A 288,358-nucleotide genomic window follows, 5' to 3' on the forward strand; every position below is an offset into this window, starting at 1 on the left:
CTAGGGAAACCTCTCTAACTTTAACGCTATATGACTTAAACCCAAGACTGGGCACTTCAGATAGCGGCTGTGGTATTAACCTAAACGGCTGTAGGATATGAGTGGGATTTTCCCTCTCATGCCAAAACAAGCCTTGTCAGCCAAACCATTTCTTTTGGCTTGTATTTGAATACTGGCAGATACCAAAAGATAGAGGATTTAGACCAAATTTAAGATACGCTCTCACAATTGAGCTCTCACTAATATCCACTTTTTCTCCTCTATAACTCTGAATCTGAAGTCTATACTCAGTCTTGAAAGAGGGATATCTTGCTCTCTAAGCAAAACCATACAGGTTTCTACATTAAGTTAGAAGAGATTAGACAACAGACTGGGATCTGCTTTGGATCCGCACCCCAGCTGATGTTTATCCTTATCTCCCTATGCTCTAAGAGAATTTGAAAGTGCATATTCACTATCGGACTAACATCACCTTGACACTGAATCCATTTTTCTTCAAAAAATAAGCTTAATCAGACCGAACTCTTTAATATCTGCTCTTCATATTAAAATACGAATTCTCCTGAAGGGCCACTCACATGCAGTGGCGAAACGCGTAGAGCTGAATCGTATACTGTAAAGAGAGCTGAACCGTATACTGTACAAGATCTGTACACTGTATAATTGATCACTAGTACATTCAAGTGAATCACCAATGAGCTTGTTCCCTGCAGAGATTTGTTCCATTAAGATCCATCGCTTGGAATTAATATACTCACCTTAGTTATTAACCGCTGTATCTCTTGGAACAAATTCTCTGGAGAGTCTCATTAGCCAATATACTATTGTCACACTCTATGACTGCATAATCGGTCATTGGAGAACTAAAATACCCCCATTCAATGTCCCACCGGTACGGGTAATACCTACAGGACAAGACCCAACTAATTATGACAAGACTGACCGCTCAGAGGGTCTTGATATGAAAGTAGGGGTCCAAAGTACATAGGCCGCAAACCAGCTCCTATCAGAGTCATCTCTCAAGCCAGAATAGTCATCTTACTAAATATACTACTGGCCTTACCTAAGTCCATTATTGGGCCTACCCTGTAATTGACATACCACCAAGAACTCTAACTGGTGGGGTCTGAAGCTATTTGTGATTGTTCGTCCTAGTCTAGTCGGTGCGCCGCCTTTTTGACTGGGCGACACTAATCTTTTTGTTATATGTTGTGCCCTGAGTGTAGTTTTTAATGGACCTTTAATAAAATTTATTCTTTTAACTTCAGTCTTTCCTGTGATAGGGCTTTATTTTCTTTTGTAAAGACTTGCTGCCCTTCTGTGAATTGGTGTTCTTGTTTAATTAGTTTTTTTTTTTAAACAGATGAAAGTTTGTAAAGTTGACAAGTAACCTAATTTGCAATAGGGGTTAAATAACTTTGATTGCAACTGTATGTAATTACTATGGTTTATAATTCCTAATATGTATATTTCCACAAGTGCATGTATTCCTTTTATAGGCTCCAGGAGACTCTCACTAGCAAACAGATGTGTCATACTTTACGAGATCCCATACATGTGAAAGTTTAAAACTGAAAATTCTGCACTCTACTTGCATTTAGAAGCATTAAAGCTAAAAGCAGATTTCCAAAGGCTTTTGCTAACTTCTGTTAAGAACCTACTATAATCAGCATCTGTTTTTATCAATGTGTTAGTAGCCGACATATGCTTATTTTTCGGGACTAGTATTTATCAATTCAAGTTTTCTGAATTGTAATAGCAAATATTTATACAGACAAGATAGCCAGTAAGGAAACTGCTTACTGGTCCGAGTGTGCTTGGGGAGGGGGGAGGGGGGGCCAAGAGGGTGAGCGGTGATCTTTCTCACTCTCCCCCCCGCCGCCCGCCCTCCACGCCCTCCCCCGAGCACACTCAGACTAGTAAGCAGTTACTCGAGAAGAGCGATGCTCGCTCGAGTAACTGCTGTATCCTAGCGTGCTCGCTCATCCCTAGAAATGATGCATCTCTCTAATTCAAGTCTAAAAGTTTACGAACCATAGTAATGTAGGTAGATTACTTTTGTGAAATTGGACTCTTTTTCTGAATACAATAATGGACAAACTATGATATCATCTCGAAAGTCACTTTATCATTTTGCTTTGCCTTGATTGCATGTGTTCTCAGACTTTTATTATGATATCTTGTTGTCAGTATATGAGTTTACTGCATTTAGATAAATCTAATATATTTAATACAAAATATACTTGAAGTTAACAATTCAACTGTGAAGCAGTCAAAACACTGTTTGATAAGAAAATTAGATTAGACCCAGGGTGAAAAGTGTAAAAGCTTGCTCAAACCAGACACATTGGACCTTATAGTCTGAGTACAGAATCTTGAGGTTCAAGATCAAATAGCATTATATTAGCAGAAGGAGAGTAGGAAAGACAAAATATCTGATCAGACAAGTAGTAAAGAATCGAGTGATACTGTGAGTCTTTGAGTTAATAAAAGTGTCAAAGTCTATTAAGAGGAGTACAAAATACAGGCTCTTAAATTTTGTTAGATTTCTGCATTTGGGAGGAGAACCTTCAGTGATAAAAGTTTGACTAAAGTCAAAATGGACAGTAGGGTAATTTTAGAGGAAATCAGACAGCTGGTTAATTCTCAGAGACTTTGTTGTTCAAGGGACAACCGCCTGGTTTTAGAGGCAGGGAAAATTCTTGAACATATTGTCTGTAATGGGGGGAAATGAAAATATGTAGTGTTAGATTTTAAAAAAAAAATAATGAAAATTAAAATTAAGGAAGATGCTGAATGAGATAAAAAAGAATGAGACTATGTAAAAATGTTAAAGAGTGAAACAGAGGGCTCAGTCACATGGGCGCATCCGGGCGCCGATGCGCCCGTCTTACTGCATGATAAGATGGCCGCACTGCAGGTGCGGACGACTCTCCGCACCGCCAGCAGAAAGAACACATGACCGGCTCCATTGACGGTCATGTGTTCTTTCTTCTGGCGCTGCGGAGAGTCATCCACACCTGCAGTGCGGCCGTCTTCCTCGTGCAGGAAGACGGGTGCATCGGCGCCCAGATGCGCCCATGTGACTGAGCCCTGAGAATGTATATTGAGACTACTTTTGATGTAGTCATTTTGTTTATTATGGATAATTGTCAGGCGGGCACATCTATCTATCTTGCTACACAGTGGTTTCACTTCCGGCCCTCTGTGGAGGTAGCACTTGGTGAATCCTTGACCCCTCTAAGCAGTATATGGTCTTTGCTATGGGAAGCCCAAGCTGTTACTCTGACATATAGTCCTGTTAGAGTGGCTGCTGAAGCTGCACGGGACTGAGGTGTGGTACTTGAAGTTCTGAACAGAAGTGTAGCAGGAAGACAGGCTGTAGTCAGGGCTGGCAGCACAGGTGCAATAAAAAGGTCCATGCTGTTGGTTAGAGCAAGTTGTAGACAATAATGACATCAAGAGTACAGAGCCAGAGCAGAAAAGTTAGATTAGTCAATAAGTCAGGCAAGGGTGATAACCTGAATAAATTTGCCTTAAAATAGCAGGAAGTGGATGGTAGTTGATTTTAAAAGATGGACAGGAGCATGCACGTTTCTTACCAGCAGATAACCAAATGTTGCCAGAGGAAATATGGCATGGAATGGGCAGAGCACATCATGCAGGACACAGACAATGATGAAGCCTGACCATGGCCCCAGTAAAAGGTATGCTGTGACAATAACGGTACTCAATAAATGTTTGAAAGAAAATGAAGGAGGAAGAGTATAATTGGCAGAAAAAAAGAACTCCGTAACACTAGGTTACATCAATCATTAAGGTGCCCATACACATTAGATTAAAGTTGATAAAAAAGGATTACATCAACCAAAGTGATTGTTTATCAAATGGAATTTAACAATGCAAAGTCATTTTTGCTGACAGATGACAGAGACTCATTGTCTGGAAAGCAGTCGGTCATGTTTGAAATTTCTTGCTGAAAGATGAATGAAAGATCATTCTCTGAAAGAACATTCACAGAAAGATTTTTAATCTGTTGCCCAGTGGCATTGAATATGTATGGCCAGTTTGAAGGACTGTGATGGGCAATATGGACCAAAATGTTCAACCATCAACCTATTTCTATCTAATATATATGGCCATCCTAAATCATTATCTGAGTAGGCTTTCCACATTTGTCATTGTTTACTAGATTGACCTCAACACTAAGAAATGTTGGTGAGCGGGTGACTGAATATCCTGTTGAATCATAATGTGGTATTGCAGTAGGCAGTGATGTAGTTAATAAAAAACAATGTACATGGGATTTTGGAATGTAACACCAGAAACAACAGGAAGTACTTTTCTTATTTTGATAACATTTTATTTATTCCTCCTTTGCTCTTTTAGTAAACAGATGCTGATTAATAGAAGTCTTAAAATGTAGGAAAAGCTCTTCAAAATCTACTTTCAATTTTAAGCTGCAACAAAATAGGACAACTTTCCTCTTCTCAGATTTATTTTATTCCTGATCCTGTGAACACATCTGTTATTTGCAAGTCTAGCTCCATTGGATAAAACTTCTACTCACATTTTTACACCTTCACACATACAAGCATTAAACATTAAATTATTACAAAATGTTATCATCATAAAAGGAAACACAAAACGTGCTTGAGAAATTAAAAGACCTGCTTTATCATTAGAAGCAACATCTCGGGTAACTATATTTTATATTGGTGTTACAATAGAAAATAAAATACTTAACATTTTCTCTAATTTCATTATATTTAGAACTCCAGAAATTTAATAATCTTCTACCCAAGCCATATATGTTTACACAGAAATAGATACCACTGTCAGATCCTGCTCAATGTCAAAAAACTAAAAAAATTGTTTTACTAATAGAAATGAGCGAACACCAAAATGTTCGGGTGTTCGTTATTCGAAACGAACTTCCTGCGATGTTCGAGGGTTCGTTTCGAATAACGAACCCCATTGAAGTCAATGGGCGACCAGAACATTTTTGTATTTCGCCGATGCTCGCTAAGGTTTTAATGTGTGAAAATCTGGGCAATTCAAGCAAGTGATGGGAACGACACAGCAACGGATAGGGCAGGCGAGGGGCTACATGTTGGGCTGCATCTCAAGTTCACAGGTCCCACTATTAAGCCAGAATACCGGCAAGAGTGGGCCCCCCCCCCCTCCCAACAACTTTTACTTCTGAAAAGCCCTCATTAGCATGGCATACCTTTGCTAAGCACCACACTACCTCCAACAAAGCACAATCACCGCCTGCATGACACTCCACTGCCACTTCTACTGGGTTACATGCTGCCCAACCGCCCCCCCTCCCCCCTACAGCGCACACCAAAGTGTCCCTGCGCAGCCTTCAGCTGCCCTCATGCCACACCACCCTCATGTCTATTTAGAAGTGCGTCTGCCATGACGAGGGACCGCAGGCACACACTGCACAGGGTTAGCACGGCTAGGCAGCGACCCTCTTTAAAAGGGGCGGGGCGATAGCCCACAATGCTGTACAGAAGCAATGAGAAATAGAATCCTGTGCCACCGCCATCAGGAGCTGCACACGTGGGCATAGCAATGGGGAACCTATGTGCCACACACTATTCATTCTGTCAAGGTGTCTGCATGCCCCAGTTAGACCGGGCTTTTTAATTCATAGACACAGGCAGGTACAACTCCCTATTGTGAAGTCCCTGTCGACCGACAGCATGGGTGGCTCCCTGGAACCCACCGGCGGTACACAAAAATATCCCATTGCATTGCCCAACACAGCTGAGGTAGTAATGTCGTGCGTAATACAGGTGGGCTTCGGCCCACACTGCATGCCCCAGTCTGACTGGGGTTCTTTAGAAGTGGACACATGTAGGTTAAACTCCCTGTGGACCCACAGCATGGGTGGGTGCCAGGAAGCCACCGGCGGTACATAGAAATATCCCATTGCATTGCCCAACACAGCTGAGGTAGTAATGTCGTGCGTAATACAGGTGGGCTTCGGCCCACACTGCATGCCTCAGTCAGACTGGGGTTCTTTACAAGTGGACACATGTAGGTTACACTCCGTGTGCACCTACAGCATGGGTGGCTCCCTGGAACCCACCGGCGGTACACAGAAATATCCCATTGCATTGCCCAACACAGCTGAGGTAGTAATGTCGTGCGTAATACAGGTGGGCTTCGGCCCACACTGCATGCCCCAGTCAGACTGGGGTTCTTTACAAGTGGAAACAGATGCATTTATAATTCCCTGTGGACCCACTGCCTGGGTGGGTGCCAGGAAGCCACCGGCGGTACATAGAAATATCCCATTGCATTGCCCAACACAGCTGAGGTAGTAATGTCGTGCGTAATACAGGTGGGCTTCGGCCCACACTGCATGCCCCAGTCTGACTGGGGTTCTTTAGAAGTGGACACATGTAGGTTAAACTCCCTGTGGACCCACAGCATGGGTGGGTGCCAGGAAGCCACCGGCGGTACATAGAAATATCCCATTGCATTGCCCAACACAGCTGAGGTAGTAATGTCGTGCGTAATACAGGTGGGCTTCGGCCCACACTGCATGCCCCAGTCTGACTGGGGTTCTTTAGAAGTGGACACATGTAGGTTAAACTCCCTGTGGACCCACAGCATGGGTGGGTGCCAGGAAGCCACCGGCGGTACATAGAAATATCCCATTGCATTGCCCAACACAGCTGAGGTAGTAATGTCGTGCGTAATACAGGTGTGCTTCGGCCCACACTGCATGCCCCAGTCTGACTGGGGTTCTTTAGAAGTGGACACATGTAGGTTAAACTCCCTGTGGACCCACAGCATGGGTGGGTGCCAGGAAGCCACCGGCGGTACATAAATATATCCCATTGCATTGCCCAACACAGCTGAGGTAGTAATGTCGTGCGTAATACAGGTGGGCTTCGGCCCACACTGCATGCCCCAGTCAGACTGGGGTTCTTTACAAGTGGACACATGTAGGTTACACTCCGTGTGCACCTACAGCATGGGTGGCTCCCTGGAACCCACCGGCGGTACACAGAAATATCCCATTGCATTGCCCAACACAGCTGAGGTAGTAATGTCGTGCTTAATGCAGGTGGGCTAAAAATTTATTTGATTACACTGTAGGCGAGGGCCCACAAAAATTGCTGTATCAACAGTACTAATGTACATCCCAAAAATTGGCCATGGCCAGCCAAGAGGGCAGGTGAAACCCATTAATCGCTTTGGTTAATGTGGCTTAAGTGGTAACTAGGCCTGGAGGCAGCCCAGTGTAACGAAAAATTGGTTCAAGTTACAGTTCCAACGCTTTTAAGCGCATTGAAACTTTTAAAAATTGTTTAGAAAAATTATTTGAGTGAGCCTTGTGGCCCTAAGAAAAATTGCCCGTTCAGCGTGATTACGTGAGGTTTCAGGAGGAGTAGCAGGAGGAGGAGGAGGAGGAATATTAGACACAGATTGATGAAGCAGAAATGTCCCCGTTTTGGATGGTGAGAGAGAACGTAGCTTCCATCCGCGGGTGCAGCCTACGTATTGCTTACATATCGCTGCTGTCCGCTGGTGGAGAAGAGAAGTCTGGGGAAATCCAGGCTTTGTTCATCTTGATGAGTGTTAGCCTGTCGCCACTGTCGGTTGACAGGCGGGTACGCTTATCTGTGATGATTCCCCCAGCCGCACTAAACACCCTCTCCGACAAGACGCTAGCCGCAGGACAAGCAAGCACCTCCAGGGCATACAGCGCTAGTTCAGGCCATGTGTCCAGCTTCGACACCCAGTAGTTGTAGGTGGCAGAGGCGTCACGGAGGACGGTCGTGCGATCGGCTACGTACTCCCTCACCATCCTTTTACAGTGCTCCCGCCGACTCAGCCTTGACTGGGGAGCGGTGACACAGTCTTGGTGGGGAGCCATAAAGCTGTCCAGGCCCTTAAAGACTGTTGCACTGCCTGGGATGTACATGCTGCTCAATCTCCGCACCTCCCCTGCTACCTTGCCCTCGGTACTGCGCCTTCTGCCACTAGCGCTGTCGGCTGGGAATTTTACCATCAGCTTGTCCGCAAGGGTCCTGTGGTATGGCAACACTCTCGAACCCCTTTCCTCTTCGGGAATGAGAGTGGGCAGGTTCTCCTTATAGCGTGGGTCGAGCAGTGTGTACACCCAGTAATCCGTTGTGGCCAGAATGCGTGCAATGCGAGGGTCACGAGAAAGGCATCCTAACATGAAGTCAGCCATGTGTGCCAGGGTACCAGTACGCAACACATGGCTGTCTTCACTAGGAAGATCACTTTCAGGATCCTCCTCCTCCTCCTCCTCCTCAGGCCATACACGCTGAAAGGATGACAGGCAATCAGCCGGTGTACCGTCAGCAGCGGGCCAAGCTGTCTCTTCCCCCTCCTCCTCATCCTCCTCATGCTCCTCCTCCTCCTGTACGCGCTGAGAAATAGACAGGAGGGTGCCCTGACTATCCAGCGGCATACTGTCTTCCACCGCCCCCGTTTCCGAGCGCAAAGCAGCTGCCTTTATGGTTTGCAGGGAATTTCTCAAGATGCATAGCAGAGGAATGGTGACGCTAATGATTGTAGCATCGCCGCTCACCACCTGGGTAGACTCCTCAAAATTACCAAGGACATGGCAGATGTCTGCCAACCAGGCCCACTCTTCTGAAAGGAATTGAGGAGGCTGACTCCCACTGCGCCGCCCATGTTGGAGTTGGTATTCGACTATAGCTCTACGCTGTTCATAGAGCCTGGCCAACATGTGGAGCGTAGAGTTCCACCGTGTGGGCACGTCGCACAGCAGTCGGTGCACTGGCAGCTTAAAGTGATGTTGCAGGGTGCGCAGGGTGGCAGCGTCCGTGTGGGACTTGCGGAAATGTGCGCAGAGCCGGCGCGCCTTTACGAGCAGGTCTGACAAGCGTGGGTAGCTTTTCAGAAAGCGCTGAACCACCAAATTAAAGACGTGGGCCAGGCATGGCACGTGCGTGAGGCTGCCGAGCTGCAGAGCCGCCACCAGGTTACGGCCGTTGTCACACACGACCATGCCCGGTTGGAGGCTCAGCGGCGCAAGCCAGCGGTCGGTCTGCTGTGTCAGACCCTGCAGCAGTTCGTGGGCCGTGTGCCTCTTATCGCCTAAGCTGAGTAGTTTCAGCACGGCCTGCTGACGCTTGCCCACCGCTGTGCTGCCACACCGCGTGACACCGACTGCTGGCGACATGCTGCTGCTAACACATCTTGATTGCGAGACAGAGGAGGAGGAGGAGGAGGAGGGTGCTTTAGTGGAGGAAGCATACATCTCCGCACATACCAGCACCGAGCTGGGGCCCGCAATTCTGGGGGTGGGTAGGACGTGAGCGGTCCCAGGCTCTGACTCTGTCCCAGCCTCCACTAAATTCACCCAATGTGCCGTCAGGGAGATGTAGTGGCCCTGCCCGCCTGTGCTTGTCCACGTGTCCGTTGTTAAGTGGACCGTGGCAGTAACCGCGTTGGTGAGGGCGCGTACAATGTTGCGGGAGACGTGGTCGTGCAGGGCTGGTACGAAACATCAGGAAAAGTAGTGGCAACTGGGAACCGAGTAGCGCGGGGCCGCCGCCGCCATCATGCTTTTGAAAGCCTCCGTTTCCACAAGCCTATACGGCAGCATCTCCAGGCTGATCAATTTGGCAATGTGCACGTTTAACGCTTGAGCGTGCGGGTGCGTGGCGGCGTACTTGCGCTTGCGCTCAAACACTTGCGCTAGCGACGTCTGGACGCTGCGCTGAGAGACATTGCTGGATGGGGCCGAGGACAGCGGAGGTGAGGGTGTGGGTGCAGGCCGTTAGGCACTCGTGCCTGTGTCCTCAGAGGAGGGTTGGATCTCAGTGGCAGGTTGGGGCACAGGGGGAGAGGCAGTGGTGCAAACCGGAGGCGGTGAACGGCCTTCGTCCCACCTTGTGGGGTGCTTGGCCATCATATGCCTGCGTATGCTGGTGGTGGTGGCTCCCCAGCTGATCTGGGCGACAAGGCTCTGACTCTGTCCCAGCCTCCACTAAATTCATCCAATGTGCCGTCAGGGAGATGTAGTGGCCCTGCCCGCCTGTGCTTGTCCACGTGTCCGTTGTTAAGTGGACCGTGGCAGTAACCGCGTTGGTGAGGGCGCGTACAATGTTGCGGGAGACGTGGTCGTGCAGGGCTGGTACGAAACATCGGGAAAAGTAGTGGCGACTGGGAACTGAGTAGCGCGGGGCCGCCGCCTCCATGATACTTTTGAAGGACTCAGTTTCCACAACCCTATACGGCAGCATCTCAAGGCTGATGAATTTTGCTATGCGGACGGTTAACGTTTGAGCGTGCGGGTGCGTGGCGGCGTACTTGCGCTTGCGCTCCAACAGTTGCGCAAGCGACGGCTGGACGGTGCGCTGAACTACACTGCTGGATGGGGCCGAGGACAGCGGAGATGAGGGTGTGGGTGCAGGCCATGAGGCGGTAGTGCCTGTGTCCTGAGAGGGGGGTTGCATCTCAGTGGCAGGTTGGGCCACAGGGGGAGAGGCAGGGGTGCAAACCGGAGGCGCTGAACGGCCTTCGTCCCACCTTGTGGGGTGCTTGGCCATCATATGTCTGCGCATGGTGGTGGTGGTGGTGAGGCTGTTGGTGTTGGCTCCCCGGCTTTGCGCGACAAAGGTTGCACACCACTGTTCGTCGGTCGTCAGGCGTCTCTGTGAAAAACTGCCAGACCTTAGAGCACCTCGGCCTCTGCAGGGTGGCATGGCGCGAGGGGGCGCTTTGGGAAACACTTGGTGGATTATTCGGTCTGGCCCTGCCTCTACCCCTGGCCACCGCACTGCCTCTTGCAACCTGCCCTGCTGATGCCCTTGACTCCCCCTCTGAAGACCTGTCCTCCTGAGTAAGCGTTGCACACCAGGTGGGGTCAGTCACCTCATCGTCCTGCTTCTCTTCCTCCGAATCCTCTGTGCGCTGCTCCCTCGGACTTACTGCCCTTACTACTACCTCACTGCAAGACAACTGTGTCTGATCGTCATCGTCCTCCTCACCCACAGAAAGTTGTTGAGACAGTTGGCGGAAGTCCCCAGCCTCTTCCCCCTCCCCCGGGAACTTTCGAATGGTTGGGCATCAGTGACGATAAACTCCTCTGGTGGGAGAGGAACCGCTGCTGCCCAATCTAAGCAGGGGCCCGAGAACAGTTCCTGGGAGTGTTCCCGCTCCTGAGCAGGTGTCATTGTAGTGGAGTGAGGAGGCTGGGAGGAAGGAGGAGCAGCAGACAGAGGATTCGGATTTGCAGCAGTGGACGGCGCAGAACTGCGTGTTGACGATAGGTTGCTCGAAGCACTTTCTGCCATCCAGGACAGGACCTGCTCACACTGCTCATTTTCTAATAACCGTCTCCCGCGTGGACCCATTAATTGGGCGATGAATGTGGGGACGCCAGAAACGTGCCTCTCTCCTAATCGCGCAGCAGTCGGCTGCGACACACCTGGATCAGGAGCTCGGCCTGTGCCCACACCCTGACTTGGCCCTCCGCGTCCTCGGCCGCGTCCACGTCCTCTAGGCCTACCCCTACCCCTCAGCATGCTGTATTACCAGTGATTTGATTTCACAGGCAGCAAATAAATTGGCGCAAGACTGCAGGCCAAATATAATTTTTTCCCTTTTTTGAAAACGAAAGGCCCCACTGCCTCTAGTGAATGAATAATCTAAGTTTAATAACTGTGCTGTGGCCCTGCTAATGTGTCACAGAACGTGAGGGTAGCAGAGTTATTATAACTCTGGCAGAGCAGGTATTTTTTTCCCAATTAAGGAAAGCAAATGGCGAAGCCAGCAGTAAAACGTAGCTGGGTGCGTCTGATTTTTAAACGTTGCACACGCAGCCGACACGTGTCCACCGCCCTTAGGACGGACAGAGGCAGGACAAATAGAAATTTTTTCAGTTTTTTTCCACCAAAAGGCAGCACTGCGTATATTCAATGAACATGAGAAGTTTAATAACTGTGCTGTGGCCCTGCTAATGTGGCACAGAACTTGAGGGTAGCAGAGTTATTATAACTCTGGCAGAGCAGGTATTTTTTTTCCAAATTAAGGAAAGCAAATGGCGAAGCCAGCAGTAAAACGTAGCTGGGTGCGTCTGATTTTTAAACGTTGCACACGCAGCCGACACGTGTCCACAGCCCTTAGGACGGACAGAGGCAGGTCAAATAGAATTTTTTTCACTTGTTTTACAAGCAAAAGGCCGCACTGCGTATATTCAATGAATAATAACTGTGTTGTGGCCCTGCCTACACAATTCTTTCCCTGCAGTATCAATGGAGGGTGCAATGCTCTGCAGAGGCGATTTTGAGAAGAAAAAAAATATGCAGCACAGCTAACAGCAGCCAGCACAGTACTGCACACGGTTAAATATGGCCCTAGAAAGGACCGTTGAGGTTCTTGAAGGCTACACTCACTCCTAACACTCTCCCTGCCTATGCAACACTTCTGTCCCTAATGCCGGGTGCAACGCTCTGCAGAGGCGATTTTGAGAAAAAAAAAAATTTGCCACTGCTAACAGCAGCCAACACACAGCTATCAGTGGCCCTAATAAGGACCTTTGGGGGTCTTGAAGCCTACACTAACTACCAATTCTTTCCCTACAGCAGCTCCGGTACAAACAGCACTGTCCCTCATCTAACTCACAAGGCATCTGAGGCGAGCCGCGGGAGGGGCCGACTTTTATATTAGGCGGACACCTGATCTCGCCAGCCACTCACAGCAGGGGGGTGGTATAGGGCTTAAACGTTGCAGGGGGAAGTTGTAATGCCTTCCCTGTCTTTCAATTGGCCAGAAAAGCGCGCAAACGTCTCAGGGAAGGAAGTGAAAGTAACCCGAACACCGCATGGTGTTCGTTACGAATAACGAACATCCCGAACACCCTAATATCCGCACGGATATCAAGTTCGGACGAACACGTTCGCTCATCTCTATTTACTAAATAATACAGCATACCATATATAACATTATTTAACAAGTTCATTTACTGTAGTTACCAACTGGAATTTACTATCCAAAATTTGCAACCTTGTAAATGTAAATAAATTGAACTAGTAGTGGCAGATAGGTAAGCCATGCTCCATATATCCTTCAAAAAATCATTGATTGGTAAAACAAAGGTCACCACAACATAAATTAGTAGCAGTGGGAGGTTGTTGCTGCCTATACTTGAAAGCATAAGAGAGGTAAGCCTTTTCATGCAATATCAGTGTGAGTATAATCTGCTATGTTGCATATTAACCCCTCAGTGACCAAGGTTATTTTCATTTTCCCATTTTCGTTTTTTCCTTCCCCCTTTAAAAATAATTGTAACTTCTTTATTTATCCATTGATATAGCTGTATGAAGGCTTGTTTTTTGCGGGTTGTATTTTTCACTTGTATTCTTTAATGTACCATATAATGTACTGAAATTTTTTTAAAATTCTCAGTGGAGAGAAATAGAAAAATAAAGAAATTCTGCCATTTTTCGTTGCGTCTTGTTCCTACGGCGCACAAGCTGCAACAAAAATGACATGATAACTTTATTCTATGGGTTAGTATTATTACTGCAATACCAAACATATATCATGTTTTTTTACTGTACTACTTTTATTTTTTATTTTTTTTTCAAAGATATTTAATTTTTAAAAATTATTTTCTGCCTCCATCTTTCGCGTGCAATAGATTTTTTATTTTTCCATCAACATAGTTGTGCGAGGGCGCAGGACATCCTGTCGTTTCAGTTGGTACCATTTTGGAATACATACGACTTTTTGATCGCTTTTTATTGCCTTTTTTCTTGGAGACAGGGTGAGCAAATAAGCTAATTTCTGGCGTTCTTTTTTTCTGACGAGGTTCAACGTACGCGGTAAATAATGCGTTACTTTGATAGATTGGGCTTTTACAGGCTTAATATGTATTTTTGTTTTATTATTTAGATTCTTTTATTGTAAATATGGTAAAATGTTTTTTTTTTTTACTTTTATAACTGTTTATTTTTAATGATTAGTAAAACGTTATTGTTCTTATTTTTTAGTACTGTACTTTTTTTTTAGTCCCCAGGGGGGACAACAACTTGTAATGCTTTGATTGCTCCTGCAGTATGATGTAATGCCAAAGCATTACATTATACTGTGATCTGGCAAGCAGTCTATCAAGCCACAGCTGGGATTGACAGGCACTCTGCCATGACAGCCTTGGGGCCTTTCAAAAAGCCCCTGGCTGCCATGACACCCGCACATCTCCCTGCGATCCCATTACGGGGGATTGACTATCAAAAGTAAGTGAGTGGCAGCATAAATGGTGCGAAAAGTAATCCTTATATGAAATGGACATTTTATTGTTTCATCGTTAGACAGAAAGGCAACGTTTCAACCACATTTTGGTCTTTCTCAAGCCGCTAACTGGTGAAAACAGAACAGTAGGTCCATGCTCTGGGGGATTGTATGGGGCTCTCGAACCTCGTTTGGGGGATTTAAATGCTGGTGTCAGAATTTACAGCGGCATTTAAAGGGTTAACAGCGATCTCTCTTCTTACATAGACCGCCAATACAGGCCGTTAAAAGGTGTATCAGCGGTCGTTAAGTGGTTAATAGCCCCAAATTTCTGGGTAACTACATAAAAATAAAAGTGGTGTAAGATTTGATAATTCTACTTATCCATTTCCATTTAACTTCAAAAATTGCTTTAAAATTAGTTTAGTGAAGTAATGATCTTCTGGTCACTCGTGTTGATTAGAGATGAGCGAACGTACTCGTCCGAGCTTGATGCTCGGGCGAATATTAGCGTGTTTGGGATGCTCGTTACTCGTAACGAGTACCACGCGATGTTCGGGTTACTTTCACTTTAATCTCTGAGACGTTAGCGCGCTTTTCTGCCCAATTGAAAGACAGGGAAGGCATTACAACTTCCCCCTGTGATGTTCCAGCCCTATACCACCCCCCTGCAGTGAGTGGCTGGGGAGATCAGATGTCACCCGAGTATAAAAGTCGGCCCCTCCCGCGGCTCGCCACAGATGCCTTGTGAGATAGCTGAGGGACAGTGCTGTTGGTGCCGGAGCTGCTATAGGGAGAGCGTTAGGAGTTAGTGTAGGCTCCAAGAACCCCAACGGTCTTTCTTAGGGCCACATTTAACAGTGTGCAGTACTGTGGACGCTGCTGTTAGCAGTGTTGCACATTTTTTTTTTTTTTCCAAATCGGCCGTGCAGAGCATTGCGCCCTGCAGTAATACTCCAGGGACAGAATTGTGTAGGCAGGGCCAGAAGACATATTTTATTGATTGAATATACGCAGTGGGCCTTTCCTTTAAAAAAAAAGGGCAAAAATTCTATTTGGCCTGCAGGCTTGCGCCAATTTATTTCCTGCCTGGGAAATCACCGCTCTGCTGTAGTTAATAACTCTGCAACACTGCAGTTCTGTGACACATTGCAGGGCCACAACACATTTATTATTGATTGAATATAGTCAGTGGGCCTTTCCTTTAAAAAAAAGGGAAAAAATTCTATTTGGCCTGCCTCTGACAGTCCTCAGCGTTCTGGGTACGTCTGTTCTGGGTGGAGAACGTAAAAAAAATCATACGCAGCCAGCTAAGTTTAACAGCAGGCTTGCGCCAATTTATTTCCTGCCTGGGAAATCACCGCTCTGCTGTAGTTAATAACTCTGCAACACTGCAGTTCTGTGACACATTGCAGGGCCACAACACATTTATTATTGATTGAATATACACAGTGGGCCTTTCCTTTAAAAAAAAGGGAAAAAATTCTATTTGGCCTGCCTCTGACAGTCCTCAGCGTTCTGGGTATGTGTGTGCTGGGTGGAGAACGTAAAAAAAATCATACGCAGCCAGCTAAGTTTAACAGTAGGCTTGCGCCAATTTATTTCCTGCCTGGGAAATCACCGCTCTGCTGTAGTTAATAACTCTGCAACACTGCAGTTCTGTGACACATTTGCAGGGCCACAACACATTTATTATTGATTGAATATACGCAGTGGGCCTTTCCTTTAAAAAAAGGAGAAAAAATTCTATTTCGCCTGCAGGCTTGCGCCAATTTATTTCCTGCCTGGGAAATCACCGCTCTGCTGTAGTTAATAACTCTGCAACACTGCAGTTCTGTGACACATTGCAGGGCCACAACACATTTATTATTGATTGAATATACGCAGTGGGCCTTTCCTTTAAAAAAAGGGAAAAAATTCTATTTGGCCTGCAGGCTTGCGCCAATTCATTTCCTGCCTGGGAAATCACTGCTGTGCTGTAGTTAATAACTCTGCAACACTGCAGTTCTGTGACACATTGCAGGGCCACAACACATTTATTATTGATTGAATATACGCAGTGGGCCTTTCCTTTAAAAAAAAGGGAAAAAATTCTATTTGGCCAGCCTCTGACAGTCCTCAGCATTCTGGGTACGTGTGTGCTGGGTGGAGAACGTAAAAAAAATCATACGCAGCCAGCTAAGTTTAACAGCAGGCTTGCGCCAATTTATTTCCTGGCTGGGAAATCAAATCACTGGTAATACAGCATGCTGAGGGGTAGGGGTAGGCCTAGAGGACGTGGACGCGGCCGAGGTCGCGGAGGGCCAAGTGAGGGTGTGGGCACAGGCCGAACTCCTGATCCAGGTGTATCGCAGCCGACTGCTGCGCGATTAGGAGAGAGGCACGTTTCTGGCGTCCCCACATTCATCGCACAATTAATGGGTCCACGCGGAGACCTTTATTAGAAAATGAGCAGTGTGAGCAGGTCCTGTCGTGGATGGCAGAAAGTGCTTCGAGCAACCTATCGTCCACCCACAGTTCTGCGCCGTCCACTGCTGCAAATCCGAATCCTCTGTCTGCTGCTCCTCCTTCCTCCCAGCCTCCTCACTCCACTACAATGACACATGCTCAGGAGCGGGAAGACTCCCAGGAACTGTTCTCGGGCCCCTGCTCAGATTGGGCAGCAGTGGTTCCTCTCCCACCAGAGGAGTTTATCGTCACTGATGCCCAACCATTGGAAAGTTCCCGGAGTCCGGGGGATGAGGCTGGGGACTTCCGGCAACTGTCTCAAGACCTTTCAGTGGGTGAGGAGGACGATGACGATGAGACACAGTTGTCTATCGGTGAGGTAGTAGTAAGGGCAGTAAGTCCGAGGGAGGAGCGCACAGAGGATTCGGAGGAAGAGCAGCAGGACGATGAGGTGACTGACCCCACCTGGTTTGCAATGCCTACTCAGGACAGGTCTTCAGAGGGGGAGGCAAGGGCAGCAGCAGGGCAGGTTGCAAGAGGCAGTGCGGTGGCCAGGGGTAGAGGGAGGGCCAGACCGAATAATCCACCAACTGTTTCCCAAAGCGCACCCTCGCGCCATGCCACCCTGCAGAGGCCAAGGTGCTCTAAGGTCTGGCAGTTTTTCACCGAGACGCATGACGACCGACGAACAGTGGTGTGCAACCTTTGTCGCGCCAAGATCAGCCGGGGAGCCACCACCAACAGCCTCACCAGCATGCGCAGACATATGATGGCCAAGCACCCCACAAGGTGGGACGAAGGCCGTTCACCGCCTCCGGTTTGCACCGCTGCCTCTCCCCCTGTGCCCCAACCTGCCACTGAGATCCAACCCCGCTCTGAGGACACAGGCACTACCGTCTCCTGGCCTGCACCCACACCCTCACCTCCGCTGTCCTCGGCCCAATCCACCAATGTCTCGCACCGCACTGTCCAGCCGTCGCTAGCGCAAGTGTTTGAGCGCAAGCGCAAGTACGCCGCCACGCACCCGCACGCTCAAGCGTTAACCGTCCACATAGCCAAATTTATCAGCCTTGAGATGCTGCCGTATAGGGTTGTGGAAACGGAGTCCTTCAAAAGTATAATGGTGGCGGCGGCCCCGCGCTACTCAGTTCCCAGTCGCCACTACTTTTCCCGATGTGCCGTCCCAGCCATGCATGACCACATCTCCCGCAACATTGTACGCGCCCTCACCAACGCGGTTACTGCCAAGGTCCACTTAACAACGGACACGTGGACAAGCACAGGCGGGCAGGGCCACTACATCTCCCTGACGGCACATTGGGTGAATTTAGTGGAGGCTGGGACAGAGTCAGAGCCTGGGACCGCTCACGTCCTACCCACCCCCAGAATTGCGGGCCCCAGCTCGGTGGTGGTATCTGCGGCGGTGTATGCTTCCTCCACTAAAGCACCCTCCTCCTCCTCCAACGCAACCTCTGTCTCGCAATCAAGATGTGTCAGCAGCAGCAGCACGTCGCCAGCAGTCGGTGTCGCGCGGCGTGGCAGCACAGCGGTGGGCAAGCGTCAGCAGGCCGTGCTGAAACTACTCAGCTTAGGAGATAAGAGGCAGACAGCCCACGAACTGCTGCAGGGTCTGACAGAGCAGACCGACCGCTGGCTTGCGCCGCTGAGCCTCCAACCGGGCATGGTCGTGTGTGACAACGGGCGTAACCTGGTGGCGGCTCTGCAGCTCGGCAGCCTCACGCACGTGCCATGCCCGGCCCACGTCTTTAATTTGGTGGTTCAGCGCTTTCTGAAAAGCTACCCACGCTTGTCAGACCTGCTCGTAAAGGTGCGCCGGCTCTGCGCACATTTCCGCAAGTCCCACACGGACGCTGCCACCCTGCGCACCCTGCAACATCGGTTTAATCTGCCAGTGCACCGACTGCTGTGCGACGTGCCCACACGGTGGAACTCTACGCTCCACATGTTGGCCAGGCTCTATGAGCAGCGTAGAGCTATAGTGGAATACCAACTCCAACATGGGCGGCGCAGTGGGAGTCAGCCTCCTCAATTATTTTTAGAAGAGTGGGCCTGGTTGGCAGACATCTGCCAGGTCCTTGGAAACTTTGAGGAGTCTACCCAGATGGTGAGCGGCGATGCTGCAATCATTAGCGTCACCATTCCTCTGCTATGCCTCTTGAGAAGTTCCCTGCAAAGCATAAAGGCAGATGCTTTGCGCCAGGAAACGGAGCCGGGGGAAGGCAGTATGTCGCTGGATAGTCAGAGCACCCTCCTGTCTATATCTCAGCGCGTTCAGGAGGAGGAGGAGCATGAGCAGGATGAGGAGGAGGGCGAAGAGACAGCTTGGCCCACTGCTGACGGTACCCATGCTGCTTGCCTGTCATCCTTTCAGCGTGTATGGCCTGAGGAGGAGGAGGAGGAGGATCCTGAAAGTGATCTTCCTAGTGAAGACAGCCATGTGTTGCGTACAGGTACCCTGGCACACATGGCTGACTTCATGTTAGGATGCCTTTCTCGTGACCCTCGCGTTACACGCATTCTGGCCACTACGGATTACTGGGTGTACACACTGCTCGACCCACGGTATAAGGAGAACCTTTCCACTCTCATTCCCGAAGAGGAAATGGGTTCGAGAGTGTTGCTATACCACAGGACCCTGGTGGACAAGCTGATGGTAAAATTCCCATCCGACAGCGCTAGTGGCAGAAGGCGCAGTTCCGAGGGCCAGGTAGCAGGGGAGGTGCGGAGATCGAGCAGCATGTACAGCACAGGCAGTGCAACAGTCTTTAAGGCCCTGGACAGCTTTATGGCTCCCCAGCAAGACTGTGTCACCGCTCCCCAGTCAAGGCTGAGTCGGCGGGAGCACTGTAAAAGGATGGTGAGGGAGTACGTAGCCGATCGCACGACCGTCCTCCGTGACGCCTCTGCCCCCTACAACTACTGGGTGTCGAAACTGGACACGTGGCCTGAACTCGCGCTGTATGCCCTGGAGGTGCTTGCTTGTCCTGCGGCTAGTGCAGCTGGGGGAATCATCACAGATAAGCGTACCCACCTGTCAACCGACAGTGCCGACAGGCTAACACTCATCAAGATGAACAAAGCCTGGATTTCCCCAGACTTCTCTTCTCCACCAGCGGACAGCAGCAATACCTAAGCAATACGTAGGCTGCACCCGCGGATGGAAGCATCGTTCTCTCTCACCATCCAAAACGGGGACATTTCTGCTTCATCAATCTGTGTATAATATTCCTCCTCCTCCTCCTGAAACCTCACGTAATCACGCAGAACGGGCAATTTTTCTTAGGGCCACAAGGCTCACTCATATAATTTTTCAAAACAATTTTTATACGTTTCAATGCTCTTAAAAGCGTTGAAACTTTAACTTGAACCAATTTTTCGTTAAACTGGGCTGCCTCCAGGCCTAGTTACCACTTAAGCCACATTAACCAAAGCGATTAATGGGTTTCACCTGCCATCTTGGTTGGGCATGGCCAATTTTTTCTGAGGTACATTACTACTGTTGGTACACCAATTTTTTTGGGCCCTCACCTGCAGTGTAATCATAGTAATTTCTATGTTCTTCGCCTGCACTCATGGTACAGAAAGGTGTGTGGGGTTGGCCTACACTTTAGCTACATAAATGTAACTGGGGCCTTGTCTATACTGCAGCTACTGAAATGTGAAAGAGACTGTTATCTCCCTAAACTACTGCAATGGGAATGTTACTGGGGCCTGTCTTGAGTGCTACTATTACTGAAATGGAACTAAGACTGCGCTCCCCCTATACTGCTGCTAGTGATATGTTAGTGGGGCCTGTCCCTAATGCTACCGCTGAAATGTTAATAATTCTGGGCTCTGCCTATACCGCTGCTAATGGTATGTCACTGGGGTGTGGAAACAGAGGCTTCACAAAGACATGATGGCGGCGAGGCCATTTCCCACCAACGCTGTTACTGTTAAGGTGCATATAACCACGGACACGTGTAGAGGACACATAGTGCCTCCAAAACATCCCCCTCCTCCTCCAACAATGAAAACATTCTTGGCAAATACCTTTGCATTGGTCCGTCTGGTGGCAGTCCAAGAATTTCACCTTTAACGACACAACAAGAGAGCACCACCACCATCCCCCCGCCACGGCCCACTTAATCCTGGCCACATTCCGAAAACCAACTGCATAAAACCGCGCTAACAGGTCCGCAGTCACCACCACATTACCACCAACGAGGTTACTGTTAAGGTACATATTACCAGTCTGACTGAGGCATGCTGTGTGGGCCGAAGCCCACCTGCATTAAGCGCGACATTACTACCTCAGCTGTGTTGGGCAATGCAATGGGATATTTTTATGTACCGCCGGTGGCTTCCTGGCACCCACCCATGCTGTGGGTCCACAGGGAGTTGTTACTACATCTGTCCACTTGTAAAGAACCCCAGTCTGACTGGGGCATGCAGTGTGGGCCGAAGCCCACCTGCATTAACCACGACATTACCTCAGCTGTGATGGGCAATGCAATGGGATATTTTTATGTACCGCTGGTGGGTTCCAGGGAGCCACCCATGCTGTAGGTGCACATGGAGTTTAACCTACATCTGTCCACTTGTAAAGAACCCCAGTCAGACTGGGGCATGCAGTGTGGGCCGAAGCCCACCTGTATTAAGCACGACATTACTACCTCAGCTGTGTTGGGCAATGCAATGGGATATTTTTATGTACCGCCGGTGGCTTCCTGGCACCCACCCATGCTGTGGGTCCACAGGGAGTTGTTACTACATCTGTCCACTTGTAAAGAACCCCAGTCTGACTGGGGCATGCAGTGTGGGCCGAAGCCCACCTGTATTAAGCACGACATTACTACCTCAGCTGTGTTGGGCAATGCAATGGGATATTTTTATGTACCGCCGGTGGCTTCCTGGCACCCACCCATGCTGTGGGTCCACACGGAGTTGTAACTGCATGTGTCCACTTCTAAAGAACCCCAGTCTGACTGGGGCATGCAGTGTGGGCCGAAGCCCACCTGCATTTAATCTGACGTTACCTCAGCTGTGATGGGCACTGCAATGGGATATATTTATATACCGCCGGTGGGTTCCAGGGAGCCACCCATGCCGTGGGTGCACACGGAATTCCCATTGCGGAGTTGTACCTGCCTGTGACTATTTATAAAAAAACGCGGTCTGACTGGGGCATGCAGGCACCTTGACAGAATGAATAGTGTGTGGCACATAGATTCCCCATTGCTATGCCCACGTGTGCAGCTCCAGATGGAGGTGGCACAGGATTGGATTTCTCATTGCTTCTGTACAGCATTGTGGACTATCGGCCCGCCCCTTTTATGGGGGGGTCGCTGCCTAGCCATGTCAACCCTCTGCAGTGTGTGCCTGCTTTTGCTGTGGCAGACGCACTTATAAATAGACATGAGGGTGCGTGGCATGAGGGCAGCTGAAGGCTGGGCAGGGACAATTTGGTGTACGCTGTGGACACTGTCATGCGGGGGGGGAGGGGGGGGTTGGGCAGCATGTAACCCAGGAGAAGTGGCAGCGGAGTGTCATGCAGGCAGTGATTGTGCTTTGTTGGAGGTAGTGTGGTGCTTAGCTAAGGTATGCCATGCTAATGAGGGCTTTTCAGAAGTAAAAGTTGTTGGGAGGGGGGGGGGGGCCACTCTTGCCGGTATTGTGGCTTAATAGTGGGACCTGGGAACTTGAGATGCAGCCCAACATGTAGCCCCTCGCCTGCCCTATCCGTTGCTGTGTCGTTCCCATCACTTTCTTGAATTGCCCAGATTTTCACACATGAAAACCTTAGCGAGCATCGGCGAAATACAAAAATGCTCGGGTCGCCCATTGACTTCAATGGGGTTCGTTACTCGAAACGAACCCCCGAGCATCGCGATAATTTCGTCCCTAGTAACGAGCACCCGAGCATTTTGGTGCTCGCTCATCTCTAGTGTTGATTAAATTGGAGCAAAGACATTTAATGATGATGCCAATTTGGTAATATAACAATATACTATTACCAGCTGGTCAAAAAATGCATAAAATGCAAAAGGCATAAAATTAACAGATAATAATGGGATAATAAAATGTATAAGGCCCTTACTGTATATAAAACTATTTAAAATATTTTTATCTATTTCGTTTCTTTTTGGATATTTTATTAATTTTACTATCATACATTGATTGTATTTTCTCTCTCTCTCTCTTTTTATACAATCTTTGTTTCCCTTACATGTTTGTAATGCTATTTTTTCACATGTTGTCAATTTCCTAACCCTGAGGTGGAAATTATTTTTCCTGTGTCACTAATCAAGTGACTGACAGAAACAGTTCATAATAGGAATACCTCCTTATATGATCGCAAGGGAGTTTGAATTATCTGGAAAAGTGACCTCAGAACAGTTATAAGCTTTATTTGTAGCCAAGCATTCTTTCCATTTAGTCGATAATTATATTGTAACTTTAGACTTGTAGGTAATAATAATTTTGAAAATCTTTATATCAATTGCACCCTTAAAATTTATATGATTAAGATTTTAAAACTATCAGGTCATACTTCAGTCACCTCATTTAAGTTTAACTGAAGAAATGATGGCATAATTAACATTTGCAATATTCAGCTGGGATGCTAGATAAAACATTAGTAGTCAGTGATCACAAATTTTCATTTAGTTTTGCAGAAACGGTACCTGGTTTTTGACTACATAATAGTTATCTGAATTGCAATGTACAACAGTATAAAACACATATAAATGTTGTATTAAACAATAATTTTCTGCTTTATACATTTAAATACTTTTTTCCCACCCTTTTTTTGGAAATTTAATCTACAAAGCAAGTAAAATGTATATTCTGAAAATTTCTTTTAATTATCACAAAAGGCAGCACAAAACAAAATGCGTTTTCCTGCAGTTCTAAGAGCATTTAAAAGCAACAAATACATTGGTTACTCACTAGAGATGAGCGAGTATAATCGCTAAGGCACATTACTCGAGCAAGTAGTGCCTTAGCCGAGTATCTCCCCGCTCGTCTCTAAAGATTCGGGGGCCAGCGGGTGGCGGGGAGCGGCGGGGGAGAGCGGAGAGGAACGGAGGGGATATCTCTCTCTCCCTCTCCCCCCCCCCCCCGCCGCAACTCACCTGTCACCGGCGCCGGCCCCCGAATCTTTAGAGATGAGCGGGGAGATACACGGCTAAGGCACTACTCGCTCGAGTAGTGTGCCTTAGCGAGCATACTCGCTCATCTCTATTACTCATCAATCAGACGGCATCTTGACACACACACACACATATATGCTTAAAACCATTGTGAAATAAATAGCCAAAAAATACTGCAAGGAATATGTGCTGCGTTCAGCCTATGGCTTTATGCACACAAAGGTGTCAGGATGTGCTGCTGGGATCTGTTGTACTATGTACTCCTAGCAGCACAGCTACAGGTGGTTGAGGGTTAATTGAGCTGGCTGGGTATGGTACTTCCTGCTAGCCAATCTCCTGGGTCTGTGCTCACATATAAACCAAGCTTCTGGTCAGTCTGGCTGGGTCCCAAGGTGAGCAGTCATGTAACTTCTGTGTTCTGTAACTTGTTATCAGTCATGTTCAGCTTGTCCCCATTCTGATCTGTGTTTGCAAGTGGATGTGTGTGGTTTGCACTATATGGTAGAGTCCGTGTCCTGGTTGTCTGTCCTGTTGCAAGCTTGCAATGTAATCTGTGTCTTGCTGGTTCATGTCCGTTTGTACGTTTAAATTCTGTCAGTTTTGTGTCAGTTCGCTGCGTGACCTGCTATCTGTGTCCTGTCCAGTTGCAGCCTTCTGTGTGAACTCTGTCCGGTTCTGCTGGACTCCTGGTTATTGTAGGGACTAGCGGTATAACCAGGAGCTGTGAAGTGGCCCGCTAGCTTCCATGTTTTGTACAAAATGTCAACTAATACCTGGTATTTATATTCAGCTTATCATCTGTTACTAGTGGTTGCATTGTGGCTGCTGTATGCTGTGTATTCTGGCTCTGTGTATCCTGTGGTTCTGTCTCTGTCATGTAGTATGTGTATGTCTCCTGTTCTGTGGCGTGGCTCCTAGGTTCAGCTAGGGCCCAGATCCGAAGACTGCTGGGCCGCCCTTTATTGGAGCCATGCCTCCTCCCTCGTAAAACAGGGTCAGTTGCCTGAAACCTGTGTGAATCCCATGTGACCCCGGTGCTACCTGTGTGCACCCATCCCATCGATTCTATCCCTTTTAGGGTATGATCGTGTGGGCTCCCATGCTTAGGTTGCCCACACGATCGTAACATAAACCACCTGTAGCTGTGCTGCTAGGAGTACATAGTACAACAGATCCTAGCAGCACATCCTGACAAAAGGCATCCCGAGGATTTATGCTAAGCGAAGGTTTTCCAGGTTGCAATGTATTTTTTTGCTAAAAACGATGCTCCTGGTCATGTGACTGGACAAGAAACCGCTAATTATCTCTGGCCGTGATCATGAATGCGTCCATTCATGCAAATCTATGGTGCAAACGAGAATACGTAAAAATGCATATGGTCATGTGAAAGAGCCCTAAAATACAGTCTATAATTCAACATTAATTGTGTAAACTGACTTAATTGCTCCTTGCCTTGGTAGAAAGTGGGTCAAGAGCGGTGTCGTCTGTCCTCTTGACCCACATCACAGGACTCTCACCAGCCAAGCCAGAAACCTACTGCACACTGATGAGGGGCAAATACCCTGAAACAGCTGTCTGTATATGGATTCTGGCTTGATTTCCTATTCCAGATCATTGTTTTACAGGCTTATTAAAAAGTTGTACATTGATTTGAAGGAATGCTGCCATCCAATAAGTGGCGCTGCAGAGGTATTGTTCCATCTTCCTAATTTGGTAGAAAGTGATGCATTTCATAGAACAGCATATCTGTTTGCTAGTTTATCCTTGGTTAACCTATGCTGCACTTTTACAACGAGATTCAACATACTTAAAGAGTAATTATAAAGTTTCACATATCCATTCATGAAGATGAACAAGTTCGTACAGCTTGGCCTTGTTTAGAGCATTACTGACTTATTTAAGTTTGTCTGTCACTTTTCCCGGATACTTATATGTATAAATTATATCTTTACCCAAATGCTTTCTCTAAGTGCTTCTTGGTTTTCAAGTTATACTTGAAAATAGAGATTGAAAGGATAAATAGGGAATTATTTTAGAATAATACCCATCAAAAGGGTTTCTCTTTTGACAAATATGTTACTAATATATTTATGAACTAGCGTACCCGTCGCGCGTTGCTGCGAAGACAGACATACATACATACTACGTTTTTATATATCTAGATGACGGCAGCAGCGACCACTGAGGTTTACCGCTGGGGTATGTCACTCTTATTACTAATGGGGGGAGTGCCACTATTATTACTGCTGTGGGATGTCACTATTATCGCTGGGGTGAAGGTGTCACTATTACCGCTGGGGTATGTGTACATGTGGCAGAAATGGGCAGGGCTCTTTCAGAATAGACCGGGTGCAGATTTTGACTGCTTTTTAGATGCGGAAATGCTGCAGAATTTTCCACAGAAATCTCCGCTGAGGACATTCTGCAGTATTTCCGCGTCCAAAAAGCAGTCAGAATCTGCACCCGGTCTATTCTGAAACAGCCTTGTCCTTTTTAGAACGACGGGGGTAAAATCATACGTTGTGATAAGCCCCGCCCCCTGACGTGTTGGCACTTTGCGATACATAAGTGGGTTTTGGGTTGTAGTTTGGGCACTTGGTCCCTAAAAGGTTCGCCATCACTGGCCTAGTACATGTTTGCCCACTTCCAACTCCAATGGAGACTGACTGTAAATGGCTGGCGTGCTCTAGTATTTATGGTTCCAAGCTGTACGTGTCATTGCATACAGTCTATCTATCTCCTATCTATCTATCTATCTATCTATCTATCTATCAGGGTTATTGCCTACAGTCTATCTATCTATCTATCTATCTATCTATCTATCTATCTATCTATCTATCTATCTATGACATCAGGAAATGAGAGAATTAGATTTTGTAGGCCGCTGCTTCCCCCTTGCGGGCTGAATAAAATAGCCGTTGGGTGGAACATACAATTTATCCGGCTGCTGTGGCTTCTTAGGAAGATATCCTAGTACTTGTTTACCCACTTCCAACTCCAATGGTAATTGGCTGGCGTGCTCTAGTGGTTCCAAGCTGTACGTGTCATAATAGAGCCTTAATGACATCACAATGCAGCTTTATAGAACATGTTGGGGCATGTTCAAGGGCGTCCGATGTTGATGACATCAGTGATGACATCACAATAGCAGGTGGCTTACTTATTCGATCTACGTGGGGGGGGGGCGTAACTTTCGACGACGCTCGCGCGCCATTTATCGTAGGATATTTGTACTATGCCTATAATCTTCCCAGGAGTGTACTTAACAACTTCCCAAAGTTTCATGGCGATCGGATGAATGGTGTAGTAGCGCATAAAGGACAAACAGACACGCACGCAGACACGCAGACACGCACGCACGCAGACAGACATACATTCAATTTTATATATATAGATTATACAGAGATGTGTATTGGTAACCTCTTCTGGCAGAAGCAATATGTACCAGATTAATTCTGCCAGCAGTTTCTTATCATGTGCTGACCTCTGGATTAGGAAGCAGGAGTTATATGCAAGGATTGCCTTAGGGCTGTATCAGCCACTCATGCTGATGGAGGCACCACAGATAGCTTGGCATCTAAGGCTTGTGCCACCACTATTTGTAATATTAATTGTATTGCAGTATTACTTAGACACTGTACAACATTGTTATTAGATTACTTTGTGTATGTAACCCTGTTTGGACACTGGTGGTTGGTATTGTATTCTTTGAGAACTGTATGGTGGTATTTTTATATACTGTGTAATGACATTCTATAACAGTGTTATTTAGGCTGTTGCATATGGCCAGTTTATGACACTAATATGTGGGCACCATACTACAGGACACTTATAATTAACCATTGTATGATTGTTTGTACACTGTGCCGCAAAGTAAGGGATAGGCAGCACCAGGGATCCAATCAGTCAAATAGCCTCAGGTCGTAAACACCTCCAAAACTTTATTAAGAATAAACGAAGTACAGCATATCCAAACTTCGTTTTTTCTTATTAAATTTTTCGAAGTTTTTATGACCTGAGTAGAGATGAGCGAACCTAGTCATTTTGAGTAATTACTCGATCGAGCACCACGATTTTCGAGTACTTCCGTACTTGGGTAAAGAGATTCGGGGGGCGCCGGGGGGCGGGGGGAGGCGTTGCGGAGCGGGGGTAGCAGCAGGGAACAGGGGGGAGCCCTCTCTCCCTCTCCCCCCCACTCCCCGCTGCAACCCCCTACTCACCCACGGCGCCCCCCCGAATCTTTTCGCCCGAGTACGGAAGTACTCAAAAATCGCGGCGAAAATGGGGCGTGGCCGAGTAGGTTCGCTCATCTCTAGACCTGAGGCTATTTGACTGATTGGATCCCTGGTGCTGCCTATCCCTTACTTTTTTGGACTCTGTATTTGGGTCTTAAGTGTCCGGATCCGGATTGAGGCGTGCACGGCAAGTATTTCTACACCAGATTGGTATATGGACAGTGTGGTGCTGCTGATTCTCTGCAATATTGATTGTACACTGTGCAGCAGTGCATCATATGGGGTTAACAGTGGGGGGGCGCATCTCCCATGCCCCCCGCTGGTGCAGCGGGACGCCTGCTATGATCTCGCACTATCCCCATGATGTAAGGGTACGTCATTTTGCAGAAAGTACCCCGCTCCCATGACGTACCCTTACATCATGGGGCAGGAAGGGGATAAAGGGGAGGTATCACCCAAAAATATTTGTATAAATTAAAACCAGATAGTGAAACATTTTCCATATTTCTAATCTTCTATTTTCTGATTGTAGAGTTTTTTATTCTGCTGTCTATACATGACTATGAGTGGCCATCTTTTCTGAACTACAGTTAACAGCATTAAGAGCATTTTGAAGGTATGCTTTATAGCTGCTTCATGGGCCATTTACACATTGGGCAGGAGGGTACCCATTGACTTTGTATGGGAGACTGTTCTAGGCATGCTCTGTGACAAGTGAAAAGGTCATTTTGTAGGGAAGGAGACTATATGGTCTCAGCTGATAACCTATTATGAATGGTGGATCCTGTATTATCTACTTAGAGGTGTTTACCTTTCAATATAATCATGCCTGTGGTGTTAGTATGAGAACTGCAGAACAGCTTTCTCTACAGAACAGGAGGTATCAGACTTTTATTACGCTCTGTGGTCAGTGTGAAAAATTCTGGATTTTATGATGTCTTAAAAAATATAGATTGTGACCGAGAATTTAAAAAAATCCCCCAAAATGGTTAAAAATTATGCGTAAGACAAAAATGTGATTTATGTAAAAGCTCGTTTTCTGACATATCCTCTTTAAAGAATATTCAAAGTTGTCTTAAGTTCAATGACCTATAGTAAAATACTCAAAAATGTTTGAGAAAAACCCCATAACTTCTAAATTCACACCAGACGACAGGTTACAGGATTTCTAATCAAAATGTAAAAATATATATACTAAAAAAATCAGACACTAAAGCAACAGTTAAACTAGTTTTCCTGGCAGTGCCCACTGCCAGTGCCGGCATACAGGGCGGTCGGAGCGAAAGCTGCTACTCTGACTCCTGTGTAATGGTGGTGCTTGTGATTGCAGGCACAGTGCCCATTGATTTAATTGAGAGCTGCACCTACAATTACAAGAGTCAGCTACTACACAGGGATTGGTGCAGTGGCTTCCGCTTCAACCCCTGTGTATCAAGGCACTGACAGCGGGCACTAGCCTTTAAAGTTTATGAATTACATTTCCTTTACTTAGAGATGGCTAGGCCAAATTTCAGTATTAGAAAGACACTGCCATCTTTTCCATTTAATAGCAGCATGTATTTTTGCTTATTTTTGTGACATTAGAATTCAGCCGTATTGATTTTCACTTTTGAATTAGCTTCTCAGAAAATGATGACCAATTGCCATACTGTTAACATTTTCAGTTAATAACAAAGATATTGATTTACATTTTAGCAATATGCTACATTAAATGTGACAACGAATATGTCTACAATCTCTATTATCATTTTAGCAATAATAGCCACACTAGCTGAATAAGAAAATGCCAGTAGATAAAAAGAAACACTGAGGAGAACTTATGTAGTACAGCATTTTATATGCCTGTCTAAGTAAAGACCACAATGAAGTAATGTACACTGATTTTATTAAGAGGTGCATACCTCTTAATAAACCTGGCACATGTCTGAACAGTTCATGCTCTAGACTGAAATCTACACTAGCCATCAGCTGGTGTAGATTTCAGCTATACTATACAACAGATTTCAGGCATAAATTATAGTAAACCTGACAGTGTCGGTAGGCCATGTCCCCATTTTGCTAAGCTCTGCCCACTTTCAGAAAAGTAGTGAACAGGTTTCAAAACAGCTGAAAATTTGTGATTGTGTCACAAGTGGGATAAAAATATTATCTAATAACTAAAAACTAATGCAGCATAGGTTTTAAAAATATCTACCTTACACACTATAAATATATAACTGTATATTATTCATAGAACTCATTCACAAAGACTAAAGGGCCATTTAATATTCATTCATTATGTAGCTATTCCCTAAGTATATACAAGTGGGCTAGTTTTATCTTGGTTAATTATTTAATTATGTCTGTATCTCCCAGCCCCTTTTTCCTCAGATGGTCATGTGATCTTAGTTCCGATCAGATCTACTTGGGGTTATGGATTCAATTTCTAGTCAATTTCTCAGTCTGTGTGATGCTATCACATGGATCTACTATTAAAACAGCTTAAAGGGGGATACAGAATGTTCTGTCATGGTTACTAATGATGATCACACAGTTCCTGTCACACAGTTATAATAGAGGATATCAAAGCTCATCTTCCTGACTGTATACTAATAGTCTGTAGCTTATTTAGGGGAATATAGAAGATAATGATAATTTGACTATTGCCACATGCAGGCAAAAATGAAATAGCCTTAACTAATGCTGGGCTGATGCATCATAGAATTGACTGAAAGTGAAAGTAAAAAATCTCACCATCGGATAAGAGGCTGGTATGGAAGTGGCTGTAGTGCAAAGAGAAGACCTTGACGGTGTGACAAGCAATCAAATGAGGGGGCAGGCATGGAAAAATGGATTTTTGCTGGAATGGCCCTTCAATGTGTTCTCTGCCCTGGTATAGATTTAAAACATTACGGAATAATATGACTTGTTTAAGCTGTCATTTTACAGCATAAGAATAAATAACTTGTATCTTTACTAGAGATGAGCGAGCACCAAAATGCTCGAGTGTTCGTTACTTGAGTCGAACTTTCAGTGATGCTCGAGAGTTCGTTTCGAGTAACAAACCCCATTGAAGTCAATGGGCAACTCGAGCATTTTTGTATATCGCCGATGCTCGCTAAGGTTTTCATTTGTGAAAACCTGGGAAATTCAAGAAAGTGATGGGAACGACACAAAAACGGATAGGGCAGGCGAGGGGCTACATGTTGGGCTGCATCTTAAGTTCCCAGGTCCCACTATTAAGCCGCAATAGTGACAAGAGTGAGACCCCCCCGCCGCACTGTCAGCGTAAAGATCGTTCTCCTCTGCCACAGCTGTAACAGCTGTGGCAGAGAAGAACGATGTTAGCCAATTGAATTCAATGGAGCCGGCAATACAGACGGCTCCATAGAAAGCAATGGGCTGCCGGCGATCGCGGGATGAATTGTCGGGAAGGGCTTAAATATATAAGCCCTTCCCTGCAATTCATCCAGAAATGTGTAAAAATAAAAAAAATATATACTCACCTTGTCCCGGCAGAACGATGTTAGCCCATTGAATTCAATGGAGCCGGCAATACAGCCAGCTCCATTGAAAGCAATGGTCTGCCGGCGATCGCGGGATGAATTGTCGGGAAGGGCTTAAATATATAAGCCCTTCCCTGCAATTCATCCAGAAATGTGTAAAAAGAAAAAAATATATACTCACCTTGTCCCGGAAGAACGATGTTAGCCCATTGAATTCAATGGAGTCGGCAATACAGCCAGCTCCATTGAAAGCAATGGGCTGCCGGCGAACGCGGGATGAATTGTCGGGAAGGGCTTAAATATATAAGCCCTTCCCTGCAATTCATCCAGAAATGTGTAAAATGACATTCAGCTGAGAGCTGCCCCTGAGCCAATCAGAGGCAGCACTCACTCACCCATTCATGAATTCATGAATGGGTGTGAGTGAGATCTGCCTCTGATTGGTCAGGCTGTGACCAATCAAAGGCAGCTCATTCAGCAAGGGGGGATTTTAAATCCCTGGCTGCTGAACACTACTCACAGCTGTTCAGAGCAGTTCAGGAGGACTGCAGCCGGCCGCGCTGGACTCCGTCTGCCGGGACCAGGTGAGTATATATATTTTTTTTATTTTTACACATTTCTGGATGAATTGCAGGGAAGGGCTTATATATTTAAGCCCTTCCCGACAATTCATCCCGCGATCGCTGGCAGCCCATTGCTTTCAATGGAGCCGGCTATATTTCCGGCTCCATTGAATTCAATGGGCTAACATCGTTCTGCCGGGACAAGGTGAGTATATATTTTTTTTATTTTTACACATTTCTGGATGAATTGCAGGGAAGGGCTTATATTTTTAAGCCCTTCCCGAAAATTCATCCCGCGATCGCCAGCAGCCCATTGCTTTCTATGGAGCCGGCTGTATTGCCGGCTCCATTGAATTCAATGGTCAGTGCTAGTTTAATCGAGACGAGTACCGCGTGGTGCTCGTCTCGAGTAACGAGCATCTCGAGCACCCTAATACTCGAACGAGTATCAAGCTCGGACGAGTATGCTCACTCATCTCTAATCTTTACCCAAAGGGTGTCTATAAGTCATTTATACATTACACTATGCAGCTGCATAAGGCCTTGTGTTTTGTGGAATTAATTTGAGTTTTTTTCTACTTACCATTTTGGGATTATTGCACATTATCATTTAAGATATAAAATGGGGGAAATGCAGAAATGCAAGTCTACCATTATTTTTTTATATATATAACATTTACCAATTCTTGTAATAATGTTGTTTAACTGAGTTCCTATTACTGGAAGCTCCTAAGGTAATGTTAAGCACACTCAAAATATAGCCAGACAGCCATAATAAGGATTCAGTGCTGCCTGTACATGTAATTAAACCCTAGTAATCCCATCACCAGGATTTTCTCTAAGGTATAAAATGGCACATTTCTCTGATCTCTGCAGTAAATGTTGAAATGTGCTTGTAATTGACATTGACATTCTGTCTTGTCACACGGGCACAAGCAGTCTATTCCTGCACCTTCCAATTGAAGGGGTTCAAAAGTGCTCCAAGACAAAAAAAAGGATATATTTTACTGCTCAGTACTTGCAGACGATATTTATTACTTGAAGGCTTGCTTCACCATTTTTGTGGCAATTTTTCGGGGCATGTACAAAACATTTTGAAATCCATGTTTTTTTAAGTTTGTATTTTTGGCTACACATTTTTGACATTTTTTTTCTGCTATTTGTTTTCTTATAGGCAAGTCTATGTGAAAGCCCCAAATAAAAAACACCATACCTAGAGCATGACATGCTTTAAAAAAATGCTACAAAGCATGCACTAAAACACTTAACTAATGACAGCTGACAGCTTAGAAGGAACTCATTCTGTGAAACTAGGAGATTGGGTGGTTACCAAAAGACAAAGCTCTAGAACCCAGACTTGATGGTCCATACCAAGTGTCCCTGACCACAGCTACAGATGTTAAGCTGGAAGGACAAATCCAATTGGATCCATGCATCTCAATGCAAGAGAGTCTTCCAACCATGATGAACATATGCTTTCTCCTAGGTTGTTCAATCCCTGTTATCTTACTCACAGCTATGGTTCCAGAACTAAGGCTCTGAAGGGTCCAACTAGCCTCTTTAAAGAACTAGCAGCAAATTCTTGCATCTCCGACCTCTTTTGATGATGGCTGGACTGATACTTTCAGCAGGTAGAGCCAACAGATTTCATCTTTTGCTAGAACTTTAGTGACAATTCTTACTGACATTGCTATTATTGACTGCATTATTTTGTGCCTTCAAGGAATTTTTCGAAAGCCTCTTGACAAAGCTGTCCTTGTTATATATGATGATGCTTTGCCTTTGTCTACTGAACCTGAAGCTGAATCTGCTTTTGATCAACCCTCCCTTCTTGCAGTGCCTTCCTATGACACTTTTTGTAGGAATACTGGCATTTGTAAGTACCTGACATAGACTTCGCCTGACTGTTATAAGAAACAAAAAGGAGGGACTGTGTAGTAATAATAATATAAATGTTTCTTCAATCAGCCAATGCAAACATATATATTCATTAGTTGTCGGGAAAAAAATGCTACAAATAGAGATGAGCGAACGTACTCGTCCGAGCTTGATACTCGTTCGAGTATTAGCGTGTTCGAGATGCTCGTTACTAGAGGCGAGCACCACGCGATGTTCGAGTTACTTTCACTTTCATCTCTGAGACGTTAGTGCGCTTTTCTGGCCAATAGAAAGACAGGGAAAGCATTACAACTTCCTCCTGTGATGTTCCAGCCCTATACCACCCCCCTACAGTGAGTGGCTGGCGAGATCAGATGTCACCCGAGTATATAAATCGGCCCCTCCTGCGGCTCGCCACAGATGCATTCTGACATAGCTCAGGGAAAGTGCTGCTGATGCTGGAGCTGCTATAGGGAGAGTGTTAGGAGTGATTTTAGGCTTCAAGAACCCCAACGGTCCTTCTTAGGGCCACATCTGACCGTGTGCAGTACTGTTGAGGCTGCTTTTTGCAGTGTTGCACATTTTTTTTTTTGTATATCGGCCGTGCAGAGCATTGCGTCCTCAGTCTGCAGTAATTTTACATAGTATAGGGCCAGTAGTGCTGAGGCAGGGACAGTGAAAAAGGTGAAAGACATATACTGTCTATATAGGCAGTGGGCTTTTCCAAAAAAATTTGGGACAAAAAAATCTATTTGGGCTGCCTGTGACCGTCCTGAGTGTACTGCGTCTCTGCTGGGGGTAGTAGTCCTCCAAATTCATACGCAGCCAGCTAAGTGTTACAGCAGGCTTGCGCAAAATTCTTTCCTGGCTCTGCTGTGCGTTCCGTAAGCAAAGTCAGCCTCCAACCACAGGCCAATAAGCGGCACATTTAATTACAGCGTTCTGTTTCTGCATTACTGGTAATACAGCATGCTGAGGGGTAGGGGTAGGCCTAGAGGACGTGGACACAGGCGAGGATGCGGAGGCCCAAGTCAGGGTGTGGGCACAGGCCGAGCTCCTGATCCAGGTGTATCGCAGCCGACTGCTGCGGGATTAGGAGAAAGGCACGTTTCTGGCGTCCCCACATTCATCTCACAATTAATGGGTCCATGCGGTAGACCTTTATTAGAAAATGAGCAGTGTGAGCAGGTCCTGTCGTGGATGGCAGAAAGTGCATCCAGCAATCTATCGTCCACCCACAGTTCTGCGCCGTCCACTGCTGCAACTCAGAATCCTCTGGCTGCTGCTCCTCCTTCCTCCCAGCCTCCTCACTCCATTACAATGACACATTCTGAGGAGCAGGCAGACTCCCAGGAACTGTTCTCGAGCCCCTGCCCAGAATGGGCAGCAATGGTTCCTCTCCCACCGGAGGAGTTTGTCATGACCGATGCCCAACCTTTGGAAAGTTCCCGGGGTCCGGGGGATGAGGCTGGGGACTTCCGGCAACTGTCTCAAGACCTTTCAGTGGGTGAGGAGGACGATGACGATGAGACACAGTTGTCTATCACTCAGGTAGTAGTAATTGGAGTAAGTCCGAGGGAGGAGCGCACAGCGGATTCGGAGGAAGAGCAGCAGGACGATGAGGTGACTGACCCCACCTGGTTTGCTAAGCCTACTCAGGACAGGTCTTCAGAGGGGGAGGCAAGTGCAGACGACCGACGAACAGTGGTGTGCAACCTTTGTCGCGCCAAGATCAGCCGGGGAGCCACCACCACCAGCCTCACCACCACCAGCATGCGCAGACATATGATGGCCAAGCACCCCACAAGGTGGGACGAAGGCCGTTCACCGCCTCCGGTTTGCACCACTGCCTCTACCCCTGTGCCCCAACCTGCCACTGAGATCCAACCCCCCTCTCAGGACACAGGCACTACCGTCTCCTGGCCTGCACCCACACCCTCACCTCCGCTGTCCTCGGCCCCATCCACCAATGTCTCTCAGCGCACCGTCCAGCCGTCGCTAGCGCAAGAGTTGGAGCGCAAGCACAAGTACGCCGCCACGCACCCGCACACTCAAGCGTTAAACGTGCACATAGCCAAATTGATCAGCCTGGAGATGCTGCCGTATAGGGTTGTGGAAACGGAGGCTTTGAAAAGCATGATGGCGGCGGCGGCCCCGCGCTACTCGGTTCCCAGTCGCCACTACTTTTCCCGATGTGCCGTCCCAGCCCTGCATGACCACGTCTCCCGCAACATTGTACGCGCCCTCACCAACGCGGTTACTGGCAAGGTCCACTTAGCAACGGATACATGGACAAGCACAGGCTGGCAGGGCCACTATATCTCCCTGACGGCACATTGGGTGAATTTAGTGGAGGCTCGGACAGAGTCAGAGCCTGGGACCGCTCACGTCCTATCTACCCCCAGAATTGCGGGCCCCAGCTCGGTGGTGGTATCTGCGGTGGTGTATGCTTCCTCCACTAAACCACCCTCCTCCTCCTACGCAACCTCTGTCTCGCAATCAAGATGTGTCAGCAGCAGCACGTCGCAGCAGTCAGTGTCGCACGGCGTGGCAGCACAGCGGTGGGCAAGCGTCAGCAGGCCGTGCTGAGACTACTCAGCTTAGGAGATAAGAGGCACCTGGCCCACGAACTGCTGCAGGGTCTGACAGAGCAGACCGACCGCTGGCTTGCGCCGCTGAGCCTCCAACCGGGCATGGTCGTGTGTGACAACGGCTGTAACCTGGTGGCGGCTCTGCAGCTCGGCAGCCTCACGCACGTGCCATGCCTGGCCCACGTCTTTAATTTGGTGGTTCAGCGCTTTCTGAAAAGCTACCCACGCTTGTCAGACCTGCTTGGAAAGGTGCGCCGGCTCTGCGCACATTTCCGCAAGTCCCACACGGACGCTGCCACCCTGCGCACCCTGCAACATCGGTTTAATCTGCCAGTGCACTGACTGCTGTGCGACGTGCCCACACGGTGGAACTCTACGCTCCACATGTTGGCCAGGCTCTATGAGCAGCGTAGAGCTATAGTGGAATACCAACTCCAACATGGGCGGCGCAGTGGGAGTCAGCCTCCTCAATTCTTTACAGAAGAGTGGGCCTTGTTGGCAGACATCTGCCAGGTCCTTGGAAACTTTGAGGAGTCTACCCAGATGGTGAGCGGCGATGCTGCAATCATTAGCATCACCATTCCTCTGCTATGCCTCTTGAGAAGTTCCCTGCAAAGCATAAAGGCAGACGCTTTGCGCTCGGAAACGGAGGAGGGGGAAGACAGTATGTCGCTGGATAGTCAGAGCACCATCCCGTCTATATCTCAGCGCGTTGAGGAGGAGGAGGTGGAGGAGCATGAGGAGGAGGGGGAAGAGACAGCTTGGCCCACTGCTGGGGGTACCCATGCTGCTTGCCTGTCATCCTTTCAGCGTGTATGGCCTGAGGAGGAGGAGGATCCTGAAAGTGATCTTCCTAGTGAGGACAGCCATGTGTTGCGTACAGGTACCCTAGCACACATGGCTGACTTCATGTTAGGATGCCTTTCTCGTGACCCTCGCGTTACACGCATTCTGGCCACTACGGATTACTGGGTGTACACACTGCTCGACCCACGGTATAAGGAGAACCTTTCCACTCTCATACCCGAAGAGGAAAGGGGTTCGAGAGTGATGCTATACCACAGGACCCTGACGGACAAGCTGATGGTAAAATTCCCATCCGACAGCGCTAGTGGCAGAAGGCGCAGTTCCGAGGGCCAGGTAGCAGGGGAAGCGCGGAGATCAGGCAGAATGTACAGCAGAGGCAGGGGAACACTCTCTAAGGCCTTTGACAGCTTTCTGGCTCCTCAGCAAGACTGTGTCACCGCTCCCCAGTCAAGGCTGAGTCGGCGGGAGCACTGTAAAAGGATGGTGAGGGAGTACGTAGCCGATCGCACGACCGTCCTCCGTGACGCCTCTGCCCCTTACAACTACTGGGTGTCGAAGCTGGACACGTGGCCTGAACTCGCGCTGTATGCCCTGGAGGTGCTTGCTTGTCCTGCGGCTAGCGTCTTGTCAGAGAGGGTGTTTAGTGCGGCTGGGGGAATCGTCACGGATAAGCATACCCGCCTTTCAACCGACAGTGCCGACAGGCTTACACTAATAAAGATGAACAAAGCCTGGATGTCCCAGACTTTTCTTCTCCACCAGCGGACAGCAGCGATACCTAAACAATACGTAGGCTGCACCCGCGGATGGAAGCATCGTTCTCTATCACCATAAAAAACGGGGACCTTTTAGCTTCATCAATCTGTGTATTATATTCATCCTCCTCCTCCTGCTCCTCCTCCTGAAACCTCACGTAATCACGCCGAACGGGCAATTTTTCTTAGGCCCACAAGGCTCAGTCATATAATTTTTGTAAACAAATTTTATACGTTTCAATGCTCATTAAAGCGTTGAAACTTGCACCTGAACCAATTTTTATTTTAACTGGGCTGCCTCCAGGCCTAGTTACAAATTAAGCCACATTAACCAAAGCGATTAATGGGTTTCACCTGCCCTCTTGGTTGGGCATGGGCAATTTTTCTGAGGTACATTAGTACTGTTGGTACACCAATTTTTTGGGGCCCTCGCCTACAGTGTAATCCAATTAATTTTTTGCCCACCTGCATTAAAGCTGATGTTACATCAGCTTTGCTGGGCACTGCAATGGGATATATTTATGTACCGCCGGTGGCTTCCTGGCACCCACCCATGCTGTCGGTCCACACGGAGTTGTAACAGCATGTGTCCACTTCTAAAGAACCCCAGTCTGACTGGGGCATGCAGTGTGGGCCAAAGCCCACCTGCACTTAACATGATATTACCTCAGCTGTGATGGGCAATGCAATGGGATATATTTATGTACCGCCGGTGGGTTCCAGGGAGCCACCCATGCTGTCGGTCCACACGGAGTTGTAACTGCATGTGTCCACTTCTAAAGAAACCCAGTCTGACTGGGGCATGCAGTGTGGGCCGAAGCCCACCTGTAGTAAACCTGATATTACCTCAGCTGTGCTGGGCACTGCAACGGGATATATTTATGTGCCGCCGGTGGCTTCCTGGCACCCACCCATGCTGTCGGTCCACACGGAGTTGTAACTGCATGTGTCCACTTCTAAAGAACCCCAGTCTGACTGGGGCATACAGTGTGGGCCGAAGCCCAGCTGCATTTAACATGACATTACCTCAGCTGTGATGGGCAATGCAATGGGATATATTTATGTACCGCCGGTGGCTTCCTGGCACCCACCCATGCTATCGGTCGACACGGAGTTGTAACTGCATGTGTCCACTTCTAAAGAACCCCAGTCTGACTGGGGCATGCAGTGTGGACCGAAGCCCACCTGCATTAAACATGACATTACCTCAGCTGTGCTGGGCACTGCAATGGGATATATTTATGTACCGCCGGTGGGTTCCAGGGAGCCACCCATGCTGTGGGTCCACAGGGACTTCACAATAGGGAGTTGTACCTGCCTGTGTCTATGAATTAAAAACCCCGGTCAGGTTGAGGCATGCAGTGTGGGCCGAAGTCCACCTGCATTTAATCTGACATTAGCTCTGCTGTCCAGGGCACTGCAATGGGATACATTTATGTACAGCCGGTGGGTTCCAGGGAGCCACCCATGCTGTGGGTGCACACGGAATTCCCATTGCGGAGTTGTACCTGCCTGTGACTATTTATAAAAAAACGCGGTCTGACTGGGGCATGCAGACACCTTGACAGAATGAATAGTGTGTGGCACATAGGTTCCCCATTGCTATGCCCACGTGTGCAGCTCCAGATGGAGGTGGCACAGGATTGGATTTCTCATTGCTTCTGTACAGCATTGTGGGCTATCGCCCCGCCCCTTTTAAAGAGGGTCGCTGCCTAGCCATGCCAACCCTCTGCAGTGTGTGCCTGCGGTTCCTCCTCATGGCAGACGCACTTATAAATAGACATGAGGGTGCGTGGCATGAGGGCAGCTGAAGGCTGCGCAGGGACAATTTGGTGTGCGCTGTGGACACTGGGTCATGCAGGGGGGGGGGGCAGCATGTAACCTAGGAGAAGTGGCAGCGGAGTGTAATGCAGGCAGTGATTGTGCTTTGTTGGAGGTAGTGTGGTGCTTAGCTAAGGTATGCATTGCTAATGAGGGCTTTTCAGAAGTAAAAATTGTTGGGAGGGGGCGCTCTTGCCGCTATTGTGGCTTAATAGTGGGACCTGGGAACTTGAGATGCAGCCCAACATGTAGCACCTCGCCTGCCCTATCCGTTTCTGTGTCGTTCCCATCACTTTCTTGAATTGCCTAGATTTTCACAAATGGAAACTTTAGCGAGCATCGGCAATATACAAAAATGCTCGGGTCGCCAATTGACTTCAATGGGGTTTGTTACTCGAAACGAACCCTCGAGCATCGCGAAAATTTCGTCCCGAGTAACGAGCACCCGAGCATTTTGGTGCTCGCTCATCTCTAGCTACAAAAATAACTAACAATGCTTTGTATGAAACCACCCAAAATGATCTGTTTGAAAATATTAACTGTGGTTGATGAGGATAAAGTGAGTGTAAATGACACTGAAAAGTGTATAGAACATCTTGATTTCCAATTAGAGGATGCTGAAAAATCCTTCCAGTAGAGTTAATATTCGCATATGTGGATTTCTGAAAACCACTACCACTCTAAAGGATACAGCACCTAATCTCTTTTGAGTCTCAAGCTGACCCTATACTGTTCTGCATTGATCATATACACAGGGCTCTAGATAAACCCAGAAGCCATGATATTCCACTGTATGCTGCTCACAAGCTGCACTATCCTGAGGCATGCAGAGAGGTCCTGTCCTAGATACTTCGATAGCTAATATTCTACTAGTTATCATTCTAAGAGTAGAGGTATCACTATACTACTTAGGAATTCCCTACCACTTCAGGTTAATGAGGTCATTAAAATCCACAGGGCCATTGTCCCTTTCTTTTAGGTTCCTTTTAGGATAGAACTATGTACATTGTCTATTGATATTCTAAAATTACAATGCTATTACATTTTTTTGTCATATAGCTGATATCCTAGAGTCATTTTAGTTCCAGTCACTAATATGTTGTGGTGACTTTCTTCCAAATCAAAAAAATAATGTATGTGATACATTTGGTTCCCTTCAAAATGCTGACCATTGGTGGGAATCTAATGGGCCACCCATGTATACACATATAATTTTGACCCTGCATCAGCATTACATAAGAATTAATTGGATCTTAACAACCAACCCTTTGTTGTCTTCTATATTATAGAGTCATCATATGGTTTGCCCTTGGTCCGATTGTGACATTGTTCATAAAAATATGAAGAGCACTATAGACACTATAATTTTCTGTGACATTTTTCTTTGCTTTCGGTGCATATTTTAAGCCCCGAGTTTTTAATCCAAATGCAGCATGCTCTAGATGTGGAATTTTTTCCAGGTGTTTTTTTACAAGCCCCCCCCCCCCCCCCCTTCACCTACCATACCCCCAGAAAAGGCCACAAAGTCTGCATTTGTAAGAAGCCTAATAATGACAAAAATATTAGAAAATGAAAATCTGATTGACACCAAAATTGCTGGTTGATGCCATGATGGACTACATGCATTACACATTTTTTTATATATTGGTATTTTGTAAGCAGATCTAATGTTTTCCACTAAGGCTGGGCTTACCCAACTGGGTCGGATTTCACATGTGGGAGGCCCACAGCAGATTCTGGCTGTGAGCTCGGCTAGTGACCCAGCATATGTCGCATAACTGTATTGCGTATGACCCTGGAGGCACGCAGGTGGTCATGCGCAGTGTAGTTTTTTTTCTTGTTTGTATTTCCCGTGACGTTGCTTAGTGATGATGCGAATGATGATGATGATGATGAGAGTACCTGCACGCCATACGCAATGTAGGTATATTTGCAACCATAGCACACAATGGGCTCTATGGTCGCGGATTCCACAGTAAAATAGAGCATGCTGCGATTTTCCTTCCACTCGCAGAATACGTAATTCGTACCCACAGGTATGAAGGAAGATTCGAAACTACATGCCTTTCAATTCCCACGTGTTACCATACATTGTTCGCATGGACGGCAATCGCGGAATCCGAAATTCAAATCCAGAAGTGTAAGACCGGTGTAACATACATTTCTATGAACTTGCTGAATGGGATGCTTGACATAAAACCATTAAACTTATACTAACTTACAGCAAATGTATTTCAAAGCGGATCTTGGTTTCTGCAGCAGCTGTTTATAGTTTTACTGTTAGAACTAAAAAGTAAACACAAGCAGAAGTTTTTGCACCTGGTGCTAAAAAGAAATAGACATTACTCTGATTACAATCAGAATTTGTTTTTAGTCTTTTTTCTGTAAATGTTAAATAAAATAGTGACATATGTTATTCTGCACAGAGAGACGGTTTCTTTCAATATTTATTATTGGAATTTTGAATTACCATATTATTTGTTTCACCTAAAGATAACATGCAGCTCTTAAAACATATTTCTGATATTTCTATATTTTGATCATTAATGTCAGAAATGTTCCTAGAACACATTTACAAGTTTAATAAAAATAAATGATAGTATTATAGTATAGTAAATTATAATATTATATAAATGTTAACCCCTTAAGGACATACCCTTTTTTGGCAATTTTTGGGGGATTTTCATCTCCACTTTTCAAAAGCCATAACTTTTTTATGTTTCTGTCGACACGGCTGTATGAGGGCTTGTTTTTTGTGTGCCGAACTGTAGTTTTTATTGCTGCCATTTTGGATGCATCTAATGTATTGTAAAACTTTTATTTTATGATAGCATGGAGAGAAAACAGATCAATTCTGCCATTGTTTTATGTGGGGTTTTTTGACAGCATTAATCTTGTAACATAAATCCCACAATACATTATTTCTGCAGGTCAGTACGATTACAACGCTAACAAAATTCTTATATCTTTTTTATGTTTTTCCCCTTTTCCACAATAAAAACCTTTTCTTTGGAAAGTATTTGTTTTTTATAAATCGCTACGTTCAAAGTCCAATAACTTTTTTATTTTTCCATGGACTGAGCTCTGTGAGGGCTTGTTTTTTGCATAACAAGCGGTACTTTTCATTTGTACCATTTTGGGGTACATACAGCTTTTTTGATTACTTTTATTGCTTTTTTTGAAAGTCAAAATAAAAAAATAAACATTTTGCCTTGTTTTTTTTAGGGTTTTTTTTAACACTTTTAGCCATGCAGGTTAAAAAGTGTGTTCAATTTGTTGTGTAAGTCGTTATGGATATGACGATACCAAATATGTGGGACTTTAATTAAAAAAACGTTTTTGTATATGCTCAGTCAGACGAGTGTTTTTTTTCCGGATGTATACGTCCATGAAAACCAAACACAAAACGCATATATAAAAATACTTGATCGAAGCATCAGATGCGTTCTTATTCGCGCTTGTTGTGCAGTCACACGATCCTAAAATTCGCACATATAGTGCGGCCCTATTGAAAGCAATGTGAGAGGATTGCTATCCCCTGTTGTGGCTGTGATAGTTGCTGCAGAGGATTCCTTGCATGTGAAACCTCTGGATGCTGTCACATCCAGGGGCTTCAGCTTGCTGTCAATGGGGCCTGCGGCGGTAATGATGGCTCTTTGAAAACATGGGTGGAAGATCATGGTCCTCTGCCATTACTGTGACAGCTGTGGCAGGGGATTCCTTCATCTGCGCAGGGAGTCCCCTCATCACTGTACACTGTAGCCCACAGGGAGAAAAGAATCACCTGCCATAGCTATGACAGCTGTGGCAGAGGAACGTGATGCTATCCCATTGCTTTTTGGTTTTCAATTTATATTGCGGTCTCTTTCAGGGCTTAGTCACATGGGTGCCGATGCACCCATGTGACTGAACCCTTACTGCAGGAAGAAGACGGCAGTACTTCAGGATGAACGACTCCCCGCAGCGCTGAAGAAACAACACATGACCGGCAATGAAGCCAGTCACATGTTCTTTCTTCTGGCGCTGCAGAGAGATGTCCATCCTGAAGTGCGTCCGTCTTCTTCCTGCATTAAAATGGGTGCCGATGCGCCCGTGTGACTAAGCTCTCATGCAGTGCAGCCTCTTGTCTGATGCATATCAGTCACTATTTTGATGTTGCTTTACTAAGTTCTATCCTATGAATCCCATGATGCATCTGCACAACATCACATGAGCAGCTGCAGGCTATACCATTAGAAATGAGTGAGCACCAAAATGCTCGGGTGCTCGCTACTCGAGCTGAGCTTTTTGTAATGCTCGAGAGCTTGTTTCGAGTAATAAACCCCATTGAAGTCAATGGGACACTTGAGCATTTTTCAGGGTGACCGATGCTCGGTAGCTGCCTAACTTGTTTTCAATGGAACCGCGGCTGCATACTCACCTTCCTTCAGCTGCCGGGGCTCAGCCGCGTCTTCTCCTGGCTGTCCCCGGCTTTGTTAATCTCATCTATTAGCAGGTAAGGATTTAAAATTCCCGCCTGCTGGTAGCTCTGATTGTGATTGGCTGAGCGCTTCTGTCAATCACAATCAGAGCTACCAGCAGTCAGGGATTTTAAATCCCTGCATGCTGATAGCTGAGATCTACAGAGCCGGGGACAGCGACAGAAGTCGCCGCTGAGCCCCAGCAGCCGTCAATGTCTTTTCAGGGAAGGGCTTCATAAATTCTGATAGCTCAGAAATACAAAGCCGGGGACAGCAGCAGAAGCCGCAGCTGAGCCCCGGCAGGTGAGTATTTTTTTTTACACTATTTTAAATGGCTTTTCCGGGAAGAGCTTATGAAGCCCTTCCCTGAAAGGCCATTGACGGCTGCCAGGGCTCAGCGGCAACTTCTGACGCTGTCCCTGCTCTGTAAATTTCAGCTTTCAGCATGCGGGGATTTAAAAACCCTGCCTGCTGGTAGCTCTGATTGTGATTGGCTGAAGCGCTCACAATCAAAGCTACCAGCAGGCGGGGATTTAAAATCCCCGCCTGCTGATAGCTGAGATCTACAGAGTCAGGGACAGCCAGGAGAAGACGTGGCTGAGCCCGGCAGCTGAAGGGAGGTATGTATTTTTTGGGTGGTTTTTTAACACTTTTCTTTGTTTTTCAGGGAAGGGCTTATATTTAAAGCCCTTCCCTGAAAAACATTTAACGGGTGCCAGCAGGAGGATCCTCCACTGCAGCTGTCATGTGTGACAGCTGTGCTAGGGAATCCTTTATTACCCGCAGGGATTTGGAATTCCAATGCTGCATCTGTCACAGATGTGGCAGGTGCAGCAGGGAATTCTTTTACCTTGCGGGGATACAGGAAACATCTACTGCATGCGACAGATGTGTTCTGCATCCCCGCGGGACATGGCAGCGGTGAAGAGGTAAGTTTTTTTTTTTCCCTTTTTTTTTTATACTAAAATCTTTATTTTTCAGGGAAGGGCTTATATGTAAAGCCTTTCCCTGAAAAAGAATGCAGGGGTGCCGGCAGACCATTGTTTTTAACGGAGCCACAGGCAGTAGCCGCGGCTCCATTGAAAACATGTGGGGAATTTTTTATCAAGCACCCCGTGGTACTCATCTCGAGTAACGAGTATCTCGAGTAAGCTAATGCTTGAACGAGCTTCAAGCTCGGATGAGCATGCGCGCTCATCTCTATATACCATCCTTGCCTGCTGAGAGAACAGTGTTAATATCATTAACATCTACATTTACATAATAAGCTAAACACCATATGTATACAGTTAGGAGGATAAACTATGATCTTTTTCATTATAACTGTGTGAAAGGAGCCTCTATTCATGATCACGGGATAGTAACTACTATCTTCCATGAGAACAGCATGCACGGTACAGTCAATGCAATTTCATCACAGAGGAAGTTCTAGTAGTGACCCACACAGAGAACATAGAGGTAAGAAACCGGAGAGAATTTTACAAAGAATAAGGCTGCCTGTCCACTGTCGAGGCAGAATATCGCTAGCAATATTCCGCCACGTAGGAGCAGGGAGGAGAAACGACAGGTCTCCGTGGTGAGCCTATCTGATAGATAGGCTCACCGCAGAGAATCGCGGCAAATCACAGCATACCGCGATTTGAATCCTGCAAGCAGAGAATCGCTATGATTCTCTGCTCATGGACGTCGGGCTGCGCTTTCCATAATTAAGTCTATGGAAAGTGTTCACTGCGTTACCCACGGTCGGATTATCGCCGCGGATAATGCAGTGACATATTGCCCGTGGACAGGAGGCCTTACTAAACAGGATAGGACTAGCTGATTTATATATACTGGGGGTCTGGTTACATAATGAATGAAAATAAATGTCATGGTAGTGCTTCTAAGGCTGTGTAAAATTGCAACTGTTTTTTTCTATTGCCTCAATGCATCTAAAAAGAAAAATACAATAGATGTTCTATCATTTTGAGACTAAAGCTGTATGCAGACTAAGGCATCACTATGGTAATAGACAACAAAAAGAATGCTGAATAGGGGGGCGTGGCTTGACGGCAGAGGAGAGCAGACGCATGTACCAGTGCTCCTCCACAGCCAGCGACTAAAGAGGCTGTTTAAAAGTGCTGCAGAGGCACAAAAGACCCAAAAACCCAGAGGTTCACCTCCCCCTGACGAGAGGAACATTTTGAGCCGGCACTCGTCCAGATCCGCGACAACAAGATTTTCAGCCTGCAGGCGGGCCTGAAGCCGCGGGCTCGAGTGCGGGAGACGCCACGACCGGAAATGAGGAGAAGGGCTCATGAGGCGCCTCCGCTAAACAGATCCCACCTGACTGAGCCCTGGGGCTCAGAGGGAGACAAGCAACCCCGCTCACGAAGCGGAGAGGAGAAGGAAGGAACTTGGCGGAGGCGGAAAAGGAGCCACTTGCTGCCATAAAGAAAGAGCCAGTAAGCAAGACCACCCGGCAGGCGGGAAATGCGGGAAAAGACCCGGCGGTGGGGGAAAAAAGAGACTAAGTCAGCGGAGGCAATAGAGGAGAAGAGGCCCCCCTTCACCTCCCCCCCCCCCCCCCGCTTCCACCACCACACGGCAGCGCTAGAGCCCAATAACAGGAGCTCCCAAGACCAATAATAACACCCAGCAGGAGAGAAAGACCCATCCCCTCCCCCACCACATATCATAAGAGGAAGTGAAGCTGCAGCGGACGCAGCTCAGCAGCCCAGAGGTAGGACACCACAGGGAGGGGGGAGATCAATACCCCGTGCAGCAGGGACAGTCTGGGACAACTGCGGGAGACCCCTGGTGCAAGTACAGGCCACAAGCGGCCCCAGACACCCCAGCTTTGCCCACTAAATACCTCAGGAGTTCCCCTGAGCCACAGCAGAGTCAAAGCTCCCAATAGACCCAGAAGAGCTGAGCTGGGACATAATCAGCAGCCAGGGCCACAGAAAGACTCTCACCCCCCCTCTCTGTCACGTTTTTTGCAAGAACTGTTCACATAAGGGGAAAACAGACCCCGAGGGGCTCCTGATACGGGCCACAACAGAGTAAAGGAGAACCCTGAAACAAAAGCAAGCACATATAGCCCGACCAAACAACAGCATACACTCCTGTGACATAAGGGACATCTAACAGCCCACAGAGGTAAAACTTCAAAAACAGGAGCTGATAAAGTCGAGGCCATCTACCCCAACCGTGAGCAGAACTGGGGACCACCCCACTAGTAAACAAAGCCAAACAGAAAATCTTAAGCCACCCAAAGCATTACAGAAGCATTATACGCCCTAATGCACTTCAGTAGTCTCCTATACGAAACAAAATGGACCCCGACTCCCCGTCAGGACAATAACCCCCACTCAGCGCTTAAGCAGAGCTAGTAGTTTCGGGTAATGAAACCCTAGCTTCTGCTCCATCGTGACATTCGCACTATGCTATAAGATAAACAGATCAAGACTCATTAGCACCCTTTGTTGACCCCAAGCAGCCATTAAAAAGCATGACTAAAACCAAAGGTAAAACAACGAAGACCCCTTCCAAAGGCACGCTTTTGAACATGTTTGCATCTCAATCCCAAGCGGACCCCCCTCCCCCACAGCGTCCAGAAGCCCTTCAGAGATCGATGCAGAAGAGGAAAACATGGAAACAAGGCACGACACCACAGACCACTCCAGTCTGCTAGCTAAAATGGAAAAAAATTTCAAAACGGCACTCTCTGCTGCAGTGAAGGACTTCACTGAACAGATACGGGATCTGGGGCAGAGAACTGAAGAACTAGAGAGAAAAACAGAGGACATAATCGAAGTTATAGAAACAGACCGAGGCTATGTGGCAGACCTAGAATCTAAAGTGGGCCAGCTGGAGGCCAAATTCGAGGATCTGGAAAACAGATCACGGCGATCCAACATTAGAATACGGGGCCTCCCGGAAACGATCATAGCCCTGAAAGAAACAGCAATCAACCTCTTCTCAGCACTCCTGCCCCAGATCGATCAGGCATCACTCAGAATCTATCGAATCCAAAGGGCGCTTGCGAAGCCCCCAAATCCAGAGATGCCTAGAGATGTGGTGCTTAAGTTACACTACAGCAAAGTGAGAGATCAACTCCTGGCGGCAGCCAGAAACCTCACCCCACTACCGGGGATGTCCCCCACTGTTCAACTTTATGCAGATATAGCCCCATCAACACTGACGAAAAGGAGATCTTTCAGGTCAATTACACAAGCCTTAATAGCGGCCAACATTAGCTACAAGTGGGCATTTCCGTTTGCGCTCCTCTTTCAAAATCAAGGCAGAGCATACACAGTAAAAACCCTGGAGAAGGCCTATGAAGCCCTAGAGAGAGCACAGATACAAGTAGAAAGACCACCGGAAGCACACCACACCCGATACAGAACAGACCCGGACCACGAGATTGAAGCGCAACAAATAACGGGCCCAACAGGGGCTAAAGATGGCATAAACGAACTGTGATGGGCGCTGTAGCTCCGCTTCGTCACTCTCCCATGTTCTTAGGTGAGAAAGAGGGGGAAGAAATGGGAGTGGACCAGGGGGGAGAGGGAGGGGAGAAGGGAGAGAAGACAAATAAATAAACAAAAAATTCCACACTGAATATATCAGTGGAGGGGTGAGGGAACGCCCACAGGGGGAGACCCCGTGGGGGCGACCTCCCACAGAAATGATGCAAATTAATCGCATAGCTCATACCTTAGAACAAGGTGCCTAGTCCCATGATGGTACACAAGTTGCTGAGTTCTTCAGAGACGGATGGGTCACCGAAAGGTGACACCATTCCAATCTCTGGCCTTAAGGGTCCTAGGACCCTAGTTAATTACAAGTTGCTAAATGTTACACCGGACCCCCATACACAAAGGGGAAAGGTGGCTATTAGAGATGAGCGAACGTACTCGTCCGAGCTTGATACTCGTTCGAGTATTAGCGTGTTCGAGATGCTCGTTACTCATAACGAGCACCACGCGATGTTCGGGTTACTTTCACTTTCATCTCTGAGATGTTAGCGCGCTTTTCTGGCCAATTGAAAGACAGGGAAGGCATTACAACTTCCCCCTGCGATGTTCAAGCCCTATACCACCCCCCTGCAGTGAGTGGCTGGTGAGATCAGGTGTCACCCGAGTATAAAAATCGGCCCCTCCCGCGGCTCGCCTCAGATGCGTTGTGAGTTAGCTGAGGGACAGTGGTATCGTGCTGGAGCTGCTGTAGGGAGAGTGTTAGGAGTTAGTGTAGGCTTCAAGAACCCCAACGGTCCTTCTTAGGGCCACATCTAACCGTGTGCAGTACTGTGGAGGCTGCTTTTTTGCAGTGTTGCACAATTATTTTTTTTTTGGTATATCAGCCGTGCAGAGCATTGCGCCCTGCAGTAATACTACAGGGACAGAAGTGGTGGTTAGGCAGGGAGAGTGTTAGGAGTGATTGTAGGCTTCAAGAACCCCAACGGTCCTTCTTAGGGCCACATCTAACCGTGTGCAGTACTGTGGAGGCTGCTTTTTGCAGTGTTGCACATTTTTTTTTTTTGGTATATCGGCCGTGCAGAGCATTGCGCCCTGCAGTAATACTCCAGGGACAGAAGTGTGGAGGCAGGGACAGAAGACATATATTATTGATTGAATATACGCTGTGGTCCTTTTCAAAAAAATATTGGGCAAAAAATCTATTTGGCCTGCCTGTCACTGTGCTCAGTGTTCTGGGTCCGTGTGTGCTGGGGGTAGTAGTTCTACAAATAAATACACAGCTAGCTAAGTGTTACAGCAGGCTTGCGCCAAATTATTTCCTGGCTGTGAAATCACCGCTCTGTTGCAGTTAATAACAGTGCAACACTCTGCAGTTCTGTGACACACTCCAGGGACAGAATTGTGTAGGCAGGGCCAGAAGACATATATTATTGATTGAATATACGCTGTGGTCCTTTTCAAAAAAATATTGGGCAAAAAATCTATTTGGCCTGCCTGTCACTGTGCTCAGTGTTCTGGTCCGTGTGTGCTGGGGGCAGTAGTTCTACAAATAAATACGCAGGCAGCTAAGTGTCACAGCAGGCGTGCGCCAAATTATTTCCTGGCATTCCGTAAACGAAGTCAGCCTCCAACCAATAGGAGCACATTTAATTACAGCGTTCTGTTTCTGCACTACTGCTAATACACCATGCTGAGGGGTAGGGGTAGGCCTATAGGACGTGGACGCGGGCGAGGACGCGGAGGCCCAAGTCAGGGTGTGTACACAGGCCGAGCCAGTGCGGTGGCCAGGGGGAGAGGCAGGGCCAGACCGAATAATCCACCAACTGGTTCCCAAAGCGCCCCCTCGCGCCATGCCACCCTGCAGAGGTCAAGGTGCTCTACGGTGTGGCAGTTTTTCACAGAGACGCCTAACGACCGACGAACAGTGGTGTGCAACCTTTGTCGCGCCAAGATCAGCTGGGGAGGCACCACCACCAGCATGCGCAGGCATATGATGGCCAAGCACCCCACAAGGTGGGACGATGCCCGTTCACCGCCTCCGGTTTGCACCACTGCCTCTCCCCCTGTGCCCCAACCTGCCACTGAGATCCAACCCCCCTCTGAGGACACAGGCAGTACCGTCTCCTGGCCTGCACCCACACCCTCACCTCCGCTGTCCTCGGCCCCATCCAGCAATGTCTCTCAGCGTAGCATCCAGACGTCGCTAGTGCCACTGTTTGAGCGCAAGCGCAAGTACGACGCCACGCACCCGCACGCTCAAGCGTTAAACGTGCACATTGCAAAATTCATCAGCCTAGAGATGCTGCCGTATAGGCTTGTGGAAATGGAGGCTTTCAAAAGCATGATGGCGGCGGCGGCCCCGCGCTACTCGGTTCCCAGTCAGCACTACGTTTCCCGATGTGCCGTCCCAGGCCTGCACGACCACGTCTCCCGCAACATTGTACGCGCACTCACCAACGCGGTTACTGCCAAGGTCCACTTAACAACAGACACGTGGACAAGCACAGGCGGGCAGGGCCACTATATCTCCCTGACGGCACATTGGGTGAATTTAGTGGAGGCTGGGACAGAGTCAGAGCCTGGGACCGCTCACGTCCTACCCACCCCCAGAATTGCATGCCCCAGCTCGGTGGTGGTATCTGCGGGGGTGTATGCTTCCTCCACTAAACCACCCTCCTCCTCCTCCTACGCAACCTCTGTCTCGCAATCAAGATGTGTCAGCAGCAGCAGCACGTCGCCAGCAGTCGGTGTCACGCGGCGTGGCAGCACAGCGGTGGGCAAGCGTCAGCAGGCCGTGCTGAAACTAATCAGCTTAGGAGAGAAGAGCCACACGGCCCACGAACTGCTGCAGGGTCTGACAGAGCAGACCGACCGCTGGCTTGCGCCGCTGAGCCTCCAACCGGGCATGGTCGTGTGTGACAACGGCCGTAACCTGGTGGCGGCTCTGCAGCTCGGCAGCCTCACGCACGTGCCATGCCTGGCCCATGTCTTTAATTTGGTGGTTCAGCGCTTTCTGAAAAGCTACCCCCACTTGTCATACCTGCTCGGAAAGGTGCGCCAGCTCTGCGCACATTTCCGCAAATCCCATACGCACGCTGCCACCCTGCGGACACTGCAACATCGGTTTAATCTGCCAGTGTACCGACTGCTGTGCGACGTGCCCACACAGTGGAACTCTACGCTCCACATGTTGGCCAGACTCTATGAGCAGCGTAGAGCTATAGTGGAATACCAACTCCAACATGGGCGGCGCAGTGGGAGTCAGTCTCCTCAATTATTTACAGAAGAGTGGGCCTGGTTGGCAGCCATCTGCCAGGTCCTTGGAAACTTTGAGGAGTCTACCCAGATGGTGAGCGGGGATGCTGCAATCATTAGCGTCACCATTCCTCTGCTATGCCTCTTTAGAAGTTCCCTGCAAAGCATAAAGGCAGACGCTTTGGAATCAGAAACGGAGGCGGGGGAAGACAGTATGTCGCTGGATAGTCAGAGCAACCTCATGTCTATATCTCAGCGCGTTGAGGAGGAGGGGGAGGAGCATGAGGAGGAGGGGGAAAAAGATGGCCCACTGCTGAGGGTACAGATGCTGCTTGCCTGTCATCCTTTCAGCATGTATGGCCGGAGGAGGAGGAGGATTCTGAAAGTGATCTTCCTAGTGAGGACAGCCATGTGTTGCGTACAGGTACCCTGGCACACATGGCTGACTTCATGTTAGGATGCCTTTCTCGTGACCCTCGCGTTACACGCATTCTGGCCACTACGGATTACTGGGTGTACACACTGCTCGACCCACGGTATAAGGAGAGCCTTTCCACTCTCATTCCCGAAGAGGAAAGGGGTTCGAGAATGATGCTATACCACAGGGCGCTGGTGGACAAACTGATGGTAAACTTCCCATCCGACAGCGCTAGTGGCCGAAGGCGCATCTCCGCGGCCCAGGTAGCAGGGGAGGCGCGGAGATCAGGCAGCATGTACAGCACAGGCAGGGCAACACTCTCTAAGGCCCTTGACAGCTTTATGGCTCCCCAGCAAGACTGTGTCACCGCTCCCCAGTCATGGCTGAGTTGGCGGGAGCACTGTAAAAGGATGGTGAGGGAGTACGTAGCCGATTGCATGACCGTCCTCGGTGACGCCTCTGCCCCCTACAACTACTGGGTGTTGAAGCTGGACACGTGGCCTGAACTCGCGCTGCATGCCCTGGAGGTGCTTGCTTGTCCTGCGGCTAGCGTCTTGTCAGAGAGTGTGTTTAGTGTGGCTGGGGGAATCATCACGGATAAGCGTACCCACCTGTCAACCGACAGTGCCGACAGGCTTACACTCATCAAGATGAACAAAGCCTGGATTTCCCCAGACTTCTCTTCTCCACCAGCGGACAGCAGCGATACATAAACAATACGTAGGCTGCACCCGCGGATGGAAGCATCGTTCTCTATCACCATCCAAAACGGGGACCTTTTTGCTTCATCAATCTGTGTATAATATTCATCCTCCTCCTCCTGCTCCTCCTCCTGAAACCTGACGTAATCACGCCGAACGTGCAATTTTTCTTAGGCCCACAAGGCTCAGTCATATAATTTTTCTAAACAATTTTTATACGTTTCAATGCTCATTAAAGCGTTGAAACTTTCACCTCAACCAATTTTTATTTTAACTGGGCTGCCTCCAGGCCTAGTTAGTTACCAATTAAGCCACATAAACCAAAGCGATTAATGGGTTTCACCTGCCCTCTCGGTTGGGCATGGGCAATTTTTCTCAGGTACATTAGTACTGTTGGTACACCAATTTTTGTGGGCCCTCGCCTACAGTGTAATCCAATTAATTTTTTGCCCACCTGCATTACAGCTGACATAACATCAGCTGTGATGGGCAATGCAATGGGATATTTTTATGTACCGCCGGTGGGTTCCAGGGAGCCACCCATGCTGTGGGTCCACAGGGAGTTGTAAATGCATCTGTGTCCACTTCTAAAGAACCCCAGTCTGACTGGGGCATGCAGTGTGGGCCGAAGCCCACCTGCATTAAACATGACATTATTACCTCAGCTGTGATGGGCAATGCAATGGGATATTTTTATGTACCGCCGGTGGGTTCCAGGGAGCCACCCATGCTGTGGGTCCACACGGATTTGTAAATGCATCTGTGTCCACTTCTAAAGAACCCCAGTCTGACTGGGGCATGCAGTGTGGGCCGAAGCCCACCTGCATTTCATCTGACGTTAGCTCTGCTGTCCAGGGCACTGCAATGGGATACATTTATGTACAGCAGGTGGGTTCCAGGGAGCCACCCATGCTGTGGGTGCACACGGAATTCCCATTGCGGAGTTGGGGATTCCCAGTTGTACCTGCCTGTGACTATTTATAAAAAACCGCCATCTGACTGGGGCATGCAGACACCTTGACAGAATGAATAGTGTGTGGCACATAGGTTCCCCATTGCTATGCCCACGTGTGCAGCTCCTGATGGCGGTGGCACAGGATTATATTTCTCATTGCTTCTGTACAGCATTGTGGGCTATCGCCCCGCCCCTTTTAAAGAGGGTCGCTGCCTAGCCGTGCCAACCCTCTGCAGTGTGTGCCTGCGGTTCCTCTGGCAGACGCACTTATAAATGGACATGAGTGTGGCGTGGCATGAGGGCAGCTGAAGGCTGTGCAGGGACAATTTGGTGTGCGCTGTGGACACTGGGTCATGCAGGGGGGTGTTGGGCAGCATGTAACCCAGGAGAAGTGGCAGCGGAGTGTCATGCAGGCAGTGATTGTGCTTTGTTGGAGGTAGTGTGGTGCTTAGCTAAGGTATGCATTGCTAATGAGGGCTTTTCAGAAGTAAAAGTTGTTGGGGGGGGGCCCACTCTTGCCGCTATTGTGGCTTAATAGTGGGACCTGAGAACTTGAGATGCAGCCCAACATGTAGCCCCTCGCCTGCCCTATCCGTTGCTGTGTCGTTCCCATCACTTTCTTGAATTGCCCCGATTTTCACAAATGAAAACCTTAGCGAGCATCGGCGATATACAAAAATGCTCGGGTCGCCCATTGACTTCAATGGGGTTCGTTAGTGGAAACGAACCCTCGAGCATCGCGAAAAGTTCGTCTCGAGTAATGAGCACCCGAGCATTTTGGTGCTCGCTCATCTCTAGTGGCTATGTTTGAAAGTTTGTTTGTAACTGTTTTTGAATTGAGATCACAGGTCGTCTCTCAAAAAAGGGGTCAGACTGGAGGACAACAGAAAAATGAACATAGGTCTCTCGGTAAGGACACCACAGCAAGCCTAGACCAGGCCATCAAATGGTATGTCTAATTTCCCATAATGTGAGAGGATTTAATTCACCGAACAAAAGGAGAAAAGCCCTCATGACATATGCTAAACACAAGCCAGACATAATCTGCATCCAGGAGACACATTTCTCCCACAGCTCAGCCCCCAGATACATTAATCGCAACTACACAAGAAGCTTTACATCCACAGCAAGCAAGAAACACAGGGGGGTTCTGACACTATTACACAACTCATTCCCTCTCCAGAAGATCCACTCAGAGAGCGACCAAGAGGGAAGATACTGCCTTACTTGGGGTACAATACATGACCAACCACTGCTAATAGTCAACATGTATGCCCCCTCGGAAAACCCCTGGCCCACGATGCGAAAAGTAGCGAACCAACTAGCCAGATTCCCACATCACAAGATCCTATGGGCAGGGGACTTCAATTTCCCCTTCCACGAGTCACTAGACAGATCAAGTAATACCCCGGATAGATTTTCGGCTAAGCAGAGAAAAGAATGGGAAGCCAAACTAGAATATTACAGACTAGCTGACTGCTGGAGAGAGGTCCGCGGAAAGGATAGAGGATATGCTTTTTTCTCAGCACCAAATCAGACATACTCTAGACTCGACTACGTACTAATCTCAGCACAGCTCGTACCCCAGCTCGTGACCACCAGGCACTACCCAAATGCATGGTCGGATCACGATTTGGTACTCTGCAAGATAGAGTTAGAAAACACCACGAGAAATATCTTCAGGTGGAGGCTGAATGAGGCGCTTCTGAAAGACCCAATTAGCTCAAACAAAATCTCGAGCCAAATCGTAGAATTCTTTGAATTTAATAATGGGCCAGAAAACAAACCGCAATGGGTCTGGCTTTCCCATAAAGCGTACATCCGGGGCAGATTAATTCAATTATCCTCCCCCCAAAAAAAGGAAAGATCTTAAGCTTTCCAAGCACTAGAGAGGAGACTATTTCTCCTGGAAAACCTGAACTAGCGTAATCCGACGCGAGCAACCATGAAAGAAATCAGGGACATTAAACTACAACTAAACATCATATTATCAGAAAAAGTAGAACGGGCGCTACAGTGGACCAAATATAAATATTATAAATTTGCAAACAAGCCAGATAAATTGTTAGCCGCAAAGCTGCGAGAAACACAGAGACTCAACTCGGTATTCAAACTACACACCCCACATAATACCACAACTACCAATCCGACTAAAATCTACGACACATTCGCTGATTTCTATACTTCCCTGTATCAGGAACATAGAGGGGGAGGGGAAACCCAAAGAAAAGAATTCATGGAATCACTGCCACTGCCCACCATCAGCCAAGAGCAAAGAGACTCATTAAAGGGGTTGTCCCGCGGCAGCAAGTGGGTCTATACACTTCTGTATGGCCATATTAATGCACTTTGTAATGTACATTGTGCATTAATTATGAGCCATACAGAAGTTATAAGAAGTTTTTCACTTACCTGCTCCGTTGCTAGCGTCCTCGTCTCCATGGTTGCCGTCTAATTTTCGCCGTCTAATGGCCAAATTAGACGCGCTTGCGCAGTCCGGGTCTTCTTATCTTCTCAATGGGGCTCCGTGTAGCTCCGTGTAGCTCCGCCCCGTCACGTGCCGATTCCAGCCAATCAGGAGACTGGAATCGGCAATGGACCGCACAGAAGAGCTGCGGTCCACGGAGGGAGAAGATGCCGGCGGCCATCTTCAGCCGGTAAGTAAGAAGTCACCGGAGCGCGGGGATTCAGGTAAGCGCTGTGCGGATTTTTCTTTAGGTCCCTGCATCGGGGTTGTCTCGCGCCGAACGGGGAGGGGGTTGAAAAAAAAAAAAACCCGTTTCGGCGCGGGACAACCCCTTTAAATGCTGCTATCACTGAGGAGGAGATAGCGGAGGTAATAGACAACTTAAAAAGAGGAAAGGCCCCAGGCCCGGATGGCCTTACAGCTATATATTATAAGAAATACAAGGACTCTCTGGTTGGACCCCTCAGAGAGATATACCGAACCATAATGGATGGTTAACTCAAATCTAACGGTGATAACGAAAGCAAATAAAGACCCACACTCTCCGAAAAATTATAGGCCAATATTGCTTCTAAACATAGATTACAAAATTTTTACAAGTATCCTAGCAAGGCGACTGAACCTCTTTCTTACAAAATTAGTGCATAAAGATCAAGTAGGCTTTATCCCGCAGAGGCAAGCGCCGGACAATATTAGGAAATTATTAAATATTATTGACCAGGTACAGAAGAACAATAGTCCTCTGACCCTGCTCGCTTTAGATATTAAAAAGGCGTTTGACTCTATATCATGGGACTACCTGTTCGCCTTGCTGGGACACATGGGCTTTAAAGGTGAATTTCTACAGGCAATAAAATCCCTATACTCCCAACCCTCAACCCTATTAAAACTACCAACAACCAAAGAAAGACTAATCCCAATAAAGCAAGGCACCCGGCAGGGATGCCCCCTCTCCCCAGCGCTCTTTGCCCTAGCCATAGAACCGTTAGCGATAGCTATAAGAGAGAACCCAAACATAAAGGGAGTCACCCTGGGGGATAGGGAATATAAAATAAATCTGTTTGCGGACGATATGCTACTAACTATCACCCAACCCCTAACAACTTTACCAAACTTAATGAACCTCCTGGAAAGGTGGGCAGCCATAACGGGACTGAAAGTAAATGCGGACAAAAGCGACATAGCACATATAAATACCCCAACCTTCTAACAAAATTAATAGACATAAATTTCGGCTTTAAACAACAGTCACAATACATACCATACCTGGGAATTAATCTAACTCCTTCTCTATCCACCTTATATAAATGGAACTACCCGCCGCTGATTAAGAAACTGACCTCAGAGCTAGTAAAGTGGGACGACCCAATGCTTTCATGGATGGGAAGGATAAATGCGGTGAAGATGAATACTTTACCCCGGATATTATATCTGTTCCAAACCCTACCCATCCCTATTCCGAATGACGTCTGGATGATTTTCAGAAACTCATCTTCAAGGTTATATGGGCCGGAAAACGGGCAAGGATTAAAAACAGGGCCATGTATTACCACAAGAAATTAGGAGGCCTCTCGGTTCCTAACTTGAAAAAATATTATCTAGCAGCGAGACTTGCGCAATGGATCGAGACCCTGGGGGGTTCAAAAGCACCACTTTGGGTCAACATGGAGACACACAAGTTAGCTCCACATACCCCCGCAGAATTGACCTGGTCGGCAGGTCCAATAAAGACAAACCTTCTAGACAAGAGCCCCCTTTTATACCACTCAATACGCATATGGAGGGAATCTAGATACAAATATAAACTAGCAAACAATCCATCCAGACTATTGCCTATGATACCAAACGAAAAGTTCCCCTCAAGTAGGGACCTGGTACATTTCCAATGGTGGAAAAACAATGAGCTCACAAGTATACACAATATGATAGAAAACTCCAGAATACTTACCATAAGCCAATTTAAAACCAAATTCTATCCTCCCACATCTGAGAACTTTAGGATCAACCAAGTCTACCATTTCTTGGGCTCACTCAGGCTCCCACGAACCCTCCCGGACTTAACCACGTTCGAGAGACTATGCCTGAGAGACCCTATGAAAAAGGGCTGCTTATCCCTGATCTACAACGTATTGAACAAACCGGGGGGAGAGGGGAAACTTCCATATATGGAAAAATGGGAGAAGGACCTAAATATAAGTTTGTCACTAGAAAAATGGAGACAATGCTGTGAGAAAGTGGCGAAGGGGAGCCATCAGTTGACCTTGACGGAGACATCCATAAAGATTCTCCATCGAACCCACCTGGTGCCATATAGACTGCATCAAATATACCAATCTACCTCACCCCTCTGTTTCAGAGGATGTGCTGAAATAGGCACACAAGCTCATATCTGGTGCACATGCCCGGTAGTAGCAAGACTCTGGACACAAGTTCATAGGCTTCTACAGAGGCTATTCATAGGAACCCTACATAAAACTCCAGCAGTGCTCCTCTTAGGAGACCGTCAACCAGGGATCAGATATCGAGCCCACAAGCTGATCCAGGTGATCTGTATGGCAGCAAGAATTCATATTGCATCTAAGTGGAAGCAAAGAAACCTCTCCTTCCGGGAAGTGCTAGACAGAGTCTCTTGTATTGCATTTTACGAGAGACTGCACGCAATAGGAGCAGACGCTCTAGAAAAATTCGGTGAGATATGGGATCCCTGGGTGAGCATGGTAGACATACCAGGAATAAGACACATCCTACAGTCGACCTAAAAACGATACCCCCAAGACAAAAAAAAAGAAAAAAAAAGAAAAATGAGAGTGTTCAGATAAGGAACGAGAGACGACCACAGTTGATCTTTGTTAAAACCTTGTTAAAATTTTATTGTTTGAACTGATAAAGTTAGTAATCACAACTATTTTATGATATAGATCCTCCAGTGAATACTGGAGATAGCGAATTAAATGAGTAATAGGAAATGGAAAAAAAAAGTATAGGCAAGAGAATAGTACATTCATTTTAAGAACAAGATTTACGCTGTATGACTTGCTTTGCCCCCTGCGAGGGGAAATTTACTCTTGAATATTCGGAAAAGCTGTACTTAACGTGATTGCTTCTTGAATAAAGTATTTTGAAACTAAGAATGCTGAATAATTTGATACCTTCTTCCATGTCTTCCCAACTTTTTGCTAATTTATAGGGCATTTAGTAGGTTACCATGAAGTATGGACATGACGGAGGAAGGTGTGACTGCAGGGTTTGTTTGTTGTCTGTTTGAGATATATAGCTTCAGGGTGCCTTCACACTTGCAATCACAATATTGCTGCATTTTTTAACGCATATGTCAATCGGACTTTCTAATGTTAAAAACGCATCACACAAAAAGTTTGTGCTTTGCGATTTTTGTGCGATGCGTTTTTAACATTAGAAAGTAATATTGACATATGCGTTAAAAAACGCAGTGATATCACGAACGCAATTGTGAAGGAACCCTCATATATAAACAAAATGATAGGAAATTTGTAATCAAGACCTTATGCCAAGTTACTACATTTTTCATTTTAGATGTATTGCTACAATTAAAGAAACATGGTTGCTACTCCCTCAGAAATGCAACTTGATTGGCAATTTTACATTTTATTACATTAATGTTTGTTTTTAATAATCATATAAAACAACTATATAATATAATTCTATCTAATTACAAGTATGCATCCTATTCATTTATGAGAAACTCTGACTTATTAGCATTAGTATTATTTTTAATCTATGAGACTGCATACAAGAGAAAGCTGTTGCTAGCTGAACATTTTCAGTTTAATGTTAGTTTTGTGTGTTAATAAAGCCAATTAAAATGTGATTAATTAAAATGCTCAGAAAATATCTGAAATCTCAGGAAACAGAAATAAGTTTTGAGGGAACAGATATTAGACTATATCCTGATGTATTCAGCTGCACCGTTTCAATAAGGAGAGTATTAGGCCCACTTCTTACCAGGATCAAAGAGGTTAGTGCCACTAATAGGTGGGGTCATCCTTTCCACCCAATAGTGAGAAAAGAGAGCACTACCTACTAAATTTGGAAGCCTGATTAGCAGGAGGCCCCTTTTAAATTAGCTTATGGCAAATAGTCCACCTTCAAAGCCACAAAGTCCCCAAGAGGAGACTGACAGAATTCAAGTTGATCGATCAACCGAATCATTATGTTCTCCGATGTGGACTTCTGAGTAGGTTTTCCAATGGAAACTTTATTATGCATCTGTACAGGGAAATGTTAAGTTCTCCTTTCCTTCTTTTATCTTTTATCTACTTGAAGAGGACACAGTGACTTAGTGAGTACACAACTGCATCTCTGTTCTTTCTGAAATAATATATCATTCTGATTTTATACATGGTCATGACTAGTTGGCTGCATGATGTTACTAGTTTGTATGTTGTTTGCTATGCTTCTTATGGGTGCCATGGACTATGAAGTATGATCTTGTTTGATGCAACCTTAAATCGGGAAGTTAGTCCCTAAAGGTGGTGTGCTCTCTTTTACACATCAGAATATAGCTGTTCAAGAATCACACACTTAAATGGGTCTCATGGCCTATGACTCCTCCGCTTGGAATAATCTATATTCCAGATAGTTGGTGCATTTTTTCTTACATTTCTCAGTTAATGAAATGCTTAACTTTCGGCAAGGAAATTAACAATGTACCGTCTGTGGGAGTAGACCACTAGAGGAATACTACTGGGATAGTTAATATTCTTTCATCTGTGGGAAATGTTGAGTTTACAATATGTCATGAGCTCTTCTGGGTCTCTTGGCACTGCTCAGCTGCTAAAGATGAACATAATGGGGGAAAGAAAACCCCATTGAAGCCTAAGTCCCCTGTCTTCCTCCTCTGACCCCCCCTTTATCCCCCTTACTTCCCCTCTCAAGACCTTCTACAAAGAAAAGGTGTAGAGCTAAAGCTGTTTCTTGGGTTTTAGAAAATAGTTTCGGAGGAATGAAGAGAAGGAAGAAATATAGAGTAAGCAGGAGAAGTAGAGTAGCAACAACAACACTGTTATATAGTGACATATTTTTCATTTGGGGGGGGAGCAAGAGGAGGAAACATGTGGAAGTAGGAAAAGGAGAGAAGCACAAGAACCACCATTACCACCACCAGCAGTAACAGCACCTTGAGGGCACAGTGTGGTCTTTGGTATAAATCTATGCTCAGTCATATGTAATTAAAAATTGCCAGTGTGCTAACTAATCAGTGAATCTGTATCTACTGCCTCTGGACCTATATTATCCTCCTCCTGCTATTCCTTATTTATACTTCTGCCATGGGTTAAGAAACATGTTTCAGGAGATGCCACCTTTTCTTGCCCAAAGCCACCCTCCTTGCGATGCTGAGTAATGATGAACTGGCTGAAACATTGGGATATTGGTATTGCAATGTGTGATAAATGGGAAGAGGCCTGCACTCTCAGAGCAGTTTCTAAGGGGTGGCTGAGGAGCTGTGTCACAGTGGCAATGAATGCAGTGTGCTCTATGTAATCTTGCCCACAGATGAAGTTAGACAACAGGATATGAATGACTAATGGAATTAGGTGAACATGACACCAGAGCCTGACTTAAAAGGTTTTGGTAGAGAAATAAGACTAACACACGTATTTGAGTAAATTGCAGCCACACTATTTATTGTTGAACTTGGCAGTCTGCAAGAATATTAAACAGTATAACTTGCATATAAACAGTTTAAGCATTGATACATGGATAAACAAGCCATGGGGAGGCAGCACCTGAGATAAGTGAAAGCTATAGAGAGACTGACAAGGACTGAAAACCCATATCAACTGAACTAACAGTGAATTACCAACCTGAAAGATGAGCTAAAATTCTCCAGTACTCACTCCGTGGGACCATCTGGATAAAGTCTCGTCTCTGCAGCTTGCAATGCTGTGCCTGAGTTGGCTGTTTGGTGGAAGCAGGAAAAGAAGGCACTTCTTGGAAGGATTTCAGGTCTTGAAGACAAGCTCAGGCTTCTCTCAGCGTAGTTGGTGATTGATCAGCTGTACACAGTGTTTCTTGAAGTTGTAAATAAGCTTCTCTAGTTACAGGACAGTGTGGAAAGCCAGTAACCTGGCTGCCAATATTCTGCCCTCCTTCTGCCTCTCTGTCCCACTCTTTTTCCACACTTTTTGTTCCCCGCCTCTCAACACTTTTATAATAATCTAGTGTGACACATATCAGAGGAACAGAAAATTCTACAGCCTAGTCCACTCAGGTAACTTGTTTCAGCTCAGCTGCAGTTGGCTCTGCCCCTCGACCAATCAGGGAGCTTCTTTCTTCTGCTTGGGCCTGTGATCCCCAGGTCTTTTCTGCTACATTCAGAAAGTTTTCCACAGGTCCTTCATCCATTGTTTTATAGTGAAACGACTAAACTAAATTAACTATTTAGTTCCTTATTCTGGCCGCATATTCTTATTAAATAAAATCCAGCATCACTACCCTTTGCTAAATGAGCTGTAGTTAGGACGGTTGCTCTTGACTTGCAGTTAAGTACTTTTATACCGTAGTGCCATGCTCGAGGTCAATATAGTATTACTTCCTCCTCTTTGTACCCCTGTGGCAACAACACATCAATTTCCCTAAGGTCCTGTAGTGTCTGTTCCACAGGCATCAAGTGACTGATTTCCATACAGTGCCTGCTAATGGCATACACCATCTGGTACTCAGTGATTGCTCTCTGCTGCTGGCTTAGCTTCTGTAACAAATGCAATGTGGAATTCCACCATGTAGACACATCACAGATGAGGCGGTTGGGTGGTACACTGAACTGTTGTGCATTTCCATCAGACAAGAGGTGAACATTGAAATTTCAAGCACAATTTTACTGACCTTTTCCAGCAGTGGATGTAAACCTGGGTAATTGTATAGGAAGTACTGCACTACCAAATCTATCACATGGACCAGGCAAGGTTTGTGTGTGAGATTTCTGAGGCAAAGGGCTGCCAGAGGGTTGGTCTCATTGTCACATATGATCTTGCTTGGCTTCAGATTGTGCATGGGCAACCATGTGTCAACATGGGGCTGCTGAGCTGCCAACAGCTCTTCAACGATGTCTCTGCACTCCCCTAGGCATATGAGTTTTAGACCAGCATGTTGGTGTTTATCACGCTCAACACTGTATAGAGGCCAGGTTTTGTCATATACAGATACCTGTAACAATGTAGAGGGTGTTGAGAGGGGGTCTGAAGAGGTAGAGAAGGAAGAGTGGGGTGAGAAGGAGACAGATACTAATGATTTTTCCACAAGTCATGGGGGTACCATGAAATGTGGACCTGAGCCAGTTTGCTATAAAGTATATGTTACAGCCTTGGACATGCTTGCTGAACCACATCTGTGTTCAGGTGCACCCTGCCACTGACAGCATTCTGCAACACTAGTCTCAAATCCAATAGGTGGTGCTGCATCTCTTTCCATGTGCAGGTTGAAGGAGAGATAAGACACATCATAAAACTGTTACATTCCTGAGCTCAGTGGACTGATTAAGTATTTATGTCCCAGCTCAGTTTTTCTGTTGTTTTAAGTTTTGAGTGCAAAACAGCCTCAAATTTCTGCATGTGAACATTTGTATTTCAATCAAGAGGGGTGTCCTCTCTGCATTTGTATATTATATATGTGCCCCATCCAAACCAGTTCCATTCTAGCCTGATGAAAGATGGATAGAAGATCCGAAAGCTGGCTGTTAGCCTACTTTTGTTAGCCATTAAAAGGTATCATATCTACAAGATTACTTGGTTTCTCTCACTGAGAACAATCACACTCTGCAACACAGGGACACATTATGTCTCACATGACGGTGCAAGGCAAGGGCAGCTTTTTGGGCAAATAAATGGCTGTTGGTAATCTGGTACTGTGGGTTAGCATGGGACATCATATTATGGAATATATCTGTGTACACAAGACAGAAGGGCAGCATTTCCATTGCAAGCAGCTGTGCAATACTTGAGTTCAGGTTCTGTGCTTGTGAATGATTGTGGTAGTATTTTTTTTTCACTTTCCCATAGCTGGGGAATGGAGGTCTGGCTGCTGATCGGGGACATGCTGGAATATTTGGTAGATTTGGTAGCCTGCAGCCTGGACATCAATAGGCTTCTTCTTTTCAGAAGGTATGCTACTGCCCCTGGAAAAAAATGCCTCTCTGTGCTCAGAGGCTACTGCATGAACAGGGAGAGAGATTGAGGAAGAGGCAGCTTCAGCAGTTGAAGAAGGCTGGCTCTTTGCCCTCTAGACCATATGGACTTTCCAAGGTAGTGGGTGGTGGGAGTTTATGCGGCTGTACATGCACTTTGTGTTGAGGTCGTTTACATTCTTGCCGCATTCTAAATGCTTACCTCAGATCTTACAGATGACCACTCATCACTAGAGATGAGTGAGCGTACTCGGTAATGACAGATATTCGAGTGAGTATCGTCCTTACAGAGTATCTGCCTGCTCGCACGCAAAGATTCGGGTGCCGGCAGGGGGCGGGGGAGAGCAGGGGGGGAACGGGAGGGAGATCTCTCTTTCTCTCTCTCCCCCCTGCTCACTCCTGCAACACAGCGCTCACCCCCACCGACACCCGAATCTTTGCCGGCGAGCAGGCAGGTGCTCGGTAGGGACGATACTCGCTCGAGTATCTGTCCTTACCGAGTACGCTCGCTCATCTCTACACATCACCTGTGTTTTCAAAGAATGTCCTTTCTGCACAAGTCCTGTGATCTGACCTAGCTGTGAACCTGATGTTGCTGCTGCTATGTCTAGTAGTAGCTGATGGTACAGCCCTTATGGTTTTCTGCAACACCCTACGCCCGGTTTGCTGCCCTGCCATTTCCGTCTCTACCTTCTCCTCCTCTGAGCTTCTCTTATGACTTTCACTTTCTGTCTACATTGAGTAAAGTAACTCATCCCCATCCTCTTTATCTTCTTTGTTCTTGTCCACCTGATTGTGCTCGATTGGTACACATTGCCTGTGGAGAATTGACAGCACACACTGATCAACCTCAAATTCCTTTTCAGAGGAAAAAAATAGTTTGCCTTCTTCCTCTAGTTTTTGGACTGCCCCGTTGACATTTATGACATTTCCATAGGTGTGTCTGCAGAAAAAAATGTATGTGTAAATTAAAAGAAAAAGCACTACCAAAAAGCCTGTGAAACACCTGTGAAAAATGCAAGCATCATTCAAAAGAATGCTTGCTATTTTTCTGGTGATTTTTTCACCTGAAAAACACCAAAAAAGAGACTACATCTTTGGATACCCTAAGGCTGCTTTCACACAATGTGCTTTTAGGAAATATACTATGTAGTATTTTTTGAGCATTTTTTATAGTGTTTTTTTGGCACACCCTTTTTACAAAAAGGCTGTAAATCAATAAATTATTAAATGCAGTTCAGTCTATTTGTATGTGTATGTGTTTTTTTTTTTAAATGCTTGTGTATTGATTGTTTTTACTTTTTTTAAACGTAACATGTTCTAGGTATTATTTTTTCAGCTGTTTCGTCAGTTCCTTCTTTTTTGTAAGAAAAATTTTAGAAAAAACACATGTCAAAAATGTGTTAAATAAAAAAGTGACACAAAAAATGCATGAAATTCATGGTGTTTTTTTTACAAGCCCCAAATAGTGCCACAACAAAATGCATAGAAAGATTTATCTTAGCTATACAGGACTTTAAATAATATTCAGATAAAAAATAAATAAAATCTCTTGTAAAATATTTTTATTTAATAGATTACTATGCAAATGCTCAATATATTTCATTTTTAGTGATAAACATTTCAGTGGGCTTAGACCTCAGAAGAGGGATGATTTGGTATTGAATCCCAGTTCAGGTTTTCTCTTACCAGAATTTATAGGATCATATACACATAAATGCCAGTGCTCAGCTTGATCTATGTGTAAGTGGAGAGTAATTCTGAAATTCAGAGGATTTTGTTTTTATTCTGTTGCCTTTCAGAACACTTATAAAACTGATGCTTATCACAGATGGTCTTAAAAGCACTCTGTAAAAGAAGCTGTTGAAAATTAGTTTTTGTGAAAAAAAAAACCTGCAAGGTGTGAAAATAATGTTATTTCATGTATTTTGAACATTCAGTTTTAGTTATTGGCTCCTTTTCTAATAACTTTGTGTGAGACCTGACAGTAACCTCAATATTACAAGGTCATTGAAAATTAATTAGAGACATATTTTTTGCCTGCTTTCTTTTCAAAGGTAAATGTTCCCAGTAAATACCAAGATAGCTAATTCATATTAGTAACACAATATCATTTTACCTGAGGGAAGAGGGTTACCTGATATATGTCTTGCACATGACAAATTTCTGTTCTTGTTAAAATGTTTGTATTCAAAAGACAGAAAAAGATAATTATATTCAGAATTTTCATTAAAAAGTGCCTTACTCTCTTAGGCTTACAGTCTGTGATCAGCCTATGCCTTAGAATGTTTTATTTACTGCAGCAGATTTGTGAATTCTAATAAAAATATTTTTTTGCATAAAAACTGAAACATTAAATGTAGCTCTACATTAAAGGGACACTCTGTTGATTTTTTTCCATCTATTATGCAGCTATCACCCCAGTGTGTGTGTATATATATATATATATATATATATATATATATATATATATATATATATATATGAATGATGGCTAGTGTTACTCAGCTTAGTTATTCCTTTCTATCACAAACTCCTAGCCTCTTTCTCAGCAGGTGATCATGTGATTTCAATTCTGACCAGCTTAAATATGCATCGGGTTTTGCTTTTTGAAACTAGTCATTTCTTCAGTCTTTGTAATGCTGATACATAGACATTACCACAGAAACTGCCTAGAGGGGGACATGGACACTTCTGTCACAGTTACTGATAGAGGAGATCACAGCTCATCCTTCTGACTGTATACTTATAGTCTGTAGCTTATTTACATGAATATAGAAGGTAATTATAATTAAACTGTCCCCCAGCAGGCAGAAATGGTATAGACCCTAGCTAATGCTTTACTGTAGCATCATGGGATTGATGTGAAAGTGAAACAAAAAAAATCTCACTATCCAGATGGAGCCTGAAAAGCATCAGACAGGAGGCTGCACTGCATAGAAGTAGATGAGACCTCCAGAATGTGACAGGCAATCACGTGAGGGGTGCTGGGATGAAAACATGTGCTTTTGTAGGAGTAGCCCTTCAACAGATACTACTGGCAAAGTTTGCAAACCATCACAACCAACATATAGTTAGCCATTTGTAGTATATTTTCCACCCCCTTCCTTGTTGATCTACAGGAAGGCAAAAAAAACCAATGAGGCAGAAGTCAATTTAGCCCATTAGGGGAAAAAAATTCCTTCCCGACTCCATAATGGCAAGCAGAATAATACCTGGATCAAAGTTTTGAAAGTTTCTTCCTGACTCCAAGACCCAGATCAACAACCCCGCTGGTTATTTAATGTCTATATCTTGTAATATCATAGCACTTTAGCAAGGCATCTAGTCCCCTCTTAAACTCCTTTATCGATTTTGCCATTACCACGTTCTCAGGTAGAGCGTTCTACAGTCTCACTGCTCTTACAGTAAAGAACCACCTTCTATGTTGGTGATGAAACCTTCTTTCCTCTAGGTGTAGAGGATGCCCTTTTGTTACCGTCGCACTACTTTCCACCTCAGAGTGAATATATCAATTTCTTAATCAATTCTACGGTTTGCTATAGCACTATCAACATAAAGCGCCCACATTGGTTAATCTGCACTTGTACCACTAACACCTACCAAAGTAACATAGTATGTTAGGCTGAAAAAGACTTGTGTCCAAGCAGTTCAGCCTATTATTTAGGGTTAGACTGTTGACATCTAGTAGAATGTTACTCTATCATACTCTGCATTTTACCTGACATCTCATTTTCCAAAGTGTATACATTGGCAAAAAAAACCCACTATTTAAAAGATTTTTTTCTCCTCATCACCCTCTATAATTTTTCCTACATTATTTTTTAAAGGGCCAACACTTTCAGTATTAATCTTTTTACGATTTATATAGTTGAAGAACAATGTAGGTTTAGTTTTACTCTCTGTATGGCAATGAGTCTCTTTTTTTCCATTTTTGTTGCTTTTATTTGCTTTTCACATACTTTTTTCCCTTGAAGGTTTTTAGTGCTTATTCACTGCCTTCTTTTTAATCAGTCTAAATGCTTTCCTTTTGTTGCTTATTGTGCCCTTTTAGATCTTTATTGAGCCATATTGGGTTTTTACTATTTCTAGTCTTTTTATTTCTGTAAGGTATAAACTGCTCACCATGAATATAAAAATTAAACATTTTGAAATTACTGTCTGTCCTCTTATTTTTGAGGACATTGTTAAGGTTAAGGGCATTTCAAGGCTAATTGAACTTTGCCTTCCTAAAGCTTAGTATTTTTGTAGTTCCCTGATAAAACTGTTTGAAAGACAATAGGAAGTGTTTTCTATTATGGTTACTATTTTCCAGGTGTCCTCCAACCTGCACCCTTGTTATTTTTTCTGGTCCGTCGGCTTTTTATTTAGGCCCTACACAAATTGGGAAACGTAATTGTTAGAGATGAGCGAGCACCAAAATGCTCGGGTGCTCGTTACTCGAGTTGAACTTCCCGCGATGCTCGGGGGTTCGTTTCGAGTAACGAACCCCATTGAAGTCAATGGGCGACCCGAGCATTTTTGTATGGGACCTATGCTCCGCTAAGGTTTTCATTTGTAAAAATCTGGGAAATTCAAGAAAGTGATGGGAACGACACAGAAACGGATAGGGCAGGCGAGGGGGCTACATGTTGGGCTGCATCTCAAGTTCCCAGGTCCCACTATTAAGCCACAATAGCGGCAAGAGTGGGCCCCCCCCCCAACAATTTTTACTTCCGAAAAACCCTCATTAGCAAGGCATACCTTAGCTAAGCACCACACTACCTCCAACAAAGCACAATCACTGCCTGCATGACACTCCGCTGCCACTTCTCCTGGGTAACATGCTGCCCAACCGCCCATTTCAGTAATAGTAGCAGTCAAGACAGGCCCCGGTAACAATTCCGAAGCAGCAGTATAGGGGGAGCACAGTATTAATTCCATTTCAGTAGTAGTAGCAGTCTAGACAGGCCCCAGTAACATATATGGATTTCCCTGTTGGAGGATGACTGTGGTTATTGAAAGCACAGTGCAGCCAGAAAAAATTATGTGCAAGGCTGCAGTAACACCTAGCTGGGTAATAGTGAGCGACTACTACCCCCAGCAGACACGCAGTAAACTGAACACGGTCACAGGCAGCCCAAAGATTTTTTTTTTCCAATTTTTTTGAAAAAGCCCACTGCCTATATAGCCAGTATATCTCTTTCCCTGTACCACTGTCCCTGCCTCACCAGTACTGCCCCTATACTCAGTAAAATGACTGCAGACTGAGAACGCTATGGTCTGCACACCCGATATACAAAAAAAAAAATGTGCAAAACTGCTAAAAGCAGCCTCAACAGTACTGCACACGGTCAGATGTGGCCCTAAGAAGGACCGTTGGGGTTCTTGAAGACGAAGATAACAGCTTAACACTCTCCCTATAGCAGCTACAGCAGGACGGCACTTTCCCTAATGTCTCTCAGCGTGCATCTGTGGCGAGCCGCGGCCGGCCCCAGTTTATATACTCGGGTGTCACCTGATCTCCCCAGCCACTCACTGCAGGGGGGTGGGATAGGGCTGCAACTTCACAGGAGGAAGTTGTAATGCCTTTCCTTTGTTTCTATTGGCCAGAAAACGGCGCAAACTTTTCTGGGAAGAAAATGGAAGTGACTTGAACACCGCGTGGTGCTCGTCTCAAGTAACGAGCATCTCGAGTACCCTAATACTCGAACGAGCATAAAGCTCGGACGAGTACGCTCGCTCATCTCTAGTAATTATTTTTAGTTATTGACAGAAACTGTTATCTGATTGAGATCCTCAGGTTTCACCTTCCCAGTTTATATTCGGATAATTAAAGTCTCCCATAATAATGTTAAGGTGGTTCTGGGATTAGTTCCTTTCTAGTAATCTGGTTCAGATCTTGTATTTATTTTCATCTTCTGGCTCTAGCAGGAGTGGTTTTAGGTGAGACTTACTTATTGTCACATGTAGGTAATTTGGGAGGACTATTTAACCTGGTCTTGCGCTTAGCTCAATGCTGATTAATTCAGTCTCTGTGATTAATTCATTGACTGTGGTGAAAGGCAGAAGTTACTGCTGAATCTCCTGCTTTCCTGATTCTTCACAAAGCTAAATACTGAGGTTTCTATTGTTGATATCTTGTTCTCTGTGGTTTTCTCCTCTCCCATATAGGGTCTGCTGGTGTCCTAGGTAAGTGGTCAGGTTCGCCCTTGTTAGGTCAGGTTACCTGCGTATAGGCAGGTCCCTTTAGTGGGTAAAGGGTTTATAGGAACAGTGTTTTCCTGATGTCTATGTTCTTTATTGTTTACCACTGTTTTCTGTGCAGTTGCGGTCTGTTTGTTCACTGCCTGTGAGTCTTTCAGATTTTGGGATCCAGCACGTTCAGATTGGACGTGACAAATAATATCCCCATTGCAATTTGCCTCTTCATCTATTTGCCTAACTTTTACTGGCTTCTGTTATATTTTTAGTGGCTTCTGTTATATTTGGTGGCTTATCGAAAACCTTTATGAGGCTTTTATTATTGCTTTTCCTTTCATGTCTGCCTACCCATAGAAACTCCACATGTTCATCTTCTTCACATATGTCTTCCCATAGTGTGGGCTTTAAACAAGATTTTACATAAAGACAAACCCCTTTCTCTTTCCGGTTTCTACCATGTCTACTGAGCAGACTGTAACCATATAATTTAACCGCACAGTCATAGCTTTCGTCTAACCAAGTCTCAGTTATTTTCACTATGTCATAGTTTTCTTCAGACCTTATTACTTCCAGTTCGTCAACCTTATTGGTCACAATTCTAGCATTAGTCACCATACAGTTTAAAGGTTTTTGGTTGTTTTTTAAGTTAAAGGGGTTGTCCTGTGAAAGCAAGTGGGGTTAAGCACTTCTGTATGGCCATATTAATGCACTTTGTAATATACATCGTGCATTAAATATTGACCATACAGAAGTTATACACTTACCCCCTCCGGTGTTGGCGTCCCCGTCTCCATGGCGCCGACCGAAGCCCTCTTCTCCCTCGATTAGATGCGCTTGCGCAGTCTGCTCTTCTGTTCTGTTGAACGGGGCCGCTCCGGCGTGCTCGCGCCGCACAGGTCTTCTGCGCATGCTAGCCATGTGTACACTTTCATGTGAAAGTATTATTCTTAAAACGATTAAACCTTACTGAGCTCCCAGGACCAAACAGAGATCACTTCTATCCTGACATCCACCAACACATTTAATTAATTCCCTATATCGTTAATTAGCTATAAATGTATTTTGTTAATGGTGTACAAATACTTTTATACAGCTACTGTATGATATACCAGAAATTAAAATGTAGACTGTTATGTTAAATTCAAATTAGCATCATTACTTCATTTCTTAACAGAGCTGCCATATGACTGAAACCATTAATCAATTAAACTGATTCTAACAAGTCCAGATGATGTAATTGTTAATATTTTGAATTGAATTTTATGGGCAATGGGTAGAAATGAGAGGAAAGGTGGATTAGCTGAGCAACAGTGTTTAAGATGAATTGGGGAGTGGGGGCAGATTAGAATGTTGCAGTAGTGGGAAATGATGAGGGTATACACGAGCATTTTTATATGAGGAAATATATCTGAGAGATGTTTTTTAAGTGGTGGCAGAAGGCGGCAAAGGCTTGTATATATGGATTTAAAGACAAGGCAGAATAAAACATAATCCCAAGGAAGTAGACTTGTGGAACTGTGGAAAGTGTATAGCTGTTAACAGTGATAAATTTGATGGGGGGTTTGAGTGAGATGAGGGAGAGATGATGAACTCTTTTTCCATGTTGAGTTTTGGAAAGTGGGAAGCAAAGGAGGAGGATACCGTATAGCTGATAGACACTCTGGAATTCTGGATAGCAGAGAAGCAACATCTGAGCCAGACAAAGGTGAACCTCACTGCTGCCTAAGGCAAACAGAAAATGGTGCCCCTCCCCCCAAAAATATATCAAACACTACTTTAATTATCAAAAAGATAGATAGATAGATAGATAGATAGATAGATAGATAGATAGATAGATAGATAAATCGATAGATAGATATTCCATGACACTAAGTTTGTAATACTAATTTGACTCCTGAAGCTTCTTCAAACAGGTGAACCAGGGTGGCCTATCCTAAAAACAGGCCATCAATAAAAAAAATCTGGAAACCCCTTTAACATCAGAGATTTTTAGTTACCGCTTATCCTCTCTATTGCTCAGCATTGCTGTCCCCTGCAGTCTGGAAGGGGCAACACCTGAAAAGATGTACTCAACTTGCCTCATAGACAGTGTTCCCGTGGTGGTAGAGAGGTAGGTTTGAGTGCCATCAGAATAGAGCTTGCACTGAAATCAACAGTATTATATGAGTTGTCTCAGGTCAAAGGTATAGACGGAGACAGATTGAGGTCCCAAGACCGTTAAGGGACACTAACAAAGTGAAGGTAAGGGGAGGACGTGGTATGTGAGAGGTAAACAATTAATGTTTGGTCAGTGAGGTATAAGGTGACTGAATAATAATGTGGTCCATCCGGTTTCTGTATCAGTTGTAGTGTTTATAAAGAAATAATAGTACTGCAGATGACACAATTATTGAAGTAATAAACAGCAGCACCCTGACAAAATGTAAAAAACACAGATGTAAATTTAGCCTTAGTGGGGTTATTGCCCTCTTGGAATGCTATGCATATGTCGTAACTAGAGATGAGCGAACGTACTCGTCCGAGCTTGATACTCGTTCGAGTATTAGCGTGTTCGAGATGCTCGTTACTCGAGACGAGTACCACGCGATGTTCGAGTTACTTTCACTTTCATCTCTGAGACGTTAGCACGCTTTTCTGGCCAATAGAAAGACAGGGAAGGCATTACAACTTCCCCCTGCGACGTTCAAGCCCTATACCACCCCCCTGCAGTGAGTGGCTGGCGAGATCAGGTGTCACCCGAGTATATAAATCGGCCCCTCCCGCGGCTCGCCACAGATGCGTTCTGACAGAGATCGGGGAAAGTGCTGTCTTGCTGGAGTTGCTATAGGGAGAGCGTTAGGAGTTATTTTAGGCTTCAAGAACCCCAACGGTCCTTCTTAGGGCCACATCTAACCGTGTGCAGTAGTGTGGAGGCTGTTTTTTGCAGTGTTGCACTTTTTTTTTTTTTTTGTATATCGGCCGTGCAGAGCATTGCGTCCTGCAGTAATTTTACATTGTCCAGGGCCAGTAGTGGTGAGGCAGGGACAGAAGACATATTTAGTGTATATAGGCAGTGGGCCTTTCCAAAAACATTTGGGAAAAAAAATCTATTTGGGCTGCCTGTGACCGTCCTCAGTGTACTGGGTCTGTGCTGGGGGTAGTTGTCCTAATTCATACGCAGCCAGCTAAGTGTTACAGCAGGCTTGCGCAAAATTCTTTCCTGGCTCTGCTGTGCGTTCCGTAAGCGAAGTCAGCCTCCAACCACAGGCCAATAAGCAGCACATTTAATTACAGCGTTCTGTTTCTGCACTACTGGTAATACAGCATGCTGAGGGGTAGGGGTAGGCCTAGAGGACGTGGACACGGGCGAGGACGCGGAGGCCCAAGTCAGGGTGTGGGCACAGGCCGAACCAGTGCGGTGGCCAGGGGTAGAGGCAGGGCCAGACCGAATAATCCACCAACTGTTTCCCAAGGCGCCCCCTCGCGCCATGCCACCCTGCAGAGGTCAAGGTGCTCTAAGCTGCGGCAGTTTTTCACAGAGACGCCTGACGACCGACGAACAGTGGTGTGCAACCTTTTTCGCGCCAAGATCAGCTGGGGAGCCACCACCACCAGCATGCGCAGACATATGATGGCCAAGCACCCCACAAGGTGGGACGAAGGCCGTTCACCGCCTCCGGTTTGCACCACTGCCTCTCCCCCTGTGCCCCAACCTGCCACTGAGATCCAACCCCCCTCTGAGGACACAGGCACGAGTGCCTACCGGCCTGCACCCACACCCTCACCTCCGCTGTCCTCGGCCCCATCCAGCAATGTCTCTCAGCGCAGCGTCCAGACGTCGCTAGCGCAAGTGTTTGAGCGCAAGCGCAAGTACGCCGCCACGCACCCGCACGCTCAAGCGTTAAACGTGCACATAGCCAAATTGATCCGCCTGGAGATGCTGCCGTATAGGCTTGTGGAAACGGAGGCTTTCAAAAGCATGATGGCGGCGACGGCCCCGCGCTACTCGGTTCCCAGTCGCCACTACTTTTCCCGATGTGCCGTCCCAGCCCTGCACGACCACGTCTCCCGCAACATTGTACGCGCCCTCACCAACGCAGTTACTGCCAAGGTCCACTTAACAACGGACACGTGGACAAGCACAGGCGGGCAGGGCCACTATATCTCCCTGACGGCACATTGGGTGAATTTAGTGGAGGCTGGGACAGAGTCAGAGCCTGGGACCGCTCACGTCCTACCCACCCCCAGAATTGCGGGCCCCAGCTCGGTGCTGGTATCTGCGGCGGTGTATGCTTCCTCCACTAAATCACCCTCCTCCTCCAACGCAACCTCTGTCTCGCAATCAAGATGTGTCAGCAGCAGCAGCACGTCGCCAGCAGTCGGTGTCGCGCGGCGTGGCAGCACAGCGGTGGGCAAGCGTCAACAGGCCGTGCTGAAACTACTCAGCTTAGGAGAGAAGAGGCACACGGCCCACGAACTGCTGCAGGGTCTGACACAGCAGACCGACCGCTGGCTTGCGCCGCTGAGTCTCCAACCGGGCATGGTCGTGTGTGACAACGGCCGTAACCTGGTGGCGGCTCTGCAGCTCGGCAGCCTCACGCACGTGCCATGCCTGGCCCATGTCTTTAATTTGGTGGTTCAGCGCTTTCTGAAAAGCTACCCACACTTGTCATACCTGCTCGGAAAGGTGCGCCGGGTCAGCGCACATTTCCGCAAGTCCAAGACGGACGCTGCCACCCTGCGGACCCTGCAACATCGGTTTAATCTGCCAGTGCACCGACTGCTGTGCGACGTGCCCACACGGTGGAACTCTACGCTCCACATGTTGGCCGGACTCTATGAGTAGCGTAGAGCTATACTGGAATACCAACTCCAACTTGGGCGGCGTAGTGGGAGTCAGCCTCCTCAATTCTTTACAGAAGAGTGGGCCTGGTTGGCAGCCATCTGCCAGGTCCTTGGAAACTTTGAGGAGTCTACCCAGATGGTGAGCGGGGATGCTGCAATCATTAGCGTCACCATTCCTCTGCTATGCCTCTTGAGAAGTTCCCTGCAAAGCATAAAGGCAGACGCTTTTCACTCGGAAACGGAGGAGGGGGGAAGACAGTATGTCGCTGGATAGTCAGAGCACCCTCATATCTATATCTCAGCGCGTTGAGGAGGACGGGGAGGAGCATGAGGAGGAGGGGGAAGAGACAGCTTGGCCCACTGCTGAGGGTACCCATGCTGCTTGCCTGTCATCCTTTCAGCCTGAGGAGGAGGAGGAGGCGGAGGAGGATCCTGAAAGTGATCTTCCTAGTGAGGACAGCCATGTGTTGCGTACAGGTACCCTGGCACACATGGCTGACTTCATGTTAGGATGCCTTTCTCGAGACCCTCGCGATACACGCATTCTGGCCACTACGGATTACTGGGTGTACACACTGCTTGACCCACGCTATAAGGAGAACCTTTCCACTCTCATACCTGAAGAGGAAAGGGGTTCGAGAGTGATGCTATACCACAGGACCCTGGCGGACAAACTGATGGTAACATTCCCATCCGACAGCGCTAGTGGCAGAAGGTGCAGTTCCGAGGGCCAGGTAGCAGGGGAGGCGCAGAGATCAGGCAGCATGTACAGCGCAGGCAGGGGAACATTCTCCAAGGCCTTTGCCAGCTTTATGGCTCCCCAGCAAGACTGTGTCACCGCTCCCCAGTCAAGGCTGAGTCGGCGGGAGCACTATAAAAGGATGGTGAGGGAGTACGTAGCCGATCGCACGACCGTCCTCGGTGACGCCTCTGCCCCCTACAACTACTGGGTGTCGAAGCTGGACACGTGGCCTGAACTCGCGCTGTATGCCCTGGAGGTGCTTGCTTGTCCTGCGGCTAGCGTCTTGTCAGAGAGGGTGTTTAGTGCGGCTGGGGGAATCATCACGGATAAGCGTACCCGTCTGTCAACCGACAGTGCCGACAGGCTTACACTCATCAAGATGAACAAAGCCTGGATTTCCCCAGACTTCTCTTCTCCACCAGCGGACAGCAGCGATACCTAAGCAATACGTAGGCTGCACCAGCGGATGGAAGCATCGTTCTCTATCACCATCAAAAACGGGGACCTTTTTGCTTCATCAATCTGTGTATTCTATTCATCCTCCTCCTCCTGCTCCTCCTCCTGAAACCTCACGTAATCACGCCGAACGGGCAATTTTTCTTAGGCCCACAAGGCTCAGTCATATAATTTTTGTAAACAATTTTTATACGTTTCAATGCTCATTAAAGCGTTGAAACTTTCACCTGAACCAATTTTTATTTTAACTGGGCTGCCTCCAGGCCTAGTTACCAATTAAGCCACATTAACCAAAGCGATTAATGGGTTTCACCTGCCCTCTTGGTTGGGCATGGGCAATTTTTCTGAGGTACATTAGTACTGTTGGTACACCAATTTTTTTGGGCCCTCGCCTACAGTGTAATCCAATTAATTTTTTGCCCACCTGCATTAAAGCTGACGTTACATCAGCTGTGCTGGACACTGCAATGGGATATATTTATGTACCGCCAGTGGCTTCCTGGGACCCACCCATGCTGTCGGTCCACATGGACTTCCCATTAGGGAGATGTACGTGCCTGTGTATACTTATAAAAAACTCGAGCCTGACTGGGGCATGCAGTTTGGGCCGAAGCCCACCTGCATTTAATCTGACGTTAGCTCTGCTGTCCAGGGCACTGCAATAGGATACATTTATTTACAGCGGGTGGGTTCCAGGGAGCCACCCATGCTGTGGGTGCACATGGAATTCCCATTGCGGAGTTGTACCTGCCTGTGACTATTTATAAAAAACCGCGGTCTGACTGGGGCATGCAGACACCTTGACAGAATGAATAGTGTGTGGCACATAGGTTCCCTATTGCTATGCCCACGTGTGCAGTTCCTGATGGCGGTGGCACAGGATTATATTTCTCATTGCTTCTGTACAGCATTGTGGGCTATCGCCCCACCCCTTTTAAAGAGGGTCGCTGCCTAGCCGTGCCAACCCTCTGCAGTGTGTGCTTGCGGTTCCTCCTCATGGCAGACGCACTTATAAATAGACATGAGGGTGGTGTGGCATGAGGGCAGCTGAAGGCTGCGCAGGGACACTTTGGTGTGCGCTGTGGACACTGCGTCATGGGGGGGGGGGGGTTGGCAGCATGTAACCCAGGAGAAGTGGCAGCGGAGTGTCATGCAGGCAGTGATTGTGCTTTTTTGGAGGTAGTGTGGTGCTTAGCTAAGGTATGCATTGCTAATGAGGGCTTTTCAGAAGTAAAAATTGTTGGGAGGGGGGGGGGGGGGGCACTCTTGCCGCTATTGTGGCTTACTAGTGGGACCTGGGAACTTGAGATGCAGCCCAACATGTAGCCCCTCGCCTGCCCTATCCGTTGCTGTGTCGTTCCCATCACTTTCTTGAATTGCCCAGATTTTCACAAATGGAAACCTTAGCGAGCATCGGCGATATACAAAAATGCTCGAGTCGCCCATTGACTTCAATGGGGTTCGTTACTCGAAACGAACCCTCGAGCATCGCGATAATTTCGTCCCGAGTAACGAGCACCCGAGCATTTTGGTGCTCGCTCAACTCTAGTCGTAACATTGTGTTGCTCAGTGGGCTGACACCTAAGGTCCTCCCTTTCCTTCTGTATCAGTACTCAGTTCTTCAGTTCACCTGGTGTGCAGGAATCTGAAACACAGCTCCCTTCAATTTAACTAGCTGTCAAGGACTGAAAGCAGATTTGGAATCCAATCTGTGAAACAAACTGGATGATGTTGTTAATGAAGCAAGCATAGTCCAGCAATAATCCTGGTTTGGTACACAGATAAACAGCAACAGATTGTAATGTGAGGCAGGGATTTATTGTAGTTAGAAGAAATCCAGGTTCCAGACACAGATAGGCTTGTGGAATAAGGTAGCAAAAGATTACCAGGCCATTGCCACACACAAAACAAGGCTCTTAAATGACGGTTGATTTAGAATAAACAATTTATGTTCTTAATTGCAAAGAAATACTTATAAATAGCCTTGTGGTTTAAGGATTGATGCAGTATCAACTAGCTGCACATCAGCTGCCATTTAGAACACTGGGAAATTTGAACTGACATCCTCACCCCTTGTCTCTTCCCTCCCTCACAACTATTAAGCCTTTAATGGCCATGTGGCCTTAGGAGGTGCTTTGTTCAGATGACTATAAAGTTAAGCCAGTGAAAGGAGGATGGTAATTACCCCCCTGCCAGGGGGCTGGGACACCTCGGATGGTTCCCACAAACTCCCTGGCTCCAAGATTTTTATTAAGGGGAAATCTCCTAATAAGGTTTTTTAGTTGTGTGAAGGTCCTAGCCCAATATGAATTATATTTTTTAAATCGGGCGGGCCAGCTGAATGAAACGCATCTACACATGTTGCAGTGCAGAACTTGTATCACCCCCAAATGGCGTATACGCATACCTGGTTTAAATTTACATGTCATCATTGAAATCACTGAATAGATAAAATCATGATCAGAAATATGGCGAGCATATATTCCCGATCGAAGTATCTCCTGCGTAGATATGGCGAAAATGGATAATTATTAGAGATGAGCGAGCACCAAAATGCTCGGGTGCTCGTTACTCGGGACGAACTTTTCGCGATGCTCGAGGGTTCGTTTCGAGTAACGAACCCCATTGAAGTCAATGGGCGACCCGAGCATTTTTGTATTTCGCCGATGCTCGCTAAGGTTTCCTTGTGTGAAAATCTGGGCAATTCAAGAAAGTGATGGGAACGACACAGCAACGGATAGGGCAGGCGAGGGGCTACATGTTGGGCTGCATCTCAAGTTCACAGGTCCCACTATTAAGCCACAATAGCGGCAAGAGTGGGGCCCCCCCCTCCCAAAAACTTTTACTTCTGAAAAGCCCTCATTAGCATGGCATACCTTAGCTAAGCACCACACTACCTCCAACAAAGCACAATCACTGCCTGCATGACACTCCACTGCCACTTCTCCTGGGTTACATGCTGCCCAACCGCCCCCCCTCCCCCCCACAGCGCACACCAAAGTGTCCCTGCGCAGCCTTCAGCTGCCGTAATGCCTCACCACCCTCATGTCTATTTAGAAGTGCGTCTGCCATGAGGAGGAACCGCAGGCACACACTGCAGAGGTTGGCACGGCTAGGCAGCGACCCTCTTTAAAAGTGGCGGGGCGATAGCCCACAATGCTGTACAGAAGCAATGAGAAATAGAATCCTGTGCCACCGCCATCAGGAGCTGCACACGTGGGCATAGCAATGGGGAACCTATGTGTCACACACTATTCATTCTGTCAAGGTGTCTCTGCATGCCCCAGTCAGACTGGTAATATGTACCTTAACAGTAACCGCGTTGGTGGTAATGTGGTGGTGACTGCGGACCTAGTAGCGCGGTTTTATTTTGTTGGTTTTCGGAATGTGGCCAGGATTAAGTGGGCCGTGGCGGGGGGATGGTGGGGGGTCTCTCTTGTAGTGTCGGTAAAGGTGAAATTCTTGGACTGCCACCAGACGAACCAATGCAAAGGCATTTGCCAAGAATGTTTGTTTTCCCTGTTGGAGGAGGAGGGGGATGTTTTTGAGGCACTACGTGTCCTCTACACGTGTCCGTGGTTATATGCACCTTTACAGTAACCGCGTTGGTGGGAAATGGCCTCGCCGCCATCATGTCTTTGGGAAGCCTCTGTTTCCACACCCCAGAGACATACCATTAGCAGCGGTATAGGCAGAGCCCAGAATTCGTAACATTTCAGCCGTAGCATTAGGACAGGCCCCACTAACATATCACTAGCAGCATTATAGCGGGAGCGCAGTCTTCGTTCCATGTCAGCAATAGTAGCACTCAAGACAGGCCCCACTAACATATCACTAGCAGCATTATAGCGGGAGCGCAGTCTTCGTTCCAGGTCAGCAATAGTAGCACTCAAGACAGGCCCCACTAACATATCACTAGCAGCATTATAGCGGGAGCGCAGTCTTCGTTCCATGTCAGCAATAGTAGCACTCAAGACAGGCCCCAGTAACACTTCCAAAGCAGCAGTATAGTGGGAGCGCAGTCTTCGTTCCATTTCAGTAGCTGCAGTATAGCCAAGGCCCAAGTTACATTTATGTAGCTAAAGTGTAGGCCAACCCCACACACACTTCTGTACCATGAGTGCAGGTGAAGAACATACAAATTGCTATGATTACACTGTAGGTGAGGGCCCCAAAAAATTGGTGTACCAACAGTACTAATGTACCTCAGTAAAAATTGGCCATGCCCAACCAAGATGGCAGGTGAAACCCATTAATCGCTTTGGTTAATGTGGCTTAAGTGGTAACTAGGCCTGGAGGCAGCCCAGTTTAACGAAAAATTGGTTCAAGTTAAAGTTTCAACGCTTTTAAGAGCATTGAAACATATAAAAATTGTTTCGAAAAATTAGATGAGTGAGCCTTGTGGCCCTAAGAAAAATTGCCCGTTCAGCGTGATTACCTGAGGTTTCAGGAGGAGGAGCAGGAGGAGGAGGAGGAATATTAGACACAGATTGATGAAGCAGAAATGTCCCCGTTTTGGATGGTGAGAGAGAACGTAGCTTCCATCCGCGGGTGCATAATACGTATTGCTTACGTATCGCTGCTGTCCGCTGGTGGAGAAGAGAAGTCTGGGGAAATCCAGGCTTTGTTCATCTTGATGAGTGTTAGCCTGTCGGCACTGTCGGTTGACAGGCGGGTACGCTTATCTGTGATGATTCCCCCAGCCGCACTAAACACCCTCTCCGACAAGACGCTAGCCGCAGGACAAGCAAGCACCTCCAGGGCATACAGCGCTAGTTCAGGCCACGTGTCCAGCTTCGACACCCAGTAGTTGTAGGGGGCAGAGGCGTCACCGAGGATGGTCGTGCGATCGGCTACGTACTCCCTCACCATCCTTTTACAGTGCTCCCGCTGACTCAGCCTTGACTGGGGAGCGGTGACACAGTCTTGCTGGGGAGCCATAAAGCTGGCCAGGCCCTTAAAGACTGTTGCACTGTCTGGGCTGTACATGCTGCTCGATCTACGCACCTCCCCTGCTACCTGGCCCTCGGAACTGCGCCTTCTGCCACTAGCGCTGTCGGATGGGAATTTTACCATCAGCTTGTCCGCCAGGGTCCTGTGGTATAGCAACACTCTCGAACCCCTTTCCTCTTCGGGAATGAGACTGGGAAGGTTCTCCTTATAGCGTGGGTCGAGCAGTGTGTACACCCAGTAATCCGTAGTGGCCAGAATGCGTTGAATGCGAGGGTCACGAGAAAGGCATCCTAACATGAAGTCAGCCATGTGTGCCAGGGTACCTGTACGCAACACATGGCTGTCCGCACTAGGAAGATCACTTTCAGGATCCTCCTCCTCCTCCTCCTCCTCCTCAGGCCATACACGCTGAAATGATGACAGCCCAGCAGCATGTGTACCGTCAGCAGTGGGCCAAGCTGTCTCTTCCCCCTCCTCCTCATCCTCCTCCTCCTCCTCCTGAACGCACTGAGATATAGACAGGAGGGTGCTCTGACTATCCAGCGACATACTGTCTTCCCCCGGCTCTGTTTCCGAGCGCAAAGCGGCTGCCTTTATGGTTTGCAGGGAAGTTCTCAAGATGCATAGCAGAGGAATGGTGACGCTAATGATTGCAGCATCGCCGCTCACCACCTGGGTAGACTGATCAAAGTTTCGAAGGACCTGGCAGATGTCTGCCAACCAGGGCCACTCTTCTGAAAAGAATTGAGGAGGCTGACTCCCACTGCGCCGCCCATGTTGGAGTTGGTATTCCACTATAGCTCTACGCTGCTCATAGAGCCTAGCCAACATGTGGAGCGTAGAGTTCCACCGTGTGGGCACGTCGCACAGCAGTCGGTGCACTGGCAGATTAAAGCGATGTTGCAGGGTGCGCAGGGTGGCAGCGTCCGTGTGGGACTTGCGGAAATGTGCGCAGAGCCGGCGCACCTTTACGAGCAGGTCTGACAAGCGTGGGTAGCTTTTCAGAAAGCGCTGAACCACCAAATTAAAGACGTGGGCCAGGCATGGCACGTGCGTGAGGCTGCCGAGCTGCAGAGCCGCCACCAGGTTACGGCCGTTGTCACACACGACCATGCCCGGTTGGAGGCTCAGCGGCGCAAGCCAACGGTCCGTCTGCTCTGTCAGACCCTGCAGCAATTCGTGGGCCATGTGCCTCCTATCTCCTAAGCTGAGTAGTTTCAGCACGGCCTGCTGACGCTTGCCCACCGCTGTGCTGCCACGCCGCGCGACACCGACTGCTGGCGACGTCCTGCTGCTGCTGACACATCTAGATTGCGAGACAGAGGTTGAGGAGGAGGAGGAGGGTGCTTTAGTGGAAGAAGCATACACCGCCGCAGATACCACCACCGAGCTGTGGCCCGCAATTCTGGGGGTGGGTAGGACGTGAGCGGTCCCAGGCTCTGACTCTGTCCCAGCCTCCACTAAATTCACCCAATGTGCCGTCAGGGAGATGTAGTGGCCCTGCCCGCCTGTGCTTGTCCACGTGTCCGTAGTTAAGTGGACCTTGCCACTAACCGCATTGGTTAGGGCGCGTACAATGTTGCGGGAGACGTGGTCGTGCAGGGCTGGGACAGCACATCGGGAAAAGTAGTGGCGACTGGGAACTGAGTAGCGCGGGGCCGCCGCCGCCATCATAGCTTTGAAGGACTCCGTTTCCACAACCCTATACGGCAGCATCTCAAGGCTGATAAATTTGGCTATGTGGACGGTTAACGATTGAGCGTGCGGGTGCGTGGTGGCGTACTTGCGCTTGCGCTCCAACACTTGCGCTAGCGACGGCTGGACTGTGCGGTGCGAGACATTGCTGGATGGGGCCGAGGACAGCGGAGGTGAGGGTGTGGGTGCAGGCCATGAGACGGTTGTGCCTGTGTCCTGAGAGGGAGGTTGGATCTCAGTGGCAGGTTGGGGCACAGGGGGAGAGGCAGCGGTGCAAACCGGAGGCGGTGAACGGCCTTCGTCCCACCTTGTGGGGTGCTTGGCCATCATATGTCTGCGCATGCTGGTGGTGGTGAGGCTGTTGGTGGTGGCTCCCCGGCTGATCTTGGCGCGACAAAGGTTGCACACCACTGTTCGTCGGTCGTCAGGCGTCTCTGTGAAAAACTGCCAGACCTTAGAGCACCTCGGCCTCTGCAGGGTGGCATGGCGCGAGGGTGTGCTTTGGGAAACACTTGGTGGATTATTCGGTCTGGCCCTGCCTCTGCCCCTGGCCACCGCACTGCCTCTTGCAACCTGCCCTGCTGATGCCCTTGCCTCCCCCTCTGAAGACCTGTCCTGAGTAGGCGTTGCACACCAGGTGGGGTCAGTCACCTCATCGTCCTGCTGCTCTTCCTCCGAATCCTCTGTGCGCTGCTCCCTTGGACTTACTGCCCTTACTACTACCTCACTGCAAGACAACTGTGTCTCATCGTCATCGTCCTCCTCACCCACAGAAAGTTCTTGAGACAGTTGGCGGAAGTCCCCAGCCTCTTCCCCCGGACCCCGGGAACTTTCGAATGGTTGGGCATCAGTGACGATAAACTCCTCTGGTGGGAGAGGAACCACTGCTGCCCAATCTGAGCAGGGGCCCGAGAACAGTTCCTGGGAGTGTTCCCGCTCCTGAGCAGGTGTCATTGTAGTGGAGTGAGGAGGCTGGGAGGAAGGAGGAGCAGCAGACAGAGGATTCGGATTTGCAGCAGTGGACGGCGCAGAACTGTGACTGGACGATAGGTTGCTCGAAGCACTTTCTGCCATCCAGGACAGGACCTGCTCACACTGCTCATTTTCTAATAAAGGTCTCCCGCGTGGACCCATTAATTGGGCGATGAATGTGGGAACGCCAGAAACGTGCCTCTCTCCTAATCGCGCAGCAGTCGGCTGCGACACACCTGGATCAGGAGCTCGGCCTGTGCCCACACCCTCACTTGGGCCTACGCGTCCTCGGCCACGTCCACGTCCTCTAGGCTTACCCCTACCCCTCAGCATGCTGTATTACCAGTGATTTGATTTCCCAGGCAGGAAATAAATTGGCGCAAGCCTGCAGTAAACCGTAGCTGGTTGCGTCTGATTTTTGTACGTTGTCCACGCAGCACACACGTACACGGAGACCTTAGGACTGACACAGGCTGGCCAAATATAATTTTTTGTCCTTTTTAGCAAAGGGAAGGACCCACTGCGTATATTCAATGAACAATAACTTTTAGAACTGTAGTGTGGCCCTGAAAAAGTGACACACAACTTTAGTGTAGCAGAGTTATTAACTCTAGCAGAGCAGGTATTTGCCAGTCAGGAAAGACAATGGCGCAAGCCTGCAGTAAACCGTAGCTGGTTGCGTCTGATTTTTGTACGTTGTCCACGCAGCACACACGTACACGGAGACCTTAGGACTGACACAGGCAGGCCAAATATAATTTCTTTTCCTTTTTTGCAAAGGGAAGCACCCACTGCGTATATTCAATGAACAAGAAGTTTAATATCTGTGGTGTGGCCCTCAAAAAGTGTCACACAACTATAGTGTAGCAGAGTTATTAACTCTAGCAGAGCAGGTATTTGCCAGTCAGGAAAGACAATGGCGCAAGGCTGCACTCAACCGTAGCTGGTTGCGTCTGATTTTTGTACGTTGTCCACGCAGCACACACGTACACGGAGACCTTAGGACTGACACAGGCTGGCCAAATATAATTTTTTGTCCTTTTTAGCAAAGGGAAGGACCCACTGCGTATATTCAATGAACAACAACTTTTAGAACTGTAGTGTGGCCCTGAAAAAGTGACACACAACTTTAGTGTAGCAGAGTTATTAACTCTAGCAGAGCAGGTATTTGCCAGTCAGGAAAGACAATGGCGCAAGCCTGCAGTAAACCGTAGCTGGTTGCGTCTGATTTTTGTACGTTGTCCACGCAGCACACACGCACACGGAGACCTTAGGACTGACACAGGCAGGCCAAATATAATTTCTTTTCCTTTTTTGCAAAGGGAAGCACCCACTGCGTATATTCAATGAACAAGAAGTTTAATATCTGTGGTGTGGCCCTCAAAAAGTGTCACACAACTATAGTGTAGCAGAGTTATTAACTCTAGCAGAGCAGGTATTTGCCAGTCAGGAAAGACAATGGCGCAAGGCTGCACTCAACCGTAGCTGGTTGCGTCTGATTTTTGTACGTTGTCCACGCAGCACACACGTACACGGAGACCTTAGGACTGACACAGGCTGGCCAAATATAATTTTTTGTCCTTTTTAGCAAAGGGAAGGACCCACTGCGTATATTCAATGAACAATAACTTTTAGAACTGTAGTGTGGCCCTGAAAAAGTGACACACAACTTTAGTGTAGCAGAGTTATTAACTCTAGCAGAGCAGGTATTTGCCAGTCAGGAAAGACAATGGCGCAAGCCTGCAGTAAACCGTAGCTGGTTGCGTCTGATTTTTGTACGTTCTCCACGCAGCACACACGTACATGGAGACCTTAGGACTGACACAGGCTGGCCAAATATAATTTTTTGTCCTTTTTAGCAAAGGGAAGGACCCACTGCGTATATTCAATGAACAATAACTGTGTTGTGGCCCTGCCTACACAATTCTGTCCCTGTAGTATCAATGGAGGGTGCAATGCTCTGCACAGACGATTTTTAGAAAAAAAAAATATGCAACACTGCTAACAGCAGCCAGCACAGTACTGCACACGGTTAAATTTGGCCCTAGAAAGGACCGTTGAGGTTCTTGAAGGCTACACTCACTCCTAACACTCTCCCTGCCTATACACCACTTCTGTCCCTAATGCCGGGTGCAATGCTCTGCACTGCCGATTTTGAGAAAAAAAAAAAAAAAAAACACTGCTAGCAGCAGCCTGCACACAGGTAGATGTGGCCCTGAGAAGGACCGTTGGGGTTCTTGAAGCCTACACTGACTCCTAACGCTCTCCCTACAGCAGCACCAGCACGATAGTACTTTCCCTCAGCTAACTCGCAAGGCATGTGTGGCGAGCCGCGGGAGGGGCCGACTTTTATACTCGGGTGACATCTGATCGCCCCAGCCACTCACAGCAGGGGGGTGGTATAGGGCTTGAACGTCACAGGGGGAAGTTGTAATGCCTTCCCTGTCTTTCAATTGGCCAGAAAAGCGCGCTAACGTCTCAGAGAGGAAACTGAAAGTAACCGGAACACCGCGTGGTACTCGTTACGAGTAACGAGCATCCCGAACACCCTAATATTCGCACGAATATCAAGCTCGGACGAGTACGTTGGCTCATCTCTAATAATTATCTTTTTTCCAGGTAACTAAGCCTCTACCCCCACCCCTCCCTAAATGACCTCAGAGAGGAGAGGGGGTTCTGGGGAAACCTTTAAGAACTAGACGCTCACATAGACCCAGTTGTCAGGCTTTGGAGATACCTTATGGCTTAAGTCTTACCCATTTGCTTAAGTGACTGCACGAACAGAACCTTGGGACAAATATTCCAAATCTGGTATCTTTCTTTATTTTTTCCTTGCTTTATTTTAAATTACTGTCTGTTGTGTATGCATGTAAACCTTTGCTCCATTGCAACATCTTTTTCTGTGTATTTTTGTATACTTATAAATATTTAGCACTGCTAGTTTTTTTTTTTTTGCAACATTTTTTATTAAATTTTGAAATTTTGACAAGGAAGTATTTATCAGGTACAACATAATGTGATTGCTTTATAATCAAACAGTAAACCAAATTAAGTAAATGACAATTCCATATATGTTGTTCTGAATTATAAAAACTCTTAGATTATGTATGCACTTCTTCATCCAAGAAATCACTAAATCAAAGATGGCTTGGCCCAAACCAGCCTACTTAGAGAGATGAAGCGGAAGGGAGAGTAGTCGGGATAGAGGGAAGGGGAGGGGATCCTATCACGTGGGGTCAGTGTCTGGAGGAGGAGTACACTGCTATTTGGTTATGTTTATAAATGAAAATTTATATGGTGTTTGGGGGCCATTATTTTAGGAAGGGAGGGTGTAGTTTGTCCATGGAGTCCAAATTTTCAGAAACCTTTCATGTCTATCTTCGACTATTGATGTTTTTCATTAATTAAATACCAATCCATGCTACGTTTTACTGCTAAAAAATCTAGTGAAGCCTGTTTCCACAATTGGGCGATGATTTATTTTTTATTATATGATTTTGGGTATATACAGATGTAAAGGGATTAGTTAATTTTATGCCCAGGTAGTCGAATGACCCCGTAAGCCATTGAAAGGGAAAATAAGATTGAAGTTGAGAGACCAGATTTGGGGGTAGGGTGAGATTAAAGGCTTTAGATTTTGCATTATTTATTGCCAATCCAGAGATAGACCCGAACCTAGACAGTTATGCCAGTAGATTAGGGGAGAAGATACCATCATTAGAATATCATCCGCAAACATGCAGATCTTGTGAGGAACAGATGCAATCTCAATTCCCGTAATATTGAGGTTATTGCGAAAGCACTGCTAGTCTTTTTTAGCATAAATCTGCAATTATTAGTCAAGCCTTGTCCATTTTAAAATGAGCCATAACTTCGAACATTGTGTTCATAATTCATAGTCCAGGTTCCAAGTGATAAAAGCTGGTGGTGGCAGCGAGTGTGTTACGTGTGCTGCTGGGATCTGTGGTACTATGTACTCCTAGCAGCACAGTCAGGTGGTCGAGGGTTAATTGAGCTGGCTGGGTGTGGTACTTCCTGCTAGCCAACCTCCTGGATCTGTTCTCACATATAAACCCAGCTCCTGTCAGTCTCTGGCTGGGTCCCCTAGGGTGAGTACTCATGTAGTTCTGTGTCCTGTAACTTGTTATCAGTCATGGTCTGTCCTGTTCCCACTCTGATCTGTGTTTGCAAGTAAGTCTATTGTGTGGCTCTGCTTCCCCAAGATTGTCTGGACACCTGTTGTCCTAGTCTGCAGTACATGCAGCTCCCTTTTCCTTCCCCCTGTTCAGGTGCAGCCTCCAGAAGTCTTATGTCTTACTCCGGGTGTCAGTTGGTGTAACTGGACACTCTCTTATGTCAGCTTGTGTAGCTGCCTGTCTATTCCCCCCGGTATGAGGACACATAGACTTGCTGTGTGTACATGTGAGTTTTGAGTGGAGTCTGTCTTGCTGTGTTCCCTGTTCTCTGTCCCGTTCCTGATGCAGCTGGCGGTGTGTCCAGTGCTCTGTTCTGTCCTGTTGCAAGCTTCGCTGAGTGATTTCTGTCTTGCTGGTTCATGTCCATTTGTACGTTTAAATTCTGTCAGTTTCTTGTCAGTTTGCTGTGTGACCTGCTATCTGTGTCCTGTCCTGTTTTAGCTTTCTGTGTGAACTCTGTCCGGTTCTGTTGGACTCCTGGTTAGTGTAGGGACTAGCGGTATAACCAGGAGCCGTGAAGTGGCCCGCTAGCTTCAAACATCTTGTACAACATGTCAACTAATACTTGGTATTTACGTTCAGCTTATCTGTTTCTAGTGGTTGCATGTTGTGTGCTGTGTATCCTGTTCTGTCTTTGTCATGTGGCATGTGTATGCCTCCTGTTCTGTGGCGTGGTTCCTAGGATCAGCTAGGGCCGAGTTCTGAAGACCGCTGGGCTGCCCTTATTAGGACAATGTCCCCGCTTAGGTAGGGCCATGCCGTCCTCCTGCATAGTACAGGGTCACTTGCCTGAAACCTGTGTGAATCCTGTGTGACCCTGGTGCTACCTGTGTGCGTCCATTCCATCCATTCCATTTCCCATTTTTGGGTGCGATCGTGTGGGCTCCCGTGCTTAGGTTGCCCACACGATCGTAACAGAGTGTGTTTAGATATTGTAGAGTGCTGGAGATGTTGAAGCAACCAGGGGGTGATTTGAGCTTTCAGTCTGCATTTGTGAAGGAGCCTGGGAAAGATGGGTACAAATCCACTTGTATTCTAACAACTCGATGCTTGCAATACCACTAGAATGATCGATTGAGACTCTGCCGTGACAATTGGTAGCAGAGGGAGCGCTTGAAGTAGTTGATCCATGACAAATTGACAACTTGGTGGCAGTGGTGGAATATTTAAAATTAATTCTCATACAAAAAAAGTTGGCAGGCTCTTTGCGAAGATCGTCACAAAACTTTTACAAGGTTTTGACTAATATATAGCTTTTCTTGGAGTATGGATACTGTGCTTACCCTCAGATAGTTCAACCCCCCATTTTTTTTTTGGTTTCTATACTATTATTTGTTTGGCAAGCAACTGTAGAGATGGCAGCTGCTTATCAGAAGCAGAACAAGGAGGCACTGATAGCCTGCTGTTCTGAGAGAGGGCTGGAAGGGACCCAAAAGATGAAGGAACCTATGATGCGCCCGCTGTGGAGCAGGCCAGGGATGAAGTCTCAAGAGACCCAGGCAGCAGCAGCTTTCAGCAGGACTTGGACTTGTTTACCCAGAGGGCCCTACAGCAGTTGCACAGAATGAGATAGAGGCTACAGAGCGCCTGGCTGAGCACTAGGTTGCAGAACGTCACTACCAGGCTGAATGTGATCACCAACTGAAAGTGTCCCGAAACAAAAGCCAGGCATCCACCCAACAGGCCTGTGGATGCAGTGACATTTATAGGACCAACTGGGATGCCAACATTGATAGGCTACGAGTTTGCATGGTCTATAGGCTCATTTACAGCAAATGTGGACCAATACGCCACAGGATACCATTCAGAATCTGTATGTCTCCATGCCAACCCATATCACATCTTGCATCCAAGCTAGAGGTGGCCTAACAGGGTACTAGAGACTCTCTTTAAGGGTTCAGTTTTCCGCAATAAATTATCATTTTGCACTGATATTGTAATCACTTACTTATATCAACATTACAATCACACATATCAAATTGTATTCAATTTCAACAACTCCTTCTAGGTGCTTGATTATTTTTGACAATATGTGTGTGCATGTTGTAGCAGGGCAGGGGGAAACACACCAGGACATGACCAAATGCTGAGCGTCTTGTCTTTATTCAGACTTGAAGAACATAACATAAAGTACTGGCATTCTATACTGGCTATATATATATATATATATATATATATATACACTACCGTTCAAAAGTTTGGGGTCACCCAAACAATTTTGTGTTTTCCATGAAAAGTCACACTTATTCACCACCATGCGTTGTGAAATGAATAGAAAATAGAGTCAAGACATTGACAAGGTTAGAAATAATGATTTGTATTTGAAATAACATTGTTTTTACATCAAACTTTGCTTTCGTCAAAGAATCCTCCTTTTGCAGCAATTACAGCATTGCACACCTTTGACATTCTAGCTGTTAATTTGTTGAGGTAAGCTTGTGAAATTGCACCCCACGCTTCTAGAAGCATCTCCCACAAGTTGGATTGGTTGGATGGGCACTTCTGGCGTACCATACGGTCAAGCTGCTCCCACAACAGCTCAATGGGGTTCAGATCTGGTGACTGCGCTGGCCACTCCATTACCGATAGAATACCAGCTGCCTGCTTCTGCTGTAAATAGTTCTTGCACAATTTGGAGGTGTGTTTAGGGTCATTGTCCTGTTGTAGGATGAAATTGGTTCCAATCAAGCGCTGTCCACTGGGTATGGCATGGCGTTGCAAAATGGAGTGATAGCCTTCCTTATTCAGAATCCCTTTTACCCTGTACAAATCTCCCACCTTACCAGCACCAAAGCAACCCCAGACCATCACATTACCTCCACCATGCTTAACAGATGGCGTCAGGCATTCTTCCAGCATCTTTTCATTTGTTCTACGTCTCACAAACGTTCTTCTTTGTGATCCAAACACCTCAAACTTGGATTCATCCGTCCACAACACTTTTTTCCAGTCTTCCTCTGTCCAATGTCTGTGTTCTTTTGCCCATCTTAATCTTTTTCTTTTATTGGCCAGTCTCAGATATGGCTTTTTCTTTGCCACTCTGCCCTGAAGCCCAAAATCCCGCAGCCGCCTCTTCACTGTAGATGTTGACACTGGTGTTTTGCGGGTACTATTTAATGAAGATGCCAGTTGGATACCTGTGAGGCGTCTGTTTCTCAAACTAGAGACTCTAATGTGCTTATCTTCTTGCTTAGTTGTGCAACACGGCCTCCCACTTCTTTTTCTACTCTGGTTAGAGCCTGTTTGTGCTGTCCTCTGAAGGGAGTAGTACACACCGTTGTAGGAAATCTTCAATTTCTTAGCAATTTCTCGCATGGAATAGCCTTCATTTCTAAGAACAAGAATAGACTGTCGAGTTTCAGATGAAAGTTCTCTTTTTCTGGCCATTTTGAGCGTTTAATTGACCCCACAAATGTGATGCTCCAGAAACTCAATCTGCTCACAGGAAGGTCAGTTTTGTAGCTTCTGTAACGAGCTAGACTGTTTTCAGATGTGTGAACATGATTGCACAAGGGTTTTCTAATCATCAATTAGCCTTCTGAGCCAATGAGCAAACACATTGTACCATTAGAACACTGGAGTGATAGTTGCTGGAAATGGGCCTCTATTCACCTTTGTAGATTTTGCACAAAAAAACAGGCATTTGCAGCTAGAATAGTCATTTACCACATTAGCAATGTATAGAGTGCATTTGTTTAAAGTTAGGACTAGTTTAAAGTTATCTTCATTGAAAAGTACAGTGCTTTTCCTTCAAAAATAAGGACATTTCAATGTGACCCCAAACTTTTGAACGGTAGTGTATGTATATATATATATATATATATATATATATATATATATATATATATATCTTATTCAACTAATTCAAATGTGGATTTTTAGGATTTTATGAGACCAGCGCATTATATAATGGTAGCTTAAAAAAAGGTTTTCTTTCTGGAACTAAGAACAGATGCATTAATTGCATTTAAACCTTACTGTGAAATATAAAAAAAACTATTGGCATTGAAAATATGAAAACAGAATGTAATAGAAAACAAGAAACTGTTTCTATTGCTGGATTAAACACCCAGACTCCTACTTAAAGACAGAAGTTCCGTCCTTAGCATATCCCTCCTGAATTTACAACCTTAGAGCACTCATAAATGCCAAACCTTAACTTGATCTATGAAGCAGGAAGAGCTTCTCTGGGTGTTTCAGACTATTTCTTCATTCTGTGCATCAGTCCAGTGCTCATAAAACTGTTTCTGATCAGCATTGTAGGACTTTTAATATCTGCATTAAAAAAAACCATTTAGAGGTTAAAGTACTTGTAAATGAGATGGATTTTGCCCTTTAAAAGTTATGTTTAATTCGCTGTCTGAATGCCCATCCTCATCCTATTCTTGCATTATTGTTTATTACGAGATAGAGTCTTTATTTGGTGTTACTCATTATTTCATAGCTACAGTACTCATAAATCATGTGCACTTATGAATAACATGGGCAATAATTTAGAACTAAAGCTAATAATGTGTCAAGTGATATATTGTGAAATTAGGCTTTTGTGAATTAATGAGATTAAATATTTTTTGTTTGTTTAGAATGAGTTTTTATGAGCAATATCAGTGAAAATGACATTTAACATTTAGTGGTTCATGAATGTAATCAATTATTCTTTATAATAATGATGTACAAATAAAATATACTGTATACATATTTATAATATAAGGGCTACTATGACCCTGTATAATAAGACAACTGGTTTACCTTCCTGAATATATGGCAGTTGGTGGATTAGTAATAATACTCCATTTAGAATTCTACTATAAATATATATTGAATGTGATAGAAATTTGTAGCAAAACCTTAGGCTACACAGTTAATCCAATTAATGTGCTTTGACTATATATTTTTCCAGTTTTAAAGGTTTTATAATATATAGAACAAAAACAAGAAATACAGGCAGTGCAATTGAGAAACAACCCAAAGGTATTGCAAAACAAAAGCTGCCTGAGTGTCAATAGGCTGAGAATGAAAAAGTATACAAAATTAGAGTCCATGTAGGAAACTTTGCAGAGAGAGAGGAGGAAAACATAAAGTAAAATAATCAGAGGAAATCATAAAATAAAATTAATTGATTAGACCAGTACAGGAAACATGAGGATAATATTAGAAGATAATCCATAGATCATCTTGTAGTTAAACAAAATAAATAACCTTTAAAGCTTTGAAAGTTTTGTAGTAAAATGAGATAGTTTGGAGGCTTCCAGGTGCAAGCCAATTTACAATCTAACCTGTGATGTCTCCTAGTAGGAAAAAACTTATAGGCACCAAGAAGGAAAAGAGGAGAGGGAAGATGAAGATAAGAAAGGGAGGAGACTAGAGATGAGCGAGCGTACTCGCTAAGGCAAACTACTCGAGCGAGTAGTGCCTTATGCGAGTTCCTGCCCGCTCGTCTCTAAAGATTCGGGTGCTGGCAAGGTGAGTGGTGAGTTGCGGGAGTGAGCAGGGAGGAGCCGGGGGAAGAGTGTAAGAGAGAGATCTCCCCCCTCGTTCCTCCCCGCTCTCCCCCGCCGCTCCCCTCCGGCACCCTAATCTTTAGAGACGAGTGGGCAGGTACTCGCATAAGGCACTACTCGCTTGAGTAGTTTGCCTTAGCGAGTACGCTCGCTCATCTCTAGAGGAGACCATATAGGATATAGCAAGGCTAGCTACATCTCCCATTTTTCAGCACTTTTAAATATAAAAACTGTCCTTATTGTTTATCTTTTGACAATATTTTGAAACACTATAGAATACATTGCATATAAAATGATATACCAGTTTACACCAATGAATTTCTTGCCCTGGCTGCTGTGCAAAACAAAGGCAAGCAATGAACAACCATAAACTGAAGACCCCAAAAGATGGCACATGAATACTCTCTTTGATAAATGAAAATTCACTCCATGATTACACTCTTTGTTTGGTCTAGAGTCTGAATTAATTTTAGGGATCTAGTCCAGAGTCTGAATTCATGGGGAGTCTATTGATGTCTGAAATAATTTTTACAGTTTCAATCCATTTTAGGAACCTGTTTTGGGATTTAAATTAGTTAAAAGAAATCTGTCATGTCTCTAATAGTGCTCGGGTTGCCCTTAGGGGATCTGATCTAGGGTCTGAGTAAGTTAAAGGGCCTTGGATATCCATTGGGATCTGATCTAGGGTCTGAGTAAGTTAAAGGGCCTGAGTAAGTTAAAGGGCCTTGATTATTTTTGACAATATGTGTGTGCGTGTTGTAGCAGTTTTGTGTATGTTGTGCATTGTAGGGCAGTTAAAGGGATATTCCTGTCAAAAACATTTATGGCATTTGCAAAGTATCTTCGTGTCAGATTATTTGTCTTGGTCGCAAAGATGCTTATTTATTCTTTTTACAACCCAAATTCTAAAAAGTTGGAATGCTGTGTAAAATGTAAATGGATGTAAAGAAAAAAAGAATGCAATGGTTTGGAAATCCAGACAGATTCCTCCACTTATGGGTTTGCTGTACTGCACATGATTCTCACGGTGCGCCATCGGACATGTGCAGTACAGTTTTTTTTTTTTTTTCAGATCACCATTAAGCCTGCAGATAATGGTGGTGCTATAGTCCTCATGAATCCATCAGACTACACGAAAGAAGCAGGCAGACAACTGACAGACACCGGACACTACACCAGAATGGATCAAGACCCGATTCAGAAATATGTGAGGAAATTGAAAAGTGTCATCAGAAGCCTGTCTGTGGACTCCACAAACTTTTTGGGCTTGATACCGGAATACCCCAGAGTTGGAACATTCTACATGCTTCCCAAACTACACAAAACTGGCAACCCAGGGAGGCCAACTATCTCAGGTATGTGAACCCTCACTGAAAAAATCTCAGGATGGGTGGAAAGTGTCCTCAAATCACTGGTAAGGAACACAACTAGCTACTGGCAGGACACCACAGACCTACTGAACAAACTATCAACCATAGGTCCCCTCCCAGATGGCACAATCCTGGCCACAAGGGATGGGGAGTCCTTATACTCCAACATCCTACACGAAGATTGACTGGCCACCTGCTAGGCACACCTTGAGGCCAATGGGGTGGCCTCTGAATCCGTGTTACAACTCACAAGGTTCATCTTCACACACAATTATTTCTCCTTCGGCAAAAAAGATATTCCTGCAACTCACCGGAACTGCCATGGGCAGTAAAATGGCACCACAATATGCCAACCTTTCATGGCAAAACTGGAGAGTAACTTTCTGGCCTCCTGCTCCAGCAAACCACTGGCCTACTTCCGCTACATTGATGACATCATAATCATTTGGACCAACAATGAACAAGAACTAATACAATTTCATAAGAGATTCAATGCATTCTACCCCACCATAAACCTGACATTGAGCTACTTGTATACAGAAATAAACTTTTTGGACACCACCATAAAAATTTCAAACAACTCAATACAGACATCCCTATACTGTAAAGCAATTGATCGACCCACATACCTCATATGGGACAGTTACCATCCTATGCTCATCAAAAAATCCATTGTCTACAGCCAGGCCATCAGATATAACCGGATCTGCTCCAACCCAACAGACAGAGAGGAACATTTACACAATCTCGAAAATACATTTTTAAATCAGGGCTACCATCCCACCTCAATTGATGATCAAATCACCGGAGCCTCCAGGATACCCAGAAATCAACTACTCCAATACAAGTAGAAAGAAAAAAAATGGATGTGTGCCTCTAATAGTGACTTACAATTCACAGCTAGAGTTACTAAGGAAGACTGCAAAGAAACTCCATCATACCCTACACACAGATGACCGTCTGAAAACCATATTCCCGGACTCTCCCCCCTATGTTACAGACAGCCTCCTAATTTGAGGAACTTTATAATCAGGAGTGCATTGCCCTCTGACACACAAAAAGGAACTTATCCCTGTAATGTGAAGAACTGCAGGACTTGCTCACGTATACTTACCGCAGACAGGATACAGATCTCCAACACACAGCACAATTATAAGATCCCTGGGACATTCACATGTTCCACGTCTAATGTTGTGTACTTGATCCTGTGCAGTAAGTGTCCTGTTGGGGGGGCTTTATATCGGGGAAACAGGCCAAAAACTGAAAGCCAGAATGAGATATCATTGACTCTCAATTGGAGTGGAAAAAACTGAATTACCCATGGCAAAACATTTTTGTGGTCATGGACATGGCAAAGAGCAAATGAGAGTTATCATACTGAAGGGCAAGTCACAGCGTCACAGAAGAATTTGGGAGTATAAGTTTATGACCATGTTTGACACCCTCAAGAATGGAATGAACCTCAGCCCGCATTTTTTTTTGCATAAGTGGGAAATATGAAGTCTGAAGGAGATCAAGACAGGTGTCCTCGTCCCAATCATTTTTTGTTTCTCTCATAAGAATTCAGAAATTGATTGTAAGAATGTTTCCATCCAATAGGTGGTGCTGTTGAGGTAGTATTTCTATCTTCTTATGTGTGCATTAGTGATAACAGACATCATAAAACTGTCGCATTCCTCAGCTTAGTGAACTGATTTAGTGCTTGTCTCTCTGCTCAGACTGTCTTGTGTTTTTTTAAGTCTCAAATTTCTGTGTGTGAACATTTATTTAGATCAAGAGGAGTGTGTCCCCCTCCCCTCTGCATCTTTATGTTATGTGCCATCCAAACTAGTTTCATTCATTAGCCTGACGAAAAGGGCAAGATATCCTCGAAAGCCTGCTGTAACATCATGTATTTTTCTTAGCCATTAAAAGGTATCATATCTACAGTTTACTTGGTTTCTCTCACTGAGAACAATAACACTTTACTCTTATGGCTAACACGGTACCAAACCTTTTTTCATATTATGTATGTACATGCTTATTTGTATACATTCACATAAACACGCATGCAGCATAAGAAAATGGATGAATAATACCTTAAAATAAATAAAATAAAAATGTATATATATATATATATAAAAGAAAAAATCCATATAATGGAGCAAATACGAAGTATAAAATTAAAGTTAAAATTACAAGTTTAAATTAAACCAGATATATCCATGCATTCTAAATTCCATGATATTTGCTGTCACGGGTAATGTAAAGCGGTGTATAGACGTTGATGCTAAAAGTAGTTCAAAAACTCACATAAAAATTCATGTAAAAAAGGCCATCAGAAAAAAAGTATTATCTGAGGAATAGTACAGTATACAAACTTCAGGAGTGCAAGGTAGCGGACGAATAGACTTACCAATCCGCTATGGACAGAATATTTGATTGTGTCTATTGGCCGACATAATAGAATACCTAGGGCAGTGTTTTCCAACTCTGGTCCTCAAGGCACCCCAACAGGTCATGTTTTCAGTATATCCTATAGTAAGAACACACGTGGCAATGTCTGAGGCACTGACAATAATTACATCACCTGTGCAATACTGAGGAAATCCTGAAAACATGACCTGTTGGGGTGCCTTGAGGACTGGAGTTGGGAATCACTGACCTAGGGGGACAATATTAAGGTCTGAGACTGAAGTATATACATTAATAATGTATAATGATATGCAGTTCAGAATTGTTGGATAATCAACAGTACAATAATATTAGACTATATTTATGTATTTATATATCATATATACTCGAGTATAATCCGAGTTTTTCAGCACAAAAAAATGTGCTGAAGGACCCCCCTCGGCTTATACTCCAGTGAGGTGGAAAAAAAACAACAAAAAAGAAAAACGCAATACTTACCTCTCAGCCGCCATCTGTGTCCCCGGTGTGCTGCTGTCCCTGTTGCGATGCTCTCCCCAGTGGTGCAGCAAGCTGCTTCAGACTTCTCTCCGCTGTCATCTCCCTGGCTCGGTTTTCAATTCACCCGCTGTCTGTGCTGTGTAACTAAGCGCTGTGATTGAATCGAGCGCCGGCCAATTACAGCCAGCTCTAGATCATTCACAGCCATTCAGTGAATGACATCACTGAATAGCTGTGATTGGTTTATCATGCGCCAGCTGTGATTGGCCAGCGTTCAATCCATTAGTTACACTGCATTGACGGCGGGGGAATTGAAAACCAAGCCAGGGAGATGACAGCGGGGAGAAGTCTGAAGCAGCTTGCCGCACCCCCAGGGAGAGCATCGCGCCGTGGACACAGACGCTGGCTGAGAGGTGAGTATTGCATTTTTTTTTTACCTAGTATATACTCGAGTATAGCTAGGCTTATACTTGAGTCACTAAGTTTTACCAGTTTTTGTGGTAAAACTTATTGACTCGGTTTATACTCAAGTCAGCTAATAGTTCAGAATAGTAGATGCTGATAACTCCTGCAATGCCTGGCCATGGAGCTTACTATACTTTTTTATAACCATTGTTGGTGGGAAGCGGCATAGGTTAGGCCTCAGGACTGGCGGCACATGCGCAGAGGTGACAGTGGTATCCACTCAAACTACGCATGTGCCCGCAGTAGCAGTACTGGGCTCCTCAGAAGCATCTCAAACTCAGTTAGCCAAACCTGTGTTAGGCAGTATTAAGCATTGGCTCAACACAATGCAATAAATGTTTTCAAATGAATTATGAAAAATCAGGAGACTGAAGTTTATAGGATCTGAATGGAGTGTACCTAAAGAGAGGAATGTGATGCATATAAACATTTATATATGAATGGGTGATTGATAGGACTGTAGTGTATGGAATACTCAAAGGAGGATTGTAATGATATGGAATGTGAGCATTTGGGACAAAAAGTGGATAAGGAAATGAAATAAAAATTGAATGCAGTATGCATGAAAATGAAATGAACTCTTGTGGGGGCTGTATATGAATATTTGTGAAAGAAAAAAGGACAAAGCAAAACAAAACAAAAATATAAACCAAGTGTTCTGAGGAAACTAAGTGATGTGATAGGCAAACCACTATCTCTTATATTTAGGGACACTATCAAGACTGGGGTTGTACCACTGAATTGGCGTATTGCCAATGTGGTTCCAACATACAAAAAGTGGTCATGAAGTGAGCCTGGTTACTACAGGCTGGTAAGTCTCACTTCAATAATTGGAAAAATATTTGAGGGGTTTCTGGGAGATGCCATCCTGGAATACCTCAAGGAAATCAACGGTGTAACTCCTCATCAGCATGGGTCGATCATGCTAGACCAATTTGATCAGTTTCTACAATTAAGTAAGTCCTAGGCTAGATCTGGGAGAGTCTATTGATCTCGCGTATCTGGATTTTTCTAAAGCATTTCTCAATACATGCATCACATACATTAAAACTACTTATTGTCAGCATATATCAGGCTCTAATCCTTCCTCAAGTGATTTGAAACGTTTCCCATCTACGGCATTCAGGCATTTTTTTGGAGTTCTAAAAAAAAGAAGAAGTTATATCCTTATTTAAAGTCACTGGCAAAGAAAGGATGTTCTGCCCAGCAAGAGGTGGAAATTAGTTTAAAAAAATACTTTCAACAGAGAATTATTGGATTATTTGGTTAAAACTAGAGATGAGCGAGCACCAAAATGCTCGGGTGCTCGTTACTCGGGACGAAATTATCGCGATGCTCGAGGGTTCGTTTCGAGTAACGAACCCCATTGAAGTCAATGGGCGACCCGAGCATTTTTGTATATCGCCGATGCTCGCTAAGGTTTTCATTTGTGAAAATCTGGGCAATTCAAGAAAGTGATGGGAATGACAGCAACGGATAGGGCAGGCGAGGGGCTACATGTTGGGCTGCATCTCAAGTTTCCAGGTCCCACTATTAAGCCACAATAGCGGCAAGAGTGCCCCCCCCCCTCCCAACAACTTTTACTTCTGAAAAGCCCTCATTAGCAATGCATACCTTAGCTAAGCACCACACTACCTCCAACAAAGCACAATCACTGCCTGCATGACACTCCGCCGCCACTTCTCCTGGGTTACATGCTGCCCCCCCCCCCCCGCACGACGCAGTGTCCACAGCACACACCAAAGTGTCCCTGCGCAGCCTTCAGCTGCACTCATGCCACACCACCCTCATGTCTATTTATAAGTGCGTCTGCCATGAGGAGGAACCGCAGGCACACACTGCAGAGGGTTGGCACGGCTAGGCAGCGACCCTCTTTAAAAGGGGTGGGGCGATAGCCCACAATGCTGTACAGAGGCAATGAGAAATATAATCCTATGCCACCGCCATCAGGAGCTGCACACGTGGGCATAGCAATGGGGAACCTATGTGCCACACACTATTCATTCTGTCAAGGTGTCTGCATGCCCCAGTCAGACCGCAGTTTTTTATAAATAGTCACAGGCAGGTACAACTCCGTAATGGGAATTCAGTGTGCACCCACAGCATGGGTGGCTCCCTGGAACCCACCGGCTGTACATAAATGTATCCCATTGCAGTGCCCATCACAGCTGAGGTAACGTCCGATTAAATGCAGGTGGTCTTCGGCCCACACTGCATGCCCCAGTCAGACTGGGGTTCTTTAGAAGTGTACACATGGAGTTACAACTCCGTGTGGACCGACAGCATGGGTGGGTGCCAGGAACCCACCGGCGGTACATAAATATATCCCATTGCATTGCCCATCACAGCTGAGGTAATGTCATGTTTAATGCAGGTGGGCTTCGGCCCACACTGCATGCCCCAGTCAGACTGGGGTTCTTTAGAAGTAGACACATGCAGTTACAACTCCCTGTGGACCCACAGCATGGGTGGGTGCCAGGAAGCCACCGGCGGTACATAAATATATCCCATTGCATTGCCCATCACAGCTGATGTAACGTCAGCTTTAATGCAGGTGGGCAAAAAATTAATTGGATTACACTGTAGGCGAGGGCCCCAAAAAATTGGTGTACCAACAGTACTAATGTACCTCAGAAAAATTGCCCATGCCCAACCAAGAGGGCAGGTGAAACCCATTAATCGCTTTGGTTAATGTGGCTTAATTGGTAACTAGGCCTGGAGGCAGCCCAGTTAAAATAAAAATCGGTTCAGGTGAAAGTTTCAACGCTTTAATGAGCATTGAAACGTATAAAAATAGTTTACAAAAATTACATGACTGAGCCTTGTGGGCCTAAGAAAAATTGCCCGTTCGGCGTGATTACGTGAGGTTTCAGGAGGAGAAGCAGGAGGAGGAGGATGAATAGAATACACAGATTGATGAAGCAAAAAGGTCCCCGTTTTTGATGGTGATAGAGAACAATGCTTCCATCCGCGGGTGCAGCCTACGTATTGCTTAGGTATCGCTGCTGTCCACTGGTGGAGAAGAGAAGTCTGGGGAAATCCAGGCTTTGTTCATCTTGATGAGTGTAAGCCTGTCGGCACTGTCGGTTGACAGGCGGGTACGCTTATCCGTGATGATTCCCCCAGCCGCACTAAACACCCTCTCTGACAAGACGCTAGCCGCAGGACAAGCAAGCACCTCCAGGGCATACAGCGCGAGTTCAGGCCACGTGTCCAGCTTCGACACCCAGTAGTTGTAGGGGGCAGAGGCGTCACCGAGGACGGTCGTGCGATCGGCTATGTACTCCCTCACCATCCTTTTACAGTGCTCCCGCCAACTCAGCCTTGACTGGGGAGCGGTGACACAGTCTTGCTGGGGAGCCATAAAGCTGGCAAAGGCCTTGGAGAATGTTCCCCTACCTGCGCTGTACATGCTGCCTGATCTCTGCGCCTCCCCTGCTACCTGGCCCTCGGAACTGCACCTTCTGCCACTAGCGCTGTCGGATGGGAATGTTACCATCAGTTTGTCCGCCAGGGTCCTGTGGTATAGCATCACTCTCGAACCCCTTTCCTCTTCGGGTATGAGAGTGGAAAGGTTCTCCTTATACCGTGGGTCGAGCAGTGTGTACACCCAGTAATCCATAGTGGCCAGAATGCGTGTAATGCGAGGGTCTCGAGAAAGGCATTCTAACATGAAGTCAGCCATGTCTGCCAGGGTACCTGTACGCAACACATGGCTGTCCTCACTAGGAAGATCACTTTCAGGATCCTCCTCCTCCTCCTCCGGCCATACACGCTGAAAGGATGACAGGCAAGCAGCATGGGTACCCTCAGCAGTGGGCCAAGCTGTCTCTTCCCCCTCCTCCTCATGCTCCTCCCCCTCCTCCTCAACACGCGGAGATATAGACATGAGGGTGCTCTGACTATCCAGCGACATACTGCCTTCCCCCGCCTCTGTTTCCAAGCGCAAAGCGTCTGCCTTTATGCTTTGCAGGGAACTTCTCAAGAGGCATAGCAGAGGAATGGTGACGCTAATGATTGCAGCATCCCCGCTCACCATCTGGGTAGACTCCTCAAAGTTTCCAAGGACCTGGCAGATGGCTGCCAACCAGGCCCACTCTTCTGTAAAGAATTGAGGAGGCTGACTCCCACTACGCCGCCCATGTTGGAGTTGGTATTCCACTATAGCTCTACGCTGCTCATAGAGTCTGGCCAACATGTGGAGCGTAGAGTTCCACCGTGTGGGCATGTCGCACAGCAGTCGGTGCACTGGCAGATTAAACCGATGTTGCAGGGTCCGCAGGGTGGCAGCGTCCGTCTTCGACTTGCGGAAATGTGCGCTCACCCGGCGCACCTTTCCGAGCAGGTATGACAAGTGTGGGTAGCTTTTCAGAAAGCGCTGAACCACCAAATTAAAGACATGGGCCAGGCATGGCACGTGCGTGAGGCTGCCGAGCTGCAGAGCCACCACCAGCTTACGGCCGTTGTCACACACGACCATGCCCGGTTGGAGGCTCAGCGGCGAAAGCCAGCGGTCGGTCTGCTCTGTCAGACCCTGCAGCAGTTCGTGGGCCGTGTGCCTCTTCTCTCCTAAGCTGAGTAGTTTCAGCACGGCCTGCTGACGCTTGCCCACCGCTGTGCTGCCACGCCGCACGACACCGACTGCTGGCGACGTGCTGCTGCTACTGACACATCTTGATTGCGAGACAGAGGTTGCGTTGGAGGAGGAGGAGGAGGAGGAGGAGGAGGGTGGTTTAGTGGAGGGAGCATACACCGCCGCAGATACCACCACCGAGCTGTGGCCTGCAATTCTGGGGGTGGGTAGGACGTGAGCGGTCCCAGGCTCTGACTCTGTCCCAGCCTCCACTAAATTCACCCAATGTGCCGTCAGGGAGCTATAGTGGCCCTGCCCGCCTGTGCTTGTCCACGTGTCCGTTGTTAAGTGGACCTTGGCAGTAACCGCGTTGGTGAGGGCGCGTACAATGTTGCGGGAGACATGGTCGTGCAGGGCTGGGACGGCACATCAGGAAAAGTAGTGGCGACTGGGAACCGAGTAGCGCGGGGCCGCCATCATGCTTTTGAAAGCCTCCGTTTCCACAAGCCTATACGGCAGCATCTCCAGGCTGATCAATTTGGCTATGTGCACGTTTAACGCTTGAGCGTGCGGGTGCGTGGCGGCGTACTTGTGCTTGCGCTCAAACAGTTGTGCTAGCGACGTCTGGACGCTGTGCTGAGAGACATTGCTGGATGGGGCCGAGGACAGCGGAGGTGAGGGTGTGGGTGCAGGCCGGTAGGCACTCGTGCCTGTGTCCTCAGAGGGGGGTTGGATCTCAGTGGCAGGTTGGGGCACAGGGGGAGAGGCAGTGGTGCAAACCGGAGGCGGTGAACGGCCTTCGTCCCACCTTGTGGGGTGCTTGGCCATCATATGCCTGCGCATGCTGGTGGTGGTGGCTCCCCAGCTGATCTTGGCGCAACAAAGGTTGCACACCACTGTTCGTCGGTTGTCAGGCGTCTCTGTGAAAAACTGCCACACCTTAGAGCATCTTGGCCTCTGCAAGGTGGCATGGCGCGAGGGGGCGCTTTGGGAAACAGTTGGTGGATTATTCGGTCTGGCCCTGCCTCTACCCCTGGCCACCGCACTGGCTCGGCCTGTGCCCACACCCTGACTTGGGCCTCCGCGTCCTCGCCCGCGTCCACGTCCTCTAAGCCTACCCCTACCCCTCAGCATGCTGTATTACCAGTAGTGCAGAAACAGAACGCTGTAATGTGCTGCTTATTGGCCTGTGGTTGGAGGCTGACTTCGCTTATGGAAGGCACAGCAGAGGCAGGAAAGAATTTTGCGCAAGCCTGCTGTAACACTTAGCTGGCTGCGTATGAATTAGGACAACTACCCCCAGCAGAGACCCAGTACACTGAGGACGGTCACAGGCAGCCCAAATAGATTTTTTTTCCCAAATGTTTTTGGAAAGGCCCACTGCCCATATACACTAAATATGTCTTCTGTCCCTGCCTCACCACTACTGGCCCTGGACAATGTAAAATTACTGCAGGACGCAATGCTCTGCACGGCCGATATACAAAAAAAAAAAAAAAGTGCAACACTGCAAAAATCAGCCTCCACACTACTGCACACGGTTAGATGTGGCCCTAAGAAGGACCGTTGGGGTTCTTGAAGCCTAAAATAACTCCTAACGCTCTCCCTATAGCAGCTCCGGCACCAGCAGCACTGTCCCTGATCTCTGTCAGAATGCATCTGTGGCGAGCCACGGGAGGGGCCGATTTATATACTCGGGTGACACCTGATCTCGCCAGCCACTCACTGCAGGGGGGTGGTATAGGGCTTGAACGTCGCAGGGGGAAGTTGTAATGCCTTCCCTGTCTTTCTATTAGCCAGAAAAGCGCGCTAACGTCTCAGAGATGAAAGTGAAAGTAACTTGAACATCGCGTGGTACTCGTCTCGAGTAACGAGCATCTCGAACACGCTAATACTCGAACGAGTATCAAGCTCGGACGAGTACGTTCGCAAAATCTCTAGTTAAAACCAAATTTCCACATGGTCTTAACCTAAAGGCCCATTTACACAGGACGAGTGTTGGACAAACGATGCCCGACACTCGTCCCTGTGTCTGCGCGCTCCCGTGCTCCTGCATGGGAACTAGCAGTGCTTGTTGGCACATGGTGCGGCCAGAAGGGGGCAGGGCAGTGCAGGAGATTTCTCTCCTCTCGTTTGCCTGACACTCGTCCTGTGTAAATAGGCCTTAAGATCTGATCTTATGTTTATATACTAGTATTTTGTATTGTTTTTGATTGTTACATTTCCTCATTACCTATTTATTAGTAGGAGTGGTTACGTTTTTGTTATGTCCTATTATATTACCTTTAAATTACTTGCTTCTTGTACAGGCTATATGCTATGATTAAGGTTTAGTTTTTATTCTGAAACGCATAGGTCTCTGTTCACACATGTGAATGTTTTTACCTTTTTATGGATATATTCTAAGAAAGATTCATTGTTTATGAGACATGCTGGAGCTATATACATAATTTTTTCCACGTTGTATTCCTGAGAAACTGACCTGGCATTGTTCCCCTTATTGGAGGTTGGCTGTTTGGCATAACGCTGTGGATCAAGATTGGTGGTGAGCTGTATTTTACTGTTTTACATATGTCTGCTTGTAGACCTTCAAATTCAGAGTTCACACCATGCTGCACAATATATAGAGAGCAAATGGCATAATATATGTAGCACAAATAGGCACACATTGCTTCTTTAAATGTACAGTGCAACTTATAAATATAAGTGAAATATATAAAGCTGACAAAATATATATTTCATAATGCTCTAATAGTTGTAATCTTATATTAAAATCTAAAAATCACTTTTCATTTGCAAAGCTATTTCTACAGACTGCTAGCAACAAATCCTGCTGAGTAAAAGCCATATCGACCAAATAAAATTTTACAGTGATACTTCTAAGACAACATCTAATAGGAATTGCTCAGCAGCCTCAAAAATTGTGTGCTCTAAAACAGAGGTTTGACACATTGATTTTTTTAACTAAAGGTTTTCATAAACTTAGAAGCCTAGTCTAAGACCTAGATTGAAAATATGAAAAGGGACAAAAGCATGGCATGGGAATTTACAGTAAATATACAGTATAAAATTATTTATGACCTAGGTTGTAAAGCTTTTATGACTTTTGTAGATTTCTTACATATTAACATGATGCTTTGGAGGTGGTTTGATTATAATCTACGGTTTCCTGAACAAGGAAACCTCAATAATGCTGCTGGAAATATACAGGCATGCCTGCCATAAAACTCCAATATCAGGTCCCGACAGAGGGCCTCAGTTATACTGCTGAAGCTCTATTTTGATTGAGAAGTAGTAATGTGATTTTTATATTGAAGCAATACCACATGACTGCACTAGCCAATCACTACACAGATTGCTAGTGACCAATCAGTTGGGAATCAAGATGGAATTCATCAGGTAAGTTTATAGTTGAATGTTTTTTTCATTCTAGATTAATTTATAAACCTCTTTAAATAGAATATATCACTTTTTAGTAATTAAAATCAGATATCACATATCCTTTTTTATTATCTGTGTTCCCAGTTTCAAGAAAAGTAAGAGAACCCTTTACAGTTACCTGGATTTCTGCATTAAACACTTCTAAAATGTGATCTGGTTGTATCTAAGTTACATTTATAGACAAATGTAATCTAACTACACAAATACCACACAGCTGTATGATTCAAGACTTTTATTGAGCACATTTAGTAAACCTCCACTGCAGCAAGAAAAAGTTGATGAACCCACAATTTTAATAACCTGTAGATCTCCCTTTAGTAGCAATCACCTCCAGAAAACATTTCCTGCAGCTGCAAATAAGATTTGCAAAATGTTCAGTTCATAAATATTTTTGGGAAGCCTAGCATGCAAAGCCCTCTTCAGGTCTGCTACAGTATTTCAATATATTATAATATTGCAAATTTTCTTCTTTTTCAGACATTTTTTAGTTAATTTACTTGTATGGCTATGGTCTTCATCTTGATGCATCACCCAATGTCTCTTCAGCTTAAGGTCATGGACTGCTGCCCTAATGTTCTTTGTAAAATGTTTTGATATATATTAGATTTTATTGCTCCCTCAGTGATCAAAAGGCATCCAAGCGATGAGATAGCAAAGTAGCCTTAAACCATAATGTTTCCTCCTCTGTACTTTGCAGTTGGGATGAGATTTTAGTATTGGTGTGTAGTGTTCTCTTTCTTTCACAATTAGTTCTGTGAATTTGTGCCTAAAAGTTCCACTTTTGTCTTATCTGTCCATAGAACATTTTCCCAGAAGCACTGTGGATCATTTAATGTTTAATTGTTGACTGATGTACATCCAGGCTTATAGGCATGCTTTTGTAGCTTCATGCATCTCTACAACACATCTGGGAAGAACAGATTTAGCAGCAACCAGGGTTTGTATGCCTTTATTTAATGGTCAAATGACCTGTGAAGCCTAAAGGATTATGCACTAGTGAAGCTTTGCCACTAAGCCTCACTCATACCACCTCCTTGTTCCGTTCTGCCAGCTCTTCCAGTCATAACATGGCTGCATATGGAGAGGCATGTAAACATACACATTATTTAGCATCCTACAAGTTAATACACAGCACACAGGCAAAGTAGAGGAGGCTGAGAAATCTATTCCATAATTATTTCATCTTATCTGTCAACATTCTGGAAAGTTCAAATTTGGATGCAGCATTCTACCACAATAAGCCAATGAATCTATTGTTTGTGTTACCATGCGGCGGGTTGCTGGTCCTCCTGGGGCTCTGGTGTGCGGGGTCCAGCGGTCGGGGCGCATCCCCCCGGCTTGTTGTTAAGCTGCTGGGGATGTTTGTGCCTGGCCGGCGTCGTGTTGGTGTCGCGCGCGCACCTGTGAGTGCAGCTACCATGCACGAGCTCCCTTTTATTTTGGATTGTTGGGAGTTGGCTGTCTCCCTCTCTCTGCTCTTGGACGGAGGCTTTTCTTTAAAGGTCAAATAGAGACTTGCAATCACTGACAGTTATTGGTTTCCCTCAGTGTGCTAGTTAGTCTGCCTCTGTTGGTCGCCTGCTTCTGTCAGCTTGTCTGCTATACCTTGCTATTTTTTGCCAGGTTTTTCCATCTGTCTCAGTTCTTCTTAGTATTGTTCATAATGGTTATTTACATGTGCCTTTTCTGTCGGTATTCTACCCTTTCCATCTTGGTACGCCAGTGTCCCTTTTTCGGTCCCTAGTTAGAGTAGGGACCGCCGCCCAGTTGCCCACCTGGGGTTAGCCAGGAGTGGAGGCAAGCAGGCAGGGACAGGGGTTACGGGTGAGATCTAGAGCACCCGGGCTGGTGTATCATGGGTAGTATACCGTAGCATAATAACTGGCCCTTAAAATTGCTCTCCAATGGAGGCCATGAGTACCCTCACAAGTCAGTTGCAGGTTTTAGTGGTCGCGATCCAAGACCTGTCCGGTCGTATGGTGGCCCAGGAGCAGCGGGATTTAGTGCATGTTTCTACCGCCCCTTCTATTCCCGAGCCCAAGTGTCCTCTTCCTGAGGTATTTTCAGGGGAGAGGACAAGTTTTTCGTTTTTCAGCAGACATGTAGATTGTATTACCGGGCTTTGAATAAAATTACAGTGAAGAACCAGTGTTCCTTGCCCCTGATTCCTGATTTATTGAATCAGGTGGTAGGGGCCCACTGGTTTTCCAAATTGGACTTAAGGGGGGCTTACAATTTAATTCGCATCCGAAAGGGAGATGAGTGGAAGACTGCATTCAACACTTCAATCAGACATTTTGAATGTTTGGTCATGCCCTTCGGACTTTGCAATGCCCCGCGGTGTTCCAGGGATTTATGAACGCAGTCTTCCACAACTTCCCGGGGGTATTTTTGGTCATATATCTCGGTGACATTCTGGTGTACTCCCCAGACCGGGATTCACATGTGTGGCACCTGAGGCTGGTTCTGACCCGTTTGCGTGAGTACCAACTTTTTGTTCAGTTGGAGAAATGCATTTTTGGTACTAAAGAAAAGTGTCCTTCCTTGGTTATGTGATTTCACCCACGGAAATTCAAATGGAGTCTGATAAAGTGGCGGCAATCTCCCAATAGGTCAGACCAGATAACCTGAAAGCTCTCCAGCAGTTTTTAGGTTTCGCAAATTTTTACCATAAATTCATTAAGAATTATTCAGTTATTGCTCAACTCCTGACCGTTCTTACCAAGAAGGGTGCCGACTTGGTAAGATGGTCGCCAGAGGCCCTAGAGGCTTTTAGTCATCTCAAAAGGACGTCTACTGCTGCCTCGGTGCTAGTACAGCCTGAAGTGCGACGATCATTCTTCATTGAGGTGGTTGCATCTGAGGCGGGGGCTGTATTGTCTCAGGAAGTCAACGGGAGATCTGGGTATAGTCCATGTACGCTCTTCTTGCGGAAGTTCAGTTCGGCGGAACGTAACTATGATGTGGGTAATCATGAGCTATTGGCGGTTAAGTGGTCTCTAGAAGAGTGGTGTCACTATCTTGAGGGGGCAAGGCATCCCATTACCGTTTATACTGATCATGAAAACTTGGTATATCTCGCCAATGTTAAGAGACTCACAGCTCGTCAGGCCAGGTGGGCGTTGTTTTTTGCCAGGTTTAACCTCGTCGTTACATATATTCCAGGGGAGATGAACGTGAAGGCAGACACTCTCTCCCGGAGTCTCGGTTCGCCGGAAAGTGAGACAGTGGCTCCCAAGAATATCCTGGCACCTGGGGTGGTGGTGGCAGCTGTAGAATCTGATCTCATTCCTCATCTACAAAATTGTCAGCTAGACTCTACCTCGGTGGTGCCGAGGGGCAGATGGTTTGTGCCAGAGACCTTGCGTCTTAGAGTCATTGAAGAGTCTCATTCATCTGTTCTCGCAGGCCATCCGGGGGTTTAGGGGACTCTGGATCTTTGTACTAGACACTACTGGTGGCCAGGCATGTCTCAGGAGATCCGCGACTTTGTTAAGGGATGCTCTGTCTGTGCACGCTGTAAAAGTCGTCATCTTCGTCCGGAGGGGCCTCTGAGACCATTATCGGTGCCTTTTCATCCGTGGTCGCATTTATCCATAGATTTTATCACCAATCTACCTGAGTCTCAGAAGTTCACCACTATCCTAGTTGTTGTAGACCGTTTCTCAAAAATGGCACATTTCGTGGGGTTAAAGAAACTACCTTCTGCCAAAGAATTTTCTAAGATTTTTGTAAAAGAAATCAATCGTCTACATGGGGTTCCTGAGAACATCCTATCTGATCGCGGTGCTCAGTTTGTTGCGCAATTCTGGCAAGCCTTCTGTAGGAACCTGGGAACGTCGCTTTCCTTCTCATCAGCATTCCACCCGCAAACTAATGGTCAGACAGAGCGGAAGAAACAGAATTTAGTGCAATAGTTACGGTTGTTTGCTGGTGGAAAGACTTTGGTCCTGAAGAGGGGTGGCTGCTCATAAAGTTCATGCTCCAGTGTTGGTGCGGCGTTTCCACCGTCTGTTTCCGGATAAGCCTGGACATGGTGGCGGGGTCCCGGAGGTCCCCCGTCAGAGGGATGGGGGGGGTAATGTTACCATGCGGCGGTTGCTGGTCCTCCCGGGGGGTGCGGGGTCCCATGGTTGGGACGTGTCCCCCGGGCTTGTTGTTTGGCTGCCGGGGCGCGGGTGCCTGGCCGGTGTGGTGCTGGTGGCGCGCGGTGAAGGGCGCACACGCACCTGTGAGTAGCAGTTTGTTACTCACACAGTAACTAATATTTGAGATAATCATAGCTCATTGGGGTCCTATAAAAAATGTCAACAAAATAGCCATCCCTTTGTTTGCTGAAATGGACTGTCAGCCATCCAACCTGTGCTAGATGATCATCAATCACACGTTTATGGCTTGTGCACTTGAGAAGGTATAAGAGTTAATACTAGGAAATACCCTTTAAATGGCAGTTATGGCTTATATTTATTTGCTTTCAGTCTATACTCATCTGTCCTTGACCCCACTGTAGCACCACATCTCCATGCAGCATTGACGCATGTGTTTGGCTGTAGCTATTTGGGACATTTGATATACAGACTGACTGCAACTTGTAAACAGACCTAGCAGGGAGAAAGGGAGATGCAGTACAGTACTGGAGCGATGCGGGTCTGGGACAGTTGAGTATAGGCTTTTGCATTAATTTTCAGGACTGTCAGCAGTTTAAAAAGTGAATTGGTAAACCCATTTATGACTCTTCATATAACTAGAGATGAGCGAGCGTACTCGGCCACGCCCCTTTTTCGCCTGAGTACCGCGATTTTCGAGTACTTCTGTACTTGGGCAAAAAGATTCGGGGGGCGCCGTGGGTGAGTGGGGGGTTGCACTGGGGAGTGGGGGGGAGAGGGAGAGAGAGAGGGCTCCCCCTGTTCCCCGCTGCTACCCCCCGCGCCGCCATGCCTCCCCCCCGCCCCCCGGCGCCCCCCGAATCTTTTCACCCGAGTACTGAAGTACTCGAAAATTGTGGTGCTCGATCGAGTAATTACTCGAAATGAGTACGTTCGCTCATCTCTACATATAACCAATAGGGCAGAAAAAACTTTTATGATTCAATGGTTGATTATTCTTTCTAAGAACAACAGAAGAACTTTGTAATTCTTCATCTCCAAACCTCAGGTTTATCAAATTGTAGCACAGTGTGTGTTGTGACTTTATCAATGGGGAGGAATAACTTCCACTTACATACAAGAAACAAGTTCTGGGGGTGAAAATTTGCACCATGGGATGCAGAATTTTCTGATTGCACTCCTAATGCAAAACACAAACCCATGTAGTGTGAAAGAAAATGTTTTACATTCAATTTAATATTGCAATCATTTATCATTTCAGTTTAGAAACTGCAACAAATGACCTTTAGAAAGATTTCTTCATTCTAGTTTAAATTTGGAAACTACTGTTACAATAAATAAAATGTGCTCCACTACTGGCCTACTCATTTTGCACATCATTTGTAGAAATTGTTGTTTTTTTCCCATTTCAACAAAAGCCATAGAAATGAAGCCTCAACTGATTCACAGATGCTCATCATATGACAGAAAATGACAGATGCAGCATATGCTATTATAAGACAGTGATTGGTCACATATGCAAACACTTCATTGCTATGCTTAGAAATTAATGCCTTCTCTCCGTGTAGGAGAAGTCTGTTTTGTGAAAGTGTCTACCAAGAAGAAAACATTGGTTTGCCAATGAAAAATTGTACAAAGCTCAGCCTCCATTCAGTTATGAGCGATCCCTCCATGGGACAATGACTAGAGAACTGATTTATGCTCATCATTTGTCTGCACTTCTCTTTACTGGTGAGAATATGATAACTTGTCTTTGCATAAAAATAGTAGGAAGTTATGTTTATAATTTCAGAAATGAAACTGATTCATCCCTGCACATGAAAAAAATCTGTTCATTAGGCATGCAGTGACAGCTTGTACCCGTGGGAGCCTGGGATGATGCCGTTCTTTTTGAACTTCACTTCTTTTTTTTCTGTAAAGAAAACGCTTTCAAAATAAAGGTATTTTATTTTGGAAATAACAAAGAACAGAAGATTTTCAAAAATTGTTTAAAGGTACTAGACATAGAATAAACAAGATGGCATGTACATATGTTTTTGAAGTTTTTCGTTCAAAAGAATGAAAATTATTTTGCATATGCTACTGTATCTGTATTAATAAGTACATTTTTTACTGATTATACATAATAATTATTCTACAAACTATGTCTTACTGTTATACAGCACGGCATTGATTACTAACTGCTTTCATTCTCATAATATCGACATAAGGCCGGTCTCACACAGCCGGATTTGAATTGCGGATTCCAAGATTGGCGTCCGGGTACCCGCATGATCGCTAGGCAACGGTGCGGGAAATTCAAGCAAAAAATCCCTAAACCTGTACTGTGCATGAGTGCCTGCAAGCCTCCAGGGTCATGCGCAATACAGTAAAGTGTCATACGCAGGGTCAACTGAAGTCCAAAGCGGGCCTCCCGCATGCGGAATCCAACTCGCCCATGTGAGACTGGCTTTAGGAATGCAAAACCTAGCTTCAAGTTTTACATAGTAACAAGGTAAGGTTAACAAAAGACAAAGGTCTATGCAGTTCAACCAATTATGCTGCAGTGTCTACAGAGAGGCAGACATTTATTTTAAGGAAAAGGTGCTTCCTGACTTCAACTATAGCAAATACAAACACCTTGATCACACATGTATTTCCATTAATCTATTCCAGATAACTTTTAAAATTATGGCTTTATAGAAATAAATTGACACTCTTTTCTTTTTTATGTCAGACGCATAAAAAATCTCCTAGGCCAAAATGGAAATTCTCTATTACTTTCACATACGTCTTTTTGGAAAAATGTTGTAGTCTTTGTGACAGTTTTTCATACAGTTTTTAAGCTGTAGCCAGGAGTGGATTAAAAAGTTATGAGAAATATAAAGGATGTACTTATACTACTTCTTGCTGGATCCACTTTTCGTTTTGGCTAAAAAAAACTGCATAAATTACTGAAGCAGCCATTTACAATAAAAAAGAACTGCTAAATTACCCTAACAGAGCCCCCAACATATGCCATTAATAATATTGGTCTCTTATATGGCACTTTAGGGGGTCTTGTAATCACCCACAAGCCAGTGTCAGGGTATTTAGATACAGAGCTAGGATGGCAGTCTGAGTCTTTGACGTAGAGTCTAGAATTTACTATCCAACAACATCCCAAAGTCTGGAGCACCAAGCCTTTTTTAAGTCACATAACACAATACTGACAAACATATAAATAGCCACCTCTCACCAATCACCAAATATCAATTAACATAATTAAAACCCACCTGCAAATAGGGTGGTTTACAGGAATATCCAGGCCAATAGCAGACGTGCCATTTGTCTATGTGTTATCCTCTCTGCTTCTCGATGGTATGCGCATCATGGCGTACCCTATCGCCAAGTGTGCATGCACAAGAAATGTCAGATATTGCGCGATGATATACTGAGCGGAGACCATTCATCCTACTGGGCTTCGCCATCTTGGCGTAGTTAGTCACAACATGCCTCGAGGGTATTTCATCATGTAAAAAAACATTGCATGGTGACGTTAACCCCCCAGAATACCACACAGCAAGCGAACATCACACCGGTGGCTACATAATGGGCAAATACTGAGGCCACACTATAAATAATAACAAGGGAATATGGGAGTGTTATAAAGAAATAACACCTCACTCATCAATAGATTTGTTTTCTATATGGACTTGATTAAAGGAGCATCCTCTGGACATGAAGATGTGAATATTGCACCTGCTTGCTGCTCATGTCTCGCTTATGGACTTATCTGGCTTACTGATCCGTGGTCAGAATCTATACATTGAGCGTGCAACTACACCCTGCTTCCCACAGGAATTGTGGTATGTGTGTGAGCTGCTGTCTATACCTGCTATTCTAACATCCCTAAGTCTGTTTGCATGACAGTTTTAAGCAGTTTTAGTTTTCATTGTCCTTACATGAAGTCTAAAGTTCAAATAAACACACAGGGGGAAATGTGCTTAGACTGGCATTTTATATGCTGATCTAAGTAAAAAGTGCCCAAGAGGCAATTGCAACAAATGTGTGTGTGACAATCCAGGTGATTGCAGAAGTGATAACTGCAGGGAAGAACCTCATTAAAAGTAATATTTAAACATGAAGGCAAGTTTAAGGGGGTCACAAAGGGGGTACCATTACTGTAGGAACCCCAAAGAGGGACTATTTCTGTAGGGGCTACAAATGAGCACTATTGTTGTAGGAGCCACAAAGAGGGCAGTATTGCAGTCAGAGCCACAAAGATGGGGAAATATTACTATAGTGGCCACAAAGGGGACTCTATTACTATAAAGGCCAAAAAGGGGCCACAAAGGGAGCTTATTACTCTGTGGGAACAAAGAAGATAGTATTTTATGGTGGGAACAGTGATGAAATTATTACTGTGTAGGGCACAAAGGGGTACAAGTGTGCGGGTATATGTATAGATTGCCATATGTTTTTTATGCTTTTATACCTGTATGCAAGTTCTATTCAAAGTTAAAATGAGAAAAACTTAATCTGTCGCCTTACATCAGATATTCCAAAGGCCTTGCAAGGCGAAGACAAAATGTATCTTAAACACTGCAAGGAAGAACCGGGCGCGAAGGCCGTGTGCTTGGCTGTTTTCCCAGAAGCGCCATATCTAGATAATGACTGTTCAACTACGTATATAACTTTCACTGTCTCAGCCGGAAATCCGGACTTTACATATATGGTTATGCGGTGAATTTGAGCCAATGAGACCATTACCCATTCCTAGTGATGTGACCAAAGGTTATAAGACCCCATGTAATCTGTAATAAAGTGCGCAGTCATGTCCCTGTGTGAGGAACTATACCAGACCTCCGTGTGTGGTGTCTCTTAATTTACCGCCGGCAGCGGGGCATTGGGTGGGCCTGATTGGTGCTGTACGCAGAAATTTCCCTGACAAATGGCGCCGAACAAGGTGGGGCGGTAAAACCGGAGCCGTGCAGCCCTGTCCACCCGGATCCATGCCACGGGGAAGCCGTCCTGCTGCAAACCGAGCCTGATCAACTCACAGAACTCCAGGTAAGACCGGCATATATTTATGTTGTGTTTTACACTGAGAGTCTTGCAGCAGGAGGGACTATCTGTGTTTTGTGACCGGACGGGTTGGGTTATGAGTTCTACATGGTAACTCGTGGGCTTCGGCTTTGCCGTCACGGACCATTGACCGTGATAAGCGCACCAATCACTCACCCAGGAACTAGTCCGTAGTCTATTTGTACTTTGAAGTCCGTAGCGTTTTAGCAATAGTGGAGATTGTTTGTTGTATCTGCAGAATTTTTTTTCTCTCTCTTTTCATTTTGTCTCACAGAAGAAGGGACCCTCGGTTTTAGTTTAGTTAGTTGTTGATGGTTTAGCAGAGAGGGATGCACTCTGTGATATAGGTCCCATAGAAGAAGGAACCCTCCGTTTTAGTTTAGTTAGTTGTTGATGGTTTAGCTGAGAGGGATGCACTCTATGGGACTGGTTCCATAGAAGGAGATGCCTTCGGTTGTTTTGCCGTATATAAGGGGCTAACAATTCGGGTCAGAAGGATGCACTCCATGGAGCGTGTTATTATTATATTGTTGTTGTTGTTCTAATATGCGTAAGACCTTATTAAAGAAGACGGAGCCCCTCAAGGGCCGCCGCCGTGCGGATGAATTGGTGGAGGAGAGACAAGGGTCCCAATCTGTAAAATGTAAGAAAACTCTTATGAAAATGTGTAACACGGACCCGCATGGTAGATTACAGTATGGTGACTGGGAGGAGGTCTTTAGGACCAAGAAGGGCGCCTGGAAAGACCAAGGTTTACTGGAAAGTGCTAAAATGAGGAGCAGAGAGACAGTCAGAGAAAGTTAAGTATGTACACGTATTAAGAAAGTATCTGTAAGTGAAATGTTGGAAAGTACAGTAAGTGATCAAGAGGGTGTCGGGAGAGTGTCTACTGAAGGTTACATTGGCAGTTAGGTATGGAGTGAAGTATGGGGAACAAGCAAAGTCGAGAGGAAAGTTACATAGCATGTGATTTATTGGCAGAGAGAGAGAGGAAAATGTGTATAATACTAGGTGGATATATATATATATATATATATATATATATATATATATATATGTATGTATGTATGTGTGTGTATATATGTATATATGTACAAATGGTTAACTGAGCTTGCTTTTAGTGGGAGAAGGATTGTTTACTTGAAGCTGCAGCCTGTGTCTAGGTTCCAAGGTCAAGAGATAACAGAGCGAGAGAAAATGCAATACTAACCCTGGAAAGTAGCCTTGTTTGCTTGAATAGAATGAAAGCTTGAAATTAATCTAATGAATTATAGTCTTAGAATTTAGGAAATATAGCAATTTCTAAGGTATATTCTTACTGGGTTCTGAGGTCACAAATGGACACATCTTGGTCTCTTTCATACAGGTGTAAGAAAGTTATACCCCACTCACATCCTCTGGGGGCTTTTAAGAATACAGGGGTTGAAAGTGTAGAACATGTTGCACTGTCAGAAGGTCTCAGCATATGTGTTATTTATGAGTTCAAATGCAGGGAATAGTTAAACTAAAACAACTCTGTTCAGCCGGTGAATGCATATTCGGAGAGAGATAACAGTTATTTTGCAAAGGTGGGGGCTTTTAGTTCAGAGTCACAGACAGAGAAGGAAAGGAAGGGGGGCTGAAAGATACCCACAGATTCTAAAATACTTCAGCGTTTAATATAGCATATAATAGCTTCAGTAAATAAGAAAGAGAGAATGTCTCAGTCACTCAGCAAATTTTTTTCACATAATTTGTCAAAAATAGCGCTCATTCACAATCTTATCTCAATAGAATCATGTACTTTATAACGTTATAGCACTCACCTCAATGTTTTTCAACTGATGTATGTATGTTTGTCACACTTTTTGACTGTGCATCTGTATGTACTGGTACACCTTCAATGGGGGGTGACGGGGCAGACTTGAGCGCATGGATGGATGAGAGTTAATGCCCAGTGTTCTGGCTGTGATGAATGTAAAATGTGTAATGCAGATATTGACTGGGGATAAAAGTTCCCCCCCCCCCCCATGCATAAGACTTTACTTGTTTGAGATGTGGATGCGCAGACTGTGGAGCTTAAATGAAGCTGTGAAAAAAGACGCAAGCAGCCAGTATCGAGGGGGTGGAGCTAGATGATGTAAAAGTCTTGTCCACAAAGGAGGGGGTAAGAATCTTGAGCAGCTAGTAAAAGTTTTTTTTTTTTTCCTCCTGTCTAAAATTTGATAAGACATTGCAGGCAGGATCAGATTAATAATGAATTTGCTTAAAGGATATCACATTTCAAATATTAATAGAAGTTTGCAGATTATTCTGCCCCGATGTAACTCATGTCTCTGTTATTGGTGCTAACATCTTACAGGCCTTATCTGCATGCATCAAATCTTTTTACAATGTTGTACTACCTTGAACCAGGCCACTCTTCTTACAATTGAGTACCCTGGTTCAAAGGGGGGGGGGGGAGGAGAAGGCATAGGTGATCTAGGTATTGCAAATCAGCCATTTTTTAATTTTTTTGCAACAAGGTTCTGATCTTTTTGAAATAGAATATCAGCCTGATTATCTAGCAGTGATGCAACACTGCATATTTTGAGTTGTTTTTTATAGATGGTGCCAGGGGTGATTGACAACTCCACACTGGATATGCAGTGGTCACACAACAAGATGTCCTAAAAGCAGAATGCCTCCGCATGTTTCAGCACAAGAAGCGGAACTAAAGGCCCTCACTGAGGCGAGTAGAGTGGCAGAAGGTAAGACGGCAACCATTTACACTGATTCCCGGTATGCATTTGGCATTGCTCATGATTACGGCCCAACATTGAAGGCCAGACAGTTTTTTACCTCAGCAGGACAACCAATTAAGAATGATGCAGCGGTGCAGAGTCTCATGGAGGCCCTACTACTACCTGGCAGTGGAAAGCTCACACCAATTCCTACACCAGAGAAGCAAGAGGCAACGCCATCACAGACCACACAGCAAAGGCAGCGGCCATCAAGCCGTGGAAGAAAAGAAGAATTTGACAAAAACTTTGGACTTTGATAAAAACTTTGGACTTTGATATGCTAAATACTTTACAGTTACAAGCCAGCAAGGAAGAAAAAGACAAATGGACTAAATATGGGAACAGCAGAAACAGGACAGCATATGGGGAACAGTCAACAGCACTTGCCTACCACAGTCCCTGTGCCCCATGATGGCCCAGCTGATGCACGGAAAGACGCACCTCTCAAAGCAGCAATGGTGTCGACGCTTGAACGAGGACGGGTGGCTCCTGGGTTTTCTGTAGCTGCTGCATCATTTGTCCAATTTTGCATGATCTTTGCTGTAAGCAACAGGGCAGAAGTAAAATTTGCCGGGGTCACTCTACCCATTTCAGGGATTGCAAATTGGCTACACTCAGCTCCCACTTGTTGGGAAGTATGAATATGTGCTTGTTGTTGTTGATGATGTTTTTCAGGTTGGAGACCTACTCTGTTGCCAAAGTAAATAAGCAGGTAACCGCTCAGAAGCTCATGAACGAGGTAATCTGCAGATGCGGGGTACTGGAAGTGATTGAATCAACAAAGGTACACACTTCACAGGTGAAATGATGCAACACATCATGTCTGCTTTGGGTATATTTTAGGCTTTTCACACACCCTACCATCCACAGAGTAGTGGGAAAGTAGATACTAAGGCAATGAAGAAAACGGGCAAATCTTGGATTGAGTGCCTTCCATTAGTTTTTTTTTCAGGTGGATACATGCCACAGTAGCAGAGTCTGGGGAATGATTTTCTTGTTAATTTTGTTATAGGCCTCTCCAAGGAATTTTCAGTAACATATTCTGCAGTCTCTGCTTTTCTCCCAGGTCCTACAGATGAGTGTCACAATCTGAAACCAGGTGACAGGATCTATGTAAAAAAGTTTGAGAGATAAACCCAGTTTGAAGGTCCCTACCAGATGTTGCTCACCACCCCAACTGCAGTCAAGCTCGAAGGAAAGCCGACTTGGATCCACACCTCGCACTGCAAAGAGGCCCTGGGTCCCGGAGGACAGAACTCATGATCCTGCATATCCTTTACATGCTATAATGTGGTACAATTCCTCTAACACACATCTTTGACTACTGTACACTAGCCCCCTGTTTCAGGGATCAGAACAAATTGATACAATCAAATGTGCAATATGAAGACTACACTGAGGGTGAGAATCCAACACCGCATCGTGCTAAGAGAGAAGTTGATGCTACAGGTGGTAACTTTAATCCACATGTATACATAGATGCAAGAGGAGTGCCAAGGGGGGTGCCAGACTAATTTAATTCTAGAGATCAGGTTAAAGCCGGTTTTGAGTCCTTATTTGCTATTGTCACTGTTAATAATAATGTAGATTGGATGAATTATATCTATTACAATCAGCAGGTGTAAACTACACCAGAGATGCTTCGCAAGGGTTAGCTGACCAGTTAGGGCCCACTGCATCCGTGGCGTTCCAAAATAGAGTGGTCCTGGATATGATTTTAGTAGAAAGAGGTGGGGTATGTAACTTCCTGTACGTGTATTATCCCTTTGATCAAAAAGAGTATGACTAAGGGACTGGACAATGTGACACCAACATTTCCCTTGTTTGAAAAAGATGAAGAGCCAGTTCCGATAGTGCCAACCACGTACGTTACCAGAAGAATGGAGAGATGTACTAGTACTGCACCTGTCCCGATCTCCTAAGATGGATTGTCAGTGGAATTCCCATTTGCCTAGGGATAGTGCAGAAGACCTTAGGTTCCGGCAAGGGTGCACCCTGAGGGATGTTAACTTGTACAGATGGAGGGTATGGATGCCCGGAAATGAGCCCAGGGAATCCATGGCCTCCTTCTGAGGTGAGGTAGGGACCCCACCCCCCTCCTAGGAGTAGGGCCTTACGGGCAGTGGGGAAACCCTGATGCAAGGGAGAGGGGACCGAGGAAGAGTGCAAGGCCTGGTGCTTGATCTCCATATTAAGTTTTTAGGGGGGTTTGTGAGGGTATATGTATAGATTGCCATATGTTTTTTATGCTTTTATACCTGTATGCAAGTTCTATTCAAAGTTAAAATGAGAAAGACTTAATCTGTCGCCTTACATCAGATATTCCAAAGGCCTTGCAAGGCGAAGACAAAATGTACCTTAAACACCACAAGGAAGAACCGGACGCGGAGGCCGTGTGCTTGGCTGTTTTCCCAGAAGCGCCGTATCTAGATAACGACTGTTCAACTACGTATATAACTTTCACTGTCTCAGCCGGAAATCCGGACTTTACATATATGGTTATGCGGTGAATTTGAGCCAATGAGACCATTACCCATTCCTAGTGATGTGACCAAAGGTTATAAGACCCCATGTTATCTGTAATAAAGTGCGCAGTCATGTCCCCGTGTGAGGAACTATATCAGATCTCCGTGTGTGGTGTCTCTTCTTTACCGCCGGCAGCGGGGCATTGGGTGGGCCTGATTGGTGCTGTACGCAGAACTTTCCCTGACACAAGTACTTGTATATCGCACTGAGTATTAGAAATAATGGCAGGATAGGGAGAATGTGCAGAAATGAGTTATGGATGGAAGATGTTCTCATTTGTCTGGATGCAAAAGAAATAGGAAAGTAAAAAACTCCAATCAGAAAAAATGTCACCTTTGATCACCGCACTATGTAGAACTGATATCTGACAATTATTGATTACTGCATTATTTAGAGGTTTACTAGAACTGAGCCTGTCATGTTATACAGTGCCTGAGTCTATCATGTCAAAAAAGTTGTCTTACGCGATAACAAATTGGACAAGCCACAGCTTCAGCTATAAAGACAAGCTGGGCATGAAGAAGAGGGGTAATAGAACTTTTGCACAAGGCCCATGAGCCTTTAGCTACACCCCAATGAGAAGATAACAACAATCTGTGATCTGTGAGTATGCCAGGTGCCTGTTACAACACTATGTTACCGATGAAAACTGATTGCTATGGCATTTGTCTAGAAGGTACAGATCATGGCATGTAAAACAGAGGGTGGGGCCTGTTCAAAAGGGCATGATCTGTGCCCCAAAAGTTTACAATGCACATAACAACCCATTCTACTGATTCTCCTTGAGGGCAATTTCTAAAAGGCATTAACAGTGTCATAGTAACATAACAACATAGTATATTAGGGCAAAAAATGACATATGTCCATCCTGTTCAGCCTATCTCCTCCCCCCTAATGTTGGTCCAGAGGAAAGCAAAAAGATTTAAGGGAAAAAATATCTCCCCAGCTCCAATGTAGCAATCAGAATAATTAATTGATCAACAACCTTTTTGAAGTAATCAGTGATTATAACATGTATTATTTGTAATGCTCAATAAAGGCATTCAGGCACCTCTTAAATGATTTTATCAAGCTTGCCATTACTACGTCTTCAGGCAGAGAGTTCCATAGTTTCACTGTTCTTACAGAAAAGCTCAAGCTGAGTACCGCTGCCCAAAACTGCACACAATATTCCATGTGTGGTCTAACCAGCGATTTATTAAGAGGAAGTGTAATGTTCTTGTCATGTGCCCCTAGACCTCTTTTGTTGCACCCCTTGATCCTATTCGCCTTGGCAGCAGCTGTCTGACACTGCTTTCTCAGTTAAGCTTACAGTTAACTAAAATCCCTAAGTCTTTTGACATGCCAGTGTTTCCCAGTGATTTCCCATTAGTGTGTAATGGTGACATGTATTTCCTCTGCTCATGTGCATAACCTTACATTTATCAGTGTTAAACCTCATTAACCACTTTTCTGGCCAAGCCCCCAACTTTTCCAGGTCCATTTGCAATCGCATTCTGTCCTCTCTCATTTTAATTACTTTACATAGTTTTGTATCATCTGCAAATATTGATATTTTACTGTATGATCCTTCTACCAGATCATTAATAAATACATAAAGAATAAGGCCCAGTACTGACCCCTATGGTACCCCACTAGTAACAGTGACCTATTAATAAACACCCTCTGCTTTCTACATTGAGTTACTTACACACGTGCACACTTTCTCGCCTAGACCAAGCATTCTCATTTTACGTACCAACCATTTATGCAGCACAGTATCAAACGCTTTGGAAAGTCCAGATACACAAGATCCAATGACTCTCCCTGGTCGAGTCTAGAACTTACCTCCTCATAGTAACTAATGAAATCTGTTTGACAGGAGTGATCCCTCATAAACCCGTGGTGATATGGAGTTATACAGCTATTTTCCTTGAGGCACTCCAGGAAAGCATCTCTTAGAAACCCTTTATAATGGACTCTACAGAGGTACTGAGTGCAAATGTGATTCCAGAGACAGTAAATAATTAACAGTTAGCTGCTGCAAAATGTCTTATAATTAGAGATGAACGAGCACCGAAATGCTCGGGTGCTTGGTACTCGAGTTGAACTTTTCGTAATGCTCGAGAGCTCGTTTGCTACTCCAAATGAGTTGAAATTTAGACAACGGCCACTACAAACAATGCACTTGCTGGGGGGCTGTAGCTATGTAAATCACAAATCATGCTACAATTCAGCCCCCTTGGTCTTTAACAACACTCTTCATTTGGAAAACCATGATCTTCACTGATGAACGTAGTGAATCAGCTTTAATTGCTACAACATGCTGATGAATGCTGTCCTTTAAGATCTGACACTGATGCAGGTATGTTATGGTAGACCTAGTCTACTGTAGCCCTATGTATCAGCGACTTTTTTTTTTTCATTAATGGTGAGCACATGATCTGAAAAACAACACAAAGATCCTTAACCACTTAACTACTGTAAAGTTTATCATTCTTTCTTTACCAGGGCTATTTTGTCCAATTTTTTTCATTCTTGTGTCACTACATTTCAAGAGTAGAGATGAGCGAGCACCAAAATGCTCGGGTGCTTGTTGCTCGAGTCGAACTTTTCGTAATGCTCGAGAGCTCGTTTCGAGTAACGAACCCCATTGAAGTCAATGGGCGACTCGAGCATTTTTGTATGGGACCGATGCTCTGCATAGGTGATGACTGGTGAAACACCAGAAAACATCAGAAAGTCATGGAAACACCACAGAAACGGATAGGAAAGGGCAGAGGCAGCATGCATGGCTGCATCTAAGGCTACCAGGTCCCACTATTAAGCCGAAATGGGGGCAAGAGTGTGGCGTCAACCCCCTAACAATTTACTTGGGACAAACCCTCATTAGCAAGGCACACGCGCTGGCACATCTTAGCTAAGCACCACACTACCTGCAACCAAGGACAATCACTGTCTGCGAGTGACACCGCTGTCTCTTTTCCTGGGTTACATGCTGGCATTGCTGTCCCACCCTCCGCATGACCCTGCGTCCACAGAGTACACAAAATTTTCCCTGCGCAGCGTTCAGCTGGCCTCATGCCACATGCTTGCTTCATAACCACACCACCCTCATGTCTATTTATAAGTGCGTACTGGATGAGGAGGAACCAGAGGGACACACTGCAGAGGGTTGGCAGGGCTCGGCAGCAACCTTCTTTGAAAGTGTGGGTGATAGCTCACAATGCTGTTGAGAATTGATGATAAATTGATGTACGATCATCATTCCAATCCCGTGCCACCTCCGTCACAAAATTGTCAGGAGCCGCAATCATGGGCATAAAGGGGACTCAGGTGCCAGCACTTCTACACATCTCCACAATGCAGCAATACTCTGTGTGGAAAGCACGTGAGCAGGCCCAGGGTCAGGCTCGGTCCCAGCCTCCACCTTGTGTGATCCAAGGTGCCGCGAGTTACATAGCAATGGGAAATCCATGTGTCACCACACAATTTATTCTGTGTAGGTGTCAGATAGCTCAACACTGCAATGGGAAGCCTATGCTGTCGGTGCACAAAGCTGGTAATACACAGGAAGAAATCAGAGTGCCCAAAAATGGCAGAGTTTCTCCCCGCCAAGGACCTTGGCCTCGGCCCACATTTCTGCCCTAGTCAGTCAGTGTATTTGTGCCAGACAGGTAAAACACCAAGAGTGTAGGCGAAGGCCAGAAAAATTAGTTAGATAACAGTATAGGCAAGGGCCTGAAAAATTGGTGTACCAAGAGTACAAGTGTACCCCTGAAAAATTGCTCAACCGTGGACAGGTAAAACCCATAAACATTTTTTAAAGATACAGCTCGCTGTTGCTTAATTTGTAACATAGCCTGGAAGCAGCCCTGTGAAAAAAAAACTTGGTTTCTGTTAAAGTATAAATACTTTTGAAACTTTGAAAAATTGTAAAAAACTTTTACACAGAGCCTTTGGGCCGCAGAAAAATTGGCAGTTCAGCGTGAGGACCTGTTGTTTTAGGAGGAGGAGTTGGAGGAGGAGTAATAATATCAGAGAGTGATTGACAAAGCTAATTCCCCCATTTTTTGTGGTGCTAGAGGACGCATTTTTCTCCTGTTCAGCGAGAAGAATCATTAGGTTCTGCTGCTTTCCGCCTGTGGAGAAGAGAGTGTAACACTTTATGAGTGTAAGCATATCAGCACTGGCAGTTGACAGGCAGGTACGCTTATCCGTGATGATTCCCCCAGCCACACTAAACACCCTCTCTGACAAGACGCTAGCGGCAGGGCAGGCCAGCAACTCCAGGGCGTACAACGCAAGTTCGTGCCACGTGTCCAGCTTTGACACCCAATAGTTGTATGGAGCAGAGGCATCATGGAGGACGGTGAAACAATCGGCTACGTACTCCCTCGCCATCTTTTTACAGTGCTCCCTTCGACTCAGCCTTAACTGGGGAGTGGTGACACAGTCTTGCTGGGGAGCCATAAAGCTGGCAAAGGCCTTGGAGAGTGTTCCCCTGCCTGCACTGGACATGCTGTTTGATCCCCGCGCCTCCCCTGCTACTTGGCCCTCGGAACTGCGTCTTCTGCCACTAGCGCTGTCAGATGGGAACTTCAGCATCACTTTTTCCACCAGGGCCCTGTGGTATTGCATCACTCTCGGACCCCTTTCTTCTTCGGGAATGAAAGTGGAAAGGTTCTCCTTATACCGTGGGTCTAGAAGGGTGTACACCCAGTAATCCATGTTGGCCAGAATGCGTCTAACGTGAGGGTCATGGGAAAGGCAGCCTAACAGGAAGTCAGCGATGTGTGCCAGGGTGCCAGTACGCAACACATCGCTGTCCTCACTAGGAAGATGACTTTCAGGATCCTCCTCCTCAGCCCTTCTGAGGTGAGGTAGGGACCCCACCCCCCTCCTAGGAGTAGGGCCTTACGGGCAGGGTGTGGGTGCAGGCCGGGAGGAGCTCGTACCTGCATCCTGGGAGGGGGATTGGATCTGTGTTCCAGGTTGTGGCACAGAAGAAGAGGCAGTGGTGTGACCTGGAGGCGGTGAATGGCCTTCGTCCCACCTTGTGGGGTGCTTGGCCATTATATGCCTGCGTATGATGGTGGTGGTGTGGCTGGTAGTGGTGGCTCCCCGGTTGCACACCACTGTTCGTCGGTCATCCGCGCTCTCACTGAAAAACATCCACACCTTTGAACACCTAGCCCTCTGCACGGAGGCTTGCCTCGAGGGGGTGCTTTGGGAAACAGTTAGGGGATTCTTGGCTCTGGCCCTGCCTCTACCCCTGGCCACTCCACTGTCTCTTCCAACCTGTCCTGCTGCTGCACTTGCCTCCCCCTCTGAAGCCCTATCCTCAGTAGGCTTAGCAAACCAGGTGGGGTCAGTCACCTCATTGTCCAGCAGCTCTTCCTCTGAATCCTCTGTGCGCTCCTCCCTCGGACTTACTGCCCTTACTACTACCTCACTGACAGACAACTGTGTCTCATCATCCTCATCCACAAAAAGCTCTTGAGACAGTTGCCAGAAGTCCCCAGCCTCATCACCCGGACTCCGAGAACTTTCCAAAGGTTGGGCCTCGGTCATGACAAACTCCTCAGGTGAGAGAGGAACCGTTTTTTCCCAGAACAGTTCCTGGGAGTCTGCCTGCTCAGAATATGTCATTTTCATGGAGTGAGGAGGCTGGGAGGAAGGAGGAGCAGCCAGAGGATTCAGAGTTGCAGTCCCTAGGCTGGGAATAGTGGACTGCGTAGAAGACTGGGTGGTCGATACATTGCTGGATGCGTTTTCTGCCATCCACTACAGGACCTGCTCGCATTGCTCTGTTTGTAATAAAGGTCTACCACGCGGACCCGCAAATTGTGATATGAAGCTTTGGAGCCCAGAAACTTGCCTCTCCCCTAATCCCTCAGCAGCCGGCTGTGATTCAAGACGCTCAAGAATTCTGCCTGTGCCCACACCTTCACTTGGACACCCGCGTTCGTGTCCACTTTCTCGCCCCTTACCCCTACTCCTTATCATGGCGGATTAAGAATAGAGCAGGGCCCAAATAAATTACCCCACTGTACAACACTGACAACTGTGGCTAATTCACCGCACACAGAGACTTGTAGATAACGAAGGCTCTATGCTGTGACTTGAAAAAATAAATCGGCTGTCTTGCGCTTATACCTAGGGGTAATTTACCACTCACAGACTTGTAGATAAGAGAGGCTGGTTGAAGTGGGAGAAGACTCTAAAGCCAGTGGATAGTGCTGGTAACTGCGGCTATCTCAAACCCTCCCCCCCCCCCAAGGAAACGGTATTGTGAGACGCTCTGCACAGTGACAGAGCTGAAATTCTTTGCAGTGTCTCCGGTAATATTACAATACTGTTTAGCGGTGAGACCTCTGTCTAATGCACTGCAGACATAGAACAGTGTAACTGAAAGGCCTTGTAGTGGCCTAAGACATTTTAGAGTACTGTTTCGTGGTGAGACCTCTGTCTAATGCACTACAGACATAGAATGATATAACTGAAATAGTTTGCAGTGGCCCAGGAAATATTAGAGTGCAGTTTCACGGTGAGAGCTGGTTGTACGGCACTGCAGGCTGAGAACGCTATTACTGAAAGGCTGGGAACAGGCCTTGATGCGTAATACAAAAATTGGTGCACTACTGCTCCCAGTCAGCCACAATTGTAAAGCACACGGTCAGATGTAGCCCTAAGATCGACCGTTGGGGTTCTTGTGCGGAGGATCAGGACTGTAAAACTTTCCCTATAGAAGCAGCTCTGTCCCTAAACTTTGCGTTATGCACTGCACACAGAACGGTATAACTGAACTACTTTGCAATAGGCTAGGAAATTTTAGAGTGCAGTTTCACGGTGAGAGCTGGTTGTAAGGCACTGCAGGCTGAGAACGCTATAACTGCAAGGCTGGGAACAGGCCCAGATGCGTAATACAAAAGTTGGTGCACTACTGCTCCCAGCCAGCCACAACTATAATGCACACCGTCAAATGTAGCCCTAAGAAGGACCGTTGGGGTTCTTGCACAGAGAATCAGGAGTCCTGTAAAACTTTTCCTATATAGGCAGCTCTGTCCCTAAACTCTGCGTAACACACTGCAGACTGAGAACGCTATAGTTGAAATGGCCTGCACAGCCTGAGATGCTTAAAAAAATAAATTGATGGACTACTGCTCCCAGCCAGCCACAACTGTAATGCACACTATGAGGATTAGCCCTAAGAAGGACCGTTGGGGTTCTTGAAGACAGGATCCTACGCTAACACTACTCCCTGTATAAGCAGCAGCCCCTTCCCTAACCTCTGCAGCATGAGTCTGAGGCGAGCCGTGGACATGACCAGTTTAAGTACTCGGCGGCCACCTGATCGGTCCAGCCACTCACTGCTGTGGGGGGGGGGGGGGGCTGGCAAGTCACAGCAGGAAGTGGTAAGGCCTTCCCCGCATGCTTATTTGCTAGAAAATGACGCTAAACATGCGGGGAAGGAAATGCAATTGTCGAGTAACGAGCATCTCGAGTACCCTAATACTCGAACGTGCATCAAGTTCGGACGAGTGTGCTCGCTCATCTCTACTTATAATCTCTCTCCTCCTTCCTCCCCCACCTCCATCCCTTTCCTCTAGATAGATTTTTCTGGGCAAAATGATTAATAGCCCTACTTTATTTCTTCTTTTACTAGCCTTTTTAGGACATGGCCTATTTTGGGTTTAAGGTCGCAAAAACTTTTGGGGTATTTTCAAAAGCTATAATTTTTTTATTTTTCATGTCGACATGGCCATATGAGGGCTTTTGTCATTGGTACTATTTTTTGTGTACTTAAAATGCATTATATAGCTTTTGGAAGAGGGAGAAAAAACACTTCAATTCTGCATAAATAACATGATAAATTTATTAAAAAATGTTATCCATTTTTCCATTTTTGAACATGAAAACTCCTTTATTTTTAGAAATATTTTTTTGGGCATCACTGCATTCAAATTCCCATAACTTTTTTATTTTTCTATTGACCGATCTCTATGAGGGCTTGCTTTTGGGTGATGAGCTGTAGTTTTTATTGGTACCATTTTGGGGTACATACGACTAACTGATCCCCGCTGGTGCAGCGGGAGGCTGGCTGTCAGTTACAGCCAGATCACACTGCAGATGGTACGGGCTCAGCTTCTGAGCCCATGCCATGCACAGTACATAAGTTTACATCCAATTGACTTAAATACCAGGCAGCCAAGATGTAAACTTACATCTTGTGTTATTAAGGGGCTAGAGAGGGACTTCACTTGACAACAGGCAGTGTACAGCAAATTAGATGTAAAATAGACCCCTAATGGCTAGCATATTAGAGGAATTTTTGAGCAAAAAGAACATCATTTTACAGTAGATATGGTAAATGAAGTGATTTGCTGCCCTCAGGCAATCTGTCACTAGTTTATGCTACCCTCAGAGCAGCATGAAAATGGTGAAAGATTCACTTTAACTGAAATAGAGCATCTGCCTTTATAAGTTTTACAGGATACTTGTAAATTCAGTACTAATATTTTCTAAGCTAGTATGCACATATATTTAATAACATACTGGCTTTGCACATTTTATGGGTTTCTGTTATACTGTGTACCCTTTTTTGCATGTCATTAACAACTACAGTTATTTAGTTATACACTAGAATTTGCTCTTTTTGCGATGCTCAATATGCTCACTTTCTATATGAATCAAAATTTCTCAGAAGCTCAGTCCTAATTTTAATTCAGGTACCATATGTACTGGTAAAGTACGATAAGTTGTACAAAATATTGTTTCAGTTCCTGTGAAAATGCTAATATTTATATGATATTAGTTTCAGATTAATGATGTCAAGTACATCACTAATAGTGGGCATCATGCCCAAACTACTGGGGGTCCAAATTGCCAAATCAGTTTGCCCATACAGTTGAAACCTGTATGGTAGAGCAGTGAGCCACAGGATCACTATCTTAACATCCTCTGATTTATAGGTCGCAGGCCACTTTGGGCCTGCAGCTCTCCTGGATGTCAGTGTCACTGCATTGAGCAACCTGGGCCAGGCCAGTAACTAAAGAGCTGTTGCCAGAAGAAATGTCACTGCACTTTTTAGGAGACTGGTATTAGGTGAGTATACTTTTTTATGTGGCATTCAATCTCCAAGGAACAGTTGAATAAAAAATTATCAAAACGTTTTATGTATCCCAAAATAGTACAAATAGAAAGCTTGACCCACAATAAACAAGCCCTGCTATTGCTCTGTCAATGGAAAAAAAAAGGTAATGGGGATCAAAGTATGGTAAAAAAAATGCAATTTATTTATTTTTAAAGGTTTTGTTTAAAGGGGTTGTCCCGCGCCGAAACGGTTTTTTTTTTTTTTTAACCCCCCCCCCCCCCGTTCGGCGCGAGACAACCCCGATGCAGGGGTTAAAAAAACAACCTGCACAGCGCTTACCTGAATCCCGGCGGTCCGGCGTCTTCATACTTACCTGCTGAAGATGGCCGCCGGGATCCTCTGTCTCCGTGGACCGCAGGGCTTCTGTGCGGTCCATTGCCGATTCCAGCCTCCTGATTGGCTGGAATCGGCACGTGACGGGGCGGAGCTACACGGAGCCGGCATTCTACACGAGCGGCCCCATAGAAGACAGGAGAAGACCCGGACTGCGCAAGCGCGGCTAATTTGGCCATCGGAGGCCGAAAATTAGTCGGCACCATGGAGACGAGGACGCCAGCAACGGAGCAGGTAAGTATAAAACTTTTTATAACTTCTGTATGGCTCATAATTAATGCACAATGTACATTACAAAGTGCATTATTATGGCCATACAGAAGTGTATAGACCCACTTGCTGCCGCGGGACAACCCCTTTAAGGAGTATTAAACAAAAGCTAAATCAATTTGTACTGCTTTACTTATAAAGTAAAGATAACATGTCATTTCTACAGCACCACAAACTCCATTAAAAAAAAAAACCTAAAAAATAGCAAGATTGCAGTTTTTGTTTTTTTGAATTTCACCTAAGTAAAATTTTCAAAGGTTTTTCAACACATATTATGGTACACTAAATGGTGTTACTGAAAATACAACTTGTCCTGCAGAAAAAAACCTGATGTGGCTATGTCACTGGTAAAATAAAAAACATAACTTTTTGAAAGTTGGGAGAAAAAAATGAAAATGAAAAAGTGGTTAAGACCCTGGCATTGCCCCCAATATAAATATAGGTACCATAAATGTAACATTTAACACATGTTGTATGCATTATATTCATAAAAATATAATTCTAATGGACATTTCACTCAGGATTGTTGCATATAACTGACACTCATGTTTCCTTTCTAGTAATATAATCTAAAAAAATCTGTAAAATGGAGTATTCTGCATGGTTTCGAGAAAAAATAATGATACTACTTCATGAATTTGTCTGACCATTCATTATATTATTTTATTGAATACTGAAAAGCGTAAAAGTCCCGACAGACACCCAGCAAAGAAATGTTAAAATGGTGCAGACTCCTGTGGAAGTCAAGCAGAAGTTATGAAGTTGTCATTCAATCAAATTCTCTTTATTTTGGCTCATTAAAAACAATGCATTTAATAGCATTAAAGACCCTTTTAAGCTACATTGCTACATTTGGCAATAATCAGCATTTAAATAAATAGAAAAGGTGTCAAAGTCAAAGCCCCACCCAGTAGGAGGTCCAGAATGATGAAAGCAGAGAAACAAGTCTACAAATACATATGAATAAATGGCTCACTGACTGAGTCATGGGAAGCAGCTAATCACAAAGGAACCCCAGTCTCCATGGCAACCATATATTTCACTAGTTCATACTGTTTGTTTTAATCACTTTCTCTGCAAATAGATTTATTTATCTAGTACACTAGTGTTTCTTTGCTTCACTCCCCTGCTGTATGTGTAACTTTTATCAAGTTTTAGATACTTTACTTTTTGATCTCAGCTTTCCCATTTACATTTGTAGAAATTATATCACAGATTTTATTTTTTTGTTGCATTCAGAGCAATAATTGCTTATACTGACTTTGTGTCTTAGTCTCTGTTCACACTTTCAAACACAGATTCCATCTTCCTGTTCTGTCTTGGGAGCAAGAAAACTAAATCCTTGTTGGGAATAGATCCATCCTATGATGGAATCGAATGGTGTGTGGTGGACTCCGTTAACTATAATGGAGTCTGTCTGGCTTCTGGCACCCTCTCAAGCATTTTCCTAGGTGAAATAATGCAGCATGTGGTGGTATTTCATTAGGAATTTTTGGATGGATCTCGAAAGCAGCCTCTAATGCAGATGTGAACAGAGCCTTAGTAAATTAAGTTTTTATGCATTTATATACTTCTTTGTATTCATCATTTTCCCATTTCCCAATGAGTATGATTTCAAATTTGGCAGCACACCTATTCTTTAAGATGACTTTTCAGAATAAGCTGCAGTGTGTGTACATGAGGGATAACACCATTTTTGACCATTATATGACTTTTATATGGACCTTGTAACCAGTTTTCCACTTTTCATCTGCACATTGCATCTCTAATAGAGATGAGTGAGCACCAAAATGCTCGGGTGCTCGTTACTCGGGACGAAATTATCGCGATGCTCGAGGGTTCGTTTCGAGTAACGAACCCCATTGAAGTCAATGGGCGACCCGAGCATTTTTGTATATCGCCGATGCTCGCTAAGGTTTTCATTTGTGAAAATCTGGGCAATTCAAGAAAGTGATGGGAACGACACAGCAACGGATAGGGCAGGCGAGGGGCTACATGTTGGGCTGCATCTCAAGTTCACAGGTCCCACTATTAAGCCACAATAGCGGCAAGAGTGGGCCCCCCCTCCCAACAACTTTTACTTCTGAAAAGCCCTCATTAGCAGTGCATACCTTAGCTAAGCACCACACTACCTCCAACAAAGCACAATCACTGCCTGCATGACACTCCGCTGCCACTTCTCCTGGGTTACATGCTGCCCAACCCCCCCCCCCGCACGACGCAGTGTCCACAGCGCACACCAAAATGTCCCTGCGCAGCTTTCAGCTGCACTCATGCCACACCACCCTCATGTCTATTTATAAGTGCGTCTGCCATAAGGAGGAACCGCAGGCACACACTGCAGAGGGTTGGCACGGCTAGGCAGCGACCCTCTTTAAAAGGGGCGGGGCGATAGCCCACAATGCTGTACAGAAGCAATGAGAAATATAATTTTGTGCCACCGCCATCAGGAGCTGCACACGTGGGCATAGCAATGGGGAACCTATGTGCCACACACTATTCATTCTGTCAAGGTGTCTGCATGCCCCAGTCAGACCGCATTTTTTTATAAATAGTCACAGGCAGGTACAACTCCGCAATGGGAATTCCGTGTGCACCCACAGCATGGGTGGCTCCCTGGAACCCACCGGCTGTACATAAATGTATCCCATTGCAGTGCCCTGGACAGCAGAGCTAACGTCAGATTAAATGCAGGTGGGCTTCGGCCCACACTGCATGCCCCAAGCTGACAGGGGTTTTTAATTCATAGACACAGGCAGGTACAACTCCCTGTGGACCCACAGCATGGGTGGGTGCCAGGAAGCCACCGGCGGTACATAAATATATCCCATTGCATTGCCCATCACAGCTGAGGTAATGTCATGTCTAATGCAGGTGGGCTTTGGCCCACACTGCATGCCCCAGTCAGACTGGGGTTCTTTAGAAATAGACACATGCAGTTACAACTCCCTGTGGACCCACAGCATGGGTGGCTCCTTGGAACCCACCGGCGGTACATAAATATATCCCATTGCAGTGCCCAGCACAGCTGATATAACGTCAGCTTTAATGCAGGTGGGCAAAAAATTAATTGGATTACACTGTAGGCGAGGGCCCACAAAAATTGGTGTACCAACAGTACTAATGTACGTCAGAAAAATTGCCCATGCCCAACCAAGAGGGCAGGTGAAACCCATTAATCGCTTTGGTTAATGTGGCTTAATTTGTAACTAGGCCTGGAGGCAGCCCAGTTAAAATAAAAATTGGTTGAGGTGAAAGTTTCAACGCTTTAATGAGCATTGAAACGTATAAAAATTGTTTACAAAAATTATATGACTGAGCCTTGTGGGCCTAAGAAAAATTGCCCGTTCGGCGTGATTACGTCAGGTTTCAGGAGGAGGAGCAGGAGGAGGAGGATGAATATTATACACAGATTGATGAAGCTAAAAGGTCCACGTTTTTGATGGTGATAGAGAACAATGCTTCCATCCGCGGGTGCAGCCTACGTATTGTTTAGGTATCGCTGCTGTCTGCTGGTGGAGAAGAGAAGTCTGGGGAAATCCAGGCTTTGTTCATCTTGATGAGTGTAAGCCTGTCGGCACTGTCGGTTGACAGGCGGGTACGCTTATCCGTGATGATTCCCCCAGCCGCACTAAACACCCTCTCTGACAAGACGCTAGCCGCAGGACAAGCAAGCACCTCCAGGGCATACAGCGCGAGTTCAGGCCACGTGTCCAGCTTCGACACCCAGTAGTTGTAGGGGGCAGAGGCGTCACGGAGGACGGTCGTGCGATCGGCTACGTACTCCCTCACCATCCTTTTACAGTGCTCCCGCCGACTCAGCCTTGACTGGGGAGTGGTGACACAGTCTTGCTGGGGAGCCAGAAAGCTGTCAAAGGCCTTAGAGAGTGTTCCCCTGCCTGTGCTGTACATGCTGCCTGATCTCTGCGCCTCCCCTGCTACCTGGCCCTCGCAACTGCGCCTTCGGCCACTAGCGCTGTCGGATGGGAATTTTACCATCAGCTTGTCCGCCAGGGTCCTGTGGTATAACATCACTCTCGAACCCCTTTCCTCTTCAGGTATGAGAGTGGAAAGGTTCCCCTTATACCGTGGGTCGAGCAGTGTGTACACCCAGTAATCCGTAGTGGCCAGAATGCGTGTAACGCGAGGGTCACAAAAAGGCATCCTAACATGAAGTCAGCCATGTGTGCCAGGGTACCTGTACGCAACACATGGCTGTCCGCACTAGGAAGATCACTTTCAGGATCCTCCTCCTCAGGCCATACACGCTGAAAGGATGACAGGCAAGCAGCATGGGTACCCTCAGCATTGGGCCAAGCTGTCTCTTCCCCCTCCTCCTCATCCTCCTCATGGTCCTCCCCCTCACGCGCTGAGATATAGACAGGAGGGTGCTCTGACTATCCAGCGACATACTGTCTTCCCCCGGCTCTGTTTCCGAGCGCAAAGCATCTGCCTTTATGCTTTGCAGGGAACTTCTCAAGAGGCATAGCAGAGGAATGCTGACGCTAATGATTGCAGCATCGCCGCTCACCATCTGGGTAGACTCCTCAAAGTTTCCAAGGACCTGGCAGATGTCTGCCAACCAGGCCCACTCCCACTGCGCCGCCCATGTTGGAGTTGGTATTCCACTATAGCTCTACGCTGCTCATAGAAACTGGCCAACATGTGGAGCGTAGAGTTCCACCGTGTGGGCACGTCGCACAGCAGTCGGTGCACTGGCAGATGAAACCGATGTTGCAGTGTCCGCAGGGTGGCAGCGTCCATGTGGGACTTGCGGAAATGTGCGCAGAGCCGGTGCACCTTTCCGAGCAGGTCTGACAAGCATGGGTAGCTTTTCAGAAAGCGCTGAACCACCAAATTAAAGACGTGGGCCAGGCATGGCACGTGCGTGAGGCTGCCGAGCCGCCACCAGGTTACGGCCGTTGTCACACACGACCATGCCCGGTTGGAGGCTCAGCGGCGCAAGCCAGCAGTTGGTCTGCTCTGTCAGACCCTGCAGCAGTTCGTGAGTTGTGTGCCTCTTCTCTCCTAAGCTGAGTAGTTTCAGCACGGCCTGCTGACGCTTTCCCACCGCTGTGCTGCCACGCCGCGTGACACCGACTGCTGGCGACGTGCTGCTGCTGACCCATCTTGATTGTGAGACAGAGGTTGTGTAGGAGGAGGAGGAAGGTTTAGTGGAGGAAGCATACACCGCCGCAGATACCACCACCGAGCTGGGGCCCGCAATTCTGGGGGTGGGTAGGACGTGAGCGGTCCCAGGCTCTGACTCTGTCCCAGCCTCCACTAAATTCACCCAATGAGCCGTCAGGGAGATATAGTGGCCCTGCCCGCCTGTGCTTGTCCACGTGTCCGTTGTTAAGTGGACCTTGGCAGTAACCGCGTTGGTGAAGGCGCATACAATGTTGCGGGAGACGTGGTCGTGCAGGGCTGGGACGGCACATCGGAAAAAGTAGTGGCAACTGGGAACTGAGTAGCGCGGGGCCGCCGCCGCCATCATAACTTTGAAAGCCTCCGTTTCCACAACCCTATACGGCAGCATCTCCAGGCTGATAAATTTGGCTATGTGCACGTTTAACGCTTGAGCGTGCGGGTGCGTGGCGGCGTACTTGCGCTTGCGCTCCAACACTTGCGCTAGCGACGGCTGGACGGTGCGCTGAGAGACATTGCTGAATGGGTCCGAGCACAGCGGAGGTGAGGGTGTGGGTGCAGGCCCGGAGACGGTAGTGCCTGTGTCCTGAGAGGGGGGTTGGATCTCAGTGGCAGGTTGGGGCACAGGGGGAGAGGCAGCGGTGCAAACCGGAGGCGGTGAACGGCCTTCGTTCCACCTTGTGGGGTGCTTGGCCATCATATGTCTGCGCATGCTGGTGGTGGTGAGGCTGGTGGTGGTGGCTCCCCGGCTGATCTTGGCGCGACAAAGGTTGCAACTGTGTCTCATCGTCATCGTCCTCCTCACCCACTGAAAGCTCTTGAGACAGTTGCCGGAAGTCCCCAGCCTCATCCCCCGGACCCCAGGAACTTTCCAAAGGTTGGGCATCGGTCACGACAAACTCCTCCGGTGGGAGAGGAACCATTGCTGGCCATTCTGGGCAGGGGCCCGGGAACAGTTCCTGGGAGTCTTCCTGCTCCTCAGAATGTGTCATTGTAATGGAGTGAGGAGGCTGGGAGGAAGGAGGAGCAGTAGCCAGAGGATTCAGAGTTGCAGCAGTGGACGGCGCAGAACTCTGGGTGGTCGATAGATTGCTGGATGCACTTTCTGCCATCCACGACAGGACCTGCTCACACTGCTCATTTTCTAATAAAGGTCTACCGCGTGGACCTATTAATTGTGAGATGAATGTGGGGACGCCAGAAACGTGCCTCTCTCCTAATCCCGCAGCAGTCGGCTGCGATACACCTGGATCAGGAGCTCGGCCTGTGCCCTTACCCTCACTTGGGCCTCCGCGTCCTCGCCCGCGTCCACGTCCTCTAGGCCTACCCCTCAGCATGGTGTATTACCAGTAGTGCAGAAACAGAACGCTGTAATTAAATGTGCCGCTTATTGGCCTGTGGTTGGAGGCTGACTTCGCTTACGGAACGCACAGCAGAGGCAGGAAATAATTTTGCGCAAGCCTGCTGTAACACTTAGCTGGCTGCGTATGAATTAGGACAACTACCCCCAGCAGAGACCCAGTACACAGAGGACGGTCACAGGCAGCCCAAATAGATTTTTTTTCCCAAATGTTTTTGGAAAGGCCCACTGCCTATATACACTAAATATGTCTTCTGTCCCTGCCTCACCACTACTGGCCCTGGACAATGTAAAATTACTGCAGACTGTTTCACTGTGGACAGGAATACAGCGGTGATGTAAGAGGCAACACAGAGGCAGGAAAGAATTTTGCGCAAGCCTGCTGTAACACTTAGCTGGCTGCGTATAAATTAGGACAACTACCCCCAGCAGAGACCCAGTACACTTGTGGACAGGAATACAGCGGTGATGTAAGAGGCAACACAGAGGCAGGAAAGAATTTTGCGCAAGCCTGCTGTAACACTTAGCTGGCTGCGTATGAATTAGGACAACTACCCCCAGCAGAGACCCAGTACACTTGTGGACAGGAATACAGCGGTGATGTAAGAGGCAACACAGAGGCAGGAAAAAATTTTGCGCAAGCCTGCTGTAACACTTAGCTGGCTGCGTATGAATTAGGACAACTACCCCCAGCAGAGACCCAGTACACTTGTGGACAGGAATACAGCGGTGATGTAAGAGGCAACACAGAGGCAGGAAAGAATTTTGCGCAAGCCTGCTGTAACACTTAGCTGGCTGCGTATGAATTAGGACAACTACCCCCAGCAGAGACCCAGTACACTGAGGACGGTCACAGGCAGCCCAAATAGATTTTTTTTCCAAAATGTTTTTGGAAAGGCCCACTGCCTATATTCACTAAATATGTCTTCTGTCCCTGCCTCCCCACTACTGGCCCTGGACAATGTAAAATTACTGCAGGACGCAATGCTCTGCACGGCCGATATACAAAAAAAAAAATGTGCAACACTGCAAAAAGCAGCCTCCACACTACTGCACACGGTTAGATGTGGCCCTAAGAAGGACCGTTGGGGTTCTTGAAGCCTAAAATAACTCCTAACGCTCTCCCTATAGCAGCTCCGGCACCACCAGCACTTTCCCTAATCTCTGTCAGAACAAATCTGTGGCGAGCCGCGGAAGGGGCCGATTTATATACTCGGGTGACACCTGATCTCGCCAGCCACTCACTGCAGGGGGGTGGTATAGGGCTTGAACGTCGCAGGGGGAAGTTGTAACGCCTTCCCTGTCTTTCTGTTGGCCAGAAAAGCGCGCTAACGTCTCAGAGATGAAAGTGAAAGTAACTCGAACATCGCGTGGTACTCGTCTCGAGTAACGAGCATCTCGAACACGCTACTACTCGAACGAGTATCAAGCTCGGACGAGTACGTTCGCTCATCTCTAATCTCTAACTTTCAGTTCTGTTTGAGTTAGTGGCAGGAGACTGCTGCTATGGTGTTTTTTTAAACACCGCACATGGAGAAAACAGCAAATTCTAATCCTTAACTTTCTGTAGCACACACAGAGAAGTAATAGCAACATGGAAGACATTATATGCAGTACTGAGCAGTGTAGATTTGATTGCAATAGTTGTAAATCACTAGTCAGTTAGCTGGGCAGCGTCTGTATATGTCTTAGCTTCTGTCTTACTCCTTCTCTTCTTTCTCTCTATTTTCTAAGGGCAGCATGATTCAACATATTTCTTCCCTTCCTATAACCTATCTTATCTCTGTTAATAGAAATGGACACCACTTGATAACAACTGATGAACAACAAGTTAGAAAGAAGGGAGACCCTAGTGGCTAGCACAATCATCACATAACCATTATTTTAGGTAAACAAAGTGATTTGCATCTTTACTATTTATCACAATAGCTATCATATTAACACAAGGTGTCTCAAAGTGCAGTGACAAATGTATCAGAAGCTTTTTTTATACAGAGCCTCGTGTTGCGCAGAGTGTTAAGGTAGCAGAAATGCAATCCTAAGCTCTTGCTCATGACCTGAAGGTTACGGGTTTAATGCCCGCTTGGTTCAGGTAGCCAGCTCAAGGTTGACTCAAACTTCCATCCTTCCAAGGTCGGCAAATGAGTACCTAGCTTGTTGGGGGGGTAATAAATAAAAATTACCTGAAAGCGCTGTGGAATAAGTTAGCACTATACAAATAACAAGATTTATGTATCTTAAAAAGGGCTTTTCACACCCCTGAAATGAATTGCTTTTTATTAAACCGTATGCCATATAAAAGGTGAGTTTTTCCTTCTCTTTAGAGGGGAAACTAAATTCAATGCTTAAAACTAGTATTGTGCCTTAATAACAGCATAATCTATCTGGGTGAGCAAATTTCAATATGCCCGCTTTATATATATATATATATATATATTTGTACTAAGAAACAGAAATTATTGATATTATTTAAAAATAAAATAAAGTATTCACAAAAATGTTTTGAACAGAAGAAGAACATGAACAATATCAAAGCCATCACATATAGATGAACTGGGAACAACACCACATTTCAACTGATAGGCTTTTTTGAAAAGTTATTTTTGTTTTCACAAACACTACAAATATTAGAATGTCACAAAAATCTGGAGAGCATCCATCAAGACAAGCTGAATCTTCTGGAACACTTGTTAATTTACACAATGTGCTCTGTGAAAACTGAGTATTTTGGCTGATTTCCAGACTATGTGAAGTGAAGAAATGATAAAACACAGTAAAATAGATGTGGAGGGTAACTGCTGTATTAAGTTTCTCTTTTCATTGTAGTTCAGAATTGTATTTTATTACATTACTTTCCTCATTGCTGTGCTTCAATAAAGGTAATCTTATATGTGCGTGTTTTGTTTCTTGTATTTCTGTGGAAGATTTTATTTAGTTACAGTAAGGGTGGCTTCACACGAGCGTGTGCATGTGCGTACATAGGTGCGCACCCCTGTATGTGCAAAAATACACGTGTATGAACGTTCGTGCATTGCCTTCAATGGAGCCGCGGCTGCTGCTGGCGGCTCTATTGAAGGCAATGGTCTTCCAGCACCCTGTAATTGTTTTTCAGGAAAGAGCTTTACATAAAAGCTGTTTCCTGAAAAACAAGAATTTTAGCGTAAAAAAAAATACTTACCTGTCCGGCGTTGCCGTGTCCCCGCGGGGATGAAGAACACATCTGACGCATGTGGCAGATGTTTCCTTCATCCCAGCAGGGAGCAAAGAATTCCCTGCTGCACCTGTTACAGAATTCTACATCCTCACGGGGAATAAAGAATTCCCTACCGCAGCTGTCACAGATGACAGCTGCGTTAGGGGATCCAGCTGCCGGCACCCAGTAATTGTTTTTCAAAGAAGGGCTTTAATTATAAGCCCTTCTCTGAAAAACAAGGCAAAGTAGTGTAAAAATTAATAAACACCACATACTCACCTACCTTTAGCTGCCGGGGCTCAGCCACATCCTCTGTGCGCTGTCCCCGACTCTCCAATGCAGTTCTTTCAGCAGGGGGGGATTTTAAATCCCCGCCTGCTAATAGAGCTGTTTCTGATTGGCTGAGGCGCTCAACCAATCACAGGCAGCTCTCGCCTGTTATTCATTCAATCCCTGCCTGCTGAAATAACTGCATTGGAGAGCCGGGGACAGCGCAGAGAGGACGCGGCTGAGCCCCGGCAGCTGTTGAAAGGTGAGTATGTGGAGTTTATTATTTTTTACAACACTTTGCCTTGTTTTTTAGCGAAGGGCTTATATTTAAAGCCCTTCCCTGAAAAACAATTACGGGGTGCTGGCATACCATTGTCTTTAATGGAGCTGCCGGCAGCAGCCGCGGCTCTATTGCAGACAATGCGTGCATTCCCTATGGTGCACGCATGTCCTAGCTTTGCAGGCACATGCCTGTAAAGCACGGACATGTGAACACACCATAGGAAATGCATTGGTTCTAATAGAAGCGTGTTTTTGTGCGCGCGCATGCACACACAAAAACACGCTCGTTTGAAGCCAGCCTAAGTGTTACATATTGTTATTATTACAAGCATATTTGCATGAAAAACATCATGAAAATATCCAGAGCAAAAGCAGATCCAGGAATTAGTTTTATAGGGGCAGAAAAGTTGTCTATAATCAGGAACAAGTGGTAAAATATGGACCTGTGTAAACAGCAACAATAATGGAATTTTATGAGGGTGAATGTAGGTACCTTGTATGTAAATGCAATCACTATTATAAAAGATGGCACAAAAGTATAACATACCTGAAAAAATGTATTATGAAATCTTAAATTGAAATAAAAAACACAGCTATACATATAAAGTTATAAAATGCTTCTTCATTTCAGGTCAATGCTGTGTTGTCTGCAAGATTTACAATGTGAGAGTTAAATCTGAGTCAAGCCACTTCAATGTAATTAACAGCATTACCATAAGGTTTACTGCATGTGATTGGTATACACTAGAGATGAGCGAGCACCAAAATGCTCGGGTGCTCGTTGCTCGAGTCGAACTTTCCGCGATGTCCGAGGGTTCGTTTCGAGTAACGAACCCCATTGAAGTCAATGGGCGACTCGAGCATTTTTGTATTTCGCCAATGCTCGGTAAGGTTTTCATTGGTGAAAATCTGCAAAACCCAAGAAAGTGATGGAAACGACACAGAAACGGATAGGGCAGGCGAGGGGCAACATGCTGGGCTGCATTTCAGGTTCCCAGGTCCCACTATTAAGCCACAATAGCGGCAAGAGTGGCCCCCCCCCTAACAATTTTTACTTCTGAAAAACCCTCATTAGTAAGCCACACCTTAGCTAAGCACCACACTACCTCTAACTAAGCACAAGCACTGCCTGCGGGACACACCCCTGCCTCTTCTCCTGGGTTACATGCTGCCCAACCTCCCCGCACGACCCAGTGTCCACAGCGCACACCAAAGTGTCCCTGCGCAGCCTTCAGCTGCCCTCATGCCACACGCTGGCCTCACAGCCACACCACCCTCATGTCTATTTATAAGTGCGTCAGCCATGAGGAGGAACCGGAGGCACACACTACAGAGGGTTGGCAGGGCCAGGCAGCGACCCTCTTTAAAAGGGGCGGGGCGATAGCCCACAATGCTGTACAGAAGAAATGAGACATCCAATCCTGTGCCACCTCTGTCAGGAGCTGCAAACATGGGCATAGCAATAGGGAATCCATGTGCCACACAGTATTCATTCTGTCAAGGTGTCGCATAGCTCAATCCACACTGCAAGGGGAAAGCCGTCAGCGCTCTGCCCTCTACTCAAGTCAGTCAGTGTCTTTGTGCCAGACATGTCAAACACCACGATGGGAACTAAGTTTGCACCAACAGCATAGGTGGGTCCTAGGAAGCCCAAGACATGAACAAAAAATTGATCTGAGCGACCAAACATGGCAGACTTGCACCGCGCCCATGACATAGGCCTCGGCCCACAGCTTCAGCAATCCTAGGCAGGAAGCGGACTTTCACTGCACCCAGGACATAGGCCTCTGCACAAACCCAAATCACAGAAGATCCCTTAAAAAGTAATATTTTAATTTTAATATCCTAAAAAACATATACACAATGGGCTTAATCATCAACCGAGGAAAAGACAAAGACAATACAACGGATAGAAACACACACATATGTGCTCATGTAGGGCTGGATGCAACCGTCCGTGGGAGATTTCAGAATGCAATCATATTTATATGGGGTATGGTTGCATGAATCTCCGATTGCAAACAGTGGATGTTTTTACGCATATATGACTGGGGCAACTTAGGTGTGGTTATTTAGAATAACGTCTCACCACTCTATCCCATACCAGTTTCTTCGTTTAGTTATTCGAGCACCATCGATATTATTTTTATTTTATTGGTTCAACTTGATGACATAATTAGTCGATCAACGAGTGAATCAATTAAAGATTCAAGATGAATAAAGGGTTCGATGCATTTCTGTCGGACCTTCGACTTATCAAGAACCGTTAGGTCGATAATATTGTTATGTCTGTCTGTATGTCCACCTAACAGACATATATTAGACAGAAGAAAATTAGTGTACGAGGTTGATCTTAGTGTGAACCACAACACTAACTAGCATCGCTTGATTTAATACTCGTAGATAATCGGAATATCCGAGATAATATACGATGCTAGGTAGTAATTGTAACTCCCTTACTTAATGAACAAATTGTCCATTATTTAGCTCGTCTCCTAATAAAAGGAGATCAGTAAGGCAAATTGTAAGTTGTTTGGCTCATCTCCTAATATAAGAAGGTAAGTAGGCAGATTGTAGGAATTGCCACTTACAAAAGATGGCTCGTGTATCTAAATTGCGTTAGTAATAAAGCCTAATGCTTACAAGATTCAGCCTAAAATAGAGAATAATATCCCTTCATCTAGGTCTCCATTTAAATAAATACTCCTGCCTAGATGCCCATATTTGGGGTATAGAAGCTGAATGGAGAGCGTTTCTGCTTTAGGCTAGAGATAGGGAAGAAAGAGAGTTATATAGCCTCCTGCCCTGATGGTGGGTAGGTGGCCATCTGAATACATCTGCGGCTGTCTCACTTTATATAGTCTGTAGTCCTACCCACGTCATGTGACGGCCGCCAATCACGGCTTCATGCATAATTAGCCATGTGCTTTAATAATACCACCCCTTTGTTTATTCTTTCTCAAAATACAGATATATGCTCCCAGATCGTTCTTTATTAGGGCTCCAAATGAGTTACCCTGCATAGACCGGAGGTATAAAGTGCGCGATTAGATAGTGACTAAGGTAAAGGTTAGTATCAGTTAAGTAACTATGTAAAGCAGAAACTCATTTGGAGCCCTAATAAAGAATGATCTGGGAGCATATATCTGTCTTTTGAGAAAGAATAAACAAAGGGGTGGTATTATTAACCCCTTAATGACATGGCCTATTTTGAGCTTAAGGACCAAGCCTTATTTTTCAAATCTGACATCTGTCACTTTCTGTGCTAATAACTTTTGAATGCTTTTACTTATCAAGGTGATTCTGAGATTGTTTTTTCGTGACATATTGTACTTTATGTTAGTGTAAAAATTTCATCAACAAATTTTGTCCTTATTAGGAAAAAAAATCCAAATTTACTGAAAATTTGGAAAAATTCACAATTTTCAAACTTTGAATTGTTTTCTTTGTAAGATAGAAAGTCAAACACCACAACATAGTTATTAATTAACATTTCCCATAGGCCTACTTTACACAGCAATCATTTTTTAAGTGTTATTTTACTTTTTGCAGACTCCACAAAGTATATAAATTTAGCAGTAATTTTTCACATTTACTAGCAAATTTCAAAATCTAAATTTTTTAAGGACCAATGCAGTTCAGACATAGTTTTGCTGAGCCTGTATATCAGAATCCCCCATGAATTGCCCAATTTTAAAATCAGCACCCTTCAAAGTATTCAAAATGGCATTTAAAAAGTTTATTAACCCTTTAGATGTTTTACAGGAATTAAAGGAAAGTGCATCAAAAATTAGAACAGTTCCTTTTTTCTACTGATTTTCAATATAAAACCTTTTTTTTTTATATAAAACAGTAGGAGTTAGCAAAGAAACAAAACTTGGAATGTATTACCCAGATTCCGCAGTTTTTAGAAATGCCCCATATGTGGACGTAGCCTGTTGTATGGGCACATGGTAGGTCTCAGAAGGAAAGGAGCGCTTCTTGTCTTTTTGAATGCAGATTTGGCAGGAATAATTTTCAGACCCCATGTAGTGTTTGCAGTGCCCCTGAGGTAGCAGTACATTTGAAACCCCCAATAACTGACCCCATTTTGGAAACTACACCCCTCAGGGAATTTATTAAGGGGTGTAGTGAGCGGTTTGAACCCACAGATGTTTGAGGAATTTTTTTTAACAGTTTGAGTTCAATACGAAAAAATCCAATTTTTCACATAATGTTTAGCTTTAGGCCCAGATTTTCATTTTTCACCAGTGGCAGAAGGAAAAACGTACCCCATGATGCGTTACCCAGTTGCTCTCGAACACAGAAATGCCCCATATGTGGACGTAGCCTGTTGTATGGGCACATGGCAGGACTCAGAAGGATAGGAGCGCTTCTTGGCTTTTTGAATGCAGGTTTTGCTAGAATAATTTTCAGACCCCATGTAGTGTTTGCAGTGCCCCTGAGGTACCAGTGCATTTGAAACCCCCAACAACTGACCCCATTTTGGAAACTACACCCCTCAGGGAATTTTTTAAGGGGTGTAGTGAGCGGTTTGAACCCACAGGTATTTGAGGAATTTTTTTAACAGTTTGAGTTCAATACAAAAAAAATCACATTTTTCACATAATGTTCAGCTTTAGGCCCAGATTTATATTTTTTACCAGTGGCAGAAGGAAAAAACATACCCCATGATGCGTTACCCAGTTGCTCTCGAACACGGAAATGCCCCATATGTGGATGTAGCCTGTTGTATGGGCACATGGCAGGACTCAGAAGGATAGGAGCGCTTCTTGGCTTTTTGAATGCAGATTTTGCTGGAATAATTTTCAGACCCCATGTAGTGTTTACAGCGCCCCTGAGGTACCAGTGCATTTGAAACCCCCAACAACTGACCCCATTTTGGAAACTACACCCCTCAGGGAATTTTTTAAGGGGTGTAGTGAGCGGTTTGAACCCACAGGTATTTGAGGAATTTTTTTAACAGTTTGAGTTCAATACAAAAAAAATCACATTTTTCACATAATGTTCAGCTTTAGGCCCAGATTTATATTTTTTACCAGTGGCAGAAGGAAAAAACGTACCCCATGATGCGTTACCCAGTTGCTCTCGAACACGGAAATGCCCCATATGTGGATGTAAACTGTTGTTTGGGCACATGGCAGGGCTCAGAAAGAAAGGAGCGCTTTTTTTGAATGCAGATTTTGCTGGAATAATTTTCAGACACCGTGTAGTGTTTGCAGTGCCCCTGAGGTACCAGTGCATTTGAGACCCCCAACAACTGACCCCATTTTGGAAACTAGACCCCTCAGGGAATTTTTTAAGGGGTGTAGTGAGCGGTTTGAACCCACAGGTATTTGAGGAATTTTTTTTAACAATTTGAGTTGAGAACGAAAAATTCACATTTTTCCAATAATGTTCAGCTTTAGGCCCAGATTTTCATTTTTCATCAGGGGCAGAAGGAGAAAACATAGTCCATAATGCATTACCCAATTACTCTCGAGCACGGAAATGCCCCATATGTGGATGTAAACTGTTGTTTGGGCACATGGCAGGGCTCAGAAAGAAAGGAGCGCTTTTTTTGAATGCAGATTTTGCTGGAATAATTTTCAGACACCGTGTAGTGTTTGCAGTGCCCCTGAGGTACCAGTGCATTTGAGACCCCCAACAACTGACCCCATTTTGGAAACTACACCCCTCAGGGAATTTTTTAAGGGGTGTAGTGAGCGGTTTGAACCCACAGGTATTTGAGGAATTTTTTTTAACAATTTGAGTTGAGAACGAAAAATTCACATTTTTCACATAATGTTCAGCTTTAGGCCCAGATTTATATTTTTTACCAGTGGCAGAAGGAAAAAACGTACCCCATGATGCGTTACCCAGTTGCTCTCAAACACGGAAATGCCCCATATGTGGACGTAGCCTGTTGTATGGGCACATGGCAGGACTCAGAAGGATAGGAGCGCTTCTTGGCTTTTTGAATGCAGATTTTGCGGGAATAATTTTCAGACCCCATGTAGTGTTTACAGTGCCCCTGAGGTACCAGTGCGTTTGAAACCCCCAACAACTGACCCCATTTTGGAAACTAGACCCCTCAGGGAATTTTTTAAGGGGTGTAGTGAGCGGTTTGAACCCACAGGTATTTGAGGAATTTTTTTAACAGTTTGAGTTCAATACAAAAAAAATCACATTTTTCACATAATGTTCAGCTTTAGGCCCAGATTTATATTTTTTACCAGTGGCAGAAGGAAAAAATGTACCCCATGATGCGTTACCCAGTTGCTCTCGAACACGGAAATGCCCCATATGTTGACGTAGCCTGTTGTATGGGCACATGGCAGGACTCAGAAGGATAGGAGCGCTTCTTGGCTTTTTGAATGCAGATTTTGCTGGAATAATTTTCAGACCCCATGTAGTGTTTACAGTGCCCCTGAGGTACCAGTGCATTTGAAACCCCCAACAACTGACCCCATTTTGGAAACTACACCCCTCAGGGAATTTTTTAAGGGGTGTAGTGAGCGGTTTGAACCCACAGGTATTTGAGGAATTTTTTTTAACAATTTGAGTTGAGAACGAAAAATTCACATTTTTCCAATAATGTTCAGCTTTAGGCCCAGATTTTCATTTTTCACCAGGGGCAGAAGGAGAAAACATAGTCCATAATGCATTACCCAATTACTCTCGAGCACGGAAATGCCCCATATGTGGATGTAAACTGTTATTTGGGCACATGGCAGGGCTCAGAAAGAAAGGAGCGCTTTTTTTGAATGCAGATTTTGCTGGAATAATTTTCAGACACCGTGTAGTGTTTGCAGTGCCCCTGAGGTACCAGTGCATTTGAGACCCCCAACAACTGACCCCATTTTGGAAACTACACCCCTCAGGGAATTTTTTAAGGGGTGTAGTGAGCGGTTTGAACCCACAGGTATTTGAGGAATATTTTTTAACAATTTGAGTTGAGAACGAAAAATTCACATTTTTCCAATAATGCTCAGTTTAGGCCCAGATTTTTATTTTTTACCAGGGGCAGAAGGAGAAAACGTAACCCATGATGTTACCCAACAGGGAAATGCCCCATATGTGAATCTAAACTGTTTTTAGGGCGCAGGGCTCAGAAGGGAAGGACTTAGCATGTGGCTTTATGTACAAGCTGTGCGAAGTACATCAGGTTAAAACGTCAGGGCAATAAAAAAATTAAAATTTCAGGGACGTGTGGTAGATCTTAAAACACTCATTTATACAGAGGCCGGGTTGTGTGGGGCACGTTTCACACTGGTATATGGTGTCTTTTCTTATCCCCTGTTTGTAGCACACTCTGCACCTCTTTTGGGTCCTTCCCTTCGTCGCAGTGGAGGGAATTTCACTGAGGAAATGCTGCCCTGGTACAATTCTTGTGGCCTCGCTTCCAGAAGTACTGGGCCTCTCCCCCACCTCCTGGTCCCCAAATATTAGGTCCTTGATAACTTCCTCTTGAAATTCAAGGAATGTCCCCCTGTGGCCTGCACCTCGGAACAGCACGTAGGCATTATACAGTGCCATCTGTACGAGGTGCACGGCCAGTTTTTTGTACCACACCCGTGTTTTCCGCATGGCTCTATAGGGCTCCAGTACCTGGTCTGATAGATCGACCCCTCCCATGTACTTATTATAGTCGAGGACGCAGTCTGGTTTGGGGGTCTCTGCACTGGTACCTCGTACTGAGCAGGGGGTACTGCTGTGGCCGTGTATTGTCGTCAACATAAGGACATCCCTCTTGTCCTTATATTTAACGCACAATACATTGTCGCTGCATTGGGCCCGGCTCTCACGCCTTCTGAGCAGTTGCCCAAGCAGCGTCTTAGGGAGGCTTTTTTGATTTTTCCGAACAGTGCCACATGCCACTGTTCCTCTGGAAGCGAGGCACTGAAACAGGGGGACACTGGTATAAAAGTTATCCAGGTACAGATGGTAACCCTGGTCTAATAGTGGGTGCACCAGTTCCCACACTATTTTCCCTGTTACTCCCAGCACGGGGGGGCATTCTGGGGGCTCAATTTTAGTGTCCTTCCCCCTCGTAAATACGGAACTTGTGGGTGTACCCTGATGTACTTTCGCACAGCTTGTACAACTTCACACCATACCGTGCCCGCTTACTGGGCAGGTACTGGCGGAATTTTAGCCTCCCCTTGAAGTGTACCAGGGACTCGTCTACTGCAATGTTTATCTGTGGGGCATACGCCTGGGCAAACTTGGCGTTAAAATGGTCTATTACGGGCCTGATCTTATACAACCGATCGTAATTGGGGTGATCGCTGGGGGGGCACAGCTGGTTGTCATTGTAGTGCAGAAATTTTAAAATACACTCAAAGCGCGTCCTCGACATCGCCATGCGGAACATTGGGGTGTGATACAAAATATCGGTAGACCAGTACGCCCTGATTGTTGGCTTCTTTATTAGCCCCATGGTTAGTATAAGCCCCCAACATTTTTTTTATCTCTGGTGCATCCACAGGGGTCCACTTATCGGGTCTGGCATAGCTGGAGGTGGGATTTTCTTCTATAAAATTCTGGGCGTACAAATTCGTCTGGGTAACAATATGGGCAATGAACTCTTCAGAAAAAAAAAACTTGAAGAAGTCCTTCCCTCTGAGCCCTTCCGTGTCAAATTGAATCCCTGGGTTCCCAATAAAATCAGGGATCTGGGGTCTGTAATCTTCCGGGGTACTCCAGTGAGCATCTGATGCATTGGGGTCAGTGGCGGTCCTTGGACGCCTTCTCGGGGGTGCAGGGAGCTCAGACTCGCTGGATGAGGATGAGGATGAGGAGTCGGAGAATGCCAGAAAAATAGGGTTGGCATCACCACTACCTGAGTCCGAGTCTGATGCAATGATTGCATACAGTTCCTCTGAAGTGTACCTCCTGCGGGCCATATTTATATAAAATGGGGCACACGGGGAAAAAGTTTTATTAGATGGGACACTGCGGGATGGGGTGACCACGGGACGGGGGTCGGAAAGAACGCGGAAACTTATGTGGTGTATTCACGTAAGTGTTTTTTTTTAAAATTTTTTTATTTTTACACAGACGAATACACTGACACAACACGGACTAACGACACACTACACACTAGACGGACTAACGACACGCTACACTAACTAATGACGAGTGACGGGACAGGTAACGAAATGGGAACAACAGGAACTTTTTTTGTTTTTTTTGTTTTTTTTTTACACAGACGAATACACTGACAGTACACGGACTAACGACACGCTACACACTAGACGGACTAACTAAACGCTACACTAACTAATAACGGGTGACGGGACAGGTAACGAAATGGGAACAACAGGAACTTTTTTTTAATTTTTTAATTTTTTTATTTTTTACACCAAGGGATACACTGACTACACGCTGCGCTACACTACACTGCTGATCGCACGCTACAGCTCACTCACTACACTTCTGATCACACACTCACTACACTACACTGCACTTCTGATCACTCACTCCACTCTGCTACACTACACTGCCTGATCAATCACTCACTACAATCACTACACTACACTGCCTGATCAATCACTCACTACACTCACTACACTACACCACACTGATCACTAACACTCACTCCACTACACCACACTGATGACTAACTCCTCTCCACTACACTGATCACTAACTCCACTCTGCTACACTACACTCCACTACACTACACTACACTCCACTACACTACACTACACTCCACTACACTACACTCACTCCCTGCCTAATCTACACACTAATCGCTCTTTTTTATCACAGTAGGTGCTCTATCTACAAGCACCGGATGCTTGCACATGGAGCCCCTACTGTAAACAGCGCGAAGTCCGTTGCTGCGCTGTGATTGGTCAGGGAGTTTTTCCCTGACCAATCACAGCGATCGTGGGGGAGGGACCGCTCTGATTGGTCCCCAGCCCGGACGCAGCACTTGTCTGCTGACTATGTCAGCAGACATCACTGCTGTGTCGCCGCGATTGTCACCGCGGCGACACTTTAATGGCATGACGTACCAGGTACGTCCAGGAGCGGGAAGGGGTTAAAGCACATGGCTAATTATGCATGAAGCCGTGATTGGCGGCCGTCACATGACGTGGGTAGGACTACAGACTATATAAAGTGAGACAGCCGCAGATGTATTCAGATGGCCACCTACCCACCATCAGGGCAGGAGGCTATATAACTCTCTTTCTTCCCTATCTCTAGCCTAAAGCAGAAACGCTCTCCATTCAGCTTCTATACCCCAAATATGGGCATCTAGGCAGGAGTATTTATTTAAATGGAGACCTAGATGAAGGGATATTATTCTCTATTTTAGGCTGAATCTTGTAAGCATTAGGCTTTATTACTAACGCAATTTAGATACACGAGCCATCTTTTGTAAGTGGCAATTCCTACAATCTGACTACTTACCTTCTTATATTAGGAGATGAGCCAAACAACTTACAATTTGCCTTACTGATCTCCTTTTATTAGGAGACGAGCTAAATAATGGACAATTTGTTCATTAAGTAAGGGAGTTACAATTACTACCTAGCATCGTATATTATCTCGGATATTCCGATTATCTACGAGTATTAAATCAAGCGATGCTAGTTAGTGTTGTGGTTCACACTAAGATCAACCTCGTACACTAACTTTCTTCTATCTAATATATGTCTGTTAGGTGGACATACAGACAGACATAACAATATTATCGACCATACGGTTCTTGATAAGTCAAAGGTCCGACAGAAATGCATCGAACCCTTTATTCATCTTGAATCTTTAATTGATTCACTCGTTGATCGACTAATTATGTCATCAAGTTGAACCAATAAAATAAAAATAAAATCGATGGTGCTCGACTAACTAAACGAAGAAACTGGTATGGGATAGGGTGGTGAGACGTTATTCTAAATAACCACACCTAAGTTGCCCCAGTCATATATGCGTAAAAACATCCACTGTTTGCAATCGGAGATTCATGCAACCATACCCCATATAAATATGATTGCACTCTGAAATCTCCCACGGACGGTTGCATCCAGCCCTACATGAGCACATATGTGTGTGTTTCTATCCGTTGTCTGGTCTTTGTCTTTTCATCGGTTGATGATTAAGCCCATTGTGTATATGTTTTTTAGGATATTAAAATTAAAATATTACTTTTTAAGGGATCTTCTTTGATTTGGGCTTTTACGTAAATTAGTTCCCTCTGCCTCTGTGACTCTGCACAAACCCCCAGCAATCGCGGGCCTACAGCGAACTCCTATGCTAGCATAGCTGTGCACATCTCATTAGCGCTGTATTGCTCCTGTAGTTTGTCCCAATGCAGTGCCACGGATAGTAGAGCTAACGTCAGATTAAATACAGGTGGGCTTCGGCCCACACTGCATGCCCCAGTCTGACCGGGGTTTTTTATAAATAGTCACAGGCAGGTACAACTCCGCAATGGGAATTCCGTGTGCACCCACAGCATGGGTGGCTCCCTGGAACCCACCAGCGGTGCATTAATATATCCCATTGCAGTGCCCTGGACAGCAGAGCTAACGTCAGATTAAATGCAGGTGGGCTTCGGCCCACACTGCATGCCCCAGTCAGACTGGGTTTTTTTTATAAGTAGACACAGGCAGGTACGACTCCCTATTGTAAAGTTCGTGTGCACCCACAGCATGGGAGGGTCCCAAGAAGCCACCGGCGGTACATAAATAAATCCCATTGCATTGCCCAGCACAGCTGAGGTAACGTCAGATTAAATGCAGGTGGGCTTCGGCCCACACTGCATGCCCCAACCTGACCGGGGTTTTTAATTCATAGACACAGGCAGGTACAAATCCCCTATGTGAAGTCCCTGTGGACCCACAGCATGGGTGGCTCCCTGGAACCCACCGGCGGTACATAAATATATCCCATTGCAGTGCCCAGCACAGCTGAGGTAACGTCAGATTTAATGCAGTTTGGCTTCGGCCCACACTGCATGCCCCAGTCAGACTGGGGTTCTTTATAAGCCGACACATGCAGTTACAACTCCGTGTGGACCGACAGCATGGGTGGGTCCCAGGAAGCCACCGGCGGTACATAAATATATCCCATTGCAGTGCCCTGGACAGCAGAGCTAACGTCAGATTAAATGCAGGTGGGCTTCGGCCAAGAATGTTTTCATTGTTGGAGGAGGAGGACGGGAAAGTTTTTGAGGCAGTATGTGTCCTGTCCCCGTGTCCGTGGTTATATGCACCTTCCCAGTGACCGCGTCGCTGAAAAGTTGTCGCGCCTGTGGAACCTAGTGGCGTGGCCTCGCCACCATCATGTCTTTGGGAAGCCTCCATTTCCACTACCCTGTAACATTGCAGTAGCAGCAGTATAGGCAGAGCCGAGAATTAATAACATTTCAGCGGTAAGAGTATGCACAAACCCCTGTAACATTTCATTGGCAGCAGTGAGGACAGACCCCACTAACATTTCACTTGCAGCAGTATACACAGACCCCAGTAACATTTCAGTAGTAGCAGTATAGACAGGCCCCAGTAACATTTACGTCAAAGCAGTATGGGCAAAGCAGCAGATTCACATTTCCCTGGCAGCAGCGTAGGGAGAGCATAGTATTGGTAAGATTTCAGTAGTAGGAGTATAGTCAGGCCCCAGCAACAGTAACATAGAAGCAGTATGGGCAAAGCAGCAGATTCACATTTCCCTGGCAGCAGTGTAGGGAGAGCATAGTATTGGTACGATTTCAGTAGTAGGAGTATAGTCAGGCCCCAGCAACAGTAATGTAGAAGCAGTAGGAACAAAGCAGCAGATTCACATTTCCCTGGCAGCAGTGTAGTGAGAGCATAGTATTGGTACGATTTCAGTAGTAGGAGCATAGTCAGGCCCCAGCAACAGTAACGTAGAAGCAGTAGGGACAAAGCAGCAGATTCACATTTCCCTGGCAGCAGTGTAGGGAGAGCATAGTATTGGTAAGATTTCAGTAGTAGGAGTATAGACAGGCCCCAGCAACAGTAACGTAGAAGCAGTAGGGACAAAGCAGCAGATTCACATTTCCCTGGCAGCAGTGTAGGGAGAGCATAGTATTGGTAAGATTTCAGTAGTAGGAGTATAGACAGGCCCCAGTAACATTAACGTAGAAGCAGTATGGGCAAAGCCCACTATTAGTTACATTTCTGTTATAGCAGTATAGACCTGCCCCAGTAACATTTCCGTTGAAGCATTATGGGCAGAACCCAGTATTAGTAAAATTACAGTAGTAACAGTATATACCAACCAAGGTAACATTTCAGGAGCAGAAGTATCGGCAGACCGAAGTAACATTTCTGTTGCTGAAGTATAGTCAGACCCCTGTAGCATTACTGTGGCAGAAGTATAGGTAGGCAGAACAGAGTTACATTTCTGTAGCAAAAGCGTTGGCCAACCCCAGACACAGTGGTGTACCATGAGTGCAGGCGAAGCCCATAAAAATTACTTGGATTACATTGTAGGCGAGGGCCCGAAAAATTGTTGTACCGACAGTACAAATGTACCCCAGAAAAATTGCCCATGCCCAACCCAGATGCCAGGAGAAACCCATTAATTGCTTAGCGTACTGTGGCTTAATTTTTAACTAGGCCTGGAGGCAGCCCAGTCTAAAAAACAATTGGTTCAGGTGGAAGTTTCAATGCTTTAATGAGATTGAAACAGATAAATATTATTTAGAAAAGTTATATGAGCCTTTTGGCCCACAGAAAAATTGCCCATTCGCGGTGATTACGAGAGGTTTCAGGAGGAGGAGCCGGAGGAGGAGAACGAATACCATACACAGATTGACAAAGTTCTTTAGGTATCGCTGCTGTCCGCTGGTGGAGAAGAGAAGTCTGGGGAAGAGTGTAAGCCTGTCGGCACTGTCAGTTGACAGGCAGGTACGCTTGTCCGTGATGATTCCCCCAGCTGCACTAAACACCCTCTCTGACAAGATGCTAGTCGCAGGGCACGCCAACACCTCCAGGGCATACAGCGCGAGTTCGGGCCACGTGTCCAGCTTTGACACCCAGTAGTTGTACGGAGCAGAGGCGTCACGGAGGACGGTGGTACGATCGGCTGCTTACTCCCTCACCATCTTTTTACAGTGCTCCCTCCGACTCAGTCTGGACTGGGGAGGTGAGAGACAGTCTTGCTGGGGAGCCATAAAGCTGGAAAAGGCCTTGGAGAGTGTTCCTCTGCCTGCGCTGAACATGCTGCCTGATCTCCGCGCCTCCCCTTCTACGTGGCCCTCGGAACTGCGCCTTCTGCCACTAGCGCTGTCAGATGGGAAGTTTACCATCAGTTTGTCCACCAGGGCCCTGTGGTATTGCATCACTCTCAAACCCCTTTCCTCTTCGGGAATGAGAGGGGAAAGGTTCTCCTTATACCGTGGGTCAAGCAGTGTGTACACCCAGTAATCCATAGTGGCCAGAATGCATCTAACATGAGGGTCACGAGAAAGGCATACTAACATAAAGTCAGCCATGTGTGCCAGGGTACCTGTACGCAACATATGGCTATCCTCACTGGTAAGATCACTTTGAGTATCCTCCTCCTCCTCCTCAGGACATACACGCTGAATGGATGAGACGCAAGCAGCATGGGTACCCTCTGCAGCGGGCCCAGCTGTCTCTTCCTCCTCAGGCTCCTCCCCCTCCTCCTCCTCCTCCTTCTCCTCCACGCGCTGAGATATAGACAGGAGGGTGCTCTGACTATCCAGCGACATACTGTCTTCCCCCGCCTCCGTTTCCACCCGCAAAGCATCAGCCTTTATGCTTTGCAGGGAACTTCTCAACAGGCATAGCAGGGGAATGTTGACACTAATGATTGCAGCATCACCGCTCACCATAAGGGTGGATTCCTCAAAGTTTCCAAGGACCTGGCAGATATCTGCCATCCAGGCCCACTCGTCTGTAAAGAATTGAGGGGGCTGACTCCCACTTCGCCGCCCATGTTGGAGTTGGTATTCCACTATAGCTCTATGCTGCTCATACAGCCGGGACAACATGTGAAGCGTAGAGTTCCTCCGTGTGGGCACATCGCAAAGCAGTCGGTGCACTGGCAGATTAAACCGATGTTGCAGGGTGCGCAGGGTGGCAGCGTCCGTGTTGGACTTGCAGAAATGTGCGCTGACCCGGCGCACCTGCCAAGGAGGTCTGACAAGTGTGGGTAGCCTTTCAGAAACCGATGAACCACCAAATTAAAGACGTGTGCCAGGCATGGCACGTGCGTGAGGCTGCCAAGCTGCAGAGCCGCCACCGGGTTACGGCCGTTGTCACACACGACCATGCCCGGTTGGAGGCTCAGTGGCGAAAGCCAGCGGTCGGTCTGCTCTGTCAGACCGTGCAACAGTTCGTGGGCCATGTGCCTCTTCTCTTCTAAGCTGAGTAGTTTCAGCACGGCCTGCTGACGCTTGCCCACCGCTGTGCTGCCGCGCCGCGCGACACTGACTGCTGGCGACGTGCTGCTGGTGACAAGTCTTGATTGCGAGGTAGAAGTTGCGTTGGAGGAGGAAGGTTTAGTGGAGGTGGCATACACCGCAGCAGATACCAGCACCGATCTGGGACCCGCAATTCTGGGGGTGGGTAGTACATGAGCGGTCCCAGGCTCTGACTCGGTCCCAGCCTCCACTAAATTCACCCAATGTGCCATCAGGGAGATATAGTGGCCCTGCCCGCCTGTGCTTGTCCACGTGTCTGTTGTTAAGTGGACCTTGGCAGTAACCGAGTTGGTGAGGGCGCGTACGATGTTGCGTGAGACGTGGTCGTGCAGGGCTGGGACGGCACACCGTGAAAAATAGTGGCGACTGGGGACAGAGTAGCGCGGGGCTGCCGCCGCCATCATGTTTTTGAACGCCTCAGTTTCCACCAGCCTGTAGGGGAGCATCTCCAGGCTGATCAATTTGGCTATGTGGACATTTAAAGCTTAAGCGTGTGGGTGCATGGCGGCGTATTTGCGCTTTCGCTCCAACGATTCTCTTAGCGACAGCTGGACGCTACGTTGAGAGACATTGGTGGATGGGGCAGAGGACAGCGGAGGTGAGGGTGTGGGTCCAGGCCAGGAGACGGTCGTGCCTGTGTCCTGAGAGGGCGGTTGGATCTCAGTGGCAGGTTGGGGCCCAGGGGGAGAGGCAGCTGGAGGTGGTGAATGGCCTTCGTTCCACCTTGTGGGGTGCTTGGCCATCATATGTCTGCACATGCTGGTGGTGGTGAGGCTGGTGGTGGTGGCTCCCCGGCTGATCTTGGCGCGACAAAGGTTGCACACCACTGTTCGTCGGTCGTCCGGCGTCTCCGTAAAAAAATGCCACACCTTAGAGCACCTTGGCCTCTGCACGGTGGCTTGGCGTGAGGGTGTGCTTTGGGAAACAGCTGGTGGATTATTCGCTCGTGCCCTGCCTCTACCACTGGCCACCCCACTGCCTCTTCCAACCTGTCCTGCGGCTGCAATTGCCTCCCCCTCTGAAGACCGGTCCTCAATTGGCTTATCACACCAGGTGGGGTCAGTCACCTCATCGTCCAGCGGCTCTTCCTCCGAATCCTCTGTGCGCTCCTCCCTCGGACTTACTGCCCTTACTACTACCTCACTGATAGACAACTGTGTCTCATCGTCATCGTCCTCCTCACCCACTGAAAGCTCTTGAGACAGTTGCCGGAAGTTCCCAGCCTCATCCCCCGGACCCCAGGAACTTTCCAAAGGTTGGGCATCGGTCACGACAAACTCCTCCAGTGGGAGAGGAACCATTGCTGCCCAATCTGGGCAGGGGCCCGAGAACAGTTCCTGGGAGTCTGCCTGCTCCTCAGAATGTGTCATTTTCATGGAGTGAGGAGGCTGGGAGGAAGGAGGAGCAGCAGCCAGAGGATTCAGAGTTACAGCAGTAGACGGCGTAGAAGACTGGGTGGTCGATAGATTGCTGGATGCACTTTCTGCCATCCACGACAGGACCTGCTCACACTGCTCATTTTTTAATAAAGGTCTATGACGTGGACCCAAAAATTGCGATATGAAACTGGGGACCCCAGAAACTGTCCTGTCTCCTACTCCCGCAGCAGCCGGCTGCGATTCACCTGGACCAGGAACTCGTCCTATGTCCACACCCTCACTTGGGACTCCGCGTCCTCGACCGCGTCCTCTGCCCCTACCCCTACCCCTCAGCATGCTGGATTAAGAATCGAGCAGAGACAGAGCGGTGTAAAAATGTTTGTGAATTATTGCCGCGCAGTTGCTGGCTGCCAGCGGTAATATAACGCTAAATGAAGCCAGAGATAAATTATAAGGAAGGCTGCACGCAGGCTAGGCTGTGAACTATGCAGTTTGGATGGACATGGAGTCCCACAGGCCACGCAGGCACATGCACTGGGTAACCGTTAGCCGTACAAAGGAATTTTTTTGTTAAATCTTATTTTACTCTGCAATGCAGGCTGAGGCTAGGCAGTTTGTATTGCACTTTCAATCTATGGGCATCGGGCAGACCGTGAACGTCTGAGACAGCACACGTATAACAGAGCGTTGTTGAAAATGTGTGGTTTCTTGGCGTACACTTAGAAGCACACTGCAGTGAGGCAGAAAAATATTTCTAAATGTAGGCTGCACGCAGGCTAGGCTGTGCAATGCAGAGGTACTACAACTCCCAGCAACCACGGAGTTAAGTGCACACGGTCGCAGGTTGCCCTAAGAAGAACCGTTGGGGTACTTGTAGACAGGATTCTACACTACCACTGTCCCTGCCTGACCAATAGTGCCCCTATACTGAAGTACAGACTGCAGCCTGAGAACGCTACAGCCTGCACGCCCGATATACATAAAAAAAAAATTGTGCAAAACTGCTCACAGCAGCCACAACAGTAATGCACTACGTGAGCTGTGGCCCTAAGAAGGGCCGTTGTGGTTCTTGAAGACGCTAACACTGTCCCTATAGCAGCAGCAGCATCAGCAGCACTGTCCCTGATCTCTCTTAGCGTGTGTCTGTGGCGAGCCGCGGGCGGGGCTGATTTAAATACTCAGGGGTCACTTGATCTCGCCAGCCACTCACTGCAGGGGGGTGGTATAGGGCTGGAACGTCACAGGAGGAAGTTGTAATGCCTTCCCTGTGTTTCTATTGGCCAGAAAAGGGCGCAAATTACTCAGGGAAGGAAATGTAATGGAGTCGAGTGCCGCGTGGTGCTCGCCTCGAGTAACGAGTATCTCGAACACCCTAATGCTCGAACGAACATCAAGCTCGGACGAGTGCGCTCGCTCATCTCTAGTATACACCAAACGTCTACCTGGGAAGATGATATTGATGTAAAGATGATGATTATAGCAGTGCTGTAGGCTATGTCAAATTATCAGCACAAGAAAAATTCAGATGCAAACACTGTTGTCTGGGAAGATAATATTTAAGTATTTGCAGTCACCTCCCCAAATACAGTAATAGTACACAATACACAATAATTCAGCAGTATAGACAGGAATATACTGCAATAGACGATAAGGATGAAGCCTACTCACTATATGCGTGGACAAACATGTGTAAGAGGGGAGATCCATGCCCGGCTCCCCTCTTAATACTGTAGTGGCTAGTCCAGCAGTGCTAAGCTCTGCCCGCTGTCAGACAGGGAAGGAGAGCGGAAGGGAGAGACTAAGCCATGCAATACATTGGGGTGCACAGAAGGAAATTCAGGTGCATGAAGCACCATAAATCAGTAGTGTTTGTCAGCACTAAAGAATGGAAGCTCACCTCCCCATGACATCACTGCAGGGTATACAGCCCTCTAGAAGGAGCCATAGCTATATAAAAGGACATTTTTGCTGCACTACAGCAGGAGAGTGCAGTGACAGGAACTGTATAAGTTGTTGAATTCCTGCAGGAGAGGTGCAATGATCTGCAGAGGAGCTGTTGGTGACATACAGAAGGAGCTGCGTGGAAGGTACAGTGGGAGTTGCACAGAGGGACTAGAGCCTTCCTACTGCCTGGAGACCAGAAGGAGAGAGAAGGTGGGACTGTGCTGCACACAAATCCAGGCCCAGAAGGACACTCAAGTGTTTGTTAGCAACAACTTGTAAATGAGGCCAGCTTCAGTAAAACCACAAGGTGCGTACATGGTAAGGACTCAGCAACCAACAGGCTGTAGAGTGCTACAGCTCAAAGGACTTGAACTGTTAGCAAACTTTTATTGCATACAGATATGGACTGAGATAGCGATTAAGGAGTGTGAACCTACTTAACAACATGGAGTTCGAACACCATGTTTCAGGGGACTAAGGGCTAATTCCTACAGGCGGACTTCTGCCGCGTAGAACGCGGCGGAAATCCGCGTCGCTGCCCCGCAGCTATTAGGTTCTATTAAACCTAATAGCACAATGCTCACGGTGCGGAATTCCACCGTGGAATTCCGCCCCGTGAATGCTCCCGTACTCACCCGCGGCATTTTCTACTTGCTGCTAGTGTACGCGCGGACGGCTTCCATTGTGCGGACGGCTTCCATTGTAGCACAGCAGAAGATAGCGTGAAAACGCTTCCCACCTACCGCCGGCCGCGTTATGCGGGACGTCAGGCAGCTGATCCGGAGGTAAGTATGGGGTCTCTGGGGGGCTCCGTGATGGGCTCCGCTGCGGTATTCTGCTTGCGGAGCCCGTCACGGCCGCGGGCATTAGACCTAAGTTAATAGTAGAATGTTAAGTCATTTTAAAGATGAACTGTATGGGACGTGAGTTATATTTGATCAACCGGACTGATTACAGCATTATTGATACTACACTTATTTGCCAATGCTGTTATTAATTTGTACCAAGCACAATGTATTGTTGTTTCATATTGGCAATGAGGTATTAATTCTAGGATTTAGTTAACTGTAGCTAGCAACAAGGAAATCTATGGTAAAAGTCAAACTGATTACCTGTTGTTATAATGTTGCTCACTTTTAGTCCTTTACTCATAAATAGACGTTGCACATTTTTATAACTCCTGCTGCATCATATCCTGAGGGTGGCTTCACACGAGCGTGTTTTTGTGCGTGCATACGCATGCACAAAAACACGCTTCTATTAGAAACAATGCATTCCCTATGGTGTGTTCACATGTCCGTGTTTTATAGGTGCGTGCCTGTAAAGATAGGTCATGCGTGCACCATAGGGAATGCACGCATTGTCTTCAATTGAGCCGCGGCTGCTGCCGGCAGCTCCATTGAAGACAATGGTCTGCCGGCACCTCTGAATTGTTTTTCAGAGAAGAGCTTTACATATAAGCTGTTCCCTAAAAAAACAAGAATTTTAGTGTAAAAAAATAAAAGAAAACACCTGTCCCTCGCTGCCGTGTCCCTGTGGGGATGAAGAACACATCTGCCACATGCAGCTGTTGTTTCCTTCATCCCCATGAGGAAAAATAATTCCCTGCTGCACCTGCCACATGAATTCATGAATGGGTGAGTGCTGTGATGGTGTTACAGCTGACACTCATGGGCAACAGCCACGACAAGCTGCACTGACTATCGGGGCTGTTAAAGCTTTAAATGCCGCTGTCAATGTTGACAACGGCATTTAAATCCCCCGAACAATGTTCAGGGGTCTTGTATGGCACCCCCGTGATGAGATCCCAGGGAGCTATGCGGGTGTCAATGCAGTCAGGGGCCTTCTGAAAGGCCCAAGGGCTGTCTTGGCATTGTGTCTATTAAGCCATCCCTGTGGGGTGGCCTGATAGACTGCCTGTCAGATTGTAGTATGATATAATGTTCTGGCATTACATCATACTGTAAAGAAAAAGTAAAAATAAGAACAATAAAGTTTTACTAATTATTAAAAAAAAGAAACAAAAGAAAAAAAAAACCCTTTTGCCATATTTACAATAAAAGAATCTAAATAATAACACAAAAATACATATTTTGTATCACTGCATCCGTAAAAGTCCAATCTATCAAAGTAATACATTATTTACCTCGCATGGTGAACATCGTCCAAAAAAAAAAAAACCGCCAGAAATGCGCTTTTTGGTCACCCTGTCTCCAAGAAAAAATGTAATAAAAAGCGATCAAAAAAATTTGTATGTATTCCAAAATGGTACCAACGGAAACTACAGGACATACTGCACAAAATGAGCCCTCACACAACTATGTCAATGGAAAAATAAAAAGGTTATTGTGCATCGAAGATGGAGACAGAAAATAATTTTTACAAATGAAATATCTTTAAAAAAAATATCTTTAAAGTAGTACAGCAAAAAAAAAATGTTATGAGTTGGATATTGTAGTAATTGTACTGACCTATAGAACTAAGTTATCATGTCATTTTTGTTGCAGTTTGTGCGACGTAGAAACAGGATGCACCAAAAGATGGCGGAATGTCGTTTTTTTTTTCATTTCCCTCCACTTAGAGTTTTTTAAAAGTTTTTCAGTACATTATATGGTACATAAAATAGTACCATTGAAAAATACAACTCGTTCCGCAAAAAACAAGCCTCCATACAGTTAGATCGATGGCTAAATAAAATAGTTACAATTTTTTAAAAAGGGGAGGAAAAAGCGAAAATAGAAAAAAACAAAAAGCTTGGTCACTAAGGGGTTAACTTAGGCGGCTAACAGATGTCTCAGCTGTGTTGTTTATAGCGCTGGTTGTAAAAAAAGGCATACAATCATTTTAAGGGATACTATGAGGTGTTCTTCTACTTTTGGTTTACATTGCTTTAAAGCAATTCACAGTTTCTTTTGCAATGGATTACATACATGGATGATAGCAACATCCAGTAGAAAGACAGTAAAAAGCAAAACAAACGATACTTCTTTTCTGATTGTCACAAAGTTGTCTGATAAAGCAGTGAAAAATATTCAGAAAGGTGCACAGTAAAATCAAATCCATGAATAGCGGATAATATATATTTTTACACCAAAAGGAAAGTGATAAAGCAGTGAATGATTTCTTCTTTCTGTATTCATAGACAGATTATCAGAGTAAGAAAGGAAGATGTAATATCTGCCCGCAGGTTTCAGCAGGAACATACTGCCGATCTACCTGAAAAATAATCAGCGGAGCAGCAAGCAACAGAGAACAAATATTTATTATTTTACTACTTTTCCTCTGGGACTTTACTGTACTCTTATCAGCCATCTTCAGTGAGCTCACACTTCCAGGATCATAATGCAACTTATCCGTTTCATAGAAAATGACTTTAGTTTAGAAAACTGTTCATAACAGATGGAATTTGTGTTCCATCCACAAAGTGAACCGCTCAGCAATGTGTGACATGGGAGAGATGTGTTACGATCTACAATTAACTGATGCCATTTAGATTTCCTAATCTTTACATTAAAGGGGTTGTCCCGAGGCAGCAAGTGGGTCTATACACTTCTGCATGGCCATAATAATGCACTTTGTAATGTACATTGTGCATTAATTATGAGCCATACAGAAGTTATAAAAAGTTTTATACTTACCTGCTCCGTTGCTGGCGTCCTCGTCTCCATGGTGCCGACTAATTTTCGCCCTCCGATGGCCAAATTAGCCGCGCTTGCGCAGTCCGGGTCTTCTCCTCTTCTCTATGGGGCTCCGTGTAGCTCCGTGTAGCTCCGCCCCGTCACGTGCCGATTCCAGCCAATCAGGAGGCTGGAATCGGCAATGGACCGCACAGAAGCCCTGCGGTCCATGAAGACAGAGGATCCCGGCGGCCATCTTCAGCAGGTGAGTATGAAGACGCCGGACCGCCGGGATTCAGGTAAGCGCTGTGCGGGTGGGTTTTTTAACCCCTGCATCGGGGTTGTCTCGCGCCGAACGGGGGGGGGGTTTAAAAAAAAAAAAAACCCCGTTTCGGCGCGGGACATCTCCTTTAAATAAATATAAGAATTGTAGAGGGAATGAAGAATTAAAACTTAGAAAATAGAGTAGTTTATGAAGATACAAAATAGCTTCACTTTCCAACATGACAATATAGTCAATAGAAAATCAGTTTAAACTATGACTGTGTGGGGGGAAAACTGGTCAAATTTCTCAAGAAGGCGGTCAGTACAAGTAAAAATGTGGATGTCACCTATAAAAAGCATAACAAATACATGACTGCACTACTATCAATAAGGTTCATGTTGGAGTTGGAGTCCCAATCCAAAATTCAACAAAATTAAGAACCATGTACTCCAAAACCAATGCCTCCATAAAAGTCCAGTTGATTAAAATAACACATTATTTATCCCACTTAGTGAATGTCGGCAAAAAAAAACATACACAATGCCAAAATTTAGGTTTTTTTTGGTCACTCTGTCATCAAGAAAAAAGTCATATGTACATTAAAGTAGTACTAATAGAGACCATAGGTCATCCCATTAAAAACAAACCCTCACAAAACCCCATTGACAGAAAGTTATGATGGTCAGTAGATGGCAATAGAAAATATATATGTATATATTTTTAAAAATATATCTTTTTTTAAAGTGGTAAAGCAAAAAAATTGATATTGTTGTAATTGTACCGACCCACAGAATAAATGTCATTTTGCTGTATCCTGTAAAACAACACCCCTGGGAAAATGGCAAAACTGTTTTTTCTATTTTAATCCATTTAAAAAATATTGAAAAGTTTTTCAGTACTTTATATGGCACATTAAATAGCATCATTGAAAAATACTTGTCCTCAGACAGCTAGGTTGACAGAAAAATAAGAGTTATGATTTTTTGAAAGTGGGGAGGAGAAACCAAAAAAAAAGAACTTTGTCCTTAAGACTGCCTTCACTCAGGTTTTAAAAAATCGCGCAAGATTTGTGCATTGCGAGGCATGAAAATCTCGCACAAATATGAACCGCATTCTTTTGAATGCAGTCAAGCACATGAGCGATGTTTCCCTGCATGGTACCACGATGCAATGCTATGCGGAAAACAAATCGCAGCATTTTCTATCTGGCTGTGTTCTCTTGCATTTCGGTGCATATGTGCACCTTTTCCAAGCCATAGGTACATGTATCTCATAAATATTTAAATAGTTTTTACCTTCTATTCATTAGAACATGCTTATTCAGCGTCCTCTGCTCTGGTGGAGGGGCGGTGGCGCTATGTGTACATCATTATGTGCATACGTTACGTCATCATCAAGTGACGTCATCGCGTTAGTGCGTTGCTACGACCTCAGTGAGTTGGATGGAACACATAATGTGTTTCATCACGTGGGAGGGGAGGAAATTCAGTCCGGAGATTCTCTATCAGTCTATTGGTGGTATTAACCTTGTTATATACTGTTTGACCAGTTTTGCAGCAATAATGATTTCAGTACCATGGTAAGGGATGAATCTACACAGGTGGTATATTTGTTTCTCCATGTGGTGTTTTAAAAAGTGGGAAGAGAAGAAAGAGGATAGACACTCTGGGATTCTCGATAGCAGAGACATTGCGGCCAGATAGGTAGATTTGAGTGTCATCAGCGTAAACGTGGTACTGAAAGCCATGGGATTCTGTAAACTGTCGTAGGCCAAACGTATATATTGAGAAGAGTAGAGATCCCAGGACAGAACCCTGAGGAACACCAACAGAGAGTGTTGAATTAGTATCATGAAAAATTGGAGTTCTTAAAAAAATTATGGAAACTTAATGGTGGACACATGTGTAAATATTTTTCATATAGTGTGGGTAAAGTTGCAAAGGTTGAAATCCCGCCTTCCCCCATAGCTTTGCATGCTATAAGAGCAGAAGTCGCTGAGTTATGGCGGAATACTCCGTTATTAACTTAGTTCTCTACTCTTTAATGCATATCACATCAATTAGCATGATAGGACCAATAATGTCCTGGACAGTGGAGTGAAATTATGACTTATTTGGCCTATTCATTAAAGTAACTATTCCAATGTTATCTTATTTTTTGGAATCCATAAAATATACTCTGTGATTTACAATGTATACAATATATGCAATTAGAACTTGTGAACACTATTTGGTGTGCTGGACCATCACATTCAATAAGCATTTGCTTAAATGGACTTCAGGGATAAAATTTACTGCCATACATAGATGTTCAATTTTGTAAACGTATGTGAGCTGATTTAGAATACAGTTCTCATTATGCGCAATATTAATTTGCATAAAAGCTATGACTACAATATTCATTATTTATTTGTATTTTATAATAAGAAACTAGTATACTGTGGCAGTTTTCTCTACTGCACGAGTCAGCAGCAAGCTCAAATTAAGATATGGCTATAAGTTATTCCTCATTTTATTCATGCATCATCCACCCACTCAAACCGCTCCACAAACCTTTCATGTGCCTTTCACTTTATTCCACATACAGATAGCAGATTTTTACATTATTGCTCCAAATAGGAAATGTACTAGGCAAGGACAATCTAACAACATTGTTATGTAGAACAATTCGAGTCTATTTATTTCTCCTACTAGATGTGTCAATATACTTTTATGGAATATATTTCAATGTCATTTCTGATTGAAGGGTTGCAATATCAATTATTTGTTCCATTTCATAAACACAAGCACTTGAAATCCCATGTATTCCATATTGCATGTACAAGTGCTATTGTAGCTATCTTATTGTTGTTGTTGTTATTATTTTAACCCCTTAGTGACCGCCCAAACGCATTTTGACTGTGGTCACTAATAGACTTTATTCTGATGCACCATCTTTTAACAGTACTGCATGAGAATAAAGTTGCAGAGCTGAGAAAAGTAATAGGTCCCTGCTTTTGGCTTGGATCAGTAACCAAAAGCTGCAGTGAGCGGTCCCTGGTCACGTGATAACTGTTATCTAATAGATAACGGCGATCGCTGAAAACAATGGAAAAGCGAAATCTCTTTTTGTTTTATCTCCTCTCACCATTGCGATCAGTAAGAGAAGATGAAACATAGTACCACAGGACTCCAGGACTGTCCTCTGCTGCCAATTTTCATCACCCTTGGCAGTGATCAGTATCCTCTGGCAGCAAAATGGTGGGCACATGTGCATAAGATATGCACCAAGCTGCCCTTGGTGGCAGCTGGCACATAGTAACCCACTGGGACCATTATCATTGATCTCTGGTCACATGGGTCACTGTGATATACCAATGACAGCGATCCATGTCACTTGTTTAGTAAATACAGCAGATGATTAGTCCTGTTTATTTCTTTCCCCTCATGGAATGCTTTTGCGAGAGGAGAGAGAGACAGAGCTACTAATCCTGTGTTGTAGAGGGTTAAAGAGTTACAGAAAGTACCGCTCATCATCCCGTGACCAACCCTGTATCACACCTTGATCACCCCCTTCACCTACAAAGTGAAGAACACCCCTGTACAATTTTCTTTCTTCTTGTTAAATGTTTTTGTTTGGTGGGTCATAATGCTGTTTAAGGCCTCATTCAGACTAGCATATTTTTTTCCGCGTCTATGTGCACGAAAATAACCCGCTACGCGCATGAGCAAAAACCTGTTAACCGGCAAAGTTTCATATGCGCAGCACATGAAACTTTGCCCGTTCACTGGAGCAGCTGCTCCACAAAGGTCCCCTCATCACTGAACACTGTGACAGCACAGTCGCAGTGTTCAGTGATGATGGGACTACAGCTATCACATTTGTGGCAAAGGACCCTGATGCTGTTCCATTGCTTTCAATGGGACCGGCGCTGCTGCTAATTGATTTAAAAGTCATAAATGTTGTAAATAAGGCTCTTTAATGGAAAATATGCCTATTCATGAAACAGTGATAAGTCGAATATTCATACAAATGCAGTAACAGAAACACTTGCTTCAGTACTCATACATAATTAATATCTGAAAAAATTTGCACAAATTTTTACACTAACCGCATAAAAATTTAAAGGTCCTTAGTGCACACTTTGATCAAAACATGTGGGCCAATCTGCCACAATCAGATAAATCATATTAGATGGATTCCTAACTCTTTACAGCCAGGTATGCATCTTTCACATTTATTTGGAGGCTTTTTGCTCAAAGACATGCGTCTGCAGAATTAAGACCCATCCAATAAGGCTCACTTGGATAACATAGATGGGACCACATATTTTGATCAAAATGTACCCTAAGAACCTTGAATTGTATATGTTGTTAGCACAAACAAATGTTATGTAATTTTATTTAGTTATTGAGTGTGTATGAGTGTCTATAACACATGTGTCTGTTACTGTATAAGGTGAATAGTCACTGATTTGTTAACCCATTTATTATGACATCACAAGACAGTGGAATTATAACTCTTATTTTGATGCTCTTTTTATTTTGTTGACTGTTTGTTTAATTGTATTTAATATAGACTATAGTCTAGCATTAAATGCATTATGCTGCTTTGGAATTAAACTTTTTCATATCACTCTTGTGCTACCTAGTGTTCTTCATTCTAATGGAGAATCTTCAAGAAGTGACAGCAAGAATTATCTCATCCTCATCACTGGACTGCATACACTGATTCACTTAAACATGGATAAAAGACCGTCACAAAAAGGTGCCTTCACACAGATGCTTTAAATGCTGCAGAATTTCCGCAGTGGATTTTTCCTTGGAAATTTTGCAGCATTTTTACTACAAGCCATGTGGACAAGATCTAAAAAATGTCATGCAAATGGAGCAGTGAGTTTCTGCACAGAATTCTTAAACTACGCTGCAGAATCTAAATCTACAGCATATCACTTAATGTTGCCAATTTTGACTGCATACTTCAAACTTGGAAATTCAACGGTTGAAACCCATGACATATCCACAATAAAATGTGTTGCAAAATCCCACCATTTAGGGACAAATTTGTCGACTGTGGATTTGCAGGTTTACTATGAATTTTCTGCTGTTCAAAGCCTACAGCGAGTACGCAGTGTGTCAAGGCACCCTAAAGCTAGCCAAAGATGTCTGTAATAGAACAAAAATGCAACAGATGTTTATAGAAGATAACATTATCCCTCTATAGAAATAAATATCACAAACAGATTATTCCAATTGCAAGACTGGAGTCAGGAAGAAATTTTTCCTTTAAATGGGGGAAAAATGGCTTCTACCTCATTGCTGTTTTTTTTGCCTTCCTCTGGATCAACATTAGAGGGTAATAGGCTGAACTGAATGGACATATGTCTTTGTTGGGTCTTACATACTATGCTACCATGCTCCAATTTTGTAACTTTTATCACAGAATTTGGAGTTTTCATTTTAGCACATTCACTTTTTCTCTTCAGATCAGAATTTTTATCACAGCAGATTGACTTTTTATTTCAGAATCCTGACTTAACTAACAATTCTGTTTTTTTTCCCTTTAAATCCCAGAATTGTTCTATTTTATTTTTATTATTGCCCCAGGATTCTTTTTATTGTATGCATTCTGCTGTTCACTTCATTAAGTGGAAAAACAGAAGTGATGTAAGCCAATACCTTGACAACAGCTCTGTGACAGTGTAGGCAAATTACTAAATTCTCTATAGAAGTGACCTCTACATGTTCATGGAGCACAAGGGTATTACTACTGCATTTAGCTTTGGCCAAGTGAGAATGAATACCAGTAAACAAATATTACTGTCCATTGTTTGACAGACACTGAATATGGTACTGATTAATTCACTTTTACTGTTGAAATGGTATTGCATATGTAGCATGACAGAAATAGGCCATATCATTAGCTGCCAAGAAAATGTATTCTATATAGTACAGGGGTAAACCAGGGCATTTATGATATTTGTTCTCTGCTTACGTTGGGGGTTTGGACAGAAAATTGGCAAATAAGGTTTAAGGGCTTTTACCCACTAGCATTTTTTTTTTGCTGCGGATTCGCTGCGTTTTTTTTCCAAATGTCAATGGGACTTTCTAACATTAAAAATGTAATGCACAAAAACACAAACTTTATTTGGTAAAAAAAAACGCAACAAATTCGCAGCGAAAAAAAAATGCTTGTGGGTAAAAGCCCTAACACTGATAAATGTAAGGTTACGCACATGGGCAGGAGAAATATAAGTCACCATTACATACTGGATGAGAAACCACTGGGCAAAACAAACATGGAAAAAACCTTGAGGATAAACTGTAACTAACTGTAAACTTAGCTGTAACAAATAGTGTCAGGCAGTTCCTGCCAGCACAAATCAGATTATGGTGTGCATCAAAAGAGGTCTAAGGGCACATGACGAGAACATTGTTCTTCCTCCTTACAAGTTACTATTCAGACCACAAATAGAATATTGTATACAGTTTTGGGCACCGGTACTCAAGAAGGACATATCAGAACTCAAGTGAGCTCAAAGGTGGGCGACTAAAGTAATAAATGGAATGGCCGGACAACAATATTATTTAGTTTAGAAAAAAACAGCTGAACTATGTATAAATATATTAGGGGACAATCATCTACTTATACCCAGGACTGTAACTATAACAAGGGGGCATACTCTGTGTCTAGAGGAAAGAAGGTTTCTGTAAGAACAGTGAGACTACGGAACTCTCTGTCTGAGGTTGTGCTGATGGCGAATTCGATAAAAGAGTTTAAGAGGGGCCTGGATGCCTTTCTTGAGCAATTCAATATTATATGCTATAGTCACTAATTACTTCAGAAGGGTTGTTGATGTAGGGATTACTCCGATAGCTAGACTTGGAGTCGGAAATTTATGTTTCTTCCTTTAAACGAGGGAAATTGGCTTCTACTTAATTGGTTTTTTTTGCCTTCCTTGTCCTATGCACTGGCCAGCACTTTATGACAGTATGTTCCATGCTCTGTATTTATAGTGCTCAGAGGTTCAGTTTAGTGCTCTATTTCGTTTTCGTGCCTTGAACCCCAGTGCTTTGTGGATTGATGTTCAATGGTCGGTGTCATTAGTTCATCTTGGACTGGGTCTCAGCTTCTCTCCTGTAGTGGGATTGCCCTTTTCAAGTTGGGTGTTTCGCTTAAGGGGCTGGACCAGTTTGGGTGGTTCAGGTGATGTTTGGTTGCCATTGTCACAGTTCATTGTTGCAGTCCATCATAACCTTCTCTGTTAGATCATAAATATCCAGTTTATCTGTTCACTGGCTATACCCTGTGTACAATTACGAATTTGTCACCTCCAGTTGTACAGACCAGTCTTACCAAATGTGACACAACATCAGGCAACATGTGTCAATTATCAGCATCAGCAGTGTGTCCCCCATAAATAATGGCAACAGTGTTCCCAATAAAAAGGGCCAGCAGAATGCCCCCTCATAAATAGTGCCAGGAAAATGCATAGTATTTTCTATTAATATTTCCAAAGATCTCTGTTGTTCATATAATATTTCATTTTATAATAATAGGAGCTTCCCTTTCAGATAGTCATTAAATTAATAATTTTCTAGCTTTTGTGCAGATGCCACAAGGAGGAACTCACTTCATACATATTTATGTAACTTCCATTGTTATCAATAAGAGCAATATACTGTAAATACATACTGTATGCAACAAGCTTCCCTTAGTGACAGCTACCAGCATCATTTCTGGGAGACTTGTCTGTATTGCTAGGTTTCATGAATATTTCCTCTATTTCCGAATTTTCCCAAACAATCCAAGAATTGCTTTGTATGATGCAGAAAACTATATTGATGTATTATGATTACAGCAATGTTTATTCTGTAAATGGATTAAGGTGCTTGGGACCAGGCTCAGTTTGATATCTGCCCAAACGGGCAGCTTTCCTTCCGGTGGACCACTTGTATGTGTTGGCCAGTGCGTCACCTGCCAAGGGCAAATTTAAGAGGGAAATTGGACATTTGCTCCTTCTAAGCAACTGTGCTGATTTTTTAATTGTCTCTTAACATTGTTATGGTGTAAGGGACAGGTCATTGATAGCATTTACCAAGAAAACCACTTTAAGATTTATCAAGCTATAGCAATAGCCACAAAATCTATGCTTCCCAGATGGGAGGACTGTGGAATATGTAGAGGATGCTGGTATACCCACTGATCTTTACTTGTTAGAACAAGTTATGGGGTTGTTTTGTGACATTAAAATATTGCCAAAAATTGGAAAACTTGCCTGTTGGCACAAAAAAAACAAGCTTTAATATTTCTAAAACATGCAATTTGGATAATATAAGAAACATGTACATGTTTTATATAATATTCTTCTATTAATCAGATTTGAATATTTTCCAAGTTTTAAAATTGTCCAGTATATTTTACTGACAAAAACAAAAATGTTCAGCTGACATATCCCTCTTCTTAATAAACCACCAACTGGGACCCTTGGGACTTTTTCTTCCACTATCTTAAAGCCATGTTTTATAATAAGTTTTGAAATACAGAGGTTATGCGAGGACAAACTGTATGATATGATATTGCATTTATGTATCTTTATGTGTAAACTAAATCTCCTCTGATTTAGCTACTTCAAAATTATCTTGTGCCTTGTTTTTGCTACCCCTGTAAAAGGTAAAACTTTAAGCTGATTGCTAATAAACTGAATTTCGAATTAGAGTAACTGCAATCATCTTGTACACTCTTTGTTAAAAAAAATCAAGCACCTAGGAGAAGTTGTTGTTTTGCTGCAAAACTTGGCATGCAGTTACATCTGAGGCAGATATGCAAATGATTAGAGTTGTGGAATGATTAGATGAACGGTCTTGCCACCCAAGGCCCTAAAAGTAGTTCAAGCTTTGCCCTGTAAAAAGAGGCTACTTGTGTGAAGTGGGCCACTTTTTTCACTTTTGCCTCTATGACACAGTTAACAGAGTTTGAGAAGTGGCACAATATGGGAATGCAAGAAGCTGCATGGTCTCATCAACAAATTTCCTGCCACCTGGGCCATTCTGATCAGACTGTTAGGAGGTGTTGGGACCAGTGAATGCTTGAAGCACGCACACAAAGTGACTGAGCTCAGGATGCCCTCAAAAGACCACCAGTAGAGAGGATTGGTCTGATTGAGCAGTTCCAACTGTTCTGTTGTCCACTAAACAGAGACAGGTGGCACCATCGTTGCAGGTCCCGGTGTCTTTCGGAACCATTTATAAGTGCTTGGCTAAAGGACATTTGTCTCACAGTGCCTGTACTACCTTTGACATCCACCCACCATGGCCTCCATTTGCAGTGGTGGTGTTAGTGCCAAAACTTGACTGCTACAGAGAGGAACCAAGTTGCCTTCAGTGACAAATTCAAGTTTAGTTTTGTCACTGACGACAACCGTGTTTGTGTCTGGAGACCTACCGGCGAGAGCTTCAATCCTGCCTTTGCTATGAAGTGGCACATGAGAGACAATGACAGCGATATGTTCAGGACATCCTGCAGCCACTTGTGTTGTTTCTCATGTAAGGGCTTCCAAGGGGTATTTTTGAGCAGGATAATACTCGGCTGTGCACAGTGAGGATGTCATAGAAATGCCTCCACAACATTGCCACACCTCCATGGCCTCCCTCATCACCAGATTTATTACCAATAGAATATGTATGCGACCACCCAGGATGCCAATATCGACAGCCTACCAGTTTGGATAATACAAAGACTCAGTTACAGCAAATGTGGACCAATATGCCACAGGATACCATATGGAACCTGTATGCCACCATGCCCATCCGTATCACGTCTTGCATGCAAGCTAGAGGTGGCCCAACAGGTACTATAGCCTCCCTTCAAGTGTGCAGTTTTCCGCAATAAATTATCCTTTTACTCTGATATTGTAATCACTTACGTATATCAACAGTACAATCACACATGTAAAGTTTCATTTGATTCCAACAACTCTTTCCAGGTGCTTGATTTTTTTTCACAATGAATGTATTAAATGAGTGTCAAAAGGGACAAATGTGCCGCATTTTAAAACATGTCACTACATTACAAACTATACTATACTGTACATACTATAATTAAATGAACAGTTTAGCTACATAAACAGACAATGATTTCTGGTAATATTCCAGAGACCGTGCAGGGATTTGCCTTACAGAATCATGCCTATTTTTAATGCAGTGCTGACTGAGGACCCATAGACCTCATGCATCCTGTATAGACCTTCAGTCTTGTATGCTTAATACACATGAATTTCTCTAGAATCTTTTAATGACATTATGTACTGTGGATGGTGGGATATCCAGTCTTCAGAATTTTACATTGAGGAACAATTTTTTGAACATTTTAGATGCAGTTTTTCAAAGATTGGTGAACGTCTGACCATCTTTGTTTCTGAGAGACTCTGTCTCTGTGCAATGCTCTTTTTTAACACAGTCATGTGATATAGTAGAAAAATGACCCTCCAGCTGTTTTACATTAGTGCAACTAAGTTTTCCAGCCCTCTTTTACCTCTGTCTAAGCTTTTGTGAGATATGTTGCTGCCATCTATGTCTAAATGAGTAAGGTTTTTTAAATGAAATGTAAAAACTACTTGCTTTCAGACTTGGAGAAGGGCAAAATTGGCCCTACCTTCAAAAAAGGGAAGAGGGTGGATCCAGGAAACTACAGGCCTGTGAGCCTGATTTCTATACTGGGAACGATCTTTGGACAAGTTTCTAACAAACAAGTCATGTCAGACTAATCAAATTTCCTTCTATGATAGAATCACAGACTGAGGTATGTGTTATATGTTCTATTGTAAAAAATATTTTATTATATGAGATTTCCAAATCATTGCATTCTTTTTTCTTAAGATCTATTTACATTTTCCCAGTGTCCCAACCTTTCTGGAATTGGGGTTATGCAAGTATGTATAGAAATAGCAAAGAAAAATAATTTGATAGATTTACTATTTAAAATAACAATGAAAATGATTATTTGACATGTCTAAAAAAGAGGTGTGAATTTGTGGGAAGAAGGTGTGGCTTTTTTGAAAATGGGGCTTAAATGTCACATTATGCATCAACATTTTCACACAAAAGTTGGTATAAATTAAAGGGAACTAATAGTGTGAAATTAGACATAATTGTCTAAAGACGCGTAGAATTTATCATTCAGCATGAGCCACTGTGATGTAAACTGGGGTATCTTAAGACTATCCAGTATAAGTTTCACTGTCTAACTATTAGACCGGAGGTGAACAGCCTGTGGTCCAGAAACACCTGGGCCATTGCACAAGGAGACATAGCTTATAGCCTGTCAGTGCAATCAGCTGTTTTACTCTATGAAGATCTCTGGGGTCGGCAACAGCAGAACTGCAGTGAGTGATTTCTTGGCGCTAAAGAAAAAGTATTGGTTATTGCAGGCTCCTGCCATATGTCTACAGGCTACATCTGTATGACACAAGTGTGTATTAACCAATGACAGCTTTCCACCACAGCTGAGAAAAACACTCATTACTATGAAGGGGAAAGAAGTGTCATGTGGGCAGTTTGTGATGTAGAGGGCACGGATTGTTGTGTGGAAACATGGTTTCATAGGAAAGATTTTGTGATGTAGAAACATGGCTCTGTATGGGCAAAATTATTAGAGAAACATGGCTCTGGAGGGAAGCAGAAAGTTTAATTGGGAAGACATGGTTCTGTGCACAGGGGATTGTAATTTTGGGGAAATGTGGGTCTGTAAGGGGCGGGTGGTTTTGTGATGTTGAGGAGAGATGTTTCTGTGAAGGGGAAATTGTGATGGGGAGACATTGGTTTGTAATAAGGATATGTGGTTCTGTTTGAGGAGATTATGATGTAGGAAGATGTGGGTCTGTAGGGAGAGGTTTGTGATGTTGGGGAGATATTGACCTCTCGAGAGGGGAGTGTTACTGGAGAGACATGATTCTATGGGGGGGGGGGGAGATTGTGAACAGAAGACATGGCTTTGTGGGTGGGTAAATTCTGATGCAGATAAGATGTGGTTCTCTTGCAGGGAGATTGTGATGGGACAACATGATTATATGGGGGGGAGATATAATGTGGAAGGAGTTGATGCCCAAGATGGTACAGTGGTTGGAGAAGATGCTTCTCAGGAAGGAATGGATATTATGTAGTGCAAAGAGTAAGGCCCCCGCGGTAAATCGCCGTGAATCACGCCGTCTGAAGCTTTCCATAGCGTTGCTATGGAAAGCGCTGGCCCCGTGTCCATGAGCAGAGAATCATTGCGATTCTCCGCTTGTGGCCGGCAATTCGCAGCATGCTGCAAATTGCCGCGATTCTCTGCGGTCAGCCTATTTATCAGATAGGCTGACCACAGAGATCCGTCTGCCGGTTGATGCCCCCAGGCGGCGGCTCCCGCGGCGGGATACCGCAACGCCCGTGGACAGGGGGGCTAAAGATGTCAATTCAATGAGGTTTTGTTATTTATTATTATTTCTGTAATTAAATTAAAAAACCTTTTTCAATAAAAATTGAATAATCAAAACAAAACATGAATTTGCAGATGTAGCAATCGTTAACATGACTGGCATATTGTAATAACTTGATTTACAGCATTGAAGTACATTGTAGATATCATAATGCATTAAATGTCAAGTTAACATTTGCTACATCTGTACATAACCCACAGTGGTGGTATTAAATAATATAATGCTTTGAGTGTACTATTAGTTCTTTAGGCAGCTTAAATTTTTTTTGCAGCATTTTAGAGTAAAACAACATAACAATGTGGCTCTCACACCAAACGCAATCATACCATAAGCAAATATACAAATAACAAATGCAATTAATGTCTCTTAAATTACCAATTATGGTTTGCATTTTATTTCATTTTAGCAACATTTAAATTTTTACTTTCAGTAGATTTCATTTCAACCACATAAATCTTCAGTACTCACCACTGGCACTGGCGAAAAGTTGGCAGATATCCAGACTCACTTTCACAACTTATATTGTTCAGTTTGTCTGAAGGTCTAATAGCTTTTCAGGGAGATTATTAGCTCTCCAGGGTTTTTAACTGACCTTGGCGTGCAACCATCAGCATTATTTCTAATGGAGAATTACTGTGTCCTGGACACAGAGATCACAGGTCATCAGCTAATTCACTCCAGTCATTCTTTGAAATACACACAGAAAGTAATCTCCTAGTTGGGGCAAAGACAGGTCACATTCTAAATGTCTCTATACCTTTTATAACCTAAAAGAATACCCAAGAGGTTTGCTTTATTGATTTATATATTGCGTTAATAGGGAAGCATCATACTTATGGCATACAACTTTAATACAGAATCAACGTATACTTATTGTGTCAGTTCAGCCATCTGGGAGGCATTTTACTGATACTATTTATCTAAAGTCTCAAAGGTTAGACTGAAAGCTGCAAGCAAGATATATTTGTCAATGTAATCAAGTATAAATCCCGTCTGACACAGAAAAAAGCCTCTAATTATGAAACAATTTTTAATTTTCTGCTTTATACTTTTGAAACTTTGTAATTTGACTGAGCAAAAGTCCTCTTTGACATATCCCGAGTAAGTGAAATGAAACTTCCCCAACTAAGAGGTCTCTGGAGGGTGGTCTGCTACTCCGAAGGAGTTGAAATTTAGACAACGGCCACTACAAACGATTCACTTGCTGGGGGGGCTGTAGCTATGTAAATCAAAAATCATGCTACAATTCGTACCCCTTGGTCTTTAACAACACTCTTCATTTGTAAAACCATGTTCTTCACTAATGAACGTAGTGAAACAGCTTTAATTGCTACAACACGCTGATGAATGCTGTCCTTTAAGATCTGACACTGATGCAGCTATGTTACGATAGACCTTGTCTACTGTAGCCCTATGTATCAGCGACTTTTTTTTTCATTAATGGTGAGCACATCATCTGAAAAACGACACAAAGATCCTTAACCACTTAACTACTGTAAAGTTTATCATTAGAGATGAGCTAGCACCAAAATGCTCGGGTGCTCGTTACTCGAGACGAACTTTTCGCGATGCTCGAGGGTTCGTTTCGAATAACGAACCCCATTGAAGTCAATGGGCGACCCGACCATTTTTGTATTTCGCCGATGCTCGCTAAGGTTTTCGTTTGTGAAAATCTGGGCAATTCAAGAAAGTGATGGGAACGACACAGCAACAGATAGGGCAGGCGAGGGGCTACATGTTGGGCTGCATCTCAAGTTCCCAGGTCCCACTATTAAGCCACAATAGCGGCAAGAGTGGGCCCCCCCCCCTCCCAACAATTTTTACTTCTGAAAAGCCCTCATTAGCAATGCATACCTTAGCTAAGCATCACACTACCTCCAACAAAGCACAATCACTGCCTGCATGACACTCCGCTGCCACTTCTCCTGGGTTACATGCTGACCAACCCCCCCCCCACGACCCAGTGTCCACAGCGCACACCAAGCTGTCCCTGCCCAGCCTTCAGCTGCCCTCATGCCACACCACCCTCATGTCTATTTATAAGTGCGTCTGCCAGAGGAACCGCAGGCACACACTGCAGAGGGTTGGCACGGCTAGGCAGCGACCCTCTTTAAAAGGGGCGGGGCGATAGTCCACAATGCTGTACAGAAGCAATGAGAAATCCAATCCTGTGCCACCTCCATCTGGAGCTGCACACGTGGGCATAGCAATGGGGAACCTATGTGCCACACACTATTCATCCTGTCAAGGTGTCTGCATGCCCCAGTCAGACCGCGGTTTTTTATAAATAGTCACAGGCAGGTACAACTCCACAATGGGAATTCCGTGTGCACCCACAGCATGGGTGGCTCCCTGGAACCCACTGGCTGTACATAAATGTATCCCATTGCAGTGCCCTGGACAGCAGAGCTAACGTCAGATTAAATGCAGGAGGGCTTCGGCCCACACTGCATGCCCCAGTCAGACTGGGGTTCTTTAGAAGTGGACAGATGCAGTTACAACTCCCTGTGGACCCACAGCATGGGTGAGTGCCAGGAAGCCCCCGGCGGTACATAAATATATCCCATTGCATTGCCCATCACAGCTGAGGTAATAATGTCATGTTTAATGCAGGTTGGCTTCGGTCCACACTGCATGCCCCAGTCAGACTGGGGTTCTTTAGAAGTGGACACATGCAGTTACAACTCCCTGTGGACCCACAGCATGGGTGGCTCCCTGGAACCCACCGGCGGTACATAAATATATCCCATTGCATTGCCCATCACAGCTGAAGTAATAATGTCATGTTTAATGCAGGTTGGCTTCGGCCCACACTGCATGCCCCAGTCAGACTGGGGTTCTTTAGAAGTGGACACATGCAGTTACAACTCCCTGTGGACCCACAGCATGGGTGGCTCCCTGGAACCCACCGGCGGTACATAAATATATCCCATTGCATTGCCCATCACAGCTGAGGTAATAATGTCATGTTTAATGCAGGTGGGCTTCGGCCCACACTGCATGCCCCAGTCAGACTGGGGTTCTTTAGAAGTGGACAGATGCAGTTACAACTCCCTGTGGACCCACAGCATGAGTGGCTCCCTGGAACCCACCGGCGGTACATAAATATATCCCATTGCATTGCCCATCACAGCTGAGGTAATGTCATGTTTAATGCAGCTGGGCTTCGGCCCACACTGCATGCCCCAGTCAGACTGGGGTTCTTTAGAAGTGGACACATGCAGTTACAACTCCCTGTGGACCCACAGCATGGGTGGCTCCCTGGAACCCACCGGCGGTACATAAATACATCCCATTGCAGTGCCCAACACAGCTGATGTAACGTCAGCTGTAATGCAGGTGGGCTAAAAATTAATTTGATTACACTGTAGGCGAGGGCCCCCAAAAATTGGTGTACCAACAGTACTAATGTACCTCAGAAAAATTGCCCATGCCCAACCAAGAGGGCACGTGAAACCCATTAATCGCTTTGGTTAATGTGGCTTAATTGGTAACTAGGCCTGGAGGCAGCCCAGTTAAAATAAAAATTGGTTCAGGTGAAAGTTTCAACGCTTTAATGAGCATTGAAACGTCTAAAAATTGTTTAGAAAAATTATATGACTGAGCCTTGTGGGCCTAAGAAAAATTGCCTGTTCGGCGTAATTATGTGAGGTTTCAGGAGGAGGAGCAGGAGGAGGAGGAGGAATATTATACACAGATTGATGAAGCAAAAAGGTCCCCGTTTTTGATGGGGATAGAGAACGATGCTTCCATCCGCGGGTGCAGCCTACGTATTGCTTAGGTATCGCTGCTGTCCGCTGGTGGAGTAGAGAAGTCTGGGGAAATCCAGGCTTTGTTCATCTTGATGAGTGTAAGCCTGTCGGCACTGTCGGTTGACAGGCGGGTACGCTTATCTGTGATGGTTCCCCCAGCCGCACTAAACACCCTCTCTGACAAGACGCTAGCCGCAGGACAAGCAAGCACCTCCAGGGCATACAGCGCGAGTTCAGGCCACGTGTCCAGCTTCGACACCCAGTAGTTGTAGGGGGCAGAGGCGTCACGGAGGACGGTCGTGCGATCGGCTACATACTCCCTCACCATCCTTTTACAGTGCTGCCGCCAACTCAGCCTTGACTGGAGAGCGGTGACACAGTCTTGCTGGGGAGCCATAAAGCTGTCAAGGGCCTTAGAGAGTGTTGCCCTGCCTGTGCTGTACATGCTGCCTGATCTCCGCGCCTCCCCTGCTACCTGGCCCTGTAACTGCGCCTTCGGCCACTAGCGCTGTCGGATGGGAATTTTACCATCAGTTTGTCCGCCAGGGTCCTGTGGTATAGCATCACTCTCGAACCCCTTTCGTCTTCGGGTATGAGAGTGGAAAGGTTCTCCTTATACCGTGGGTCAAGCAGTGTGTACACCCAGTAATCCGTAGTGGCCAGAATGCGTGTAACGCGAGGGTCACGAGAAAGGCATCCTAACATGAAGTCAGCCATGTGTGCCAGGGTACCTGTACGCAACACATGGCTGTCCTCACTAGGAAGATCACTTTCAGGATCCTCCTCCTCCTCCTCCTCCTCAGGCCATACACGCTGAAAGGATGACAGGCAAGCAGCATGTGTACCCTCAGCAGTGGGCCAAGCTGTCTCTTCCCCCTCCTCCTCATCTTCCTCCTCCTCCTCCTCCTCCTCCTCACCGCGCTGAGATATAGACAGGAGGGTGCTCTGACTATCCAGCAACATACTGTCTTCCCCCGGCTCTGTTTCCGAGCGCAAAGCGTCTGCCTTTTTGCTTTGCAGGGAACTTCTCAAGAGGCATAGCAGAGGAATGCTGACGCTAATGATTGCAGCATCGCCGCTCACCACCTGGGTAGACTCCTCAAACTTTCCAAGGACCTGGCAGATGTCTGCCAACCAGGCCCACTCTTCTGAAAAGAATTGAGGAGGCTGACTCCCACTGCGCCGCCCATGTTGGAGTTGGTATTCCACTATAGCTCTACGCTGCTCATAGAGCCTGGCCAACATGTGGAGCGTAGAGTTCCACCGTGTGGGCACGTCGCACAGCAGTCGGTGCACTGGCAGATTAAACCGATGTTGCAGGGTGCGCAGGGTGGCAGCGTCCGTGTGGGACTTGCGGAAATGTGCGCAGAGCCGGCGCACCTTTACGAGCAGGTCTGACAAGCGTGGGTAGCTTTTCAGAAAGCGCTGAACCACCAAATTAAAGACGTGGGCCAGGCATGGCACGTGCGTGAGGCTGCCGAGCTGCAGAGCCGCCACCAGGTTACGGCCGTTGTCACACACGACCATGCCCGGTTGGAGGCTCAGCGGCGCAAGCCAGCGGTCGGTCTGCTCTGTCAGACCCTGCAGCAGTTCGTGGGCCGTGTGCCTCTTATCTCCTAAGCTGAGTAGTTTCAGCACGGCCTGCTGACGCTTGCCCACCGCTGTGCTGCCACACCGCGCGACACCGACTGCTGGCGACGTGCTGATGCTGCTGACACATCTTGATTGCAAGACAGAGGTTGCGTTGGAGGAGGAGGAGGGTGGTTTAGTGGAGGAAGCATACACCACCACAGATACCAGCACCGAGCTGGGGCCCGCAATTCTGGGGGTGGGTAGGACGTGAGCGGTCCCAGGCTCTGACTCGGTCCCAGCCTCCACTAAATTCACCCAATGTGCCGTCAGGGAGATATAGTGGCCCTGCCCGCCTGTGCTTGTCCACGTGTCCGTTGTTAAGTGGACCTTGCCAGTAATCGCGTTGGTGAGGGCGCGTACAATGTTGCGGGAGACGTGGTCGTGCAGGGCTGGGACGGCACATCGGGAAAAGTAGTGGCGACTGGGAACTGAGTAGCGCGGGGCCGCCGCTGGCATCATGCTTTTGAAGGACTCCGTTTCCACAACCCTATACGGCAGCATCTCCAGGCTGATAAATTTGGCTATGTGCACGTTTAACGCTTGAGCGTGCGGGTGCGTGGCACCCTCTACCCCTGGACACCGCACTGCCTCTTGCAACCTGCCCTGCTGCTGCCCTTGCCTCCCCCTCTGAAGACCTGTCCTCAGTAGGCGTAGCAAACCAGGTGGGGTCAGTCACGTCATTGTCCTGCTGCTCTTCCTCCGAATCCTCTGTGCGCTCCTCCGTCGGACTTACTGCCCTTACTACTACCTCACTGATAGACAACTGTGTCTCAACATCATCGTCCTCATCACCCACTGAAAGGTCTTGAGACAGTTGGCGGAAGTCCCCAGCCTCATCCCCCGGACCCCGGGAACTTTCCAATGGTTGGGCATCAGTCACGATAAACTCCTCTGGTGGGAGAGGAACCACTGCTGCCCAATCTGAGCAGGGGCCCGAGAACAGTTCCTTGGAGTCTGCCCGCTCCTCAGAATGTCTCATTGTAATGGAGTGAGGAGGCTGGGAGGAAGGAGGAGCAGCAGCCAGAGGATTCTGAGTTGCAGCAGTGGACGGCGCAGAACTGTGGGTGGACGATAGATTTCTGGAAGCACTTTCTGCCATCCACGACAGGACCTGCTCACACTGCTCATTTTCTATTAAAGGTCTACCCCGTGGACCCATTAATTGTGCGATGTATGTGGGGACGCCAGAAACGTGCCTCTCTCCTAATCCCGCAGCAGTCGGCTGCGATACACCTGGATCAGGAGCTCGGCCTGTGCCCACACCCTCACTTGGGCCTCCGCGTCCTCGGCCGCGTCCACGTCCTCTAGGCCTACCCCTACCCCTCAGCATGCTGTATTACCAGTAATGCAGAAACAGAACGCTGTAATTAAATGTGCCGCTTATTGGCCTGTGGTTGGAGGCTGACTTCGCTTACGGAACGCCAGGAAATAATTTTGCGCAAGCCTGCTGTAACACTTAGCTGGCTGCGTATGAATTTGGAGAACTACTACACCCAGCAGAGACCCAGAACACTGAGGACACTCACAGGCAGCCCAAATAGATTTTTTTCCCCAAATGTTTTTGCAAAGGCCCACTGCCTATATTCAATCAATAATATGTCTTCTGTCCCTGCCTAGGCACTTCTGGCCCTAGGGTATGTCACAGAACTGCAGAGTGTTGCACTGTGAACTGCAATACAGCGGTGATTTCAGAGCCCAGACAGAGCCAGGAAATAATTTTGCGCAAGCCTGTTGTAACACTTAGCTGGCTGCGTATGAATTTGGAGAACTACTACACCCAGCAGAGACCCAGAACACTGAGGACACTCACAGGCAGCCCAAATAGAATTTTTCCCACAAATTTTTTTGCAAAGGCCCACTGCCTATATTCAATCAATAATATGTCTTCTGTCCCTGCCTAAGCGCTTCTGGCCCTGGAGTATTACTGCAGGGTGCAATGCTCTGCACGGCCGATATACAAAAAAAAAAAATGTGCAACACTGCAAAAAGCAGCCTCCACAGTACTGCACACGGTTAGATGTGGCCCTAAGAAGGACCGTTGGGGTTCTTGAAGCCTAAAATACTCCTATTGCTCTCCCTATAGCAGCTCCAACAAGATAGCACTGTCCCTGATCTCTGTCAGAATGCATCTGTGGCGAGCCGCGGGAGGGGCCGATTTTTATACTCGGGTGACACCTGATCTCGCCAGCCACTCACTGCAGGGGGGTGGTATAGGACTTGAACGTCGCAGGGGGAAGTTGTAATGCCTTCCCTGTCTTTCAATTGGCCAGAAAAGCGCGCTAACGTCTCAGAGATGAAAGTGAAAGTAACCCGAACATCGCGTGGTACTCGTTACGAGTAACGAGCATCTCGAACACTCTAATACTCGAACGAGTATCAAGCTCGGACGAGTACGTTCGCTCATCTCTATTTATCATCCTTCCTTACCAGGGCTATTTTGTCCAATTTTTTCACTCTTGTGTCACTACATTTCAAGAGCCATAATTTTTTTATTTTACTGCTGATATAGCCATATATAGGTTTATTTTTGTGGAACAAGTTGTATTCATTTTATTTAATTTTAAACCCTTAAGGACCAAGGGCAGTAAAATTACGGTGGTGGTCCTGGGTTTTAACCCCGGCCGATTGCAAAAATACGGCGCAGGGTTAAAGTCTCTGCTCCTGCAATCAAGCAGGTTCAGGTTGGGTTCTCAGCTGTCAGACACAGCCATGGACTCAGAGGAGAAGGGCGAAGCATTTTTTAACCGCTTCTGCCTTCTCCTTTCCAGGCTACATAGCGCTGAATAAGCGCTATGTACCAAAAAGTGAAAGTAGGATTGTTTGTTCTGCTATGTGACCCAGTGCTCATGTGACCACTGGGTGCCCTCTGTCAGAGCAGAGCTACAGGGCCCTAGCAGACCCTAATCAGCTATGTTAGTGACTGATGTCACTACAGGGGGCTACTTTCCCCTGTAACTGGGACTCCCATTGATGCTCCAGCTACAGTGCTAAAATATAAAATAAAAAAAAAGACAATGTGAATGACTCCCAGAGGTCTTCTATGATGTCATGGTGGACATAGATAGTTAAAAAAAAAAAAGTGAAAAAATAAGTTTAAAAAATTACAGAATAAAAAAAAATATGTACATAAAAAAGAAAATTATCGACCGCCGACACCAACCAAAACTGTCACTATATGTTAATTTTAAAAATAAAAAACTATAAATTCAAAAAAGTAATATTTTTTTTAGCTTTTTCCCACTGACAAAACTAAAAAACGGGGGAAAAAAGTATGTGAGAAAAAGATATAAAAAATAGCTCTATATGTAAGGGGAAAAAAAAGGTTTGGAAAATAATTTTGCAAATAAACAATAGGTGAAAAACCCAAAGCTCCAGGGGGTTAACCATAAACAGACAATAAATGAAAGTAAGGAGGGATCACTTACTTCACAGGAATCTCAGATGAGAACACCCCGCTAATACTGGTATACAGTATGTCGCAATTGTGTTTACACGGACTTTGAAGAAAAGGATTCAGCGGGTGTGAATTTCCAATGTTTATAATTAATTATTTGGGCTTTACAATCCCTAGCATATAGTGTAACATAGGGGGTGCAAGTAATGCACTATATCCCTCAGGGCTGGTGCTGCTTCGGAATTTGGGTGATGAATTGAGTGAATGCTTTAATACAAGAAGTTTAGCTTGATAGGATCGTCTATCCCTCACCGATTTGATAGCTAGTGCGACCATACTAGATCCATAATAGGGTTGTTTTTTGCAGTTCCTTTTACTGCTATAAATTGGTTCCTGATGATACTATATTATATATAGTGGAAACGCGTCGAACCTTTAATAACCTTTAAAGAACCTCTATATTGAGAACTTTTGATTCTTTTTGTATCCTTAATAGGGTTTCTGCGGCTTGTTTTCTTCTAGACCCTGTAATAGGGGATATAAACCCTACGGGTTAGGGATCGAGCCCAGTGCCCAATCCAATCTCCTTGTTTTTGATATATATCTTTAACATGGAGCATGGTAAATAATTTGACCCATTTATCTTTATGGGATTACATGTTAAAAATGAATATAAATTGACCCATTTATCTATGTGGGAGTTACAGGAACACTTTGATCCAAATTAGGCTGACTACACACTCTTATCCAGACTTAGAATGTAATTGTCTGGAACTTTGACTATATTAAGCCTTCTATACTATGGGGACATTCAGATAGACATTGTTTCCCCACTTCCTGTCCGCTCTCTCTTATCATTCGGGGGGGGGGGGGGGGTTCTGAAAGGATCATTTTTTATTCTTTTTCTTTCTTGTGTCTTATACAAGACTTGACCGTCAAGTCTTTTTAATATATATCTATTAAGCGCTAAGTTTTAGAGACGATTAGAATCCTGACACTGAAACATTATTTCAGTCATCCAGTTGATTCATCTGCCTCAGTGAAAGAAACACTAGACAGCCAAACTGTTATCAGCCACTGGGGCTTCAGGCGTGACGGACTGCCCTAATCTGGGTGGCCCGATCATGCCACGTAAGTCACCCCCTATTTCCTTTTGAACGCTTTTACACTTTCTGACCCCAGGAGCGCTGCCTTTGTTGATTATCTTTTGTTCAAAAATAATTTTGGTAGCTGATGGAAAAAAATAGGGCAGTAAAACCACCACATGGGTAAAATCCCAAAAAAGTGTCTGGTCCCCAAGGTACAAAACAGTCTGGTCCTTAAGGGGTTAAAATCCATTCTGGGATATACATAAGTTGATTAACGAAATGTTATTTGTTTGCATTTTTTTAATAATGTTCACAGTGTGGTTTAAATAATGTTTATTATAGACACAGAAGAAAACTAAACATTTATCCAGCTCACCTCACGCAAGGCTCTTCTGGGACCAGGAGAATCATCCAGTAGTGAAGGGAAAAATAAGGGACGTTAGCTTGGCTTTGATAAGGATAACAATAATGCAAAATTCCAGATCTCGCATGTTATAAAATCAAAATTAAGGCCAGTTTTCATACTACTCAGACAAACCTGGTGAAAGGAATGTGAAGTCCCTGATGTTGAGCCAATGATGGAGTTTAAAAGTCACACTGTTTTACAACTTCAGAAAGGTAAACATCAATAGGTTATAGTTCTTGACTTACCTTGCCAATAATTTGGAAGCTACTATCGATGCTTGTACATGGTAGTATCTAAACGTTCAGCTGCCTTGAGAATTCTGAGATGATAAAACACAAACATGGAACAACAGACAGCAAAAAAGCCCTGTGCTCTTTGTTTAGGCTACATAATATACACAAGATTCAGAGATTTCTTTGATGGTGGAGGGAAAACTATCCCTTGGAGATGCAGAATATGGAAAAACAGAGTGCAAAAAAGCCCTGTGCTATTTGTTTAGGTTAGATGATATGCACAGGGTTTTATGTCTAGCTTCAAAGATTTTTGGATGATGAAGGGAAAACTATGCCTCAGAGATATCAAAAAATGCAAAACACTGTCCATACAATACCTGTAGCAGTAGGGAATGCGAAAGAGGGCTTAGTGCCATGAATAATAACATTTCACACCAGATTGCTTCCTGAATATGTCTCTTCTTTGATACTTATAAATCTTAATGGAATACCAATCTCCTTAAGGCATGCTACACATTACTGTATGAAAACACATGTCTTCAAGGTCACACAAGTGTATAGTATGGCGGTTCAGCAGTTCGCACTGTTACAGTGCATTGCTGGGTTGTGGGTTTAAGCCTCACCAAAGGCAACTTCTCCATTCTGTTTATACGTTCCTCCTGTGTTTCCACAGGTTTCCTCTGGTACTGTGTCTTTCTCTCACATCCCCCAAAAAAACCTGTACAAATAGATTAATTTAGAATGTGGGACCCAATGAAAACAGGAACTGATGACAATTTCTGTGCAGAATATGTAAATACATGATTAAATAAATATATGCTGAGGACAAATAAATCATGAATTACATAGTAGTGATAAAAAAAAGTCTGGTCTCTACGTTACATTTAGTAATTAATCCTTTCAACCTTACAATTGAAATTCTTTTCCGAGCTAATATAGCCATTAATATAGCCATTAGGAGATTAGGGAGGTAAACAAATGGATTTGGGTTGTTAGGGAACTAGTTCAACTATGACATACGGATCAAAATCACTATATAAAAAACAATTCTTACGCTGCTTATAACCCAAAAAACTTGAGGATAATTTAAAGTAGAATAGAACTTACTTCACTAAGGGGGTTTGGAGCACAGTCAACTCTCCCTGAAACCCAGGATATCCATATATACAGAGAGAAGATGGTAACAGGCAGTCTGCCTCCAAGTGGTTTATTAAGATGCAATGTACAGCAATATACAGCAATATGTATACAATGGCAACAAGAGATTTGAAAAAGGGGTACAGAAACGCCCCTGTAATAGAGGATCGCGATGTTCTCCTATTGCTTTCAATGGGAACGGCGCTTCTGCAGTCCCATTGAAAGCAATGGGCTGCCGGCAAGCGCCAGCAGGGATTTTTGGGGAAGGGCTTTAAATATAAGCCCTTCTCTGAAAATCATCCCTAGAATGTGTTAAAAATTAAAAAAATATACTCACCACTCCTCAGCTGCCGGGGCTCAGGCACGTCCAGCCCCGTCTTCACCCTGCACTGCTCTGAATCTGTTTCAGCAAGTGGGGATTTAAAATCCCTGCTTGCTGAAAGGGCTGTATCTGATTGGCTGTGCGCTCAGCCAGTCACAGGCAGCACTCAGCCACTCATTGAATGACAGCTGAGTGCTACCTGTGAGTGGTCACAGCACTCAGTCAATCACAGGCAGTGCTGGGCCATTCATTGCTTTCAATGCTGCTGCCAGCGGTGCTGCACGAACCTGCATTTACGCCATGTTTGCGCACATACGTGGGTGCGCGGTTTTGTGCACACAATGTACTCATATGCACACGCTCGTGTGCTAATGATAATTGCATTACCTCAACTTAGCTGTGATATAAATAAGCCACATTCACTTTCAGCCTCCAGACTCCAAAAATCTGTTTAGCTAGAGCTAGCATGAGGAAGTTTCATTGTTTGAATCATTTGCCTGTTAATGAAGTCTCAGGAAGTTCATTTATCTAAGGCTGAGTTTTCCAGACAATTAGGTACCGTCCAAGGGAAATTTGTTATTAAAAATTCTGGGATGTATGAAGGTCCTAGCCCAATATGAATTATATTTTCTGAATCAGGTGGGCCTGCTGTGTGTAGACCCTATGCGTGGGTAAAATCATGACTAAGAATACACTGGGCCTATATGCACGATCAGAAAACGGCATGCGGAGATATGAGTGAAACTAGGGAATTATGATTTTTCAGAGTTCCTACAAATCCAACCCTCCCTTCTCTGTATGACTTGAGAGGGGGTGGGGAGAAGGTGTGTACTGAGGGACCCTTTATAGTGTGGGACTCCACAAGTCCAAATTGTCAATCTACGGAGCTATACTATGGTAAATGGGCCGTCCCTGTGTTCTGGAACTCCGCCACCCAGACCCTTTTGGCCATATATCCCACAATCTGGTAAATTTCTTTTAACTTCTCCTGTTTATCTTAAAAAATTGTCTTGTTGTATATTCATTCTGTATTCCTTATTCGTAATAAAATAAATAACAAACTCTATTACATATTTGCATAATCACACCCTTAATTTTCATAACCATGCCCACAAATGTGTTGCAAGCTAGATTTTCTTCTACTTTTTTAGACACTAAAGCCCTGGAGCATTTTTCTATTTGGGATGACAGCCCTACCAATTATGCCTGAATAGGAAAAAACATATTGCACCATGTTCCACCAGAGGCCTTATTCTATGGGCATATCTCCATAATATGGAGGAGATTGTGATCCTGTACCTCTGACTAGCTCCATGCACATGAGTTTTGACATAGAGTATCGAGAAATACTGCATTTAATGCATGTGTTCAGAGTGTGGTGTAGTACTGTATATCATTACATAAACAATGGCCATACTGAACTGTGTCTTTTGCATTTCAATTAAAATAAAATGAATGTGAAGCAAGCATTTACTTATCTAGCAGAACTAGTAGGCTTAACAAAAAAGAGAAAATGTTTTCCCAGCTCAGATTATTATTAGTGTTATTTCTAATGTCATTGAACAACAAAATTTTTCTTTTGCTCTCGAACTAGAATTGGTGCAAGAAGCTCCAAGGTTGATGTCTTACTAAATTTCTAAGAAGACAGGTATGCTTTATGTGGCAGAGATTTATGAATACTTCAGCACTGCTGACCTTAAAGCTCTTGCCTAATTACAGCTGCAAAGAACACGCTCTGATAAAGTCCTGATCTTTTATACTGCTGATTTTGCAAAACAGAAATCTCCCCCTTTTCTTTATATGTGATTCAATTTTTATTTTCTGCATGGAAATTCCAAAGCGCAATATTATACAGCTGTATAGTCTATTGACTTATAATATTGTCTTTGCAATTTGTTTATGCCAATAATAACCTAGTGTCATAAAAGACAGAATTTAGATGACAAATGCTAGCTAAAGGGGAGAATTAGCATTGAAAGGTTTCTTTAATTGCTTCTTAGGAAAAAAAAATAAAATTCAGAATTGCTAGCATGAATTTAAATAACTCTCAACTAATGAGAGATGTTTTAGTTAAGTTTAATGTGCAATGGATAGCCCCATAAATCACTAAGTATTGTTTATGTCTAGTATGATTTGGGCTTTACTTTATTCATTGCAAAATACATAAAGCAATGCAGTTTTACATAGTATAATATATGAGTCTGGGTAAATAACTGAACAGGACTATAAAGTGATGCTGTGCAAACAAGTAAAAGAAAATACGCTTCACAAAAAAAAAGTGAAGACCCCAAAAATAAATATATATTATATTTCTGCTTAGACTGAAGGGCTTTCTTAGTGTGGAGAGGACACATTCAGTATAGAAATAAAATTAACATTATTAGGGCATAGTCACATTTCTGTATTTTGATGATGTTTTTTTTAAACAAACTGATATCTCACACAGAAAAAAAGATCTTTAATTGCTCTACAGGGAGGAAGTTTCTTGCTACTCTAACCTATGGAAATAAGCTAATAAGATATGGTCCTACATAGTGGCCACTGGGAAGCCATAAGCCATGCTGAAGTGCAAATTAGAACAATTTTCAGGTTTACCTGCAAATGGCCATTAACATTCAATTAACACTTTTTAACATTCAGTTTGAAAATTGCGCTGAACTCCACCCAGTGAAGATGGGATCATTTAGTAAATCCTTCACTGAGCAGGGGGTTGGACCCGATGACGCTGGAGGTCCCTTCCAACTCTACCATTCAATGATTCTATGAAGATTTATCACAATGTGGCTGTGTTTCCACAACCTTGAAGCCATGACATGTCTGCATCCCATTAACACATTGATAAGCTGACAGCAATGGTAGGGGACATTGCTTAGTCAATTCTCCTAAATTCTGTTAACTCAGTAAATTGAGTTTGCCTTACAAGGTCGCTACCTTTTAAAGCAAATTGTACTTATATGAGTCATGGTGATAACTAGCAAAACTGCTACTTAATTTACTGCAATTTACTTAATTACATTTTTGTGCTGCAAAATCACTGCAAAGTATTGGCTACTAGGGGGCTCCCTTCTTTCTAACTTGCTGTCCACTGCCTGTTGTCAAGTGTGCTACTGGAGAAGTCATGATGGTAGATCAGAAAGTGAAGGATGTGGATGAGTCATTGCACTTATTAAAGTATATGAAACAGGAAGGGAGGGGAGGGGGAAGAAGTGGAGGAAGAGACATACACAGATGTTCTGCTGGAGCTGATGATTAGTTATTTATTGCTGTTTGTTCACATCTCCATTGCTCAGTTCTGCTGTACACTGTCATTCATGGTGATGTTATGTCTATGCGTGTGTTATAGACAGAGAGCACAATTAGCAGTTCTCTGTTTACAGCGTATAGAACGTAAGGGTTTAAATGGATTTGCATGCAAGCTCCAGTGTGGGTTGCTGATCCCAGTGAGTAAAATTAATGAGATATTGATATACAGTTTTTACATATTTGAGAATGCTTTAAGTGGTTCCAAAGCACTACCTCTTGTTATTGCAGAAAGAGATTGCTGACATAATGATAGCATGGTTATTTGTATGAGGTTATTGCTGTGCAAGCCTATAAGTACTGAACTTCTAAGTTTACCCCCTTTCTATATTCTCCTTGAAAACCTGGTCCTTTCATCCCACAGCATCCTGTCATTGAAATTGTAAAGAAGTACACCTAAATCAGGTAAAATAGATATGATAGTCACAAGTGACTTAGCCGTTAAACAAGAATTCAGTACAGAGACCTGAATCAAGTTAATGGCAATGTGGTTCTGAGCATCAGGTCCCCGACACCACACTTTTATTGTCAATACATAGTAGATGTGATCAACATACAGATATGGGAAGGATTATTCAAATGTCACATAAACAAGGTATAAAATTATATAGTCCTTGGCTACAAAATGAAGTTCCCAGCTATTCAATCTCAAATTTGGCGTAAACACCTTGGAATTCGCAGATGTGGTATAAATGTCATAAAAACTTCACAATCAGAGGATAACTACTCCACAGGCCATTGACCTATTGCAACATCCTGATACCATTTTCAAGATATTTCGGCCAACAATTATTTCAACACTTCTGGGAAAGTACGTAAGTTCTGGAATCAGTACATGGTTCATGTACCGGGCATTGTGTTCTTTTCTAAAGGCCTTAAAGGCATCCTCAGACTGAACCAAACTTCATGAACCAAACTAAATTTTCTTTCACAATTCCAACACCCTATACAACCTAAGGCCTCATTCAGATGAGTGTGCATTTGCGTGCACGTATGTGCGCACAAATCTAAGTGTCCTTGGATGCGACAAAATTCAGGTGAATGCAGGTCCATTTCCATTGTCTTCGATGGGGCTGCTGCTGCTGCCTGCAGCCCCATTGAAAGCAATAAGCTTCCAGCAACCCCTGCAGTGATTTTCGGGTAAGAGCTTTAAATATACTGATCTCCCGGCAGTGTAGTGAAGTTCTTTCAGCAGGCGGGGATTTTAAATCCGAAAGGGCTGTGTCTGATTGGCTGAGCACTCAGCCAATCACAGGCTGTGCTCAGCCATTCATTGAATGACAGCTGAGCGCTGTGATGCGCCTGAGCCCAGACAGCGGCGGAGAGGTGAGTATATATATATTTTTTTTTACACAAGCCAGGGATGATTTTCAAGGAAAGGCTTATGTTTAAAGCTTTTCCTCTAAAATCCCTGCAGTGGTTGCCTGCATTTCACTTCTTTCAATGGGGCCGCCAGCAGCACCGGTGGCCCAATTGAAAGCAATGGGAGAACATCACGAACCTCTGCCACAGCTGTCACAGCTGTGACAGCTGTGACAGGGGATGATTTACTCCCAGTGGGGAGTCACTTTGTCACTGCACACTGTAACAGTGCTGTCACAGTGTTCAGTGACAAGGGGACTCCCCGCAGGGAATATTGATGTGCAGCACAGACCTATGCGTGCACACATGTCCTATGTTTTGCGGATATGCACATTTGCACACCTGTAAAACATGGACATGTGAACACAGCATAGGGAACCAATGGTTCTAATAGATGCATGGTTATGTGCACATGATGTTTATGTGGTTATGTGCACATAAACATGCTCATCTGAATGAGCCCTAACGGCAATGGTCTGCCGGAACCCCTTAATTGTTTTTAAGGAAAGGGCTTTAAATATAAGCCCTTCCCTGAAAAACAAAGCAAACTAGTGGAAAAAAAACAACAAAAAACAACACATTCTCACCTTCCTTTAGCTGCCAGGGCTTAGCCGCGTCCTCTCTGCGCTGTCCCTGACTCTGCAATGCAGTTCTTTGAGCAGCGGGGAATTAAAATCCCCGCCTGCTGCAAAAGCTGCTTCTGATTGACTAAGGCGCTCACAGGCAAGAGGTGCCTGTGATTGGCTGAGCTCTTCCCTGAAAAATAAATTAAGGGGTGCCGGCAGACCATTGCCTTCAATGGAGCTGCCGGCAGGAGCCACAACTCTATTGAAGGCTATGCGTGCATTCCCTATGTGGCACGCATGTCCTATTTTTACAGGTGCACGCCTGTAAAACATGGACATGTCAACATACCATGGGGAATGCATTGGTTATAATAGACGTGTGTTTTTGTGCGCACTTATGCACACGCTAATGTGAAGCCACCCTTTAACATCAGTCAACAATATGCAAAATGCAACTCTGTGTTTTTTTAAGAACTTTTTTCTTCTTTTGTTAATAAAACGCGATAAAAAAGTTGTATATTACCCTCATATGGTACCAATAGAAAACCCAGGTAGTCCCACAAAACAGTAGACTTCACACAACTGAAGTGACAAAAAAAACAAAAGGTTATGGTGGTCAAAATAACATTTAAAAAATATATTTTAGTTTTTAAAAGTAGTACAAAAAAACTATATAAATTTGGTATTGTTAGAATTGTTGTATGCTGTAACAACAATACCCCAAAAACATTGTACAATTGTAGTGTTTTTCCATTGCACTCCACTTGGAAATTTTAAAGTTTTTTATTACATTATATGAGCTCCCAAAAAATGACAATTAGGCTATGTTCATATCATGTTCATAAGGTTTTCCAAATGGATCTGCTGTTTTTTTTCCCAAAAGGACAGATAAGTTTTCTGTCCTATAGATCTGATGGATCTATTTTGGCACAAGTCCATGGGTATCTTGTTCTATCATTCTGTTTGACATCCATATATTTGTCGTGCCACCACATAGTGCTATCGTGACGCCACAAAGTGCTATGGTGAGCGCTAATTTTATTATTAATATTTGTGTCTGGCAATTAATTGTGATTTGTATTGTTCAGACGCCAGTGCCCTTGGGCACAATTTGTAGTTGTGAGTGGTGAGGTGTGGAATAATACACAGAGCCAGGTATTTTGCTTAAATTGTTGTAACCACAATATTATTAAATAAGGCAGTGAGATGAGGTCGTTTTCCTCATAACATTCAGTGCATAATAACTGATAACCAAATTCCAACAATGTAGTCACTTGTGTCTAACTCATCCATACAGTATACGGGGAGCTTACTCTGGATTTCTTTTCTCTATACTTCTTTGTATTTATCTCTTTATTTTTTTTATCTCCCTCTCTTCATATTTACATCCCTTTTATTTCATTTTGTTTTTATTCACTGTCACAGCTGTTTTTCTTTCTCAGTTACTCACGGTTTCTTAGATTTTGTTTCTCTCTTTCTCTCTCTGAGACGGCTGATCTCTGTCTCTTTTCATTTCTCTCTCCTGCCTGGCACTTTCTTTTCTCCTGTCCGGCACTTTTTTTTCCTGGCGCTCTCTCTCTACCTGGCTCTCCTCTTCTTGGCGCTCCTCAGCCTGGCACTACTCTTTACTCTCTTTACTTATTGTTTAAACTTATTCTGCCTCTACTCTCTGGCACTTGCTTTGCCTGGTGAGTCTCACTCTATGGCTCCTGCGACCATTGTTTGGCTATTTATCGTCTCTGTCACCTGACCAGTTTGTCTGCAGCCAATCATAGCCTATCTGGTTGCTAGGCTACCTGCCTCACCTGAGTCTCTATGCATTTTTTCTATCTTGTGCAGCAGGTTAAAAACATCCTAACTAGTTGCTAGGTTACCTGCATCCCTTTTGTAAACTGACTCAGATTAACCCCTAGGGCCGGTTATTATATTACTGGTTCCCATACCTAAACAGCACTATGTAGTGCCTTTTTCTACGCCACTACATATTTTTTACATAAATAACAAACCATCACATTTCAGCAGGATAAAAAATGTGCTGTGAACCTGTCCTATGAGATGAACCATGTGGTAGGATAGCTGGAAAATGAATGATACCGGTAACATTGAGACAGTCAAAATCTCTGTTACCACTAGCATATACATGAGCTGGCAAGAGAGCACATATATCCATACATATATAAAGGCGAAAGCCCTCACTGACTGACTCACCACTAATTATCTAACTTGCCAGTGTAGTACAAACATGAAGTTTGGCAAGAGCATTCTTTAGCTCCTAAATACCATAGGAAAAGAAAAGGGGTCACAACTCGTCTATGCAATACTAATTGCAAAAGTAAGTGCATCCCTATATAATGTACCTAATCTAATTCTCTAATTTACCGATGTCGTACAAACATAAAATTTGGCAAGAGCATTCTTTAGGTCCTAAATAGGAAAAGTAAAGGGGTCACAACTCAAATATTTAATGCTAACTGCAAAAGTAAGTGCACCACTAATGTACCTAATTTAATTCTCTAACTTTCTGATGTCCTGAACACTTGAAATTTTGCACGACTGTTCAAAGGGTCTTAAATAGGAAAAGTAAAGGGGTCACAACTCGACTATTCAATGCTAAGTGGAAAAGTAAGTGCACCCCTATGTAATGTACCTAACCTAATTTTCTAACTTCCCTGTTTTGCACAAACTTAAAATTTGGCGCGACCATTTTTTAGGCTCTAAATAGGAAATGTAAAGGGGTCGCAACTTAATTATTCAATTCTAAGTGCAAAAGTAAGTAACCCCCATATGTAATGTAACTGAGAACATACATCTGAACCTCACAAACATGAAATTTGCCACGTCCATTTTTTACATCCTAAATATGAAAAGTAAAGGGGTTCCAACTTTAATTATCAATTTTAAGTGTGAAAAAATCCGCAATACATAAGATAGTTCTTTTTGTCTAGGGAAATGATTTGTATACTGAGAATAATCAGTAATAAATACCTCACCTCTATGTGCATATACTGAGGACAATCTAATGCTTCTCTATATGTATATACTAAAAATAATCTAAGTCATCTCTGTGTGCACTTACTGAGCAGAAGAAAGTGGCCCTGAACTGCAGGCATGGAGCATGCCTTTAAGGCTAAGAAGGGACTACAACCTCCAGTCTGGGTGTAAATTTGAATAAAAAGGAGCATTACCTTTAGGGGTAAAAAGTGAGGAGAGTGGGAGGGGTGGTAAATTCTGCAGAGGTACACTGGTACATGCAGTCTGAGGAGAATCTAATACTCCTCTATGTGTATATGTATTTTATTCCATGATTCTTCTAAAGTAACTATGACTTCATAAAATTTTCCATGCGAACAACAAGTAAACACCTGTACCAAATTAACAAGCAAGTATTGTATATATTCATTGAGTCTTCAGGCTCTTTCACTTTTTTACATTTTGTTATGTTGTGGCGTGAAAATTAGAAAACAATTTTGTTACCATGCGGCAGTTACTGGTCCTCCTGGGGCAGCAGTGTGCAGCGTTCCGCAGTCGGGTGCATCCCCCCAGCTTGTTATCTGGCTGCCAGGGCGCGGGTGCCCGGCCGGCGTGGTGCGGTATGGTGCTGGTGGGGCGCGGCGCCGTGCGCATGCACCTGTGAGTGCAGCTGCCGTGCACAAGCTCCTTTTTACATTGTGCTGTTGGGAGTTGGCTGTCTCCCTCTCTCCGCCTCTGGGTGGAGGCTTTTGTTTAAAGGTTGGGCAGAAACTGACAGTCACTGGCAGTTATTGGTTTCCCCCAGTGTGCTAGCTAGTCTGCCTCATGGTCTCCTGCCTCTGTCATCTTGTCTGCTATACTCTGCTATTTTCCACCAGGTTTTTCCATGTGCCTCAGTTCTGCTTAGTATTGTTCGTGTTGATTAATTACATCTGCCTTTTCTGTCTGTATTCTACCCTTTCCATCCAGGTATGCCAGCATCCCTTTTCGGTCCCTAGTGAGAGTAGGGACCGCCACCCAGCTGCCCATTTTTTAATGCTTTTTCTCAGATTAGCATAAAAAAAGGTAAAAAAAAAATAAAACCCCACATATTTGGTATTGTCGCGTCCGTAACGACGCGTACAATAAGTTGCACATGCTTTTGACTGTGCACGGAAAAAAAACGCTAAAAACCGAGGCAAAATGCTAATTTTTAGCATTTTGCCTCACTAAAAACGCAATAAAAGTGATCAAAAAAGCTGTATGTACCCCAAAATGGTACCAATAAAATCTACAGCTCGTCTTGCAAAAAATAAGCCCTCATAGAGTGCCGTACATCAAAAAATAAAAAAGTTACAGGACTTTGAATGCAGCAATTTAGAAAAAGAAAAAGATTACCCAGAAAAAGGGTTTTTATTGCAGAAAAGTGGGAAAACCTAAAAAAAATGTAAGAATTTTGGTATCGTTGTAACCGTACCGGTCCGCAGAAAAAATGGAATGTCTCATTTATGCTGCATGAGTACCGCTGTAAAAAAAAAATAAAAAAATCTATGGCAGAATTGATGCGTTTTCTCTCCCTGCTATCATTAAAAAAAAAAAAGTTTTACAATATAGTCTATGTACCCAAGAGTGGCACCGATAAAAACTACAGTTCGCCATGCAAAAAACAAGCCCTCATACGGCCGCGTCGACGGAAAAATAAAAAAGTTATGACTTTTGATAAACGGAGAAGAAAATCCGCCCAAAATTGTTGCGTCCTTAAGCCCAAAATAGGCCATGTCATGAAGGGGTTAAAATTGCTCTCCAACGGAGGCTATGAATACCCTCACAAGTCAGTTGCAGGATTTAGTGGATTAGTCGTGATCCAAGACCTGTCCGGTCGTATGGTGGCCCAGGAGCAGGGGGAGTTAGTGCATGTTTCTACCAACCCTTCTATTCCTGAGCCCAAGTGTCTGCTTCCTGAGGTATTTTCAGGGGAGAGGAGCAAGTTTTTTGTTTTTCAGCAGGCATGTAGATTGTATTTTCGGATGCGGCCCCGCTGCTTCGGCTCACAATCCCAGAAAATTGGATTGATTATGTTCTTACTTCGGGGGCCCCCCCAGACATGGGCCTACTCCTTACCCAAGAGTTCGGCTTGCCTGCAGTCAGTTGATTTGTTTTTTCTGGAACTTGGAGGTTTTTTTGATGAGCCGGACCATGCGGGGTTGGCGGTATCCCATCTCATGTCTCTACGTCAGGGGCAGCAGTGGATAGAGGCATATTGCTCTAAATTTAAACTGTATGCAGGCGAAACCTATTGGAACGATAGCGGCCTTAAAGATGTGTTTTGTTGGGTCTTTCTGACATGGTCAAGAATCTACTCATTTCTCATCCTGTTCCCGTGACACTCAATGAGGCGATGGAATTGGCGGTCAAAGCTGACAGGAGGCTGAGATTTAGAAAAGAGGAACGTCAGGCCCATAGGGCTAAGGAATCCAGCAGACCTGCTTCCACTCCTCCCATGCCAACTTCTGGTGCCGAGCCTATGGAAGTGGATCACCTAAGTCCTGAGGAACGGCAACGGTACCGGATGACTCATCGCCTCTGCCTCTACTGTGTGAAAGCCTGACATCGTGTAGCGACCTGTCCACAGAAGCATCTACAACATCAGTCTGAACCAGAGGAAAAGTTTAGATCATAGGCAATTTTTGGGAGGATCGCCTAGGATCACAGGTACTCCCTAAGTTGTTGGTGGCTTGTCAGATTGGCTTCCGGAATTTCACTCAGTTCGGTCAAGCTTTTATTGATTCAGGGGCTGCCGCCAATTAGATTAGTTTAAGTTTTGTCAGACCTCTGATTTCTGAATTCTCGACGTTAAAGATTCCCATATGCTTTATTAGTATTGATTCTACCCCTCTGTCTGCAGGGGTTGTATAATGGAGGACTCCCATGTTACAGTTCACTGTGGGTGTTCTCCATCCTGAGAATCTGTCATCCTTGGTAATGGAAAGGATGTCTGTTGATGTAGTGCTTGGTATGCCCTGGTTGGCGCTGCACAATCCCCGATTTGATTGGTCCACTCGGGAATTGACACATTGGGGATTGTCCTGTCATAGTCACTTAGCTACTATATCCATGTGTTCAGCAGATACCATACTTATTCCTGAGTATTTGTCTGATTTTCATGATGCATTTTTCAAGAAACTGTCTGACACTTTGCCTCCCCACAGAGAGTGGGACTGTGGTATTGATTTGATCCCCAACAGTCCCATCCCTAAGGGAGCTATTTTCAATTTGTCTGGGCGTGAGCACAAAGCCCTTAAGTCCTATATTTCGGAGTCTCAGGCCAAACGACATATCAGGCTGTCCAGTTCCCCTACCAGGGCAGGTCTCTTCTTTGTAGAGAAAGCCTCAATGTGCCGTCTTGTGTGGATTATCAGGCTTTAAATAAAATTACAGTGAAGAACCAGTGCTCCTTGCCCCTGATTCCTGATTTATTGAGTCAGGTGGTACCAGGCCACTGATTTAAGGGGGGCTTACAATTTATTTCGCATCCAAAAGGGAGATGAGTGGAAGACCGCATTTAACACCTCGTTCGGACATTTTGAATGTCTAGTCATGCCCTTCGGACTTTGTACTGCCCCCACTGTGTTCCAGAGATTTATGAACGTGGTCTTCCACAACTTCCTGGGGGTATTTTTGGTCATATATCTCGATGACATTCTGGTGTACTCCCCAGACTGGGATTCAGATGTGTGGCACCTGAGGCTGGTTCTGACCCGTTTGCGTGAGTACCAACTTTTTGTCCAGTTGGAGAAATGCATTTTTGGTACTAAACAAGTGTCTTTCCTTGGTTATGTGATTTCACCCACGGAGATTCAAATGGAGTCTGATAAAGTGGCAGCATTCTCCCAATGGGTAAGACCAGATAACCTGAAAGCTCTCCACCGGTTTTTAGGTTTCGCAAATTTCTACCGTAGATTCATTAAGAATTATTCTGTTATTGCTCAACCCCTGACCGATCTTACCAAGAAGGGCGGCGACTTGGTAGGATGGTCGCTAGAGGCCCTAGAGGCATTTAGTAATCTCAAAAGGGCGTTTACTGCTGCCCTGGTGCTAGTACAGCCTGATGCGAAGCAACCATTCTTCATTGAAGTTGATGCGTCTGAGGTGGGGGTGGGGCCTGTATTGTCTCAGGAAATCAGCGGGAGACCTGGGAATAGTTCATGTGCATTCTTCTCGCGGAAGTTCAGTTCAGCGGAACGTAACTACAAAGTGGGTAATCGTGAGTTATTGGCGATTAAGTGGTCTCTAGAAGAGTGACGTCACTATCTTGAGGGGGCAAGGCATCCCATTACCGTGTATACTGATCATAAAAACTTGGTATATCTCGCCAATGCTAAGAGACTCACAGCTGGTCAGGCCAGGTGGGCGTTGTTTTTCGCCAGGTTTAACCTCGTCGTTACATATATTCCAGGGGAGAAGAACGTGAAGGCAGACGCCCTCTCCTGGAGTTTCGGTTTGCCGGAAAGTGAGACAGAGGCTCCCGAGAATATCTTGGCACCTGGGGTTGTGGTAGCAGCTGTGATCTCATTCCTCATCTACAAAATTGTCAGCAGGATGCTCCCTCGGGGGTGCCAGAGGGCAGATGGTTTGAGCCAGAGACCTTGCATCTCAGAGTAATTGAAAAGTCTCATTCATATGTTCTCGCAGGCCATCTCGGGGTTCAGGGGACTCTGGATCTTTGTACTAGACACTACTGGTGGCCAGGCATGTGTCAGGAGATCCGTGACTTCGTTAAGGGAGGCTCTGTCTGTGCACGCAGTAAAAGTCGTCGTCGGCGTCCGGAGGGGCCTCTGTGATCGTCACCGGTGCCTTTTCGTCCGTGGTCGCATTTGTCGGTAGATTTTATCACCGATCTTTTTAAGTCTCAGAAGTTCACCGCTATCCTAGTTGTTGTAGACCGTTTCTCAAAAATGGCAAATTTCGTGGCGTTAAAGAAGCTACCTTCTGCGATAGAATTTTCAAAGATTTTTGTAAAAGAAATCATTCGTCTACATGGGGTTCCTGAGAACATTGTATCTGATCGTGGTGTTCAGTTTGTTGAGCAATTTTGGCGAGCCTTCTGTAGAAACCTGGGAACGTCGCTTTCCTTCTCATCAGCATTCCACCCACAAACTAATGGTCAGACTGAGTGGAAGAACCAGGATTTAGCGCAATATTTAGTTGTTTGCTAGTGAAAAGGCTTATCAGTGGGCAGAATTCCTGCCGCTGGCAGAGTCTACACTACGTACTTGTTCTTCCACTGGGGTATTTCCATTCCTGTGCATATATGGTCAGCATCCTCGCTTCCTTACAGCTATTTCTACTCCGTCTGCCAGCCCTGCAGCTGATGTCGCCACAGATGTGCTGCAGGGGGTATGGAAAGAAGTACAGAAGAACCTGGTAGCAACGGGCGCTCGTATGCAGTTGCGTAGTGGGAAGAGTCTGTCTGTATCTGGACCTTACAGGATGGGACAGAAGGTATATTTGTCTTCTAGAAATCTCAAATTAAGGTTCCGTCTTTGAAACTGAAGTCGCGTTATGTGGGTCCCTTGTCATCACGCGTGTAGTAAATCCGTTTGCTTATGAACTTGATTTGCCAGCTACATGGAGGGTTCATAGGGTTTTTCATAAGTCATTATTGAAACATTTTGTCCCTTCAGGATTTTCTGGCATTCTTCTCTGCATATTCTCTCAAGCCCTGTCAGGTTGAATGGGGACCGTTTGCGGACAGCCATTTTCGGGACTACTCAACTCAGAGATGTTCTATTAGGTTCAAGTTAGGGTTCTGGCTGGGCCACTCAATGACGTTCACATAGTTGTCCGTAAGCCACTCCTGTGTTGTACTGATTGTGTGCTTAGAGTCATTGTCTTGTTGGAAGGTGAACGTTCTGCTCAGTCTGAGGAGCCTTGCGCTATGAATCAGGTTTTGATTAAGTATGTCTCTGTACTCTGCTCCATTCAGCTTTCCATTAACCTAGGCCAACCTCCCTGTCTCAACCACTAAAAAATAGTCCAGCATGATACTGCCCCCATGCTTTATATATATGTGTATGTGCTTATATATATATATATATATATATATATATATATATATATATATGTATATATACTGTAAGCCGGATCCACAACAGGTATGTTTCCACTGTAGGAAGTCAGGCGGCAGCAGAGCAGGTGATGGTAAAGCAGGGTGGTTTATTGCCAATCTCGCAGTCATAAACAAACACAGGCTTTCTCCAGCAATATAATGTCCATAAAGTACACAAAATAACAGTCCTTGTAATCTTATGCAGGGATTCTCACCCAACCCTTTCCTCAGGGTTTTGCTTCCCTCAGCTCTCCAGGTTCTCTTCACCTGGCTTTCCAGGGACTCTGCACACAGTCTGTCCTCTCTCTGGTCTGGCTGAACACACTCTGCAACAATCTCTCTCTTACTGAGCTTTTCCTGCTGCTTTTTCAATTATGTTTCAGCTGTGTTCCAGATTCAGGTACTTCCTAGACTGGAATATACGTGTGACCCAGACAGCCCCTGCCTCATGCAAACTCTGGAGTTATATCCTGGAGTTTAGTAATCTCCGTGGTATATACACACCATCCAGGACTTTACCCCTTACTTCACTTCAATACACATATATTTAGATGTATGTGCATGTGTTTGACTCACTTGTCCTTACTCCTGAAAGTGTCTTAAGAAATTGCCTTCTTGCCCACAAGGTCTAATCACAGTGATTTTGAAAAATGAAGAAAAAATAAAAGTTGTGATGTGTTTGGTTGCTGTGAGCAACAAATGCAGTTTTTCTTAAAACACCTTCATACCCCCCCCCCCCTCCATTGTTTTAGCATGAAAAAATGATAAAATAAGTGGGATGGCTGTCAGAAGTATATCACTCAGGCAGAGATCTCAAACATGGCACTAATGTTATCCAATGGAAATAGGTGCATTGTGGTATTTGTATATGCAGTTGAGTATGTTTCATTGGATGCCATAGCAGAATAAATAATGTTTATACATTTTGTCCACAATATTGTTCTGTATTGAGTGTTATTCTAAGCACTGTGTTGAACATGGTTGTGTGCATGTGCTCTTAAAGGGACACTGTACCATGAAACAGCACCTTTAACTAAACTGATGGGGAGCTGGGGGATGTACTTTTTTGCTTGCTTACTCCTCAGCTACCATGCTGTCCTCCCATGAAATTCGAACACCATGAAATATAACTTTTTTCAGACTGCTACGTGCATGCTCTCCTATGGACTTACATGGGAAAGCATGCGCACAACAGTCTGAAAATAATCACATTTTCAGAGCTCGCATGGACTTCATTGGGCGAAAATTGCAGGTTCCGGGGAGTGGGTGAGTATCAAAGATAAATCCCCCAGGTCCCAATGACCTCCGGGAACAACACCAAGACTTAGGGCTCATGTCCACGGGGAAAAGAAGAATTAAAATCCGCAGCGGATTTTAACTCTTCTCCCGCGCGCGGATCCGCACCCCATAGGGATGCATTGACCACCCGCGGGTAGATAAATACCCGCGGATCGTCAATAAAAGTGATTTTAAAAAAAATGGAGCATGAAAAAATCCGGACCATGCTCCATTTTCATGCGGGTCTCCCGCGGGGACGGCTCCCGCGGGCTTCTATTGAAGCCTATGGAAGCCGTCCGGATCCGCGGGACACAAAAATCATATTTTACTTACACGCTCCGGTTCTTCTCTTCGGCGCCGCGCCATCTTCTCTCAGCCGCGGCCGGATCATTTTGCTTCGGCCCGGCGCATGCGCGGGGCACGTCACCGACGTCATCGTGCACATCCGCCGAGCCGAAGAATGAAGATCCGGCCGCGACGAGAGAAGATGACGCCGCCGCGAAGAGAAGAAACGGAGCGGATCGGAGGTAAGTTTATTCTCATTTATTTGTATTTTCAGCGCTCATGTCCGCGGGGCAGGAGGGACCCGCTGCAGATTCTACATGTAGAATCCGTAGCGGGCCCGATTTTCCCCGTGGACATGAAGCCTTAGTTCATGGTGCTGGACCATGGTGCCAGTGTCCCTTTAACTGGAATGCCAATGATTTCATTCCACAGCAAAGCACTATTTAAATCTACGTTTGCATGTGCTTCATATGCACACAATACCAGACTAGACCTTTCTCAATAAGAAATTCAGTTGCTTTTTCATTTCTCTATTAAGCCCATTAGTCTGTCTCCAAAATACATGAATGTAATATGAGCTAATAGAACAAAAGGTCTCAAAAATTGACCTCGTATGAAATGTTTTTATGACTAACACTTTCCTTCCACAAATTCTATTTTTTGGAAGCCTTCCTCAGACTTTTAGCAATTAGTAATTTTATAGAGAACACAATATTTTGCAACCATAAAATATATTATATGTAAGTTTAGTTTGTGATAAATGGAAGATAGGTTTTTCTGTTCATTTTTTCTTATTCAAAATAAGCTCAACGTGACTGTACATAAATGTATTCTACATTTCATAATGACTATGCTTTACATTCATTACAAGGGGGACAAAATAGATAAATCTAATAGATAAGACATATGCATTACCTTGTGCTACCAAGCTTGATGAAAAAAAGCTATAGTGGCCATCAATATTTTCTTTATAGAAGAACATCGTTTTTTTTCTAGTTTATTTGCATCATATTCATATGAAAACTATTTAAAGGAAGATGGTGATGTTTGAGTAGGCGCTATACAGTAGCTTGCTTACAATTATGATTCATCAGTTCAATCAATAATTACTATAATCTAGCTTCATTTGTTTGCAAACTCCTTTAAAATTTGTAATTTCTCTAATTGTGAAGAAAACATGTTTGCATTACATGTACAAATAAACAACTGAAGACAGAAAGTTTATACAGAAATGTCTGAATATTAAAGAAACCCACTGGGCCTGGAGAAACTAAGGTGCCCACACCAGCTTCTCTGACTGCCTGTTGCACTCTATGCTTTATTATGCATCATTAGGTTAAAGCCCCATTTAGATGAGACGAATGTCGGGCAAATTATGCCTGACACTCATCCCCGCACATACTCGCTCTTGTGCTGCTGCACGGGAGCTAGTATCGCTGGCTCACAGCTGGGCGATATTTCTCTCCTCACGCTCCCCCACCCTTCTCCATTGACTTAACATAGCGGCTGTTCAGCTGCTATTTACACTGAACGATCAGCAATCTGCTCATCGACCATGCTGCATAAACGATGAGCTGAACGCTCAGTGTAAATAGCAGCCGTTCACTACTGAACAGACACTATGTTAAGTCAATGGAGAGGGGTGAGGGAAAGGGAAATCTCCTGCAGCCGCCCGGCCCCCCTGCTGGCCGTTTTGTGAGTAAGCCAGAGATAATAGCCCTCGTGCAACAGCATGGGAGCGAGGACACACAGGGACGAGTGTCGGGCATCGTTTGCCCAACATTCTTCCTGTCTAAATAGAGCTTAAGAGACTATACCTTTAATTAAGCAGCGCTGTCCACATGAGCAGTACTGACCACTCAAATCAGCATGTAGTGTCTTAAGCAGGCTTCATATGGGCATAAGAATATTTGCTAGCACTGAAGCATTGTGTATTTGCAAATTAACAATGCTTTTTTTGTTGACGCATTGGTGTATTTTACTGTACTTTTTGCTCCCATAGGGCATGTTCAAACAGCCCGATTTAGACTACTGATGCATACTTTATACAGTGTGCATCAGGTATTCACAGAAGTGGCTCAGCCACCTTTGTTTTTTCAAGCCCAGAGGGTCAGTTTACTGCTTTAAGCAGTGTCCCAGCCACCTGCTCTGCAGTGATCTGCAGTGTGGCTGCAGTTTCCTGCATAGCTGGCTAGCCAGAAACACAGATGTGCATGGAAATCCTAGCACTGCAGCCCATTTATTCTCAGGATCAGCAGGGGGTCCTAGCATTATGCAATTTGGTTTGCAGTTAACAGAATGAAACTAGGAGCAAAAAAACATGGTTTAGCCACCCCAGTTTCTCAATTGCAATCAAATTGAACTCCTTTTGGATCATCTGGGCAGGTGAGTTTGGGAAGTGCATGTTATGATCCAAAATCTTTGCGAGTTGTGACAAGAGGAACAGGCTGCAATCAGAGTTGAAACTTTAGACCAGTTGACTGACAGAATGCATGTTTCCACTTCTGTAATTGTTGCTAAGAATGGATATTTAGATGAAAAAGTTAGAAAATCATCACTTCATTTGTAATCAATGTGTTTGTACGAAACATGTTAATTTCGACAAAAAAAATCTATATTCATCACAAAACATAGTATTATTTTGTTCATTTCTGAAAAATTAAGAAATAGTGTTGTATATTGAAATTAATGAGCTGTGATGTCCATGGGGCTACGTACTATTAATGCGAGGAACATGAGATTACGATATTAATAATCCCATGTGCTTCACATCATATTAACCCATTAAGGACCAAGCACTGTAAATTTACAGCTCTTGGTCCCGGGTTTAAAGCCCAGCTGTATGTAAAATTACGGCGGGGACTAAAGCCTCCCACTTCTGCAATCAATCATAAGCAGGATGGGTTGTCAGCTCTTAGTCAGAGCTGACAACCCAGAGGAGGATAGAGAAGCGGGTGGGGTTTAACCCTTTCTGTCCCCTCCTTTCTTTAGTACACAGCGCTCAATGAGTGCTATGTACTTAAAAGTGGAAGCGTTTCTTCAACTATGCAAACCGGCAGTCAGTGACTGCCGGGTGACCTCTGGCAGAGCAGAGTTACAGGGTCCTAGAACCATGATAAGCTCTGCCAGTAACTTTTGTCAGTACAGGGGATGTTTTTCCCTGTAACTGGGGCTCCTATGGATGCCTCAGCTACAGTGGAAAAATGTCAAATAAAAAAATCCAAAAACATTTGACTGTCCCCCAGAGGTCTTATATGATGTCATGGGGGGCATAGATAGTAAAACGAATAATTACATACATAAGTTAAAAAAAAATTACAGAATAAAACAACAATATATACATAAGAAAGAAAATAACCCAAAATCGATACCAACCAAAACTGTCGCTATATGCACCTTGTAATCCAAAACCATACATATTGTATATCAAAACATCCAAAACAAAATGATGAACCCATTCCCATACTTTATTTTAGTGTAAATATACTAATTAAAAAAAAATAGTTATAAATGTTAAAAAAAAACATTTTTTTAACTTTTTACCCCCAAATATAACAAAAAACTGAAGAAAAAGTCAGTGAAAAAGCTATTAAAAAATTGCCCTATATGTCGCGGAAAAAAACGCTACAAAAATAATTTTGACAGCTAAAGGAAAGAAAATAGGCAGTAAAACCACCACATGGCTAAAATCCCTAAAAAGTGTCTGGTCCTTAAGGTACAAAACAGCCTTGTCCTTAAGGGGTTAATAAACAACCTGATGTAACTTCCATTAGTAACTAAAGTATTAATGCCCTTGTTCGGATTATTGGTGGATCATAGGAATCTGAACGACAATCATTCAGTGTAAATGCCAGCAGCAACTGCAATGGATCGCCCGGGAATTGAAGAAGTTAGTAGTTCTTTTTTATTTTGTGATGTTTCTGGCTCTTCTGGCTTTTGTTGCAGAAATCACTCAATCTCTAATTAATATTACTAAAGTGATGCATATGGTTTAACTAATGTAAGAGACATAGAGGTTGTAATTTAGTAACTCAATGTGCCTATTGTAGTAACCCCTTGTCTTTTTTTAAAATAGCATGTTGTAGTATGATGCATAGCTGAATCAATCGGGCCATTTATCAGGTTTCCCAGGCAACTATCCCCATGCTATAGCTCCTCACTAATACCCCCTTATCCTCCCTCATGTCTTATTAGTTCATTTTTCACTCCTTACTGGTTACCTCCAGACATAACAACCTCATACATCCCTCGTCAGAACTAACTCAACCCAAGCCATCTATGCTTTTGACGTATTTTGTATCAGCATCGATCTGCACAGTGTACATGTAAGCCTTCATCCTTCATGGTTAGTGACTTGACCCACAGTCTGAAAAAGCCATTGCTAAGTTATCTCACCTTCTGCTCCCTTGATGATTTGCTCTTGATACACAAATAGATACTGCTGCTTGTAGTAAGTAGAATCATAGAATTGTAGCATTGGAAGGAACCTTCTGGGTCATCTGGTCCAACGCCCTGCTAAATGCAGGATTCACTAAATCATCCTAGACAGATATCTGTCCAGACTCTGTTTGAAGACTTTCATTGAAGGAGAACTCACCACCTCTTGTGGCAACCTGTTCCACTCATCGATCACCCTCACTTACTACCACACCCTAGTGCTGAATTTACAGCAAGACTGCTCATTCCCTCCGTATAAGTGGACTGGCCTGATGTTTGAAAAGGAAGAGATGATGATATAATGGAAGATAGCAGCACATTGACTTTGCAGTGCTGTAATCAATTAGGTGTATGCCCAGGACATCACCCATATTATGCTTGACATGTTGATGTTTGAATATGAGTTTTCTAAACCAAACAACACCATTAAACTAAAACTAAAGAAATGCCTCTAGATAATCAGTATTTTGCAATCAGGAAGTCTCACTTTACAAGCTAAAGCGTATAAAAATAATTTTAGGTGAGTAAGTGAAGGTAATGATAAAATGATTTTCCCCTAGTCTAGACTTAAGTTGTAAATAAATTGAGAGCCGATATTTACTTTTATGGTTTCTCCCCTTTTGTAATTTACTGAAAGAATTACAATTACTTATATGCAGGTTAACATCAATTTCTTTCATAAATTTGTTTTTAATGTGATAATCAATGCTGATTTCTTTACAAAATAAGTTGCAGTCATATTCCAGTCAAAATTAAATTATTCCCAAGTAAGCTCTAGTATTTTAAAAATGGTCACATTAAGTTATGTATTGATCAGCAGTAAATGGCAATGGCTCCTAGGTGCTGAGTTCTAAATTGGATACAGTATTTAAAATAAAAACAGATGGAATAGAGCAGCTAAACATCAGGAACATTTAAAGGGATATTTTTCTAACAAGAAACAATTTTAACCTATACTGTAACTTTCCCAGGGCGATTACATCACATAAAAAAAAAATATGTAAAGTATATTGTGTACAGCTTATAGCACTAACTCTTACACATTGATTAGGCATTAGAGATAGCATACTTTCTGTTAGCAGATACCTACAGTAATTATATTGATTGTTTGCTATAATTTATGGAAACATGATACTGCAGGATACATAACAAAATCAAAACAGGTCCCACAGGTCCCCTTCCTCCAGGGGCGTAGCTAAAGGTTTATGATGAACCCTGGTGCAAAATACCCTTTCCCTGAACTTCATGGCTGCCAGCCATGGTCATCCCAGGACTTTCTACTGCACTGCTGAGTCTCTTAAGTAACTTATTCGAAGCAGCACTAGCAGCTAGGAGTATCTCAAAAGATTAGAGGCACAAGCCAGAAAACATACAGGTATGTCTTCCCTCTATACATATAAGACAATTTGTATAACACAACAAGCTCAGATAAAGTGGCTCAGCTCTAGAATACCATTGTATCTGTTGTCACCAAACAAAAATCAAATAGCAGTGATCACAGCTGATGTCTTCTGTAATTGGAGTAGATCTCTTCTTCTTTTCTTATCTATCTAGGTCCAGCCCACCATGAAGATTTTTTACAGCCATGACTCCTCTCTGCCACTCTTCCCATTCTGCCGCTAACCCCAATGCCCCTCTTAGTGCCTCCACATAATAATAATGCCTGCCTGTATGAACCATAATGCCCGCCGCAAAAAATAATGACTTCCTTGTATCCAGAAGTAATATTGTTTGCCCTTATGCCCCATACAGTACTAGTGGTCCCTTTGTTCCCCGTGTAGTAATAATTTCCCATTGTAACCCCCACAAGGTAATAAAGTCCACTTTGTGTCCCCTAAAAGTAAACATGAAGCCCATGTTGTGCCCCTTAGAGTAATAGTGATGCCTCTCTGTGCTCTTCAAACTAATGCTGACCTCCTCTCTGTGCCCCTTAAAGTAACAGTTGACCCCTCTGTGCCCCTCAATGTGATACTAACATTCACTGTGCATGTCAAAGTAATAGTGATCCTCTCTTCCCCTCAAAATAATAGTGGTCCCTTCTGTACCCCCTAAATAATATTGACCTACGCTAAGAGGGGCCACCTTTGTGGCCCTCTAAGTAATAGTTGCCCTCTCTATATCCCTCTAAGTAATAGTGGCTTCCTCTGTGCCCAGGTTTAGAGCCCCCAAAGCCCCACTCAGCCAAGCAGAGCAAACCTTGTTACTCATGCTAATACATGCTACTCATGCTACCCCAGCCTAACCAGCACCAACCTCAGCAGAGTGTTATAGCCTAACTTCTCTCATGTCTCCTCCTCTTAGTATAATTATTGTGTTGGAAACAGTCGGGTTTATATGCTTTGCTTGGAGCTATGTTAGGCTGGGTTCTCACACGCTGGAATCCCGGCGGAAATCTTGCGGTTTGGCCGCAGCGAAAAACCACAAGATTTCCGCCGGGAAAGTACTGCTTCAAAACCCGTGGCACACAAAAAAATTGGACATGCTGAGGCTGGCGAATCTGCGCTGCAGCACCAGCTTCTGCTGGCTTTGTCGCGATGGATTCGCCGTCCCGTGTGCATGAGATTTCTGAGAAATCTTGGCCTCATGGCTGGCTACTCCCGGGATTAGCGGCCACAGGTGGATTTGCCACGGCAAAATTCCGGACGGAATTTCCGCTGCAAATTCGCCCTGTGTGAACCCAGCCTAAGTCTGTGGCAGCATCATGAATAACAAAGGTTGTTCAGCTCTGCTGGTTGGGGCTTTAGGAACCAGCGACTGTTATGAGGTGAATGTTTGGGCACACCTGGCTTAAGGGTCCATTACCAACTATGACAGCTGTGACCCCTACAGCTTAGTCACTCCTTCCCCCTCTTGTTATATGATTATGATGGTCACATTAATAATCAAAAGGAGCATATGATACAAGTCTGGTTTTGCAAGGCAAGAATGTGGCTGAATTTTAACATTCTAATTAGATGATTTGTGTTCCATCATAGTTCCATGGATTGTAACTTTGATTACTGCCACCTTTTATGATGGTGAGTTAAGTTCAGTGGAACCAAATAGGATCTTGGTGTTGTGATCGAAATACAAAAATGTGACTTTGTTGTGGCCTAGTGTAACTCAACTATTAAGGATTGTGTGCATATCAGAAGTGACAAAGCTTTATATTGTATTTCAAGATTTGTAAAGTAGAAGACTGATAGTTCTATTGTGGTAGGAAGTTCCAGAATATGAGAGAAGAGTGTGGGATGTCCTAGAGCTTTGAGGTGGATGTTATTAATTGAGACTTAGCAAAAGATAGATAGACAGATAGATAGTATCTATCTATCTATCTTTTGCTAAGTCTCAATTAATAACATCCACCTCAAAGCTCTAGGACATCCCACACTCTTCTCTCATATTCTGGAACTTCTTACCACAATAGAACTATCAGTCTTCTACTTTACAAATCTTGAACTACAATATATATATATATATATATATATATATATATATATATATATATATATATATAAAGGTGAAAGCCCTCCCTGATTGACTGACTCACTGACTGACTCGCTACTAGTTCTCTAACTTCCCGATGCCGTACAAACATGAAATTTGGCACAAGCACTCTTTAGGTCCTAAATAGGAAAAGTAAAGGGGTCACAACTTGATTATCCAATGCTAATTGCAAAAGAAAATGCTCCACCATGTAATGTACCTAATCTAATTCTCTAACTTCCTGATGTCCTACAAACATGAAATTTGGCATGACCATTCTTTAGGTCCAATTTAGGAAAAGTAAATGGGTTACAACTTGATTATTAAAAGCTAAGTCCAAAAATATTGGCACCGCTTTGTAATGCACCTAATCTAATTCACGAACTTTCCGGTGTTGTACAAACATGAAATTTGCCTCTAGCATTCCTTAGGTCCTAAATAGGAAAAGTAAAGGGGTCACAACTTGATTATTCAATGGTAATTGCAAAAGTAAGTGCACCCCTATGAAATGTACCTAATCTAATTCTCTAACTTCCCAGTGTCATACAAACATGAAATTTGGCATGGCCATTCTTTAGGTCCTAAATATGGAAAGTAAAGGGCTCACAACTCAATTATTTAATGCTAATTGTAAAAGTAAGTGCACACCTATGTAATGTAACTTCCTGGTGTTGTACAAGCATAGAATTTGGCACGAGCATTCTTCAGGTCCTAAATAGAAAAAGTAAAGGGGTCACAACTCGATTATTCAATGCTAATTGCAAAAGTAAGTGCACCCCTATATGATGTAACTTCCCGGTGTCACATAAACGTGATGTTTGGTGCAAGCATTCTTTAGGTTCTAAATAGGAAAAGTAAAGGGGTCACAACTGGATTATTCAATGCTAATTGCAAAAGTATTGGCACCCCTTTGTAATGTACCTAATCTAATTCTCTAACTTTCCGGGGTTGTACAACCATAACATTTGGCACACGCATTCTTTACGTTCTAAATAGGAAAAGTAAAGGGGTCATACCTTGATTATTCAATGCTAAGTGCAAAAATATTGCAATACCTATGTAATGTAACTAATCTAATTCTCTAACTTCCCGATGTCATACAAACATGAAATTTGACAGGACCATTCTTTAGGTCTTAAATAGGAAAAGTAAAGGGGTCACAACTTGATTATTCAATGATAAGTACAAAAGTATTGGAACCCATGTGTAATGTACCTATTTTAATTTTCTAACTTCCCGCTGTCGTACAAACATGAAATTTGGAACAAGCATTATTTAGGTCTTAAATAGGATAAGTAACATCTTAAATAGGAAAAGTAAAGGGGTCACAACTCAATTATTCAATACTAATTACAAAAGTAAGTGTACCCCTATGTAATCTAATTTTCCGGTGTTGTACAAGTGTGAAATTTGGCACAAACATTCTTTACATCCCATATATGAAAAGTAAAGGGGTTGCAACTGGATTATTCGATGCTAATTGCAAAAGTAAGTGCATCTCTATGTAATGTAACTTCCCGGTTTCGTACAAGTGTGATATTTTGATACGAGCATTCTTTAGGTCCTAAATAGGATAAGTAAGGTCCTAAATAGGAAAAGTAAAGGGGTCACAACTCAATTATTTAATGCTTATTGCAAAATTAAGTGCACCCCTGTGTAATGTAACTTCCTGGTGTCGTACATGCGTGAAATTTGGCACAAGCATTCTTTAGGCCTTAATTGAGGAGAGTGGGAGGGGTGGCACATTCTGGAGAGGGACATCGGTATGTGCAGTCTGAGGAGAATCTAACGCTCCTCTATGTGTATACATATTTTATTCCTCGGTTCCTCTAAAGTAATCATGACTTCATAACATTTTCCGTACACACAGCACTCAAACACCTGTAAGAAATTAACTCAGGCGAAGCCAGGTATATCAGCTAGTATAGTATATAGGAGTATTTAGTGAAAAACTGTTTAAACCTGTTTAAAAATAGCTTATTATTGTATGACCTTTTTATATAGTTCTCTCTATTTTGCAATCACTTTTAGCTATGAGCATTGTTGGGTACTAAAGTTTAGTGTCAGTTTGATTGGCAGGAATTTTATTCGAATTTTTGCCATAGCTGAATATGTGTGAACCTTATTTGCTATTCTTTGTTAAAGGAGAAAAGTAACCTGTTCATTTAGTAAATCTATTTTAAGTTAGGGCAACACAGTGGCATGTCATCATTTGTAAGATGGTGGCTTAAAATTGAACCATGTTTGTGATTTTGCTGTAGGCAACATTTCAGCATATAGTCTGCATTTAACCCTATATTCTCAAGCCATATGAAACTTGTGGACATCTGGGTTTTTGTTACAAAATACTTTGTGAATATAATATTTAACAATGTACTTGGCTCAAGTACTCTACATACAGACATCATATTGAATTTAATAGAAATTGCCTCTTACACCCTTCTCTACAATAGTATCTGTTCTTCTGTATGAAATATGCATAGAAATATTACATTCTATATAGAAATAAATCTCCACAGGTCCAGATAATATGTGTAACCAATCTTTTTCTTTACTATCCCTTTTTCAGTTCAAGAGCCTTGGGAAGAAATCCATTACAAGCCTTTATTTTGTAAGTCTTGCATGAATGTAATTGCACAGAATCAATATAACCTCTATAAATTTTGTCTTATTAAAATTATTGCATTTTATTATAAGAGAAACTATTTGGTATTACATTCCTTATATCACTAAGATTGACTACTTTTGCCAAATCTTTGCTTTATTATCATACTGTTTAATCAGCTCCCCTGTCATATGTGCTTCACTACTTGACCTTTTCCTGTCATTAGTAAACTATGTTCTGCTTATTTGTCTTTGCTGAATCAGGAGGAAAAGTAAAAAGTAAGCAGTGTTTGGTTGTTGTAAGAAAAAAATGCTTATCAGTTAAGTACTTAGCTTAAAAATGACATAAAAAGCTGTTTCTATTCTTAACTAAAGGGTCTGTAAGATTAGAGTGATGCAATTATAATATTTGAATGTCTTTTACCGCACTGTTAAAATGGATGTCTTACTGTATTAGGAGAAAAAAATCAGTATTAGATCACTCACAAAGTGAAGGGTATATGAATTTCCTAGTAAATGTAAATTATTACTTACAACATCCTATTAGGTCGGGGATTTTAATATCTAATACAAAATACCAAAAGATGCTTTTCTGGAAGCACTGAGTGAATGTCAAGGTTAAGATGTACTGTATGATATCGGTGATCAGTGAAAATTATACAAGCTCCACAGGACGCTGTATGTACAGAGTTGTTCCCATTTCAAAGAAATGCTTGTAGAGGAGAATACCTCCATACATTTGTCATCCAAATGCACATTTTTTTCCACTATATTCACATGGTAGAAGTGTAAAGGTCCTACGCAGTTGCATAGGATCCCAATATAATAATCACCTTTAGTTATGTAGCACGTACAAATTATGCAGCACTTTACATCACTTGATTTTGGGTTCTATGTTCACAGGCTTGAGAAAGACTGCTAAAGTCGAAACATTGCCTGTATATTTTATGAACATGGAGCAATAAAGGCTGATTTTTTTTTGAACACACCGTTGATGCTGCCACTTTCTGCGAACATTTAACTACTGAGGGTACTGAAGGTCCATGGTCCCCATTGTGGCTTGGCATGCTGTGATACCTCTGCTGAATTTTTGCATCTGAAGTGAGTGCTGCGGGATTTCCTTTGCCTTGGACTGTTGATTTTGGGTTCTGTCCTCTTTGGGGGTTACAGTTTTTAAACTAATTACTAAAATACGGGAGGAAACCCATGGAAACACAGGAAGGACATACAAACTCCATGCAGGTATTGTCCTCAGTCAGATTTGATTACCAAGAAAATTGCCAAACGCAAAAGAATAGCTTAATGGTTATACCCTCCCAAACCCAAAATAATAAATTTTATACTTTATTAACATATATGCACTCAAATAAGGACAAAGACACCTTAAAATACAGGAGTAGGTGGCTGAACTAGGTCTTAATTATGTCCATAGAGGAACTAAGTGCATGTTAGCTAGGCAAAAAAAACCCTAGGGCTGTCACCTTTCCTAACAACTTAGTCAGATTTGAACCTAGGACTCTAGTTCTGCAATGCCACCAAGCTGCCTTATATAGACATATCATCTTCTATATAAATGTAGTTCTGAAACACAATGTTCTAGATGTCTGCAGCCACTATTAAAAAGAAAGCAGAAGCTTACTATATACGGTCACACTTCAAACTAAATACTACACTTTTCATTAATCGTTCCACGTCCATGGGCTTTGATGCCTAAATGTCCACATCAGCATTTCATATTTTCAAAAGCATACATTCTAAGGTTTGTTACTTTTTATTTGATACTAATTTTTTAATTTATTTTTTGTGACATGGATTTGACATTCTTATGTTACCAGAACTGGACCAGTAACTTTTAATTTTAGATTTTATAGAAATCCTCTGCTCTACCACCAAGGCCAGAGGCTCTGCCTCTTTTTTGTTTTATACTGTTCATCTCTGACATCTAAAACCGGTAGCTAGGTGCCTACTATAAGAATATATATAGAACTTTAGGTAGCCGCTGGTCACGATCACTATAGCTCCAGACAAGGTCTGCTGGTCATAGCTGGTGTGACGAGCAACAAACCAAGGGGAAATGATTGCTGTTTCAGCAATATAATTTGTAGATCATAGTGTTAACTTTGGTGCTCATCGGCTATAAATATCAATGAGCCAGCTCAGCTAACACTGTGGTCCCCTTCTCTGTGTATCAGAATTGGCTACTTTCTACTTAGTTCAGTTTAATAACCTATGCCAGATCCACTATCTAGTAGCGACACTGCTAATAGTCATGCTATACGAAAGGTTCCTGATTAGAGATGAGCGAACGTACTCGTCCGAGCTTGATACTCGTTCGAGTATTAGTGTGTTCGAGATGCTCGTTACTCGAGGCGAGCTCCACGCGATGTTCGAGTTACTTTCACTTTCATCTCTGAGACGTTAGCGCGCTTTTCTGGCCAATAGAAAGACAGGGAAGGCATTACAACTTCCCCCCTGCGACGTTCAAGCCCTATACCACCCCCCTGCAGTGATTGGCTGGCGAGATCAGGTGTCACCCGAGTATTTAAATCGGCCCCTCCCGCGGCTCGCCACAGATGCATACTGACAGAGATCAGGGAAAGTGCTGCTGATGCTGGAGCTGCTATAGGGAGAGTGTTAGGAGTTATTTTAGGCTTCAAGAACCCCAACGGTCCTTCTTAGGGCCACATCTGACCGTGTGCAGTACTGTTGAGGCTGCTTTTAGCAGTGTTGCACTTTTTTTTTTTTTGTATATCGGCCGTGCAGAGCATTGCGTTCTCAGTCTGCAGTCATTTTACATAGTATAGGGCCAGTAGTGGTGAGGCAGGGACAGTGGGAAAGGTGAAAGAGATATACTGTCTATATAGGCAGTGGGCTTTTTCAAAAAAATTTGGGAAAAAAAAAATATTTGGGCTGCCTGTGACCGTCCTCAGCGTACTGCGTCTCTGCTGGGGGTAGTAGTCCTAATTAATATGCAGCTAAGTGTTACAGCAGGCTTGCGCAAAATTCTTTCCTGGCTCTGCGTTGCCCGTTACATCACCGCCGTCATCCCGTCCAGAGGGAAACAGTCTGCAGTAATTTTACATAGTATAGGGCCAGTAGTGGTGAGGCAGGGACAGTGGGAAAGGTGAAAGAGATATACTGTCTATATAGGCAGTGGGCTTTTTAAAAAAAATCTGTGAAAAAAAATATATTTGGGCTGCCTGTGACCGTCCTCAGTGTACTGCGTCTCTGCTGGGGGTAGTAGTCCTAATTAATACGCAGCTAAGTGTTACAGCAGGCTTGCGCAAAATTCTTTCCTGGCTCTGCATTGCCCGTTACATCACCGCCGTCATCCCGTCCAGAGGGAAACAGTATACATATATACGCTGCCTACAGTATCTGTCTGCTGTCTCAGCTCAGCCTTTAAAAAAATAGAAGCAAAACACTTAAGGCCTACTAGTGGCCTTTGGACACTTGACTGCTTCTGCGCTGTGAATTCCACTAGCTCAGTCATACGCACCTACGTCTCACTACAGGCTTGCACAAAATTCTTTCCTGGCTCTGCTGTGCGTTCCGTAAGCGAAGTCAGCCTCCAACCACAGGCCAATAAGCGGCACATTTAATTACAGCGTTCTGTTTCCCACATGCTGAGGGGTAGGGGTAGGCCTAGAGGACGTGGATGCGGGTGAGGAAACGGAGGCCCAAGTCAGGGTGTGGGCACAGGCCGAGCTCCTGATCGAGGTGTATCGCAGCCGACTGCTGTGGGATTAGGAGAGAGGCACGTTTCTGGCGTCCCAAGATTAATCTCACAATTAATGGGTCCACGCGGTAGACCTTTATTAGAAAATGAGCAGTGTGAGCAGGTCCTGTCGTGGATGGCAGAAAGTGCATCCAGCAATCTATCGACCACCCAGAGTTCTGCGCCGTCCACTGCTGCAACTCTGAATCCTCTGGCTGCTGCTCCTCCTTCCTCCCAGCCTCCTCACTCCATTACAATGACACATTCTGAGGAGCAGGCAGACTCCCAGGAACTGTTCTCGGGCCCCTGCCCAGAATGGGCAGCAATGGTTCCTATCCCACAGGAGGAGTTTGTCGTGACCGATGCCCAACCTTTGGAAAGTTCCCGGGGTTCGGGGGATGAGGCTGGGGACTTCCGGCAACTGTCTCAAGAGCTTTCAGTGGGTGAGGAGGACGATGACGATGAGACACAGTTGTCTATCACTCAGGTAGTAGTAATTGGAGTAAGTCCGAGGGAGGAGCGCACAGAGGATTCGGAGGAAGAGCAGCAGGACGATGAGGTGACTGACCCCACCTGCTTTGCTACGCCTACTGAGGACAGGTCTTCAGAGGGGGAGGCAAGTGCAGCAGCAGGGCAGGTTGCAAGAGGCAGTGCGGTGGCCAGGGGTAGAGGCAGGGCCAGACCGAATAATCCACCAACTGTTTCCCAAAGCGCCCCCTTGTGCCATGCCACCCTGCAGAGGCCGAGGTGCTCAAAGGTCTGGCAGTTTTTCACTGAGAGTGCAGATGACCGACGAACAGTGGTGTGCGACCTTTGTCGCGCCAAGATCAGCCGGGGAGCCACCACCACCAGCCTCACCACCACCAGCATGTGCAGACATATGATGGCCAAGCACCCCACAAGGTGGGACGAAGGCCGTTCAGCGCCTCCGGTTTGCACCACTGCCTCTCCCCCTGTGCCCCAACCTGCCACTGAGATCCAACACCCCTCTCAGGACACAGGCACTACCGTCTCCTGGCCTGCACCCACACCCTCACCTCCGCTGTCCTCAGCCCCATCCACCAATGTCTCTCAGCGCACCGTCCAGCCGTCGCTAGCGCAAGTGTTTGAGCGCAAGCGCAAGTACACCGACACGCACCCGCACGCTGAAGTGTTAAACGTGCACATAGCCAAATTGATCAGCCTGGAGATGCTGCCGTTTAGGCTTGTGGAAACGGAGGCTTTTAAAAGCATGATGGCGGCGGCGGCCCCGCGCTAATCGGTTCCCAGTCGCCACTACTTTTCCCGATGTGCTGTCCCAGCCCTGCACGACCACGTCTCCCGCAACATTGTACGCGCCCTCACCAACGCGGTTCCTACCAAGGTCCACTTAATAATGGACACGTGGACAAGCACAGGCGGGCAGGGCCACTATATCTCCCTGACGGCACATTGGGTGAATTTAGTGGAGGCTGGGACCGAGTCAGAGCCTGGGACCGCTCACGTCCTACCCACCCCCAGAATTGCGGGCCCCAGCTCGGTGGTGGTATCTGCGTTGGTGTATACTTCCTCCACTAAACCACCCTCCTCCTACGCAACCTCTGTCTCGCAATCAAGATGTGTCAGCAGCAGCACGTCGCCAGCAGTCGGTGTCGCGCGGCATGGCAGCACAGCGGTGGGCAAGCGTCAGCAGGCCGTGCTGAAACTACTCAGCTTAGGAGAGAAGAGGCACACGGCCCACGAACTGCTGCAGGGTCTGACAGAGCAGACCGACCGCTGTCTTGCGCCGCTGAGCCCCCAACCGGGCATGGTGGTGTGTGACAACGGCCGTAACCTGGTGGCGGCTCTGCAGCTCGGCAGCCTCACGCACGTGCCATGCCTGGCCCACGTCTTTAATTTGGTGGTTCAGCGCTTTCTGAAAAGCTACCCACGCTTGTCAGACCTGCTCGGAAAGGTGCGCCGGCTCTGCACACATTTCCGCAAGTCCCACACGGACGCTGCCACCCTGCGTACCCTGCAGCATCGGTTTAATCTGCCAGTGCACCGACTGCTGTGCGACGTGCCCACACAGTGGAACTCTACGCTCCACATGTTGGCCAGGCTCTATGAGCAGCGTAGAGCTATAGTGGAATACCAACTCCAACATGGGCGGCGTAGTGGGAGTCAGCCTCCTCAATTCTTTACAGAAGAGTGGGCCTGGTTGGCAGACATCTGCCAGGTCCTTGGAAACTTTGAGGAGTCTACCCAGATGGTGAGCGGGGATGCTGCAATCATTAGCGTCACCATTCCTCTGCTATGCCTCTTAAGAAGTTCCCTGCAAAGCATAAAAGCAGACGCTTTGCGCTCGGAAATGGAGGCGGGGGAAGACAGTATGTCGCTGGATAGTCTATATCTCAGCGCGTTGAGGAGGAGGAGGAGGTGGAGGAGCATGATGAGGAGGGGGAAGAGACAGCTTGGCCCACTGCTGAGGGTACCCATGCTGCTTGCCTGTCATCCTTTCAGCGTGTATGGCCTGAGGAGGAGGAGGAGGATCCTGAAAGTGATCTTCCTAGTGAGGACAGCCATGTGTTGCGTACAGGTACCCTGGCACACATGGCTGACTTCATGTTAGGATGCCTTTCTCGTGACCCCCGCGTTACACGCATTCTGGCCACCACGGATTACTGGGTGTACACACTGCTCGACCCACGGTATAAGGAGAACCTTTCCACTCTCATTCCCGAAGAGGAAAGGGGTTCGAGAGTGATGCTATACCACAGGACCCTGGCGGACAAGTTGATGGTAAAATTCCCATCCGACAGCGCTAGTGGCAGAAGGCGCAGTTCCGAGGGCCAGGTAACAGGGGAGGCGCGGAGATCAGGCAGCATGTACAGCACAGGCAGGGCAACACTCTCTAAGGCCTTTGACAGCCTTCTGGCTCCCCAGCAAGACTGTGTCACCGCTCCCCAGTCAAGGCTGAGTCGGCAGGAGCACTGTAAAAGGATATGAGGGAGTACGTAGCCGATCGCACGACCGTCCTTTGTGACGCCTCTACCCCTTACAACTACTGGGTGTCGAAGCTGGACACGTGGCCTAAACTCGCGCTGTATGCCCTGGAGGTGCTTGCTTGTCCTGCGGCTAGCGTCTTGTCAGAGAGGGTGTTTAGTGCGGCTGGGGGAATCATCATGGATAAGCGTACCCACCTGTCAACCGACAGTGCCGACAGGCTTACACTCATAAAGATGAACAAAGCCTGGATTTCCCCAGACTTCTCTTCTCCACCAGCGGACAGCAGCGGTACCTAAACAATACGTAGGCTGCACCCGCGGATGGAAGAATCGTTCTCTATCACCATAAAAAACGGGGACCTTTTAGCTTCATCAATCTGTGTATTATATTCATCCTCCTCCTCCTGCTCCTCCTCCTGAAACCTCACGTAATCACGCCGAACGGGCAATTTTTCTTAGGCCCACAAGGCTCAGTCATATAATTTTTGTAAACAATTTTTATACGTTTCAATGCTCATTAAAGCGTTGAAACTTGCACCTGAACCAATTTTTATTTTAACTGGGCTGCCTCCAGGCCTAGTTACAAATTAAGTCACATTAACCAAAGCGATTAATGGGTTTCACCTGCCCTCTTGGTTGGGCATGGGCAATTTTTCTGTGGTACATTAGTACTATTGGTACAGCAATTTTTTGGGGCCCTCGCCTACAGAGTAATCCAATTAATTTTTTGCCCACCTGCATTAAACCGGACGTTAGCTTTGCTGTCTAGGGCACTGCAATGGGATATATTTATGTACCGCCAGTGGCTTCCTGGGACCCACCCATGCTGTCGGTCCACACGGAGCTGTAACTGCATGTGTCCACTTCTAAAGAACCCCAGTCTGACTGGGGCATGCAGTGTGGGCCGAAGCCCACCTGCATTAAACCTGACGTTAGCTTTGCTGTCCAGGGCACTGCAATGGGATATATTTATGTACCGCCGGTGGCTTCCTGGCACCCACCCATGCTGTCGGTCCACACGGAGTTGTAACTGCATGTGTCCACTTCTAAAGAACCCCAGTCTCACTGGGGCATGCAGTGTGGGCCGAAGCCCACCTGCATTAAACATGACATTACCTCAGCTGTGCTGGGCACTGCAATGGGATATATTTATGTACCGCCGGTGGGTTCCAGGGAGCCACCCATGCTGTGGGTCCACACGGACTTCACAATAGGAAGTTGTACCTGCCTGTGTCTATGAATTAAAAACCCCGGTCAGGTTGGGGCATGCAGTGTGGGCCGTAGCCCACCTGCATTTAATCTGACGTTAGCTCTGCTGTCCAGGGCACTGCAATGGGATACATTTATGTACAGATGGTGGGTTCCAGGGAGCCACCCATGCTGTGGGTGCACATGGAATTCCCATTGCGGAGTTGTACCTGCCTGTGACTATTTATAAAAAAACGCGGTCTGACTGGGGCATGCAGACACCTTGACAGAATGAATAGTGTGTGGCACATAGGTTCCCCATTGCTATGCTCACGTGTGCAGCTCCTGATGGCGGTGGCACAGGATTATATTTCGCATTGCTTCTGTACAGCATTGTGGGCTATCGCCCCGCCCCTTTTAAAGAGGGTTGCTGCCTAGCCGTGCCAACCCTCTGCAGTGTGTGCCTGCGGTTCCTCCTCATAGCAGACGCACTTATAAATAGACATGAGGGTGGTGTGGCATGAGGGCAGCTGAAGGCTGCGCAGGGACAATTTGGTGTGTGCTGTGGACACTGGGTCGTGCAGGGGGGGGGGGGGGTTGGGCAGCATGTAACCCAGGAGAAGTGGCAGTGGAGTGTCATGCAGGCAGTGATTGTGCTTTGTTGGAGGTAGTGTGGTGCTTAGCTAAGGTATGCATTGCTAATGAGGGCTTTTCAGAAGTAAAATTTGTTGGGGGGGGGCTACTCTTGCCGCTATTGTGGCTTAATAGTGGGACCTGGGAACTTGAGATGCAGCCCAACATGTAGCCCCTCGCCTGCTCTATCCGTTGCTGTGTCGTTCCCATCACTTTCTTGAATTGCCCAGATTTTCACAAATGGAAACCTTAGCGAGCATCGGCGAAATACAAAAATGCTCGAGTCGCCCATTGACTTCAATAGGGTTTGTTACTCAAAACGAACCCTCGAGCATCGCGAAATTTTCGTCCCGAGTAACGAGCACCCGAGCAGTTTGGTGCTCGCTCATCTCTATTCCTGATGAAATGTACATAATCTGACATGGAAACGTGTTGAACCTTGCATCACCCCATAAACAAGTTATTTCAGAACCTTACATTACCTTTTGACTTATTCAAGCAAGAACCGTAGATTACTTGCTTCTGAACTTGCATTTGTAATTAGGAGGTCTATAGTTACTGCACTAGGCTTGTTCCATCTGATCTTTTGAGTGAAACAAAACGGATGCTGGTATATACCAGCATATAGTGGAAGGATTTAGTTTAGTTTATATATTTCTCTAGTCTTTAAGTCCTGCATTCTCACCAATCAGGAATATTTTTTCCTTTGCATGTTTTAGACTTGTGCGGGTAACGTTAACCCACTAATTTCCGCGATCTCATAGTCAATTGTGGTTCAGCAAGCCAGAGACCATCACCTCTCCTCCTGAACTGTGGTTCAAGTCAATCACAGCTCAGTGGAGTCAGAGGTTTGTGTGTCTTTGTAGTTTTGTGTTAGTCTGTCAACTGTAGCCCTTTAATTTTTAACAAGTTGCTCAATAAAGATTAATATTTTAAGTGTCTATAAGGCCTCGGTCACACGGGCGATTTTCCGTGCGACCTACGCCTGCGCATGCGATCTGCGATCTTAGAGAACCATTGCTTTGCAATGGTATCGGACACATGAGCGCTTTATATGCGCTCGTCCGATAAATTATAGAACAGAAATCGCAGATCGCACCTATCTGCGATTCCTGTTCTCTTCTCTATATGCGCTCAATGGGGCCGGCGGCAGCAGCGCCGACCCCATTGAGAACATATAGTAGACAAATCATTCTCCTCTGCCACAGCTGTAACAGCTGTGGCAGAGAAGAATGATGTTTGCCCATTGAATTCAATGGAGCCAGCAATACAGCCGGCTCCATTGAAAGCAATGGGCTACCGGCGATCGCACGATGAATTTTCGGGAAGGGCTTAAAAATATAAGCCCTTCCCTGAAATTCATCCAGAAATGTATAAAAACAAAAACAATATATATACTCACCTGGTCCCGGCAGACGGAGTTCAGCCGCGGCCGGCCGGCAGTTCACCTGAACTGCTCTGAGTCATTCAGCTGAGAGCTGCCCCTGATTGGTCCCTGCGCTGAGCCAATCAGAAGCAGCACTCACTCACTCATTCATTAATTCATGAATGGGTAAGTGAGAGCTGCCTCTGATTGGTGAGGCTGTGACCAATCAGAGGCAGCTCATTCGGCAGGCGGGGACTTTAAATCCCCGGCTGCTGAATACTACTCAGAGCAGTTCAGGAGAACTGCCGGCCGGCCGCGGCTGAACTCTGTCTGCCGGGACCAGGTGAGTATATATATATTTTTTTGTTTTTACACATTTCTGGATGAATTTCAGGGAAGGGCTTATATTTTTAAGCCCTTCCCGAAAATTCATCGTGAGATCGCCCGCAGCCCATTGCTTTCAATGGAGCCGGTTGTATTGCCGGCTCCATTGAATTCAATGCGCTGGACAGCTCCGGCCCGTTTCTAATGAAATGCGGCTTGGAGCATTTTTTTCAGGCGATTTTTTGGCCCCGGTCACGTGATTTGCGGATGCGCATCCGTCATGCGATCCGCAAATCACGGGAAAAAACGCCCGTGTGACCGAGGCCTAACAGTGAAGGGCTTAGATAATTGACTATACAGACAATAACTGCCTCAGTGAAAATAGATTTTATAGAAAGGAAAATAGGCAGAAATAGTAAAACATTCACATTTTCTTTTTTTTCTTCTATTTCTAATTTAGTGTAATGCATTTGAAAAAAACTGATTTTATAAAAACTCTTCTCACGCTATTGTGTATGATAATACCAAATATGTGTACTCCGATTAACCTATCATTGTGTAAATACCTGGGAACAATGATCTCTATATTTTTTTTTGGCATTTCCTGTCATTAGATGCTAATTCAGCCTACTTTGACCATTATGTTCATCACTTTTTATTGGCAAGAGCTGATCATTACAACTTCCTGTCAGTTCATTAGAGTTGAACTGATGAAGCTCTGGCCTAATCTCATTACTAGCAGAGCACTATAGAGTAAGGCCCAATATACACAGGCGGATTTGAATTGCGAAATCGATGCGGGACACCCGTGTGGAAGATCCGCAATTCAAGCCACCCATAGGGAAGCATGGGCGTCCACACGGGAATTAAAGCATGCAGATTTGTTTTGCGGACCTTTTGGTCCAGAAAACAAAAAGTAGCATCCTCCATTTCAGTGTTGTTCCCACACAGATGGCTTCCATTAAAGTCAATGCAAGCCATCTGATCCACGGCAGCTGACTCTGCAGAAAAGCAGGAGATTTAAAAAAAAAAAAATCTGTACTCAACATGTCCAGTGGCGAACTGTCAGATTCAATAGCATTGCAGATGTCCCAGAAGAGAACAGATCCGCACGGACGCCGCCACCGCCTGCTCACACAGGTAGGCAGGGTCCTCAGCCACAAGCAGGGTCGTATTCCGCTGTGGGCTTCCGCACATAGAATCCGATCCGTCGGTGGACATGAAGCCTAGAGTTAACACTATAAAGTGGAGGACTGTGTGGGGTGTTGTTCATCAGTATTTTGCACCAGTGCAATTTTCTCCATGTATGGGAGCATTTTGCCTTTCTGCATGCTGCTGGAAATTGGTGTTTGTACCTGTCCATAGACTTCTGAATCAGTAAGTATGGCCTTTTTCTGTGATTTCTGAATAGATTTGATTCCATCTTTTCTGTGATTTCTTTGTAATGTTAGTGTAGAAACTTGAAAGATATGAGGACCTCGATATGGATTCTGAGCTTGTATCTTTTGGCCAACATGTTAACTAATATATATTTATTGTTATTTGTATAGGAAGCACTTTGGCTTAAAAATGTGGGGTACCCGGGTTCACTTATAAGGTGCAGGACAACCAGCCTGATTGAATAGTATGGGCGTCAATAATTTGCTGTAAGTCTGCATGGTGCACTACATGTATCTATGCGACTGGCACAGTATACAAGCTTTATTTATATCTAAGATCTCTTTCACACAACCAAATGAGTTTTTACATTCAGCCACACGCGATAAAAAATCGCATGAATGAAGAATGGCTGTGATCAAGTTCAGATATTTAGCCATGTATTTTCTGCCATTCACATGGGCAGCTGCAGCACATCAGCAAAAAAAAATATGCTGCAGCGCAGAGACCCCTCGATCAGCAGAAATCCTTGGAATTACTTATACTGCCTAAATAGAGCCAGCTGTCTTCTTTTCCCAGCATTGGACGCAGCTAAACTCTCTCCCCCTCCCTTTTCTTTCAGTTCCCATAGGCGTCTATGGAAGCATCTAGCATATCTTGGACAAAGATAGGGCAAGACCTATCTTGGGACAGAGCGTATAAAATTGGTGACTGAAAACAGGTGCCAATTTTTGCCAACGCAATTTTTTTAATGCGGCTAAAAATCGCTCATCTGAATGAAAACTTTGGAATCCAGTGCTTCAGACGGTTGCGATTTTTGCCCAAGTTTTAGACGCAGCCAAATAGCTGCGTATATACAGTCGTTTGAAGAATGCGTAAGAATAATACCAAGCAGCCCCCCCAGAGGCGTAACTTGAAGCTCCTGGGCCCCAATGCAAAACCTGTAACAGGGCCCCCACTACAATGCTTTATTCATAGTACTGGGCTCCCTATATGGGGAAGAGAGGCCTTATGGGCCCCCTAAGGCTCCTGGGCCCGGGTGCAACAGCATCCTCTATAGTTACGCCAATGCCCCCCCATATGTATATGTGTTAGGTATATGAGTGGTTGTTCATCGGTATTTTACACCAGTGCAAACTCTTCTAAATAGTAGTTTCCCTGTTCTGTAAGCTGCTGAGAATTGCTGTTTATATATTTAACCCTTTCAAGTATAGACATTTTTTAACTTTTATTTTTTCTACCAGTAATTGAGCAGCCATAGCTTTTTTATTTTTCTATATACCTAAATGTAGAGGGGTTATTTTTGCAGGATGACTTGCATTTTTGATGTAATATATGTTATATTTGTGATATAATATACTGAAACACTTTAATTTTTTTAAAACAACATTTATTTAGCCCCTCTATGCCTTGAACGTGTCACTTATATTATATACTGCAATACTTCTGTATTGCAGCATATAGTACTTTTAATCGACTCCTATTTATACATTTTTAAGGTGGTGAAATGAAAACAAAGGCAACTGCAAAATCTTTTTTTGAAGAGTTTGTTTTTTACATCAAACACATGGCAGCTTTAGGGGCCTTCACTGGGCCCTGGGCTGCCATGACAACCCACGATCACTTTACAAGGGCACTACTGGGGTGCCATAGGGGCTCCCCTCCAGCTAGCTACTTAGAAGCTATGGTCAGAATTGACTAGTGCATCTAAGCAGTTGAATGGTTGCCAGCTGTTAAAAACAGCCAGCATCCGCCTGGTATGGAGCTGAATTGGCTCATAAGCCCTCTTCATTGAAGCCCTATGTCTATATGACGTATATATCTACATATTACTTTAGTGAAGGGGTTTATTATACACAAAATTTATTATCTGGCATAAGCCACAGTTATCAATTTGGTTGGTTATTAGTTAGTTAGTTAATCTGCCCCATATTTAAAATCTAATTAGCAAATTTCTGTATCAGAAAAACAGAGCTCTGCCAGTTTTAATGATATTTTAAAAATTAATTTCTGCAGAATTTTGAACCCAGATATGAAGATGAAAAGTGGAGATTCACTTTAAGGTCTCTTTTGCCATCTGTAAGCTACATTATATACTCGGGTAAATGAACTATAGAAGTGTTATTAATTGAAATCAAGAAAAAGTAGGGATTTCTTCAAATAGTATTCAAATGATGTCTCATTTACCTGAATGAGCCATCATTTTCTTACTACTTATTACCCTAGCTACCCTTTCCTGTATGAGCAGTACCAGGTTATTAATACTGAATTTACAGATAGAGTGCGGATTAAGATGTGAATCAATAAGATGAATGTCTTTAATGATCAGATATTTATTTGATGCATAATCTCGATAAAAATTCTCACTAAAAGAAAAACTACAGCAAAATGCAGATACTAGCAGTTGTGTAAGCATTAGTCTTCTTGATGAGCTTTACAGTGTTCACAATGATAATGATTTAAAGGGTTTAATTCTCTCTTCTAATATTGCACCTATTCTTTTTTACCGCTAGGATTTAAAGGCGTATTCTAATCCCGGCTCTCAGATACTTGTGCTCTACACTGCATCCAGGTTGCCTAAGATTGCCAGGTTTTACAGAAACAGCTCAGCGTACCATTCTACGGTTTTGGTAACTCCTATAAAAGTGAATGAAAGTTACATCAACAGCGTAGAAGAGAAAGCTACGTTTCCATAATTTCTCAGATGTCCGGGTCACTATGCTGCACTTTTTAGACAGCTAATGTTCACTTCTATGGGAGTTACATAAACAGCATAGACGAGTCCACTGGTTTGTTTCCGTAAAACAGGGCCACAACAGACAGCAAAGAGCAGGTGGAGGTGAGTCAGGATGGCTTAGGGGATAGTTCTCAAAATAGTTGTATTTTTCAACTGGGACTTACATCTATCATATATTTTTGGCATATCATAGATATGCAATACTAAAGGGGAATCTCCTTAGGTTGGAGCCATAAATGCAAGTCATAGACCTATGATTGCAATTCTACTACTGATAACAAGGCTTTACTCCAAGTACGCAATTGATTTATTTTTCACACTCCATCAAAATACACTTTTAACACATGACTTTAAAAAATGGCAAGTTACAATTATTATTTCACAATTATTACTGTTGCTCAAGTAGTTGTCAAATTAAGGCCTCTTTCACATGAGCGATGTGCTTTTATCTTGGCTGCATCACAGCTGAGAATCATGTGAATGAAGAATAGCCACAATCAAGTTGCGGGCCAAAATTTGCGTTTTCTCGTCCATTCACATGAGCGGCATATGAGCAAAAATATATGCAGCAGCCCGGGATACCCTTGGTCGGCATAAATCCTTGGAATGGCTTCTAATGCCTAAATAGTGGCACCTGAAATCATTTTCTAGCATTGGATGCTGCAAAACTGCTCCCTTGCCTTTTTTAGCAGCTCCCATAGGAGTCTATGGGAGCTGCCAGTGTATATCAGCCAAAAGATAGGGTAAGATCTATCTTTCCGGGCTGCATATAAAATTGGCCACCATATTCGTTCACTGATGTCCTATAATTCCCAGCACGACGTTTTTACGCGGCTAAAAATCTCTCATCTGAATGAATTCATTGGAATCCAATGCTTCAGATGGTCGCAATTTTTTTATACTGCTAAATTAGCTGCATAAAGACACTCCTGCGAATAAGGCCAAAAATACAGCGGCTTAAAAACCCAGATAAGAGCGGAACACTAAAATGTTAATATATGAATGGCATCAGGTATTTTTAAAACTATTCAAATTTCGGATTTGAGGCCTCATATACATAGCTACTATATGGTCCTAAATCAGCTGTATGGAGCTATAATATGGCACCACCTATAGAACTATCTAGCCATACATTACCTCTGTATATCTCAGATTTCATTTAGAGATATGCAAATGTTTGCACCATCTTCAGCTGAATGCCATATTATGGATGTATTTTCTCCTAGAAACATGGTTTATAGGGGAGAATAAATCAGAAATATGATGCCAAATAGAGGCACCATTGCTCCGCAGTCACAGACAAAACTCCATAAATGTAGCATATGGTGCTCTTTAGTGAGTGCCATAAGTTTTTCTACTTCATGTACTTTACGCTGCATATATTATATGTTTTTCAGTGTATTCATTTGGACCACTTTTTGTCCTGTAAAAAACGGAATACAGATTGAATATATGATTCTTACAAATGATAATGTCTGCAGGTCATTGGCAAATTTGCAAGTGGTAAGGTACACGTAGAGGAGGCAGAATGTGCAGGCAGGTGTGGAATTGTTGAGATCAGAGAATGAAAGTTGTGAATTTCTAGAAGAAACAGAAAACTGAAGTCAGTTTGGTTACAGAAATACCAATTAATAATGAGCTGCAATAAGCAAGAAATAAAATATCTCAAAGCTAGATTGACAACGTGCTGACAATAGAGATAGGAGAAAGCAGCTTGGCTGAAATAACATTATGCCAGTCCTAATCCAATGCTCACTAGTCACATCTTCTAAAAATAAATAGAATTTGAGAACACTTCCATGGCAAACTAGTGATTTGCTAAGATAACTTTTAATTATATACAATAAAAATAAGGAAATGAGCAGAACATACTATACTATACGCATACTTTACCTGCAGATGACTAAAAAGAAAAGACTTTTCATGCTAAATTAACTGTCACAGCCACAGTATTTGCCCTTGCACAATGACTGGCGCTGTTCTTGAGGTTCATTGAAAGTTGAACATTTCCACATTTACCAGCAGTGAAGAGCAAGGCTGAACAGCTAGTAAGGAACATGCTATCGATCATGTGATGTATGATCTAACTCCACTACATAAGTCAGTGCAGTCATTTTAGGGTCTTTCATAGCATGATAAGACTATCAACAGCTCAGCTTGTGTTAAAAGCTAACCATTTATCTTGCATTTATAGATATGAACGTCCCTTTTTAGGACTCCAATTTCTCACTATACAAATTCAAAATATTATTTTGACATGCTTGCCAGACCCTTGCCATGCTGCAATGCACATCACAAGCACTAGGTGGCTACACATAGGCAAATATAGCATGTATGGCTGAGCGCTCAGCCAATCAGACCAGCACTTTCAAGAGGTGGGGATTTTTAAATCCCCACCTCTTGAAAGTGTTTTAGATCAGTAACGGGATTGTAGAGAGAAGGTGCGCCAGAGCCCAAACAGCGCTGCTAGGGGAGTAATGTTTTTTTTTTATATTTATTTCTACACCTAGGGATGATTTTCAGGGAAGGGCTTATATTTCAAGCCCTTCCCCGAAAATCACTGCAGGTGTTGCCTGCATCCCATTGCTATCAATGGAGTCGGCGGTAGTAGCGCTGGCTCCACTGAAAGCAATGGGAGAACATTGCGTTCCTTTGCCACAGCTGTTCCTACTTTCCCGCGGGGATTCCCCTTGTCAGTGAACACTGTGACAGTGCTGTGACGGATGTCCTATCTTTTGCAGGTACGAGTATTTTGCGCCTGTAAAAGACGGACATGTGAACATATCATAGGAAACTAATGGTTCTATCAGACGCGCTTTTTTTCGGTCATAGGCGTGCAAATAAAAACACTCGTCTGACCCTTTAAAGTAAAAAAATAACTGGAAAAATTGATGTGTATATATATATATATATATATATATATATATATATATATATATATATGCATTGTGACAACTTTGGGGTTGTTAGCTTACTAGATCGCTACTTTTCCTCTACCAGATGAATGGTCGCATACCAGTTAACCAAATCCAGGCTAGAAGTTTTGTGAAAACTTACTAAATCTATCCTTTATTGTGGTAAATCAACAGCAATTATAACACAATCTTCACAGTGTAAAAAAATCTGAATAAGTCCCTGGCTGCCTGGCCACTAAATGCCGTCAACTTTAAACCCAGTCTATCATACAGGCCCAGTGCCACAAACATGTAGCATAAAGTCCAACATCTCATACCCTTCCAGGGTATCAACCCAGAGCCCATACACCCCTGTCAGGTTTGGGGCTATTTAGCCAGCAGCAGGCGCTCACTCTTTAAAGTAATCTTCAATGGACCTCTTCAAAGGAACATCAGGTCCTGTATTGCAACCACTCCCAACCAGATGCTGGCTGATTAATTAGGCACAGAAATCCCTTCTCTGCCACAGTCTTATTATATATATATATATATATATATATATATACACACACACATATACAGCAGACATGCAGTGACAGTGTGTATAAATGTATATCCGCTAATGAAATCAGATTAAGTGCCCCTTAATTTGAACCTCTCATTTCTGTCTCCAAGACTTCTCCAGAGCAGCACCAGTTCTCTGGAACACGCTACCCAAAACTATCCGGGCAATCACTGACGCACTAAACTTCAGGCGTGCTCTAAAAATGCACCTTTTTAGGGAGACAAACCATATCCCCTAAACCAAACCCCTCTGTTTAGTTTGCCTGATAACATGCTTCCTGTCCTACCGACTGCAATCCCTGCTAGCTGCAATCAACTGCCCCTGCAGTCATATCAATTCAACCACTGTACAGCTTATGTCTGACTATTGTCTTTGTGTATAGCATCCCTCACTCTCCACCTCGCCAAATTGTGCACATCTCCAGCCCCTTTACCTTCTGTATCACCCCATTATCTGTAGTATGTAAGCACGTTGGAGCAGGACCCTCACCCCTACTGTTTCTATCAATTGATTACTACATGCAAGAGTGGTGTTTGTATGTTTGTTTTTTGTATCTTTTCTCCCCTGTTTTGTAAGCACTGCGGAATATGTTGGCGCTATATAAATAAAAAATTATATATATACTGCCTGCTATGCTGACTCCTAGTGGATAGACTGTATTATTAACTATTATTTCTTTGCAGTGTATACAGCAGGATCTTTGGATCACATGGCTTTTATAGTCAGATGCATGAGATTGTTGTTGGATGATTTTACTATACAGTACTGTGAATTTTCCTATTCCAGCAACATAACACTGAAGAATGTCTGACCTCAAATTTCCTAATTGGTGGGAATCAACATGGTGTGTGATTCAAGGCAACATGAGAACACATAAGCGTTTATGCACCACATTCCACTTGTGGACCTGGTGGCACACTCTATAAAGGAGATGCTCTTTCTCACAAATTTGTATAGATGTATGCATTGCACTCAGTAAATGACTTGCAATGGGGTGTGATGCAGTATGCTAAAGAAGAGTAAGCTGTCAATAGCTGCTTGCGTATACACTATGTTGTGTGCATTCGCCCCTATAGCAGAGTAAGATGCCAAAGCACAGGTTTCTGTGCCTCAGCTGGGCTTTTAGGAGACTTAAGGTAAACCCAGGCACCATATTGCAGGTCTAAAGGATAAACTATTGGATTTATCTGGATTTATTTGGCCACAGGAATGTCTTTGTAGACCAAGCCGAAAAATGAGTCAAGCAATTGATACCCCTATATCACACAAACATCGGAAATATATACAATGGTGCACCACTGAGGAGATTACACCATTGCCACATTTTAAATAATACTCTCACACTATGAACTGGAAAAAGCACTCCGGCTGAGCACTAAAGGCGTTGTTCACACAATGCTTAGTCTTATTGTCTTTGCTACTTTGCTATTTTGGTCTAATACATTAGTGATATTTATCACCATTCTGGGAATTCATATTACCGTATATACTCGAGTATTAGCCGACCCGAGTATAAGCCGAGTCAATAAGTTTTACCACAAAAAAATGGTAAAACTCATTGACTCGAGTATAAGCCTAGCTATATTCGAGTATATACTAGGTAAAGAAAAAATGCAATACTCACCTCCCAGCCAGCGTCTGTGTCCCTGGCGCGATGATCTCCCTGGCGGTGCGGTAAGCTGCTTCAGACTTCTCCTCGCTGTCATCTCCCTCGCTCGGCTTTGAATTCCCCTGCCGACAGCGCTGTGTAAGCAAGCGCTATGATTGGCTTCCACTCTGTAAGAATTCTCCATATAGGCCCACAATAATGTCCCTCACAGGCTCCACTCAGTAATAATGCCCCATATAGGCCCCCCATTCAGTGCTAATGTCCCTCACAGGCTCCACTCAGTAATACTCCCCCTCATAGGCCCCTAGTAGTAGCGACTTGCCTGTGCCAAAGTATAGTGCACATTGGTGTGGAAAATTGCCTCCCAGTCATGAACTTACACTTTGATCCCAAATTCCTTAGATTGCCTATTATTTTACTTTTACTGATTGGACTCTCTGAAATATCAGTAAAGTGAAATGTTAAAGTTTTCCTCATTTGTTAATGATGAATTTCAGCTGACTTTCTCTTCAAAATATCTTTTTCTTCTACCATACTTTCTCTCAGAGAATGCATTGTTGCGTAGAATGTGAAGCACATGCCAGTTATAAGGTTGGTTGCTACTTCCATAATATAACTAGCCAGGATTCATCAGCTCCGTTCTTTTGAAGAATAAAATATATTCAAATTTAAAGAAGATTGTGAACTCTATAGGAAGCTGGCTGACTTAGTTATAATATCTAAAAACTTTTCAGAACTAATGCAGTAATTGATGCATATTTGGATCAGAGATGAGCAAATAAGTGAAAATTTGTCTTGCCTACAGGTGAATTTTCTTCTACTTACCAGTTATAAGGCAATAAAAAGTAAAATTCACCCCCATTTCATTTCTAGATTGCAACCCCCAACAGGTAAGGCACTCTCCTCTTCTATACAGTACCAACTTGTCACTAACTAACCACATGCTTACTTGCTTTAGACTTTATCCATGTTAAGCAGTTAAGCTCCTTCATATTTCATATATGCAATGTGTTTGAAACTAATGGTGTTAGTAATAATAACAAGTAATATCATTATATAGCAAATCCAGCTTGCATTTTGGTGCAATATGACAAGGTGAATTTTCACAACTTGACTTCCAGGACCAGCTTCAGCACTCTTATCATGCAGACACTAGAGCCTACTACTGCCTACTACTGATAGCTTTTGCACTCCTATGTAGGAGAAACCCCACAGGTTAGAATGCTATCACTTGAGGAGGGTAAATAAGTCCTGTGTTTGTCTATTTTAATTAACTCCTTTCCTAGCCAGGAAAAAAGAATGCAATGCTTTGGAATTCTCATTTAACCATTTCTTATTCACAAAAGAACATAGAACACATAGAGTTGAAAGGGGCCTCCAGGGCCATCAGGTCTGACCCCTGCTCAGTGCAGGATTCACTAAATCATCTCAGATAGATGTCTGTCCAGCCTCTGTTTGAAGACTTCCACTGTTACAAACCCATGCTGGTTCTAGTTACTCCATTCTCATCCAAGTACTTGCATACATATTGTGTAATAATTTGTTCAAAGATCCTTCCCGGAATAGAAGTCAGGCTTACAGGCCTGTAGTTTCTTGGATCCATCTTATTCCCTTTTTCGAAGATAGAGTCAAATTGTGCCCTTCTCTAAGTTGAAAGTGAGACATTTTTCCATTTCAATTTAAAAATGAACTCATTTAGAAATAGATGGCAGCAACACATTTCACAAACGTTAGGACAGGGATAACAAAAGGCTGTAAAAGTAAGTGGCACTAATGAAAAACTGCTGTAACGTCAAATTTCTACTAAGCCACATGACTGTATAAAAATAACATGTAAGAGAGGCAGAGTCTCTCAGAGGCAAAAATGGTCAGAGGTTCACCAATCTGTAAAAAACATGTGTCTAAAAATTGTTCCACAATTTCAGAAAAATGTTCAGCATAAAATTTCAAAGACTTTGAATATCCCACATCTACAGTACATGATATCATCAAAAGATTCAGAGTATCTGGAGAAATTCACCTACACGACAAACAAGGCCATCAGTCAATACTGGATGCTCGAGATCTGGGTGCCTTCAGGCGGCATTGCATTAAAAACAGGCATGATTCAGTTATGCAAATCACTGTATGGGTTCAGGAATACTTCCAGAGAAAATTGTCTATGATGAGCACTGTGCACTGTCTAATCAACAAATGCAAAGAAGAAGCATATAGCAACACAATCCAGAAACACCTTCTCTGTCCCGAAGCTCATTTAAAATGGACTGAAGCAAAATGGAAAACTACTCTGAGGCCTTAGTCAGACGGGCGTTTTTAGCCGCGATTTGCACATGCGCATGCGTCCGGCGATTTTATAAAACCATTGCTTTGCAATGGTATCGGACACATGAGCGCTTTTTATGCGCTCGTCCGATAAATTATAGAACAAAAAATCGCAGATCGCACCTATCTGCGATCTGCGATTCCTGTTCTTTTCTGTATATGCGCTCAATGGGGCCGGCGGCAGCAGCACCGACCCCATTGAGAACATATAGAAGACAAATCATTCTTCTCTGCCACAGCTGTAACAGCTGTGGCAGAGAAGAACGATGTTTGCCCATTGAATTCAATGGAGCGGCAATACAGCCGCTCCATTGAAAGCAATGGGCTGCCGGCGTGCGCGGGGTGAATTGTCGGGAAGGGGTTAAATATATAAGCTCTTCCCTGCAATTCATCCTAAAATGTGTTAAAATAAAAAAAAATTGTATACTCACCTTTCCGCTGCAGCCGGAGTCCAGCCGCGGCCGCTGTCAGTTCTCCTGAACTGCTTCTCGGCACTATTCAGCCGGCGGGGCTTTAAAATCCCCGCCTGCTGAATGATCTGCCTCTGATTGGTCACAGCCCTGACCAATCAGAGGCTGGTTTCACTCACACACCCATTCATGAATTCATGAATGGGTGAGTGACTGCTGCCTCTCAGCGCTGAGCCAATCAGGGGCAGGTCTGACTCACATCCATTCATGAATTCATGAATGGGTGTGAGTGAGGCATGCCTCTGATTGGCTCAGCGCTGAGCCAATCAGGGGGCAGGTCTGACTCACACCCCCTTCACACCCACTGCAGGACGGCCGCACGGAGCTCCAGCTGCCGGGAGAAGGTGAGTATACAATTTTTTTTTATTTTAACACATTTTAGGATGAATTGTAGGGAAGGGCTTATATATTTAAGCCCTTACCGACAATTCATCCCGGGCTCGCCCGCAGCGCATTGCTTTAAATGGAGGCGGCTCTATTGCCTTCTCCATTGAATGCAATGCGCTGGACAGCTCCGGCCCGTTTCTAATGAAACGCGGCTAGGAGCAGATTTTCGGGCGACTTGCGCGCATCGGTCACGCGATTTGCGGATGCGCATCCGTCATGCGATCCGCAAATCGCGCGAAAAAACGCCCGTCTGACTAAGGCCTGAGTCAGATAAATCAAAATTTGAAATTCTTTTTGGAAACTACGGATGCCGAGTCCTGCAGACTCAAGAGGAGAGGGACCATCCAACTTGTTAGCACACTGTTCAAAAGCCTGCATCTGTGATGGTATTGGGTTGCATTAGTGCCTATGGGAAGGGCAGCTTACACACCTTGATATGCACTATCAATGCTGAACAGCATATAGAGGTTGAAGAACAAGTTATGCTCCAGTTCAGACATTTCTTTCTAAGAAGGCCTTACATATTTCAGTGAGACAATGTTGAATCTATCATAGCTGTATTGGCTTTGAAGAAGAAGAGTTCAGGTGCTGAACTGGCCGACTGCAGTCCAAAACTTTTGCCAATATCTAACATTTGGCACATTATGAAATGAAAAATCCTGCAAATAACATATAGGACAGGTTGAGCAGTAAGAATCATACATCAGACAAGAATTTGAGACCTGGTCCATGGAAGAGTAAACTAATATCAATAAGTCACAGGCTCATTATTATTTTAACCCCTTCCGGCTCCAGGGTGTACATTTACATCCTGCAGCGTCAGGGTATGTCTGATGAAAGATCACGGCAAGACTTCTCTTCATACAGCTCAGATGTCAGCTGTTTATTACAGCTGACACCCGTGGGCAATAGCTGCAATCTGCCACATGGCGGATTGCAGGTATTAACCCTCTAAATGCCGCTGTCAATTCTGACAGCAACATTTAAATCCCCCGAATGATGTTCAGGGGTCCTGTACGCCCCCCCCCCCCCCGCAATGAGATCACAGGGAGACATGTGGGTGTCATGGTAGCCGGGGGCCTTCTGAAAGGCCCCGGGGCTGTCTTAGCAGACTGCCTATCAAACCATCCCTGTGGGGTGGCTTGATGGACTGCTTGTCAGATTTCAGTATGATGCAATGCTATGGCATTACATCATACTGAAGAAGCAATCAAAGCATCGCTAGTTGTGGTCCTCTTGAGGGGGGGGGGGGGATAAAAAAAAGTAAAAATAAGATCAGTAAAGTTTTACTAATAGTGAAAAAAAATATTAAAAGTTTAAACCAGCCCCCTTTTGCCATATCTATAATAAAAAAAATTCGAACTCATAAAACAAAAATACATATTTGGTATCTCTGTGTCTGTAAAAGGCTGATCTATCGAAGTAGTGCATTATTTACCCCATATGCAGAACGTTGTCCGAAAAAATAAATAAATAACGCCAGAAATACACTTTTTCAGTCACCCTGTCTCCCAGAAAAGATGCAATAAAAAGCGATCAAAAAGTCGTATGTATTCTGCAATTGTACCAACATAAACTGCCGGATATCAGTCAAAAAATGAGTCTCTGCACAAGGACGTCGATGGAAAAATAATTGTAAAAAAATTAAATATCTTTGAAAAAAAAATAAAAGTAGTACAGCAAAAAAAAAATAATTTACAAGTTTGTTATCGTAGTAATCGCACTGACCCATAGAATAAAGTTATCATGTTGTTTTTGTTGCAGTTTTTGCACTGTAGAAACAAGACAGACTGAAAGATGGCGGAATGTCATTTTTTTTTTTCATTTTGCTCCACTTAGATTTTTTTTTAGGTTTTTCAGTGCATTATGTGGTACATTAAATAGTACCATTGAAAAATAAAACTTATCCTGCAAAAAACAAGCCCTCAGAGAGCGGCGTCACTGGATAACTAAAGGAGTTACGATTTTTTAAAGGGGGGGGGAGGAAAAAACGAAAATGGGGAAAAAAGGGCCGCGTCATTAAGGGGTTAAGGAGCACTGTATGGGTGCCAATATATACTGTGAATGATGTGTGGTGACCATACATGGAGCATTGCTAATTGCTGCACTACACCTGGACTTGCTAAATGAAACAACAGCAATTCCAAGTGCAGCCCAGTAATTTGCAGAAATCGGCATGAGGCCACTGTATGTATGGGGACCCTAAGCCCAAAAATATTCAGACACACCACCTAATTATTGACTTCAGATATTTAAATTTCACAGTGGAAACACATGCATAAAATCAAGCACACGGTTCTACAACCTCATTTCTTTGCCCTAGTCCCTAAAATTTTAGAATTCTTGCTTTGTTTTGCCTCAATGTGTGCTTGGCTCCACCTCTGCACTCCATATAAAAGTCTGGCTCTTTCACTTATTCCTTGCAGAATTGTTGTATTTAACTTTATTCTAGTTCTTTGCTTCCTCTGCTGCATTCCTCCTGGACAAGCCTCTTACTGCTGAAAGAGGCTTTACACTAAATCAGCCAAGACATATGTCTGTCTAGCCTCAGTTTGTATACTTCTGTTGAGGGAGGTGGTGAGTTCTCCTTCAATGGAAGTCTTCAGAGGCTGGACAGACATCTGTCTGGGATGATTTAGTGATCTTGCATTGAGCAGGGGGTTGGACCCGATGACCCTGGAGGTCCTTTCCAGCTCTACTATTCTATGATATTTATGTACTGACCTATGACTATCTACAAGATCATGCCTTGTCTAAGCCATGTACTGACTTCTGGCTAACTTCAAGACCACGCTTGTTTAAGCCCCACACTGCTGGTATCCCTGTAGTGGCCAACATGGGTACTGCTTCAAGTCTGCAGTCTCTTTTTCTCTCTCTGTAGTGTGAAAAGAAGAAGGACTATGAGTTAGACCGTATTTACGCAGGCGATTTTCACGCACGAGTTCTGTCCAATCCTGAGAAGGACAAAACTCGCACATGAGAAGAAACCATTTATTTGAAGGGCTAAATACACACAAGCGATTTTGTCCTCAGGCTGATAGTCCGAGATAGAAAAAAATTACAACATGCCCTATTTTTGGCCAGTTCTTTTTCAAGAATTACCCATTATTTGCTATGGCAGTGAAAATTAAACACATCACATTCGCATGTCGTGTGATTTGCCATCTTAAAGGAGTTGTCTCGCGAAAGCAAGTGGGGTTAAGCACTTCTGTATGGCCATATTAATGCACTTTGTAATATACATCGTGCATTAAATATGAGCCATACAGAAGTTATTCACTTACCTTCCCTGCGCTGGCGTCCCCGTCTCCATGCCTGCGTCTAACTTCAGCATCTAATCGCCCGATTAGACACGCTCGCGCAGAAGGGTCTTCTGCCTTCGGCTCGGTCTGGCACGAGCGGGCATGAACTAAAAAATGGCAATACTCGCTCGAATAATTTGCCTTAGCGAGTACACCCGCTCATCTCTAGTCCTAGCAGACTTGTAGATAGAGTGGCTGTGACCTGGCTGCAGCTCTACTGCCTCTGTAACATTGCAGACAGTGATTTAGGAAGTAGAGAAGGTCTATAACACAAACAGCTGAATTTTGAAGGTAAAGGCTTTACAAAAATACAGCACATCAGGATTTATGAGCAATGGGAAATTTTCATTTTTACTGAAGTTGTTCTGTAGTAATTCTTTTTCTTGCACCAACATCCAATGCTATCCACAGTACTTTTATTCATAGTATTTACTTGTTGTTCTTTACGTCATCATTTTTATGTACCATACGTTGAGTATTTTCATGGCGATGTAGACTTATTTTCCCTAAGACAGTGAAAAAAAGATTACATACATATATTTTGATTTAGCTAAATTAAATAACCAACACATTTTCTCAATAATCTCTGAATTTCTAAAAGAAAAACAATATAGAAGGGAAAAATCCAAGTGCCTAAGAGTACGATATATGAATTATTTAGTTTTATAGAATGTAAAGATGTGTCAGGGGACATAATTCAAATCTGGCTCCTGTTTTTAGATGAATGATAGCATAACCATGTATTGTAGATTCATAGAAAACAAATGGAAGTTAATAACCTAACCACCAGATGTTCGCCTAGGCAGATTTAGCTGAAATAGCATTTATTTAGCAGTAAAAAATGCAAGGCTTAAATGAAATGACTTGTAAATGTTTTAAAGTAGGCATGGTAGTCATGCATTTTAAATAGATCAATCACATCACTTAAAAATGTGTATAAGGAAACACTTTTTTTCTATTCCTATTGAGATCACTCTGTTTTCTGCAATCTTTTCTAAACAGTGTAAATTTATTTTTAATTAATTTTAAAGTTATAATAACTAGAAATATTAAGGCTAAATGTGAAATAAACAAAATATATGTATCTTGATACATTATAACAGAAGGTGGAGAAAAGTCAAAAACAGTAAGGCCGGCTGCCCACGAGCGTGACGGGCTCCGCCGCGGAATATTCCGCGGCGAAGCCCGTCACGGCGCCCCCCAGAGCCCCTATACTTACCAGCGGATCCGGCTTCTTCGCACCCGCATGACGCTTCCCCGCCCCCCGCCGCCACGTCACATGACACGCCCACCGCGTCACATGACGCGGCCGGCCGTATCATGTGACGCGCCGGTCGCGTCATATGACCCGGTGGCAGTAGGCGGGAAAGCGTTTTCACGCTCTCTTCCGCTGTGTTACAGCGGGAGATAGCGTGAACGGACGGCTTCCATTGACTGCAATGGAAGCCGTCAGCGCGTACACCCACGGCAAATAGAGCATGCCGCGGGTGAGGACGGGAGATTTCACGGTGCGTAATTCCGCGGTGGAATTCCGCACCGTGTGCCCTGAGCTATTAGGTTCAATAGAACCTAATAGCTGCGGTCAACGCAGCGGATTTTCGCCGCGAATTACGCAGCGGAAATCCGTTCGTGGGAAGGAGGCCTAAGGCAGGTTATTATTGATATGCAAACTTCTTATTGGACTCCATCTTGTCGGATTTCTAGCCATAACCCAATACAGTGATTTACAGAATTTTAATTTTTACCTTTGCAAACCAATTACAAAGAAACTCTGTGTGGTCTGATCTTGCAGTTATATTCTTTCCTGATTCTTATTATTTTGTGTTTGCTAGTACATATCTTAGGCTCTGTGTTACATCTGCTATGTGGTTTCTAATTTGAAGAGAATCCACAATGTAGTGCCGGATATATCGAGGGGCAGAAACCACTGGTGGTTAATGGACACACTTGACTTATAATTAGAGATGAGCGAACCTACTCGTTTCGAGTAATTACTTGATCGAGCACCGTGATTTTCGAGTACTTCACTACTTGGGTGAAAAGATTCGGGGGGCGCCGGGGGGCGGGGGGAGGCGTGGCGGAGCGGGGGGTAGCAGCGGGGAACAGGGGGGAGCCCTCTCTCCCTCTCCCCCCACTCCCCGCTGCAACCCCCCACTCACCCACGGCGTCCCCCGAATCTTTTCGCCCGAGTATGGAAGTACTCGAAAATCGCGGCGCTTGGGCGAAAAAGGGGCGTGGCCGACTAGGCTTGCTCATCTCTACTTATAATGGAGTCAGTAAGGCTTTGCCAAGCTAGCCATCATTTTGCCTTGCAAGATTTTTTCCCTGCAAAAACAATTGAATCTTTGAGGGAAGCTTTGAAGATGTGCAAATGTGAACAGAACCTTATAGAGATTTATCTGTACCCAAGATCACAAACTAAAAACAAAATGCCATACAGCATGATCCGGCAGTCATACTCCTTTTCATCTGCCCCCTGCTCAATATTATTCTACCAAATATACTGTATACTAGCAGAGTACAGGTGGGAGTATAACTGCAAGATCTGATTGCACAGGATTTTGTTTGAAATATGTAACCTTAGGCATACTCAGTAAGGGCTTATCCACACGAGCATATATCAGCCGGTATTTTTACGGCCGGCCGATATATGCTACCATGTGTTGCATGGGCTTGGCGTATATGCCGTTGGGCGCAGGAAGACAACATAGCTCTCCGTAGCTCAGTGTTGCGTAGCTCTGTTATGCTGTCTCCCCCTTCCCTCTCCTTTGCCGCTTCACCTCCTCTCTCCTCCACTCAGGCTGTTTGTAATCGGAGGGGGCGGGAGGGCTGGAGCTAAGCTCCCACACCCTCCCTACTCTTGTCCGCAGCCAGCAATGGGAGGGACAGGGCAGAGGTTAGCTCTGCCCCCTCCCACCACCTCCCGTTGCAAACAGCTGGAGGGGAGGAAAGAGGAGGAGAGAAGGGGGAGGGAGTTTAGCAGTCATGCTGCTAAACTCCCTGCTACCTCCCTTCTCCGGCCGCTGTCATTGGCTCCCATAGGAGTCTATGGCAGTGGCCATAGTCCAGCCAGGAAGATAGTTCTGGGCCTTTTTTATGCCGCGGGAATACGCCTGTGTAATCTGATGCATTGGAATCCAATGCATCAGACCATAGCGTATATCAGCCAGCTGTGAAAATGGCAGCCAATATACGCTCGTGTGAATAAGCGCTAACCCGCAGGATTCACAACAAGACCAAATTGTGTATGGTATCTGTTTTGTCATTAATTCTCTATACTGAATTGTTGTCACTGCTATGATTTTCTTCGAACTATCAACCTATGAGGTATTTGTTCAGAGCATTCAACTACCCCCCACCCCTTGTTGGGATCATCTAAATGAATGAATTACCAATATATCTTGTTAGCATGGTTTTGATTGCATTTTGATGAAGTACTTTGGAAATAGTTTTTTTGTGGTACTTTAATGAGTTCATTTATCTGGAGTTTTCTGGATTAACAAGTTCTTGATAGTTTAGTTTTACTGGTACAACACTGTGTAGTATTTATTTACTCTGATAAGCCTGAAAACCTACACGAGATGAAACATGTAGGAGGATTTGGAGATCTTTATCTCTTTACAAAAGTGCCAGAACAACTAGGATACATGAATAGCTATAAGATTAATAAACAAGGTAAGCTTTTCACCCAGGTTTACACTTCAAATTAGAGTAGCTTATTGTTATCTTCTATATATTTCTATTATCTTTTCTATTATAGATTCGTGTAGGAAGTAGACAGTCAAATACGCAAATATATGAAGCATGTATAAACACTAGTACTTAATGTAAAAATAAGAATTCCCAAATAGATGACAGGAACAGAGTGGTGACAGCAATCAGATGATAGCACCAATAGATGATGATGATAATGATGGAGCAGATGAGTAACGGAAAAAGAAATAACTTGACAATACTTAATCCAAACACTGGCTCTCTTAAAGTCTTTCTCAAAATCTATCCCTTACACTAACCCTAACACCAGAGACCACTGTTCCTGAGTAACTCTAAAGATATCCTTAAAGGGGTTGTCCCGCGGCAGCAAGTGGGTCTATACACTTCTGTATGGCCATATTAATGCACTTTGTAATGTACATTGTGCATTAATTATGAGCCATACAGAAGTTATCAAAAGTTATTCACTTACCTGTTCCGTTGCTGGCGTCCTCGTCTCCATGGTTGCCGTCTAATTTTCGCCGTCTAATGGCCAAATTAGACGCGCTTGCGCAGTCCGGGTCTTCTTATCTTCTCAATGGGGCTCCGTGTAGCTCCGCCCCGTCACGTGCCGATTCCAGCCAATCAGGAGGCTGGAATCGGCAATGGACCGCACAGAAGCCCTGCGGTCCACGGAGGGAGAAGATGCCGGCGGCCATCTTCACCGGGTAAGTAAGAAGTCACCGGAGCGCGGGGATTCAGGTAAGCGCTGTCCGGTGTTCTTTTTTAACCCCTGCATCGGGGTTGTCTCGCGCCGAACGGGGGGGGGGGGGGGGGGTTTGAAAAAAAAAAAACCTGTTTCGGCGCGGGAGAACCCCTTTAATAAAAACCCTATCTGAAATACTGTCCCTGGCAAACAAATAAAGGACAGTAAGGGTACGAAAAGGAGTAAAAACGCACTTTGGTTTTTTAACTTTTTAAAAGTTCTATTTTACACAGACTTGACTCTGTAATCCTGTATTAATACATTGCAATACTTATGTAATACAGTGCATTATGCTTGTCACTGTTACACTACTTTAGTCAGGACCTGATAGGTTCCAGAACATAGTAGACATGGGAGCCATTCTTAGTTACCCACTAGCTATGGTAACCCATTGGTGCCCAATGTTTTTACAAATATAAACACATTTAGGTGCTACGATTAGCATTGACTACAGCATATGAGAGGTTAAACAGCTAGACTCTGGGTTAACTATTACAGACTATTGCAGCAATGGGATGATGCTGTTATTAATATCAGCATCCACTACAATCAAACAGCTTGAGCACAGTTTCAATGTCTTTTTTTCTATTGCCCAAGCCCAGGTTGGGATAAGCAGTACAGGGTTTAAAGGGTTCTATTTAACTTCAAGTTCAAGACCCCCTGTTAATCAGTATTTAAAAGATGCCATGGTGGTCTCATATAGTCTGTATAACCCACATTCAGATCCCCATGGAAAGCCAAAGTACATGTAGAGTAGCACAACCTCTTCATTCTAGCTATCAAAGGAAATCTCTGCCCATGGATCTTTGCCTATCACAACTTCTCTATGACACGTCAGAAGTTGTAGTAATCAAAACAACAATCTAATACGTAGGTGATCAATTAATAATGTTTCATGCACCTAGGCATACTTGCCTTGAATTACATTTTGCTTAACCCCTTAATGACATAGCCTATTTTGGCATTGAGGATGCAACGATTTTTGGCATATTTTCATCTGCATTTTTCAAAAGCCATAACGTTTTTATTTTTCAGTCGACACAGCCGTATAAGAGTTTGTTTTTTGCATGGCGAAATGTAGTATTTATTGGTGCCATTTTTAGGTATGTAAGACTATATTGTAAAACTTTAATTATTCTTTTTATGATAGCAGGGAGAGAAAACACATGAATTTTGCAAAAGATTTTTTTTTTTTACAGCATAAATGACAGAATACATTTTGTATACAGGCCAGTATGATTACAACGCTTATGAAGCCCTTCCCCGAAAAGCCGTTGACAGCTGCCGGGGCTCAACGGCGACTTCTGCCGCTGTCCCTGGCTCTATAGCGCTGCTGAGCTATCAGCAAGCTGGGATTTAAAATCCCGGCCTGCTGGGAGCTCTGATTGTGATTGGCTGAAGCGCTGAGCCAATCACAATCAGAGCTACCAGCAGGCGGGGATTTTAAATCCCCGGCTGCTGATAGCTCAGTACTACAGAGCCGGGACAATGCCAGAAGTCGCGGCTGAGCCCAGGCAGGTAAGTATAGATTTTTTTTTTGTCACACCAAATTAAAAGGCTTTTCAGGAAAGGGCTTATGAAGCCCTTCCCTGAAAAGTCATTGACGGCTGCCGGGGGTCATCGGCAACTTCTGCTGCTGTCCCCGGCTCTGCACTGCTGTTTTGAGCTATCAGCAGCTGGAGAGTTAAAATCCCGCCGGCTAGTAGCTCTGATTGTGATTGGCTGAAGTGCTTCAGCCAATCACAATCAGAGCTACCAGCAGGCGGGTATTTTAAATCCCCGGCTGCTGATAGCTCATAACTACAAAGCCGGGGACAGCGCCAGAAGTTGCGGCTGAGCCCCGCCAGCTGAAGCGAGGAGAGTATTTATTTTTTTTAATACACTTTTTTAAATGGCTTTAAGCCCTTCCCTGAAATGCCATTGACGGGATTCCGGCAGTAGGATTCTCTACCGCAGCTGTCATGTGTGGCAGCTGTGGTTGAGAATTGAAGGATTCCCTTTGCTGCATCTGCCACAGATTTGGCAGATGTAACAGCAGGGAATTCTTTTAACTAGCAGCGGTGAAGGAAACATCTGCCGCATGCGACAGATGTGTTCTTCATGCCCCCGGGGGTCACACAGCGGTGGAGAGGTATGTTTTTTTTGGAACTAAAATGTTTCTTTTTCAGGGAAGGGCTTATATGTAAAGCCCTTCCCTGAAAAAGAATGCAGAGAGCCGGCAGAGCATTGTTTTCAATGGAGCCGCCGGCAGCAGCCGCGGCTCCATTGACAACAAGCACGCAGCGGTGTTCACGCATGTTTTTGCTCATACCTAGGTGCGGACATATGTATGCACCTATGTACGCACAAAAACACGCTCGTGTAAACGCACCCTTAATAAGTAGTTCCAAATAGTCTTGATTAAATGGTGACTATATACCTGGGTATATGCATATACAGGTGTGCATGGAGTCCCATACATGACAACTCAGACATCCGAAGGATGAAGAGTCATGATGCAGGGGTCCCTGTAGCTGGTAGCAAATGCAGGATTCCACAGCAGGATGTACCACACTCCAATGCAGGTCAGGAGATAGAAGAGGGATGATCACCACACAAAAAGCTGGATAATGAAGACAAATCTAACTACGCTGTACTATTCTCTCTTCTCTATCTATTCTATCAGTGTGCCCGGACCTCTACTCTCCCTATGGGCCAGCGGTCACCTAACCTGACACTGTTCCTAAACTGAGCACCAGTCCCTGTCTATAATTCTATCTATAAGGATCATTACATATCAACATATGATCAACCATAGCGGCTTGTGAATTACCCATCACCAAACAACAATGCAAAAAGCCTAGAGGAATCAAGCAGTAACAGTGATGCAGCAAGATTCAATGGAGGACTAAGGGCTCATGTCCACGGGGAAAAGAAGAATTAAAATCCGCAGCGGATTTTAACTCTTCTCCCGCGCGCGGATCCGCACCCCATAGGGATGCATTGACCACCCGCGGGTAGATAAATACCCGCGGATCGTCAATAAAAGTGATTTAAAAAAAATGGAGCATGAAAAAATCTGGACCATGCTCCATCTTCATGCGGGTCTCCCGCGGGACACAAAAATCACATTTTACTTACCCGCTCCGGTTCTTCTCTTCGGCGCCGCGCCATCCTCTCTCAGCCGCGGCCGGATCATTTTGCTTCGGCCCGGCGCATGCGCGGGGCACGTCACCGACGTCATCGTGCACATCCGCCGAGCCGAAGAATGAAGATCCGGCCGCGACGAGAGAAGATGACGCCGCCGCGAAGAGAAGAAACGGAGCGGATGGGAGGTGAGTTTATTGTCATTTATTTGTATTTTCAGCCCTCATGTCCGCGGGGCAGGAGGGACCCGCTGCAGATTCTACATGTAGAATCCGTAGCGGGCCCGATTTTCCCCGTGGACATGAGGCCTAAATTATTCCTGAGGATTTATGTGTGAATGGCAGATATAACACATTTATAACACAGATAAGACTGCTGGCATGGTGACCCTTCCCCCCCCACCCCAACAGTAATTTAGGGGCCATAACATTTTCACTCCCTTATCAGTGTCTAGTTAAAAATGCTTATGTTTCTATTGCAGCATTCCTTTAAATGCAAACCAATCACATCCATGTCTGTGCCTTGTCATAAGTATGGGTGTCATAAGTGTGCAAAAAAATATACATGCCTCTTCGGATCTATTTCATTTTAGCCTCAAGAAGAACCTGAGAGGTTCGCAAGCTCACTAAAATATCATGTATTTTTGTTAGCCATTGAAAGGTATCATATCTAAAAGACTGGTTCCTCTTGCTGGGAACAATCACATTAAACTGAATGACAATTGTTCAGTGTAAATGCTGCCAGCAACTGAACAACAAATGCTAATTCATTCACTTAGCACTAGTCCTTCAGTTTAGGGAGGCATAAAATCAAACAACTATCACCCTGTGTAAACTTGCTTCACCGGTCTGTATGGGCACATTCTTTTTGTTCTGTGTACTGGAGTTATTCGCATTGAGTTAGAGTACTAAGACATCTTCTATAGATTCCATGGGAAGATATATTTGTCTTAAATGTATTAATGAGAAATAAAGAAATATTTTTTAGTGGCGCTATATATCCCCTCTCCATATTACAGCAAATGTATTTAGAAGTTGGTGGAATTTGCAGCTATATCATCTGCTGTTCCTATGTTAATTGTGGGTGATTTTAATAATTGTCTGCATCCCTGTTTGGATAGGTTTAATAAAGGCCCTACAGTGGCTTTTCCTTTCCCAACTGAATTTGCATGCTTATTAATGGAATTAGGTTTATGTGATCTATGGAGGTTGCAAAATCCAGAAGTTTGACAATACTCTCGTTATTCCAGTTTACATAATATGCTTTGTAGAATGGATCTCCCGATAGGTACTCCATTTATGCTTACTTATAATAATAATCTTTATTTGTGTAGCGCCAACTTATTCCGCAGCACTTTCAAGCATGGGATAAATGCAAACAGTACAACAATTACAATGTGACGTACAATCAGTTTGAAACAAATGGGGTGGGGGTGGTCCAGGAGGTACAAGGGGGGGAGCGAGGCATGGGGAACACAGGCAGTAGGGGATTTCCTGTGGAAATCAGTTATTAGAAAGCAAACGGGGTGGGGCGGTAAGGAGGTGCAGGGGTAGAGGTCGTATGTGATAGGCAGGGTAAAAGGTGTGGTGAGCCATAGGGAGGATGGATGACTAGGTCAAGGGATTTGGTATGCCTCCCTGAAGAGGTGCATTTTTAAGGGATGCCTGAAAATTAGTGCATCGGGAATTATCCAGATGCCCTGGGGGTAGAGCATTCTAGAGGATGGGTGATGCTCTGGTGAAGTCCTGGAGGCAAGCATGTGAGGTTTTTATTAGAGAGGTGTTTAGTCTGAGTGTGTTAGCGAATTGGAGTGAGCGGACTGGGTGGTGTACAGACAGTAGGGAAGCGATTTATGGTGGTGCAGTGCCATGAATAGCCTTGTGGGTGAGGTTGAGGAGTTTAAATTTAGTTCTGCAGTGGATGGGCAGAAAATGCAGCAACTGACATAGTGGAGAGGCATCTGAGTAATGGCTGGATAGAAAAATGAGCCTAGCTGCTGCATTTAGTATGGATTGGAGTGGAATGAGTCTGCTGCAGGGGAGGTCGATTAATAGCGAGTTGCAGTAGTCAAGTCGGGAGTAGATGAAGGTGACCACGAGTGTCTTTAGCGTGTCCGTGGTGAGGAACAGACATATTTTAGCAACATTTCTCAGGTGCAGGTGGCATGTTCAGGCCAGAGATTGGATGTGGGGTGTAGAGGAGAGGTCAGAGTCCAGTGTGACTCCAAGGCAGCAAGCATGCTGTCTGGGGGTTATGATAGTGCCAGACACTGAAATGGATATGTTGAGGGGAGGTCAGTTGGAAGGTGGAAAGACGAGGAGGTCAGTTTTAGAGAGGTTAAGTTTGAGAAAAAGGAAGGACACAGTATTAGAGACAGCGGACAGACAGTCAGTGATATTTTGGAGAAATGGTTCAGACATCTCACAAGAGGAGGTGTATAGTTGGGTGTCATAAGCATAAAGATGGTATTGGAGGCTGAATTTGTTGATGGTTTGTCCAATTGGGGCTGTATAGATAGAGAAGAGAAGGAGACCAAAGATCGAGCCCTAGGGGACCCCAACAGCGAGAGGAAGTGGAGAGGAGATAGAGCCAGCAAAGGAAACACTGAAAGAGCAGTCAGAGAGGTAGGAGGAGAACCAGGAGAGAGCAGTGTCCTTTAGATCAATACAGCGGAGCATAGTGAGAAGGAGGACGGGGTCGACAGTGTCAAATGCAGCAGACAGGTCAAGGAGGATTAGTAGGGAGTAGTCACCTCTTGGCTTTCCCATTATCAGGTCCTTTGATACTTTTCTGAGGACAGTTTCGGTCGAGTGTGGGAAGCGGAAACCAGACTGGAGGGGGTCGAGGAGTAAGTTGTCAGATAGAAACCGTGTGAGGCAAGAGTAGACCAGGCGTTCTAGTAATTTGCAGATGAAGGGGAAGTTTGAGATGGGTCGGTAGTTGGCAGCATCAGTCGTGTCCAGGGTTGTTTTTTTAAGCAGTGGGGATATGATGGAGTGCTTAAATGAGGAGGGGAAAGTGCCAGAGTTAGGGAGAGGTTGCAGATTATGGTGAGTAATGGGAATGGAGGAGGTGAGAGGTGGGGAGAGGTAATGGACCAGAGGTGAGGTGAGAGCTGGGGAAAGGGACCAGAGGAGGAGAGAGGGAAGAGGGTCACTAGCGCAAGTGGTGGGGCGGGCAGCGGAAAGCAGTGTGGTGACTTCTTCCTCTGTCGTTGGTTCTAACGTAGAATGTGAGTAAGTGCTGGATACAGTGCTGAGGAGACTGGGATCAGGGCTAGCCGTGCAGTTTTCAGAGATTTCTTTTCGGATGTTGTAGATTTTTTCTTTGAAACAGGCACCTAGTTCTCCAGCAGTCAGATCCGTCATGGGGGCTTGTTCTTTGGGGCTGAGGAGAGATTGGAAAGTCTTGAACAGTTGTTTGGGGTTGTGGGATAGTGAGGAGACAAGGGAGGTGAAATAAACTTGTTTGGCATGGTGAAGGGCTAGGTTATAAGTTTTAAGCATGAATTTGAAGTGAAAGAAGTCTGTGGGCAGCTTTGATTTCCTCCACAGCTGCTTGGCGCACCTAGAGCACCGCAGGATGAAGCACATTTGGGATGCGAGCCAAGGTTGCCATGGTCGGCGGTTGACCGCACAGGTGAGGGTGGTGTGGTAGTGTTCGGTTGCCAGGTTAGAGCAGGGGAGGCGAGAGATAGGGGACAGGGAGAACTGAATAGTCTCGGCGAACTGTTGGGTGTGGATGAACTGGAGGTTCTTAGAGGTGCGATACATAGGAGGGTCAGGGGAGATGCTATGGTGTCTGATGGATAAAGAGAGGAGGTTGTGATCTGAGAGTGGAAGGGGGTGTTATTAAAGTGAGAGGCAGAGCAGAGACGATGGAAGATTAAATCGAGAGTGTTGCTGTCTCTGTGAGTGGGGAAGTCAGAGATTAGTGATAGGCAGAGGGAGAAGGTAAGCGTTAAAATCCGGGAGGCAGATGAGGAGCAGGAGTCGTTAGTAGGGATGTTGAAATCGCCAAGGATGAGAGTTGGGATTTCACAGAATAGGAAGCGGGGGAGCCAGGCGGCAAAGTGGTCTAGGAACAGGTAGGTGGGACCTGGGGGCCGGGAAATAACTGCAACATGCAGGGGCAGTGGGCAGAAGAGTCGCAGGGTGTGGACTTCAAATGACTGGAAGGTAAGCGAGGGAACTGAGGGACTGACCTGGAAGGTACAGTTAGGTTAGAGAATGACGCCTACTCCTCTGTCGCGCCTGTCATCCGATCTGGGGGTGTGGCAGAACTGCAGGCCATCATAGGACAATGCAGCGGGGGAGGTAGAATCGGACTGCTGTATACAGGTTTCGGTGAGGGCGAGCAGGTTAAAGTGTTTGGTGGTGAAGAGGTCATGGATATTGGGGGGTGGTTGCATGCAGATTGGGAGTTCCATTGGGTGCATTTGAATGGGGCGGGGGGGGGGCATTTTGGTAGAGAGCAGTGCGTGGTGGGCCTGGGTTGGGAGATATGTCCTTTGCGGTTGGAGTAACAGGGTAGCAAGGGTAAGCATGTGGTTAGGAAATTTGTGCAGGTGGCTGAGGTGTTTCTTGGCGGTATGGGGGGTTGGAGGAGTCTAAGGAAGTTGAACAGTGCATGGGAGCTGTGCATGGGTGAGGAGAGCAGGGAGGGGCTGATGTGGATAGAGTGTGTTGGGGCTGGGCGTTGGAAGAAAGAGTTCTGGCTTGAAAGGAGGATAGTGATGGAGATCAGTGCAAAGAGGAGAGTATTTTCCTCCAGACTACGGACAGTTATAGATTTTACCTGTCTCCTGCTCTGTCGAACTGTGCTGTAAAACTGCATCATTCGACTGCATACGACACTTGTTTCTGGACACTTAGTGCTGGACACGTCAGGCGAGGCAGCCCCTTATGTTCATAGAGTGGATTATCCACCACAAACTGTATCTGATCACTCTCCACTCTATTTGTCATTGGTTATGAATGGCAGGGATTTGGTTTGGATAGAGTTTGCAGGTTAAACCCCTTTTGGTTGAACCTGCATGATGGTAATTCTAGAATGGAGGAGACTTTATTGGAATTTTTTCAGATTATTATTGGCTTCCTCAGTGTCAGCATCCTTTATCAGCATCGAGTGGAATTATTTGTGGGTTGTTCTTCACAGGATGGGTTTCAGTGAAAATGTTTTGACATGGGTTAAACTGCTCTATTTAATGCCAGGAGGAAGAGTGAGGGTAAATGCTCATATTTCAGGATGAATGGTGTGGATAGAGGAACAAGGCAGGGGTGTTCCCTGTCCCCTCTTCTCTTTGCCTTGGCAATCGATCCCCTGGCTGGTTTGATAAGGCAATCACCTAATATAGTTGGATTGCAGTATAGAGAAAATGAGGAATGTATCTCACTATATGCAGATGATCTGCTGTTATATACAGGGGATGTGAGTAGATCAATGAGTTTTATTATGTCCTATTGTGAGGTATTTGGTAGGATGTCGAGTCTTACTATTAACTAGGGGAAATCTATAATTCTTCCTTTAGATCCCTTGCTGGTAGACTATTCATTGCAACATACACAATTACAAATATTGAAGCAATTCAAATATTTGAGAGTTGTGGTATCTTCTAAGCCTCAAAACTATATTTATGCCAATTTGCTTCCATTAGTACAAAAGTTTGAGGATAAGGTCAAGTTCTGGAATTGTCTCTGTCATGTTTATGCTAGTTTGTGCTCCTGGGTCTTGTCGTGCTATGCACTTTCAAAAGCATATCTCTGCGGGTGTAGGCTGATTTGGCTGGCTGCTGGGTGGATTGTTCCAGCCAGCCAATCATTTGTTGTCTGTGCACATAAAGTCCAATCCCTCTTGTTAGAGTGTGCTGGTCATTATACCTTTATATCTCCTAACTGAGCCCTTATGATAGGATGCATGCTGTTCAGATCTCTGTGTGCTTGGTGGTGAATAGTTCTCTTCGTCTGGTTTGTGTTCTGCATGCTTATGGTTCTGTTTGTATTCCCTTTCCATCTGTAGGTGAGCGGATGCCTGAATCCCTTCCATCCTTAGTATGCGGACGCCTGAATCCCCTTCTGTCTGTAGGTGTGCAGACACCTGGTCTGAACTTTGTTCTGTTGGTTTATATCTGAATCTCCTCCATCCATAGGCGATTGTTTGTGCTCCTGGATTTTGTGCACATTAAGGATCACATCTCTGCAAGTGTAGGCTGATTACCTGGGGTCTGTGCACATAAATACCAGCCCCTCTTGCTAGAGGGTGCTGGTCATTATATCTGTACATCTCTTTTACAAACGTAAAAGAAAAATGTGAAAAAAGGATTTAGGCTATATTAATGAAGATAAATGGGCCATAGTGTTGTGTAGGATTCCAATTATATTTCTATCTGAATGTCAACAAGTATCGTAATTGCATTTAGTGCATTAGTTTATCATCATCTAATAAAGTATTTTAACATGGGTATTAGATTAAAATTAGATTGTCCAAAATGTTCTATGAATGGTGCAGATTTGCTTACTCGTTGGAGCACCATGAGGGGGCGGCAGGGAGCAGGGGGGAGAGAGAGAGATCTCTCTCACTCTCTCCCCCCGCCACCTCCTGCCCCCCCCCCTCCTCATGGTGCTCCAACGAGTAAGCAGTTACTTGAAAATACCAATTCTCTCTCGAGCATCAGCCTTAAACGAGCGTGCTCGCTCATCTCTAGATTTAATGCAGATGATCTGGGACTGTGGAAAATTGTGTGAATTTTGGAACGGGGTACTGCAGATAATTAAAAAAATGCATCTTGTCGATATTGGTTTTAATCCCAGAATTTGTATATTGGGTATTGTTGATGGAAATTCAGAGAGCATTGTATCAGGTGCAGAAGTTGATTACTGCTTGTTGGATTCAGCTTCCCCCCTCCCCCACCCAACAGTAGTTGTTGCAAAGATCAGATAGGTTATATCTTTGGATAGGGGGATATATAAAATAGAGGCTATTTAATTAAGTTTGGGATAGATGGTCTGATGTATGTAATGGATAGTTCATATCAAGTGCTGGTTGCATTGAGGTATTGTAGAAACGTTTATGGGATTTAGAGAGTGAAGGTGAGAGGTGAGAAGGGGGAGAAGAGTTAGGTTGTTTTTGGCTTTGCATGTGTCTAATTTTTTTCGGGGATGGGACAGATTATGATTTGTATAAATTTAGTTATGACTAATTGTATTGTTTGGGTGGGGTAAAAAAAAACAGGCAATCGTTCATCTAAGCCTGTTTAGTGTTAGGCTGCTCTCACACATGAACGCGGCAAAGCGACTTTACTTTCGTTTTCGGCCACAGCTCTCTGTGGCTGAAAGCATGTTTTAGCACTACCCATCATTGTGATGGGTGATGAGGTCCCCTAAACGGACAAATATAAAGCAGACAGCACTCGAAAATTACGACGCTGGAAAGCACTGTCCAACGCGACGATCGAACGCATGACTGCGAGGCCTCAATGATTTCAATGGGAGCGTTATACTGCGATTAACACGGCTTTCAAAACGCTGTGTTAATCGCGGTAAACAGCGCCTATGTGAGAAAGGCTTTAATGGAGGAGGATGGCCAGAAGTGATCTGCGGCCCCCTTACACTAAATTATTATCTCTCCTGTGTGAAAGCACAGGAGCGATAATCATTGGGACAACTGTTGGACGCTTAAGCACCCAGCAATCATCACTTCTAAAAGGACCCTATGAGGAATTTTTCAACACAAAAATGTCATTTTTAAGTAAATAAAGTACATATTTAAAGTACACATAAAAGCACAAGTTCTTTGAAAAGTTTGTCCCCATTGAAAGACAATAATAAACTTTTCAATATGAATCTAGAATAAAAGGTTACATTTTGAAGGACTATGTCTGGACAGAAAAGTATAACTGCACATAAAAGAAGATACTTCAATATAGCCAATAATCAGATTGCAACTCTAATCGTTTAGAAGCATATAGTGGTAGTCATGTCCTTGGTGAATGCTGTCGGTGCTGACAATAATATGAAAATCTTGTAAAGAAGGTTTGAACCTTCACATACACATTTAAAAAACTGTTATGCATTAAGGATACACTGGATCTTTACAAAACTGTCTAGACAGGCATTTCCTTCTTCCAAACAAACATTCTTCACTGTACTGCTTCTACTGAAAAGCTGACTGGAATAAAGACACTTATTGTCTTTTCCTAAATTAGTTGCAGAGTATAACATTATTGTGTGTACCCACCATCAAACACGTCGAGAGGTTTAAAAGAACATTATAAAACAGCAGTTTTGAGCATTGAACATTTAACTTTATTACTGACTAAACAGTTTTTCTGACTTGCTTTTGATATATAGAAATTACTACTGTATGTGATGTACATTCATTAATTAATGAAATGGATAGAGTACAATATGCTTTACAATTAAGGTTAAATGAATTTATTATTTCCAATATAATACAATTATTAATAATAACATCGAAAAAAGGGAATTCTAAAGAAGGAAGACTTTACATTTACAAATTGAGACATTATTGAATCCATGAAAGATGGTGAGATCTACAAGTATTTAGGATTCCACAAACATGCACAAATAAAGCGATTATCTAAACCATACAACAATTAATCTCCATTCTAAGAACACACCTAAATCCCAAACACACAATCAAAGCTATAAATACACATGGCATCCCAGTGATCACTTATTCCTTTGGACACATATAGAACTAGAACAACTCAAAAAAAAAAAACACGAACAACACTAACAAAGAATAAACAGCACCATCCAACGTCTGCAATAGAGATACTAATTCTACCTCGTAAAGAAGGAGAACGAGGCCTTGTCGACATAATAAAGTTACACTACAAACAAATACAGACACTGCGAGATTTCTTTTACAGAAAAAAAGAGACATCCCAGCTACATCAAGTAGTAACTCTAGCAGATAGAAACAACACACTCTAAAATTTACATTCCCATAATCTAGACATTGCACAACACACCGACACCATTAAGCAATAATGGGCCAAGAAAGAGCTCCATGGTAGGCATTCTTTTGACTTCAGTTGGGATCAAGTTGACAAAATTGCCTCAAACTGCTGGCTGGCTTGGGGTAATGTCTTTGGAGAAACACTGGGATTCATGACTGCCATACAGGATCAAGTCATAAACGTACACTACAGAAAATACATCCTAAAAAAAACACACTTACTGATCACATATTCAGAAAATGGTGACAGAAACAATACAACACATCACCTCCAGTTGCAGCTCTTGGCCCAGACAGCATATTTAGACAGACAAAATCAAAGAGCAAATGTAATTCACCAAGAGCTCATACACAAACACCAACTATCAGACACTCATATTCCATAATAAAAATTCTCTCCACGGATAGCGCGAGAAAACAACACACATATTGTAGAATGACAGAGCCATTATCACAGACAGAACACCACCACAGACTAGACATCACGCTCATTGACGAACATAACAAAACCCCATACATCATAGACATATTCATCCCAAACACTCACAACATTCACAATATATACATTGAGAAAACCAATAAATACACTGAACTCACACAGGAGGTGAGACACATGGGGAGAATGTGCAGCGTCCGAGGAGCTTGCCCATAGTTGAGGAGATGGCGGAGAAGATAAGGGTTTCTGTCATGGTGTCTCTACCATCTCCTTCCCTGGGGGTAGCTTGGGACCTGTCCAAGTTACTGCTGGGGGGTGGTCACAGGGAAAGAGTAACTAGAGGTTACCTTAAAGTTTGTTGTCACTCATGACACCACTGTTCTGTACTCTGTGGTGAATTCTGAAGTTGTAATAAATAGTCCACACACAGGATAATTTCCTAAACAAAACCAGGAACGGTCAGTAATGTACGTTTACTTAACTTCAACAAGATAACAATCGTTAAGCACAAATTATGCTTCTTGAAGGTGGTGTCACAGGGAAGCTCTCTCAGGGTAATCCAGACAATTTACAGCCTCAGTTATTTCTGTGATCCTGCTCCTGGGGGCTTTCTCTCTCTCCTACTCTCTACTGGTGAACACTCATGCTTCAGGTGCTTTCCTTCTCTCTGTCTCTCTCTCTTTCTCTCTCTCTCTCTCAGTGCTTTAGTGGTAACACCGGCACATCCTGGCTAGAATAAGCTCAAGCAAAGCTGAAGGGTATATATATAAAACACAGTCACATGACATACAATATGATACATTTCTCAGACATAACCCAGATATTAACCTATTCAGTGCTGTAGAGGTGCAATACACATTACAAATGCAGACTACATAGAACACGCTGACAATACAATGGCACGAGACAAACATATAACATAATGGAGGAGCCCCGCTAACTTCAGGCCACTACAAATGGATAGGGTACTTATTGTGCCGGTCATCTTTTCTACCGCCGGGGTTGGACCACAAACTACACAAAAGTCTAGAAACTTTATATGTAAACAAAAACATATTTATATTGCTGCAAAAGCAGCTGGACTAAATACATATCACATTGCCATAAGGTTTCTAGACCTGGACATCCACATAAACACACAGATTTAGCTTTTGCATGCTTTAGTCACTCTGCCTTGACTATTGTCCGCCTTAGCACTTGGTAACTGAGTTAAACATTTAACACATAATAATTATAGTGAATCTACTGATTCAGGAATTCTATAAATCTATATAAGATGTAAAAGAAATGTATACATTTGAACTTGACCTAAGTCACAATATTTCAAATGAGTAACTTCAAACAAGACGACAGGTAAAAATTAAACAGTGAAAAATTAGGATTCACTTATCCAGACCAGTAAGGCTCTGCCTACATAACATCTGCTTATATATCACTGGAAATTTCAGAGTAACTTTTATTATAAATATACTAAAATCTACATCACAAACACACATATATAATCCCAAAATATAATAATCTTTAAAATAATCTTTATTTATATAGCGCCATATTCCACAGTGACATATTCTGCAGTGCTTATAAAACAGGGGGAACAGAAACAAAACCACGATTATATGTAGTGAGCAGTTGATGGAGACAATAGGGGTGAGGGTCCTGCTCCAACGAGCTTACATACTACAAATAATGGGGTGATATAGAAGGTAAATGGGCTGGAGATGATGTGCACGGAATGGCGAGGTGGAGAGTGTGGGATGCTATACACATAGACAATTAAATATAGTGTCATACAAGTACAGCTCCAATTACTTATCGTTATAGTTTAGAACTCTTCTTTCATGATTCAACTAAGTTAAAGGCAATGCTCCAAATAGTGAAATCTAAGTATATACAGTACATCCTCAATTGGTAGATAGAATTATCCTGGTATATAAAACTACATGTCTGTCTTCAGAAATTGGTGCAATCACCCTGACAAGGGCAGCATTATTCAATTCCTAATAGGATCCTGTACTACATACACGTTTCTGCCCAGTATTACTTGGCAATTGCCTTTAACTTGGGATGAACAAAATCCACATCAAAATGAATGTCATGGGAATGATACTGGATATTTGACTGTCCAGTGAGATTTTTGGCAAATAATTGGCCAACAAACTGCTATGCCTATAGCTTACTTTGTGCTATGCCACTATAAATCTTTAAGTCAGGGAATGTTTATACGTTCTATATACTTTGGATACAATTGTTACTCTGCAAATAGACAAGCATGCTGGAAAATATACTTGCATCACATTATGCTCCCCACTGGAGACTCTCATCTTCTTGATTATGCTAGTCACATCTGGCATGGCTGCTCTCAGTAGATGTGGGGTCATAGCATTATTTTTGTGATGCTGTAGCAATCTCATGAGGCAACAGTCTGCTCTTCCATATTCTCCCTCTGGATGATAGTCAGATCATCTTCCTCTTTGAGTGTCTTCTAGAAAGTTTCCCCAACATCAAAAAAAAACTAAAAATGTAGGCTGCATCTCAATTTTGCCACTTACCCCTTCATACAATTTGTCAGTCATGTGCAGTATGAAGAGTATTATGGGTGCCTTTATTTACCCATAACAGGGACAAGTGTCCTGGCTTCATAGGGATCCATCATGCTATGAGTTCTGGTCAGTAGCCTGCAGTTAGGCGTGGACACACATCTGTATTGCAGGCACATAAATGTGTTTGTAATATGGTATGGTCAATCTAGCTTTAAAAAAAAAGACAGTGAAATGATCACGCAAACTTATGATAAAAAAATTGCCTTTCAAAAAGGATGGTCATCTCAAAGAAAAAGTCAATGTACATAAGATATAAGGGAGATGAAAATCTGGAATACAAAGTCTGGTCTATCTAGAGGAGGTTACCTGTTTTGGAGAGGTTTCAATGTATACTATGAAACATAAGTGTTATACTACGTATACTGATAATGAATTAAAACTATAGAATGTACTATAGCATTAAGGCATATATTAGTCTGTTTAATTAATTCTATATTGTACATGTACTGTAGAATTATCAAGGTATCCTCTACAATGGGGAATCACATGTCAATCTGTGCTTTTTGTCTGCATTATTTGTTACTTCTTAAAGTAAAATGTGATCAGTAAGTGCACTTTGTACTGTTTGAGAAAAGATTAAAGCCTTTTATGTTCGTGTGCAGATTTTGGATCTGACTTATGACTGCTCTTTGAATTTCAAAGCTTAACTTTGTAAGGGATTTTGTACAACCATTACTTATTTATAAATGATTTCATATGCAAGATAGTACTGCAGGGACAAACATCTCAAAACCAAAAGCTGACTTGACAGTGGTAGCATGTTATTAAACACAGGAGAAAGGTTTTATACATTAAGGTTAGATGTAACACTTTGGAAATGATGGTATGTGTAATGGTATGTGTTTAACAACTGCACAGGATGCCAATACGGAGGAGATTGAAGCCTAAATTTATTGTCAGATGTCACAATACATATAATATTTATATGCTTGTAGAAAATATGAATCTCGGGGATCATCAGTATTTACTGTTCTATTGAATAACTTTTAATTAGATATGCTAAGGCCTCATGTCTACGGACGGATCAGGTTCCGCATGCGGGAGCCAGCAGTGGAATTCGACCCTGCCCATGACCGAGGACCCCGCAGATCTTGTACTTACCCGTCCGGGTCTTCTATCTTATTCACTGCTGATATGTGTGGAAGCACCAGCCGGCGAACTGCCGCACATATGCAGTGGAGTTTGTTTTCTTTAAACTTCCCGCAGAATCCGCGGCCTGTCTGCAATTCAATTGCAGGTGGGCCATGAATGAGACAGCTTCCATTGACTTCAATAGAAGCTGTCTGTGCGAGATCCACACAGAAATGAGCATGCTGCGTTTTCTTTTCCAAATCAAGAGGTGCACAAATCAAATCTGCATGCTTTATTTCTTTTGCGGACACCTATGTATGCTTATGGGTGGCTTGATTTGTAGATCTTCCGCGCAGGTTCCCAATGCATTAAACCTGCCTGTGGACATTGGGCCTTAATGTGATATCAGTGGTGCTTGGCTTCCTTGCAATATATAAGGGGGTGGGATGGTAGGAGGGTGGGTAGGTATTCTATGACTGTAGAACTGACAGCTCCTCTGTATGTTGGCTAATGTTGGTATAGGACGAAGGTTCCTTGCGCTCTTTGTAGGAAATGATTCCAAGGGTCTACACTCCATCTATGCAGAACATGTGCATGCCAACTTTTTATTGCATCTTAAACACTGTCTTTATCATTACACATGCAGATGTAAGTTATTTATGAGCCTATAAGTAATAGACCTTCATGACACATGAGTAGCTTCCAGACAGCTCAAAATTGGGTAGCTTCTGCAGGACATTTGGGGTTTTGTTGCATTAGGGAACCATATGTTAATACCTTGGTCCATTGGAGCATCTTCAGTATACTGGTGGGTCATCTAACCCTTTCAGAACTGTTTGTCGGATACCTACTCCAACTCATATTTCAAGGGTAATTGAGATTTTGTAATCCAACTAGCTGAATCTCATCGAAATGCGGGAGAATCAAAGATTATGTTGAGAAAGATGTTTCTTCAGGAAATTACCTATAATGTTGTATGTATAGAAGGTAATGACATACTTTAAAAGGGTTGTGCAAATTATTTAACTTGTGTTTAAATAGGCTGCTCATGTGTAAAAATAATAGATCCTATACTCATCTCTCCCGGCTGTCTGCTTTGTCCAGTGATTCAGCTCTATGATTGGCTGACTGCAGCGTTTAAACGGTATGTCACAGGGGAGACTGGTGGCTGTCGCGCTGGGCATAGTGGGGAACTGGGAGAGGTGAGTATTGCGTTTTTACACAAGGGCAGCATATCTAAGCACAAATTAAAAAACTCCTTTTACATATATTGTCTGGCAGATAATTCCCTTTAGAGGCATTATATATTTAGATTTTTTTTTAAGAGAAATTTTGAAACATTACAATTGCACAGCCCTTCTCATATAATTACCATTTCTTAACAGTTATTTCAATAATCTCCTTAACAGCATAAATGTAATTATTTTCTTCCAAATGTTGAACTTGCACACTCAGTTCAGCAAATATTACTATGTATTTCCTGCCCATTTTTTTCTAAATTATTTCAGAATTACCCAACAAAATATTTCCCTCAGCTTTCTCCTACTACCAACCTGAATGTTATCCTACATGGGGATTCACATTTCATTATTTATCTTTACAATGTTTGTATACATTATGACATATTTTGAATGTGCTTATAATGCAACAAAAAATGTCCATTTACTGCACTTTGGAGCATTTCTGGGTGTTGAAAATCTCACATCTCGATGCAACTGTTCTTCATTTACTTCAATAAAGACGTTACATGCACATAATTAGAAGTGTAAATGGATTTATCAATTACTTGTTTCTCTGCATGTAGCTACCTCCTTGGTTCTCCCAGTCTGCTGGATAATGTACCTGCCAATTCCAATTACACAAATGCTTGCTGCCAAATCAGGGAACACAGCTCTTGCTAATATGAACACACTGAAATGTTTCTTCTATACATGCCAGTGATTGAATTTTCTAGGCTGAAGAAATGTAAATTCATTACTGAACAGGAACAACATTATAGCTTTTGGTCAAGAAACATTGCTGAATGTCTAAAAAAAAAGCTACTTAAAGCTGTAGACCCAAGATGGGAGGCTCCATGAGGTAAGGTTTTGATGTGCAGTAGGTTCAGTAATGTCTAGTGGAATTCACAGGGACGGTTCTAAGGGCACTTTTACACCAAAGACAATATATGAAAAGACAGAAAGATTTAGCAATCTATTTGCATAAAGTGCTAAGGGCCATTAATGGCCCTTAACACTCTATCATCCTCATTTGCATGTAAAAGGACCTCCACGAGTTGTTTGCAGAGCCCAGCATGTGTTTAAACACACGCTCAACTGTGCAAACAGCTGCATTGTTCTCCTTGGGGCTGTCGGCAAATTGCATTGTTCTCTCCCAGCTAGTGTAAATATGCCGTGGAGAGAACAGCGTGTGGTTTATTGAGAGATAAATGTGTTTGCTTTATAATCATCGTTCAAACGAAAAGTGCACGATGCCCACATTTACATGTAATGATTATCACTAATTTTCAGCCATTTGAACGAGTTTTGAGCGATAATCGTTGCATGTAAAAGGACCTTAACCTTTTGAGCTTCCCATATTACCACCTCAAAATCATTGCCCAATGGATGGAGATAGACTTTTGATATATAATAGCAACTATATTAGCATATTTAATAAAAAGGAGATGCAATTTTTGACATAGCACTGAAAAAGATAAACTTACTTATACAAGGTTTAAATACCATATCACAGCAGGATGTAGAGAAGTCACACTATAATATTTTGGAAGTCTCAAAGATGCAAATTACTGATGAACATCCACTTACACACATTCCATCCATGGGGGAAAGAGATGCTTAGTATTATCAATGTGGATAAGTAAGGCTTTTACAAGGCATTCGAATAGTGTGCTACATGTAACTGTGTGGCTGGCAACTTACAGAATCCTTACTAATGATGTGTTTATCATGTCAAAGTATAAATGTTGATGTGTTAGTTGTATTAATAATTTAAAAGTATGTAAAATCTAAATGTGTCCACTCTTACATTAGCATAAATGTAGTTAAAAGGCTTCCTGGAAAAGATATTACGTTTAGTGCCCATATAAGAAAAGGGAGGAGACTTACCTGTCCTCTGTCACTGTTATCCAATCCATTTGTTATGACAGATGATATCACTGAAAATCATATGACCGCTACAGCCAATCATAGACTGCAGAGGCATGTTCTTGAACTCCTGGCATCATGGTGCTGATGCTAGGAGAATGAGCAGTGATGCTGCAGCCTCTGATTGGCGGCAGTGGTTACTTGACTTCTGATGACATCATCTGTCAGGACAGATGTCGGGCTACAGTGGCTTCCAGTGCAGGATTGTAATGGCACTCCTTGCGTCTACTTTTAAATTAAAAATAGGTTATATATTCTATTAAAAGGGAATCTGTAAGCTTGAACACGCAGTCCACACTACAGGCATCATGTAATGGAGAAGGAGTAGCTGAGCAGATTCATATATGGTTTTGTGGGAAAATATTCAGTATGACTTATATTTTATTCTGTTACATCTTTGCTCATTCTAGACATAGATGTCCAGTGGGCGGTCCTAACAGTGATTGACAGTCATTTGTGAATGAAATAGCTGTCAATTACTGATAGGACCACCCATTGGACTTTTAATTTTAGAACAGGATATAAATAAATAAAACACACGTTTGCTAATTCTCTTGCCATAAAAATATATTTTATTCTGCTCAGCATGTTCTAACACTCCAGTTTTTTGGGTTTAAAAAAAAAAATCCATCACAATATTACTGAGCTCCACTGGGAAAAATTCAGTTCTGTAGCTCATTCCCTGCAGGCTATGTACATTCTGCACCTTTCTTCTCGCCTCCAGGTCCCATGATCAACACTGTGACAGCAATCTGCATCATGTAGCTAATGAGTGAAAGAAAGAGGGCAAAAAACTGATACAGTGGCGCAAACTGTATTTAACCCCTTCATGACATGGCCTATTTTGGGCTTAAGGACGCAACAATTTTTGTCAGATTTTCTTCTCCGTTTATCAAAAGCCATAACTTTTTAATTTTTCCGTTGACGCGGCCGTATGAGGACTTGTTTTTTGCGTGGCGAACTGTAGTTTTTATTGGTGCCACTTTTGGGTACATAGACTATATTGTAAAACTTTTTTTTCCATGATAGCAGGGAGAGAAAACGCATCAATTCTGCCATAGATTTTTTAATTTTTTTTTTACAGCGTTAATTATGCAGCATAAGTGAGACATTCCATTTTTTCTGCGGGTCGGTACGGTTACAATGATACCTAAATTCTTACATTTTTTTAGGTTTTCCCACTTTTCTGCAATAAAACCCCTTTTTTTTGGAAATCTTTTTTCTATTCTAAATCGCTGCATTCAAAGTCCTGTAACTTTTTTTTTTTTGATGTACGAAGCTCTATGAGGGCTTATTTTTTGCGAGACGAGCTGTAGTTTTTACTGGTACCATTTTGGGGTACATACGGCATTTTTGATCACTTTTATTGCGTTTTTAGTGAGGCAAAATGCTAAAAATTAGCACTTTGCCTCAGTTTTTTACCTTTTTTTTTTGCGTTTTTTCCGTGCACAGTCAAAAGCACGTGCAACTTATTGTACACGTCGTTACGGACGCGACAATACCAAATATGTGGGGTTTTATTTTTTTTTTATGCTAATCTGAGAAAAAGCCTAAAAAAGTGTTTTTTTACTGTTTTTACATTTTTTTATTCATTTTTTTAAACTTTGTCTTTTTTACAACATTTGTGTCCCACTGGGGGACTTTAACCACTGCCCTGATGATCGCTGTCATAAGGCATGGCAGAGCTACTGCTCTGCCATGCCTTATCGCTTATACAGCGATCATAGGCATAGGCAATACAGGACGCCAGTGTCTGGCGTCCTGTTACCATGGTGACAGGCCGGGCTCTCGCGATGTTATCGCAAGAGCCGGCCGGAGACACAGAGGGAGTCCGCTCCCTCTGTGAACTCTTTCCCTGCCGCGATCTACTTAGATCGGAGATGCGCCCCCCGCTGTTGCAGTGGGATGCCGGCTGTGTCTGACAGCTGGCTCCGGCTGCGGAATAGCGCGGGATCATATGTGATCCCGCGCTAACCCCAGGACATACGTTTACGTCCTGTTGCGGGAAGTACCCTGCTGCCAGGACGTAAACTTACGCCCTGCAGCGGGAAAGGGTTAATGGGGCAAATTTAGGAAAACTGTCTTTCTCGCCCACAGGACCTAAGACAGTGCGGCTTTCATTGTGCATTCTATATACGAATAGAAATAAAAACTATCCCGCGCCGTAGCAGAAACTAATCTTTTTTTTATTTATAAAACAATGCGTTTCGACACTACATGTGTCTTTATCAAGTTAATACAGACACTGCTATGCATGCTTCCTTATATAGTGTGGAATCTCTTAGGGCTCATGTCCACGGGCAAAAGAAGAATTAAAATCCGCAGCAGATTTTAACTCTTCTCCTGCCCGCGGATCTGCATCCCATAGGGATGCATTGACCACCCGCGGGGTAGATAAATACCCGCGGATGGTCAATAAAAGTGATTTTAAAAAAAATGGAGCATGAAAAAATCTGGACCATGCTCCATTTTCGTGCGGGTCTCCCGCGGGCTTCTATTGAAGCCTATGGAAGTCGTCCGGATCCACGGGAGACCTAAAATAGGAATTTAAAAGAATTTACTCATCCGGAGCGGGCGGGGAAAGTCTTCTCTTCCTCACGGCCGGATCTTTCTTGCTTCGGCGGATGTGCCCGGCGCATGCGCGCGGCACGTCGGCGACGTGCCGCCGGCGTGACGAGTTCATCCGCCGGCCGAAAAAGAAGATCCGGCCGTGAGGAAGAGAAGACTTTCCCCGCCCGCTCCGGATGAGTAAATTCTTTTAAATTCCTATTTTCAGCGCTCATGTCCGCGGGGCAGGAGGGACCCGCTGCAGATTCTCCATGTAGAATCCGTAGCGGGCCTGATTTTCCCCGTAGACATGAGGCCTTAATGTGGGACGCACTACCTGTTCACCTTAGGGCGTGCTTTTTCAACAAAGGTGATTTGTTAATCACCTGTCAATCTATGGAGCTCTCTTGGAATGCATTGCGTTCCATAGTTTTTTTTTCATTGTGTATTCTGTTATTGAAAATCTAAGCTGCTCTGTGATTGGTTGCTATGGGCAAAAGGTAGGGTAAACAACAGCTGAAGTAACAAATAAATTTAGGAATTAGTCAATTCTCTGAGTTATGACTCACCTACGGTAGGTTCCAGTACACGCTTTATATAGACTGCCGCCAGTGATCAAAGCACTGCCCTAATAGAGTAGAGCTTAAAATTAAGATTGAGTAGATTAAATAGCAATAAAGTAGCATCTAAAGGCAACTAATATCATTTTAACCACATCTATAAATCTGCTATAATCCTACATATGCTAAATTTGAACAAGTTATTTTTCTTTCAATAAAGTATACTAAATAATTGAAAAACTCTACAAAAAAGAAAAAAAACTTTACCAAAGCCACACTATTCAGACATATTTCAGAAAAGAACTTCAAGACTTTATTGACACCATTGAACTGTAATATATAATAAACAACGGCTATAATACACCTTTCAAAACATCAAAAGATAAAATTGCCTGCTTTGCGCCAACACAATACACAGGAAAGCTCATTAGCGGAGACTAACTTACTCTTTTTGGGCACATATTTTTTTTCTGGATGACTGTGCAGACCTAGAGCTATTCAATTTTTTATTATTAGCATCATTATTTTACTTACAGTCTTGTTGCAAGCCTTAAATCATTTTATGTAATAGAAAAAAGTAATTTTCAAGGAAATGTTGTGACAGGGTAATGATCTCCCACTGAAAAACATTGAAAATAGGGAAATAGAAGGCTATTATCTTGTCACAATGTTTCATTTTATTGAAATTATTGCTAAAGCACAATAGTATCTACAAAGAAATAGATTATCTGGAATAATATACATAAGGTACAGTTTACACTAAGTGGATGAATATTGTAAGAGTTTTCCTGTATGCAAAGTGATTTGCTATTATTACACAAACAAGTTGTTAACTCAAGCTACAAAAATGTGTAAAGTGCTCAAGAGTAACATTTTTCACAATTATGAAATTTCTACTCATCAAGTGTTTTTAAAATGTTTTTTGGCAAAGTAATGAAAACTTGTGCCTGAGGAACATTTCAAGCAGGAGTACGTTAGGATAAATACAAAATGTATTTCTTTGTTTATTTCAAACAATAAATAAAACAAAGGACAAAATGTTGCTTTCTGCATATCTTTTTGGAAAGAAGGCAAATGACAATATTTAACTGAAATGACATTGGAATGTTTAAATTATGTTGTCATGGTAGCTGAAAAAGGATTTTGCACTGATGTTAACCCCCTGTTGGATATATTGGACCCACTGTTGAATGGAAAAAATAACTCGGACATGAAGGATGTTTTCACATGGGATGGAACATTCTGCAGGGCGCTATAGAATGTTCCAAGCTGTAGAAAGATATTCAGCAAAATCTGCATGTTAGCATCTTAGCAGATTATCTGGCCAGAAGCACCTTTTAAATGTCCCGCTGTTAACTCCTTAGTCTCTGTGGGGCTAATAAATGGCTGAGCGCTGCCTCTGATTGGTCACAGCACTCAGCCAATCAGAGGCAGCACTTTCAAAAGGCAGGGAATTTTCTATCCCCGGCCACCAGAAAAACAGAAGAAGACTGTCGGGGACCAGTGCTGTCACAGTGTTCAGTGATGAGGGGGACCTTCGTGGAACAGCTGCTCCAGTGAACGGGCAAAGTTTCATGCACTGCACATATGAAACTTTGCCCGTTCACGCGTCTTCCGCTTATGCGAGGAGTACATTTTTTTCACGCACATAGGCACATAAAAAAACACGCTTGTCTTGAGGCCTTAAAAAATAAAATACCTTTGAAAAAGTATAAATATTTTCTGCTGCCATATCCAGACTACCATAACTGTTTCATTTTTCCATCTAAGTAGTTGTATGAAGGTTCCTTTACATACAATACATTGCTGCACTGCGGGCCTTAAAGGGGTTGTCCCGCGCCGAAACGGGTTTTTTTTTTTTTCAACCCCCCCCCCGTTCGGCGCGAGACAACCCCGATGCAGGGAGGTAAAGAAAGCTCACCGGAGCGCTTACCTGAATCCCCGCGCTCCGGTGACTTCTCTACTCACCGCTGAAGATGGCCTCTTCCTCCGTGGACCGCAGCTCTTCTGTGCGGTCCACTGCCGATTCCAGCCTCCTGATTGGCTGGAATCGGCACGTGACGGGGCGGAGCTACACGGAGCTACACGGAGCCCCATAGAAGACTGCAGAAGACCCGGACTGCGCAAGCGCGGCTAATTTGGCCATCGGAGGGCGAAAATTAGTCGGCACCATGGAGACGAGGACGCCAGCAACGGAGCAGGTAAGTATAAAACTTTTGATAACTTCTGTATGGCTCATAATTAATGCACAATGTACATTACAAAGTGCATTAATATGGCCATACAGAAGTGTACAGACCCACTTGCTGCCTCGGGACATCTCCTTTAAGAAGGCTCTAGGCTGCTATGAAAAACAAATAACACTTCATGATCTCATCACAGTGTGAGGGGGGCTTTCAGAACCCCTGAACGCCGATCTGGGCATTTAAGAAGTTAATAGCTGTGATCAGCGTGAATGCTGATCATGGCTGTTGTGGCTTGGTGTCATTCGCCATGTATGGAGTGGGCTCTGCTCCCAGTCCCACTCCATACAAACCCTTTGCACTCGAGACCTATGTATATCATTGGGCACTAAGGGATAAAAAGTTTCAGATATCTGAATCTGTATAATATAGTTGTATCACCCCAGATTTTCTAGGATGGTCTCTTTTCAGATAACTTCATTATGTTCTGCACTCCTTTTTGAACACTTGTGGTATTGTTATACCTTTAAATTCTTTGTTTCTTTGAATACTATGCACCATCGATTTTTCTGTGTTTTCTTAAAAACAATCAAAATTAACTTTATAAATAGGCTGTATTAAAAAAATCTTTTACTTTTTTGTGCATATGCAGATCTATTTGTCTCCACAGTTAAAGACCACAAGCAAACAATCTGTAATCTAAGCCCGCAGTTTTATTCCCTCTATATCAAAATACTAATGACCATCTGTCTGTGAGTGATGAGTGAAAGTGTGAGTTACATGTGATGATGTCACCATCATGTGATCAGTCACCGAGACTCTGAGCTCTGCCCCTGATCAGGTGAAGTCATCACAGGTCCTTCATCCCTGTGCACCGAATGAGGGATTATGGGCAGACGACAACCCCCAGAAACCCCTGTGGCCTCAGTTGCTATGGATACAGCAGTACTCAGTCTGGCAGTTTGCAGCTGGATGTGAGACAGCTGGACACCTGTATGGAGACCCCAATAAATGACACCTCACAAATGTCTACATATATAGCTCACGATGCATATTGACCAACAACATTCAAGCATATTCCTTCACCACTATCTTCACAGTCTCCTGTGATATCATGTCATCTCAAGTGCTAATACTGCCAACACTAGTTGAGCCTTCATCTAATTGTGGACTGTTGTCCAGTGTTAAAACCATTGCTGTTGAGCAAACATGTCACCACAGATGGTATAACGCCACCATGAAGCTAATGCTGCTTACATGATAAAGCAACAAGCCACGATTTCACCTGAGTGAGCAGCTGAAGTTTGTAAATCTCATGCAGTTGATATGCGAAAGCAATGAGCGAATAGGTCTCCTCAGCGAGCTGCTGAAGTTCGTAAACCACATGCAGCTTATATGCAGAAGCAACGAGCCAACAAGTCTCCTCAGTGAGCTGCTGAAGTTCGTAAATCACATGCAGCTGACATGCGAAAGCAATCCCTTTCACTATATTATATTACTAAGTGGTGCATTGTGCCACCAGAAACACTAGTACAAGTCTGTATCCTACATGTTGCTAACAAACATTTAGTACTTGAGATTACATATTGGGCTACATCTCTTCCTGTATTTGCAATTGCACACTTTAGCTTATTCAGTCTGTTGCTTGGCAACTAAGGCAAGAAGGAAGTATGTGGCAACAGTGACTACCTTCAGGCCTGTTCAACCAGCATTGCTATACAGAAGACTGTAACAATCTTCAGAAATGCTGGAGGGTACTTTTAGTAGAAGAGCAGTTAGAACAAGAAGAGAGTTGGCAGTTCAATTTTTATACTAGTGCAATATGTTTAGCATTTTCTATATTTTATACTTTAATATTCTTTTATAAAAGGTGAGATGATACTTAATAGAGAAAAATACCGCTTAATATGACTTTTATAATTTATTATTCATACAATACCAAGTTACTCCATAGTGTTAATCACAGATTACATTTACTCTAATTATAAGGGACAATTTATGGCCCACACTACAGACAGGCTTTTCTACCTTTTAAGAAATGATTTCAAGAAGATGTGGTTCACATTGTAGGAAGCAGGGTTGCCAAACTGAATTTTTCCTTTTTCTCGACAACTTATCCAAAAATCCCAGACAGCCAGCATGTTTTAAAGACACCTTGGAAAACTATACTGAATATTAAAGATTCTAAAGTGCTACATATGTACAGGTCAGATACTGATATGAATTCATTACCAGCATTTACTGTGTGTGGTAAAATGACAATAATTGCAATCATAATAACCTTCTCAAGAATCACCAGCCTCAAGAAAATTGCGGACACACCTATTTTTTTTTCACGGAGACTGAAAAAAAGTGCCCTCTTTTTATGAACTTTCCGGGACTTTCTGGACAGTTGTCAAACCTGGTAGGAAGTAAAATACATTTTCCATGCTCCATGATATATAGACTAGCTTGGGAGTATTTTCAGTGCATAATATCCACTTTACACACTGTCCACTGTCTAATGTCCATTATTGAACCTCATTGTCCACTATAAATGTGCCAGCCAATATCCCCTATATTAGTGCCAGTCACAGTGCCTCCATATTTCTGTGCCTTCTCTTATCTGGGCTGCGAACATGAATCATGTTACCATTAGTGGTTCAGTGATGTCAGCAAGGACCAGCGTTAACTGGCATATTCAGTTACATTTAGACATATATTTATCAAAATCTGCAATAAACAACATTTTTTTTGCTGTACAATTTATGTGCTTCAAAACATTTCTAACATATTTATAATTATTTCTTCGAGAATGCAATTTATAAATGCAAATATCAAGTTGAATTTTAGAAAAAAATCAACTACAGCTTATTCAGACACTACAATCCCACATATGGCAGGTTTCCAGGACAATGTTAAATATTCACACTATTTTCCTTTAAAATTGTCCACCTTGTATGCAAATTGTAAAAATATGCATGCATTCAGTACATTGCATAATATTGTATGATCCTGTTTGTATCTCTAGCATCTAATTGCCCATCTCTTCCTTACACCTGTGGAAGACTACACTGAGTGGCCACTTCATTAAAGGGGTTGTCCCGCGAAACAAAGTGGGGTTATACACTTCTGTATGGCCATATTAATGCACTTTGTAATGTACATTGTGCATTAATTATGAGCCATACAGAAGTTATTCACTTACCTGCTCCGTTGCTAGCGTCCTCGTCTCCATGGAGCCGTCTAATTTTCAGCGTCTAATCGCCCGATTAGACGCGCTTGCGCAGTCCGGTCTTCTCCGTGTTGAATGGGGCTGCTTGTGCTGGAGAGCTGCTCCTCGTAGCTCCGCCCCGTCACGTGTGCCGATTCCAGCCAATCAGGAGGCTGGAATCGGCAATGGACCGCACAGAAGACCTGCGGTCCACCGAGGGTGAAGATCCCGGCGGCCATCTTCGCAAGGTAAGTAAGAAGTCACCGGAGCGCGGGGATTCGGGTAAGTACTATCCGGTTTTTTTTTTCAACACATGCATCGGGTTTGTCTCGCGCCGAACGGGGGGGCTATTGAAAAAAAAAAAAACCCGTTTCGGCACGGGACAACCCCTTTAAAGACATCCATTTAGTAGAGCGTTGAACATTGGCCTTCAGAATTACAACAACTCATTGTGGCATAGATTCTTCTAGATGTTGAAATTACTCTGTTAAATCATTGACCAGTATGGACAGAGTAGCTTCTTTCAGTTTCTGCAAAGTAGATAGTGGTACTAATGTGCTCCAAGCAGCTGACAAGAAGGGTTCATCAATTCATGCTTCTTGCACCAAATTCTGACCCTTCTATCAGCATGGTGCAAAAAAAATCTGGGTTCATCTAGACATGGAAATGTTTTTCCACTGCTCAGCTATCCAATTTTTTTTACAGTTTTTGCCAATGAATTCTTGTTTATCCGTTTGTATTAGATATCTATGATATTTTAAACGGTTCATCTGACCATATGTTTTGAGAAACAATGAGTTGTATGTTGGAGACATTAGTTGAAACACCAGTATTTTATTCGATTGCAACTTGCTTCATCTTGCACTGCCAATTAGTCAGAAAAATGTTTGACATTCTCCTCTGACCCTGTTCATCAATGAGTTGTTGGCATCCACAGGATCTCCTTTCTCTGGAACTTTTTCCTCAGTCACACCATTCCTGGTGTACTCTTGATGCTGTTAAATGAAAAAAAGCCAGACAAGATTGACAGATTTTGAAACCTTGTCCCCTACTAATCTAGCACTGATGACTATGCTTTGTTGGAAGTCATTCAGACTGCTAGATTTTTCTATTTTTATGTGGATTAACTCTGCAAATTATTGATGGAAAACTTGGTCACTTGATTTCATGCTGCACTTCATGTGTCTAATTTCCATACAGCCAAGCTCTGATTGTGTCTCCTGTATTCAGGATTAGAAAAATTTGACCCTTTGTCTACCTACACACAGGCAAGAGTGATATCAGACCAAGAAAGTTGGTCCAATATCGCACTCTCCAGCATACGTTGTCACGTCAATGCAAGGCATTTTTCTGTCAAAAACACCTCCCATCACTTATGGTTGCCATTCTCTGATGCGGCAAGTGATTCCCATTGTTTTCAATGGGAAACTTTACATCGCACTCGCATGCACATCGCATGCCGCACAATGTCTTTTACTGTCCCATTAAAAACAATGGCCAATACGTTCTGAGGAGTGCGGAAAGATGGGACATGCAGTGATAGGACATCGCTCATGTATACGACTCCATTCAAAAGAATGGGATTCATATTCACGCATAATTTGTGCATCTTGCAACACATAAATCTCGCACGAGTTTCTCGGCTGTGCGAAAGCGGCCTTTTACTAATAACTTGGAACAGAGGCACGTGGCTAAAATCATTATACTGAACCATAAAGCTTAGCATCTAACATTTTATTTTGAGCACTTCTACTTTTCAAAAAATAAATTTTGTATAAAACTTATTATAACTGGAAAAAGGTGTTTATACTACACATAATAGATAGTAAATATACAAAATATATTTTTTTCCTAACGTGTTTAATCGTATATTTTTGATCTTAACATATTGACTGTTACTAAGTAATACAAAATATATTCTCTTTGGCTAGACAAAGCACACAAAAGTTTACAATATTTTTTAAATGTGATGGATTAGGTGTTATAATGAAAATTCCACAGAGGTCACGCTTATGCATGAGAGCAAATAGCAGAATAAATTAATAAATCACAAACTGTTCAAGAGACTCAATTCAAAAGGCTAGAAGAGAATGATAGACCATGTTTGATCTACTTATGCTTTTATCATCTTTATTGACCACAAAAATAATGACACTGAAGTAATGCTTGCCGTGTAATGTCAACATAAAATGCAAATTGCAAAATGATAATACTGTATGAACTAATGTAATAGTATTGCTGAAATACTGCTATAAACCCATGTATATTTACAGTCTAATGCATTGGTTAGCAACATAATGCTAATGTATTGGATGAAGAACTTTACAGTTGATTGCACAAGAAAACCAATGATTATTTGGTCTTAGGAAGCCAGTAGAAGAAGAATATCAGGATGGTGGAATCAATCTGACAGATTCAAAATTCACAGTTATTTGTTTTTGGGAAAATCAATGGTTATTAGGCACACTCATTTCTAAAGAACATCATAGAACTAAATTCTATGAGCAGAGACTGTGTTTACAACATGAGCGAATCATAAAGGAGCATCATTTTCAGAAATGGCATGGATTTACAGTATTATGATGAATTACCTATTTACATTTACTGAAAAATATCATAGAGTCAAAATAAGGAGAACATTAAACAATAAAACATATTTGAAAGTAGCACTGATAGTATTTGAAAGTTTCTTTGTTGTTCATATACATGCAAGAGGGTTAGTTTTATGATTGGCGATTGATTCTTATGTTGGTACTCAACTCGAGGATGACAAAGTAAAAGAGATGAACACACAGCTATAAACTAGATTAACTTTACTTCAACATGAGGCACAAGCCTAATGTTAAAGTCATAATAGGTGCAGACTTGTTGGATACAGATTTTTTTTAAAGATACAGCAATTTCGCAGTACAAATACTCTAGTAGTCACAATCATCTTCGCAGTTACAGTCTCTCAATAGTGCACTCAGCTTAGCAGTTACAGTTGCTGTTAATTCCACAGGGCAACTTACCTGAACAACACTCAAATAATGCAACTCGTTTATGTCAAAATTCTGCCAAAATTTGGAGCAGTTTTTGACACATGATGTCACATTTGGGCTACAACCATTTTTCAAAAAGCCATGCCCATTTGTGGAACAAGCAAGCCGTTTACACTAAAACGTTTGCTGAGTTTCTACAGTCTTCTCTGACCACTATCGCTCTGCTTTCCTGTCCTAACCTAGCTGCCGCACATTACAACACCACTCTCAAACTTCTCCTGGATGAGGCGGCGCCCCCTTGTGACCCAGGCCATCCAATGCAGACCTCCGCAAGCCTGGCTCACACCCCAAACACGCTTCATTTGATGGTGCTCTAGATGTGCTGAATGGCTGTGGAGAAAGTTGCAAATGACTGCAGACTTTCTCCACTTCAAATTCATGCTCAGAACCTACAACCTATCCCTCCACCATGTCAAACAAGTCTACTTCACCTCTCTCATATCCTCACTATCCTACAACCCTAAATGACTCTTTGACACTTTTCACTCCATTCTCAGCCCTAAACTGCAGCTCTAGTGACAGATCTCAGTGCCAAAGAGCTTGCTGCTTATTTCAAAAAGAGAATCAACGTCATACGGCAGGAAATAACCTTCCAATCCCAGACTAGCTCTGACCCTAGTATTGCATCAGGCTCCTGCGCACTCTCTGTACTCAGACCAACAACAGAGGAAGAAGTCTCCAGATTGTTCTCCTCTGCTCGTTCCACCACTCACACCTCCTCCAGTCCCTCTCCTGGGTGGTTATCTCCCATCTCACCACTATACTTAACCTACCTCTGACCTCGGGCATCTTCTCCTCCTCATTAAAACATGCTATCACATCCCCACTGCTAAAGAAACCGACTCTTGACTTGACTGATGCTGCCAACTACCGACTCATCTCCAACCTCCCCTTCATCTCCAAACTATAAGAACGCCTGGTTTACTCTCGCCTTATAAGCTGTTTATCAGAATACTCTCTTCTTAACCCCCTACAGTCTGGCTTCCACCCTCTATACTCCACAGAAACCACCCTGACTAAAGTGTTAAATGACCTCCTAATGGCCAAAACGAGGGGTGACTACTCCCTAATGATCCTCCTTGATCTCTCCGCTGCATTTGATACTGTTGACCACAAACTCCTCCTCAATATGCTTCACTCCATTGGATTAAAAAACACTGCTCTCTCCTGGTTCTCCTCCTACCTATCTGACCGCTCATTCAATGTATCCTTTGCTGGCTACCTCCCCTTCCCTTTGCTGTTGGGGTGCACCCAGGGCTCGATCCTTGGCCCCCTCCTCTTCTCCATCTACACAACCCCTATTAGACAAACCATCAGGAGTTTTTGCTTTCAGTACCAGCTCTATCCTGATGACACCCAGTTATACACCTCCTCCCACAACATCACAGCAACATTCCTCCAGAATGCCACTGACTATTTATCCACTGTTTCTAACAGTATGTCCTCTCTCTTCCTAAAACTGAACCTCTCAAAAAATGACCTATCGGTGTTTCTGCCCTCTGCTAACCAACCTCATCTTGATATCTCCATCTCAGTGTGTGGCACCACCATAGCCCCAAATTAAAGTAGTGATGGGATCCGCAGCAGACTGGAGATGAAGTAAAAGCATTCCTTTATTCAGACTCCATAAAACAGATACAGGCAGGCGACAATTCGGCCATAAATAGGCCTTTATCAAGCATGTATCAGACACATTCCCACCACCTTAAATAATAAAATACAAGTATCTGCTTACCAATGGGATTAAACTCTATTGGCTCCTCCCATCCCCTAGTTACATCATTACATACCTGTCAGCCATTGATTCCGGTCTCCAGTTCACCGAGCATCATGTGTAGACACTTATCCATCAATTTCAAACCAATCGCCATCCTTAAGCGTATGGGAATGTATACGACACATCACATCATAAGCAAGTGCCGCACTCTCTCTTTGTAAGGAGCGGGGCCCAACCTCTACGTCATCATTCTGCACCTCCCATGTGCGCCCACGTCACATACACAGGACAGACAGCACCGCGTTACTATAGTGCGCGGCCCACAGCCGCTATGTCATTACGCTCCATCACGCATCACGTGACAATCCAGCTCTCATCTCTTGTAGTGGTGTGTTCATCCGGTACACGCTTTTACTTCATCTCCAGACTGCTGCGGATCCCATCACTACTTTAATTTACGGCTACTAAAGGTTGGTCCACCTTTTTGGTCTGCTTTGCAGAGGATTCCTCCCCATTGTTGGGTGCATGACACGGTGCTGCGGGGTGCTGTTTGGATTACAAGACCATCATAGCCCCAGACAGCATGCCAACTGTCTTGGGGTTATTTTCAACTCCAATCTTTCCTTTACCCCCTATATCAAGTCTCTCGCCTGAACGTGTCACCTGCACCTTAAGAACATTGCAAAAATTAGCCCCGTTCTCACCATGGACATGCTAAAAAACGCTCAAAAGTGCCCTCATCCACTCCCGGCTCAATTATTCCAACTCATTGCTGATCGGCCTCCACTGCACCAGACTCTCCTCCCTCCAATCCAACCTGAATGTGGCAGCCAGGATCATCCATAAAGCTCTCCATAGCACCACGCCGCCCTACATTGCCTCCCTCATCTCAATCCACCACCCAGTGCACACTCTCCACTCAGCTAATGAAATTAAAGTTCCCCTTTAATTAGAACCTCCCATTCCTGCCTCCAAGACTTCTCCAAAGCAGCACCAGTTCTCTGGAATGTGCTTTCCAAAACTATCCAGGTAATCCCTGACATACAGAACTTCTCTAAAAACGCACCTCTTCAGGGAGGCATACCATATCTCCTAAACCAAACCCCTCTGTGGTGGTGTTAGGTATAAGCCTCCAGTTGCCATCTATGCCTCAGTCTATCGAATTCTGGCAAGTGCCTCTGTCAGTCCATATTTAATTACTAATAGCCATCTTAGTTCCTACCTCCCCATATTGTAGCTGTCAATATCATGATCTAACACTGACATCATTACTGTGAGGTTCCTGATGAAATGTCAACATTAGACATGGAAACACATCGAACCTAGACTAAGAACCATGAACCTAAATTAAGTAATCATTCATGATGTGTGACCTATCAACTATAACATTGTGAATAGACCCCCTCCATAGTTGTACTGAGTGAATATCTGGTCTTACCACTGAGGGGGGGTATTCACTTAATTTAAATATCCGAAGGAATAGTTTTTATCAAGCTATACCCACTCCGAGTGATTGAGTCAATCATCTATCGACCATCACTCTGTAGTTGGTGAGTGAGCAATACTCTCTCCGGCTATTATATCTGGCAGAGCTTTGATCAATCTCTGCACTGATACTGACAGTTCCAATCAGACTCTCTTATATACTCATGATGGACATAGCTCCTATTTAAGAGCTGTTCATCTTATGCGCTTGGACCAATTATATCTGAAATCGGTCCAAGACTCCTTGAGATATCAATTTAACCATCGGGGTATGAGAGATTTCTTTGCTTTGTGTGTGATATATGTGAGTCTGTTTGTGTAGGCCGGTGAGATTTTAACCATTAATAATAAAATATTGTAGTTTTAGTTTGTCTATTACTGTGAAGGGCTCTAGATTTTGGTTATATAGACACACTCTGCCTCAGTGAAATGAATCCCAAAACAGAACTAATCACTGCCATTAGTCAAATGGGCACCACTTTGGTGTCCGCTTGACAGGGATTATTTTTTGATTTGACTTTATTTAGTTAACTACACCATTCTATTTCCACATATAGTGAAAATTAACAGAATCCTTGTGAAATGGACCCCATAGTGGTATCTGTTTATATAATTACATTGAATGGTTCCATTCAGGGGTTCCATCTCAATGTTGTTTTTGGCACTTGTAATGGAACCCTGAGATGGAATTCGTCAGCATAGGGAAAAAACTGTGGGAGCAAAGCCTAAGACTTTTGAGGGAAAATAAGTTGGAGACGTATGTTTTTGAACTGCATATAATGGCCCTTTTATATGGTTGGAATTTCCCACAAATTGGGGTAAATTCTGCACTAAAATCTGCAAGAATCAGTGCAGATTTTGATATGGAATGAAGATGACTTCAATCAGCCTGTAATTCCACACCAAAAGCCACAGTTAGCCCTGTGGATTTTGATGTGGAATTCCACAGTAGCAAATTCCATCACATCCCAGCAGAAATATTTTGCCCATGTGAAAGGGCCCTAAAGGGTGGCTGAGATGAATTGCATGCCTACAGTCATGTATCACACTCTGTTACAAACAATGGGGCAGATTAACTATTGTAAATTGTACCTGAAAACTGTCTCACATGGTTTTCACCACATGTATCATGTGTTATTAGACCCTTTTTATAATAATATGAATCTTTATTTATTTAGCGCCAACGTATTCTGCAGCGCTTACAAAACAGGAGAGATACAAGAAACAAAGATACAAAAACCCTAGTGTGATTGTTCCCCTCAAAAGAGAAACCTAGTAATCTTGTAGATATGATACCTTTTAATGGCTAACAGAAATACATAATGTTATAGCGAGCTTCCGAACCAACACAGGATTCTTCTTCAGGCTTAAAAAGAAGAACCCTGCGTTGGTTCAGAAGCTCGCTATTACATCATGTATTTTTGTTAGCCATTAAAAGCTATCATATCTACAAGATTACTTGCTTTGTCTTACTGGGAACAATCACATTTTGCTCTACTGGCTAACACGGTACCAAATCTTTGTTTTCATTAAAAACCCTAGTTACATGAAGTAATCAATTGATGGAAACAGTAGGGGTGAGGGTCCTGCCCTAATGAGCTTACATACTACAGATAACGTGGGAATGCAGAAGGTAAAGTGGCTGTAGTTTTAGTTTGTCTATTACTGTTTTGGGATTCAGTCTCAATGCTGTTTTTAGCACTGAACCCCACAGTGTGATGCAAAATGCTGTGACAAGTAAGCCTTAGGCCTCATACACACGACTATTATGTTTCTAGCGGGGCTAGCTACAATAAGGCAAAATATTACTGTTTCTTCACATAGAAGACAATGGATACTGAAAACATACAATATATACTACCTGTACAATTAACGGGGTTTTCCAGGGAAAACCTCAGGATAGGTCATCAATTGTAGATTGCCTGGGGTCTGTTACTCGGGACCCCAACCGATCAGCTGAGCGGGTACATGATATCAGCGCCACAAATACACAGAGGTCGGAGCTGAAGCAGCGTAAGTCTCTTGTAACTGCAGGCACGGCTCTCATGGAAATCAACGCGATAGGTCATCAGTAGTATTCTCGTTGGAAAACCCCATTTAATACTAGGATCTTGTATGGTACCTTTCAGGAAAACTATATGAGGCATACTTTAGGGAATTTCACAAGTGCAGTTGGTGGAGTGCAAAATAATGCCAATTTTTCATACAGTCATGTGCATGAGGTCAAAAAGAAGGGCTTTGGTCTATTACTGTATTGTAACTCTACAAGAGACAGAGTACAACAGGAAAAAACATCTGCAATTTTTCTGTTACTAGTGAAAACTAGGAAATAGGGCTGCGATGGAACTAGAAAGCAGGCAGGGCACATAAACCCCATCCACACAAAAAAAACATTGTAGGAAAATAGTCGCACACAATTAGTGCTGCTTGCCTTAATCAGCCAGGCGGTAAAATCGCCATAATTTTAGCAAAATCAAATCGGGTACGTCCAACCTGATTTTTAGCAAAATTTGTTGAAAAATTGAATCTTCCATTAAGTGTGGTAGATAGGTCAGCATGCAACCAGTGTCCCTTTATGATGTCACCAAATGGGTTCTCCATCCTTCATATGGGCATCACTTCTATTTGGTGCCAGCATCACATGACCTAGCCATATATAACAATGGAACTGTATTACAGCATTTTACAGCTCAGCACAGGACAGAGAAGCTGCGACATATTAGAACATAATAGCTGCATCATGTGTATGCCTATAGAAAATATTCTGTAGTTAGGAAGATATATTCTGCAGAGGATATATTGCTGTTGGTGTGAAAAATTATATGCCAGTAGAGAAGATAAACTGGGTAGCGTTGGATAAAGTGACATGAACTTTATATGTTGTGAGACAGTGACCGGCAAAGTGGCTTGGACAGATACGTGTCACCAAGCAGCCTGGGTTCGGTGGAGGAAGCCAGCATTTGGGTGTCAGTAACACTAGGTTACTGACACATTGTAGTGTAATGCAGTGGCTCCAAGCCGCATAGTCCGGGCCGGCTTTTCCTGGAGTGGTCAAAGCCAAGGGTGGGATGACCACTCCCACATACCAGGTGAGGCTGGTACCAGGCCTTATAAAGCCTGGGCCTGCAGGTCACAGGGAGATGTGGGCTGAGAGAGCCAGAGAGACGGCTCAGTGGAGCTAGGAGCCCGGCTAGTCCAGTATGTGGCTAAGAAGGCCAGAGGTTCACAGGGAGACGCCCCTAACCTCCACACCTAGGAGAGAGTGTGCTGAGACCTATGCAGGTCTGAGGACCAGACTGGCTGTACGCAGCAAGCGGTGTTTTTCAAGTGGGTAGTCAGGGCCGGTCTATGTATAGTATGTGCTCAGACGAGCAGGTGTTAATTTATGTTGGCCTGGAGTTAAGGCCTGTTTTGCTTTATTTTGTGCTGAAATAAACCCAGGCGAAGCCTGGGCTACGAACTTTATTTTGTGTGTCCCTGTCTCTGGCTGTGGATGCCCAGGTTGCTACCTATCCTAACGCTAATCCCTCACAATGTCTATACAAAATGTGCTTTGTACTTAAAGGGGTTGTCCCGCGGCAGCAAGTGGGTCTATACACTTCTGTATGGCCATATTAATGCACTTTGTAATGTACATTGTGCATTAATTATGAGCCATACAGAAGTTATCAGAAGTTTTTCACTTACCTGTTCCGTTGCTAGCGTCCTCGTTTCCATGGAGCCGTCTAATTTTCAGCGTCTAATCGCCGGATTAGACGCGCTTGCGCAGTCCGGTCTTCTTCTTTTCTCAATGGGGCCGCTCGTGCCGGAGAGTGGCTCAGTGTAGCTCCGCCCCGTCACGTGCCGATTCCAGCCAATCAGGAGGCTGGGATCGGCAATGGACCGCACAGAAGCCCTGCGGTCCACCGAGGGAGAAGATCCCGGCGGCCATCTTCAACCGGTAAGTAAGAAGTCACCGGAGCGCGGGGATTCAGGTAAGCGCTGTGCGGTTTTCTTTTTTAACCCTTGCATCGGGGTTGTCTCGCGCCGAACGGGGGGGGGGGGGGGGGTTGAAAAAAAAAAACCCGTTTCGGCGTGGGACAACCCCTTTAAGGGAGAAATAGTCTGCAGAGTGTATATTTCTGCTGCTGTCACCATATATAGCAGATAACAGACAAACTACGCTGTTGCCTGGCGAACATTGCGGTTCTCTGTTTGTGGCATCAGACATTTTTCAAAGTTGCGAGCCTAGCCAATAGAAATTATTTGCAGGCATTACACATCGAACTGTGCGGTGAGGGGAAAAAACTAAAGCTACGCACAAGAGTGACAGTACAGTATATAAACTTTCTGGTCTTCTGTTTTCACATATAGTGCTGCCCTGTGATTGTGGCCTAGTAGGTGTCAGTCGGTTTTTGTGATTTAAGAAACAAGCAAACAAGGAAACATCAAGAAGCAATAGTGTATGTTAGCATCCTCTTAGGTCAAAGTTGAAACTCTGGACAATACAAATTGTTAGCACATGTGACACAGCTGCCAGTGGTTTTCTGCAAATGACAAGGTTAGCTAAAAAGTTAAGTAAAATAAAAGTTAAACCCAACAATAAATAAATAAAAATATGAAAACATGAAGAAAGCAAGGGGTAGAAGAAGTGTGGGTAGTGGTGGTGTTTGAGAACCAGCCAAGTTGGCTTCAAGAGGCTCCTACTAAAGCAACAGTTCTGAGAACCAGCCAAGTTGGCTTCAAGAGGCTCCTACTAAAGCAACATTCTGCAGGAGGTGAGACACATCCTATGCCATTCCTTAGAAGTGATGCATTACATCCACAGCACACAGAACAGGTCGAAGAGTGGATGACACAGCATGCCTCAACTACCACCACTTTCTCTTCATCCCAGTCGCAGTCAGTCATCACCACTTGGCAATGAGTATTCCCCTTCTACCTAAACGTATGCCAAATCCCTGCACACTGCAAAGCAGTTTACATGGATCAGTCTGAGGTACCATTTGATCTTTCACTGTCATGGATGTCAATAGGGCAGTCCAAGCAACTCGAAGGAAAAGACCAAGACATTGAATGCTAACAATTTTTTTCCTTCGAAAAGGAAGATGAGGGTAGGTCAGTGTGTGTTGTCAGCCCTCCACAGGCAATATGTACTCAGGGGTGATAGTTCCCATTGCTCACTGTAATATAGAGTCCACTCAGGAGGAGAAGGACAACATAGAGGAAGAGGAGGTGGAAGATGATGAGGTACTTGACCCAATATGTACAGGCAGCGAAAGTCATCATAGAAGCTCATAGGAGAAGAAAGAAGAGGTGGACGTTGCAGGGCAGCACCCTGCTGAGGCTAGAAGTGGGGTGTAGCAGATAAAAATAAGGGCTGAACTGTCGTCATCAGCTACTACTTGTCACAGCAGCTACAACATTAGGTCCACAGCTTGGTCTGCTCACAGGACTTGTGCAGTCTTGGCTTTGTTTGAAACCGCAGGTGATGACAGAAAACTGATCTGTAAGATCTGCAGTAAGTGTTTAAAATGTGGCAAGAATGTAAACAACGTCAACACAATATATATGAAAAGCTACTTGTACTTCAACCACCTGCTGCCATGAAAAGCCCACCTGGCCAGAAGGCAACGGGTCAGCATTACTATTCTTCCTCTTCCACTGCTGTATACTAAGAGCATGCACTACATGTAGTACACTCAGAGCATAGAGAGGCACTTATGTGTAGAGGCAGTAGCTCGTTTTCTTCTGGCCTTTCCTCCAAAATGGATGACTGGGCTGCAGGCTTCAGAGCTAGGAGTAGGAAATGGAAAGCAGAAGTAGAGTCGCCAGCATCACCATCACCTTCCCCAACATTGACATCTACCCCATATTCTAGCATGTCCCAGGGAAGCAGCAAGATCTCCATCCCTCAGCTATGAAAACATAAAATAAAATACCACCCCGACCATCCATAAACACAAAGCCTGAACGCAAGCATTGCATAGCTGCTTGCAAATTGAAATGCTGCCCTTCAGGTTATTAGACAGACTCCTCCAGGAACATGATGCTCTGTGCTATCCCAGCTTCCATTTACGTCCCTCCAAAAATTGTCCCTTTCTTGTACCACCAGTGTCCCCAGTGTTGAGGAATGCGGTCAGTAGCAGGGTGTACCTGACTATGGACATGCAGTCCAGCAAACATAACTGGGGCATTACACATCCTTAATAGAGATGAGCGAGCGTACTCGGAAAAGCACTACTCGCTCGAGTAATTTGCTTTATCCGAGTATCGCTGTGCTCGTCCCTGAAGATTCGGGTGCCGGCACGAAGCGGGGAGCTGCAGGGGAGAGCGGGGAGGAACGGAGGTAAGATCTTTCTCTCCCTCTCTCCCGCCCGCTCTCCCCTGCTCCCCGCTGCGACTCACCTGTCAGCCGCAGCGGCACCCGAATCTTCAGGGACGAGCACAGCGATACTCGGATAAAGCACATTACTCGAGCGAGTAGTGCTTTTCCGAGTACGCTCGCTCATCTCTAATCCTTAAAGGGGTTGTCCCGCGGCAGCAAGTGGGTCTATACACTTCTGTATGGCCATATTAATGCACTTTGTAATGTACATTGTGCATTAATTATGAGCCATACAGAAGTTATAAAAAGTTTTTTACTTACCTGCTCCATTGCTAGCGTCCTCGTTCCCATGGAGCCGACTAATTTTTGCCGTCTAATGGCCAAATTAGCCGCGCTTGCGCAGTCCGGGTCTTCTTCTGTTCTCAATGGAGCTCCGTGTAGCTCCGTGTAGCTCCGCCCCGTCACGTGCCGATTCCAGCCAATCAGGAGGCTGGAATCGGCAATGGACCGCACAGAAGAGCTGCGGTCCACGGAGGGAGAAGATGCCGGCGGCCATCTTCACCGGTAAGTATAGAAGTCACCGGAGCGCGGGGATTCAGGTAAGCGCTGTGCTGTTTTTTTTTAAGTCCCTGCATCGGGGTTGTCTCGCGCCGAACGGGGGGGGGGGGGGGGGGTTGAAAAAAAAAAAACCCGTTTTGGCGTGGGACAACCCCTTTAACAGCACAATTTTTTTAATTTATAGTTGTTTATTTTTAAAAATAGCATATTCTGACTCTGATCAGTGGGGCAGCTAGAGATCATGAGTATGGCATTTCTTCCAGGAGAATGTATTGATGGCGCTCATGCTTGACAACTGCTCTATTCACTTATATGGGACTCAGGGAGATAGCTAGTGAATCTCAATAGATAATGAATGGAATAGCTGTCATGCATGTGCACCACTCTGTTCTCCTGGGGGACTTAGGATGCTCCATTTTGTGATCCTTGAAGATCTCAGCCAGTGGCAGATTAATCCTCCCATGAGCCCTGGGTTGTATCAAGATTATGGACCCTTACCATTCTAAAATTTTAAAATCATCTTACACTTACTACATAGATGCAATACTAAAACCAAGCTTCATACATAAGTATGGAACTAGAACCAAGGTTAATGCATACAGGCACAGTAGCAGAGCCAAGGTTATAGCATAGATACAGGTACGAGAACCAAGCTTACTACAAAGATGCAGGTACCAGAACTAAGCTTGCATTTGCCTATGTTAGAAAAAATATATGTCCAGTAATATTGTAAAAACAACAAGCGTAAAAAAAATCATGGATTCATTAGAAACAGCATTCAGTTAACACTTTGTTGCATCCCCATATTTTGTAGTGCACTTGGTTATATTTGTACAGATGGTAAAAATATAGCAAAAATTGAGTTATTTTCACATTGTGCCTTTTCCTCCACCCGAGGTTTCCATCTCAGGTCTTCCAATTTTTATCGCAGAAATGACATTGAGATGCAAACCTGGACAGAACTATAGGCTTTAACATGCAGATAGAAAAGCGTCCTTCACTGCACTCTTCTAACCTTCAAAAAAGACTAACAGAATTGGAAACCTTGTGAAACGGGGACCAAAGTGGCCTCAATTTCACACATTAAGGCCTCCTTCCCACGAACGGATTTCCGCCGCGTGATTCGCGGCGAAAATCCGCTGCGTTGCCCGCAGCTATTAGGTTCTATTGAACCTAATAGCACAATGCTCACGATGCGTAATTCCACCGCGGAATTACGCACCGCGATTTCTCCCGTCCTCACCCGCAGCATGCTCTATTTTCTGCGGGTGAGGACGGGCTGTACGCACTGACGGCTTCCATTGCAGTCAATGGAAGCCGTCCATTCACGCTATCTCCCGCTGTAACCAGCGGGAGATAGCGTGAAAAAACGCTTTCCCGCCCACCGCCGAGCGTCATATGACGCCAAATGACGCGGTCCGGCCGCGTCACGTGACACGGCCGGCCGTGCACGTGACACGGCTGGTGACGCGAGGGCGGTGGGCGGTGACGGGCGGTGACGCGCGGTGACGCGGCGGCGGTGGGCGGGGAAGCGATTTCACGCTATCTCCCGCAGGTAAGTATAGGGGCTCTGGGGGGCGCCGTGACGGGCTTCACAGCGTAAAATTACGCGGCGGAGCCCGTCACGCTCGTGGGAAGGAGGCCTAAGGGCGCCCACCCACTGGCGTTTTTTTTCCCTGCGAAATTCGCAGCATTTTTTTCTCTGCAGGGGTCTATGGGACTTGTAATGTTAAAATCGCGATCGCGCAAAATCGCGATTTCGCGGTAAATTGCGATTTTGCGCGATCGCGATTTTAACATTACAAGTCCCATAGACCCCTGCAGAGAAAAAAATGCTGTGAATTTCGCAGGGAAAAAAAACGCCAGTGGGTGGGCGCCCTAATTGCGCAAAATCGCAATTTACCACGAAATCGCGATTTTGCGCAATCGCGATTTTAACATTACAAGTCCCATAGACCCCTGCAGAGAAAAAAATGCTGCGAATTTCGCAGGGAAAAAAAATCGCCAGTGGGTGGGCGCCCTAAGGGTGATGGTTTCATCAAGATTTACATCTTAATGTTGTTCTCAGCATAAGAATCTGAAATCTGAGAATCTGAAAACTTCCGAGTATGTTCTTCAAACATATACACTT

The sequence above is a fragment of the Eleutherodactylus coqui genome, chromosome 5 (assembly GCF_035609145.1).
Source record: "Eleutherodactylus coqui strain aEleCoq1 chromosome 5, aEleCoq1.hap1, whole genome shotgun sequence".
Taxonomy (NCBI): Eukaryota; Metazoa; Chordata; class Amphibia; order Anura; family Eleutherodactylidae; genus Eleutherodactylus; species Eleutherodactylus coqui.